The sequence below is a fragment of the Pelophylax lessonae genome (genome assembly GCF_965119305.1).
Source record: "Pelophylax lessonae genome assembly, chromosome: 9".
Classification (NCBI taxonomy): domain Eukaryota; kingdom Metazoa; phylum Chordata; class Amphibia; order Anura; family Ranidae; genus Pelophylax; species Pelophylax lessonae.
Genome location: NC_138776.1, coordinates 492,375 through 754,011, shown reverse-complemented (window position 1 = coordinate 754,011; position 261,637 = coordinate 492,375). Strand labels below are relative to the sequence as shown.

The 261,637-nt window shown below is 50.1% G+C and overlaps 2 protein-coding genes across 2 annotated transcripts; both read right to left on the bottom strand.

Moving 5' to 3' along the window:
• Positions 1 to 3,878: 3,878 nt before the first annotated feature.
• On the bottom strand, positions 3,879 to 42,041 carry TNFRSF1A (TNF receptor superfamily member 1A). Its single transcript, XM_082268764.1, has 10 exons — positions 41,868 to 42,041; positions 26,022 to 26,223; positions 23,758 to 23,886; positions 22,258 to 22,404; positions 21,647 to 21,731; positions 7,619 to 7,680; positions 7,397 to 7,522; positions 6,235 to 6,260; positions 5,986 to 6,133; positions 3,879 to 4,200 (listed from the first exon to the last, which is right to left on the bottom strand). The coding sequence occupies exons 1-10, from the start codon at positions 41,886 to 41,888 to the stop codon at positions 3,941 to 3,943; spliced, it is 1,206 nt and encodes a 401-aa protein (XP_082124890.1). The 5' UTR covers positions 41,889 to 42,041; the 3' UTR covers positions 3,879 to 3,940.
• A 30,445-nt stretch (positions 42,042 to 72,486) lies between these two features.
• SCNN1A (sodium channel epithelial 1 subunit alpha) lies at positions 72,487 to 258,112 on the bottom strand. Its single transcript, XM_082269159.1, has 13 exons — positions 257,956 to 258,112; positions 180,262 to 180,570; positions 172,412 to 172,673; positions 164,564 to 164,754; positions 159,634 to 159,740; positions 156,739 to 156,902; positions 148,410 to 148,508; positions 140,993 to 141,110; positions 130,345 to 130,423; positions 109,338 to 109,395; positions 104,356 to 104,399; positions 97,496 to 97,571; positions 72,487 to 73,093 (listed from the first exon to the last, which is right to left on the bottom strand). The coding sequence occupies exons 1-13, from the start codon at positions 258,000 to 258,002 to the stop codon at positions 72,701 to 72,703; spliced, it is 1,947 nt and encodes a 648-aa protein (XP_082125285.1). The 5' UTR covers positions 258,003 to 258,112; the 3' UTR covers positions 72,487 to 72,700.
• Between the last annotated feature and the right edge of the window lie 3,525 nt (positions 258,113 to 261,637).

The window sequence follows — 261,637 nt, the reverse complement described above, 5'->3', positions numbered from 1 at the left end:
TTAAAATGAAGCGTGCATTATGATGTCATCATGGTAGTGTGCACGATCGTTTGAATGGCACCCCAATGCACCTTCCGCAGGACACGCATGCACCATTTTTTTAGTGGCACTCCATTGGGCTGTGCTGCATGGGCATGATGTGTGGGGGTGCCGCTCAAATACCGCTCACATTACTGCACTGACCAGGTGTGAACCCCGACTCCACCGCATGCTTTACAAATCGTTCCCGAACCATTCTCCGAGGCCGGAATACACCATCGCCCTCCTCGCATTCACCCAGATTGTGCCGGCCTGGAGCAACTCCACTTCCTATCTATAGCTAAATCTAAGAATCAGAAACTGAGATATAAATAAAATGTACAAAATATTCTCTAAGCTTATGAAAAGTGAAGTCCAAGAAATTCTAGTAATTGGCTACAATGCAGGCCGCGTCTAGCTTGGATACTTCGGTGTAGCAGCAGAATGTCTTCTCCTGCACCATTGACTCAATGTAACCTTCCAGATAGGTGTCTGATTGTGACAGTCCTTGGGGTCTTCTTGGAAAGTCACTGATGTAGAAGCGGGGGGTCTTTCACCTATGGACCACCTGGTAACCTGGAAGTGCAGCCATTCTCACCCAGGGTTCCATGGTTTCCTCCAGTGGTGGCTAGGGGGTGACTTGAGTTCCGGCTAACTGACCTCCCATCTGATGGGGCCTCCATAGTTCTAGGTCCAACACCACTTAGCAAAGCCATCGACATGCCTGCAAGGGTATCATTCTGGACGACTGGTACGGGGGGGGGGGGCATTCTTCCCACTTACCACCACCATTTTTCCAATCACCACCCATGGACTGATCTTACCAGGGGTTCCCTGAGACCCAGCAATTATTTTAAGGGTTCCTCTGGGGTAATAAGGCTGTACTAGTGTCTTTCTGAATGGAAACTGGAGACCCCAAACAGACTCCATACATGTCATCTGTCAGTGGGGTTTGATCCCAGACCTCCTGTGTAGCCGGCCAAGACTGCTAAAAACTTGGCCACCATGCTGCCTAGCTATGTAACATTGCAAATAATTCCTATTAGCTTACAATAGCGGCACCTATGGCCTTATTTGTGCTCAAATACAAGCAAGGAATAAATTATTTCTTCTTGATCATCTGCATTTCAAGATGGCCGCCGTTATATACATCTGATATAGAGGGTGGTTTCTGCCCACAATGTAACATCTCACTGGACATCCAGCCACCTTTTATGGTCCCCCTAAAGTCTAAAGAAAATGGCCTTTTGAAAAGTTTGGAGACCCCTGGCCTAAAATAAAGATGTCCAATAGAATGATTTTCTTTGCGTAGAGATTGGTCTCTATGGTCTCTATAGTCATTGATACCCGATGAGCACCGTTTGAATCTATTTACACTCGTTGCATTGTGGTTGCACCTGATAGCTGTAGGTCCTCCACATGGCCACCTAGTTTATGCTGCACCTTCCTCCCTCCTAGCCAAGCAGGTCCATGCAACAACAAGGCACTAGCAGCAAAGATTTAAAGGTTCAGTCCATCCCCCCCCCCAAAAAAATGTTTTCTTTTCTTTGAGTCACCTCCTGGTCAGCAGTGGGATCATCCTGCTATGTTTCCTGTCCACAATAACAGTTTTGGGTGTTTCTATTGCAACCTTCATTTAATAAAATACATTTTAAAAAAACCCGACTTCATTACCCCAATTCATATCTTTCCCCACACTTCTTTCCAAAATAGCCAAAAATTCAGCTGTCCTCCTGCCAGTCATGTGATAAATGCGGTCCTCCTTCTGCTCCAGCAGGACGGTCCTTATGAACTCAATACTATTATCTGTTACATTGCACTGTAAGCCCAGGCCAAAGTGATAGGCTCACAGTGGGGATGATGAAATTGGGAGCCTTTCAACCTTGAAGAGCATTGGCCCTGGACCACGGTGGAATTGATGACACTATGCGCAATTTAACCTTAAAGAGCACGGGCCCTGGATAACAGTGGGGTTGATTGACCTAGGCTCCTGATCACAGTGGGATTGATGACACTGGCCCCTGATCACAGTGGGGTTGATGACACTGGGGGCCATTCAACCTTGAAGAGCACTGGCTCTCGACCACAGTGGGGTTGATGACACGGGCCCCTGATCACAGTGGGATTGATGACACCGGCCCTTGATCACAGTGGGGTTGAGGACACTGGGGGCCATTCAACCTTGAAGAGCACTGGCTCTCGACCACAGTGGGGTTGATGACACGGGCCCCTGATCACAGTGGGGTTGATGACACTGGGGGCCATTCAACCTTGAAGAGCACTGGCTCTCGACCACAGTGGGGTTGATGACACGGGCCCCTGATCACAGTGGGGTTGATGACACTGGGGACCATTCAACCTTGAAGAGCACTGGCTCTGGACCACAGTGGGGTTGATGACACGGGCCCCTGATCACAGTGGGGTTGATGACACTGGCTGCCATTCAACCTTGAAGAGCACTGGCTCTCGACCACAGTGGGGTTGATGACACGGGCCCCTGATCACAGTGGGGTTGAGGACACTGGGGGCCATTCAACCTTGAAGAGCACTGGCTCTCGACCACAGTGGGGTTGATGACACGGGCCCCTGATCACAGTGGGATTGATGACACCGGCCCCTGATCACAGTGGGGTTGAGGACACTGGGGGCCATTCAACCTTGAAGAGCACTGGCTCTCGACCACAGTGGGGTTGATGACACTGGCCCCTGATCACAGTGGGGTTGAGGCCACGGGCCCCTGATCACAGTGGGGTTGAGGACACTGGGGGCCATTCAACCTTGAAGAGCACTGGCTCTTGACCACAGTGGGGTTGATGACATGGGCCCCTGATCACAGTGGGGTTGATGACACTGGGGGCCATTCAACCTTGAAGAGCACTGGCTCTGGACCACAGTGGGGTTGATGACACGGGCCCCTGATCACAGTGGGGTTGATGACACTGGCTGCCATTCAACCTTGAAGAGCACTGGCTCTCGACCACAGTGGGGTTGATGACACGGGCCCCTGATCACAGTGGGGTTGATGACACTGGCCCCTGATCACAGTGGGGTTTATGTCACGGGCCCCTGATCACAATGGGGTTGATGACATGGGCCCCTGATCACAATGGGGTTGATGACATGGGCCCCTGATCACAGTGGGGTTGATGACACTGGGGGCCATTCAGCCTGGAAGAACATTGATCTTGGACCACTGAGCAGAGTGTCTACAAGGGGCAGAGAGAAAATAATTACTCCAGCAGAAGCTGTTCCTTTTTATTTTTCACAGGTCTTGAGGCCCTCATTATAGCCACAGCTGGTGTGCAGGCCTAAAATCCCAGGTGTAGGTGCATCACCAAGACAAAAAACTCAGCCTCTACCAAGAACAGAAGTTTCAGTTCCGGTCGGGCTGACCCAAGATTTTTTGGCAAGTCTGATGCCACCCTAAGCTTGACAAAGGACTGTTACAAATACTCCTCAATTTTATCTATACAACCCCCCCAAGTTTATTTCTGGCAGGACATAGAGCAACTGGTCCCGTTTGGTGGTGGGGCGGCCGCTTGTGTTAACCTGACTTGCAATATTGAGTACTGAGCGTCACTTCAATGTCTGAAGTCATTCTCTGAGGTTTCGATGACGGGGTTTCTCAGACCCTGGTGTCGGAAAAGCTCACCCCAAGTCTAATGCCACCATAGGCTTGGGTCAATGAACCTAACATCTGACTTTTCTGGAAAGGGGTGGCTTTTAGTGAATGGTGTGCAGAAGAACCCAAACATCCATGTTGGTGAAAGAATCGGTCGCCTTCACTCCGAGACGCGAGTTACAGATTATTGATCAGTATGGCTTGGATTCCAAGAGTGAAGGCACAAATGTAGACAGAACTTTGTTAGTATAAAGTCATTCATTTTTCTGGAGGTCCCTCGGTACAGAACGTCCCTGTCTATCACAAATATTCCTCGATTTTATCTATGCATCCTCCCAGGTTAATCTCTCGCAGGACATTGAACAGCTGATCCCGTTTGGTGGTTGGGCCGCCCTCCCGCGTTAGCCAGACCTGCAGCATTGCGTACTGAGCGTCGATGTAATGTCTGTGGTCTTTCTCAGAGGTTTCGATGAGGTGGTCGCTCAGGCCCAGGCGCCGGACAAACTCACCCCAGCGGCGCAACGGAATGTTGTCAATAATGGCGTACTTCACTTCTGGGGCTGAGGAAAGAAATGACAGTGAATTGTTACAATGCTGAGAGATCAGCGCAGCCAATCACCAATAATAATACATTGCGTGCCCTGCGATTTATCTCATAGAAAGTGAAAGGATGGAAGTGCCAAGCCGCAGGGGTCAGTCTATATATGAATTATTCCTCACCAAAAAAAAAGTGTATCAAGATTTGACACCAATGCGTTTCAGGGCCAGTCATACAGTATCTGACAAAAGTAAGTACACCCCTCACATCTTTTCATGTGACAACACTGAAGAAATGAGACTTTGCTACAATGTAAAGTAGTGAGTGTACAGCTTGTATAACAGTGTAAATTTACTGTCCCCTCAAAATAACTCAACACACAGCCATTAATGTCTAAACCGCTGGCAACAAAAGTCAGTACACCCCTAAGTGACAATGTCCAAATTGGGCCCAAAGTGTCAATATTTTATGTGGCCGCCATTATTTTCCAGCAATGCCTTAACCCTCTTGGGCATGGAGTTCACCAGAGCTTCACAGGTTGTCACTGGAGTCCTCTTCCCCTCCCCCATGATGACATCACAGACCTGGTGGATATTAGAGACCTTCCCCTCCTCCACCTTCTGTTTGAGGATCCCCCACAGATGCTCAATATTGTTTTGGTCTGGAGACATGCTTGGCCAGTCCATCACCTTTACCCTCAGCTTCTTTAGTAAGGCAGTGGTCATCTTGGAGGTGTTTGGGGTCGTTATGTTGGAATACTGCCCTGGCATTGTTGCAGAAGTTTGTGTCCCAGCCCCTCCCACAGGGGTTTGGAGGAGGAGATACTTTCTGACAGCTATACTTTACTGTACATTATCCATCGGGGGGGCATCAGACGTTGCCATGGTTACTGTCTATAGCTGGGACTTTTAGCTGGAATATCACCCCAATGGGGGGGACAGGAAAGATCTCAGCATGTGGGTGTAATGCTCCTCAACATTCATAAGGTTCCTAACACCTCCCAACATTAATAGGGTTACATAGTTTGTGAGGTTGAAAAAAGACATCAGTCCATCCAGTTCAACCTATGATGTGTGTGTGTGTTTGCTGTTAACCGTACATTGTATACCCCTGTATGTTGTACATTGTATACCCCTGTATGTTGGACATTGTATACCCCCTGTATGTTGGACATTGTATACCCCCTGTATGTTGGACATTGTATACCCCCTGTATGTTGGACATTGTATACCCCTGTATGATGTACATTGTATACCCCCTGTATGTTGTACATTGTATACCCCTGTATGTTGTACATTGTATACCCCCTGTATGTTGTACATTGTATACCCCTGTATGTTGTACATTGTATACCCCTGTATGTTGTACATTGTATACCCCTGTATGATGTACATTGTATACCCCTGTATGTTGTACATTGTACACCCCTGTATGTTGTACATTGTATACCCCCTGTATGTTGTGGTCTTTAAGGTGCCCATTTAATAGTTTTTTGAAACTATTGATGCTCCCTGCTGATACGACTGCTTGTGGAAGAGAATTCCACATCCTTACTGCTCTGACAGTGAAGAACCCCCTACGTATTTTAAGGTTAAACCGCCTTTCCTCTAGTCTCAGTGAGTGGCCACATATCTTATTCGGTTCCTAAAGCCCCCCAGCATTCATAGGGTTCCTAACACCTCCCCAACATTAATAGGGTTCCTAAAGTCCCCCCAGCATTCATAGGATTCCTAATGCACCCCCAACATTGATAGGGTTCCTAATGCCTCCCCCCCCCCAACATTGAAGGGGTTCCAGTGGAACTTACTGTTCAGACATGGTGGAGATGGTACATTGGTGACGTCCGGCATTGGAAGGGATCCGTTGGGTAACAGCGGCAGGGAAGAATGTTGCACCACATAGACGGCCTCTTCTCCGGGATTCTCTTTGCTCTTCTGATCTTTTTTAGAGTCAATCTGAAATAATATTGAAGAATTGGAGTTGCTGATCTGCGATTAGCATTGTAACTTCGTCATTTCTACTCCATGAGTGCGATTCTCACTCTGCCAATACTTACCAAGAGGGGGGTCGGTACCATATTCTCTGCAAGGGAACGGAAAAAGAGCGTTACATCAATATGGCAGCACAGGGGATCTCTATACACAGGGGATCTCTATATACAGGGGATCCTGCCATAGAGACGGTTATAGACTGCAGACATGGTACAGGAGACGGTCAGAGACTGCAGACATGGTACAGGAGACGGTCAGAGACTGCAGACATGATACAGGAGAGGATCAGAGACTGCAGACATGATACAGGAGATGGTCAGAGACTGCAGACATGATACAGGAGATGGTCAGAGACTGCAGACATGATACAAGAGATGGTCAGAGACTGCAGACATGATACAGGAGATGGTCAGAGACTGCAGACATGATACAGGAGATGGTCAGAGACTGCAGACATGATACAGGAGATGGACAGAGACTGCAGACATGATACAGGAGATGGTCAGAGACCGCAGACATGATACAGGAGACGGTCAGAGACTGCAGACATGATACAGGAGAAGATCAGAGACTGCAGACATGATACAGGAGATGATCAGAGACTGCAGACATGATACAGGAGAAGGTCAAAGACTGCAGACATGATACAGTAGACGGTCAGAGACTGCAGACATGATACAGGAGAAGGTCAGAGACTGCAGACATGATACAGGAGATGGTCAGAGACTGCAGACATGATACTGGAGATGGTCAGAGACTGCAGACATGATACTGGAGATGGTCAGAGACTGCAGACATGATACTGGAGATGGTCAGAGACTGCAGAAATGATACAGGAGATGGTCAGAGACTGCAGAAATGATACAGGAGACGGTCAGAGACTGCAGACATGATACAGGAGATGGTCAGAGACTGCAGACATGATACAGGAGATGGTCAGAGACTGCAGACATGGTACAGGAGACAGTCAGAGACTGCAGACATGATACAGGAGACGGTCAGAGACTGCAGACATGGTACAGGAGACGGTCAGAGACTGCAGACATGATACAGGAGATGGTCAGAGACTGCAGACATGATACAGGAGATGGTCAGAGACTGCAGACATGGTACAGGAGACGGTCAGAGACTGCAGACATGATACAAGAGATGGTCAGAGACTGCAGACATTATACAGGAGATGGTCAGAGACTGCAGACATTATACAGGAGATGGTCAGAGACTTACCTGTAGAGGAGCTTTGGGATGAGGCGTGTGTTCTGGTATGGTATACATATACACCAAAGGCGACCACCATCACCACAGTCACTATGGAGACGACACCCAGAACGATCCATAGAACTCCATTACTTTCTAAAATAGAAAATTGAAATATTTTTAGTGGTGAAAGCCCGAATATTATCCCTCGCTCTTCATATGTGACATGGATTTTACTCCGAAATCTCTCACCTTCCGGCTTTGTGGCTGGTTCGGGATAGGGACAATGATCCTTACACTCGGGTCCTTCACACCTACGGGTATAAATTATTCGTTAAACAACTTTACATACAAACATGCAGTAACCATGGGTCTCCAAACTGCGGCCCCGGGGCCTGATGTGGCCCTTTGCTTGCCTTTATCTGGCCCATGGAGCAATATTCTATCCACTGACACCAATGATGGGACACTATTCCTCCCACTGACACCAATGATGGGACACTATTCCTCCCACTGACACCAATGATGGGGCACTATTGATCTTTTATTGAAAAGAATCAAGCTACAAATTTTATACAAAAGTAAAAAACAGAACTATAGTACAATATTCCAACAGAAAACAAAGGAATACACATCCATGTGTAGAATATATACAATATATACATAATCCACTTCCAACATTTTTAGAAAACTATTTACATAAAGCAGCAGAGAGGGCCTAAGAGGCACAACCCATCACCTATGTATGCAGCCATTTATCAAAAACTGAGCATTAAGAAAAAATCTAGGGTGATAAGAGACAGAAAGCACAACCAGGCCAGATCCCTGAATTTAAGGGGGACTCTAGCCAAATTAATCAGTCTTAACCCTTCCCTCAAAATTGGGCCTGGGCAATCCCTTAAGGCCAGTGGGTCATGAAAGACTTCACTCAAGACTCGGCTCATAAGGACTTTCCTCGGAGCGGATCTGAGATCTTCAGCCGACAGTCGCCACTGCCACAGCAACTTCAGACACGGAGCGACATAGGCTGGAAGCTGACCACGATGACCCTTGAGATTCTTCACTTGGCCACCTTCTTCCCAAAGTCGCAGCAAAGGCCTAAACCAAGATCTAAACATGCCTGCCCATCCAGGAGGTTCCACTGCAAGCATACTACCAATGTTAAACTTGAGAAATAGCAGTGAAAAGAAAAGAACGGGGTTGACCATACCTAAGCCACCCTCCCTCCTGGATAGATAGGTGACATTCCTCTTGATGGGGTTCAGTCTGTTCCCCCACAGCATCTGGAAGAACACACTATAGATCCTAGCATAGAGAGACACTGGCAAGATGCAGACAGGGCTGACATACAAGAAGATCGGTATCAGGTAAGTCTTAATCAGATCAACCCTTTCCCTCAGAGATAACTTCCATCTCTTCCAGCTGACCACCTTAGTATTGGCAACTTCCAGCCTGCCTTCCCAGTTTTTGAGGCCATAATCGCCAGGTCCAAATTCAATGCCTAATATCTTAATTTTTTCCTGGGGCACTGGAAAGGTGTCCAGGAGATCAAAACCCTCACCTTCCTTTCCCATCCAAAAAACTTCACTCTTTTCCTGATTGATTTTGGAGCCTGATGCTTCAGAGTACCGTGATGTCAGAGAGACCACCTCCTCCGCTTCATCTGTCCCAGTGACAATCACTGACACATCATCTGCATAGGCAACAACCCTCAAAGGCGGCTCACCCGGGATTCCCACTGGTACCCCACACAACATGCTGCTCTCTAGCCTCCTGATGAAGGGGTCGATTGCAAACACATAGAGCAGGGGACTCAGGGGACAACCCTGGCGCACCCTAGAGCCAACCTCAAAGGACTGTCCAACCCAACCATTAACAAGAGGGAAGCTTTCTGCCCCCTTATACAAGACTTTTAACCAATCGACAAAACCACCCGACAGACCGTACTTACTAAAGAGCAACCACAGGTACTCATGATTGACACAATCGAAAGCCTTTGCCTGATCCAATGCCAGTAAATACTTTCCCCAGCCTGCAGCCCTGCACTGCTCCAAGGCCTCCCGGACAGCTAAAACCGCTGTGAAGGTGCTCCTACCCTGGATCGAACAGTGCTGATGGCGAGAAAGCAAAGACTCTGCTACTGCCGATAGGCGCCAGAAAAGTATCTTCGCCAGCACCTTTCTATCGACATTAAGAAGGCTGATGGGGCGCCAATTCTCAATCATCGAAGGATCTTTACCTTTTGAAAGAAGAATCACAGCTGAGTGTCTCATGGAAGGGGGAAACACCCCCTCAGCAAGACAACTGTTAAAAATCTCTACCAAATGTGGGGCCAGAATAGACTTAAAGGTTTTGTAAAACTCAGCCGTCAGACCATCCGGTCCAGGTGACTTTTTGATGGCAAGCTGTTCAATTGCCCTCGTCACCTCTTCAACTGTGATCTCTTCTGTCAAATTCATCAAGGGGACATCTCCACCATTTAGACCTGGAGTAGAGTCCAAAAAGCTTTCCATCTTGTCCCGGTCAAGCTCTTTCCTCCCAAGAAGTTCAGCATAAAAAGACCTCACGACCTCCAGGATCCCTGACCTGGACTTTGTCAAGGAACCTGTACTATCCTTAAGGCCAACGACCATCTTAACAGCTACACCCTGTTTGCAGTTCTGGTAAGGGTCAGGCGAGTGGTATTTCCCATAGTCCCGCTCCAGAACCAAAGAGGTATGCCGGTCATATTGACACTTCCTGAGGAGGATTTTCACTTCAGAGATTGCCCCAGGATCTCCTCCTCTCGAGACAAGAATATCCAGCTTCCTCCGCAAATGTTGGTAGGTCATGTATCTATTAAACTGTTTTTTTTATTGGCTAGGCCCCTGAAGAATCCAGCAATCCTCTTTTTGGTCAGCTCCCACCACTCAGCCTTGCTGCTACAAAAGTCAAGGATGGTCACCTGTGCCTGAAAGAATTCCTCAAAGGATTGTCTAACATGTTCTTCCTCAAGGAGAGTCGAATTTAATCTCCAGATGCCTTTTCCCCTCTGAGGGAAGTCTGAAGCATTCAAGACCACAGATAGCATACAGTGATCAGAGAACTCCACTGCCTGCACCACTGGGGGTGAGAAAGCAGAGGCCTCCTTCAAAAAAAACCTATCTATTCTACTCTGACTATTACCTCGATGAAAGGTGAACCCTGTGTCATCCGGAAGGTGCTTAATGTGCACATCCACAAGACCAGCATCCCTAACCATACTATTTAAAAAAACGCTATCATATCCCAGCCTGTCATTGAAGTCCTTCCTGTCCTTGGGCCTAGTCACAGTATTAAAGTCACCTCCAAAAACCACTTGCCGGGATGTAAAAAGAAATGGCTTGATCCTTGTAAAAAGGCATTTCCTGTCCCACTTTGTGTGCGGCCCATAAATATTAATTAGGCGCAGGTCCTGCCCTCCCACAAGAACGTCTAAGACCATACATCTCCCAATCTCCACCTCAATAACCCGCCGGACAGTTACCATGCCGGTTTTAAACAACACCGCCACCCCGCCGTAAGGCTCGGCCGCAAGAGACCAGTAAGATGGACCATACCTCCACTCTCTCTTGGCCATATGAATATCTGCCAAGGAGGTGAGCCTAGTCTCTTGCAAAAATAAAATTTCAGCATCTAATTGGCTGAACAAAAATAAGGCCATAGAACGAGCTCTTACCGACTTAATGCTGGCGACATTTATTGTCACCACTTTTAACGGAGGGGGAACCGCCATTTGGGTTATTGGGTGGATTGCTTCTTAGCTCCCCTCTGCTGCTCATCACCAGAAGCCTCTCTCTTTCTTGAAGCCTCCTCCAACTCCATTTCAATTTCTGAATTCTGCTCAGAAGAATGCCCAGATGAGGAGATATCCCAAGCAGAAGCCCTAGAACGGTTGGAGACAGTCACTGAGGCATCCTGTCCCTGTTCCGTCCTCACCGTCTGTCTCTTCCGCCTCACAACCTTCCTTCTCTCCTCCAGGTACTGAAGGTCAGATTCAGAGATGCTTTCATCTCTTGTTTTCTTCTTCTTCTTTGAAGTCTTCACAGAAGACTTCTTTACAGAGGAAGCCGCAGCAGCACCCTTTTTGGTACCCTCTACCACTCCTGGTGGGTGGGGGGCTTCTTTAAGGTCACACTTAGGAAGGGAAGACTGATCGGGAATAACTGACTCAGGGGGCACAGACTTGGCAGATTCTGACACAAGAGGAGCCGGTACAGTAGGCTGGGGGGACACAGGGACAGACACAGAAGGAATACTTACAGATACAGGAGGGGTGGGCACAGGGACTGGGGAGGGATCCTGCACAAGACCAGGGGAGTCAGTCACCGCAGAGGAGGGTGGTACAACAGGGGCCTCATCCTCCATCCTGTCCAGCCTTAACAGATCATCTATCACCTCTCTATCCATATTATGCCAGGCTTCAGGACATCGGCTGTAGGGGTGACCAAGGCGCAGGCACAGGTTGCACCTTATCGCCTGGGTGCAGTCCCTGGCCACATGACCCTGTCCCCGACACACTGAACAGATCAGTGCTGAACAAGAGGAGCTAAAATGCCCCTTTTCTCCACAGCGGTGACACAGTTTTGGCTGACCGGGATAAAAAATAGTCATCCTATCCCTCCCTATAAAGGCAGAGGAGGGCAGGTGACGGACAACATTCCCATCCCTAGCCAACCTGACCTTTACCGACCAACCCCCGGTCCAGATGCCACGCTCATCATGAATTTTATCCGGCCTGGTCAAAACATCCCCATAATTTCTCAACCAGACCTCTAAGTCCCGAGCAGGAACACTCTCATTTGTAAGGACAATAGTAATTTTCTTCACTGTTGACCTTTGGGAAACTGCCACTGGCACCAGACCTTCCCATTCGGGTCTTGACCTGCACCGAGCCATATATCGTTCCCAGAACAAGTCAAGACCCTCTGGTCTGGTGAAACTAACTGTGTATTCCCGGCTTCCAGCCACATGTATCAGGGCATATAGGTCATTAGCCCCAAAACCCATATCTAAGATCAGGTCTACCACCATACGCCGTGCTAGAGGGACTGCACCACCTTCCCATTTAAGGAGGACTACGTTCCGCCTTGGACCCCCAGCAGAAGCCATAGATCCAAGACCGGATCCAATGGTGCTCATAGTGGCAGCCTGCAAGGGAAAACCGTGATTGGAAGCAGAGCTCCTCCTTGATTGTAACCCTGGCTTGATGATATTGCCAGGAGCACAGCTTACCACCTGTGCAAATGTAGGTTTTTTAGGGCCAAGACCCCACACTGATGTCACATTATCAGGTACACTACTATTATTATTTTTACCAGCTTGTCCTAAAACAGCAGCATTATCAGTTCCACATATAATGGTGGGTTCCACCACACCTGCAATGTTATTAGGCATAACTGTTTCTGATGCAGTACCAGGTGCTTCCTGCTGCTGCACTGTAGAGTCCTGTTCAACAGTGACTGAAATAGTTTTAAGCTCAGCAGAAGGGGGGTTAATCGGCTCTTCTGGGTTTTGTGGTTCTTCAGCAGAAATGTCATTTTTTAAACAAAACTTTTCCTGTTTAGAGACATCAGCAGCAGGCACAACATTGCTGAGCCCAGGGGAATCACCCTGAGTGTCATTAGGAAACCCATCACTAGGCAAGGTGCTAAAAGGCACAAAAACTGTTTTATCTGTAACCTGGGGCTTTATATGCTTTATTTTATCAGGCACACTCTCAGGTAAGTCCTCCACACCACCAAACACCAGCTGATCTTCTTGCATTGGAGACTCCATTACCTGGATTACCTTTAGCATGCCTCCTGAGCCCTGAGATGGCAATGGGCTGCTTACCTCACCTTGAGGGGGAAGGGGGTCAGAACATGGGGTCTCCTCCTCCACCTCCATCTTTGCAAACCTTCGTTCATTGCAAAACTTCTCCCTGAAGGGACCATCCCTGCCTTCCGTCATGGCAACGATAGTTTCTTGATGTTCCACACGGACTTTCGCTAATTGGACCTCTGAATCCATGGATCCACGGTTCTTGCTGAACAAGCCTTCACGCTGCTTTCTCAGGCGCTTTAAATCCGCTCTAAGCTTGTAGAGCTTGTCTCTCTCCTTATTGAGGACTTTGATCCCGGCCACCACTCGCTCCCGAATGGATCCAGCATCTTCATCCTCACCAGGTGCAGAGAGATCACCAACCACGGGCTGCACAGGAGCAGGGGTGCCATCCATCCGCCCAGGGGATGTCTGAGAGCCTCCAGCAGGAGAGGCCCTGCTGGCCTCCATGGCTTCCCCAGAAGGGGGCCAGGAGAGCTGGGAGGGATTTCACCTCACACCCTCTTACACAGATCACCTGCAGCAGCAACAGACACACAGCCAGAGAACCTTCCAGCAGCCACACCCGAAGCTGAATGTGGGAAACTACTCCTCCCACTGACAGCAATGATGGGACACTATTCCTCCCACTGACACCAATGATGGGACACTATTCCTCCCACTGACACCAATGATGGGGCACCATTCCCCCCACTGACACCAATGATGGGGCACTATTCCTCCCACTGACACCAATGATGGGGCACTATTCCTCCCACTGACACCAATGATGGGGCACTATTCCTCCCACTGACACCAATGATGGGACACTATTCCTCCCACTGACAGCAATGATGGGACACTATTCCTCCCACTGACACCAATGATGGGACACTATTCCTTCCACTGACACCAACAATGGGGCACTATTCCTCCCACTGACACCAATGATGGGGCACCATTCCCCCCACTGACACCAATGATGGGGCACTATTCCTCCCACTGACACCAATGATGGGGCACTATTCCTCCCACTGACACCAATGATGGGACACTATTCCTCCCACTGACACCAATGATGGGGTACTATTACTCTCACTGACACCAATGATGGGGCACTTTTCCTCCCACTGACACCAATGATGGGACACTATTCCTCCCACTGACACCAATGATGGGGCACTATTCCCCCCACTGACACCAATGATGGGGCACAATTCCTCCCACTGACACCAATGATGGGGCACTATTCCTCCCACTGACACCAATGATGGGGTACTATTACTCCCACTGACACCAATGATGGGACACTATTCCTCCCACTGACACCAATGATGGGACACTATTCCTCCCACTGACACCAATGATGGGGCACTATTCCTCCCACTGACACCAATGATGGGACACTATTCCTCCCACTGACACCAATGATGGGGCACTATTCCTCCCACTGACACCAATGATGGATCACTATTCCCCCCACTGACACCAATGATGAGACACTATTCCTCCCACTGACACCAATGATGGGACACTATTCCTCCACTGATACCAATGATGGGACACTATTCCTCCCACTGACACCAATGATGGGACACTATTCCTCTCACTGACACCAATGATGGGTCACTATTCCCCCCACTGACACCAATGATGAGACACTATTCCCCCCACTGACACCAATGATGGGGCACTATTCCTCCCACTGACACCAATGATGGGACACTATTCCTCCCACTGACACCAATGATGGGTCACTATTCCTCCCACTGACACCAATGATGGGACACTATTCCTCCCACTGACACCAATGATGGGGCACTATTCCTCCCACTGACACCAATGATGGGGCACTATTCCCCCCACTGACACCAATGATGGGGCACTATTCCTCCCACTGACACCAATGATGGGACACTATTCCTCCCAATGACACCAATGATGGGGCACTATTCCTTCCACTGACACCAATGATGGGGCACTATTCCTCCCGCTGATACCAATGATGGGGCACCATTCCCCCACTGACACCAATGATGGGGCACTATTCCTCCCACTGACACCAATGATGGGGCACTATTCCTCTCACTGACACCAATGATGGGGTACTATTACTCCCACTGACACCAATGATGGGGCACTATTCCTCCCACTGACACCAATGATGGGACACTATTCCTCCCACTGACACCAATGATGGGGCACTATTCCTCTCACTGACACCAATGATGGGGTACTATTACTCCCACTGACACCAATGATGGGGCACTATTCCTCCCACTGACACCAATGATGGGGCACTATTCCCCCCACTGACACCAATGATGGGGCACAATTCCTCCCACTGACACCAATGATGGGACACTATTCCTCCCACTGACACCAATGATGGGACACTATTCCTCCCACTGACACCAATGATGGGGCACTATTCCCCCCACTGACACCAATGATGGGGCACAATTCCTCCCACTGACACCAATGATGGGGCACTATTCCTCCCACTGACACCAATGATGGGACACTGTTCCTCCCACTGACACCAATGATGGGGCACTATTCCTCCCACTGACACCAATGATAGGGTACTATTCCTCCCACTGACACCAATGATGGGGCACTATTCCTCCCACTGACACCAATGATGGGACACTGTTCCTCCCACTGACACCAATGATGGGGCACTATTCCTCCCACTGACACCAATGATGGGACACTATTCCTTCCACTGACACCAATGATGGGGCACTATTCCTCCCACTGACACCAATGATGGGGCACTATTCCTCCCACTGACACCAATGATGGCACACTATTCCTCCCACTGACACCAATGATGGGACACTATTCCTCCCACTGACACCAATGATGGGACACTATTCCTCCCACTGATACCAATCATGGGACACTATTCCTTCCACTGATAACCCTAACCCTAAGGGTAATATAGGGACAGACTAGTGTAGTATATGGATAGGCTAGGGTAGTATATAGACAGGCTAGGGTAGTATATAGACAGGCTAGGGCAGTATAGGGGCAGACGGAGCGGCCCAGGGGCAGTTGTCATCATGACACACAAAACTGCTGGAAGAAAAATCTTGAGCGTCAATTTGCTGGGTAAATAGAAGAGAAGGAGGGGCGGCCATGGTTCAATTTGCTGCCCCTCTCAGAGTTCTGCCTATGTCCAATGGACCCAGGGGGATCCATGGTAGGGCCGGCCCTGCTTGGATACAGCACTCTGTGAACAGCGAACTTCTTTAGCAATGACCTTTTGTGACTTCCCCTCCTTGTGGGGGGTGTCAGTGACTGTTTTCTGGACAAACATCAAGTCAGCATTCTTCCCCATGGTTGTGCAACCTCCTGAACCCGACTAAGAGACCATTTAAGGGCTCGGGAAACCTTTACAGGTGATTTGAGGTAATTAGCAGATTAGAATGCGACACTACGAGTCTCCAATAGAGTGCGACCCCACGAGTCTCCAATAGAGTGCCACCCCACGAGTCTCCAATAGAGTGCGACACCACGAGTCTCCGATAGAGTGCGACCCCACGAGTCTCCAATAGAGTGCCACCCCATGAGTCTCCAATAAAGAGCGATCCCACAAGTCTCCAATAGAGTGCCACCCCATGAGTCTCCAATAAAGAGCGATCCCACAAGTCTCCAATAGAGTGCCACCCCACGAGTCTCCAATAGAGTGCCACCCCACGAGTCTCCAATAGAGTGCCACCCCACGAGTCTCCAATAGAGTGCCACCCCACGAGTCTCCAATAGAGTGCCTCCCTCGAGTCACCAATAGAGTGCGACACTACGAGTCTCCAATAGAGTGCGACACTACGAGTCTCCAATAGAGTGCGACACTACGAGTCTCCAATAGAGTGCCACCCCACGAGTCTCCAATAGAGTGCCACCCCACGAGTCTCCAATAGAGTGCGACCCCACGAGTCTCCAAAAGAGTGCGACACTATGAGTCTCCAAAAGAGTGCGACACTATGAGTCTCCAATAGAGTGCGATCCCACGAGTCTCCAATAGAGTGCGACCCCACAAGTCTCCAATAGAGTGCGACCCCATGAGTCTCCAATAGAGTGCGACACTACGAGTTTCCAATAGAGTGCGACCCCACGAGTCTCCAATAGAGTGCGACCCCACGAGTCTCCAATAGAGTGCGATCCCATGAGTCTCCAATAGAGTGCGACCCCACGAGTCTCCAATAGAGTGCGACCCCACGAGTCTCCAATAGAGTGCGACACTACGAGTCTCCAATAGAGTGCGACACTACGAGTCTCCAATAGAGTGCCACCCCACGAGTCTCAAATAGAGTGCGACCCCACGAGTCTCCAATAGAGTGCGACACTACGAGTCTCCAATAGAGTGCGACACTACGAGTCTCCAATAGAGTGCCACCCCACGAGTCTCCAATAGAGTGCGACCCCACGAGTCTCCAATAGAGTGCGACACTACGAGTCTCCAATAGAGTGCGACACTACGAGTCTCCAATAGAGTGCGACACTACGAGTCTCCAATAGAGTGCCACCCCACGAGTCTCCAAAAGAGTGCGACACTATGAGTCTCCAATAGAGTGCGATCCCACGAGTCTTCAATGGAGTGCGACCCCACGAGTCTCCAATAGAGTGCGACCCCACGAGTCTTCAATAGAGTGCGACACCACGAGTCTCCGATAGAGTGCGACACCACGAGTCTCCGATAGAGTGCGACCCCATGAGCCTCCAATAGAGTGCCACCCCATGAGTCTCCAATAGAGTGCTGTGACGAGACCCTTGCTCGCTCTGTCCGCTCTCCCGACACTCCTCTGTTTCTAGTCAGTCAGCTTGCAGATCGCAACGTCTGAAGGTTCGGTCAACCAAGGATCCGGGATCCGAACTACAGCTTTGTGCCGTTCGGAATCCATTAGAACAAACACCAGGCAAGCTGTATGTAAGTTCAAACAGGAAGACAATTTATTGGAAGAACACAGCACACTTTTATACAGAATTTGGAACATCCTGCCCCCAACAACCGCCCTCCAATTGGTCAATTGTAAAGTACCTGCGGTTCCCATTCTGGTCCTCTCCAGACATGCAAATGAGGGCTCGAAAATGAGTCAGTAGTGATTGGTCAGATAGCTTGACCAGGAAATGCAAATGAGGACTTGAAAATGAGTCAACAGGGATTGGTCAGATAGCTTTGACCAATGCAAGGAGAGAGAAGCCCCAGGGGGCAATCAATGTAAACTATAGTCAGACACAGAACAATGGTTCCCTAACGAGCCCTCAATACACATTACTCTGAGTGTCAATACCTCCCTTAGCAGACAACAGGTGAGGTCATTAGCACACCTGACAATAGTTGAATGGGGAGCCACCTTAGACAGTCCGGCTCCTCAGAACTTCCTGGGATGACCATATTAGGAGTGGACTTCCTGCTCAGAAACCTCATGGCAAAGGGAACAATTGACCTTGCTGTCAAATATGAAGCAATTCAACCCATCACCCATCTGTCCTTAAATTCCAGTGATGGTGAACACCATCACAAGTGCAACTGCAACCCCATGAGTCTCCAATAGAGTGCCACCCCATGAGTCCCCAATGAAGTGCGATCCCACAAGTCTCCAATAGAGTGCGACCCCACGAGTCTCCAATAGAGTGCGACCCCACGAGTCTCCAATAGAGTGCCACCCCATGAGTCTCCAATAGAGTGCCACCCCACGAGTCTCCAATAGAGTGTCACCCCATGAGTCTCCAATAGAGTGCCACCCCACGAGTCTCCAATAGAGTGTCACCCCATGAGTCTCCAATAGAGTGCGATCCCACGAGTCTCCAATAGAGTGCGACCCCACGAGTCTCCAATAAAGTGCGACCCCACGAGTCTCCAATAAAGTGCGATCCCACGAGTCTCCAATAGAGTGCGACCCCAAGAGTCTCCAATAAAGTGCGACCCCAGGAGTCTCCAATAGAGTGCGACCCCACGAGTCTCCAATAGAGTGCGACCCCACGAGTCTCCAATAAAGTGCGACCCCACGAGTCTCCAATAAAGTGCGACCCCACAAGTCTCCAATAGAGTGCGACCCCACGAGTCTCCAATAGAGTGCGACCCCACGAGTCTCCAATAAAGTGCAATCCCACGAGTCTCCAATAGAGTGCGACCCCACGAGTCTCCAATAAAGTGTGACACCACGAGTCTCCAATAGAGTGCGACCCCACGAGTCTCCAATAGAGTGCGACCCCACGAGTCTCCAATAGAGTGCGACCCCACGAGTCTCTAATAGAGTGCGATCCCACGAGTCTCCAATAGAGTGCGACCCCACGCATCTCCAATAAAGTGCGATCCCACGAGTCTCCAATAGAGTGCGATCCCACGAGTCTCCAATAGAGTGCGATCCCACGAGTCTCCAATAATGTGCGATCCCACGAGTCTCCAATAGAGTGTGATCCCACGAGTCTCCAATAGAGTGCGACCCCACGAGTCTCCAATAGAGTGCGACCCCACGAGTCTCCAATAAAGTGCGATCCCACGAGTCTCCAATAAAGTGCGATCCCACGAGTCTCCAATAGAGTGCGATCCCACGTGTCTCCAATAAAGTGCAATCCCACGAGTCTCCGATAGAGTGCGACCCCACGAGTCTCCGATAGAGTGCGACCCACGAGTCTCCAATAGAGTGCGACCCCTCGAGTCTCCAATAGAGTGCGACCCCACGAGTCTCCGATAGAGTGCGACCCACGAGTCTCCAATAGAGTGCGACCCCACGAGTCTCCAATAGAGTGCCACCCCATGAGTCTCCAATAGAGTGCGATCCCACGAGTCTCCAATAGAGTGCCACCCCATGAGTCTCCAATAGAGTGCGATCCCACGAGTCTCCAATAGAGTGCGACCCCGCGAGTCTCCAATAAAGTGCGATCCCACGAGTCTCCAATAAAGTGCGATCCCACGAGTCTCCAATAGAGTGCGATCCCACGAGTCTCCGATAGAGTGCGACCCCACGAGTCTCCAATAAAGTGCGATCCCACGAGTCTCCAATAGAGTGCCACCCCATGAGTCTCCGATAGAGTGTGACCCCACGAGTCTCCAATAGAGTGCGACCCACGAGTCTCCAATAGAGTGCGACCCCACGAGTCTCCAATAGAGTGCCACCCCATGAGTCTCCAATATAGTGCAATCCCACGAGTCTCCAATAGAGTGCCACCCCATGAGTCTCCAATATAGTGCCACCCCACGAGTCTCCGATAGAGTGCCACCCCATGAGTCTCCAATAGAGTGCGACCCCACGAGTCTCCAATAAAGTGCGATCCCACGAGTCTCCGATAGAGTGCCACCCCACGAGTCTCCGATATTGAACTCTCACAATATTCTAATTTTTGGAGATACTGAATTTTGGGGTGTCACTCGCTGGAAGCCATAACCATCAAAATTAAAAGAAATGTGTGAAATCTCTCACTCTGTGTGTAACATCTATAGAAAATATAGGAGATTATCTTTCTGAAATACTGAAATAAATTCACTTTTTGATGATATTCTTGTGTTCGGAGGTGACCCCATTATTGCTTTCCCATACTTCTGTTGTGTTAGTAAACCCTTTGGGGCATGGAAGAGACTTTTGGGGCATGGAAGAGGCTTTTGGGACATGCAAAGGGCTTTTGGGGCATGGAAGAGGCTTTTGGGGCATGGAAAGGACTTTTGGGGCATGGAAAGGACTTTTGGGGCATGGAAGAGGCTTTAGGGGCATGGAAGAGGCTTTTTGGTCAAGGAAGAGGCTTTTGGGGCATGGAAGAGGCTTTAGGGGCATGGAAAGGACTTTTGGGTCATGGAAGGGGCTTTTGGGGCATTGAAGAGGCTTTTGGGTCATGGAAAGGGCTTTTGGGTCATGGAAGGCGCTTTTGGGGCATGGAAGAGGCTTTAGGGGCATGGAAGGGGCTTTTGGGTCATGGAAGGGGCTTTTGGGACACGGAAAGTGCTTTGGGAGCATGGAAGGGGCTTTTGGGGCATGGAAGGGCTTTTGGGTCATGGAAAGGACTTTTGGGACATAGAAGGGGCTTTTGGGGCATGGAAGAGGCTTTTGGGGTATGGAAAGGACTTTTGGGACATGAAAGGGGCTTTTGGGACATGGAAGGGGTTTTTGGGTCATGGAAGGGGCTTTTGGGGCATGGAAGGGGCTTTTGGGGCATGGAAGAGGCTTTTGGGGCATGGAAAGGACTTTTGGGTCATGGAGGGGGCTTTTGGGGCATTGAAGAGGCTTTTGGGTAATGGAAGAGGCTTTTGGGGCATGGAAAGGACTTTTGGGACATGGAATTGGCTTTTGGGGCATGGAAGGGGCTTTTGGGGCATGGAAGAGGCTTTTGGGGCATGGAAAGGGCTTTTAGGGCATGGAAGATGCTTTTGGGGCATTTGCCGGGACCTGGTTGGGAACCCGTGTTCTGGAGTAAAGTTTGCGTTGTCAGGGAATTTCACCCTGTGATTCCTTTACTCACTCTGAACACGGACGACACATCTTTTCGGAATAATGGAAGAAGAAGTTGTAGAAACATTGGCAGACGGTGTCCTTGTCATCGTGGCCTGCAATGGAGACATTCAGGAAGATCGGCGTTATAAAATACGGCACACAGAAACATTGGAAAGTATGTAAAGGGATTCATTATGAAGTGAAAGATAAATAAAATAAAAGGAACCAATCAGCTGTGCACACCTGCGGCAATGCTCCGGCCCTGTGTGTGTGTGTGTGTGTGTGTGTGTGTGTGGGGGGGATGGGTTGCGGTGTCCTCATTGTTCGAGGTACCCCACCGTGCCTACACTATGCATTGTCATACCTTCCATTTTGAAAATGGGCCGCGCATATTTTGTATCCATTGTGGTAAATCGGGAGCCCATTCCTGATAAAACATCCAGTGGAAGATAGGAAGTACTGGGGGTGGGGGTATAGCTCTGGAATGAAGGGGAGTATTCCAGATTTTTTTCTTATATTGGAGAAATTGTTTTATTGTTTTGGCTGAAGTTCTGCCTCTATCAGGCATGGAAATCTCTATCATTCCTCCGTGCCGTCAGGCGACGCGTTTCACTGGACATTTGCAGGAAGATAACTTACACTTGAAGGCCTGAGTGCCGTTCCGGCATGTGCTGCACTCCTGGCAGATGAAGTCTTGGCCGTTTTTTTTCTTGAAATGCCCCTCAGGGCACCCGCATTTCGTGTCCCTCTCTGGACTGCACTCCGACAGCGTGATCTGCCCGTATTCTGCAAAACAAATCTCTAATTAACGGACTAAATAAATGAAATGCTGGAGAAGGGGCGGCCGCCTGGGGTCCTTACCAGAAGGGGGGTACAAAGAGGGAAGGACCTACAACCAATGGACCAATAACTCCTCCTCATCCCCATAAATCCTTATCTCTATAACTCCTCCTCATCCCCATAACTCCTCCTCCTCTCCATAACTCCTCCTCATCTCCATAACTCCTCCTCATCTCCATAAATCCTCATCTCTATAACTCCTCCTCATCTCCATAACTCCTCCTTATCTCCATAACTCCTCCTCATCTCCATAAATCCTCCTCATCTCCATAACTCCTCCTCCTCTCCATAACTCCTCCTCATCTCCATAAATCCTCATCTCCATAAATCCTCCTTATCTCCATAACTCCTCCTCATCTCCATAAATCCTCATCTCTATAACTCCTCCTTATCTCCATAACTCCTCCTCATCTCCATAACTTCTCCACATCTCCATAAATCCTCATCTCCATAACTCCTCCTCATCTCCATAACTCCTCCTCATCTCCATAAATCCTCATCTCAATAACTCCTCCTCATCTCCATAACTCCTCCTCATCTCCATAAATCCTCCTTATCTCCATAACTCCTCCTTATCTCCATAAATCCTCCTTATCTCCATAAATCCTTATCTTTATAACTCCTCCTTATCTCCATAACTCCTCCTTATCTCCATAAATCCTCATCTCTATAACTCCTCCTCATCTCCATAAATCCTCATCTCTATAACTCCTCCTCATCTCCATAAATCCTCATCTCTATAACTCCTCCTCATCTCCATAAATCCTCATCTCTATAACTCCTCCTTATCTCCATAAATCCTCATCTCTATAACTCCTCCTTATCTCCATAACTCCTCCTCATCTCCATAACTTCTCCACATCTCCATAAATCCTCATCTCTATAACTCCTCCTTATCTCCATAACTCCTCCTCATCTCCATAACTTCTCCACATCTCCATAAATCCTCATCTCCATAACTCCTCCTCATCTCCATAACTCCTCCTCATCTCCATAAATCCTCATCTCAATAACTCCTCCTCATCTCCATAAATCCTCCTTATCTCCATAACTCCTCCTTATCTCCATAAATCCTCCTTATCTCCATAAATCCTCATCTCAATAACTCCTCCTCATCTCCATAAATCCTTATCTCCATAACTCCTCCTTATCTCGTAGACTTTAACATGGAAACATATCCAGCCCTAAATCCACTTCCATAATCGATGGATGATGATAATATAAGTAGGAGTCTGGCAGCGTTTGTTCCCATCCCCCCCCCCCCCCCCCGTAGAGAAGAGAGGACCTGGCTGTACTCACGTGTCAGGCAGTTGGCGCACTCCATGCAGCGTTTGGAAGGGTTGGGCACATCGGAGTAGGTTCCTCTCTCACAAAGGACGCAGTGCGTGGCCAGATTCACTCCCCTGCAGTCATTGGCCACCCTATAACCTGGAAGACATGGAGAGACATCACCTCAGTGTGGAAGCAGCGGCCTCTCTGCAGAGCTCTGACATTCTGGAAGCAGCGGTCTCTCTGCAGAGCTCTGACATTCCTCAGCTGAGTCACAGCTAGAGCGCTCCAATCCGCAGTGAGCAAAGGCCTGCCAATGGCATCTTATAGGATCTCTGCAAAGAGCCCGCTGCTTCTGCACAGATTGCAAGGCACCTTCTCTGCAGCTGCTGGCAGCACACAGGCTTTTCTATTCGGGCTGTGGCTGATTCCTAGAGAAAAGGAACGCGTTTTGTTTGGATGCGACTCCCGCCTGAATCTCACCGCTGCGTTTTTATTTAACATCAACGGAAATGCAACCAAGGGACAGCTCTTGGAGGTGGGTAGAGGGTGGAACCAAGAGACAATTCTCAGAGATGGGAAGGGGGGGAACCAAGAGACAATTCTGAGAGGTGGGTAGGGGGGTGGAACCAAGGGATGGTGCTCAAAGATGGGTAGAGGGTGAAACCAAGGGACAGTGCTCAGAGGTGGGTAGGGGTAGAACCAAGGGACTGTGCTCGGAGGTGGGTAGGGGGGTGGAACCAAAAGACGGTGCTCAGAGGTGGGTGGAACCAAGGGATGGTGCTCGGAGGTGGGTAAGGGGTGGAACCAAGGGACGGTGCTTGGAGGTGGGTAGGGGGTGGAACCAAGGGACAGTGCTCAGAGGTGGGTGGGGGGTGGAACCAAGGGACAGTGCTCAGAGGTGGGTGGGGGGTGGAACCAAGGGAAGGTGCTCAGAGGTGGGTAGGGGGAGGAACCAAGGGACGGTGCTCAGAGGTGGGTAGGGGGAGGAACCAAGGGACGGTGCTCAGAGGTGGGTAGGGGATGGAACCAAGGGATGGTGCTCAGATGTGGGTAGGGGATGGAACCAAGGGACAGTGCTCAGAGATGGGTAGAGGGTGGAACCAAGAGACAATTCTCAGAGATGGGAAGGGGGGGAACCAAGAGACAATTCTGAGAGGTGGGTAGGGGGGTGGAACCAAGAGATGGTGCTCAAAGATGGGTAGAGGGTGAAACCAAGGGACAGTGCTCAGAGGTGGGTAGGGGTAGAACCAAGGGACTGTGCTCGGAGGTGGGTAGGGGGGTGGAACCAAAAGACGGTGCTCAGAGGTGGGTGGAACCAAGGGACGGTGCTTGGAGGTGGGTAGGGGGTGGAACCAAGGGACAGTGCTTAGAGGTGGGTGGGGGGTGGAACCAAGGGACAGTGCTCAGAGGTGGGTGGGGGGTGGAACCAAGGGACGGTGCTCAGAGGTGGGTAGGGGGAGGAACCAAGGGACGGTGCTCAGAGGTGGGTAGGGGGAGGAACCAAGGGACGGTGCTCAGAGGTGGGTAGGGGATGGAACCAAGGGATGGTGCTCAGATGTGGGTAGGGGATGGAACCAAGGGATGGTGCCCAGATGTGGGTAGGGGATGGAACCAAGGGATGGTGCTCAGATGTGGGTAGGGGGTGGAACCAAGGGACAGTGCTCAGAGATGGGTAGAGGGTGGAACCAAGGGACATCGCTTGGAGGCGGGTAAGGGGTGGAACCAAGGGACGGTGTTCGGAGGTGTGTAGGGGGTGGAACCAAGGGACGGTGCTCGGAGGTGGGTAGTGGTTGGAACCAAGGGACGGTCTTCGGAGGTGGGTAAGGGGTGGAACCAAGGGACGGTGCTCAGAGGTGGGTAGGGGGTAGATCCAAGGGACAGTGCTCAGAGATGGGTAGAGGGTGGATCCAATGGACAGTGCTTGGAGGCGGGTAAGGGGTGGAACCAAGGGACGGTGTTCGGAAGTGTGTAGGGGGTGGAACCAAGGGACGTTGCTCAGAGGTGGGTAGAGGGTGGAACCAAGGGACGTTGCTCAGAGGTGGGTAGAGGGTGGAACCAAGGGACGGTGCTCAGAGGTGGGTAGGGGGTGGAACCAAGGGAAGGTGCTCAGAGGTGGGTAGGGGGTGGAACCAAGGGACAGTGCTCGGAGGTGGGTAGGGGTGGAGACAAGGGACGGTCTTCGGAGGTGCGTAGGGGGTGGAGACAAGGGGTGACTCGGAAGGGGGAGTTCTTGCACCTGATTTTAGGTAAAAGATGAAATAACATGAAAAGTAAAAGGAATGAAGACGCACCGGCAAGGCATTTGTTGCAGCAATGGTTTTGTCTCCTCGGTTTGTACTCATGGCTGCTGCAGGGGGCGGAGACATTCTCCGATCTCTTCTCTCTGTGGGGAGTTTTGATGAAGCCGATTGGCTCTCCATGGATCAGCAGAGCATTGGGAAAAGGAATAGCGAGGGTCTGATATACATCAGGGAAGACCCCCAGGAAGGAAATCTGAAAAAAGACAAATGAGTAAATCTCGGCCCATAACATTCACAAATAAATATTTTATAAAAAATGATGAGAGATGTTTTTGATACATTGCGTTATCTTTCAGTCATTTCTTATTGGGTACTTAATGCACAATTTGCAGTCATATATAAAACTTGAGGGTCTATTTATTAAAAAGAATTTGCTGCATGATCGTTGCAAACATTCACACAGCCGCAGTCAAAAATCACTTTGTATTATGAATATTTCCTATGGGTGTCAGCACCATCTAGTGGCCATATTGTGGTATTTTTCCTGAAATAGCTCAATCAGGAAAGTACCGCATTATATCCACTAGGTGGTGCTGACCATCATAGGATATACAATTATATTAAATAAAAGTTTTTGTTGTGTCTGTGATCATGTTTGTCAAATCCGTACAGAAATTTCTTAAAATAAATAAACCTCTTGGAGCAAAAAAACCCCAAAAATAAAATAAATGAGGTCAGGAAAGATGGAACAAAAATTTCACCCAAGATTCACAAATGAATCCAACAGATAAATGTGTGACGGATGGGTGAATCTTCTGATCACTGGACCGCTTTCAGCTCCGCTCACAGGAAGGATTTCTGGCAGGATCACCAGCTATTCATTCATATTATATCCACTTCCAGTCACAATGTAACAACACGTATTTATCGCTAGAAAATTCCATACAACCCCCAAACATTGTATTGATATTTGTTTTTAACCATTTCCCGACCGCCCATCACAGATATCCTGCGGCAGGCTGGCTCAGTATGGGTACTTCGGTTGGTGGGAGCGCACCTGGGGGCACGTACATGCCGCTGGAGGCCTGGACCCGCCCCCATTGAAGCCGATTCATGGGGTCGGCACCTGCAATCACTCCCCATGGAGAGAGAAAGACAGCAGATCGCTGTTCTCTCAGTAATGAACACAGGGCTCCTCCTATTTAGGATCACGTCTCTGTGTTGATTCCACAAGCCCCCCCTTCCCTTCTAACAGTTAGAAAACACCCGCTAGGGATGCATTTAACCCTTTGATCGCCCCTGGTGTTAACCCCTTCCCTGCCAGTGTCATTAGTACAGTGACAGTGCATATGTATAGCACTGATCACTGTAGTAATGTCACTGGTCCCCCCAAAAGTGTCAGTTAGATCCCGGACGAGCCCCCCAAAAATAAAGAAAAAAAATGTCAGTTATGGGTCCGATCTGTCCGCCGCAATGTCGCAGTCCCGCTAAAAATCGCAGATCGCCGCCATTACTGCTAAAAAAAAAAACAATTAAAATGACATAAATCTTTCCCGTAGTTTGTAGATGCGATAACTTTTGCACAAACCAATCAAAATACACTTATTGCAAATTTTATTTACCAAAAATATGTAGCAGAAAACAAATTGACCTAAAATGTTAAAAAAATTTAATTTTTTTTATTTTTTTTATTGGATGTTATATAGCAGAATGTAAAAAATATTGTTTTTTTTTTTTTTCAGAATTGTCGCTCTTTTTTTGTTTATAGAGCAAAAAATAAAAATCGCACATGTGATCAAATATCACCAAAAGAAATATCTGTTTGTGGGAAAAAAGGACGTCAATTTTATTTGGGTACAGTGTTGCACGACCGCGCAATTGTCCATTAACCACTTAAGCCCCGGAAGATTTTACCCCCTTCCTGTCCAGGCCCTATTTTGCGATTCGGCACTGCTTGACTTTAACGGACAATTGCGCGGTCGTGCGACGCTGTACCCAAATGAAATTGGCGTCCTTTTTTCCCCACAAACAGAGCTTTCTTTTGGTGGTATTTGATCATCTGTGCGATTTTTATTTTTTGCGCTATAAACAAAAAAAGAGCGACAATTCTGAAAAAATAACAATATTTTTCACATTTTTTTATATGAAATTCCCCCCAAAAAATGGAAAAATCAATTTTTTTTTAACATTTTAGGCCAATTTGTTTTCTGCTATATATTTTTGGTAAATAAAATTTGCAATAAGTGTATTTTGATTGGTTTGTGCAAAAGTTATCGCATCTACAAACTACGGGAAAGATTTGTCATTTTTATTGTTTTTTTTTTACGAGTAATGGCGGCGATCTGCGATTTTTTTTGCGGGACTGCGACATTGCGGCGGACAGATCGGAACCCTGACTGACATTTTTGACACTTTTGGGAGTACCAGTGACATTACTACAGTAATCAGTGCTATAAATATGCACTGTCACTGTACTAATGACACTGGCAGGGAAGGGGTTAACTTTATTGGTGATGCAGGGGTTAAGTGTGTCCCTAGGGGCGTACTTCTAACTGTGGGGGGGCGTGGCTTGTGATGTAAGAACAGAGACATACGATCCTACATAGCATTAGGTTATTTCACACACAGTCAATCAGAGTGCAGAGCCGGCACTAATGAGATCTAGGAGGAGGAGGAGTCCTGGTAGCAGGAGAAGTTCGGTCTCAGGATAGTAAAGGAATGAATGGGACTTTCATAGAATGGAAGATATTTATGGGAAGTGAATGGCAGATTTTTGCTTCTTCTGAAGAGTGAACTGTGTTTGATTCTCCCATGAATCGGCCAAGGCGTCGCCGTCTGATACATTGTTACAATGAGAACAATAAAGACGATTGAATAGAAGAATAGCGCCAATAATAAATATGCCGGGAATCGGCCTGCAGGGGGCAGGAAATAAACTCTCTTCTACCTGATAAAGAATTTGTAGTTTTGCTTCTCCAGTCTTAGTGGCCCGGAGATGCGAGGCGAGGAGATGCGAGACGATGCGATGCGAGGTGAGGAGATGCGAAGCGAGGCGAGGAGATGCGAGGTGAGGAGATGCGAGGCGAGGCGATAAATGCCATTGCGTTTTGGGAAGGCGCAGCCTGGCGCAGGGCGTGGTGACGCAGCTCCCATGCTATGTAAGGTGATTGCATTCATTTGATTGGCCCCCCAGTGCACATTGTCCATGGGCTCGTGTCAATTGCATTGCCAAGCATTGTGCTGCACTCCAATCCCTGTCTGTCTGAAGGCCCTGAATCGCACAGACCGGTTCAACATGCGTTGAGTTAAGGCGCACAGCGAAAAAACATGCCGCCTAATCACATGTAGGATGAATGGCGGGGTGTGGGATGAATGTCGGGGTGTAGGATGAATGGCGGGTGTAGGATAAATGGCGGGGTGTAGGATGAATGGCGGGGTAGGATGAATGGCAGGGTGGTGGATGAATGGCGGGGTGGAGGATGAATGGCGGGGTGGAGGATGAATGGCAGTGTGGAGGATGAATGGCAGTGTGGGATGAATGGTGGGGTGGAGGATGAATGGCAGGGTGGAGGATGAATGGCAGGGTGGAGGGTGAATGGTGGGGTGGAGGATGAATGGCAGGGTGGAGGATGAATGGCGGGGTGGAGAATGAATGGCGGTGTGGAGGATGAATGGCAGTGTGGAGGATGAATGGCAGTGTGGGATGAATGGTGGGGTGGAGGATGAATGGCAGGGTGGAGGATGAATGGCAGGGTGGAGGATGAATGGCGGGGTGGAGGGTGAATGGCGGTGTGGAAGATGAATGGCGGTGTGGAGGATGAATGGCAGTGTGGAGGATGAATGGCAGTGTGGGATGAATGGCGGGGTGTAGGATGAATGGCGGGGTGGAAGATGAATGGCAGGGTGTAGGATGAATGGCGGTGTGGGATGAATGGCGGGGTGGAGGATGAATGGCGGGGTGTAGGATGAATGGAGGGGTGTAGGATGAATGGCGGGGTGGAGGATGAATGGCGGGGTGGAGGATGAATGGCGGGGTGTAGGATGAATGGCGGGGTGGAGGATGAATGGCGGGGTGTAGGATGAATGGCGGGGTGTAGGATGAATGGCGGGGTGTAGGATGAATGGTGGGGTGTAGGATGAATGGCAGGGTGGTAGATGAATGGCAGGGTGGTGGATGAATGGCAGGGTGTAGGATGAATGGCGGGGTGGAGGATGAATGGCGGGGTGTAGGATGAATGGCGGGGTGTAGGATGAATGGCGGGGTGGAGGATGAATGGCGGTGTGGAGGATGAATGGCAGTGTGGGATGAATGGTGGGGTGGAGGATGAATGGCAGGGTGGAGGATGAATGGTGGGGTGGAGGATGAATGGCAGGGTGGAGGATGAATGGCGGGGTGGAGAATGAATGGCGGTGTGGAGGATGAATGGCAGTGTGGAGGATGAATGGCAGTGTGGGATGAATGGTGGGGTGGAGGATGAATGGCGGTGTGGAGGATGAATGGTGGGGTGGAAGATGAATGGCAGGGTGTGGGATGAATGGCGGGGTGTAGGATGAATGGCGGTGCTGGAGATGAATGGCGGGGTGGAGGATGAATGGCGGGGTGTGGGATGAATGGCGGGGTGTAGGATGAATGGCGGGGTGTAGGATGAATGGCGGGGTGTGGGATGAATGGCGGGGTGTAGGATGAATGGCGGGGTGTGGGATGAATGGCGGGATGGAGGATGAATGGCGGGGTGTAGGATGAATGGCGGGGTGGAGGATGAATGGCGGGTGGAGGATGAATGGCGGGCTGGAGGATGAATGGCGGGGTGGAGGATGAATGGCGGTGTGGGATGAATGGTGGGGTGGAGGATGAATGGCAGGGTGGAGGATGAATGGCAGGGTGGAGGATGAATGGCGGGGTGGAGGATGAATGGCAGGGTGGAGGATGAATGGCGGGGTGGAGAATGAATGGCAGTGTGGAGGATGAATGGCAGTGTGGGATGAATGGTGGGGTGGAGGATGAATGACGGGGTGGAGGATTAATGGCAGGGTGTAGGATGAATGGCGGGGTGTAGGATGAATGGCAGTGTGGGATGAATGGCGGGGTGTAGGATGAATGGCGGGGTGGAGGATGAATGGCGGGGTGTAGGATGAATGGCGGTGTGTAGGATGAATGGCGGGGTGGAGGATGAATGGCGGTGTGTAGGATGAATGGCGGGGTGGAGGATGAATGGCGGGGTGGATGATGAATGGCGGGGTTTAGGATGAATGGCGGTGTGTAGGATGAATGGCGGGGTGGAGGATGAATGGCGGGGTGGAGGATGAATGGCGGGGTGTGGGATGAATGGCGGGGTGGAGGATGAATGGCAGTGTGGGATGAATGGCGGGGTGTAGGATGAATGGCGGTGTGAAGGATGAATGGCGGGGTGTAGGATGAATGGCGGGGTGTAGGATGAATGGCGGGATGGAGGATGAATGGAGGGGTGTAGGATGAATGGCGGGGTGGAGGATGAATGGCGGGGTGGAGGATGAATGGCGGGGTGTAGGATGAATGGCGGTGTGTAGGATGAATGGCGGGGTGGGGGATGAATGGCGGGGTGTGGGATGAATGGCGGGGTGGAGGATGAATGGCGGTGTGTAGGATGAATGGCGGGGTGGGGGATGAATGGCGGGGTGTGGGATGAATGGCGGGGTGGAGGATGAATGGCAGTGTGGGATGAATGGCGGGGTGTAGGATGAATGGCGGTGTGAAGGATGAATGGCGGTGTGGAGGATGAATGGCGGGGTGTAGGATGAATGGCGGGGTGTAGGATGAATGGCGGGATGGAGGATGAATGGAGGGGTGGAGGATGAATGGCGGGGTGGAGGATGAATGGCGGTGTGGGATGAATGGCGGGGTGTAGGATGAATGGCGGGGTGGAGGATGAATGGCGGGGTGGAGGATGAATGGCGGGGTGGAGGATAAATGGCGGGGTGGAGGATGAATGGCGGTGCAAACAGCGGCGGAATGTTCTGGTAGTTGCACAATGTTGCAGTGCGGTGAAGTGCTGTGAAGTGTGGTGCAGTGTGGTGCAGAGCGGTGAAGTGCGGTGAAGTGCAATGCAGTGTGGTGAAGTGTGGTGAAGTGCGATGAAGTGCGGTGAAGTGTGGTGAAGTACGGTGAAGTGCGGTGCAGTGTGGTGAAGTGCGGTGCAGTGCAGTGAAGTGTGTTGAAGTGTGGTGAAGTGCGGTGCAGTGCAGTGAAGTGTGTTGAAGTGCGGTGCAGAGCGGTGCAGTGCAGTGAAGTGTGGTGAAGTGTGGTGAAGTGCGGTGAAGTGCAGTGCAGTGTGGTGAAGTGTGTTGAAGTGCGGTGCAGTGTGTTGAAGTGTGGTGAAGTGCGGTGCAGAGCGGTGAAGTTTCGGTGCAGTGCAGTTCAGTGAAGTGTGTTGAAGTGTGGTGAAGTGCGGTGAAGTGTGGTGAAGTGCGGTGAAGTGCGGTGCAGTGTGGTGCAGTGTGGTGAAGTGTGGTGAAGTGCGGTGCAGAGCGGTGAAGTTTCGGTGCAGTGCAGTTCAGTGAAGTGTGGTGAAGTGCGGTGAAGTGTGGTGACGTGCGGTGAAGTGCGGTGCAGTGTGGTGCAGTGTGGTGAAGTGCGGTGAAGTGCAATGCAGTGTGGTGAAGTGTGGTGAAGTGCGGTGAAGTGCAATGCAGTGTGGTGAAGTGTGGTGAAGTGTGGTGAAGTGCAGTGAAGTGTGGTGAAGTGTGGTGAAGTGTGGTGCAGAACGGTGAAGTGCGGTGCAGTGCAGTAAAGTGTGTTGAAGTGCGGTGCAGTGTGTTGAAGTGTGGTGAAGTACGGTGAAGTGCGGTGCAGTGCAGTGAAGTGTGTTGAAGTGCGGTGCAGTGTGTTGAAGTGCGGTGCAGTGTGGTGCAGAGCGGTGCAGTGTGGTGCAGAGCGGTGCAGTGTGGTGCAGTGCAGTGAAGTGCGGTGCAGTGTGGTGCAGAGCGGTGCAGTGCAGTGAAGTGTGTTGAAGTGCGGTGCAGTGTGGTGCAGAGCGGTGCAGTGTGGTGCAGTGCAGTGCAGTGAAGTGTGGGGAAGTGTGGTGCAGTGTGGTGCAGAGCGGTGCAGTGTGGTGCAGAGCGGTGCAGTGTAGTGCAGTGCAGTGAAGTGTGGTGCAGTGCGTTGCAGTGTGGTGCAGTGCAGTGAAGTGTGGTGCAGTGTGGTGCAGAGCGGTGCAGTGTGGTGTAGAGCGGTGCAGTGTGGTGCAGTGCAGTGAAGTGTGGTGAAGTGCGGTGCAGTGCGGTGCAGAGCGGTGCAGTGCGGTGCAGAGCGGTGCAGTGTGGTGAAGTGCGGTGCAGTGTGGTGTAGAGCGGTGCAGTGTGGTGCAGTGCAGTGAAGTGTGGTGAAGTGCGGTGCAGTGCGGTGCAGAGCGGTGCAGTGTGGTGAAGTGTGTTGAAGTGCGGTGCAGTGTTGGGCTCATGCACAGTGCAGCTCACACTCGCGGCTCTCACTGGATTTTGAGCTTCTGTTTTCCAGCCTGGAATCTCCTCCATGTCCGGCGATATTTCTGCACAATGCGACTTTTCAGGAGTTTACAGGAAGAAATAAATCACAAAACTCCCAGAATTTATAGGAATTCCGAGCAGAGGGCAAGAAAATGTGCAAAACAGCTGAAAGAAGCTCAAAAACGCATACAAAAAAAATAGGAGAAATGAGCGGGGGGAGGGGGGGGGGGGAATTGTTAAAAAAACTCTTATGCCTAAAAAAGCTGAAAGAAACTGAATAAAAATGTGCAAAAGAGACCAAAAAAGTAAAAAGTTTCCTCAAACTGAAATAAAAGGGGGGGGGAGGGGTGGTGAGGGGGGAGGAGCCTTTCGGCTGCAAAGAAAGTGAAAAAAACGCCAAAAATAATGCAAAACATAAATATTTAACGCATATTTTTTTAGTGAATTGATTACTTTAGAGATAATAGTGGCGGATTTCATGCGTTGTCTCTTAGTGAATGACCCCCGTTGGGGCAGATGAGGTTTAGTCTCGGGTCACACCAATGCGATGCGGGAATCCTTCGAATCCACTGCGAATTCCCGCATCGCACCCGACTCACAGGCAGGTCACACTCTAATATGCAAATCGCTGGGGGGGGGGGGGGGGGGGGGACAGTACAAAGTTAATGACACCCCAGATCAGTTTGCATATCGCAGTGTAAACTGTCAGTTCAGACAGGAATCGGATCGCAGAGGTGGGAACATCCATGAGATCCGATTCTAGTGCCGACCAAAAATAGGTTCCTGTGTGAGTTTGGCCCGAATGCGATGCAAATTCAGCTATAAAATCTGTACAATCTGTATGGCTGAATTCGCATCGCACACATCACATGTGATTTGCAGAGCAGTGCGCTCTGATGATGTCGGACATCACACACATCGCACACGTCACACGCATCGCACACGTCACACACGTCACACGCATCACACACATCGCACACGTCACACGCATCGCACACGTCACACACGTCACACGCATCGCACACGTCGCACACATTATGTGTGAATCGGCTCTTTATGTTAATAAATGGAAAGTTCCCGGGACTGCGGAGCGTTCTCCCGGACGGAGCGTTGTTTTTGGTCGGTCTCTATGCTGCGATCACGCAGCGACTTCGCTATCAGCGGTCCAGCGACACGTGTGCAGCGTGCGGACGCAGAGCTCCTCCCCTCCGTTTGCTGCCGTACATTTGTGTTACACGGGTGACAAGAGGTTAAAGTAGGCGGAGTTTGTGACTTTTTGTCACCCTGATGATGTAACGCGGGGAACTCAGCCGCGGCTTTATATGTGGAATTAGTTTAGTGCAGAACGCACGGGGGGGGGGGGGGTGTGCAAGGGAGGGGGGCGTACCGGGGGGGAGGGGGGGCAGGGGTGTGCCGGGGGGCTGCCGGAAATGCTCACCTAATATTCCTTTTTATTACTCAATCCTACTTAGAAAAACAAGGGGGGGAGGGCAAGTGAAGACGGATTCCGCCCCGGTTCACATGATGCGATATGGGAACCACAGCAATTCCAGTGCCAATTTCCACATCACATCTCCCCTGCAGGCAGTTCACACTGCAGGTGTCAGTATAAAGTAGGTGACCCCTCCCCTCCCATCCAAACTGGTTTGTAGATCGCAGCGCGGGCTGTGAAATCAGACAAGAATCGGATTGCATGGCTGTGAATATAATCCGTACGGCTGAAATCGCATCGCACAGAACATCGCATGTAATCTGCACAGCAATACGGCACCAATCACATGCCATGTCTGACATCACAGTGCTATGATCCCGGGCTCACAATCTAAGCCAATCAGAGCAATCGCAGATCATAGACAACAACTGAAGACACAAAATCAGTACAGAATAAAATCGCCGCTGAGAGCGCTGAGAGCGCTGAGAGCTGAGCACTGAGAGCACTGAGAGCTGAGCGCTGAGTGCTGAGAGCTGAAAGCTGAGCGCTGGCAGCTGAAAGCGCTGAGAGCGCTGAGAGCTGAGCACTGAGAGCTGAGCGCTGAGAGCTGAGAGCTGAGAGTGCTGAGAGCTGAGCGCTGAGCGCTGAGAGCTGAGAGAGCTGAGAGAGCTGAGTGCTGAGAGCTCTGACAGCTGAGAGTGCTGAGAGCTGAGCGCTGAGTGCTGAGAGCGCTGAGAGCACTATGAGCACTGAGAGCTGAGCTCTGAGAGCTGAGAGTTGAGGGCTGAGCGCTGAGAGCTGAGTGCTTAGAGCTGAGAGCGCTGAGAGCTGAGCGCTGAGAGCTGAGTGCTGAGAGCTGAGAGCGCTGAGAGCTGAGCGCTGAGTGCTGAGAGCTGAGTGCTGAGAGCTGAGCGCTAAGAGCTGGGCGCTGAGCGCTGAGAGCGCTGAGAGCTGAGCGCTGAGAGCTGAGAGCGCTGAGAGCTCTGACAGCTGAGAGCTGAGCGCTGAGAGCGCTGAGAGCTCTGACAGCTGAGAGCTGAGCGCTGAGAGCTGAGAGCGCTGAGAGCTGAGCTCTGAGAGCTGAGAGTGCTGAGAGCTGAGCACTGAGAGCTGAGCGCTGAGAGCTGAGCGCTGAGAGCTGAGAGCGCTGAGAGCTCTGACAGCTGAGAGCTGAGTGCTGAGAGCTGAGCGCTGAGCTCTGAGAGCTGAGAGCGCTGAGAGTGCTGAGAGCTGAGCACTGAGAGCTGAGCACTGAGAGCTGAGCGCTGAGAGCTGAGCGATGAGAGCTGAGCGCTGAGAGCTGAGAGCGCTGAGAGCTGAGCACTGAGAGCTGAGCACTGAGAGCTGAGAGCGCTGAGAGCTCTGACAGCTGAGAGCTGAACGCTGAGTGCTGAGAGCGCTGAGAGCTGAGAGCTCACAGCCCTGGAACAAGCCCCACTTCAGCTCCGGAAGATTTACCCCCCTCCCCTTCCAGAAGATTTACCCCCTTCATGACCAGGCCATTTTTTTCTATTCTGCACTGCATTACTTTAACGGACAATTGCGCGGTCGTGCGACGCTGTACCCAAATAAAATTTATGTCCTTTTTTCCCCACAAACAGAGATTTCTTATGGTGGTATTTGATCCCCTGTGCGATTTTTATTTTTTTGCGCTATAAACAAAAAAAGAGCGACAAATTCTGGAAAAAAAAAACAATATTTTGCACTTTCCGCTATAAAACTTTCCAATAAAAAAAAATGTAAAAATCGAATTTCTTCCAATCCGTATTCCGCTACAAATCCCAATAATTGGATATTGATTGGTTTGTGCAAAAGTTATCTATATCATCTACAAACTATGGGATGGATTTATGGAATTTTTATAATAGTAATGGCGGCGATCAGCGACTTATAGTGGGACTGCGACATTGCGGCGGACAAATCTGACACTTTGACAGTTTTTTGGGAAGCGGTGACACCGATCCAGTGATGAGAGCTAATAATATGCACTGCGCACATCAGGGGCAAGCATAGGGTTAACCACTTGCCTATATATGGCGGCAGGTTCCCGCCAATCGCTGTACATTTCCGGCGGTTTGGGGGAGCGGTCCCGGGGGGGCGGGCACCCATTCGTCAGCGGGGGAGGTGATGGGTGGGGCTGGCACCGGCGATCGCTCCCTGGGGAGAGAGGACAGCTGATCGTTCTTCTCTCTGGAATGATGACAGAGCTCCTCCTATTTAGGATCACAGGTCTCTGTGTTGATTGCACAAGCCCCTCCCCCTCACAGTTAGAAAGCACCATCTAGGGACACATTTAACCCTTTGATTGCCCCTGATGTTAACCCCTTCCCTGCCAGTGTCATTATTACAGTAACAGTGCATAGTTTTGTAGTAATGTCTCACAAAAAATTCTTCGGGTGGCCGGCCTCATTATTATGTGTGTGAGCAGCATTGACCCTACGACAGGGGAATTTCCGGAGCAATTGGGGCCCAAAAGAGGACCCTCCTAGGAGGCATCACTAGAGAGGTCACCAGCAGGAGGAAGGAGGTCCTGATTCCTCTATATACAGTATCTGACAAAAGTAAGTACACCCCTCCCATGTGACAACACTGAAGAAATGAGACTTTGCTACAATGTAAAGTAGTGAGTGTACAGCTTGTATAACAGTGTAAATTTACTGTCCCCTCAAAATAACTCAACACACAGCCATTAATGTCTAAACCGCTGGCAACAAAAGTCAGTACACCCCTAAGTGACAACACACAGCCATTAATGTCTAAACCGCTGGCAACAAAAGTCAGTACACCCCTAAGTGACAACACACAGCCATTAATGTCTAAACCACTGGCAACCAAAGTCAGTACACCCCTAAGTGAAAATGTCCAAATTTGACCTAAAGTGTGAATATTTTATGTGGCCGCCATTATTTTCCAGCACTGCCGTAACCCTCTTGGGCATGGAGTTCACCAGAGCTTCACAGGTTGTCACTGGAGTCCTCTTCCCCTCCTCCATGATGACATCACAGAGCTGGTGGTTGTTAGAGACCTTCCCCTCCTCCACCTTCTGTTTGAGGATCCCCCACAGATGATCAATAGGGTTTAGGTCTGGAGACATGCTTGGCCAGTCCATCACCTTTACCCTCAGATTCTTTAGCAAGGCAGTGGTCGTCTTGGAGGTGTTTGGGGTCGTTATGTTGGAATATTGCCCTGCAGCCCAGTCTCTGAAGGGAGGGGATCATGCTCTGCTTCAGTATGTCACAGTACATGTTGGCATTCATGGTTCCCTCAATGAATTGTAGCTCCCCAGTGCCGGCAGCACTCATGCCGCCCCAGACCATGACACTCCCACCACCATGCCTGACTGTAGGGAAGACACACTTTTTGTACTCCTTGTCTTTGTACTCCTCACCTGGTTGCCCCCACACACGCCTGACACCATTTGACACCAAATAAGTTTATCTTGGTCTCATCAGAGCACAGGAGATGGTTCCAGTAATCCATGTCCTTAGTCTGCTTGTCTTCAGCAAACTGTTTGTGGGCTTTCTTGTCCATCATCTTTAGAAGAGGCTTCCTTCTGGGATGACAGCCATGCAGACCAATTTGATGCAGTGTGCGGCGTATGGTCTGAGCACTGACAGGCTGACCCCTCCCCCACCCCTACAACCTCTGCAGCAATGCTGGCAGCACTCATACGTCTATTTCCCAAAGACAACCTCTGGATATGACGCTGAGCACGGCACTCAACTTCTTTGGTTGACCATGGTGAGGCCTGTTCTGAGTGGAACCTGTCCTGTTATACCGCTGTATGGTCTTGGCCACCGTGCTGCAGCTCAGTTTCAGGGTCTTGGCAATCTTCTTATAGCCTAGGCCATCTTTATGTAGAGCAACAATTCTTTTTTTCAGATCCTCAGAGAGTTCTTTGCCATGAGGTGCCATGTTGAACTTCCAGTGACCAGTATGAGAGAGTGAGAGCGATAACACCAAATTTAACACACCTGCCCCCCATTCACACCTGAGACCTTGTAACACTAACGAGTCACATGACACCGGGGAGGGAAAATGGCTGATTGGGCCCAATTTGGACATTGTCACTTAGGGGTGTACTGACTTTTGTTGCCAGTGGTTTAGACATTAATGGCTGTGTGTTGAGTTATTTTGAGGGGACAGTAAATTTACACTGTTATACAAGCTGTACACTCACTACTTTACATTGTAGCAAAGTCTCATTTCTTCAGTGTTGTCACATGGGAGGGGTGTACTTACTTTTGTCAGATACTGTATATCACTGGAGGGGTCACCAGGAGGAGGAAGGGGGTTCTGATCCCTGTATATAGATCTGTATATCAGTAGAGGGGTCAGCGGTTGATGGTGGGAAGAGTCTTCTAGCAGAGTGGCAGCCAATAATAAGTGTAATCGGACATTCTTGGACGGATTTTTACTCAAACAAAAAACAAACAAACGTAGAAATGAGAAAACAAAGGGCGTCTGTATGGAGAATTTTGGGCTTTTTTTGTGTTTCACTTTTCTAATTCTTTCTTCCTCATTGCGGAGTTTGTAGAAATTGTTGGTTCTCCTGTAGTAATATAATGTCAGAAATGTTGACATTTGATGTGTGAGCCGTAGAGGAAGAAGCGAGCGATGGGGGGGGGGGGGGGGGGCGGCGTCCCCGTGCTGGGCCGTGCCACCGAATGCCATCTCAGGACTTCCCGTAAAAGAGATTTCCTAATTCAGGAAACTGAGACTCGTTCTGCAAGAACTGACTGAGCAAAAACCAGAATCATCCGGCCAAGTGACAAACTCTTCACCCATTGGCTGCTTTGTCTTATTTTTGTTTATTATCGAACGATTTCCTGCTAAAACTCTTCATAAATGAAATTGCGAATTATCGATGAGGAATGAATGGAATATCGGGAAGCATTTTTTAAAAAAAAATACTTTTTCCTTTTCATTCGGCCACTTTATTCATTTTTTTATGTTTTATAAACAAAAAGTTCTTCTATACAAATAACAGAATAATACAATCAGCCAATCGGTGCGCTCAGCTAATAGCTACCGAATAACTACAAGTCTCAGCTAACCCATCAGGGCCTGGTGTGGGGGAGGGCTCTGCCTAAAGCTCTGGGACAACCGTGTCACAGACCATACTACAGCTATGGGACCCAATATGGGGGCCCAAAGGGTGTCAAAGAGAATGCCACAAGGAATTCTTCCCCCTGACCACCAATGTAAGGAGCATTCTTCTCACTGACCACCAATGTAAGGAACATTCTTCCCACTGACCACCAATGTAAGGAACATTCTTCCCACTGACCACCAATGTAAGGAACATTCTTCCCACTGACCACCAATGTAAGGAACATTCTTCCCACTGACCTCCAATGTAAGGGACATTCTTCCCACTGACCACCAATGTAAGGGACATTCTTCCCACTGACCACCAATGTAAGGGACATTCTTCCCACTGACCACCAATGTAAGGGACATTCTTCCCACTGACCCCCAATGTAAGGGACATTCTTCCCACTGACCTCCAATGTAAGGGACATTCTTCCCACTGACCTCCAATGTAAGGGACATTCTTCCCACTGACCCCCAATGTAAGGGACATTCTTCCCACTGACCACCAATGTAAGGGACATTCTTCCCACTGACCTCCAATGTAAGGGACATTCTTCCCACTGACCTCCAATGTAAGGGACATTCTTCCCACTGACCTCCAATGTAAGGGACATTCTTCCCACTGACCACCAATGTAAGGGACATTCTTCCCACTGACCACCAATGTAAGGGACATTCTTCCCACTGACCACCAATGTAAGGAACATTCTTCCCACTGACCTCCAATGTAAGGGACATTCTTCCCACTGACCACCAATGTAAGGGACATTCTTCCCACTGACCACCAATGTAAGGAACATTCTTCCCACTGACCACCAATGTAAGGAACATTCTTCCCACTGACCTCCAATGTAAGGGACATTCTTCCCACTGACCACCAATGTAAGGGACATTCTTCCCACTGACCACCAATGTAAGGGACATTCTTCCCACTGACCACCAATGTAAGGGACATTCTTCTCACTGACCCCCAATGTAAGGGACATTCTTCCCACTGACCTCCAATGTAAGGGACATTCTTCCCACTGACCTCCAATGTAAGGGACATTCTTCCCACTGACCCCCAATGTAAGGGACATTCTTCCCACTGACCACCAATGTAAGGGACATTCTTCCCACTGACCTCCAATGTAAGGGACATTCTTCCCACTGACCTCCAATGTAACCATGCAATGGTGAGCTGTAAATATAATCATTTTTAGCAGAGGGTTCCCTGAGACCATAAAGGTATTCGAAGGGTTCCTCTGGGTTGAAAAGGTTGAGAACGGCTGACATAGAGAGGTAGCATTAAAAATAAAACTCACTGGAGGACCTTCCTTCAAGATGAAGATTCGAGAGGTTGAGGGGCCCCCCATGTTGGTTATGCTGTGTGGCCCCAACATACTGAATGACATTGTAAGATTGAAAAAAAAAGACACAAACCCACCAAGTTCAACCAGCAGAAAAATAGAAAATTGTATCAAATATTTACCGTAATTTTCCGTTCCTGGTGTCAATCTATGGGGTCACCCGGAGCTCCACCACCATGGAGGCACCAGGAAAAACCTCCATAGGAGCTCCCCCACCATGGAGGCACCAGGAAAAACCTCCATAGGAGCTCCCCCACCATGGAGGCACCAGGAAAAACCTCCATATACAGAAAGAAAAGTTTCAGGTACAACCTCCAAATACGGAACCCCATACCCATGGTGGGTCCAGAGGAAGGCAACCCCCCCCCCCCATATAAAGCACGATCCAAGTTAGTTTCTCTTCCCTTCCTGTGGATCCACCATGGGTATCGGGTTCCGTATTTGGAGGTTGTACCTGAAACTCCCAAACACAACATGAAACTTCCACCAGTAACCCTTCCACCAGTAACCCTTCCACCAGTAACCCGTTGTGACCATCAGAACGAACCCTCCACTCACCAGACAGAAGAAGAATCTCATTTTCGAGGTCCCCCCCGCCGTGCGTTCTTATTATTTCCACCGCACGCTCGGAAAGACGCTTTGGCACATTTTTCTGAAGACCGGTTCAGTCCGATAATCCAACAGCGAGCCACCAAAACCTTCGCTGCTCCTTAAAGGGATCCTTGGTGAGCGTTCTTCATATGTGTGGATCAGTAAAGGGTTCCGATCAGTGCGCTGTGTGTGCCTGTTCCCTCTGCTCCTTCCTTCCTGATCCCCGTCCCCCCTCTCTCTCTCTCTCTGTGGCCCCCCCTCTCTCTCTCTCTCTCTCTCTGTGGCCCCTCCCTGGTACAGTCAGGATCCCAGCAGATCAGGAAATGACAGCGTAGGGCGAGGGGGGCGGAGACTGACGAGGAGATGAAAGGAGAACTTTGTTACAATATAAATATGATGCAAGAATAGACGGAAGGAATTCTCTCCAACATCCCGACTTCTTATAATCACTGAAAACGTCACATTTCACCGATCATCGGAGGAGGCGGCTGCATTCCACTTCTATTTTTAGGCTTTTCCTCCCTCTGATTTCACCTGGTGATCCGGCCACTAACACACCTCCTGTACTAAAGCACCCTCACTCTGGATGAAGGAGCACAGGAGGCACTTTTGGACAGCAGCATTGTCAGTCTGGGGAGGGGAGTGTTAGATGGACTAGCAGATTTTAGATACACTAACAAACTGAAGCCAAACTCCGCCTCACACTTTATTACCAGTTACAGGAACAGTTTTTTGATAAAGAATTTACATCAATAAATACAAGCTGATCATTGTAAGCACCCCTGTCAGTGGTAAATGTTTTTTCCCATCCATGTAAACATACATTCTGCAGCGGAGCTTGTGCTTGTGAAAAACAACAGACTTACTGGCTGGATCACCAGATGAAAAAAGAAAAGGAATGCGGCCGTCACATCTGAGAATTGCTGATCTGCAATATAATAAAGCTGAACTCTTTAACCCCTTCCTGCCGAGTGTGGGGCCACATGAACCACTTCTACCCCGGAAGGTTTTACCCCCTTAACCACTTCCCACCGCCTGCTGCGTATATACTGCGCCAGGGCGGCTGGCTGCGCAAAATCATAAACACGTACATCATTCTGTGCACGAGATCTGGGGCACACACATGCTGTCAGCCCAGACCCATAGACAATGTGCAGCATGCAGTGCAACCTGATGCACTTACTGAAAAAACTTTAAATGCGATTGGTGAGAAAACTGAAAATAACTTTGAGTTTCTGGGGGAAGAGTCTGCAGAGAGGAGCACCACGGAAATTGCAGCAGCTTTTCCTTGCCCAGACAAAACTATTGTTCCTGAGAATGGTGGAGATGCTGGGAGCAGTAGTGCCACAACTGTTTTGGAGTCTGCAGTAGACAAGACTGTGATTGAACCCAGGAAAGCAGCTGAATGCTCAGAACAGGGGGAGGGGGTGGGTCTTGTCTCTGCTGCTCCAAAGACTGCAATGATTGTTTCAGGCTCCTTGTCAGCAGGTGTGGTTGTGTCTAAAGACAATGCTGTAATTACTGTGGTATGTCTGGGAGGAAAACTTATGCGGGTGATGCTACAGGATCTGGTAGGGGGGAGCATGGAAATGGTTTATCTTCCTCAATATTTAAAAGGAGGAATGTGGTTCAGCTCAGATGGGAAGGTGAAGGTATTCCCCCATATAGGAGAGCTGTGGTGGATAGGATTTTGCAGATGGGTTTTAGACCCGAAGATATCTTCGCCCTGATCAGTCCGACCGGCTCCTATGAGTACGATTTGTCCTTTATCCGTCCGGAGTCTTTGGACATATTTTGGGAGAAATATGAGCATGTGTGTAGGAGCCTGCCGGACTGGAAAGGGCTCATCCCCAAAGTTGTGTCACGTCAGCCACTCATTAAAATGGTGACAATCCTTGTGCTCAATGAATCTATACCACAAGGGGATTTATCTGTATGGCTGAGGAGATATGGAGACATCCTGAGCCCCTTACACAAAATTATGGATGATCGAGGAATATGGACAGGGGGATGGTCTGTGCAGCTAAAACTGAGGGTTATTGATAATGTCATCCAGCATCTGCCATCCTCAGCTTTCCTGGGGAGGGACAGGCTGACCATATTCTATCCAGGCCAGCCAAAGCTGTGCAATAAATGTGGGGATAAAGGACACTTTGCATCCTCCTGTCCAGTAATGAAATGCTCTCTGTGTCAGGATTTAGGGCATTTGGCAAAAGATTGCAACATTATAAGGTGCAACTTGTGCAATGCGGTTGGGCTTCCTTATAGCCAGTGTCCTGAGGCAATACACAACCAGCCTGAGCTCATGAGAGAGTTCTTCCACCTGGACATGGAGGATGCTCAGAGCTCAGCAGCTAGGGTGCCTGCGATTCCCTCCGAGTCTGTACCAATACCCAGTGTGCCTGTCTCTTCCCAGTCTGTGGTGCCCCAGTCTGTGCTGATTCCCAGTGTGTCAGTGTCTTCCCAGTCTGTATGTAAGGTATCGGTTACTAAGAATGTGTCCAATCCTTCTGTGTCTATGTCTTCCAAAATTGCAGAGGTGGCAAGAGGTGCTGAGGCAGGGGCATCAAGTGCAGTGCCAGTCCCCTCCCCTAGACATTGCAGGGCTTCTATTAGGGACCATGGGGTGCAGAGGAGTGGGGAGAATGGTGAAGAGGCTGGCCTGGTGGTAGATAAGGTAAGGGAGAGTGGGGGTTAAGGGGAGGGTAAGAGTGGGGAAACTGTAATTTCCAATTTGTCCAAGGGGGATGTGGAATGGTTGGAGGAGAAAAGGAAGAAGGGCAAAAGAAGAAAAAAAAAGTGTTCAGTTACCCACAGTCCTGAGGTTTTGCCTTTGACAAATAAGTTTGGGGTCCTGTCAGATGATGACGATGAATGGGACTCATTGAGTACAGCGTCTTCTATGGATGATGAGTCACAGGGTGCATTGAAGCGCACTGGTTCTCCAGGGGGAGAGAGCAGTCAGGCTAAGAAATGGCTGCCTCAATTATCCTCGGTTAAAAGTGGCAACCAATAATGTTATCAGCTGAAAATCAGTCATAAAATATCATTTGTGATAAAAGGCTCCATGCATGGTGACGGTGATGTTCCTTAGTCTGGCTCTCTCGTAGGGTTTATGCTGTGTGCAATTTGGTTTATTTATTATGTTCTTGTTTTGTATCGTTATTTTCAATTATTTTGTAAATATGTTATTTATTATGGTTTTATTGTATATAAGTTGATTGTTTGTAAGAATTTCCAATAAACAAAATTAACCCCTCATAATGGGCACAGCGGGTGTACAGACCCGGGAACCCAGCACAGGGATGGTGGGAAACTGCCATTCCACTCCCTGACAGCGAGGTGTGAGGTTGCTGGTTCCTTAGCTCGTGTGCTTCCAGAAGCCAGGGGCTAGAGTTGCTTCTCTGCCCCAGGAAGGATGCTGGATCCTGGGGAGGACCCTGGCGGGGGCCCCCTGGATAGGCCTGAGACTATGGAAGACATGGAGCTCGGCCGAAGGAGGGGTGAATCCCTGCCTACCTTTAGACGGAGGACTGTTGAAAAGCTGAGGCGGATTGAGAAAGAGGAGGAGAAATTGGCAACTTTGAAAGTAGAATTTAAAAAGAAAAAGTTGTATTGTGCCAAACTGTACAGTAAGAAGAGACCGGCTCTGAGGCCTGAATTGAAGGACTTGGAGCAAGCTTTGAGGAAGCAGAAAGAGTTGGTGAGCTCTCTGAAGGAAAGCTGTGAAGCACTTCAGGAGAAATACAGGAATGAGGAGCGTTTCAGCCGTATGAGGAGAGGAGCCGTTTCCAGCATGGAGAGTGACCCAGTCAGTGAAGAGATGCAGGTACCGACAGAGTCAGCAGAGAGTGAGAAAGTGGGCCCGGAGGATGAGCCCAGCTCTTCAACACCTCAGAGATCTGCTGAGCCCCCAATGGCGGAGGCCTCTGTCTCCCTCCCTCTGCAGCAGCAATGTGGAACATCTGAGCAGGAGGTTGAGGGGGGTACTGGCATGTTGGAGTTCGTCGCTGAGCTGGAATCCCCTCTGGATGGAAGAAAGTTCCATTTTTCTGCAGATTCCCCAGATGAGGAGATGGATACCGTTCCTCGCCCTATGAGAGAGAGACCTGTGGAGAGAGGAAAATTCACCATTAAGCCTGCAACATCCAGGAGGGAGTTTGATCCCACCATCAGCCATGACACTGCAGAGGTAACACAGCAAGCAGGTACAGTGTGTGTGCAAGGTGGTGATGTGAACTTTAATGACAATGTGCTTGCTGAGGGTTGTAGTGCTATGGGCTGTCAGCCCACACCCATAGACAATGTGCAGCATGCAGTGCAACCTGATACACCTGCTGAAAAAATTCCACTTTTAAATGCAAGTGGTGAGAAAATTGGAAAAAACTGTGTGTTTCTGGTTGAAGTGTCTGCAGAGAGGAGCACCACGGACATTGCAGAGGCTTTGCCTGGACCAAATACAGTGGCTGTTCCTGAGCATGGTGGAGGAGATTCTGGGAGCAGTAGTACTATAACTTTTTTGGAGTCTGCAGTAGACAAGGCTGTGATTGAACCCAGGAAAGCAGCTGAGTGCTCAGAGAAGGGGGAGGGGGTGGGTCTTGTCTCTGCTGCTCCAAAGACTGCAAGGGTTGATTCAGGCTCCTTGTCATCAGGTGTGGTTGTGTCTAAAGACAATCCTGTAATTGCTGATGTTTCTGGGAGGAAAACCTATGCTGGTGCTGCTGAAGGGTTTGGGAGGGGGGTGCAAGCAGGGAAGGAGCATGGAAATGTTTTATCTTCCTCATTATTTAAAAGGAGGAATGTGGTACAGCTCAGATGGGAAGGCGAAGGTATTCCCCCATATAGGAGAGCTGTGGTTGATAAGATTCTACAAATGGGTTTTAAACCTGCAGATATCTTTGCCCTGATCAGTCCGACCGGCTCCTATGAGTACGATTTGTCCTTTGTCCGTCCGGAGTCTTTGGACATATTTTGGGAGAAATATGAATATGTGTGTAGGAGCCTGCCGGACTGGAAAGGGCTCATCCCCAAAGTTGTGTCACGTCAGCCACTTATTAAAATGGTGACGATTCTTGTGCGCAATGAGTCCATACCGCAAGGGGATTTATCTGTATGGCTGAGGAGATATGGAGACATCCTGAGCCCCTTACACAAAATTATGGATGATCGAGGAATATGGACGGGGGGATGGTCTGTGCAGCTAAAACTAAGAGTCATTGATAATGTCATCCAGCATCTGCCATCCTCAGCTTTCCTGGGGAGGGACAGACTGACCATCTTCTATCCAGGCCAGCCAAAGCTGTGCAATAAGTGTGGGGATAAAGGGCACTTTGCATCCTCCTGTCCAGTAATGAAATGCTCTCTGTGTCAGGATTTAGGGCATTTGGCAAAAGATTGCAATATTATAAGGTGCAACTTGTGCAATGCAGTTGGGCATCCTTATAGTCAGTGTCCTGAGGCAATGCACAACCAGCCTGAGCTCATGAGAGAGTTCTTCCGTCTGGACATGGAGGATGCTCAGAGCTCAGCAGCTAGGGTGCCTGCGATTCCCTCCGAGACTGTACCAATACCCAGTGTGTCAGTGTCTTCCCAGTCTGTAGTGCCCCAGTCTGTGCCAATGCCCAGTGTGTCAGTGTCTTCCCAGTCTGTGGTGCCCCAGTCTGTGCCGATTCCCAGTGTGTCAGTGTCTTCCCAGTCTGTATGTAAGGTATCGGTTACTAAGAATGTGTCCAATCTTTCTGTGTCTATGTCTTCCAAAATTGCAGAGGCGGCAAGAGGTGCCGAGGCAGGGGCATCAAGTACAGTGCCAGTCCCCTCCCCTAGACATTGCAGGGCTTCTATTAGGGACCATGGGGTGCAGAGGAGTGGGGAGAATGGTGAAGAGGCTGGCCTGGTGGTAGATCAGGTAAGGGAGAGTGGGGGTGAAGGGGAGGGTGAGAGTGGGGAAACTGTTATTTCCAATTTGTCCAAGGGGGATGTGGAATGGTTGGAGGAGAAAAGAAAGAAGGGCAAAAGAAGGAAAAAAAAGTGTTCAGCTACCCACAGTCCTGAGGTTTTGCCTTTGACAAATAAGTTTGGGGTCCTGTCAGATGATGACGATGAATGGGACTCGTTGAGTACGGCGTCTTCTATGGATGATGAGTCGCAGGGTGCATTGAAGCGCACTGGTTCTCCAGGGGGAGAGAGTAGTCAGGCTAAGAAACGGCTGCCTCAATTATCCGTTAAAAGTGGCAACCAATGATGTTATCAGCTGAAAATCAGTCATAAAATATAATTTTTGATTAAAGGCTCCATGCATGGTGACGGTGATGTTCCTTAGTCTGGCTCTCTCGTAGGGTTTATGCTGTGCGCAATTTGGTTTATTTATTATGTTCTTGTTTTGTATCGTTATATTCAATTATTTTGTAAATATGTTATTTATAATTTATTTATTATGGTTTTATTGTATATAAGTTGATTGTTTGTAAGAATTTCCAATAAACAAAATTAACCCCTCATAATGGGCACAGCGGGTGTACAGACCCGGGAACTCAGCACAGGGATGGTGGGAACCCCTCATAATGGGCACAGCAGGTGTACAGACCTGGGAACTCAGCACAAGGATGGTGAGAACCCCTCATAATGGGCACAGCGGGTGTACAGACCTGGGAACTCAGCACAAGGATGGGGGGAACCCCTCATAATGGGCACAGCGGGTGTACAGACCCGGGAACTCAGCACAGGGATGGGGGAACCCCTCATAATGGGCACAGCGGGTGTACAGACCCGGGAACTAAGCACAGGGATGGGGGAACCCCTCATAATGGGCACAGCGGGTGTACAGACCCGGGAACTCAGCACAGGGATGGGGGAACCCCTCATAATGGGCACAGCGGGTGTACAGACCCGGGAACTCAGCACAGGGATGGTGGGAACCCCTCATAATGGGCACAGTGGGTGTACAGACCCGGGAACTCAGCACAGGGATGGGGGAACCCCTCATAATGGGCACAGCGGGGGTACAGACCCAGGAACTCAGCACAGGGATGGGGGAACCCCTCATAATGGGCACAGCGGGGGTACAGACCCGGGAACTCAGCACAGGGATGGGGGAACCCCTCATAATGAGCACAGCGGGTGTACAGACCCTGGAACTCAGCACAGGGATGGTGGGAACCCCTCATAATGGGCACAGTGGGTGTACAGACCCGGGAACTCAGCACAGGGATGGGGGAACCCCTCATAATGGGCACAGCGGGTGTACAGACCCGGGACCTCAGCACAGGGATGGTGGGAACTCCTCATAATGGGTACAGTGGGGGTACAGACCCGGGAACTCAGCACAGGGATGGTGGGAACCCCTCATAATGGGCACAGCGGGTGTACAGACCCGGGAACTCAGCACAGGGATGGTGGGAAACTGCCATTCCACTCCCTGACAGCGAGGTGTGAGGTTGCTGATTCCTTAGCTCGTGTGCTTCCAGAAGCCAGGGGCTAGAGTTGTTTCTCTGCCCCAGGAGGGATGCTGGATCCTGGGGAGGACCCCGGCGGGGGCCCCCTGGATAGGCCTGAGACTAGGCCTCAGCCTATGGAAGACATGGAGCTCGGCCCAAGGAGGGGTGAATCCCTATCTACCTTTAGACGGAGGATTGTGGACAAGCTGACAAGGATTGAGAAAGAGGAGGAGAAATTGGCAGCTTTAAAAACTGAATTTAAAAAGAAAAAGTTGTATTGTGCCAAACTGTACAGTAAGAAGAGACCGGCTCTGAGGCCTGAATTAAAGGACTTGGAGCAAGCTTTGAGGAAGCAGAAAGAGTTGGTGAGCTCTCTGAAGGAAAGTAGCGGAGCTTTTAAGGAAAAATACAGGAATGAGGAGCGTTTCAGCCGTATGAGGAGAGGAGCCGTTTCCAGCATGGAGAGTGACCCAGCCAGTGAAGAGATGCAGGTACCGACAGAGTCAGCAGAGAGTGAGAAAGTGGGCCCGGAGGATGAGCCCAGCTCTTCAACACCTCAGACATCTGCTGAGCCCCCAATGGCGGAGGCCTCTGTCTCCCTCCCTCTGCAGCAGCAATGTGGAACATCTGAGCAGGAGGTTGAGGGGGGTACTGGCATGTTGGAGTTCATCGCTGAGCTGGAAACCCCTCTGGATGGAAGAAAGTTACATTTTTCTGCGGATTCCTCAGATGAGGATATGGATACCGTTCCTCGCCCTATGAAAGAGAGACCTGTGGAGAGAGGAACATTCACCATGAAGCCTGCAACAACCAGGAGGAAGTTTGATCCCACCATCAGCCATGACACTGCAGAGGTAACAACACAGCAAGCAGGTACAGTGTGTGTGCAAGGTGGTGATGTGAACTTTAATGACAATGTGCTTGCTGAGGGTTGTAGTGCTATGGGCTGTCAGCCCACACCCATAGACAATGTGCAGCATGCAGTGCAACCTGATGCACCTGCTAAAAAAACTTTAAATGCGATTGGTGGGAAAACTGAAAATAACTTTGAGCTTTTGGTTGAAGTGTCTGCAGAGAGGAGCACCACGGACATTGCAAAGGCTTTTCCTGACCCAGATAAAGCTGTTGTTCCTGAAAATGGTGCAGGAGATGCTGGGAGCAGTAGTGCTACAACTGTTGGGGATTCTGCAGTAAAAAAAACTGTGATTGAACCCAGGAAAGCAGCTGAGTGCTTAGAGAAGGGGGAGGGGGTGGGTCTTGTCTCTGCTGCTCCAAAGACTGCAAGGGTTGATTCAGGCTCCTTGTCAGCAGGTGTGGTTGTGTCTAAGGACAATGCTGTAATTACTGGTATGTCTGGGAGGAAAACCTATGCTGGTGCTGCTACAGGATCTGGTAGGGGGGAGCATGGAAATGGTTTATCTTCCTCACTATTTAAAAGGAGGAATGTGGTTCAGCTCAGATGGGAAGGCGAAGGTATTCCCCCATATAGGAGAGCTGTGGTTGATAAGATTCTGCAGATGGGGTTTAGACCCGAAGATATCTTCGCCCTGATCAGTCCGACCGGCTCCTATGAGTATGATTTGTCCTTTATCCGTCCGGAGTCTTTGGACATATTTTGGGAGAAATATGAGCATGTGTGTAGGAGCCTGCCGGACTGGAGAGGGCTCATCCCCAAAGTTGTGTCACGTCAGCCACTTATTAAAATGGTGACGATTCTTGTGCGCAATGAGTCCATACCACAAGGGGATTTATCTGTATGGCTGAGGAGATATGGAGACATCCTGAGCCCCTTACACAAAATTATGGATGACCGAGGAATATGGACGGGGGGATGGTCTGTGCAGCTAAAACTGAGAGTTATTGATAATGTCATCCAGCATCTGCCATCCTCAGCTTTCCTGGGAAGGGACAGGCTGACCATCTTTTATCCAGGCCAGCCAAAACTGTGTAATAAATGTGGGGATAAAGGGCACTTTGCATCCTCCTGTCCAGTGATGAAATGCTCTCTGTGTCAGGATTTAGGGCATTTGGCAAAGGATTGCAACATTATAAGGTGCAACTTGTGCAATTCGGTTGGGCATCCTTATAGCCAGTGTCCCGAGGCAATGCATAACCAGCCTGAGCTCATGAGAGAGTTCTTCCGCCTGGACATGGAGGATGCTCAGAGCTCAGCAGCTAGGGTGCCTGCGATTCCCTCTGAGTCTGTGCCAATGCCCAGTGTGCATGTGTCTTCCCAGTCTGTGCGTTTGCCTAGTGTGCCTGTGTCTTCCCAGTCTGTGCGTTTGCCTAGTGTGCCTGTGTCTTCCCAGTCTGTGATTTCCCAGTCTGTGCCAATTCCCAGTGTGTCAGTGTCTTCCAAATCTGTGGTGCCCCAGTCTGTGCGTTTGCATGTATCAGTTACCGAGAATGTGTCCAATCCTTCTGTGTCTATGTCCTCCAAAATTGCAGAGGCCGCAAGAGGTGCTGATGCAGGGGCATCAAGTGCAGTGCCAGTCCCACCCCCTCGACATTTCAGGGCTTCTATTGGGGACCAGGGGATGCAGAGGAGTGGGGAAAATGGTGAAGAGGCTGGCCTGGTGGCAGATAAGGTAAGGGAGAGTGGGGGTGAAGGGGAGGCTAAGAGTGGGGAGACTGTAATTTGCAGTTTGTCCAAGGATGATGTGGAATGGTTGGAGGAGAAAAGGAAGAAGGGCAAAAGAAAAAAAAAAAGGTGTTCAGTTGCCCAAAGTCCTAAGGTTTTGCCCTTGAAAAATAAGTTTGGGGTCCTGTCAGATGATGACGATGAATGGGACTCGTTGAGTACGGCGTCTTCTATGGATGATGAGTCCCAGGGTGCATTGAAGCGCACTGGTTCTCCAGGAAGAGAGAGTAGTCAGGCTAAGAAACGGCTGCCTCAATTATCCTAATGGCACTTCCCACTCCGTTAAAAGTGGCAACCATTAATGTTGCCAGCTTAAAATCAGTGAGTGCTCGTCATATGGCCTTATTTTTGCTCAGCGAGTTTGATGCTGACATTTTGTTTTTGCAAGAGACCCATCTCAGTAATCTGGCTGATATACATCTGGCAAAGAAGGAGTGGAAGCGTGGTCCCTCCTTTTGGTCTCTTGCGGCCGAGCCTTACAGCGGGGTTGCGGTCCTTTTTTCTGGTATGGTAACATGCCGACGGGTAATTGAGGTAGAGATTGGGAGATGCATGATTTTGGATGTCTCTGTGAGGGGGCAGGACCTGCGCCTGATTAACATCTATGGTCCCCAGACAAAATGGGACAGGAAATGCCTCTTTACAAAGATTAAGCCTTTTCTTTTTACGGCTCAGCAGGTTATCTTTGGAGGTGACTTCAACACCATTACTAGGCCTAAAGACAGGAGAGGTTTCAGAGATAAGCTGGGCTATGACAGCCTTTTCCTGAATGCAATGGTTAGGGAAGCAGGTCTGGTAGATGTGCACATTAAGCGCTGCCCAGACAGCACCGGGTTCACTTTTCAGCGAGGTAATAGTCAGAGTAGGATAGATAGGTTTTTTTTTAAAGGAGGACTCTGCTTTTTCGGCACCTGTTTGTCGGGCAGTGGAGTTTTCTGATCACTGTATTCTATATTTGACTCTGAATGCCTCAGGCGTGCCACCTAGGGGGAGGGGTATCTGGAGATTGAATTCGGCCCTCCTGGATGACGAGGAAGTAAGACAATCCTTTGAGGAATTTTTTCAGGCACAGGTAACTATCCTAGACTTTTGCAACAGTAAGTCAGAATGGTGGGAGCTTATAAAACAGCGGACTGTTAGGCTTTTCAAGGCCATAGGGAGAAAGAGACAGCAAGATAAGTATATCACCTACCAGCGTTTGCGGAGGAAACTTGACCGCCTTGTATCGAATGGAGGAGATTCTGGGGCGATCTCTGAGGTGAAGCTCCTCCTGAGGACCCATCAATATGACCGGCACGCCTCTTTGGTTCAGGAAAGGGACTATGGGAAATACCATTCGCCTGACCCTTACCAGAATTGTAAACAGAGCGTAGCAGTTAAGACGGTCAATGGCCTGAAGGACAGTACGGGCTCTCTGACGAAGTCTAGGTCAGGGATCCTGGAGGTCGTCAGGTCATACTATGCTGATCTCCTGGGAGGAAAGAACCTTGATCGGACAGGGATGTTGAGTTTTTTGGACTCTACGCCAGGTCTGGAAAATATTGTTCCTTTGATGAATTTGACAGATGAAATCACTGCAGATGAGGTGATCCAGGCTATTGATAAACTAGCCATCAGGAAAACGCCAGGGCCAGATGGTTTGACAGCCGAATTTTATAAATGTTTTAAGAAGATCCTGGCTTCACACCTTGCGGAGGTTTTTAATGGCTGTTTGCATGAGGGTTCTCTCCCTCCTTCCATGAGGCAATCTGCAGTGGTTCTTCTGTCAAAGGGCAAAGATCCTTCGATGATTGAGAATTGGCGCCCCATTAGCCTTCTTAATGTCGATAGAAAGATACTGGCAAAGATTTTTTTCTGGCGATTATCATCAGTGGCAGGCGATTTGTTATCCCATCACCAGCACTGCGCAATCCAGGGTAGAAGCACTTTCTCAGCTGTGTTAGCTGTCCGGGAGGCCTTGGAGCGTTGTAGGGCTGCTGGTTGGGGTAAATATCTGCTGACATTGGATCAGGCTAAGGCCTTTGATAGGGTTAATCATGAGTACCTATGGCTCCTTCTTGGCAAGTATGGCCTGGAGGGGGGTTTCATTGATTGGCTCAAGATTTTGTACAAAGGGGCTGAAAGCTTTCCTCTGGTTAATGGTTGGGTTGGGCAGCCCTTTGTGGTTGGCTCAGGTGTGCGTCAGGGGTGTCCTTTGAGTCCTCTGCTATATGCGTTTGCAATCGACCCCTTCATTAGAAGGCTAGAGAGTGGACCATTGTGTGGGGTACCTTTGGGCATCGCTGGTGAGCCTCCTTTGAAGGTTGTGGCTTATGCTGATGACGTTTCTGTTTTTGTCTCTGGGACTGGGGAAGCGCAGGAGGTGGTCTCAGTGACAAGGCAGTATGCGGAAGCATCAGGTTCAAAGGTCAACCAGGACAAGTGTGAAGCTTTCTGGATGGGCGTGGAAGGTGAGAGCTTTGTTCTCCCGGATGACTTCCCGGAGCCCCAACAAAAAATTAGAGTTCTAGGCATTGAATTTGGCCCAGGTGACTATGGTCATGCAAATTGGGTGAGCAGGCTGGAGAATGCCAATGCCAAGGTGGCGAGCTGGAAAAGTTGGCGGTTTTCCTTAAGGGAAAAGGTTGATCTGATCAAAGGTTACCTGATTCCAATTTTTCTGTATGTCAGTTTTGTCTGCATTTTGCCAGTGTCTCTCTATACCAGGATCTATAGTTGTTTCTTCCAGCTGTTATGGGGAAACAGAATAAACCTTGTCAAAAGGAGTGTGACTTATCTTCCTAGGCGGGAGGGTGGTCTAGGAATGATCAACCCTGTAGTCTTTTTCTCTCTGATGTTTGTAAAGTACAACCTTGGTAACATGTTGGCAGAGAGACCGCCTGGGTGGGTTGGTATTTTCCAGTCCTGGTTTAGGCCCTTTCTGCGAAACTGGGAAAATGGTGGGCCAGTGAAAAGCCTGAGGGTCAAGCATGATAAGCTCCCGACTTATGTTGCCCCGTGTTTGAAAATACTTCGGCAGTGGCAAGTAACGGCAGGGGAGATCAGATCTCTTCCAAGGAAACTTCTTGAGAAGCGGATCATGAGCTCTGTTTTTTGCGAACCACTGGCCTTAAGGGATTGCCCAAGCCTAGTTTTGGGGGAGGGTTTGCGTTTGATTAATTTGGAGAGAATCCCAATGAAGTTTAGGGATCAGGCTTGGCTCGCTTTCCATGGAAAACTATATGTGAAGGGCAACCTGAAGTTTCTCTCTGTGAGTGATCGTGGCTGCCCGAGAGTAGAGTGTGGAGGTGCGGTGGAGTCCATGGATCATTTTTTGCTTCAGTGCCCTTTTAATATAGAGGTGTACAAGAGGGTAGGGAGGGCTCTGAGTGTACCCTTCCTCCCCCATATGAGTTATGCAGAGTGGGTGTATGGGGCATTCCAGACTCGCCGGGATTATGATTTGGAAACACTTTTTTTAGTTAGTGTAGTAGTCCGTTATTTCACGTGGAGTGCACGGTGCCAGGTATCCTTACGGAGTAAAATCCTCCCTGTTGAGGTGGTGGTGCAGAACATTCTGGGTGAGGTTGGGAAGATTCGGGGTCTTGAGAAAGACAGGTGGCAGCAGGAGGCCTGGATAAAGGCGTGGAGGAATATCAGGACTCTGTAGCTGCTGCCTGTTGATCTCGGGGTGTGCGGCTTTTCTTTCTGTCCTTGCTTCACTCCCCTAGATTTTCAGATAAAATATATTTTTGATAAAAGGCTACATGCATGGTGACGGTGATGTTCCTTAGTCTGGCTCTCTCGTAGGGTTTATGCTGTGCGCAATTTGGTTTATTTATTATGTTCTTGTTTGGTTTTTGGTTTTGTATAGTTATATTTAATTATTTTGTAAATATGTTATTTATTAATTTATTTATTATGGTTTTATTGTATATAAGTTGTTGTTTGTAAGATTTTTCAATAAACAAAATTAACCCCTCATAATGGGCACAGCGGGTGTACAGACCCGGGAACTCAGCACAGGGATGGTGGGAACCCCTCATAATGGGCACAGTGGGTGTACAGACCCGGGAACTCAGCACAGGGATGGGGGAACCCCTCATAATGGGCACAGCGGGTGTACAGACCCGGGAACTCAGCACAGGGATGGTGGGAACTCCTCATAATGGGTACAGTGGGGGTACAGACCCGGGAACTCAGCACAGGGATGGTGGGAACCCCTCATAATGGGCACAGCGGGTGTACAGACCCGGGAACTCAGCACAGGGATGGTGGGAACCCCTCATAATGGGCACAGCGGGTGTACAGACCCGGGACCTCAGCACAGGGATGGTGGGAACTCCTCATAATGGGTACAGTGGGGGTACAGACCCGGGAACTCAGCACAGGGATGGTGGGAACCCCTCATAATGGGCACAGCGGGTGTACAGACCCGGGAACTCAGCACAGGGATGGTGGGAACCCCTCATAATGGGCACAGCGGGTGTACAGACCCGGGACCTCAGCACAGGGATGGTGGGAACTCCTCATAATGGGTACAGTGGGGGTACAGACCCGGGAACTCAGCACAGGGATGGTGGGAACCCCTCATAATGGGCACAGTGGGTGTACAGACCCGGGACCTCAGCACAGGGATGGTGGGAACTCCTCATAATGGGTACAGTGGGGGTACAGACCCGGGAACTCAGCACAGGGATGGTGGGAACCCCTCATAATGGGCACAGCGGGTGTACAGACCCGGGAACTCAGCACAGGGATCTGATTAAAGTAGTTCCCAAGAGATGGAAGGAACTGTCATGGGCAGGGCTAGGCAAAGGCAGAAAAAGCACCCGCCTAGGTTGCTATGCTTTGGGGTGGAAGTTGGGAGGGGCCAGCTGGGGTGGGAGGGGCAGCTGGGGTTGGAGCCCCCTCCCCCCCCCCCCCCGCATCTTCTGCAGAATTGATGAGTAAACTGATAGGTCAGTCCTGCAGATTACATTGGTGGATGACGTCTCTCCCTATGCAACCAGCGGCACTCTGCTCCCTGCTCGATAATAATCGCTCTATCTACTCCTGAGAAACAGAGCAAAGTGCCCGGCTGTCACAGAGCTCAGGATCGCCCCACCAGGGGAGCGACTAGAACAGAAAGTCTAGGGGGTGGAGATTATGTGGGGGTGGAAGGGACAAGGTGGACAGGTCAGAGAGTAGTCAGGTCCAAGCAGGGGTTAGGACAGGCAGCAGGCAAGATAGTAGTTAGGGCCAGTGGAGTTGAGGCAGACAGCAGGTGAGAGAGTAGTCAGGTCCAGACAGGGGTCAAGCCGGGCAAGAGTTAGGGTAGTCGGTTCCAGGCAAAGGTTCAGACAGGCAAAAGAGTAGTCAGGTCCAAGCAGGGGTTAAGGTAGGCAACAGGTGATAGAGTAGTCAAGGCCAGTCGGGGTCAAGGCAGGCAAAAGATTAGTCAGGTCCAGGTAGGGGTCAAGGCAGGCAGCAGACGAAAGAGCAGTCAGGTCAAAGCAGGCAGCAGATGAGAGAGCAGTCAGGTCCAGGCAGGGGTCGAAGCAGACAGCAGACAAGATGGCAGTCAGGTCCAGACAGAGGTCAAGGAAGGCAGCAGATGAGAGAGCAGTCAGGTCCTGGCAGGGGTCGAAGGCAGGAAGGAGAAGTTAGAGCAGTCAGCTGCAGACAAGGGTCGAGGCAGGCAGCAGACGAGATGGCAGTCAGGTCCAGGCAGAGGTTGAGGAAGGCAACAGATGAGAGAGCAGTCCGGCCCAGGTAGGGGTCGAGGTAGGCAGCAGATGAGAGAGCAGACAGGTGCTGGCAGGGGTCGTGGCACACAGCAGACGAGAGAGCAGTCAGCACCAGGCAGGGGTTGAGGCAGGCAGCAGACGAGAGAGCAGTCAGCTCAAGGTAGGGGTCTAGGCAGGCAGCAGACAAGAGAGCAGTCAGGTCCAGGCAGATGTTGAGGCAGGCAGCAGACAAGAGAGCAGTCAGGTCCAGGCAGATGTTGAGGCAGGCAGCAGACAAGAGAGCAGTCAGGTCCAGGCAGATGTTGAGGCAGGCAGCAGACAAGAGAGCAGTCAGGTCCAGGCAAAGGTCGAGGCAGTCAGGTTCTGGCAGGTGCTGGGGCAGGTAACAGGCAGGAGAGTAGTCAGGTCATTCTGATTCAAACTCTGAACAACCGGTACTGGCAGGTTAGTATCATCACCCTTTTAGCTCTCAGGTAGCTGGCAGACAGACGCATCACCAGCCACTCCAATCACTGGAGATAAAATACCCTTCAGATCAGAGGACACGCCCAGTCCCATTACCGGGAACTCTGTAAGTCCTGGAGCTGGTGGAGGTCCTAGGAATCCTCAGGGATCCTGTAACCAGTGCACATCTTAAAATGCTCCTATTGCATCATTAGAGAGCAGCTTGTTTCCCTTCTTCACACCTATTCAGCTATGACATGCAGAGTGGGAGGAGTCCCACACAGGTCCTAGTCCTTGGTATTCTTCCACACATAGCTGACTGTTTGAGACCAGACAGACTTCCACACAATGTAAGAAATGTCCCCATCGGACCATCCACACCCAGTATGTTCCTCTCCATGGGTGCAATAAATTAGAGCCATCCACTCCTCTAGTATATGACATTGGTTTTATTGATGCATTCTACCTGATCATTTATTGGATTACATTACAGTCCCATGATTAGCTTATCTATGATTGCAACAATCGTCCTTGTCCCTGGAGTAGGACCTTGTCCCCCGGGATATGTCCTTGTCCCCCGGAATATGTCCTTGTCCCCGGAATATGTCCTTGTCCCCGAAGTATGTCCTTGTCCCCGAAGTATGACCTTGTCCCCCCCAATATGTCCTTGTCCATTATATATTATTAGTTTCCTTGTCCTACCTGTTTGTTGAAGCCTCGTTATCTTTACCTCTCGCTGAGTCATTGAGAGTCACTCCCGGAAAATTCATCTTAAATAATAATCCCAGCGCTCTGCATTACCGGATCATAATGTCCTCTCCTAACCCAACCCCCATTGTATAGTCTATGTCCTCTCCTAGCCCAACCCCCATTGTATAGTCTATGTCCTCTCCTAACCCAACCCCCATTGTAAAGTCTATGTCCTTACCCAACCCAACCCCCATTGTAAAGTCTATGTCCTTACCCAACCCAACCCCCATTGTATAGTCTATGTCCTTACCCAACCCAACCCCCATTGTATAGTCTATGTCCTTACCTAACCCAACCCCCATTGTATAGTCTATGTCCTTACCTAACCCAACCCCCATTGTATAGTCTATGTCCTTACCTAACCCAACCCCCATTGTATAGTTTATGTCCTCTCCTAACCCAACCCCCATTGTATAGTCTATGTCCTTAGTCCAGTGGCGGCCGGTATATTGAGGGCGCAGGGGCGCCGCCCCCCCATCAATGCGTCCGGCCCCCTAATCTGCATGCAGGGGCGCCGGACGCATGGAGCTTAATAGGTTTTTTTTTTTTAAATCCCCTGATTAGAGCCAGAGGCTCTAATAGGGTGATGCAAAGGGTGGTCCCGGGGCGCAGAGCAGTGCGCCCCGAGCCCACCCATTGTGGGACAATAGCGAGTGAAAATTTGCTATTGTCACACCGATCCTCCTCCTGGCCAATCAGGAAGCCAGTTTAATACCGGCTTCCTGATTGACCGCAAGGCAAACCCCATGACATTGGCCGAGGAGGAGGCGGGATCAGGAGGACTCGAGGAGAGTGGAGACGCGCCGCCGGGGGACACAGTGAGGATAAGCCACCCCCGGGACTGAAGAGAAGCTGCTCCAGGGCTCCAGGTAAGTGCACTGGTCTCGGGGGGGCACACTGCACTGAAGGGGGCACGCACGCACGCTGGTCTCTGCATTGAAAGAGGGCATGTACTCTGGTCACTACATTGAAAGGGGGCATGTATGCTGGTCACTGCATTGAAAGGGGCATGTATGCTGGTCACTGCATTGAAAGGGGGCATGTACTCTGGTCACTACATTGAAAGGGGGCATGTACGCTGGTCACTACATTGAAAGGGGCATGTATGCTGGTCACTACATTGAAAGGGGCATGTATGCTGGTCACTACATTGAAAGGGGGCATGTACGCTGGTCACTGCATTGAAGGGGGCATGTACGCTGGTCACTGCATTGAAGGGGGCATGTACGCTGGTCACTACATTGAAAGGGGGCATGAACGCTGGACACTACATTAAAAGGGGGCACGCATGCTGGTCACTACATTAAAAGGGGGCATGTATGCTGGTCACTGCATGGAAAGGCGACATGTATGCTGGTCACTACATTAAAAGGGGGCATGTACGCTGATCACTGCATTGAAGGGGGCATGTACACTGGTCACTGCATTGAAGGGGACATGTACGCTGGTCACTGCATTGAAAGGGGGCATGTACGCTGGTCACTGCATTGAAAGGGGGCATATACGCTGATCACTGCATTGAAGGGGACATGTACGCTGGTCACTACCATTGAAGGGGACATGTACGCTGGTCACTGCATTGAAAGGAGGCATGTATGCTGGTCACTGCATTGAAGGGGACATGTGCGCTGTTCACTGCATTGAAAGGGGCATGTACGCTGGTCACTGTGCATTGAAAGGGGGCACGCTGGTCACTGTGCATTGAAGGGGGGCACGCTGGTCTCTCTGCATTGAAAGGGGGCACGCTGGTCACTCTGCATTAAAAGGGGGAACCCTGGTCTCTCTGCATTGAAAGGGGGCACGCTGGTCACTCTGCATTGAAAGGGGGCACGCTGGTCACTCTGCATTGAAAGGGGGCACGCTGGTCACTCTGCATTGAAAGGGGGCACGCTGGTCACTCTGCATTTAAAGGGGGCACGCTGGTCACTCTGCATTGAAAGGGGGCACGCTGGTCACTCTGCATTGAAAGGGGGCACGCTGGTCACTCTGAATTGAAATGGGGCACGCTGGTCTCTCTGCATTGAAAGGGGGCACGCTGGTCACTCTGCATTAAAAGGGGGCACCCTGGTCTCTCTGCATTGAAAGGGGGCATGCTGGTCACTCTGCATTGAAAGGGGGCACGCTGGTCACTCTGCATTGAAAGGGGGCACGCTGGTCTCTCTGCATTGAAAGGGGGCACGCTGGTCACTCTGCATTGAAAGGGGGCACGCTGGTCACTCTGAATTGAAATGGGGCACGCTGGTCTCTCTGCATTGAAAGGGGGCACGCTGGTCACTCTGCATTTAAAGGGGGCACGCTGGTCACTCTGCATTGAAAGGGGGCACGCTGGTCACTCTGCATTGAAAGGGGGCACGCTGGTCACTGTGCATTGAAGGGGGGCACGCTGGTCTCTCTGCATTGAAAGGGGGCACGCTGGTCTCTCTGCATTGAAAGGGGGCACGCTGGTCACTCTGCATTAAAAGGGGGCACCCTGGTCTCTCTGCATTGAAAGGGAGCACGCTGGTCACTCTGCATTGAAAGGGGGCACGCTGGTCTCTCTGCATTGAAAGGGGGCACGCTGGTCACTCTGCATTTAAAGGGGGCACGCTGGTCACTCTGCATTGAAAGGGGGCACGCTGGTCACTCTGCATTGAAAGGGGGCACGCTGGTCACTCTGAATTGAAAGGGGGCACGCTGGTCTCTCTGAATTGAAAGGGGGCACGCTGGTCACTCTGCATTTAAAGGGGGCACGCTGGTCACTCTGCATTGAAAGGGGGCACGCTGGTCACTCTGCATTGAAAGGGGGCACGCTGGTCACTCTGCATTGAAAGGGGGCACACTATACCTTAATTACTGAAGGCCCCTTTCACACTTTTGCGACCTCAAAGTCACGCAATTTTTTACAGCCTTTTTTGCCGCAAAGCAATGCCTATTACATTTTTCTCTTTGAGCACCAGCCGCCACTGGTCCTTACCCAACCCAACCCCCATTGTATAGTCTATGTCCTCTCCTAACCCAACCCCCATTGTATAGTCTATGTCCTCTCCTAACCCAACCCCCATTGTATAGTCTATGTCCTTACCTAACCCAACCCCCATTGTATAGTCTATGTCCTCTCCTCACCCAACCCCCATTGTATAGTCTATGTCCTGATCTGTCAGTCATTGAGGGTCTCTCAGAGTGTTCCTGAAAATTCCATTTAAAGTTTCATTCAAATCTTAGAAGCCGATCTCCAATCAGATGAGAAGGATACAAATGAAGGCATCTCCGCTATCATTTAGGGGTCACTTCGGCCCTTTCACACTTTGCCACCTAAAAAGTCGTGCAATTTTGCCACGATTTTGATTGGACTTGAAGCAATGCCTGTGTAATATTGAGGTTTATGGACCTCAAAACGCATCAAAGTCGGACCAAAGTAGTGCAGGGAGTACTTTGAAGTCGCAGAGATATGAACGGTACTCATTGGAAATCATGGAGAACGACTTGTCATGTGACATCGCAGTCCCAAGTCGCAGGACAAGTCACAGAAGTGTGAAAGGGACCAAAACCCACATCATAAAAAATGGGGACTACATTCTGTATTCCATGCTGGTCGCAGTCACTCATCACTATGACATTCCGCTTCTGTATCCTGCAATATTCCTGGTTGATCCTGCTGCTCTCTGTCTCCCCCTTCTGTCCATGTGCTGTAGTGACATGGGGAAGAGCACCGGGAAGAGAAAGCACGTCCCCGCCACTTCTGCCAAGACTCCGGGAGAAGTCGCTTCAACCTCCACCCCCACCCCGGCGGCCGTTAGCCAGTCGGGCTCAGCAAGGCCAACCAGGTCCGCAGACGGGCTTCCTACTCTGGAACCCTGGATGAGGCAGACAGTGGTGCTGCAGCTGAAGGAGGTGGACGGAAGAATCCCCTACATGACCCCGGAAATCTTCAGCAAGAAAATGATCCTCGAGCAGGGGTTCAGCAAGGCGGAGACACTGTCCGTACAGACCTTCATGAAAGGTATATTTTATATAACTTTTGTGTCTCTACAGGTCTGTAGAAGATACTGGGAAGCGGTGAGGAATTGTAGCCCGGAATCCCCTTTCCGCAACTTTGTTGCGAACACTCCCATTCAACGGGACAAAAGGCGGGTAACGGTATCTATGAGGAACCCCCATACCCGAGGAAAAGACATCGCCACCTACCTCCAGAGGTTTTGCATCGTGGCCAAAGACCCAGTCCGAATCCTCGATGTCAACGGCTTCTGGACAGGTAAGTGGGCAGTTTCTTGCAGGTTAAGGAGAGAGCCGTCGGGGGATCTCCAGCACCTGAAACCCTACTTCTCTCTGTGAGCCTCCGCAGGACTCCTCTACTACGCAGACATGCCCCAGACCTGTCACAGGTGCGGCAAGCAGGGTCACGTAAGTTTTGGTTGTCAGGAACCTTCAGGAACCTTCTTGCAGTGCCCATCAGTGTAGCCTCATCAGTTCCCATGAGTTCAGCCTCAGCAGTGCCCATCATCATACCATCATATCATACCAGGAGGTAGCAGTGTGACCGCTTTATGAGGGTGCCAGACTGATTTGCCACCTGGACCCTGCCCTCCAGCCCAATTCGCCCTATAAGCCTGGCACTATACTAAAAGTGTGTAGCGCAAGCCGTCAGGGACTCTTTTTAGTGGGGGAGGCGGGAGGAGGCTGTTTTTTTCTCATGCGTTGTGCAGCTTTTTTGCTGCCCCCCTGAAAAGTGCTGCCCCAGGCCTGGGCCTTGTTGGCCTAGGCCAAGATACAGCACTGAGCCCAACTCCATCAACATAACTCCACCAACATAACTCCACTAGTCCAACTTCACCAACCAAACTCCACCAACCTTCTACAGAACATCAGTCTGTCTGCCTTAATTTGTGTCTTTAGGGAACCAGTTTGTTTTGGGTATTTGTTAGAATACAAATTTCCTTTCTAAAGTTGTTATTGGCCCCTTTCACACGACTGTTCTGATCAGATCTACCAGTCCATTTATCAGGTGGACCTAATCAGACAGTCAATTCAACCCTATGGCCTGGTAGTTGTAAACAGACACAAATCCGTTTACACCCGCCTACCCCCGATCCTATATGGACCACTAAAAACAAAGGGAAAGGGATCTGTCCGCACCATCTAGGCGGATCGGATCAGAGGGCGGTCAGGTGTAAGCGGACAGCAGAGTCCTTTTACACCCGGCGCCCATAGAACAGAGCGGGCTCTGCAGAAACGAAGCGGGCACGGACCGGTCATCCTCCGGCTCTCAAGTAATCAAAGAAAAAGTTTGACCGCATTCAGGAGAAGATGAAATGGAAGTATTTAATTCCCCATAAACTTGAATACATACAGTGCATAACACAGACATGGGACAGGTTGACGCGTTTTACGATTCTACAGATCGCTTACTCATAACCAAACAGTGCGGTCAAACTTTTTCCTTGATTACTTGATTGCTGGATGGCGGATCCGACCTGCACCGGATTGCCTTGCCTCACCTGAGCAGCTTTTTTCCTGTTACCACTATTGATCCTCCGGCTCTGCTCTGATCAGCAGGGGATCTGTGTTCTGCCCCGTATGAAAGGGGCTATAATTGTGTAGCCTTATGTCTCAGGGATGGCATTATTCACTTGTATTTTCTCCCCGTCAGAGCAGAAATGTGAACACTGGAAGAGTTTTCTCACACCATCCTAAAGCACGCAGGCTAATGTCTTGTGTATGGGCAGGAGGGGGTGGATGTCGAATGTCATGTGTTCTTACAACACATTTGATTCATTGCTTTGCATTGTGTATTGGAAAAAAATGTAGAATTTCTACATTTTTATGCACCCCCCCCCCCAAGGCAGCTTTGAGGTGAGGCCGGGGCCCATAGAAAGTAATTAGAAACCCGTGAGGTGTTTGTCTAGATCTGGTGCAGAAAAACAATTCCTAAGGGCCCCATGCAGGCTACACTGTCTGACTGTCTGAGCTCAGGGATGGTAACACCATTTATATACAGTACCATATCTGACAAAAGTAAGTACACCCCTCCCATGTGACAACACTGAAGAAATGAGACTTTGCTACAATGTAAAGTAGTGAGTGTACAGCTTGTATAACAGTGTAAATTTACTGTCCCCTCAAAATAACTCAACACACAGCCATTAATGTCTAAACCGCTGGCAACAAAAGTCAGTACACCCCTAAGTGACAATCTCCAAATTGGGCCCAAAGTGTCAATATTTTGTGTGGCCGCCATTATTTTCCAGCACTGCCTTAACCCTCTTGGGCATGGAGTTCACCAGAGCTTCACAGGTTGTCACTGGAGTCCTCTTCCCCTCCTCCATGATGACATCACAGAGCTGGTGGATGTTAGAGACCTTCCCCTCCTCCCCCTTCTGTTTGAGGATCCCCACAGATGATCAATAGGGTTTAGGTCTGGAGACATGCTTGGCCAGTCCATCACCTTTACCCTCAGCTTCTTTAGCAAGGCAGTGGTCATCTTGGAGGTGTTTGGGGTCGTTATGTTGGAATATTGCCCTGCCCCCCAGTCTCTGAAGGGAGGGGATCATGCTCTGCTTCAGTATGTCACAGTACATGTTGGCATTCATGGTTCCCTCAATGATCTGTAGCTCCCCAGTGCCGGCAGCACTCATGCAGCCCCAGACCATGACTCTCCCACCACCATGCCTGACTTTAGGAAGACACACTTGTCTTTACACTCCTCACCTGGTTGTGGGCTTTCTTGTCCATCATCTTTAGAAGAGGTTCCCTTCTGGGATGACAGCCATGCAGACCAATGTGATGCAGTGTGCACTCATACGTCTATTTCCCAAAGACAACCTCTGGATATGACGCTGAGCACGGCACTCAACTTCTTTGGTGGACCATGGTGAGGCCTGTTCTGAGTGGAACCTGTCCTGTTATACCGCTGTATGGTCTTGGCCACTGTGCTGCAGCTTCAGGGTCTTGGCAATCTTCTTATAGCCTAGGCCAGTGATGGGGAACCTTGGCACCCCAGATGTTTTGGAACTACATTTCCCATGGTCATGCACTCTGCAGTGTAGTTGAGCATCATGGGAAATGTAGTTCCAAAACATCTGGGGTGCCAATTTTTGCCATCACTGGCCTAGGCCATCTTTATGTAGAGCAACAATTCTTTTTTTCAGATCCTCAGAGAGTTCTTTGCCATGAGGTGCCATGTTGAACTTACAGTGACCAGTATGAGAGAGTGAGAGCGATAACACCAAATGTAACACACCTGCCCCCCATTCACACCTGAGACCTTGTAACACTAACGAGTCACATGACACCGGGGAGGGAAATGGCCAATTGGGCCCAATTTGGAGATTGTCACTTAGGGGTGTACTGACTTTTGTTGCCAGTGGTTTAGACATTAATGGCTGTGTGTTGTCACTTAGGGGTGTACTGACTTTTGTTGCCAGTGGTTTAGACATTAATGGCTGTGTGTTGAGTTATTTTGAGGGGACAGTAAATTTACACTGTTATACAAGCTGTACACTCACTACTTTACATTGTAGCAAAGTCTCATTTCTTCAGTGTTGTCACATGAAAAGATAGAATAAAATATTTACACAAATGTGAGGGGTGTACTTACTTTTGTGAGATAGTGTGTGTGTATACATATATATATTTTTTTGTGTGTATATATATATTAGTGTGTGTGTGTGTGTGTGTGTGTGTGTGTGTATACACACACTATATAATAAATATATATATATTTATTAATTATATATTGTGTGTGGGGGGGGTGTGTATGTGTATATATATAAATAAATGCTACATAGTGACTGGTTGTATTTCAGCCACCCACATGCGTCCTCCTATAAATGAAATGTCAGCTTTGGGGGGACGCACACACTCGCACACACTCGCACAGACTCGCACACACTCGCACAGACTAGCACAGACTCGCACACACTCGCACACACTCGCACACACTCGCACACACTCGCACAGACTCGCACAGACTCGCACACACTCGCACAGACTCGCACACACTCGCACAGACTCGCACACACTCGCACAGACTCGCACAGACTCGCACACACTCGCACAGACTCGCACAGACTCGCACAGACTCGCACACACTCGCACACACTCGCACACACTCGCACAGACTCGCACACACTCGCACAGACTCGCACAGACTCGCACAGACTCGCACACACTCGCACACACTCGCACACACTCGCACACACTCGCACACACTCGCACAGACTCGCACACACTCGCACAGATTCGCACACACTCGCACAGACTCGCACACACTCGCACACACTCGCACAGATTCGCACACACTCGCACACACTCGCACAGACTCGCACACACTCGCACACACTCGCACAGACTCGCACACACTCGCACACACTCGCACACACTCGCACAGACTCGCACACACTCGCACACACTCGCACACACTCGCACAGACTCGCACACACTCGCACACACTCGCACACACTCGCACAGACTCGCACACACTCGCACACACTCGCACACACTCGCACACACTCGCACACACTCGCACACACTCGCACACAGCAGAGGCACCTAATTAGCACACAAGCAAAGTGCAGTCAGTAGGAAATTTTTAGTGATTGAAGAGGAAACTCGTGGCGTAAGCTAAGCGCAGGGCAGCCGCTTTCTAGGTCATGAACTGTGGGTGCGAAGTCTCTCTCAGGCTCACGTGTTTTACGTGTTGAAAATGCCATTGCAAAAAATGATAACAAGTTCACAGTGAAATATTGTAGTTAGAGATAAAAGTTGAATCCCATAATAATAATAATAATAAATCATAGATCAGCTGTAGAGTTCCAGGGAACTTTAATGAAATATAAAGCATAGAATACATAGACGCACGGTACATCTATAGAATTCATACATGAATGGCAGCCGGTTACAATCAATCAATGTGCTCAGTGAGAGCGGAGATCTATACATTCATTAATACTATTTTTAGGGAGAGCGGGGGGGGGGGGGGGGGGGGGAGGGGCAGTCTTGGGACGTGACTCCACCATTAGGTAGATGTTACTTAGTACATAGGATTGCTTTTATATGGATCCTATATTAATGGGGCATCTGGGTGATATGTGGGCTCCTTCTGTACACTGAGGAGCAGACATGGAATCCTCGGGATGTAAATGCAATAGTTGGAACAGAAGATTGGTGTCCTATGGCACAATGTTTAAACTTAATCGCCAACGCGTTTTTGGGGCACACTTTGCCCCCCTTCATTAGCCTTGTCAAGGACCTAGACAGCCCATGCCGGTTCCTGAGGAGCCTTTTTTTGTTATCCAATTTTATCTACAGTCCGAATCTCTGACAGTTGTTCTCTTATTGTCCCAACACCGGGCAAAAAAAAACGGTTTTCACAGCCCCACTGCTCATCTTTGTCCAGTGGATTAGAGAAAGCCTATACTCTCCGATCCTCCGCTCCACTTGCAAATGGTGCTCCCCCCCAATCCAGCAGTCAGGACCGGGACAAGGGGTGGGCAGGAGGGGTGGCTGCCCTGGGCGCAATGGTTTATTGCAAGGATAGGGGCACCAAGACCCTTACCCTGGGGGAAGGGGGGGGCACAGTTTGGCATTTTTGCCCTGGGCACTGAGTGACCTTGTCCCAGCACTGCCAGCACAGTGGACTGTTCCTGGTGCCCAGAGCAGGTCTATAGGGGTTATGATGACCGGAACAGTCCACTGCTCAAGACTGCTAGACTGCAGGGGGGGGGGGGTCCTGTGCAGGAAGGATTAAGTAAGAACGTCTCCATTCTGCAATCCCCTAGATCAGCCTTTCTAAAACTTTTCAACAGAGAGGATACATTAGGGTGATAGTCATTGGGAAGAACTCTTCTTACACTTGTGGTCATTGGGAAGAATTACCCCCCTTACAGAGGTGAATGATGTCAGTGGGAACTTATCTGAGAGGCAGAAATTGTTCCTTGCTCCAGGAACCCCTAGCAACCTCAGGAGGAACCCCTAGCAACCTCAGGAGGAACCCCTAGCAACCTCAGGAGGAACCCCTAGCAACCTCTGGAGGAACCCCTAGCAACCTCAGGAGGAACCCCTAGAAACCTCTGGAGGAACCCCTAGAAACCTCTGGAGGAACCCCTAGAAACCTCAGGAGGAACCTCTAGCAACCTCAGGAGGAACCCCTAGCAACCTCAGGAGGAACCCCTAGCAACCTCAGGAGGAACCCCTAGCAACCTCTGGAGGAACCCCTAGCAACCTCAGGAGGAACCCCTAGCAACCTCAGGAGGAACCCCTAGCAACCTCAGGAGGAACCCCTAGCAACCTCAGGAGGAACCCCTAGAAACCTCAGGAGGAACCCCTAGCAACCTCTGGAGGAACCCCTAGCAACCTCAGGAGGAACCCCTAGCAACCTCAGGAGGAACCCCTAGCAACCTCTGGAGGAACCCCTAGCAACCTCTGGAGGAACCCCTAGCAACCTCTGGAGGAACCCCTAGCAACCTCAGGAGGAACCCCCAGCTACTTCTGGAGGAACCCTGGACTAGACAAAAACGAGTGCAAAAAAGTGATCACAGCCCCACTACATGGGAAAATCTTTTTTGTTTTGCCTGGAGTTGGGCTTTTAGCTCTGATGAAGGGGTAAAGTGTGACCCTGGAATGCATTGGATATTATGTTTACTACAGGTTTGGATAAAACCTCCTTTATGGCTTTCAACATTGCAGTGTGGTGCTCCAATCTTTTGGCCCAATTATTGCATTCATTTCTCCAGAGATCTTCCTGATGCTCCTTCCTCCAATGAAGGCGCCACCAAAATCCCCAGAGTTGATTGGTGTTGGAGCCTGGAGGGAGCTGTGACTTCACCTCCTCTGATATGTTTGGGTCTAGCGATTAGCCACTATCCCTGGCTACAGGGCGGCCCTACTGTGGGTCCATTGGACCCAGGTGGCACTTTGAGAGGGGCGGAAAATCGACTCCGCAGATTTTTTTTCAGTAGTTTTGTGTCATCAGTTTGTGGGGTGTTATGGGTGGCATTTCCCCATCTCATACTGCCCCCCCGTAGTGCAAACTGATGAGTATGAGGAGGCGGAGCGTCTCCGGGGAACGTCCCTCGCGTTATCGTGGTGTATGCAATGGCGTCAGACATCTCACGCAGGGCAGGCTGGATCTTCTAGGGCGGTGACTGCGGCAGACACGGGAGGACTGAGGACCGATAGTGGGTGTTTGGTGGACCGGTCTGGTGGTGAGTTATGGTAAAAGAGAACATTATTTATTATATTTTCTGAATGTTAAATTTATATAAAATAAGGGATGTGGGGGGCTTTTGGTGGGCGTGATTTTTTTTTTTGGGGGGGGGGGGGGGTTGGGGTCGGGAAGCATTTCCTTCTTGCACTCAGGCAGCACAATGTCTTGGGCCAGCCCTGCCTGGTTCCGTATTTTTCCATACCCAAAATCCCCCGGTTTACTGTGCTTGCTGCGACTGACAAAGGACAGCGGCTTTACAATGCCACCACCCTTTATGATTGGGCTCAGTGGTGGGGTCTCTTTAAAGTGAATAATTGCCAATAAAACTCTTCCAGGAAAGAAGAAAAGAAATCCTTAAATTCCCCTGTTGGCCGTGTTGTTGAACACTATTCCAAGGGAGAAATCCCTGGCTCAAATGGTTTCTCCCACTCTGCCCATGTCACTTCAGGCCATTGTAATGAAATGGGAGTTCGGTGGGAGGAACCATTGAGCATAGTGGGGGGGATCAGGAAATTGACACTCCCAGAAGTGTCGGTTTCTGAAAAAGCTTCAGCTGGGGATTTCTCTTCCGCGGTGAAGCCAACGGAGAGGAGAGGAGAGGAGAGGAGTTCTTTTCTTCTTTTTAGGAAACACTTATTGGTGAGTTTGGCAGTATTGGCTTCAATGTATAACTGAAGGCAAAATACTTTTTGAATAAAATGTTGCCGTATTAAACCAATCTCCGATGCTTTCTGCTCTCTATGTTCCCATTAGGGGGGATTCATTCTCTCCAATTGTCCTGATCCCGGGGAATGTCAGTGAGGGTAAATGTTTGAGTTGCCACCAGTAAAGGATTATATGGGTGACATTTGGGGGGCAGTAGTGCCCGGGAAATGTGACAGGGGGTATAATCCCTGATGTAGCCGTGGCTTGTGTACACTGTGCCCGCTGCCTTTGCAGCCAAAGGGGGTACAGTTGGGGGGGGGCTTAACTGTGTGATTTTACTGCCCCCCAAGCACTAGTGTAAAGGAGCCCCCTATGGCCCCTGTTTTTGGCTGCAGCGAAGGAAGAAAATCAGAAGCACCATTGTTGTAACAATATACAGGTAAAGATCATCCACTCTTCAAGCTAAATACCATAAAAATATAGAAGAGTAGTCAATAATCATTCAGAATGTATGATAGAAAACTATAAAATCAATAACTGACCTCTTATTAATCATAATCTATATATTTCACTATCTATAATAATATATACTATTTAGGAAATTCTTATATATGACCCATTGTCTTATAAAATGTGATATTTGGATTATGGATTCTAATTATATTATGTAATTCCTTATAGATTGCATTAAAACTCTGACACCCCCCCCCCCCCCCCATATTAGTTGCTTCCACAAGACTGTCCCAGGTTCTTGGTCCCCAAATGAGGGGAAAGTTGGGATCTATGCTGGAAGCCCATTGAAATTCATCTAAATTCGGTGAAGTGGATTCTCCGTATGTTATGGTTCTGTCCATCGGTTCCTTTCCCGATGGATTTCTAATGATCTCATTGTATCAGAATTAGAGATTTTTATGTAAAAAATGGGGGGGGGGGGGGGGAAGCACCGGCCTTCAAGGGGTATCTATAAGGTGTACGTATTTTTATGATTTACGAGATTTTTATGGTTTGTGCAATGAATTGTTGACCAACATTCCCAATTTGCTGCATATCATTGAATACGTAAAACTCATACAATGGATCTAAATTGGCATTTTTGGTTTGGAGTCGCCATAAGGACCCAATGAGTGTTATAGAGAATGTGAAGGAAGGACATTATAGAGAATGTGAAGATAGGACGTTATAGAGAATGTGAAGGTAGGACATTATAGAGAATGTGAAGATAGGACATTATAGAGAATGTGAAGGTAGGACATTATAGAGAATGTGAAGGTAGGACATTATAGAGAATACGAAGGTAGGACATTATAGAGAATGTGAAGGAAGGACATTATAGAGAATACGAAGGTAGGACATTATAGAGAATGTGAAGGTAGGACATTATAGAGAATACGAAGGTAGGACATTATAGAGAATGTGAAGGTAGGACATTATAGAGAATACGAAGGTAGGACATTATAGAGAATACGAAGGTAGGACATTATAGAGAATACGAAGGTAGGACATTATAGAGAATGTGAAGGTAGGACATTATAGAGAATACGAAGGTAGGACATTATAGAGAATACGAAGGTAGGACATTATAGAGAATACGAAGGTAGGACATTATAGAGAATGTGAAGATAGGACATTATAGAGACTATGAAGGTAGGACGTTATAGAGACTGTGAAGGTAGGACATTATAGAGAATATGAAGATAGGACATTATAGAGAATACGAAGGTAGGACGTTATAGAGAATACGAAGGTAGGACATTATAGAGAATACGAAGGTAGGACATTATAGAGAATATGAAGGTAGGACAGAGCTGATTAATAAGTAGAACAATGTACTTTGTAGTGGAAAACAATAACTTGGTCATTAGGTTAAAAACAAAGAGAAAGTAGGTCAATGTGTTTTCTGTTCTGTGTGCGTTCGTTATATTTTCCCTTCAGATTCTCTCAGTTTACACTGCCCATTGTGTGCTGACTTCATCCTCCTTGGTGTCCCCCCCATCTCCTCATTCGCCTCTCCAGTTGGAATTTCTACGCTGAGACACGTGGCTGCGAATGCTGGATGAGCGAGAGGAGCCGCCTCCCACAGAGTGAAGATCGAGGGTCTCGTAGGCCGGCGGAGGAGTGATATCGGCCACCACCCTCACTTGGTTCTGGGGGGGGAGGTTGTGTGGATTGTGGCTGCTTCTTCGTTCGGTTGCTGCAAAGGAGTCGGGGGTCGGATCTCTCCCGGTTTCTTCTACAGATGGCGTCTTACGGTTGCGGTATCGATGAAGGAGAACGATCAATGAGATGGCAACCACATCAAACACCAACTCGCCCATTTCCACCACTGAAAGGACAGAAGAGCCAAACCAAAGGCTCCATTGGCTGCCCAACAATGACAACAGCGTCACCATCTGAAAAGACAGAAGACACTTTATTACTATTGAAGATACCTGGAGAATATTGGTATAGTACTCATAGAATCCCTGCTAGGCCTTCCAGGACTACTACTCTCAGAATCCCTCCAAAGACTACTACTCTCAGCATCCCTCCAAAGACTACTACTCTCAGAATCCCTCCCAGGAGTTCAAAAAGTATTCCCAGAATCCCTGCCATAACTTACAGAATTCCAACTCTCATAATCATTAACAGGACTTCCAATAGTACTCTCAGAATCCCTCCAAGGACTACTACTCTCAGAATCCCTCCAAGGACTACTACTCTCAGAATCCCTCCCTGGACTTCCAATGGTACTCATAGAATCTCTGCTAGGACTTCCAATGGAACTTCAAGAATCCCAGCTAGGACTTCCAATTATACTCATAGAATCCCTGCTAGGACTTCGAAAGGTACTTATAGAATCTGCCACATGGCTTCCAATTGTATGCCCAGAATCCCTCCCAGGACATTCAGAACTACTACTCTCAGAATTCCTGCCAGGACTTCCAATGGTAGTAATTTAATCCCTTCCAGGGCTTCATGAGTTCCCAGTAATGACGCTGAGCATAGTCCCTGATAAGAAGGGCTGTGTCTTCTATAGAGCTGAGGCCCCTTTCACATGGGCGCCTTCCGTTTTGGTCAGCAGGGGATCCGCTGATCTTCTGCTAATCAGAGCAGTGCGGGGGAGGTGACAGGTCCATGTCTGCTCAGTTTATGTAGAGCGGACACAGACTGAGCCGGCTCTGCCCAGGGAAAACTGACTTATCTGTCCGTTTACATCTGACAACCCTCCAATCCGATCCGCCTACATGGAGGAGAATGGATTCCCTTCCGTTTGTTTTTAGGGGATAAAAACGGGATGGTGGTAGGCGCCGGCGGTGCAATTGGATGTAAGTCTATAGGAGTGAATTGTCTGCCCAATCAGGTCCCTCTGAAAACCTGACCGGTAAAATAGTTAGTCTGGGTGAAAAAAGGCACAAATCCATCCAATAGAAGAAAAAAATATATAATATATATATATATATATATATATATATATATATACACACTGCTCAAAAAAATGAAAGGAACACTTTGAAAACTCATCAGATCTCAATGGGGAAAAATCTCATGCTGGATATCTATACTGGTATGGACTGGGGAATGTGTTAGGATCTATACTGGTATGGACTGGGGAATGTGTTAGGATCTATACTGGTATGGACTGGGGAATGTGTTAGGATCTATACTGGTATGGACTGGACTGGGTAATGTGTTAGGATCTATACTGGTATGGACTGGGTAATGTGTTAGGATCTATACTGGTATGGACTGGACTGGGTAATGTGTTAGGATCTATACTGGTATGGACTGGGTAATGTGTTAGGATCTATACTGGTATGGACTGGGTAATGTGTTAGGATCTATACTGGTATGGACTGGGTAATGTGTGAGGATCTATACTGGTATGGACTGGGTAATGTGTTAGGATCTATACCGGTATGGACTGGGTAATGTGTTAGGATCTATACCGGTATGGACTGGGTAATGTGTTAGGATCTATACCGGTATGGACTGGGTAATGTGTTAGGATCTATACCGGTATGGACTGGGTAATGTGTTAGGATCTATACCGGTATGGACTGGGTAATGTGTTAGGATCTATACCGGTATGGACTGGGTAATGTGTTAGGATCTATACCGGTATGGACTGGGTAATGTGTTAGGATCTATACCGGTATGGACTGGGTAATGTGTTAGGATCTATACCGGTATGGACTGGGTAATGTGTTAGGATCTATACCGGTATGGACTGGGTAATGTGTGAGGATCTATACCGGTATGGACTGGGTAATGTGTTAGGATCTATACTGGTATGGACTGGGTAATGTGTTAGGATCTATACTGGTATGGACTGGGTAATGTGTGAGGATCTATACTGGTATGGACTGGGTAATGTGTTAGGATCTATACTGGTATGGACTGGGTAATGTGTTAGGATCTATACTGGTATGGACTGGGTAATGTGTTAGGATCTATACTGGTATGGACTGGGTAATGTGTGAGGATCTATACTGGTATGGACTGGGTAATGTGTTAGGATCTATACTGGTATGGACTGGGTAATGTGTTAGGATCTATACCGGTATGGACTGGGGAATGTGTTAGGATCTATACTGGTATGGACTGGGGAATGTGTTAGGATCTATACTGGTATGGACTGGACTGGGTAATGTGTTAGGATCTATACTGGTATGGACTGGGTAATGTGTTAGGATCTATACTGGTATGGACTGGACTGGGTAATGTGTTAGGATCTATACTGGTATGGACTGGGTAATGTGTTAGGATCTATACTGGTATGGACTGGGTAATGTGTTAGGATCTATACTGGTATGGACTGGGTAATGTGTGAGGATCTATACTGGTATGGACTGGGTAATGTGTTAGGATCTATACTGGTATGGACTGGGTAATGTGTTAGGATCTATACCGGTATGGACTGGGTAATGTGTTAGGATCTATACTGGTATGGACTGGGTAATGTGTTAGGATCTATACCGGTATGGACTGGGTAATGTGTTAGGATCTATACCGGTATGGACTGGGTAATGTGTTAGGATCTATACCGGTATGGACTGGGGAATGTGTTAGGATCTATACTGGTATGGACTGGGGAATGTGTTAGGATCTATACTGGTATGGACTGGGGAATGTGTTAGGATCTATACTGGTATGGACTGGACTGGGTAATGTGTTAGGATCTATACTGGTATGGACTGGGTAATGTGTTAGGATCTATACTGGTATGGACTGGACTGGGTAATGTGTTAGGATCTATACTGGTATGGACTGGGTAATGTGTTAGGATCTATACTGGTATGGACTGGGTAATGTGTTAGGATCTATACTGGTATGGACTGGGTAATGTGTGAGGATCTATACTGGTATGGACTGGGTAATGTGTTAGGATCTATACTGGTATGGACTGGGTAATGTGTTAGGATCTATACCGGTATGGACTGGGTAATGTGTTAGGATCTATACTGGTATGGACTGGGTAATGTGTTAGGATCTATACCGGTATGGACTGGGTAATGTGTGAGGATCTATACCGGTATGGACTGGGTAATGTGTTAGGATCTATACCGGTATGGACTGGGTAATGTGTTAGGATCTATACCGGTATGGACTGGGTAATGTGTGAGGATCTATACCGGTATGGACTGGGTAATGTGTTAGGATCTATACTGGTATGGACTGGGTAATGTGTTAGGATCTATACCGGTATGGACTGGGTAATGTGTTAGGATCTATACCGGTATGGACTGGGTAATGTGTTAGGATCTATACTGGTATGGACTGGGTAATGTGTTAGGATCTATACCGGTATGGACTGGGTAATGTGTTAGGATCTATACCGGTATGGACTGGGTAATGTGTTAGGATCTATACTGGTATGGACTGGGTAATGTGTTAGGAAGGAAAGGATGCCACATCGTTTGATGGAAATGAAAATGATCACCCTACAGAGGACTTTATTCTGACCAGCTTTATGGAGATGCTGATTTCATTTTCCAGCAGGACTTGGCACCGCCCACACTGCCAAAACTACCAATACCTGGTCACATGATCATGGGATCACTGTGCTTGATTGGCCAGCAAACTGGCCTGACTTAAACCCCATAGAGAATCTGTGGGGTATTAGGAGGAAGATGAGAGACACCAGACCCAACAATGCAGAGGAGCTGAAGGCCGCTATCAAAGCAACCTGAGCTTCCATAACACCTCAGCAGTGCCACAGGCTGATCCCCTCCATGCCACGCCACATTGATGCAGTAATTCATGGAAAAGGAGCCCCGACCAAGTATTGAGTGCCTCCTATACTGTACATGGACAGACTTTTCACTAAGACAACATTTCTGGATTATAAATCTTTTTTTGTATTGGTCTTATGTAATATTCTCATTTTCTGGGATACTGAATTTTGGGGTGTCACTCGCTGGAAGCCAAAATCATCAAATCTCTCACTCTGTGTGTAACTTCTTTAGAAAATATAGTAGATTATCTTTTTGCATAGAATTACTGAAATACTTTCACTTTTTCATGATATTCTAATTTTATGAGATTTACCTGTGTGTATATATATATATATATACACATACACAGTGCCTTGCGAAAGTATTCGGCCCCCATGAACTTTGCGACCTTTTGCCACATTTCAGGCTTCAAACATAAAGATATAAAACTGTAATTTTTTTGTGAAGAATCAACAACAAGTGGGACACAATCATGAGGGGGAACGAAATTTATTGGATATTTCAAACTTTAACAAATAAAAAACTGAAAAATTGGGCGTGCAAAATTATTCAGCCCCCTTAAGTTAATACTTTGTAGCGCCACCTTTTGCTGCGATTACAGCTGTAAGTCGCTTGGGGTATGTCTCTATCAGTTTTGCACATCGAGAGACTGAAATTTTTGCCCATTCCTCCTTGCAAAACAGCTCGAGCTCAGTGAGGTTGGATGGAGAGCGTTTGTGAACAGCAGTTTTCAGTTCTTTCCACAGATTCTCGATTGGATTCAGGTCTGGACTTTGACTTGGCAATTCTAACACCTGGATATGTTTATTTGTGAACCATTCCATTGTAGATTTTGCTTTATGTTTTGGATCATTGTCTTGTTGGAAGACAAATCTCCGTCCCAGTCTCAGGTCTTTTGCAGACTCCATCAGGTTTTCTTCCAGAATGGTCCTGTATTTGGCTCCATCCATCTTCCCATCAATTTTAACCATCTTCCCTGTCCCTGCTGAAGAAAAGCAGACCCAAACCATGATGCTGCCACCACCATGTTTCACAGTGGGGATGGTGTGTTCAGGGTGATGAGCTGTGTTGCTTTTACACCAAACATAACGTTTTACATTGTTGCCAAAAAGTTTGATTTTGGTTTCATCTGAGCAGAGCCCCTTCTTCCACATGTTTGGTGTCTCCCAGGTGGCTTGTGGGAAACTTTAAAGGACACTTTTTATGGATATCTTTAAGAAATGTCTTTCTTCTTGCCACTCTTCCATAAAGGGCAGATTTGTGCAGTATACGACTGATTGTTGTCCTATGGACAGAGTCTCCCACCTCAGCTGTAGATCTCTGCAGTTCATCCAGAGTGATCATGGGCCTCTTGGCTGCATCTCTGATCAGTCTTCTCCTTGTATGAGCTGAAAGTTTAGAGGGACGGCCAGGTCTTCGTAGATTTGCAGTGGTCTGATACTCCTTCCATTTCAATATTATCGCTTGCACAGTGCTCCTTGGGATGTTTAAAGCTTGGGAAATCTTTTTGTATCAAAATCCGGCTTTAAACTTCTCCACAACAGTATCTCGGACCTGCCTGGTGTGTTCCTTGTTCTTCATGATACTCTCTGCGCTTTAAACGGACCTCTGAGACTATCACAGTGCAGGTGCATTTATACGGAGACTTGATTACACACAGGTGGATTCTATTTATCATCATTAGTCATTTAGGGCAACATTGGATCATTCAGAGATCCTCACTGAACTTCTGGAGAGAGTTTGCTGCACTGAAAGTAAAGGGGCTGAATAATTTTGCACACCCAATTTTTCAGTTTTTTATTTGTTAAAAACGTTTGAAATATCCAATAAATTTCGTTCCACTTCATGATTGCGTCCCACTTGTTGTTGATTCTTCACAAAAAATTACAGTTTTATATCTTTATGTTTGAAGCCTGAAATGTGGCAAAAGGTCGCAAAGTTCAAGGGGGCCGAATACTTTCGCAAGGCACTGTAATTCGGCTTCCATGGAAATATAAATGGAATGTTTGAGTCATGCTGCGTGCGATGTGTGTGAAGTTGGAGGTACACAGGTGATGGGGGTGGGATGGGGTGGGGGGGGGGGGGTTATGCTGGGACAGGAAGGCCCCCGGGGCACACAGGTGAGGTAGAACATGCTCAGTATACAGCCATATATCCTATGAATGCGGATCTCCGTCATGCGTTGTATCGGGAAGAGTTTTGACTTCCCAGCCGGGACGCCTCCCATTCCGCAAACTTTCATATCTGATTTCAGAAGGTTGAAGAGCACTTGGGGGCCCCCATGGCTGCTTTGGGCCCCAGGGGTTGGAAGGGGATACCAATCAGAAGGCTGATTTTAGGTACATGAACCCGTGTTATTTATTTTTATTACATTTTAGTGCTACATGCACAGGGCAGCTCACTGGAATGGCGTTGCGTTTTGCGCATTTTGACACGGTTGTTGTGTGTAAAGTTTGAGACGCCATTAACAATAAATGGAAATGCATTTCATGTGCGTGTGGAAAAATGTACGTTTTGGTGCAAGATTATGGAATGCTGAAATGTGAATGGAGCTTTAAAAAGGACAGAGTGTCAGCCTCCTCTGCCAGACCGGGCAGAGCGTCAGCCTTCTCTAGCAGAGTGTCAGCCTCCTCCGGCAGCCCGGAAAGAGTGTCAGCCTCCTCCAGCAGAGTGTCAGCCTCCTCCGGCAGCCCGGACAGAGTGTCAGCCTCCTCCAGCAGAGTGTCAGCCTCCTCCGGCAGCCCGGACAGAGTGTCAGCCTCCTCCAGCAGAGTGTCAGCCTCCTCCGGCAGCCCGGGCAGAGTGTCAGCCTCCTCAGGCAGCCCGGACAGAGCGTCAGCCTCCTCCAGCTGAGTGTCAGCCTCCTCCTGCAGCCTGGGCAGAGTGTCAGCCTCCTCCAGCAGCCCAGACAGCGCGTCAGCCTCCTCCGGTAGAGTGTCAGCCTCCTCCGGCAGAGTGTCAGCCTCCTCCGGCAGAGTGTCAGCCTCCTCCGGCAGAGTGTCAGCCTCCTCCGGCAGACCGTCAGCCTCCTCCGGCAGACCGTCAGCCTCCTCCGGCAGACCGTCAGCCTCCTCCGGCAGACCGTCAGCCTCCTCCGGCAGACCGTCAGCCTCCTCCGGCAGACCGGACAGAGTGTCAGCCTTCTCCGGCAGCCCGGACAGAGTGTCAGCCTTCTCCGGCAGCCCGGACAGAGTGTCAGCCTTCTCCGGCAGAGTGTCAGCCTCCTCAGGCAGCCCGGACAGAGCATCAACCTCCTCAGGCAGCCCGGACAGAATGTCAGCCTCCTCCGGCAGCCCGGACAGAGTGTCAGCCTCCTCCGGCAGAGTGTCAGCCTCCTCTGGCAGACCGGGCAGAGTGTCAGCCTCCTCCAGTAGAGTGTCAGCCTCCTCCGGCAGCTGGGACAGTGTGTCAGCCTCCTCCGGCAGCCCGGACAGAGTGTCAGCCTCCTAAGGCAGCCTGGGCAGAGCGTTAGCCTCCCCTGGCAGCCTGGACAGAGCATCAGCCTCCTCCGGCAAAGTGTCAGCCTCCTCCGGCAGCCCGGACAGAGCGTCAGCCTCCTCCAGCTGAGTGTTAGCCTCCTCCTGCAGCCTGGGCAGAGTGTCAGCCTCCTCCTGCAGCCTGGGCAGAGTGTCAGCCTCCTCCAGCAGAGTGTCAGCCTCCTCCGGCAGCCCAGACAGCGCGTCAGCCTCCTCCGGTAGAGTGTCAGCCTCCTCCGGCAGCCCGGGCAGAGAGTCGGCCTCCTCCGGCAGCCCAGACAGAGTGTCAGCCTCCTCCGGCGGCCCGGGCAGAGTGTCGGCCTCCTCCGGCAGCCCGGGCAGAGCCTCAGCCTCCTCCAGCTGAGTGTCAGCCTCCTCCAGCAGCCCAGACAGCGCGTCAGCCTCCTCCGGTAGAGTGTCAGCCTCCTCCGGCAGAGTGTCAGCCTCCTCCGGCAGAGTGTCAGCCTCCTCCGGCAGAGTGTCAGCCTCCTCCGGCAGACCGTCAGCCTCCTCCGGCAGACCGTCAGCCTCCTCCGGCAGACCGTCAGCCTCCTCCGGCAGACCGTCAGCCTCCTCCGGCAGACCGTCAGCCTCCTCCGGCAGACCGTCAGCCTCCTCCGGCAGACCGGACAGAGTGTCAGCCTTCTCCGGCAGCCCGGACAGAGTGTCAGCCTTCTCCGGCAGCCCGGACAGAGTGTCAGCCTTCTCCGGCAGAGTGTCAGCCTCCTCAGGCAGCCCGGACAGAGCATCAACCTCCTCAGGCAGCCCGGACAGAATGTCAGCCTCCTCCGGCAGCCCGGACAGAGTGTCAGCCTCCTCCGGCAGAGTGTCAGCCTCCTCTGGCAGACCGGGCAGAGTGTCAGCCTCCTCCAGTAGAGTGTCAGCCTCCTCCGGCAGCTGGGACAGTGTGTCAGCCTCCTCCGGCAGCCCGGACAGAGTGTCAGCCTCCTAAGGCAGCCTGGGCAGAGCGTTAGCCTCCCCTGGCAGCCTGGACAGAGCATCAGCCTCCTCCGGCAAAGTGTCAGCCTCCTCCGGCAGCCCGGACAGAGCGTCAGCCTCCTCCAGCTGAGTGTTAGCCTCCTCCTGCAGCCTGGGCAGAGTGTCAGCCTCCTCCTGCAGCCTGGGCAGAGTGTCAGCCTCCTCCAGCAGAGTGTCAGCCTCCTCCGGCAGCCCAGACAGCGCGTCAGCCTCCTCCGGTAGAGTGTCAGCCTCCTCCGGCAGCCCGGGCAGAGAGTCGGCCTCCTCCGGCAGCCCAGACAGAGTGTCAGCCTCCTCCGGCGGCCCGGGCAGAGTGTCGGCCTCCTCCGGCAGCCCGGGCAGAGCCTCAGCCTCCTCTGGCAGAGTGTTAGCCTCCTCCTACAGCCCGGTTTGAGTGTCAGCCTCCTCCAGCAGCCCGGGCAGAGCGTCCGCCTCCTCCAGCAGAGTGTCAGCCTCCTCCGGCAGCCCAGACAGCGCGTCAGCCTCCTCCGGTAGAGTGTCAGCCTCCTCCGGCAGCCCGGGCAGAGAGTCGGCCTCCTCCGGCAGCCCAGACAGAGTGTCAGCCTCCTCCAGCAGCCCGGGCAGAGCCTCAGCCTCCTCTGGAAGAGTGTCAGCCTCCTCCAGCAGCCCGGGCAGAGCCTTAGCCTCCTCTGGCAGAGTGTTAGCCTCCTCCCACAGCCCGGGCAGAGTGTCAGCCTCCTCCGGTAGAGTGTCAGCCTCCGCCGGCAGCCCAGACAGAGTGTCAGCCTCCTCCGGTAGAGTGTCAGCCTCCTCCGGCAGCCCAGACAGCGCGTCAGCCTCCTCCGGCAGCCCAGACAGAGTGTCAGCCTCCTCCGGTAGAGTGTCAGCCTCCTCCGGCAGCCCAGACAGCGCGTCAGCCTCCTCCGGTAGAGTGTCAGCCTCCTCCGGCAGCCCAGACAGAGTGTCAGCCTCCTCCGGCAGCCCGGGCAGAGAGTTGGCCTCCTCCGGCAGCCCAGACAGAGTGTCAGCCTCCTCCAGCAGCCCGGGCAGAGCCTCAGCCTCCTCTGGCAGAGTGTTAGCCTCCTCCCACAGCCTGGTTTGAGTGTCAGCCTCCTCCAGCAGCCCGGGCAGAGCCTCAGTCTCCTCTGGAAGAGTGTCAGCCTCCTCCAGCAGCCCGGGCAGAGCCTTAGCCTCCTCTGGCAGAGTGTTAGCCTCCTCCCACAGCCCGGGCAGAGTGTCAGCCTCCTCCCGCAGCCCGGGCAGAGCGTCGGCCTCCTTCGGCAACGTGTCAGTCTCCTCCGGCAGCCCGGACAGAGCATCAGTCTCCTCTGGCAGAGTGTCAGCCTCCTCGGGCAGCCCGGACAGAGTGTCAGCCTCCTCGGGCAGCCCGGACAGAGTGTCAGCCTCCTCGGGCAGAGTGTCAGCCTCCTCCGGCAGCCCGGACAGAGCGTCAACCTCCTGCGGCAAAGTGTCAGCCTTCTCCGGCAGCCCGGTCAGAGCGTCAGCCTCCTCCGGCAGAGTGTCAGCCTCCTCCAGCAGCCCGGACAGAGTGTCAGTCTCCTCCGGCAGAGTGTCAGCCTCCTCAGGCAGCCCGGACAGAGCGTCAACCTCCTCAGGCAGCCCGGACAGAATGTCAGCCTCCTCCGGCAGCCCGGCAGAGTGTCAGCCTCCTCCGGCAGAGTGTCAGCCTCCTCCGGCAGACCGGGCAGAGTGTCAGCCTCCTCCAGTAGAGTGTCAGCCTCCTCCGGCAGCTGGGACAGTGTGTCAGCCTCCTCCGGCAGCCCGGACAGAGTGTCAGCCTCCTACGGCAGCCTGGGCAGAGCGTCAGCCTCCCCTGGCAGCCTGGACAGAGCATCAGCCTCCTCTGGCAAAGTATCAGCCTCCTCCGGCAGCCCGGACAGAGCGTCAGCCTCCTCCTGCAGCCTGGGCAGAGTGTCACCCTCCTCCAGCAGCCCGGGCAGAGCGTCCGCCTCCTCCAGCAGAGTGTCAGCCTCCTCCGGCAGCCCAGACAGCGCGTCAGCCTCCTCCGGTAGAGTGTCAGCCTCCTCCGGCAGCCTGGGCAGAGAGTCGGCCTCCTCCGGCAGCCCAGACAGAGTGTCAGCCTCCTCCGGCAGCCCGGGCAGAGAGTCGGCCTCCTCCGGCAGCCCGGGCAGAGAGTCGGCCTCCTCCGGCAGCCCGGGCAGAGCCTCAGCCTCCTCTGGCAGAGTGTTAGCCTCCTCCCACAGCCCGGTTTGAGTGTCAGCCTCCTCCAGCAGCCCGGGCAGAGCCTCAGTCTCCTCTGGAAGAGTGTTAGCCTCCTCCCACAGCCCGGGCAGAGTGTTAGCCTCCTCCGGCAGCCTGGGCAGAGTGTAAGCCTCCTCCTGCAGCCCGGGCAGAGTGTCGGCCTCCTCCCGCAGCCCGGGCAGAGTGTCGGCCTCCTCCCGCAGCCCGGGCAGAGAGTCGGCCTCCTCCCGCAGCCCGGGCAGAGAGTCGGCCTCCTCTGGCAGAGTGTTAGCCTCCTCCCACAGCCCGGTTTGAGGGTCAGCCTCCTCCGGCGGCCCGGGCAGAGTGTCAGCCTCCTCCGGCGGCCCGGGCAGAGTGTCAGCCTCCTCCGGCAGAGTGTCAGCCTCCTCCGGCAGCCCGGTCAGAGCGTCAGCCTCCTCCGGCAGAGTGTCAGCCTCCTCCCGCAGCCCGGGCAGAGTGTCGGCCTCCTCCCGCAGCCCGGGCAGAGAGTCGGCCTCCTCCCGCAGCCCGGGCAGAGAGTCGGCCTCCTCTGGCAGAGTGTTAGCCTCCTCCCACAGCCCGGTTTGAGTGTCAGCCTCCTCCGGCGGCCCGGGCAGAGGGTCAGCCTCCTCCGGCGGCCCGGGCAGAGTGTCAGCCTCCTCCGGCGGCCCGGGCAGAGTGTCAGCCTCCTCCGGCAGAGTGTCAGCCTCCTCCGGCAGCCCGGTCAGAGCGTCAGCCTCCTCCGGCAGAGTGTCAGCCTCCTCCAGCAGCCCGGACAGAGTGTTAGCCTCTTCCGGCAGCCCAGACAGCACGTCAGCCTCCTCCAGTAGAGTGTCAGCCTCCTCCGGCAGCCCGGGCAGAGTGTCAGCCTCCTCCGGCGGCCCGGGCAGAGTGTCAGCCTCCTCCGGCGGCCCGGGCAGAGTGTCAGCCTCCTCCGGCGGCCCGGGCAGAGTGTCAGCCTCCTCCGGCGGCCCGGGCAGAGTGTCAGCCTCCTCCGGCAGCCCGGACAGAGTGTCAGCCTTCTCCTGCAGCCCGGACAGAGTGTCAGCCTTCTCCGGCAGAGTGTCAGCCTCCTCCGGCAGCCTGGGCAGAGTGTCAGCCTCCTCCGGCAGCCCGGACAGAGTGTCAGCCTTCTCCGGCAGCCCGGACAGAGTGTCAGCCTTCTCCGGCAGAGTGTCAGCCTCCTCCGGCAGCCTGGGCAGAGCGTCAGCCTCCCCTGGCAGCCCGGACAGAGCGTCAGCCTCCTGCGGAAAAGTGTCAGCCTTCTCCGGCAGCCCGGTCAGAGCATCAGCCTCCTCCGGCAGAGTGTCAGCCTCCTCCAGCAGCCCGGACAGAGTGTCAGCCTCCTCCAGCAGCCCGGACAGAGTGTTAGCCTCCTCCAGCAGCCCAGACAGCACGTCAGCCTCCTCCGGTAGAGTGTCAGCCTCCTCCGGCAGCCCGGACAGCGCATCAGCCTCCTCCGGCAGCCCGGGCAGAGTGTCAGCCTCCTCCGGCAGCCCGGGCAGAGTGTCAGCCTCCTCCGGCAGCCCGGGCAGAGTGTCAGCCTCCTCCGGCAGCCCGGGCAGAGTGTCAGCCTTCTCCGGCAGCCCGGGCAGAGTGTCAGCCTCCTCCGGCAGCCCGGACAGAGTGTCAGCATCCTCCGGCAGCCAGGACAGAGTGTCAGCCTCCTCCGGCAGCCAGGACAGAGCGTCAGCCTCCTGCGGCAGAGTGTCAGCCTCCTCCAGCAGCCCGGACAGAGTGTTAGCCTCTTCCGGCAGCCCAGACAGCACGTCAGCCTCCTCCAGTAGAGTGTCAGCCTCCTCCGGCAGCCCGGGCAGAGTGTCAGTCTCCTCCGGCAGCCCGGACAGAGCATCAGTCTCCTCCGGCAGAGTGTCAGCCTCCTCCGGCAGCCCGGGCAGAGTGTCAGCCTCCTCCGGCAGCCCGGGCAGAGTGTCAGCCTCCTCCGGCAGCCCGGGCAGAGTGTCAGCCTCCTCCGGCAGCCAGGACAGAGGGTCAGCCTCCTCCGGCAGCCCGGACAGAGGGTCAGCCTCCTCCGGCAGCCCGGACAGAGGGTCAGCCTCCTCCGGCAGCCCGGACAGAGGGTCAGCCTCCTCCGGCAGCCCGGACAGAGGGTCAGCCTCCTCCGGCAGCCCGGGCAGAGTGTCAGCCTCCTCCGGCAGCCCGGACAGAGGGTCAACCTCCTCCGGCAGCCCGGACAGAGGGTCAACCTCCTCCGGCAGCCCGGACAGAGGGTCAGCCTGCTCCGGCAGCCCGGGCAGAGTGTCAGCCTCCTCCGGCAGCCCGGACAGAGGGTCAGCCTCCTCCGGCAGAGTGTCAGCCTCCTCCGGCAACCTGGGCAGAGTGTCACCCTCCTCCGGCAGCCTGGGCAGAGTGTCAGCCTCCTCCCGCAGGTTGGGCAGAGTGTCAGCCTCCTCCCGCAGGTTGGGCAGAGTGTCAGCCTCCTCCCGCAGGTTGGGCAGAGTGTCAGCCTCCTCCGGCAGCCCGGACAGAGTGTCAGCTATCACTCCAGTGTTTGGTGAGAGGACAGCTTCTATGATGGCTTTACATTCTGACTCTGTACCAATACTGTGTTGCTCTGACAGGGAGAGAATACAAGTGAAGAATAGCACACACACCTATCCCTGAGTGCACCATCATAACAACCTAAGGGCTCTTTCACATGTGTGGTGGATTGTGGTGCCCTATGAAGAGTGATGTGTGTTTGGATTGCATTTCAGAGGATATTTGAAATGCAGTGACTCCTCCTCGCCACCCGATTTAACCATATAATGCCCCACTATGGCACATGGTTGTGGCGCGGCCCAACTGAACTGAATGGGTGAGTTTTACAAACTCTGCACCCTGAGATAGATTTTAGATACCATGGATGCATTTGTGAGGCTTTATAAAAGCCCAACACCGGTGTAAACGTAACCATTCCGAGTATTATAAATGCCCAACACCGGTGTAAACGTAACCATTCCGAGTATTATAAATGCCCAACACCGGTGTAAACGTAACCATTCCGAGTATTATAAATGCCCAACACCGGTGTAAACGTAACCATTCCGAGTATTATAAATGCCCAATAAATGCCCAGTAGGGGTCCAGGACAACCTGGGCTCTAGCGATCACAGGATGATCACATTTAGCGTAAATAACAATATAGCAAGGCAAGTGGGGAAGATAAGAACCCTAAACTTCAGACGGGCAAACTTTCCAAAATTGTGCTCATTGATAGAAAGGGTAAACTGGGACCAAACCCTGGGACCACTGACCACAGAGGAAAAATGGGAATGCTTTAGGAACATATTAAGCAAAGGCATCTTGCAGTGCATTCCTATGGGAAATAAATTTAGAAGAGACAAAGCCAAACCTGGCTGGCTAAACCGTAGCGTTAAAAAACTTATTAGGGGAAAAAAATTGGCCTTCAGGAAATATAAATTAGAGGGCACAGTATCGGCTTTCGACAAATACAAGGAGGCAAATAGGAAGTGTAAACACGAAATCAAAAATGGCTAAAATAGACTTTGAGAGGAAAATAGCGGAGGATAGTAAAAAAAACCCAAAGAAATTCTTTAAGTATATCAACAGCAAAAAAACTAGGGCAGAGCATATTGCACACATAATTAACGATGATGGGAGGATGGTTACAGAGGACACTGAAAAAGCAACCGTGCTGAATTCTTTTTTCTGGTCAGTCTTTACACAGGAAACGGAGGGGTACACTGACCATGACTGTATGGGGGTACACTGACCATGACTGTATGGGGTACACTGACCATGACTGTATGGAGTACACTGACCATGACTGTATGGTTAGTAGTAATACACAGGACTTGCCACTATGGCTAACAGAGGGTGAAATCAGGGAAAGGCTGGATAAACTTAACAAAAACAAATCACCAGGCCCGGATGGCGTACATCCGAGAGTACTCAAGGAACTCAGTAAGGTTATATCCAGACCACTGTTCCTGATCTTTGCTGACAGTATTAGGACAGGAGATGTACCAGGGGATTGGAGGAAAGCTAACGTGATTCCGATATTCAAAAAGGGTCAGAGGCATATACCGGGAAATTATAGGCCTGTCAGTCTGACATCAGTAGTATGCAAACTTCTGGAAGGGATGATAAGGGACTATATCGTAGAGTTTGCTAAGGACAACAGCATCATCAGCAGTAACTAGCACGGGTTTACAAATGGGCGTTCTTGTCAAACCAATCTCTTAACATTCTACGAGGAGGTGAGCTGTGAGCTAGATAGGGGCAGACCAGTGGATGTGGGGTACCTGGATAGGGGCAGACCAGTGGATGTGGTGTACTTGGATTTCGCTAAGGCGTTTGATACAGTTCCCCACAAACGGTTAATTTATAAAATAAGGTCTGCAGGTATTGACAGCAGGGTTTGCTCTTGGATACGGAACTGGCTAAAAGGGCGTGTCCAAAGGGTGGTAATAAACAGCGCATACTCAGACTGGTCTGGGGTGGTAAGCGGGGGGCCCCAAGGCTCAGTCCTGGGACCAACCTTGTTCAATTTATTCATAAACAGCATTGAGGTCGGGATCAGGAGTTCGATATCAGTTTTTGCAGATGACACAAAATTGGGCAGGGCAATAACTGCACAGCATGAAGCAGATATCCTACAGAATGATCTGGACAAAATAACAGAGTGGGCAACGACATGGCAAATGAGGTTTAATGTGGAGAAGTGTAAGGTTTTGCACTTGGGGACTAAAAACATAAAAGCACAATACACGTTAGGAGGGGAACCCTTGGGGGAATCAAAAATGGAGAAAGATCTGGGAGTCTTGGTTGATGATAGATTAGGCAACAGCATGCAATGTCAAGCGGCAGCTGCCAAAGCCAGCAGAATATTAGCATGCATAAAGAAAGGGATGTATTCCAGAGATAAGACTATAATCCTTCCACTTTATAAAACTCTGGTCCGACCGCATCTGGAGTATTCTGTCCAGTTCTGGTCGCCAGTCCTCAGGAGGGATGTGTTGGAGCTGGAGAGAGTCCAGAGAAGGGCAACTAAACTGATTAGGGGATTGGAGGACCTTAACTATGAAGAGCGTCTACAATCGCTCGATTTATTCTCCCTGGAGAAGAGACGTCTGAGGGGGGACATGATAGCAATTTATAAATATCTCAATGGTGATCTTGGCATAGAAAAACAGCTGTTCAGTCATAGAGAGTGCATGAGGACTCGAGGGCAAACAATGCGATTAGAGGAGAAGCGTTTTAACCTCAGGCAACGTGGGGGGATCTTTACTGTTAGGGCTACAAGAGTGTGGAATTCTCTACCACAAGAGGTGGTTTCTGCGGGTAGTATGGTGGCTTTCAAAAGACTCTTAGACTTACATCTCAAGGATCAGAACATTCAGGGGTATGAGAGATGATTACAGCCACACACACCTACACAGGGGGAACTGGATGGACTATTGTCTTTATTCAACCTCACCTACTATGTAACTATGTAACACCCGTGGAAACGTAACCATTCCGAGTATTATAAATGCTCTTCTTTGATTAGGAATACTGACAGGGAAAGAATACAAGTTAATAATCGCACCACCCCCCGGACCGGAGTATTACCCTTATTACAGCCTAGTGGGCATTCAGAGTATTACAATGGTGGATTGCTCGCTCGGTGGTGACATCAATGCCACCTGCAGTTGGAAACTCCATTGAAGCGATTCTTTGCTGATGGAGTTTTCAGCAGACAGAACGTTATTATTACACGGCTCATCGTTCTATAAATGACGAGCGGAAACTTTCATCCCCCCCCCCCCCCCCCCCCCACAGAGCTGCAGAAAACCGCCGCAGGGGATAAAAGTGTGAAAAGTGTGCAAATCAGCCGCCAGCTGCAGATTATCAGATAGAAGATGGGAGATGGGCCCTGCGATGTGTAATGTGGTCACAGCAGACCGCAGGATGATTGCAGAAGGTTATAATATAACCATCTGCCCACGGCTCCTCCCCCCTCCCCCTCACTCATTGGGCAGGCAGTGGCATTATGGGGCATGACGATACCTCCTCCAATTATCACTTCTAGAGAAACTCTCACCTCGCCTTTCTCTGCAAAGTGAACCCCCCCCCCCGACCCGTTATACTCAGCTTAGGTGCACCCCCCTGATTTGTTATACTCACCTTAGGTGCACCCCCCTGACCCATTATACTCATCCTAGGGCCACCCCCCTGACTCGGTATACTCATCCTAGGGCCACCCCCCTGACTCGGTATACTCATCCTAGGGCCACCCCCCTGACTCGGTATACTCATCCTAGGGCCACCCCCCTGACTCGGTATACTCATCCTAGGGCCACCCCCCTGACTCGGTATACTCATCCTAGGGCCACCCCCCTGACTCGGTATACTCACCTTACATGCGCTCCCCTGCAGCCAGCATTGAAATTTGCTTTGTGGTAAACCCAGGAGAGTGGTGCCAGGAGAGTTGCGCCATCACCTCCCCAGTCATATGACAGCGCTCAGGGCTAGTGATTGGCTACCAGAGCCAGGCACCATCACAGCAGACTGTCACATGATCCTCTGAAGCACGGCCACCATTAGAAATCACAGGGCTCTGTATAGACTACCTGACAGGACCTTCCTCAACTCCTGTAGGGTGTCAGGAGTGTGTAATGTACAGAGTGCAGGGGTCAGGAGTGTGTAATGTACAGAGTGCAGGGGTCAGGAGTGTGTAATGTACAGAGTGCGGGGGTCAGGAATGTGTAATGTACAGAGTGCAGGGGTCAGGAGTGTGTAATGTACAGAGTGCAGGAGAAAGGAGTGTGTAATGTACAGAGTGCAGGGGTCAGGAGTGTGTAATGTACAGAGTGCAGGGGTCAAGAGTGTGTAATGTACAGAGTGCAGGGGTCAGGAGTGTGTAATGTACAGAGTGCGGGGGTCAGGAATGTGTAATGTACAGAGTGCAGGGGTCAGGAGTGTGTAATGTACAGAGTGCAGGGTTTAGGAGTGTGTAATGTACAGAATGCAGGGGACAGGAGTGTGTAATGTACAGAGTGCAGGGGACAGGAGTGTGTAATGTACAGAGTGCAGGGGACAGGAGTGTGTAATGTACAGAGTGCAGGGGACAGGGGTCAGGAGTGTGTAATGTACAGAGTGCAGGGGTCAGGGGTCAGGAGTATGTAATGTACAGAGTGCAGGGGACAGGAGTGTGTAATGTACAGAGTGCAGGGGACAGGAGTGTGTAATGTACAGAGTGCAGGGGACAGGAGTGTGTAATGTACAGAGTGCAGGGGTCAGGGGTCAGGAGTATGTAATGTACAGAGTGCAGGGGACAGGAGTGTGTAATGTACAGAGTGCAGGGGACAGGAGTGTGTAATGTACAGAGTGCAGGGGACAGGAGTGTGTAATGTACAGAGTGCAGGGGACAGGAGTGTGTTATGTACAGAGTGCAGGGGACAGGAGTGTGTAATGTACAGAGTGCAGGGGACAGGGGTCAGGAGTGTGTAATGTACAGAGTGCAGGGGTCAGGGGTCAGGAGTGTGTAATGTACAGAGTGCAGGGTTTAGGAGTGTGTAATGTACAGAGTGCGGGGGTCAGGAATGTGTAATGTACAGAGTGCAGGGGACAGGAGTGTGTAGTGTACAGAGTGCAGGGGTCAGGAATGTGTAATGTACAGAGTGCAGGGGTCAGGAGTGTGTAATGTACAGAGTGCGGGGGTCAGGAGTATGTAATGTACAGAGTGCAGGGGACAGGAGTGTGTAATGTACAGAGTGCAGGGGTCAGGAGTGTGTAATGTACAGAGTGCAGGGGACAGGAGTGTGTAATGTACAGAGTGCAGGGGACAGGAGTGTGTAATGTACAGAGTGCAGGGGACAGGAGTGTGTAATGTACAGAGTGCAGGGGACAGGAGTGTGTAATGTACAGAGTGCAGGGGACAGGAGTGTGTAATGTACAGAGTGCAGGGGTCAGGAGTGTGTAATGTACAGAATACAGGGGTCAGGAGTGTGTAATGTACAGAGTGCAGGGGACAGGAGTGTGTAATGTACATAGTGCAGGGGTCAGGAATGTGTAATGTACAGAGTGCAGGGGTCAGGAGTGTGTAATGTACAGAGTGCGGGGGACAGGAGTGTGTAATGTACAGAGTGCAGGGGTTAGGAGTGTGTAATGTACAGAGTGCAGGGTTTAGGAGTGTGTAATATACAGAGTGCTGGGGTCAGGAGTGTGTAATGTACAGAGTGTAGGGGTCAGGAGTGTGTAATGTACAGAGTGCGGGGGACAGGAGTGTGTAAGGTACAGAGTGCAGGGGACAGGAGTGTGTAATGTACAGAGTGCAGGGGACAGGAGTATGTAATGTACAGAGTGCAGGGGTCAGGAGTGTGTAATGTACAGAGTGCAGGGGTCAGGAGTGTGTAATGTACAGAGTGCGGGGGACAGGAGTGTGTAAGGTACAGAGTGCAAGGGACAGGAGTGTGTAATGTACAGAGTGCAGGGGACAGGGTATGTAATGTACAGAGTGCAGGGGTCAGGAGTATGTAATGCGCAGAGTGCAGGGGTCAGGGGACAGGAGTGTGTAATGTACAGAGTGCAGGGGACAGGAGTGTGTAATGTACAGAGTGCAGGGGTCAGGAGTGTGTAATGTACAGAGTGCAGGGGTCAGGAGTGTGTAATGTACAGAGTGCAGGGACAGGAGTGTTTAATGTACAGAGTGCAGGGACAGGAGTGTGTAATGTACAGAGTGCAGGGGTCAGGAGTGTGTAATGTACAGAGTGCAGGGGTCAGGAGTGTGTAATGTACAGAGTGCAGGGGTCAGGAGTGTGTAATGTACAGAGTGCAGGGGTCAGGAGTGTGTAATGTACAGAGTGCAGGGGTCAGGAGTGTGTAATGTACAGAGTGCAGGGGTCAGGAGTGTGTAATGTACAGAGTGCAGGGGACAGGAGTGTGTAATGTACAGAGTGCAGGGGACAGGAGTGTGTAATGTACAGAGTGCAGGGGTCAGAAGTGTGTAAGGTACAGTGTGCGTGGGACAGGAGTGTGTAATGTACAGAGTGCAGGGGTCAGGAGTGTGTAATGTACAGAGTGCAGGGGTCAGGAGTGTGTAATGTACAGAGTGCAGGGGTCAGGAGTGTGTAATGTACAGAGTGCAGGGGTCAGGAGTGTGTAATGTACAGAGTTCAGGGGTCAGGAGTGTGTAATGTACAGAGTGCTGTGGACAGGAGTGTGTAATGTACAGAGTGCAGGGGTCAGGAGTGTGTAATGTACAGAGTGCTGGGGACAGGAGTGTGTAATGTACAGAGTGCTGGGGACAGGAGTGTGTAATGTACAGAGTGCAGGGGTCAGGAGTGTGTAATGTACAGAGTGCAGGGGTCAGGAGTGTGTAATGTACAGAGTGCAGGGGTCAGATATAACCCCTTGAACCCCATGCTAGCACACTGCACATGGTTGTAGAGTGACCTCATCCACTTAAATAGGTCATGCTAAAGTGCCAGCCAGGGGGTATAATTCCATTGTTACCATGGCATGGGTATTGCCTTTGCAGCTAAAGGGGGAGCAGATGGGGGATGGTATAGAACGTGACTCCAGCTTTGACCTCCTTTTAAACGCCGGTGTGAACAATCCCTTAGAGGAGTCCCTGAGAAATACAATAAATCCAGAGAGGATTCCGTTCAGCACCCCTCCCCCACATCTACGTAACGAGTCGTGGCTGCGCATTATCCTGGAGACTCCGGTTTGGAGAGGAAATGTATGCTTGGCAATTAAGAACATTTAATTGGTTTGGAGGAAACCGGTTCTACCGGCCGAGCGATTCATCCATCATGCAAATCACTTCTACCTTCCAGAGCATCCGGAAAGTTCTCACAGCGCTTCCCTTCCTCCACATTTTATGTTACAGCCGCAGTCCAACATGGATTCCATTCATTATTTCCCTCCAAATTCTACAAACCCCTCCCCCATAATGACAACGTGAGAGAAATTTGTTTGAAATCTTTGCAAATTTATTAAAAATAAAAAAGGAAATAATCCCATGTACATAAGTATTCACACCCTTTGCCATGTACATAAGTATTCACCCCCTTTGCTCAATACTTTGGTGAAGCTCCTTTGGCACCAATTCCAGCCTCCAGTATTTCTGAGTAGGATGCTACAAGCTTGGCACTCCTATTTTTGGGCAGTTTCTCCCATTCTTCTTTGCAGGACCTCTCAAGCTCCATCAGGTTGGATGGGGGAGGGTCGGTGCTCAGCCATTTTCAGATCTCTCCAGAGATGTCCAATCGGGTTCAAGTCTGGGCTCTGGCTGGGCCACTCAAGGACATTCACAGAGTTGTCCCGTAGCCACTCCTTTGTTATCTTGGCTGTGTGCTTAGGGTCGTTGTCCTGTTGGAAGATGAACCTTCACCACAGTCTGAGGTCCAGAGCGCTCTGGAGAAGGTTTTCATCAAGGATGTCTCGGTACATTGCTGCATTCATCTTTCCCTCCATCCTGACTAGTCTCCCAGTTCCTCCCCACAGCATGACGCTGCCACCACCATGCTTCACAGTAGGGATGGTATTGGCCAGGTGATGGGCGTTGCCTGGTTTCCTCCAGACATGACGCTTGCCATTCAGGCCAAAGAGTTCAATCTTTGTATCATCAGAGCAGAGAATTTTGTTTCTCATGGTCTGAGAGTCCTTCAGGAGCCTTTTGGGAAACTCCAGGCGGGCTGTCATGTGACTTTTACTGAGGAGTGGCTTCCGTCTGGCCACACCCATACAGGCCTGATTGGTGGAGTGCTGCAGAGATGGTTGTTCTTCTGGAAGGTTCTCCTCTCTCCACAGAGAAATGCTGGAGCTCTGTCAGAGTGACCATCGGGTTCTTTGTCACCTCCCTGACTAAGGCCCTCCTCCCCAGATCGCTCAGTAGGAAGCGCCCGATCGCTTCCTAGAGCGACGGGCGGTCGCTCTAGGAAGAGTCCTGGTGGTTCCAAACTTCTTCCATTTACAGTTGAAAAATGCTGTAGAATCACCACTGCAACTTTGCCCTTCCTAGAGACTTGCCACACAAATTTACTACAAATGGGGAAAGTGTCCCCGAGAATCTCTGCTTCCAGCACTCTGCAAGGGTTCAAACTCACCCGAGAAATGTGCAGCAAGGGTTCAACTCACCCGAGAAACGTGCAGCAAGGGTCCAACTCACCCGAGAAACGTGCAGCAAAGTTTCAACTCACCCGAGAAACGTGCAGCAAGGGTCCAACTCACCCGAGAAACGTGCAGCAAGGGTCCAACTCACCCGAGAAACGTGCAGCAAAGTTTCAACTCACCCGAGAAATGTGCAGCAAAGTTTCAACTCACCCGAGAAATGTGCAGCAAAGTTTCAACTCACCCGAGAAATGTGCAGCAAGGGTCCAACTCACCCGAGAAACGTGCAGCAAAGGTTCAACTCACCCGAGAAATGTGCAGCAAAGTTTCAACTCACCCGAGAAATGTGCAGCAAAGTTTTAACTCACCCGAGAAATGTGCAGCAAAGTTTCAACTCACCCGAGAAATGTGCAGCAAGGGTCCAACTCACCCGAGAAATGTGCAGCAAGGGTCCAACTCACCCGAGAAACGTGCAGCAAAGGTTCAACTCACCCGAGAAATGTGCAGCAAAGTTTCAACTCACCCGAGAAATGTGCAGCAAGGGTCCAACTCACCCGAGAAATGTGCAGCAAGGGTCCAACTCACCCGAGAAACGTGCAGCAAGGGTCCAACTCACCCGAGAAACGTGCAGCAAGGGTCCAACTCACCCGAGAAACGTGCAGCAAGGGTCCAACTCACCCGAGGAAGGTGCAGCAAGGGTCCAACTCACCTGAGAAACGTGCAGCAAGGGTCCAATTCACCTGAGAAACGTGCAGCAACTTAGCAGACACTCCCCCATGTGTGCCGACCTATCCCGGCTCTTCCGGGTCACTAGAATCTTTATACTACCAGAGATGAAGCCACAGGATCAGAATGACAAGCCGGCAACAGAAGGAAATGTCATCAATGGCAGACTCCATATTACTCTCCTGATTGGTCCCCTCACCCCTCCCCCCTTCTCATGACACTTTAACTGGGCTTTAAAGTGGGTGTAACCCTCAGACATGAAATGTGAACAAAGCCCCTCCCCTCTATAGTGTGTACTTATCTCAGTCCAGAGCACTGAGTGTCATTTCTGTCTGCTGCTTCCTTCCTCTGCTATCTGCATGAATCTCCTCCCCCTCCACTCCCCCCTCTGCATGAGTCTCCTCCCCCTTGCTCTGCATGAGTCTCCTCCCCCTCCACTCCCCCCTCTGCATGAGTCTCCTCCCCCTTCCTCTGCTATCTGCATGAGTCTCCTCCCCCTCCACTCCCCCCCTCTGCATGAGTCTCCTCCCCATTCCTCTGCTATCTGCATGAATCTCTTCCTCCTCCCTCTCCCCCATCTGCACGAGTCTCCTCCCCCTCTTCTCTTCCCCCTTCCTTCCTCTGCTACCTGCATAAGTCTCCTCCCCCTCCCCTCCTCTAACTGCATGGGCCTCCTCCCCCTTCCTCTGCTATCTGCATGAGTCTCCTCCCCCTCCACTCCCCCCTCTGCATGAGTCTCCTCCACCTCTTCTCTCCCCCCTTCCTTCCTCTGCTACCTGCATAAGTCTCCTCCCCTCCTCTAACTGCATGGGCCTCCTCCCCCTCCCCCTCTGCTATCTGCATGAGTCTCCTCCTCCCTCCCCTCCTCTATCTGCATGAGTCCCCCCCCCCTGCTAGTGCTAGGTGATAGTGAGGACATGGCTCGGTTTGGCGGGGGGTGAGTGTAGCACCCTCCTAGGTAGGTGATAGTGAGGACATGGCTCGGTTTGGCGGGGGGTGAGTGTAGCACCCTCCTAGGTAGGTGATAGTGAGGACATGGCTCGGTTTGGCGGGGGGTGAGTGTAGCACCCTCCTAGGTAGGTGCTAGTGAGGACATGGCTCGGTTTGGTGGGGGGGTGAGTGTAGCACCCTCCTAGGTAGGTGCTAGTGAGGACATGGCTCGGTTTGGCGGGGGGTGAGTGTAGCGCCCTCCTAGGTAGGTGCTAGTGAGGACATGGCTCGGTTTTGCGCGGGGGGGGGGGGAGTGTAGTTCCTCCTAGGTAGGTGCTAGTGAGGACGTGGCTCGGTTTGGTGGGGGGTGAGTGTAGCACCCTCCTAGGTAGGTGTTAGTGAGGACATGGCTCGGTTTGGTGGGGGGTGAGTGTAGCGCCCTCCTAGGTAGGTGCTAGAGAGAGAGGATAGTTTTTGGCTCTGTCTGCTTACCCGAAGGATTGCAGGTAAATCTATATTGTTCTCTGCCTATCAGAGATCAGGATCTGTTAGTGAGGTCTGCTCAGGATGCGATTCATTCAGTCTGGAGAGTGTTTCACACTGGTCCAATAGGGAGGCATGTTGGACAGTGGGAGCAAACCTGACCAATGGGTGCAAAGGGTTTTGATACATTCCTGGTGATTGGCAGAGGGCAGGTCACCTCGGTGCATGTTGGAATACTGTATAAAGGACAGGAGCACATGTGCTGCGGGGTCTTTAGCTGGAGAGCGGAGTCCTGGGGGGAGGGGGGGCGGCTGCCTCCTCCTCTGTAGAGGTGCCTGCCATGTAGTTGCAGGAGGTTGTCCTGAGGGCCAGAGGAATGGATGAGTGCAGCTGAACCCAGAGATCCAGCAGAGCTGACAGAGAGGGGACACTGGAGACCCAAGGATTGCAGTATTGTGAGTACAGGGACTCGTGTCAAGGGGCCTGACCTGAGGGGGGCCACCCCTAAGTGTAGAATAGTCAGTGGACGGTGTCAGCAGTGAAGGAGAAAGAGGATCCTGGTGAGAGCGTCCTGAAGGTAATTGTCAGTTCACCAAGGAAAGAGACTTCGTCCAAGTTCATCCATAGTGGCAGTCAACAGCCGGGCTGCACTGTAGGATAGGAGTCCTCAAACACTTTTCCCGATCCCCCACTTTATTATAACACAGAAATCTCATCACCAACAAATCTCGAGAAATTAATTCACATCAATACTTACATTAATAGTCGGCGATTCTTTGATGGTTTTATAATTCATCTCCTGGAAGTAGATGTTGAGTTTTGCCACCCCGTCCCTGCGAACATCAAAATAAATTGGATTGTATAAATTGTGATTGGAAGCTCCTCCCACCTTCCTGGGGAACCAATCACCACACAACAAACAACGTGACCAATCATTTCTCATGTCCGGGGGATGTACTGCTATTTGGATGGGGGTGGAAACATACAGTACCTCACAAAAGTAAGTACACCCCTCCCATGTGACAACACTGAAGAAATGAGACTTTGCTACAATGTAAAGTAGTGAGTGTACAGCTTGTATAACAGTGTAAATTTACTGTCCCCTCAAAATAACTCAACACACAGCCATTAATGTCTAAACCGCTGGCAACAAAAGTCAGTACACCCCTAAGTGACAATCTACAAATTAGGCCCAACTAGCCATTTTCCCTCCCCGGTGTCATGTGACTCGTTAGTGTTACAAGGTCTCAGGTGTGAATGGGGGGCAGGTGTGTTACATTTGGTGTTATCACTCTCACTCTCTCATACTGGTCACTGGAAGATCAACATGGCACCTCATGGCAAAGAACTCTCTGAGGATCTGAAAAAAAGAATTGTTCTCTACATAAAGATGGCCTAGGCTATAAGAAGATTGCCAAGACCCTGAAACTGAGCTGCAGCCAAGACCATACAGTGGTTTACCAGGACAGGTTCCACTCAGAACAGGCCTCGCCATGGTCCACCAAAGGAGTTGAGTGCCGTGCTCAGCGTCATATCCAGAGGTTGTCTTTGGGAAATAGAGGTATGAGTGCTGCCAGCATTGCTGCAGAGGTTGAAGGGGTGGGGGAGGGGTCAGCCTGTCAGTGCTCAGACCATACGCCGCACACTGCATCAAATTGGTCTGCATGGCTGTCATCCCAGAAGGAAGCCTCTTCTAAAGATGATGGACAAGAAAGCCCACAAACAGTTTGCTGAAGACAAGCAGACTAAGGACATGGATTACTGGAACAATCTCCTGTGCTCTGATGAGACCAAGATAAACTTATTTGGTGTCAGATGGTGTCAGGCGTGTGTGGGGGCAACCAGGTGAGGAGTACAAAGACAAGTGTGTCTTCCTACAGTCAGGCATGGTGGTGGGAGTGTCATGGTCTGGGGCTGCATGAGTGCTGCCGGTGTTCTAAAATTTGGTCGGACCTGTGAAAAAAATCGGACCTCGTCACTTCCGGTCATGAAACAGCTGATGGGCATCTCAAGTGCGCATGCGCACAAGACAGTATCTTGGTTTGGTAAAATTATAACACATAGCAGGCAGTTGCCTGAGAGGAGGCGGGGCTGAGGTGGGACGGAAGACACCGCCGCGTCATCTGCAGAGCTGAATAGAGGAGGCGGGAAGGAGGTGCGGCCGTGTCATAAATGCAGGGCTTAAGCGACTCCTTCTGTTTTATTATCTTTAGTAATTATCGTATTATTTATCCTTAGGATTTCATAACATTTACTATTTATATAATACAAAATAAGAAATACTAAATGTAATGAAATCCTAAGGATAAATAATACGATAATTACTAAAGATAATAAAACAGAAGGAGTCGCTTAAGCCCTGCATTTATTACACGGCCGCACCTCCGTCCCGCCTCCTCTATTCAGCTCTGCAGATGACGCGGCGGTGTCCTCCGTTCCACCTCAGCCCCGCCTCCTCTCAATCAGCTGTCCGCTCTCTGTTATAATTTTGCCAAACCTCAAAAAATGTCTTCTGCGCATGCGCATGGACGACTCCATCAGCTGTTTTTGTGATGCTCTGTCCCCGGAAGTGACGAGGTCCGATTTTTTCACGGGTCCGACAAAATTTTACAACACCGGGACTGGGGAGCTACAGTTCATTGAGGGAACCATGAATGCCAACATGTACTGTGACATACTGAAGCAGAGCATGATCCCCTCCCTTCAGAGACTGGGGGGCAGGGCAGTATTCCAACATAACGACCCCAAACACACCTCCAAGATGACCACTGCCTTGCTAAAGAAGCTGAGGGTAAAGGTGATGGACTGGCCAAGCGTCTCCAGACCTAAACCCTATTGAGCATCTGTGGGGAATCCTCAAACAGAAGGTGGAGGAGGGGAAGGTCTCTAACATCCACCAGCTCTGTGATGTCATCATGGGGGAGGGGAAGAGGACTCCAGTGACAACCTGTGAAGCTCTGGTGAACTCCATGTCCAAGAGGGTTAAGGCGGTGCTGGAAAATAATGGTGGCCACACAAAATATTCACACTTTAGGTCAAATTTGGAGATTGTCACTTAGGGGTGTACTGACTTTTGTTGCCAGCGGTTTAGACATTAATGGCTGTGTGTTGAGTTATTTTGAGGGGACAGTAAATTTACACTGTTATACAAGCTGTACACTCACTACTTTACATTGTAGCAAAGTCTCATTTCTTCAGTGTTGTCACATGGGAGGGGTGTACTTACTTTTGTCAGATTGTGTATTTTGTATGGATGGAGGTCACTGGAGTAGTGATGTCTCCTTAACCACTTCCTGACCGCCAGCAGTACATGAACTGCAGCAGAACGGCTCTGTCCTGTAAAACAACGTCAATGTACGTCACTTCCTGGGACAGCGAGTGGAAGGGAACGAGGGAAGCCGATCTACGGGACCGGCGGCTGCGATCGCTCCCCATGGAGACAAAATGGCGGTCTGACGATGGAAACACTTCACTCTGCTCTTCTGTCAGTGATGAACACAGTGATCCTCTTATTTAGGAACACAGATCTCTGTGTTCATTCAGTCAGTCCATCCCCCACACAGTTAGAAAACACCTCCTAGAAACATTTAACCCTTTGATCGCCCCTGGTATTAACCCCTTTCCTGCCAGTGTCATTAGTACAGTCACAGTGCATATGTATAGCACTGATTACTGTAGTAATGTCACTGGTAACCCCAAAAATGTCAGTTAGGGGTCCAATCTGTCCGCCGCAATGTCACAGTCCCACTAAAAAAATCGCAGATCGCCGCCATTACTCGTAAAAAAATAAAAAAGATATAAATCTTTCCCCTAGTTTGTAGCTGCGATAACTTTTGCGCAAACCAATCAAAATACACTTATTGGGATTTTTTTACCAAAAATATGTAGCAGAAAACAAATTGGCCTAAAATGATGAAAAAATTACATTTTTACATTTTTTTTTTTTATTAGATGTTTTATAGCAGAAAGTGAAAAAAATTTTTTTTTCTGAATTGTCACAATTTTTTTGATTATAGCACAAAAAAAAAAAAAAAAAAAAAAAAATCGCACCGGTGATCAAATACCACCAAAAGAAAGCTCTGCTTGTGGGGAAAAAAAGGACGTCAATTTTATTTGGGTACAGCGTCGCACGACCGCACAATTGTCTGTTAAAGTCACGCAGTGCTGAATCGCAAAATATGGCCCTGGTCAGGAAGGGGGTAAATCAAAGAGGAAAGAGGAGAGAGGGGAAGAGGCGAGAGAGGGGGAAGAGGCGAGAGAGGGGGAAGAGGCGAGAGAGGGGGAAGAGGCGAGAGAGGAAAGAGGAGAGAGAGGAAAGAGGAGAGAGAGGAAAGAGGAGAGAGAGGAAAGAGGAGAGAGAGGAAAGAGGAGAGAGAGGGGAAGAGGAGAGAGAGGGGAAGAGGAGAGAGAGGGGAAGAGGAGAGAGAGGGGAAGAGGAGAGAGAGGGAAGAGGAGAGAGAGGGGAAGAGGAGAGAGAGGGAAGAGGAGAGAGAGGGAAGAGGAGAGAGAGGGGAAGAGGAGAGAGAGGAAAGAGGCGAGAGAGGAAAGAGGCGAGAGAGGAAAGAGGAGAGAGAGGAAAGAGGCGAGAGAGGAAAGAGGAGAGAGAGGAAAGAGGCGAGAGAGGAAAGAGGCGAGAGAGGGAAGAGGCGAGAGAGGAAAGAGGCGAGAGAGGAAAGAGGCGAGAGAGGAAAGAGGCGAGAGAGGAAAGAGGCGAGAGAGGAAAGAGGCGAGAGAGGAAAGAGGCGAGAGAGGAAAGAGGCGAGAGAGGAAAGAGGCGAGAGAGGAAAGAGGCGAGAGAGGAAAGAGGCGAGAGAGGAAAGAGGCGAGAGAGGAAAGAGGAGAGAGAGGAAAGAGGAGAGAGAGGAAAGAGGAGAGAGAGGAAAGAGGAGAGAGAGGAAAGAGGAGAGAGAGGGGAAGAGGAGAGAGAGGAAAGAGGAGAGAGAGGAAAGAGGCGAGAGAGGAAAGAGGCGAGAGAGGAAAGAGGCGAGAGAGGAAAGAGGCGAGAGAGGAAAGAGGAGAGAGAGGAAAGAGGAGAGAGAGGAAAGAGGAGAGAGAGGAAAGAGGAGAGAGAGGAAAGAGGAGAGAGAGGAAAGAGGAGAGAGAGGAAAGAGGCGAGAGAGGAAAGAGGCGAGGGGAAGAGGCGAGAGAGGAAAGAGGCGAGAGAGGAAAGAGGCGAGAGAGGAAAGAGGCGAGAGAGGAAAGAGGCGAGAGAGGAAAGAGGCGAGAGAGGAAAGAGGCGAGAGAGGAAAGAGGCGAGGGGAAGAGGAGAGGAAAGAGGAGAGAGAGGAAAGAGGAGAGAGAGGAAAGAGGAGAGAGAGGAAAGAGGAGAGAGAGGAAAGAGGAGAGAGAGGAAAGAGGAGAGAGAGGAAAGAGGAGAGAGAGGAAAGAGGCGAGGGGAAGAGGAGAAGGGAAGAGGAGAGGGGAAGAGGAGAGAGAGGGGAAGAGGAGAGAGAGGAAAGAGGAGAGAGAGGAAAGAGGAGAGAGAGGAAAGAGGCGAGAGAGGAAAGAGGCGAGAGAGGAAAGAGGCGAGAGAGGAAAGAGGAGAGAGGGGGGGAAGAGGAAAGAGGCCCTTGTCAGGAAGGGGGTAAATCAAAGAGGAAAGAGGAAAAGAGGCGAGAGAGAGGAAAAGAGGCGAGAGAGAGGAAAAGAGGCGAGAGAGAGGAAAAGAGGCGAGAGAGAGGAAAAGAGGGGAGAGAGAGGAAAGAGGCGAGAGGGGAGAGAGAGGAAAGAGGCGAGAGGGGAGAGAGAGGAAAGAGGCGAGAGGGGAGAGAGAGGAAAGAGGCGAGAGGGGAGAGAGAGGAAAGAGGCGAGAGGGGAGAGAGAGGAAAGAGGCGAGAGGGGAGAGAGAGGAAAGAGGCGAGAGGGGAGAGAGAGGAAAGAGGCGAGAGAGGAAAGAGGAGAGAGAGGAAAGAGGAGAGAGAGGAAAGAGGAGAGAGAGGAAAGAGGAGAGAGAGGAAAGAGGAGAGAGAGGAAAGAGGAGAGAGAGGAAAGAGGAGAGAGAGGAAAGAGGAGAGAGAGGAAAGAGGAGAGAGAGGAAAGAGGTGAGAGAGGAAAGAGGTGAGAGAGGAAAGAGGAGAGAGAGGAAAGAGGAGAGAGAGGAAAGAGGAGAGAGAGGAAAGAGGAGAGAGAGGAAAGAGGCGAGAGAGGAAAGAGGCGAGAGAGGGGAAGAGGAGAGAGAGGGGAAGAGGAGAGAGAGGGGAAGAGGAAAGAGGCCCTGGTCAGGAAGGGGGTAAATCAAAGAGGAAAGGAGAGAGGGGAAGAGGTGAGAGGGAAAGAGGCGAGAGGAGAGAGAGGAAAGAGGCGAGAGGGTAAGAGGAGAGAGAGAGGGGAAGAGGAGAGAGAGAGGGGAAGAGGAGAGAGAGAGGGGAAGAGGAGAGAGAGAGGGGAAGAGGAGAGAGAGAGGGGAAGAGGAGAGAGGGAGGGGAAGAGGAGAGAGAGGGGAAAGAGGAGAGAGAGGGGAAAGAGGAGAGAGAGAGGGGAAAGAGGAGAGAGAGGGGAAAGAGGAGAGAGAGGGGAAAGAGGAGAGAGAGGGGAAAGAGGAGAGAGAGGGGAAGAGGAGAGAGAGGGGAAGAGGAGAGAGAGGAAAGAGGAGAGAGAGGAAAGAGGCGAGAGAGGAAAGAGGCGAGAGAGGGAAGAGGAGAGAGAGGGAAGAGGAGAGAGAGGAAAGAGGCGAGAGAGGAAAGAGGCGAGAGAGGAAAGAGGCGAGAGAGGAAAGAGGCGAGAGAGGAAAGAGGCGAGAGAGGGGAAGAGGAGAGAGAGGGGAAGAGGAAAGAGGCCCTGGTCAGGAAAGGGGTAAATCAAAGAGGAAAGGAGAGAGGGGAAGAGGAGAGAGGGGAAGAGGCGAGAGGGGAAGAGGCGAGAGGGAAAGAGGCGAGAGGGAAAGAGGCGAGAGGGAAAGAGGCGAGAGGGAAAGAGGCGAGAGGGAAAGAGGCGAGAGGGAAAGAGGCGAGAGGGAAAGAGGCGAGAGGGAAAGAGGCGAGAGGGAAAGAGGCGAGAGGGAAAGAGGCGAGAGGGAAAGAGGCGAGAGGGAAAGAGGCGAGAGGGAAAGAGGCGAGAGGCGAGAGGGGAAGAGGCGAGAGGCGAGAGGGGAAGAGGAGAGAGAGAGGGGAAGAGGAGAGAGAGGGGGGAAGAGGAGAGAGAGGGGGGAAGAGGAGAGAGAGGGGGGAAGAGGAGAGAGAGGGGGGAAGAGGAGAGAGAGGGGGGAAGAGGAGAGAGAGGGAAAGAGGAGATAGAGGGGAAGAGGAGAGAGAGGGGAAGAGGAGAGAGAGGGGAAGAGGAGAGAGAGGGGAAGAGGAGAGAGAGGGGAAGAGGAGAGAGGGGAAGAGGAGAGAGGAAAGAGGCGAGAGAGGAAAGAGGCGAGAGAGGAAAGAGGTGAGAGAGGAAAGAGGAGAGGGGAAAGAGGAGAGGGGAAGAGGAGAGAGAGGAAAGAGGAGAGAGGGGAAAGAGGAGAGAGGGGAAAGAGGAGAGAGAAGAAAGAGGAGAGAGAAGGGAAGAGGAGAGAGAGGGGAAGAGGAGAGAGAGGGGAAGAGGAGAGAGAGGGGAAGAGGAGAGAGAGGGGAAGAGGAGAGAGAGGAAGAGGAGGGGAGGGGAAGAGGAGGGGAGGGGGAGGGTCCTCACCTCTCGGTCAGGTTGGTTTGGGACAATGTGTGGAGCACCCAGGCCTGTAAGAAGAAACAAAGCGTTATATACAGAAAGACATCACAATAAGTCGTCCTAGAGAAGCTCTGATTGGTGGTCCATCCTGGTGGTATTTCTCCTTTCCATGGTTCCTGGATCCTGCCCACTTTATATTTGGTGCGATCCCGCCCACTTTATATTTGGTGCAATCCCGCCCACTTTATATTTGGCACGATCCCGCCCACTTTATATTTGGAGTGATCCCACCCACTTTATATTTGGAGCCCACTTTATATTTAGAGTGATCCTGCCCACTTTATATTTGGAGCGATCCCGCCCACTTTATATTTGGAGCGATCCTGCCCACTTTATATTTGGAGTTATCCCACCCACTTTATATTTGGAGCCCACTTTACATTTGGCGTGATCCCGCCCACTTTATATTTGGAGCGATCCCGCCCACTTTATATTTGGAGCGATCCCGCCCACTTTATCTTTGGAGCTATCCCACCCACTTTATATTTGGAGCCCACTTTACATTTGGCGTGATCCCGCCCACTTTATATTTGGAGCGATCCCACCCACTTTATATTTGGCGCGATCCCGCCCACTTTATATTTGGAGCGATCCCGCCCACTTTATATTTGGAGCGATCCCGCCCACTTTATATTTGGAGCGATCCCGCCCACTTTATATTTGGAGCGATCCCGCCTACTTTATATTTGGAGCGATCCCGCCCACTTTATATTTGGAGCGATCCCGCCCACTTTATATTTGGAGCGATCCCGCCCACTTTATATTTGGAGCGATCCCGCCCACTTTATATTTGGAGCGATCCCGCCCACTTTATATTTGGAGCGATCCCGCCCACTTTATATTTGGCAGAGTATAATAATCCATAAGGTGGAACACCGAGCACACAGGGAGCTAGGACCCTGCATGGACCGACTCTTCTGCTGCTAAACGGTTTTCTTTTTCTTTGGAGGGGGGGGGGATTTAATAAAGACAAATAGCCTGAGAACTCTGCAAGTGCAGTTCCTCCAGAGCTTAGTAAATGAGGAGAAGCTCTGCTGACCTCCATCATCCAATCATATGGATTTATTTCTCCTTGCATGTGATTGGATATTCTTTGCAAAATGAAGTGTTACCTCATTTACTAAGCTCTGGAGGAACTGCACAGTCTACACTCCTGTGAGCACCCCTGTGACCTCTCCTGTGACCTCTCCTGTGAGCACCCCTGTGTGCTCTCCTGTGAGCTCTCCTGTGAGCACCCCTGTGACCTCTCCTGTGAGCACCCCTGTGACCTCTCCTGTGACCTCTACTGTGAGCACCCCTGTGAGCACCCCTGTGACCACCCCTGTGACCTCTCCTGTGAGCACCCCTGTGAGCACCCCTGTGAGCACCCCTGTGACCTCTCCTGTGAGCTCCCCTGTGACCTCTCCTGTGAGCACCCCTGTGACCTCTCCTGTGACCTCTCCTGTGACCTCTCCTGTGAGCACCCCTGTGACCTCTCCTGTGAGCACCCCTGTGAGCTCCCCTGTGTGCACCCCTGTGAGCTCCCCTGTGTGCTCTCCTGTGACCACCCCTGTGACCTCTCCTGTTACCACCCCTGTGACCTCTCCTGTGAGCACCCCTGTGAGCTCTCCTGTGAGCACCCCTGTGAGCTCTCCTGTGAGCACCCCTGTGAGCTCTCCTGTGAGCACCCCTGTGAGCTCTCCTGTGAGCACCCCTGTGAGCTCTCCTGTGACCTCTCCTGTGAGCACCCCTGTGAGCTCTCCTGTGAGCACCCCTGTGAGCTCTCCTGTGAGCACTCCTGTGAGCTCTCCTGTGAGCACCCCTGTGAGCTCTCCTGTGTGCTCTCCTGTGAGCTCTCATGTGAGCACCCCTGTGAGCTCTCCTGTGAGGACCCATGTGAGCACCCCTGTGACCTCTCCTGTGAGCACCCCTGTGAGCTCTCCTGTGTGCACCCCTTTGTGCTTCACGGTGTGCTCTCCTGTGACCACCCCTGTGACCTCTCCTGTGACCTCTCCTGTGACCACCCCTGTGACCACCCCTGTGACCACCCCTGTGAGCTCCCCCCTGTGACCTCTCCTGTGACCACCCCTGTGACCTCTCCTGTGACCTCTCCTGTGACCTCTCCTGTGACCTCTCCTGTGAGCACCCCTATGTGCTCTCCTGTGAGCTCATTTACTAAGCTCTGGAGGAACTGCACAGTCTATTTTCTATTAGTAAATCACCCCCCATAGAGTCTCGAAGGGCTGGGACATTTTCCTGATGCTTGTGTCCCATTGGAGATTTGCTCTCACTGTCCATTATACAGGAAGGGAGGGGAAATCGATGAATGTGGACACCAGACTGCAATGAGAAGAGTTCCATCTCTTCCCCAACGTATCCAAATCTTATAGCAGATTGTAGAGCGCATAAATAGAAGATTTATATTGGAAGTTACAAATATTAGCTGGGGCGGCCCGTTCATTGGGGGCGCCAGCCCCCTATCCATGTCTCCAGCCCCCTAATCTACATGCAGGGTACCGCCCCCTATCTATGCGCCCGGCCCCCTAATCTACATGCAGGGTGCCACCCCCCTATCCATACATCCGGCCCCCTAATCTACATGCAGGGCGCTGCCCCCCCATCCATGCATCCGGCCCCCTAATCTACATGCAGGGCGCTGCCCCCCCGATCCATGCATCCGGGCCCCTAATCTACATGCAGGGTGCCACTCCCCTATCCATACATCCGGCCCCCTAATCTACATGCAGGGCTCTGCCCCCCGATCCATGCATCCGGGCCCCTAATCTACATGCAGGGCGCTGCCCCCGATCCATGCATCCGGCCCCCTAATCTACATGCAGGGCGCTGCCCCCCATCCATGCATCCGGCCCCCTGATCTATATGCAGGGCGCTGCCCCCCTATCCATGCATTTGGGCCCCTAATCTACATGCAGGGCGCCGCCCCCCATCCATGCATCCGGCCCCCTAATCTACATGCAGGGCGCCGCCCCCTATCCATGCATCCGGCCCCCTAATCTACATGCAGGGCGCCGCCCCCCCCCCACCCATGCATCCGGCCCCCTAATCTACATCCGCCCCCCCATTACTATTTCATTCGGCGATTCAGATGCATCCGAATATTCATTACTATTTCATGATAACAAACAATTTGTCTGAATTTACATTCGGACGGAAAGGATTCGCACATGTCTATCAGACACTTCTTCCTAACACAGTAAATATTTCTGCCATATCGCACCATGAATGTTGTCCAGTCGTAGCCCTGAACCTGTGAAGTATGGCAGCAATGGTGATTAAGAATCCATTAATCCAAAGCAGGTCTCAATACTTTGCCACCCACCAATCACAATGGTGGCCCCAGTGCAGGCCACAGGAGAGGCCACAGGGGAGACTCACAGGAGAGGCCACAGGGGAGACTCACAGGAGAGCTCACAGGAGAGGCCACAGGGGAGACCACAGGGGAGACTCACAGGAGAGGCCACAGGAGAGACTCACAGGGGAGACTCAGAGGAGAGCTCAGAGGAGAGCTCAGAGGAGAGCTCACAGGAGTGCTCACAGGAGAGGTCACGAAGAGCTCACAGGAGTGCTCACAGGAGAGGTCACAGGGGTGCTAGGGAGGTAATTGGGGAGCTGACTGGTTTCTCTGGTCCAGCCGGCTGCATCAGAGGCAATGCGGTTCATTCCACAATTCACATCTCTGATTATACGGTGTCTTGCATTACAGGAGCGAGTATTTAAACATCTGAGGTCCAGAAGAAGCGCAAATCGAAATGCGTCAACCTCTTCAGACCAATGCAACAATACTCACCTTTTGGAAAAACAAATTTAAACCCGCGCTACACAATAGTAATAAATTATTCAGTAAAAAAAGTGTGCAGCTGCTGCAAACACTAAGAAAATTCTTAGAATAAATGAATAAAAGCAAATTTATGCAGCGCTAGCAACAAATTTGTGACAAAAATTAATTAAGATGAAACCAATCATATAAATTCAATATATATTAATAAAATATATCAATTACATTAAAGTGCATAAATATTCTATAAAGATAAAATATAGTGCATGATTAAACTCAAAATTAATAAATATAATTTCCAAGTGAAAAATTTAAAGTGCATAAATAAATATAATTTGCATTAATATAATTTCCAGGTGAAAGATTTAAAGTGCATAAATGGTGAAATACAGTCCTTATTGATGATCCGAAAAGGTGCCAATGTGCCAAGTGAATAAGGTGCTTGTGAGGTGAAGGTGCCCTCTTGGTTCCCCACTCACCGGAATTAGATTGTATAAAAGCCCTTGGTTTTATTGCACATTTGCCCAGGATCTGATGTGGGATTCCTCCGATGTGACCTGCTAATGACAGCCGTCTCTTCCCTGGACAGTTCTGTACACCGCTCTTCCCGAACTCCTACACTCTGTCTCTGGCCGGCTACAAAAAATGACAACTCTGGGACAAACTCCTCCAGTAGCACCCGGAAGTAGAGTCGCTGTCTGAGCCTCTCTTGACAAGCTCCCGGCAAGCAAAACTGAAGGTCCCCCCGGACCTTCAGAGTGCATGCGCCGCTCGCGTGAGCGGCTGCATGCACTGCAAATATCTCCTAAACCGTGCCGGTTTAGGAGATATTAATTGTACCTACAGGTAATCCTTATTATAGACCTTATTATAGGCTTACCTGTAGGTAAAAGTGTCAAAAAGCGGGATACTGCCGCTTTAATGGTCATGCTGGCTCTTTTCTACGAGCGTTAACACCATATATATATATATATATATATATATATATATATATATATATATAAACACTCAAGGCTTTATTATACTGATTTTGTAATTTTCTATGGTTATGCTTCTTTTATATTTGTTATAAGCAGATCTTGCATTTTAGGACTTCTGTATTCCAGTTGTTATTAAATTGCATGAGTTTATCAAGAATGTAATAAAATGTTTTGACAGAATTCTTCCTTACCTCGCTGACTTTTGTAGGCCATCGAGAATATCCGGCAGTCAGTTGGTGGTCAGTCGACCTGCGGGTAAAGGATTTAGGATTTAGGACATTATAACATCCCTTGTGTTTCCATGGATACATAACAATAACTGGACCCGGTTTCTTATGCAGAATGAGATTTTATTCCCATTCATCGTCATTAGGAAATGAAACAATGTGGCGGCGATCGGCCAGCTGATGAAGAGGTTGAAAGGAAATCGGCTCCATTGTTGTTCTGCAGGAAGTTTGTTAAGAACCCATTGGGGACCACGATGGAACTTTTCCAGAATTGTATCCGGGGGTCGGCGCTGCTGAAGGAGGAAGGATTTAGAAAAATGAAATAGTTGCAGATTCTGGGGAAATGCGATTCTATAATCCAGAAGTAGGAGAATCACAGAAGGAGATAACCGGCGCTGCTTTTCCTTTATGACTGCAGAATGAATGAATTAACCATTCATAGCCATCTCTGCTCCGTTCATTCAGGCCATGGAAAGGCTCATTCTCATTGGTTGATATTGTTGATGCCGCACCTTCCAAAATTTCTAATTGCCTTAATTGCTTCTCATCCACAATTTCTAGATTACAGATCCTGAAGAGGAGACGTTAATCAACATTCTGTTGTTGAATCAGGGCCACCATTAGAAATCAGGGGCCCGTACAACCTGCCGGACATTCCCCCCCCCTATCTGTATTGAACAATTTTCTGGCCTCAGCAGAAAAGCCCGAGCAGATCAGCTGTCAGAGAACCTTCATGCAGTTGTTGGTGGGGTAAAAGTCTGCTTACTTCTCCCCTTCAGTCTGTAGATCAGTTCTGCAGCCTCTGGGACCACAGTACCCCCCCCCCACCTCCCGCCAGACCATGCCCCCCACCTTAGAAGAGCAGGCCTGCTAACCCGATAGGGCTCACTGGGGCCATATGCAGCTCCTGCTGGGCCCCCCTAATGACCCCATCAGGCCCGATAGAAGAGTACTGCCTGTGACCCCTAATGGTGGCCCTGGGTGGAACTGGATCTGAAACATTTGGCAACAATGTCATGGCAACCTTTACACTAAAGAGAGCCAGGCAAGCATGCGTGGGTAAGAAATGATGTGCACAGCTTCCATATTGTAAGAAAAGAGAATCAGTCAAAGAAACTGCCAGTACCTGGCTGCAGGGAGCTTAGATAATTGGGGAACACAAGGGTGCAAAGAGGAGATTGGGGAACACAAGGGTGCAAAGAGGAGATTGGGGAACACAAGGGTGCAAAAAGAAGATTGGGGAACACAAGGGTGCAAAGAGGAGATTGGGGAATACAAGGGTGCAAAGAGGAGATTGGGGAATACAAGGGTGCAAAGAGGAGATTGGGGAACACAAGGGTGCAAAGAGGAGATTGGGGAATACAAGGGTGCAACGAGGAGATTGGGGAACACAAGGGTGCAACGAGGAGATTGGGGAACACAAGGGTGCAAAGAGGAGATTGGGGAACACAAGGGTGCAAAAAGAAGATTGGGGAACACAAGGGGGCAAAGAGGAGATTGGGATACACAAGGGGGCAAAGAGGAGATTGGGGAACACAAGGGGGCAAATAGGAGATTGGGGAACACAAGGGGGCAAAGAGGAGATTGGGGAACACAAGGGTGCAAAGAGGAGATTGGGGAACACAAGGGTGCAAAGAGGAGATTGGGGAACACAAGGGTGCAAAGAGGAAATTGGGGAACACAAGGGTGCAAAGAGGAGATTGGGGGAGTTTGTTGATTCATCTGCAATTTCTTTGCCAGTAAATGACTTGGGGTGGGTAATGGCGGCAGTTCCTCTTTTTGGGGATGTGACGGATTCCCTTCAAAGAGAAAAGACACATTTATGTGATTTATGCCAAGTTTGTGAGATCCATGTTTTCATACAAGATTAGTGTTGCCTGTCAGTGCTCACCAATGCTGCCTAACAGTGCTGCATATCAGTACAGCCTCATCAATGCCTCCTCATCAGTGCAGCCTATCAGTGCTGTGACAGGAAGTCAGGTAAATCTGTGGGTGTTGTCACAGACGGGAGATACATTTCTGCCTTGTTTAGACAATTCACCAATTACTATCAGGTGTCGGCTACGGAGGTAGCCAGAAAGGTTTGGGACGTTGGAAAGCTTCAGCTATTCAGAATGAGGCAATTAAGGCCTCTATAAGTTATCCAGAGGATGACTACTGATTGCTGCCTCCTGAGGCTTTGTGCGTTAAGGAGAGCAGTGAGCTGAGAGACTTCTGAAGGTGAGGTGGTGTTGACTTTTTCTGTGTGAAAGGAAAACAAATAGACTATTGGTTTTCTGCTGTATGACCAGCAGTGTCTGCCCAGCAGTAGGTTGGGACAGACTCCATAGGTAGGTTCCTGTGTTGTGAAGGTAGACGCCCCAAGTGGCCAGGGTTTATTTTATGTTTGTTTGATTTATGCTGTTTGGATGCTTGCACTTGTTTCCAGCAAATTGGAAGAATAAACCATAGACCGTTGTTTTTAACTACTCCTCGGCTGTCTCTCTGTGTAACGAACCCACCCAGGGGGTCACCCACACCCGCTACCGAGCCAACCCCTATCAGTGCCCATCAGTGCAGCCTCACCAGCGCACATCAGTAAAGGAGAAAAGTTACTTATTTGCAAAACTTTTTAACAAACAATGAAAAATGTTTTTTTTTGTATTTATTTAGTGAAAAAATAAAACCCCCCAGCGGTGATTAAATACCACCAAAAGAAAACTCTATTTGTGTGAAAAAAATGATAAAAATGTCCTATGGGTGCAGTGTAGCATGACCGCGCAATTGTCATTCAAAGTGTAACAGCGCTGAAAGCTGAAAATTGGCCTGGGCAGGAAGGGGGTGAAAGTGCCCGGAATGGGGGGGGGGGGGGCAAGGGGTCAGGAAGGAGGTAAAAGTGCTGAGATAGACATGTGGTTATTGCAGCAAATACCGTGTGCCTGGCTGCCGTGTGCCTATGAGGGAGTGGAACCCCGGGATCAAACAGCCAGCCCGGTCTCGGGTCTGTGCTACACTGGTTGTCTGTTTTATGTTGGAGATACTTACCTTCACTTTCTGGGCATGAGGATGAAGATAGGACTCTGGAAATTTGGGGGGGTGGGAGGGGGGGGGGTTCAGCTTAGGAGTAGCAACACACCCAAATACTAAACCACAGGTGGCATCACTATGTAGGCAGGGATCAACCAGGACAGGTGAAACCTGGAAATGCCGGCAGCCACATTGCCAGAAAGAAGACTCGGAGGGCGTTACAGTCTGTCCAATAATGGAGGACCCCCCCCCCCCCCCATCCATCTGCTGATCCCTGAACACAAGAAGCCTTCTTATGTAGCACCCTCCTAGGTGGGTGCTAGGAAGAAGCATATGGTTGGCCCTGCCTGCTTATCAGGGGGCTGATTATTTAGTAAGGCTGCCATGTGTTACCCAGGGTGTCTGGGGAGTCTCCCCACTATGTCCAATGAGGGCTCTCATTGGACAGTGGAGGAAACCTAGCCAATAGTACACCAGGGCTTGTATCTATCCCAGAGGGCAGATTCTGCCGCAATGCATCCTGGGATGGGGTATAAGTCTGAGGGGAGCATGTGACAGGGTGTCTTTGGCGGGAAGCAGAGTCCCAGGAGGAGGGTGACGGCTGTCTCTCCTCCTGTCAGTGCAAGTGAGAGTGTCCTGGGCAGTCGGCCTAGAGGACCGGAGGTTGAGCTGAGCTGCAGAGAAGGGATCCAGAGTGTTGTGGACAGAGTGGAGCTGCTGGGTAGAAGTTTCGGGGAAAAACAGTGTGGTGAGTACTTGAAACTGCCCAGGGGTCTGCCTAGGAGATGAGAACCACACCAGCTGTTCAGAGGGATCTGGGAGCCAGCTAACCTGTGGAGAAGGTTTAGAGAAAGGGGGTGCCAGTGTCTAAGTCCTGAAGATAAGTGAGAGGAAGAGGGTGCCGGTGTAAAGCCCTGAAGATAAGTGAGAGGAAGAGGGTGCCGGTGTAAAGCCCTGAAGATAAGGGAGAGGAAGGGGGTGCCGGTGCGAGCCCTGAAGATAAGGGAGAGGAAGAGGGTGCCGGTGTAAAGCCCTGAAGATAAGTGAGAGGAAGGGGGTGCCGGTGTAAAGCCCTGAAGATAAGTGAGAGGAAGGGGGTGCCGGTGTAAAGCCCTGAAGATAAGTGAGAGGAAGGGGGTGCCGGTGTAAAGCCCTGAAGATAAGGGAGAGGAAGGGGGTGCCGGTGTAAAGCCCTGAAGATAAGTGAGAGGAAGGGGGTGCCGGTGTAAAGCCCTGAAGATAAGTGAGAGGAAGAGGGTGCCGGTGTAAAGCCCTGAAGATAAGGGAGAGGAAGGGGGTGCCGGTGCGGGCCCGGAAGATAAGGGAGAGGAAGGGGGTGCCGGTGTAAAGCCCTGAAGATAAGGGAGAGGAAGGGGGTGCCGGTGAGGGCCCTGAAGATAAGTGAGAGGAAGAGGGTGCCGGTGTGAAGCCCTGAAGATAAGTGAGAGGAAGAGGGTGCCGGTGTGAAGCCCTGAAGATAAGTGAGAGGAAGGGGGTGCCGGTGTAAAGCCCTGAAGATAAGTGAGAGGAAGGGGGTGCCGGTGTGAAGCCCTGAAGATAAGTGAGAGGAAGGGGGTGCCGGTGCGGGCCCTGAAGATAAGGGAGAGGAAGAGGGTGCCGGTGCGGGCCCTGAAGATAAGGGAGAGGAAAAGGGTGCCGGTGCGGGCCCTGAAGATAAGGGAGAGGAAGAGGGTGCCGGTGCGGGCCCTGAAGATAAGGGAGAGGAAGAGGGTGCCGGTGTGGGCCCTGAAGATAAGGGAGAGGAAAAGGGTGCCGGTGCGGGCCCTGAAGATAAGGGAGAGGAAGGGGGTGCCGGTGCGGGCCCTGAAGATAAGGGAGAGGAAGAGGGTGCCGGTGTAAAGCCCTGAAGATAAGTGAGAGGAAGGGGGTGCCGGTGTAAAGCCCTGAAGATAAGTGAGAGGAAGGGGGTGCCGGTGTGAAGCCCTGAAGATAAGGGAAAGGAAGAGGGTGCCGGTGTAAAGCCCTGAAGATAAGTGAGAGGAAGGGGGAGCCGGTGTAAAGCCCTGAAGATAAATGAGAGGAAGGGGGTGCCGGTGTAAAGCCCTGAAGATAAATGAGAGGAAGGGGGTGCCGGTGTAAAGCCCTGAAGATAAGGGAGAGGAAGGGGGTGCCGGTGCGGGCCCTGAAGATAAGGGAGAGGAAGAGGGTGCCGGTGCGGGCCCTGAAGATAAGTGAGAGGAAGGGGGTGCCGGTGAGGGCCCTGAAGATAAGTGAGAGGAAGGGGGTGCCGGTGAGGGCCCTGAAGATAAGTGAGAGGAAGAGGGCGCCGGTGAGGGCCCTGAAGATAAGGGAGAGGAAGAGGGTGCCGGTGCGGGCCCTGAAGATAAGTGAGAGGAAGGGGGTGCCGGTGAGGGCCCTGAAGATAAGGGAGAGGAAGAGGGTGCCGGTGCGGGCCCTGAAGATAAGTGAGAGAAAGGGGGTGCCGGTGCGGGCCCTGAAGATAAGTGAGAGGAAGGGGGTGCAGGTGAGGGCCCTGAAGATAAGTGAGAGGAAGGGGGTGCAGGTGAGGGCCCTGAAGATAAGGGAGAGGAAGGGGGTGCCGGTGAGGGCCCTGAAGATAAGTGAGAGGAAGAGGGTGTCGGTGAGGGCCCTGAAGATAAGGGAGAGGAAGAGGGTGCCGGTGCGGGCCCTGAAGATAAGTGAGAGGAAGGGGGTGCCGGTGTAAAGCCCTGAAGATAAGGGAGAGGAAGAGGGTGCCGGTGCGGGCCCTGAAGATAAGTGAGAGGAAGAGGGTGTCGGTGAGGGCCCTGAAGATAAGGGAGAGGAAGAGGGTGCCGGTGCGGGCCCTGAAGATAAGTGAGAGGAAGGGGGTGCCGGTGTGAAGCCCTGAAGATAAGTGAGAGGAAGGGGGTGCCGGTGCGGGCCCTGAAGATAAGGGAGAGGAAGAGGGTGCCGGTGCGGGCCCTGAAGATAAGGGAGAGGAAGAGGGTGCCGGTGCGGGCCCTGAAGATAAGGGAGAGGAAGAGGGTGCCGGTGTAAAGCCCTGAAGATAAGTGAGAGGAAGGGGGTGCCGGTGTGAAGCCCTGAAGATAAGGGAGAGGAAGGGGGTGCCGGTGTAAAGCCCTGAAGATAAGGGAAAGGAAGAGGGTGCCGGTGTAAAGCCCTGAAGATAAGTGAGAGGAAGAGGGTGCCGGTGTAAAGCCCTGAAGATAAGGGAGAGGAAGAGGGTGCCGGTGCGGGCCCTGAAGATAAGGGAGAGGAAGAGGGTGCCGGTGCGGGCCCTGAAGATAAGGGAGAGGAAGAGGGTGCTGGTGTAAAGCCCTGAAGATAAGTGAGAGGAAGGGGGTGCCGGTGTGAAGCCCTGAAGATAAGGGAGAGGAAGGGGGTGCCGGTGTAAAGCCCTGAAGATAAGGGAAAGGAAGAGGGTGCCGGTGTGAAGCCCTGAAGATAAGTGAGAGGAAGGGGGTGCCGGTGTGAAGCCCTGAAGATAAGGGAGAGGAAGGGGGTGCCGGTGTAAAGCCCTGAAGATAAGGGAAAGGAAGAGGGTGCCGGTGTAAAGCCCTGAAGATAAGTGAGAGGAAGAGGGTGCCGGTGTAAAGCCCTGAAGATAAGGGAGAGGAAGAGGGTGCCGGTGTAAAGCCCTGAAGATAAGGGAGAGGAAGAGGGTGCCGGTGTAAAGCCCTGAAGATAAGGGAGAGGAAGAGGGTGTCGGTGTAAAGCCCTGAAGATAAGGGAGAGGAAGAGGGTGTCGGTGTAAAGCCCTGAAGATAAGGGAGAGGAAGATGGTGCCGGTGTAAAGCCCTGAAGATAAGGGAGAGGAAGAGGGTGTCGGTGTAAAGCCCTGAAGATAAGTGAGAGGAAGGGGGTGCCGGTGTAAAGCCCTGAAGATAAGGGAGAGGAAGGGGGTGCCGGTGTAAAGCCCTGAAGATAAGTGAGAGGAAGGGGGTGCCGGTGTGAAGCCCTGAAGATAAGGGAGAGGAAGATGGTGCCGGTGTAAAGCCCTGAAGATAAGGGAGAGGAAGAGGGTGTCGGTGTAAAGCCCTGAAGATAAGGGAGAGGAAGGGGGTGCCGATGTAAAGCCCTGAAGATAAGGGAGAGGAAGAGGGTGCCGGTGTAAAGCCCTGAAGATAAGGGAGAGGAAGAGGGTGCCGGTGCGGGCCCTGAAGATAAGGGAGAGGAAGAGGGTGCCGGTGTAAAGCCCTGAAGATAAGGGAGAGGAAGAGGGTGTCGGTGTAAAGCACTGAAGATAAGGGAGAGGAAGGGGGTGCCGATGTAAAGCCCTGAAGATAAGGGAGAGGAAGAGGGTGCCGGTGTAAAGCCCTGAAGATAAGGGAGAGGAAGAGGGTGCCGGTGCGGGCCCTGAAGATAAGGGAGAGGAAGAGGGTGCCGGTGCGGGCCCTGAAGATAAGGGAGAGGAAGAGGGTGCCGGTGTAAAGCCCTGAAGATAAGGGAGAGGAAGGGGGTGCCGGTGTAAAGCCCTGAAGATAAGGGAAAGGAAGAGGGTGCCGGTGTAAAGCCCTGAAGATAAGTGAGAGGAAGGGGGTGCCGGTGTGAAGCCCTGAAGATAAGTGAGAGGAAGGGGGTGCCGGTGTAAAGCCCTGAAGATAAGTGAGAGGAAGGGGGTGCCGGTGTGAAGCCCTGAAGATAAGTGAGAGGAAGAGGGTGCCGGTGTAAAGCCCTGAAGATAAGGGAGAGGAAGAGGGTGCCGGTGTAAAGCCCTGAAGATAAGGGAGAGGAAGAGGGTGCCGGTGTAAAGCCCTGAAGATAAGGGAGAGGAAGGGGGTGTCGGTGTAAAGCCCTGAAGATAAGGGAGAGGAAGAGGGTGTCGGTGTAAAGCCCTGAAGATAAGGGAGAGGAAGAGGGTGTCGGTGTAAAGCCCTGAAGATAAGGGAGAGGAAGAGGGTGCCGGTGTAAAGCCCTGAAGATAAGGGAGAGGAAGATGGTGCCGGTGTAAAGCCCTGAAGATAAGGGAGAGGAAGAGGGTGTCGGTGTAAAGCCCTGAAGATAAGTGAGAGGAAGGGGGTGCCGGTGTAAAGCCCTGAAGATAAGGGAGAGGAAGGGGGTGCCGGTGTAAAGCCCTGAAGATAAGTGAGAGGAAGTGGGTGCCGGTGTGAAGCCCTGAAGATAAGGGAGAGGAAGATGGTGCCGGTGTAAAGCCCTGAAGATAAGGGAGAGGAAGAGGGTGTCGGTGTAAAGCCCTGAAGATAAGGGAGAGGAAGGGGGTGCCGATGTAAAGCCCTGAAGATAAGGGAGAGGAAGGGGGTGCCGGTGTAAAGCCCTGAAGATAAGGGAGAGGAAGGGGGTGCCGGTGTAAAGCCCTGAAGATAAGTGAGAGGAAGGGGGTGCCGGTGTAAAGCCCTGAAGATAAGTGAGAGGAAGAGGGTGTCGGTGTAAAGCCCTGAAGATAAGGGAGAGGAAGGGGGTGCCGATGTAAAGCCCTGAAGATAAGGGAGAGGAAGGGGGTGCCGGTGTAAAGCCCTGAAGATAAGTGAGAGGAAGGGGGTGCCGGTGTGAAGCCCTGAAGATAAGGGAGAGGAAGGGGGTGCCGGTGTAAAGCCCTGAAGATAAGTGAGAGGAAGGGGGTGCCGGTGCGGGCCCTGAAGATAAGGGAGAGGAAGGGGGTGCCGGTGTGAAGCCCTGAAGATAAGGGAGAGGAAGGGGGTGCCGGTGTGAAGCCCTGAAGATAAGTGAGAGGAGGGGGGTGCCGGTGCGGGCCCTGAAGATAAGGGAGAGGAAGAGGGTGCCGTTGTAAAGCCCTGAAGATAAGGGAGAGGAAGAGGGTGCCGGTGTAAAGCCCTGAAGATAAGGGAGAGGAAGAGGGTGCCGGTGTGAAGCCCTGAAGATAAGGGAGAGGAAGAGGGTGCCGGTGTAAAGCCCTGAAGATAAGTGAGAGGAAGGGGGTGCCGGTGTGAAGCCCTGAAGATAAGGGAGAGGAAGGGGGTGCCGGTGTAAAGCCCTGAAGATAAGGGAGAGGAAGGGGGTGCCGGTGTGAAGCCCTGAAGATAAGGGAAAGGAAGAGGGTGCTGTTGTAAAGCCCTGAAGATAAGGGAGAGGAAGAGGGTGCCGGTGTAAAGCCCTGAAGATAAGGGAGAGGAAGGGGGTGCCGGTGTGAAGCCCTGAAGATAAGGGAAAGGAAGAGGGTGCTGTTGTAAAGCCCTGAAGATAAGTGAGAGGAGGGGGGTGCCGGTGCGGGCCCTGAAGATAAGGGAGAGGAAGAGGGTGCCGTTGTAAAGCCCTGAAGATAAGGGAGAGGAAGAGGGTGCCGGTGTAAAGCCCTGAAGATAAGGGAGAGGAAGGGGGTGCCGGTGTGAAGCCCTGAAGATAAGGGAAAGGAAGAGGGTGCTGTTGTAAAGCCCTGAAGATAAGTGAGAGGAAGGGGGTGCCGGTGCGGGCCCTGAAGATAAGGGAGAGGAAGAGGGTGCCGGTGTAAAGCCCTGAAGATAAGTGAGAGGAAGGGGGTGCCGTTGTAAAGCCCTGAAGATAAATGAGAGGAAGGGGGTGCCGGTGTAAAGCCCTGAAGATAAGGGAAAGGAAGAGGGTGCCGGTGTAAAGCCCTGAAGATAAGTGAGAGGAAGGGGGTGCCGGTGCGGGCCCTGAAGATAAGTGAGAGGAAGGGGGTGCCGGTGAGGGCCCTGAAGATAAGTGAGAGGAAGGGGGTGCCGGTGAGGGCCCTGAAGATAAGTGAGAGGAAGAGGGCGCCGGTGAGGGCCCTGAAGATAAGGGAGAGGAAGAGGGCGCCGGTGCGGGCCCTGAAGATAAGTGAGAGGAAGGGGGTGCTGGTGTAAAGCCCTGAAGATAAGGGAGAGGAAGAGGGTGCCGGTGCGGGCCCTGAAGATAAGTGAGAGGAAGGGGGTGCTGGTGTAAAGCCCTGAAGATAAGGGAGAGGAAGAGGGTGCCGGTGCGGGCCCTGAAGATAAGGGAGAGGAAGAGGGCGCCGGTGCGGGCCCTGAAGATAAGTGAGAGGAAGGGGGTGCTGGTGTAAAGCCCTGAAGATAAGGGAGAGGAAGGGGGTGCCGGTGTAAAGCCCTGAAGATAAGTGAGAGGAAGGGGGTGCCGGTGCGGGCCCTGAAGATAAGGGAGAGGAAGGGGGTGCCGGTGTGAAGCCCTGAAGATAAGGGAGAGGAAGGGGGTGCCGGTGTGAAGCCCTGAAGATAAGTGAGAGGAGGGGGGTGCCGGTGCGGGCCCTGAAGATAAGGGAGAGGAAGAGGGCTCCGGTGCGGGCCCTGAAGATAAGTGAGAGGAAGGGGGTGCTGGTGTAAAGCCCTGAAGATAAGGGAGAGGAAGAGGGTGCCGGTGCGGGCCCTGAAGATAAGGGAGAGGAAGAGGGCGCCGGTGCGGGCCCTGAAGATAAGTGAGAGGAAGAGGGCGCCGGTGTAAAGCCCTGAAGATAAGGGAGAGGAAGGGGGTGCCGGTGTGAAGCCCTGAAGATAAGTGAGAGGAAGGGGGTGCAGGTGAGGGCCCTGAAGATAAGGGAGAGGAAGAGGGTGCCGGTGTGTGAAGCCCTGAAGTGTTTAGTAGCAGCACCACAAGTAGACACCTCAGCAAGGGGTGCTTAAAGTGGAGTTCCACCCTATTTTTATACTTACCTCCATCTTCTCGCTCCGGGTCACCTGAAAAAGAAATGGATAATAGCATATTTTTTTTTTTTTTTACTTACCTCGTAGCGAAGAAAATATACTTACCTTACTTCCTTCTTCCTCCTTCCTCGGCCGCGGCCCGTCGTCACTTCCTGGCTCTGCAATGATTCCTGGGAGCTGAACGTCATCGCTCCCAGGAATCATTGCGCCTGCACCGGCCCCGACGTCAGTTCCGGGTCGCGCGCGTCATCCCCTTCTAAACAGCTTCTGGGCATGCCCAGAAGCTGTGGAGGGATGACGCGCGCGACCCGGAAGTGACGTTGGGGCTGGCGCAGAGCATCGTGGGACCACAGAAGGCGGAAGAGGATCTCGCTGGCTTCAAGCTGCCCACATCTGAGATGGCAGCGCTGGACAAGACGTTTGCAAGGTAAGTATTTGTCCTAACAGGTAAGTGCAACCCGGGACAGATCCGAGGCTAGCCATTGTGGAATGCACCAACCCTGACTGTCCCGGGGGTATTAAAAAAAAAAAAAAAAAATCCAGGGTGGAACTCCGCTTTAAGGGAGCTAATGAAAGGACTTCTTTATGTGAGAGAGCAGTCCGAGGTCAGTTTGGAGTTAACCAACATCAGCCGGCGATGACCGGAATTTAGCCAGCGTCAGGTCAGCGCCAAGAAGCGTTTTTCAGTTGTCCCCAGAAAATTGTGCATAGTTCAGCCAAAGGAGAATCCCACTCATCCCTTCCCCCATCCAAGTTCTCAAATAAACCTAAAAAACCCAAAGATACCGGACCGGTCCTTGTCGCAGTGCTCACACTTGGAGGAACATGCACAGGGGTACTTTTGTTTTGTTGCACCCGGTGGCCCAGGGGGACCCATATCCAGCACAACAGCTGGGAATCCTATTACACTTACAACAAAGGAGCAAATTAGATAAAGGAAAATGTGAGAAGAAGAGTTGAGCGCCCCCTGCAGACTGCAGAACATTCACAAACAATATCTGAAGCTGAACTCTGTGATTTCCTTGAGTTATTCCTCAGACTTTGCTGTCATCTCTCACATCTGGCTTCAGGCGCCCGTAATCCCGTGCAAGGGGGGGGGGGGGGGGCCAGCCCAGTGCGCTGCCAGACGTGAGCTCGGGAGGATGAATCACTGTGACTGAGGAAATACTGACATGCGTGGGCAGAAAGCTTTGACAAACCCAGCTAATTATTTTCCTGGAAAATGGGCAGCAGTACAAGCTGCAAAGGGGGCAGAGGGGAGAGGGGGGCAGAGGGACCGGGGGCAAAGGAACGGGGGGCAGAGGGACCGGGGGCAAAGGAACGGGGGCAGAGGGACGGGGGGCAAAGGAACGGGGGGCAGAGGGACCGGGGGAAAGGAACAGGAGGCAGAGGGACCGAGGGCAGAGGGACCGGGGGCAAAGGAACGGGGGGGCAGAGGGACCGGGGGTAAAGGAATGGGAGGCAGAGGGACCGGGGGCAGAGGGACCGGGGGGCAGAGGGACCGGGGGGCAGAGGGACCGGGGGGCAGAGGGACGGTTTATATGAAGGGAAAGGGAGGAATAGAAGAACATTACTGGACACGATTCTGGAGACAATAATAATAAACCACCTCCAAATCACTACAAATGTTTTATTTATTATTACACAAACCGTATAAATGACATAACTCAGGATGAGGCTCTTTGATACAATGTGATGTAAAATCAGTTAAAGAAATCTTACAAGTTATTTATTTATTTATTTTTTTAATATATTCTTATTTAACCTCTTTTAACCCTAATAAACTCCAATTACCTCTGCTAGAGGGCTGCACTGACATTGGTGGACCGACACCAGCAGATGACACGGCTCCCCAAATCATCACTGACTGTGAAAACTTCACACTGGACCTCATGCAACTTGGATTCTGTGCCTCTCCACTCCTCCTCCAGACTCTGGGATCTTCATTTCTAAATGAAATGCAACATTTTCCACAGTCAGTGATGATTTGGGGAGCCGTGTCCTCTGCTGGGGTTGGTTTGTTTGGAGATCCCTGATTAGGAAGGTCCTCAGCCAATTTCGGATTATCCTGCATATATGGGACGCCTAACATCATATTTGTCTCAAAGGGTAAAAAAGTTCAGAGTCAACAACAAAGTCACTTGAGGAATGACTCGTTCAGGGACTTCCCTGCGCAAGTGACCGGCGGCTCCGATGTCCTCCGGTCACTGGCGATCTCCCGCTGGAGAGGGAGAAAGGCAGGCGGATGATGTAAACAAAGCCGCCTGTCATTCTCCCTGGTGTAACTGCAGAGATCATATGGTCCTGCTATGTAGGATCGTATGTCTCTGTGGTTACATCACAAGCCACGCCCCTTTACAGTTAGAATCACGCCCCTAGGTACACACTTAACCCCTGCATCACCAATAAAGTTACCCCTTCCCTGCCAGTGTCATTAGTACAGTAACAGTGCATATGTATAGCACTGATTACTGTAGTGATGTCACTGGTAACCCCAAAAGTGTCAAAAATGTCAGTTAGGGGTCCGATCTGTCCGCCGCAATGTCGCAGTCCCGCAAAAAAAAAAAATCGCAGATCACCGCCATTACTAGTTAAAAAAAAAAAAAAACAATAAAAATGACAAAAATCTTTCCCTTAGTTAGTAAACGCAATAACTTTTGCGCAATCCAATCAAAATACGCTTATTGTGATTTATTTTTTTTACCAAAAATATGTAGCAGAAAACAAATTGGCCAAAAATGTTAAATTTTGAATTTCAAATTTTTTTGGGGGGGAATTTCATATAAAAAAAATTTGAAAAATATTGTTATTTTTTCAAAATTGTCGCTATTTTTTTGTTTATAGCGCAAAAAAGTAAAAAAAAAAAAAAAAAAAAAAAAAAAATCGCACAGGTGATCAAATACCACCAAAAGAAATCTCTGTTTGTGGGGAAAAGAATGACATCAATTTTATTTGTGTACAGCATCGCACAACCGCGCAATTGTCAGTTAAAATAACGCAGTGCCGAATCGCAAAATATGGCCTGGTCATTAAGGGGGGTAAATCTTCCGGTCCAGAAGTGGTTAATGAGAGTTATCGCCAAATAAAGGGCCAAAGCAGAAATTCGGAAGCGGATCTGATGTATGATGGGGGTTTAGTCGTTAATTTTTCCACGATTGACGGAGATTTTTACATTTTTGCAGTCCTGAGCAGAAGATAAAATGTCACAGAAATGAGGAAGAAGTGAATATAAAGTTGCGATAACTTCCTGAAATGTCGCAGTCATGTGAGGGCGGAAAGTTGCGAAGCTTTTTTGCAGAACTGCAGATGTGTCTCTGTGTTGGGAAATCAGCGCCTCGTTTTTCCTGTCCGATGGGTCACCGACCTGAGGAAAAAGGAACCAATCTCTTCCAATTTCATGTTTGCTCCATTATCTTATATAAAGACGCCAGTGAAGCGCATCCAGGAAATATTCACAGCGCTTCACTTCTTCCACATATTCTTATGTTACAGCCACATTCCAACATGGATTAACCACTTCAGCCCCGGAGGATTTGGCTGCTCAATGACCAGGGCCTATTTTGCGATTCGGCACTGCATTACTTTAGCGGACAAATGCGCGGTCGTGCGACGCTGTACCCAAATAAAATTGACGTCCTTTTTTTCCCCACAAACAGAGCTTTCTTTTGGTGGTATTTGATCACCTCTGCGATTTTTACTTTTTGCGCTAAAAACAAAAAGATAGCGACAATTTTGGAAAAAAATAACAATATTTTTTAAATTATTTTATATGAAATTCCCCAAAAAAATGTAAAAATCTAAATTTTTTTAACATTTTAGGCCAATTTGTATTCTGCTACATATGTTTGGTAAAAAAAAAAAATCACAATAAGCGTATTTTGATTGGTTTGCACAAAAGTTATTGCGTCTACTAACTACGGGAAAGATTTATGTCATTTTTTTTTTTTTAACGAGTAATGGCGGCGATCTGCGATTTTTTTTGCGGGACTGCGACATTGCGGCGGACAGATCGGACCCTTGACTGACATTTTTGACACTTTTGGGGTTACCAGTGACTTTTCTACAGTAATCAGTGCTATACATATGCACTGTCACTGTACTAATGACACTGGCAGGGAAGGGGTTAACTTTATTAGCGATCCAGGGGTTAAGTGTGTCCCTAGGGGCGTGATTCTAACTGTGAAGGGGTGTGACTTGTGATGTAACCACAGAGACATACGATCCTACATAGCAGGACCATATGATCTCTGCAGTTACACCAGGGAGAATGACAGATGGCTTTGTTTACATCATCCGCCTGCTTTTCTCCCTCTCCAGCGGGAGATCGCCAGTGACTGGAGGACATCGGAGCCGCCGGTCACTCGCACGGGGATGTCAGGGAAAGAGTGGGGGCGGGAGTGGGCACGCGCTCGCCCCCTACAGGCTCCTGGGCGAACGACGTAGTACTACGTCACTTTGCCCAGGAGGGGCTGACCGCCATAGTAAATATACTTACGGCGGTCGGCAAGTGGTTAAATTCATTATTTTCCTCAAATTTCTACAAACAATCCCCCATAATGACGATGTGAGAGAAGATTGTGTGAAATCTTTGTGCACCGAAGAAAGAAACCATGAAGGGTCCCCCCAGATCCCTGGCCGGGGTCCTTCCCTTCAAGCCTGGGGCTCATCCTACTGATCCTGGGGCCCTTTATTGCAGTCCCGCAGTGGGACCCTTTCACAATTTCTGCAGTGGGCCCCCTTCCTGCCATCTTGGGGCCTCCCCACGGTGGTGGAATGCCAGGGCCCGGTCCCAAGTGTGACCTTTGCGATCCTGGAAGTTCACCCCCTGGTGTCAGTAGTTTTTATTTATTTTTTATTGTATTATTTTTTATCACTTCATTTTATTTTATTTTTTTACAATGTGACTGACTATGACTCTGTCCATTCAGAAAAGGAAGGAGCTGGTAAATTACATATTTACTGACCCCTTCCTGGTTCTCTTTTGTGACACATCCCCCGCAGCATCCGGCAGGAGAGGAGAGGGAGCACAGTGGGGTGGGGGTGGGGGGACGAGGGGAGCACAGTGGGGGGGGGGCAGCACAGTGGGGGGGGGGAACCAGGGGAGCACACAGGGGCCCAGAGATAGTAGAACATAAGTGAACTGGATAGGGGGAGTGGCGGGGGCAGGACAGTGGGGGGGGGGGGGCAGCACAGTGGGGGGGGGGGGGGGCAGGGGAGCACACAGGGGCCCAGAGACAGTAGAACACAAGTGAAGTGGATAGGAGGAGTGGCGGGGGCAGCATACAGAGGAACCAATCTCCTCCATTTTCCTCCTGCAGCTACAGGAGGAAAAAGGAGGACAGTGATTTCTCTACATGCTGCCCCCCCCCCCCCTCCTCCTATCCAGGTGTACAGGGGAGCCGCACAGGCCCTGGAGCATGGAGCCCGGTTGCAATTGCCACCCCTGTGGTTACGCCCCTGCTCTGACCCCAATTTTAGACCCTGGACTCACATTTTATATCAGAAACCGGTAGCTGCTATTAAACTGAATGGCCGGATTTCTTTCCAGGGGGCCAAGGATGTCTCCTGGCCTCTTTGTGCTACCGATGGAACCCTTGGCTACAGCCTTAGGAGCTTCTTCAGAGGTCGGGGCATTCAGGTGGGCCGACTGCTGGAAAGAACGCCTCTATAGGAGGACGGTCCTCTGCCTCCAGGATTCTGATTCGTCCATATCGGCCACCAGATACTCCGGACTGAAAGTCAGCTGGAGCCAATCACAAGTCCTGCCACCGGAAACACCGTCTCCTCCATTAGGAGTTCCCGAAAATTGCCCATTACAGTGGGAGGTCCAATATTTCTATTTTTAGCCAAGTCCTGGATTTTATTACCCTGAATGTAACCCCATTGCTCCAGACGCTGGACCATCGATACCAGGCAGAACCTTCCCCAATCCCTGATAGGTAATCCATTAACCACTTGAGTACCACCCCATGCAGATCTACTGCAGCAGGGCGACCCTCCTGCCTGAAATCCCGTACCTCTATGTCGGCTCACGCTCTGGGTCTGGGGCGCACCACCGGCGACCCGCTCTCACTGTGACTGGACACAGCGGGAGCCAATCAGCGGAAGCGATGTGTGCCGGGATCCCACCGATCATTCATGGGAGAGGCAGATGGACATCTTGTGTTTCTGCTAAGCCTTCTCACAGTACAAGCCCCTCCCTACACAGTTAGCAAGCACTCCCTAGGAGCACATTTAACCCTTTGATTGCCCCTGATGCTAACCCCTTCCCTGCCAGTGTCATTAGTACAGTGAAAGTGCATGTTTTATTTAGTACTGATCACTGTATTGGTGTCACCGGTCCCAAAAAAGTGTCACTTAGTGTTAGATCTGTCCGCCGCAATGTAGCAGTCTCACAAAAAAAAAAAAAAATTCGGTGATCACCGCCATTACTAGTAAAAAATAAAATTTCTGTAAATCTGCCCCATAGTTTGCAGAATGTGATAACTTTTGCGCAAACCAATCAATATCGGATTATTGGGATTCGTAGCAGAATACAGATTGGAATAAATGGATGAAGAAATTTGATTTTTTACATTTTTTTAATTGGACGTTTTATAGAAGAAAGTAATACATTTTTTTTATTGGGAATGTTTTATAGCAAAAAGTGCAAAATATTGTTTTTTTTTTTTCAGAATTGTCGCTCTTTTTTTGTTTCTAGTGCAAAAAAAAAAAAAAATTGCACAGGTGATCAAATACAACCAAAAGAAAGTTCTGTTTGTGGGGAAAAAAGGACGTAAATTGTATTTGGGTACATCGTCACACGACCATACAATTGTAACGCAGTGCCGAATCAAAAAATATGGCCTGGTCATGAAGGGGGGTAAATCATCCAGGGCTGAAGTGGTTAAAAAGGTTGGTAATTTAGTGCGTAATGGAGTACTCCTTCAATTTGAAGCTATGAAATCTATTGATCACCTAACTCACACCTGTTTGGATCGTTTGCGGTGCCTAGAATACCCAACTTGGACCAGCTGTCAGTGGGGAATATGGAGGCCTTGCTCCGTGGTGTTACTCTAATTAAAGCTTTGCCTACTCCGGGGTTTCTCAACGTTTTTCCGGTCAAGGCACCCTTTTTTCACAATCTCGAGGCACCACATTCCTAAAGTGTAAAAACTTAAATAATCGTTTTCCATATTCCAGCAGCAAACACACACATGGGACCCCCAACATTAGAGAGGATTTCGGTTCTTGGACCCCTTCTGTTCTCCATCTATACCGCCTCCCTTGGTCACTTGATAACCACCCATGGCTTCCAATACCATCTCTACCCCGAAGACACCCAAATCTGTCTTCTCCTCACCTCATTCCTTCAGTCTCTGACAAACTTACCCAGGACAGGGGCTTTGGAGGGGGCTGTAGGCTGGCCTCTTGCCTACGGACTATGGGCCCTGGCTATTAAAGGAACACTGCTCTTTGTGAGGTGTGTGCCTGGGGGCCCCCTTGGAGTAATGTCCCCAAGACACACAGACTCTGGGACTCTAGGTTCAGTGACCATGTTTAAGGCTCCACACAGTCAGACTCATAGCAGATGCTTATATCAGCTCAACCAACCGTCTTCCACACAATGTTAATCGTGATAATTAACTCACTTATGGTCTACTGTGGGGGTGTGTTTATACTTGTAATAATGTGTATTGTACTTCATGAGCTCGATGCCAGACAGTCTACCCTGGAGTGAGATCCTGATTAATCAAAGCATTGTCTAGGTGTGGATTCCCATTCACCTATTGTTTCTGTCTGGTGACTAATTTGATTAACTCTTAGGGGATCCTCTATGATGGGATTAGCCATGAGTCAGCTGTACCTGCTTATCTAACCATTGTGTGATGTTTTGGGGTAAATATTCTGGTCATTCTTCATGTAGTGACTGACATACTTCTCAAGTGTATAAAAAGTCTGTTTCTTCTTCAATAAACAGTTCTTGTTCTGGTTTGCTCCAAAACTGGTATTGCCAAGTTCTTGGGGTGACTATAGCCAGATTCATGGAGCTCATGTTCCAGAGCTTATGAAGCAGCTTCTTGGCGGAGATACCCAGTCAGGGTGTCCGGAGTCCGTCACATTGGTGGTAGCAGTGGAATTAAACCTTCATATATTGCTAGAGGGATATTGTGGATAAATATTACTGTCCCATTGGAAGTATTCCAAACCACATTCTGCTAAACAGCTTTGTGACGATACGGTGAAAAATGTCCATCCACACATCAGTGTACAACACCAGGGAAGGGAAGATTATCCACCAATGGAATTCTTCCCACAAACGTGTGACTAAACCCCAAGAGTGAAATTCCTCCATCAGGATAAGACGGCCTCTGACCATAACAAGGAGACCTAAATGGTCAACAACACCTGTGGCATAACCCCGCCAAGGCCTCTTGGGAACCGAGGAAACACAAATAGGTAATCCTATGGGTAGGTATCCACACGTCCACCTTTTGCTACTGTAGGTCTGCTGGCACCTGTGGTTCCACAAGCTTGTGCTCTGCTCTTGCTGCACTGACTTAGGAGACACGGATGGATGGAGACATGGATGGAGGAAGACACGGAATGGAGACACGGATGGATGGAGACAGATGGAAGGAGACGCGGATGGATGGAGACGCGGATGGATGGAGACCTGGATGGATGGAGACCTGGATGGATGGAGACATGGATGGAGACCCGGATGGATGGAGACGCGGGGGGATGGTGGAGTTTATATTGAATAATAACAATGAATAATTTGTGTTTTTAGGTTGCGGTGCTCGGATTCAGTGGAGTTCCGCTTTAGGCCACCATATCACTCTACTTTTACATTTCCATCGACTTGTATGAAGAGAAAAGCAAAGAAAAGGCCATGAAGAAACTGCGAGAATGGCGGCGTGGGAAAGCAGGAAGATGTCATGAACCATAAACATTGGAGAATCAAACTTCAGGACAATTCCTCCCCCAATGCGGTCCTGGGGGAGCTGATAAACTACTCCCGAAAAACTTAACTCTTGGAGTATCGCACTTTATAGGAGGTCTGCAATCATTCAACCTATCAGAGGCCCTCCGAGATCGAAGAATGATTTAGAAGCAGCGTTGACTTTTAGGCTGCAATTCTTACATTTGATGTATTTCCCTCCAATGATAGCAATGCCCCAAACCGGGGGAACATTCATTTTCAGAAAGAATAAGAAGGAATGGAGCCACCACACCCCCCATACACCCCCCCATACACTCCATACACCCCCATACACCCCCCCCCATACTCCACCCATACACCCCCCCCATACCCTCCATACACCCCCCATACTCCACCCATACACCCCCCCCATACCCTCCATACACCCCCCATACTCCACCCATACACCCCCCCATACACCCCCCCCCCATACTCCACCCATACACCCCCCCCATACTCCACCTATACTCCACCCATACACCCCCCCCATACTCCACCCCATACTCCCCTCCATACTCCACCCATACACCCCCCCCCATACTCCACCTATACTCCACCCATACACCCCCCCCCATACTCCACCCCATACTCCCCTCCATACTCCACCCATACACCCCCCCCATACTCCACCTATACTCCACCCATACACCCCCCCATACTCCACCCCATACTCCCCTCCATACTCCACCCATACACCCCCCCCATACTCCACCTATACTCCACCCATACACCCCCCCCCATACTCCCCTCCATACTCCACCCATACTCCCCACCCATACTCCCCACCCATACACCCCCCCCATACTCCACCCCATACTCCCCTTCATACTCCCCTTCATACTCCACCCCATACTCCCCTTCATACTCCACCCCATACTCCCCTTCATACTCCACCCCATACTCCCCACCCATACTCCACCCATACACCCCCCCCCCATACTCCACCCATACACCCCCCCCATACTCCACCCATACACCCCCCCCATACTCCACCTATACTCCACCCATACACCCCCCCCCCATACTCCACTCCATACTCCCCTCCATACTCCCCTCCATACTCCACCCATACTCCCCACCCATACTCCCCACCCATACTCCCCACCCATACTCCCCTTCATACTCCCCACCCATACTCCACCCATACACCCCCCCATACTCCACCCATACACCCCCCCCCATACTCCCCTTCATACTCCACCCCATACTCCCCACCCATACTCCACCCATACACCCCCCCATACTCCACCCATACACCCCCCCCATACTCCACCCCATACTCCCCTCCATACACCCCCCATACTCCCCACCCATACACCCCCCCCATACTCCACCCCATACTCCCCTCCCATACACCCCCCCCATACTCCACCCCATACTCCCCTCCATACTCCACCCATACTCCCCACCCATACACCCCCCCCCCACACCCCCCATATACCCTCCATAGAGGGGTACTTACAGGCAAGGCTTGCGGCATTTGGTAAAACAGCCGAGGTCATCCGAGTTGAATTGATTTCTCAGTCTGTAGTAACAGTGACCTGAAAAAAAAAAAAAAAAACAATATTTGAGATTTAATGGACATTTCTAGGAGGTTCGTTTTTTTTTTTTTTTAGATAAATCTAAAAATATCCGCTTGGCAATAATTGTAATTTTTCATGTTTTAAAAACATTTTATGAATTATAAGTCATTTCATGGAAGATATATTTTCTCCGCTCATTAAAAACAACGCATCCATTTACCCATCATGGCGTCCCCTCAGGGAGCCATGTGATTGGCCCCAAATTTATTCTGCAGCAGGACACCCCCCCCCAACATCCTACTAACGTCAGTGTAAAGGAGTCTGGTTTCCTCCAGACTTCACTGAACAGTAGATGGGGTACCTGGGTCCCACTGGTTTCCTTCAGATTTCTCCAGACAGTAGATGGGGTACCTGGGTCCCACTGGTTTCCTCTAGAATTCTCTGGATAGTAGATGGGGGTACCTGGATCCTGCTGGTTTCCTCCAGACTTCACTGAACAGTAGATGGGGTACCTGGGTCCCACTGGTTTCCTCCAGACTTCTCCAGACAGTAGATGGGGTACCTGGGTCCCACTGGTTTCCTCTAGAATTCTCTGGATAGTAGATGGGGGTACCTGGGTCCCACTGGTTTCCTACAGACTTCTCCAGACAGTAGATGGGGGTACCTGGGTCCCACTGGTTTCCTCTAGAATTCTCTGGATAGTAGATGGGGGTACCTGGGTCCCACTGGTTTCCTCCAGACTTCACTGAACAGTAGATGGGGTACCTGGGTCCCACTGGTTTCCTCCAGACTTCTCCAGACAGTAGATGGGGGTACCTGGGTCCCACTGGTTTCCTCCAGACTTCTCCAGACAGTAGATGGGGTACCTGGGTCCCACTGGTTTCCTCCAGACTTCTCCAGACAGTAGATGGGGTACCTGGGTCCCACTGGTTTCCTCTAGAATTCTCTGGATAGTAGATGGGGGTACCTGGGTCCCACTGGTTTCCTCCAGACTTCTCCAGACAGTAGATGGGGTACCTGGGTCCCACTGGTTTCCTCCAGACTTCTCCAGACAGTAGATGAGGGTACCTGGGTCCCACTGGTTTCCTCTAGAATTCTCTGGATAGTAGATGGGGGTACCTGGGTCCCACTGGTTTCCTCCAGACAGTAGATGGGGTACCTGGGTCCCACTGGTTTCCTCTAGAATTCTCTGGATAGTAGATGGGGGTACCTGGGTCCCACTGGTTTCCTCCAGACTTCTCCAGACAGTAGATGGGGTACCTGGGTCCCACTGGTTTCCTCCAGACTTCTCCAGACAGTAGATGGGGTACCTGGGCCCCACTGGTTTCCTCTAGAATTCTCTGGACAGTAGATGGGGGTACCTGGGTCCCACTGGTTTCCTCCAGACAGTAGATGGGGTACCTGGGTCCCACTGGTTTCCTCTAGAATTCTCTGGATAGTAGATGGGGGTACCTGGGTCCCACTGGTTTCCTCCAGACTTCTCCAGACAGTAGATGGGGTACCTGGGTCCCACTGGTTTCCTCCAGACTTCTCCAGACAGTAGATGGGGTACCTGGGCCCCACTGGTTTCCTCCAGACTTTTCCAGACAGTAGATGGGGTACCTGGGTCCAACTGGTTTCCTCTAGACTCCTCTGGACAGTAGATGGGGGTCCCACTGGTTTCCGCTAGTTCTGTGCTGATGGCACTGCTGGACATCTTCCGATGTGGAAGGGAAGTAAGCAGGTGGTGTCTTTCGTCTGCTGCATTCGGTTCCTTGGCCCGACCACTGTCTCTACGCTCCTTAGTGTTGCCTGATCAATGGTATCTTCAATGCTGAGAAATCCAGACAGATCCTTCTCCATCATGCTATATTATCAGGGAGACGTGTGATTGGCTCCAAATGTATTCTTCAGCAGGACAACCACCCCAAACATCCAGCCAATGTCATTAGGAACGATCTTTAGTGTAAATAAAAAGGAGCCCTGGAAGTGGTTTGGCCCCCGCAGAGCCCTGTTCTCCCCATCATGGAGTCTGTCTGGGATGAAGGATTGGAGGCAGCCATCATCCACAGAAGATCTGTGCTTAGTCCTCCAAGATGTACATAGAACAACCTACCTGCCGAGTTCCATCACCTACTGGGTGCAAGCCTACCTAGAAGAAGGCAAGGGGGGGGGTGGGGGAAGAAGGCAAAGAGGGAGGGGGCGGGGGCACCCAAAATATTGATTGGATTTCTCTTCATTTACTTTCAATTTTGGTAATGGATAAAAACAAATCATTAGCCCTTCGATTTCTGAAAGGTTTCCATGGTTTTATTATGCAGCTGAAGTCAGACCTTCCTTTCCTTCCATCTGAAATGATGCAGTTGGGAGGAAATGGAAGAAGCATTTTATATGTTTCAGTGCCGGTCAGGTGGGGACTAAAGAAGTTGCTGGAAGGATGGATGGATGGATGGATGGATGGCTGACGCCACTTGGATTTTGCAAGCTAAGACCACGGTTGAACCATAGGAATACAGAAAAGAGCACCAACTGCTGTCAAGTTGTTACTCCATGTATAGAGTTCAATACCGGCTCTATGTTCGGTCACTTGCTTCGCTCTGAGCCCATCCAAGGTTTACCCTGATGAGGGGGGTGGGGGGGTCGTTACCCTGATGAGGGGGGTGGGGGGGTCGTTACCCTGATGAGGGGGGTGGGGGGTTGGGTCTGAAGCGTGTTGGCTTTTATACGACTTATTTACCAACAATTTAAACAATCTTGGAATCTTTCACCCGGGTTTGGTCTGGTGCTTCTTTCTGTATTTCTATCATTTGAGCTCCTGTTGGGTGCCCATCGAGGGAAGCTTTGCTGGGTGGGAGCCGCCTCGCCTGAGCTATTGAGCTTGCTTTACATTTTCCTTCATAGGACTACAAATGCAAGTCTAAAAGTTCCCAGCGCCTCTCTGAGTACGTTGTTCTGAAGACCACGGTTAGAACCTCATGAAGAATGTTGCCATGACAGTAGAAGGGGATCCAAGCAATCACCCAGTATAACTGGGCTCCAACATGCCAGAGCACCCTTGTGTTATGGGTGTGTTTGCCCCACAAGGAACCCAATGCAGAGTTATGGGCATATGTTCTCCGATAATTGGAGGTACTGGGTATTTCTGAAGTGTTGGTTTCTGGCTTTGATGGCAGATTGGAGAAGCAGGGCAGTGCCGGCAAGTTGGGTACAGCCTACCTATGACGTCACTAGGCCTATGGTTAGGACATCATGAAGAATATCACCATAACAGTAGAAGGGGATCCAAGCAATCACCCAGTAACTGGGCTCCAACATGCCAGAGCACCCTTGTGTTAATGGTGTGTTTGCCCCATAAGGAACCCAATGCAGAGTTATGGGCATATGTTCTGCGATAATTGGAGGTGCTGGGTATTTATGGCAGCTTTGGTGGCAGATTGGAGAAGCAGGGCAGTGCCGGCAAGTTGGGTACAGCCTACCTATGACGTCACTAGGACCATTGTTAGGGCATCATGAAGAATGTCACCATGACAGTGGAAGGGGATCCCAGCAATCACCCAGTAACTGGGCTCCAACATGCCAGAGCACCCTTGTGTTAATGGTGCATTTGCCCCATAAGGAACCCAATGCAGCATTATGGGCATATGTTCCCATAATTAATGGAGGTGCTGGGTATTTCTGGCAGCTTTGGTGGCAGGTTGGAGCAGCAGGGCAGTGCAGGCAAGGTGGGTACAACCTACCTATGATGTAACTATGATCACAGTTATAACATCATAAATAATGCCACCATGACAGTAGAAAGGGATCCCAGCAATCACTCAGCCCTTGCCTAGTGTAACCAGGCTTATAAGTCCCAAAGTACCCTTGTGTAGCTGCACAGTCTGGGCAAATGGTGCGTCTGCTCCTGTCAGGCACCCAACACTGTATTACGGCCATGTCTTCCCCCATAATTAGCAGAATTGGGTGTTTCTGGGAGCTTTGATGGCAGATTGGGGCAGTAAAGGCACGGTGGGTACAACCTAACTATGGTAAGACTAAGGGGAAGCCAATGTGCCCATCATGGAAAAAAAACTTTGCATTAACCCCCTTATTATTGGCTGCTTTTTTCAGAACCATTCTACTGGTTTTGTGTTGAGTGAAATGCGTCAGTGGTGGGTGAAGCCGGAGTTCCATCTTAAAAAAACATTGATGAAGGATTTCTGGCCACGGCATCCTTTTCACAAGGCTTCGCGGTTTGGACATCCTGCAGTTTACTACAGCAGGGCCTCATCTGCCCGCACTGGGAGTCCGAAGTGTTGGGTGGTGTATTCTACATAGTTACATAGTTTGTGAGGCTGAAAAAAGACATCAGTCCATCCAGTTCAACCTATGATGTGTGTTTGCTGTTACCGTACATTGTATACCCCTGTATGTTGTACATTGTATACCCCTGTATGTTGTACATTGTATACCCCTGTATGTTGTACATTGTATACCCCTGTATGTTGTACATTGTATATCCTGTATGTTGTACATTGTATATCCCCTGTATGTTGTACATTGTATACCCCTGTATGTTGTACATTGTATACCCCCTGTATGTTGTATATTGTATACTGCCTGTATGTCGTACATTGTATACCCCTGTATGTCGTACATTGTATACCCCCTGTATGTCGTACATTGTATACCCCCTGTATGTCGTACATTGTATACCCCCTGTATGTCGTACATTGTATACCCCTGTATGTTGTACATTGTATACCCCTGTATGTTGTACATTGTATACCCCTGTATGTTGTACATTGTATATCCTGTATGTTGTACATTGTATATCCCCTATGTTGTACATTGTATATCCCCTGTATGTTGTACATTGTATACCCCTGTATGTTGTACATTGTATACCCCTGTATGTTGTACATTGTATACCCCCTGTATGTTGTATATTGTATACTGCCTGTATGTCGTACATTGTATACCCCTGTATGTCGTACATTGTATACCCCCTGTATGTCGTACATTGTATACCCCCTGTATGTTGTACATTGTATACCCCCTGTATGTTGTACATTGTATACCCCTGTATGTTGTACATTGTATACCCCTGTATGTTGTACATTGTATACCCCTGTATGTTGTACATTGTATACCCCCTGTATGTTGTACATTGTATACCCCTATATGTTGTACATTGTATACCCCTGTATGTTGTACATTGTATACCCCCTGTATGTTGTATATTGTATACTGCCTGTATGTCGTACATTGTATACCCCTGTATGTCGTACATTGTATACCCCTGTATGTTGTACATTGTATACCCCCTGTATGTTGTACATTGTATACCCCCTGTATGTCGTACATTGTATACCCCCTGTATGTTGTACATTGTATACCCCTGTATGTTGTACATTGTATACCCCTGTATGTTGTACATTGTATACCCCTGTATGTTGTACATTGTATACCCCCTGTATGTTGTACATTGTATACCCCTGTATGTTGTACATTGTATACCCCTGTATGTTGTACATTGTATATCCTGTATGTTGTACATTGTATATCCCCTGTATGTTGTACATTGTATACCCCTGTATGTTGTACATTGTATACCCCCTGTATGTTGTATATTGTATACTGCCTGTATGTCGTACATTGTATACCCCTGTATGTCGTACATTGTATACCCCCTGTATGTCGTACATTGTATACCCCCTGTATGTTGTACATTGTATACCCCTGTATGTTGTACATTGTATACCCCTGTATGTTGTACATTGTATACCCCTGTATGTTGTACATTGTATACCCCTGTATGTTGTACATTGTATATCCTGTATGTTGTACATTGTATATCCCCTATGTTGTACATTGTATATCCCCTGTATGTTGTACATTGTATACCCCTGTATGTTGTACATTGTATACCCCCTGTATGTTGTATATTGTATACTGCCTGTATGTCGTACATTGTATACCCCTGTATGTCGTACATTGTATACCCCCTGTATGTCGTACATTGTATACCCCCTGTATGTTGTACATTGTATACCCCCTGTATGTTGTACATTGTATACCCCTGTATGTTGTACATTGTATACCCCTGTATGTTGTACATTGTATACCCCTGTATGTTGTACATTGTATACCCCCTGTATGTTGTACATTGTATACCCCTATATGTTGTACATTGTATACCCCTGTATGTTGTACATTGTATACCCCCTGTATGTTGTATATTGTATACTGCCTGTATGTCGTACATTGTATACCCCTGTATGTCGTACATTGTATACCCCTGTATGTTGTACATTGTATACCCCCTGTATGTTGTACATTGTATACCCCCTGTATGTCGTACATTGTATACCCCCTGTATGTTGTACATTGTATACCCCCTGTATGTTGTACACTGTATACCCCCTGTATGTTGTACATTGTATACCCCTGTATGTTGTACATTGTATACCCCTGTATGTTGTACATTGTATACCCCTGTATGTTGTACATTGTATACCCCTGTATGTTGTACATTGTATACCCCTGTATGTTGTACATTGTATATCCCTGTATGTTGTGGTCTTTAAGGTGCCCATCTAATAGTTTTTTGAAACTATCAATGCTTCCTGCTGATACCACTGCTTGTGGAAGAGAATTCCACATCCTTACTGCTCTGACAGTGAAGAACCCCTTACGTATTTTAAGGTTAAACCGCCTTTCCTCTAGTTTTAGTGAGTGGCCACGTGTCTTATTGTATTCCCTTACTCTGAATAGTTTGTTCCTTATGCTATATTTGGAGTTTATGTTTTTTTTTGGGGAAGAATCTAATTTGACTGGAAGACGACTTTGGTCCTATCTGTACAGATACGACTGATAACCCTAAGGAACTGTCAGCTTGCCTCAAGAGGGCTTAAAGTCAACACGTGCCCACATGGGGCGAAGCAAAGGGTCCAATTTATTGCAGACCTTTCCAGCAGCTTATACTTACTGCATCAGCTGCCGAGAACGAAGAGTCCCTGGGCTCCCAGCTTACACAAGGCTTACCCAGTGTCACAGAGTCAATGAAATACTCCTACGAGGTGGGTAGTACCGAGTTTTTCCATAGGCTCCTGACGCTAAACGAAACAATGGGGGAGTGAAGTCTGACTAAGTCCTTTACACACAAGCTTGATATCAAAGAAAACAAGGTCAATGAGGTCAATTTTATTTATGTTGTATGTCTTTAGACTGATGTTTTATGTGTTTTTTTTTGTATTTATTTTTTATATTCATCGGACTCTGCGGGCCCACTAAGGGAGGAGCCATCGTCATGGGTCACTGATCTGTGTGTGCAAATTTCAGCTTGAGCTGCTGAACTCTGTAAAACCGGAGGCTTTGTACAACAAAGCAGCAAAGGAGACAGAGGAAACCAGGTAGACAAGCAAAGAGCTCCACCTGCTGCCTGAAAATGGGAATAACATAATAACATTTATAAAATAGAAATAGAATTGCTAAAGACAACAACATCATCAGCAGTAATCAGCACGGGTTTACAAATGGGCGTTCTTGTCAAACCAATCTCTTAACATTCTACGAGGAGGTGAGCTGTGAGCTAGATAAGGGCAGACAAGTGGATGTGGGGTACCTGGATAGGGGGAGACCAGTGGATGTGGGGTACCTGGATAGGGGGAGACCAGTGGATGTGGTGTACTTGGATTTCGCTAAGGCGTTTGATACAGTTCCCCACAAGCGCTTAATTTATAAAATAAGGTCTGCAGGCATCGACAGCAGGGTTTGCTCTTGGATACAGAACTGGTTAAAGGGGCGTGTCCAAAGGGTGGTAATAAACAGCGCATACTCAGACTGGTCTGGGGTGGTAAGCGGGGTCCCCCAAGGCTCAGTCCTGGGACCAACCTTGTTCAATTTATTCATAAACAACATTGAGGACGGGATCAGTAGTTCAATATCAGTTTTTGCAGATGACACAAAATTGGGCAGGGCAATAACTGCACAGCATGAAGCAGATATCCTGCAGAATGACCTGGACAAAATAACGGAGTGGGCAACGACATGGCAAATGAGGTTTAATGTGGAGAAGTGTAAGGTTTTGCACTTTGGGACTAAAAACATAAAAGCACAATACACGTTAGGAGGGGAACCCTTGGGGGAATCAAAAATGGAGAAGGATCTGGGAGTCTTGGTTGATGATAGATTAGGAAACAGCATGCAATGTCAAGCGGCAGCTTCCAAAGCCAACAGAATATTAGCATGCATAAAGAAAGGGATGCATTCCAGACATAAGACTATAATCCTTCCACTTTATAAAACTCTGGTCCGACCGCATCTGGAGTATTCCGTCCAGTTCTGGTCGCCAGTCCTCAGGAGGGATGTGTTGGAGCTGGAGAGAGTCCAGAGAAGGGCAACTAAACTAATTAGGGGATTGGAGGACCTTAAATATGAAGAGCGTCTACAATCGCTTGATTTATTCTCCCTGGAGAAGAGACGCCTGAGAGGGGGCATGATAGCAATTTATAAATATCTCAATGGTGATCTCAGCATAGAAAAAAAGCTGTTCATTCGAAGGGATTGCATGAGGACTCGAGGACATACAATGCGATTAGAGGAGAAGAGATTTAACCTCAGGCAACGTGGGGGGTTCTTTACTGTTAGAGCTACAAGATTGTGGAATTCTCTACCACAAGAGGTGGTATCTGCGGGTAGTATGGTGGCTTTCAAAAGACTCTTAGACTTACATCTCAAGGATCAGAACATTCAGGGGTATGAGAGATGATTACAGCCACACACACCTACACAGGGTGAACTCCGCCCACACACACCTACACAGGGGGAACTCCGCCCACACACACCTACACAGGGGGAACTCCGCCCACACACACCTACACAGGGGGAACTGGATGGACTATTGTCTTTATTCAACCTCACCTACTATATAACTATGTAACTAATTCAGATCTGACTTAAGTTTTATCTGAAGAATTTTCTGCAGAGACGAACCAAATAACAATGACGGCGGTGAGCTCGGAGTTCCAGTTTCCATTCTTGCAGGAAATAAGTACGTATCTGCAGTTTATTTATAATATTTGGTGTGGGGTTCGGGGCAGCGCTCTACGCATGCGGCCGGCTGGATTTCAGTAACATGAAAAGTATTGCCTTCTGCCCACTTACATTGTTTGGTAGAAACCTCGTGAATTTCCTTTCCCTGAAGCAGAAAACTGACAAAGCGGCTCAGGTGACTCCTCAATATTCAGGCTGAACTCAGAGGGAAGCATGAAGAGCTCTAGAATTTCCTGCTAGAGGGCTGCACTGACTTTGGTGGATCAACTCCAGCAGATGACACCCCCCCCCCCCCCAAATCATCACTGACTGAGGAAAATTCAGCATTTCATTTGTAAATAAAGGTCCCAGAGTCTGGAGGAGGAGTGGAGAGGCACAAAATACCATGAGGTCCAGACTGAAAGGGGGTGGCGTATGTTAGATATAAGACTGAAGGGAGGGCCAGGGGTTATATATAAAAGACTGAAAGGGGGGCTGAAAGTCAGATATAAGGCTGAAGCGGGGGGGGGGGCACGGGCATCAGATATAAGACTGAAGGGGGGACAGGGGGTCAGATATAAGACTGAACAGGGGGGGTTGGGGTCAGATATAAGACTGAAGGGGGGGGGGGCAGGGGTCAGATATAAGACTGAACGGGGGCAGGGGTCAGATATAAGACTGAACGGGGGCAGGGGTCAGATATAAGACTGAAGGGGAGCTGGGGGGTCAGATTTAAGACTGAAGGGGGGGCGCGGGGGTCAGATATAAGACTAAAGGGGGGGTGGAGGTCAGAAAACAGACTGAAGAGGGGGGGGCAGGGGTCAGATATAAGACTGAACGGGGCAGGGGTCAGATATAAGACTGAAGGGGGGGCGCGGGGGTCAGATATAAGACTAAAGGGGGGGTGGAGGTCAGAAAACAGACTGAAGAGGGGGGGACAGGGGTCAGATATAAGACTGAACGGGGGCAGGGGTCAGATATAAGACTGAAGGGGGAGCTGGGGGTCAGATTTAAGACTGAAGGGGGGGCACCGGGGGTCAGATATAAGACCTAAGGGGGCGGGGTCAGATATAAGACTAAAGGGGGGGTGGGGGTCAGAAAACAGACTGAAGAGGGGGGGGGGCAGGGGGTCAGATTTAAGACTGAAGGGGGGGCGCCAGGGGTCAGATACAAGACTGAACGGGGGAGCTGGGGGTCAGATATAAGACTAAAGGGGGGGTGGGGGTAAGAAAACAGACTGAAGAGGGGGGGAGGCAGGGGTCAGATATAAGACTGAAGGGGGGGTGGGGGTCAGAAAACAGACTGAATGGGGGCCGGAGGTCAGATATAAGACCTAAGGGGGCGGGGTCAGATATAAGACTGAAGGGGGGGGGGAGGCAGGGGTCAGATATAAGACTGAAGGGGGGGGGGGTGAGTCCGTCTGTTAGCTTACAGTCTTGGCTCTCCCCGGAGTTCCCGTTTTCTCTGAATGTGTCACAGTCTATGTAGAACAATGGGGGAATTGGGGAGATTTTCCTCTGGAGGTGTCAGTGTGGATTTAGTCTCCCATTGCACACAATGGTCTGCGGTTCTCCGTGTCGCCATCCCCAATCTTACCCCAACTCTTGTGGATTTTATAATCGCAGAACTCGGCTCCCTCCGGCAGCGGATAGAAGGCGTACGCACAGCCGCAGAATTTCACCATCTCTGCCTGGAAACACGATCGGACGCAGACCTGGAGGAGGAGAAAGGGGTTCAGAATCAGGGAATTGGATTTTATATTTCGGGGTCTCAGGATCGTCCCCTCTTTATTACAATAAAGATAAATTCACCTCAATGCCTCATTTACCCCTCAATGCTTCATTTACCCCTCAATGCCTCATTTACCCCTCAATGCTTCATTTACCCCTCAATGCCTCATTTACCCCCCAATGCTGCATTTACCCCTCAATGCCTCATTTACACCTCAATGCCGCATTTACCCCTCAATGCCTCATTTACACCTCAATGCCTCATTTACACCTCAATGCCTCATTTACCCCTCAATGCCTAATTTACCCCCCAATGCCTCATTTACACCTCAATGCCTCATTTACCCCCCAATGCCTCATTTACACCTCAATGCCTCATTTACACCTCATGGAGCAAAAAATGTGATTTCACCTGAAGTACTGAGAACACATGAGCAAAAAAAATGAACGCACATCGAACTGCCCCGTCTTCACCATTGTGGGGCTTTCATGGGTGTTTAACCCTTCAATACCCCCCCCCCCCCCTGCACAGGACATTTTTCAGCTTTCAGCGCTGTCACACTTTGACTGACAATTACTCATGCAGCACTGTATCCATGTGACATTATCATCATTTTTTTGAGACAGATAGAACTTTTCTTTAGGTCTGAATTGCTTCATTCCTCCGACTTAGCCAGGATTAGTGAAGGCGAGCGCACAGCAGCGTGCTCAGTGCGGGAGCCGTTTTAGTAAACTTGGTAATCACATTTGCATGGAGTTAAGCCACACCCCCTGACCCTTGACCCTGGAAGGCACACCTCCTTAACTTTGACCTCTGTGGGAGGTCCCTAACCCTATTCCTAAGTCCTGACCTTGATCTTCAAGCGAAAACCCCAATATTATCCCTAACCCCTAACCTTAATATTAACCCTTACCCCAACCCTAATAACCCATCACCCCAATCCTTACCCCAACCCCAATCCTAACCCCCAACCTCAATAACCCCAACCCTAACCTTAATATTAACCCCTAACCCCAATCCTAACCCCTAACCCCAACATTAACCCCTGACCCCAATCCTAACCCTAACATTAACCCCTAACCCCAATCCTAACCCTAATATTAACCCCTAACCCCAATCCTAACCCCTAACCTTAATATTAACCCCTAACCCTAATATAATCCCCTAACCCCAATACTAACCTTAATATTAACCCCTAACCCCAATCTTAACCCCTAACCTTAATATTAACCCCAATCCTAACCCCTAACCTTAATATTAACCCCTAACCTTAATATTAACCCCTAACATTATCCCCTAACCCCAATCCTAACCCCTAACCTTAATATTAACCCTTACCCCAACCCCAATCCTAACCCCAACCCTAATCCTAACCCCTAACCCTATTAACCCCTAACCCTAACATTATCCCCTAACCCCAATCCTAACCTTGAACCCTAATCCTAACCCCAATCCTAACCCCTAACCTAAATATTAACCCTTACCCCAACCCTATGATCCCCTAACCCCAATACTAACCCCTAACCCCAATCCTAACCCCTAACCCTAATATTAATCCTTACCACAACCCTAACCCCAATCCTAACACCTAACCTTAATATTCTAGCCCAACCCTAACATTACCCATAAACCCAACCCTAACCTCAATCCTAAACCCTAATATTAACCCCTAACCCCAATCCTAACCCTAATATTACCCCTAACCTCAATCCTAAACCCTAACCCTAATATTAACCCCCAATCCTAACCTTAATATTCTAGCTTAACCCCTAACCCTAATATTACCCCTAAACCCAACCCTAGCCTCAATCCTAAACCCTAATATTAACCCCTAACCCCAATCCTAACCCTAATATTACCCCTAACCCTAATAACCTCTAACCCCAATCCTAACTCTAGTATTACCCCTAACCCCAACACTAACCTCAATGCTAAACACGAATATTACCCCTAACCCTAATATTACCCCTAACCCCAACATTAATCACTAATACCAACTTTAACCCAAATCCTAACCCTTTACCCCCTTCCTAACCCTAACATTAACCCCAACCCTAAAACCAATTCTAACCCCAATCCGAACTCCGAATCCCAATCCTAACCCGAACAATAATATTAACCCCTAAAGCTTAACCCCCTTCCTAACCCTAACAACCCCAACCCTAAAAACCAATTCAAACCCCAACCCCTAACCCCAATCCTAACCCTGAATGCTAATATCAACCCAAACCTCAACCCCAATCCTAACCCTTAACCCCAATCCTAACCCCAACCCTTAACCCTAACATTAACCCCAACCCTAAAACCAATCCTAACTCCGAACCCCAACCCCGAACCCCCAAAAGTGTCAGTTAGCGTCCAATTGTCCAAAAGTGTCAGTTAGCATCCGATTGTCCAAAAGTGTCAGTTAGCATCCGATTGTCCAAAAGTGTCAGTTAGGGGTTTATTTACTAAAGCTAGAGAGGGCAAAATCAGTCCCAATTCTGCAGAGAAACCAATCAGCTTCCAGGTTTTATGGTTAAACCTTCAGTAAACAAGCTGAGGTTGGAAGCCGATTGGTTGGGACCGATTTCCTCTCTAGATTTAGAAATGTTTTAATTTTTTTTGTTGTACAGAAACCGCGGTGTTTATGAAGAGTGAAGTTTGGAGAATGAGAAAATGAAGTAAAGGGACCGGAAAGAAGGATCATGGGACATTTCTGCAAGCAGCGTAGATCTACGATTGAATGAGGAACCGATCCGAGGAAAGAGGAAGTCTGTGAAGACGATAATATCTGGAAGTGACCTCACAGGGAAGAAGCAGAACTGTCACATCTGTGGGCAGGAAAGTGTCCAAATGTCACCCAGAGACGCCCAATGATTTATGAGCTGTGCCAACATTGGGGAAAAAGACTGCAAAGTGACGTTCCTCCAGAGTAAATCTGCCGACTTCCATCATCCAATCATCTGCAAGCAAAGATGCTGGAATTTTATTTTCCTTGCATGTGATTGGATATTCTTTGCAAAGTCAAACTTCTCCTCATTTAGTAAACTCTGGAGGAACTGCACTTGCAGAGAGTTCAGTCCATTTGTCTTAAGTAAATCCCCCATTGAGTCCACCAAGACAGGGGACTCCGCCAAGACACGAGACCCCGCCGAGACACGAGACCCCGCCGAGACACGAGACTCCGCCGAGACACGAGACCCCGCCGAGACACGAGACCCCGCCAAGACACGAGACCCCGCCAAGACACGAGACTCCACCAAGCCGGCCTGGAGATATTTCATCAACTGAGCGCTACACCTGCAGGCAGATCCACCATTGGCAGCTCCCTGGAGACTGAGTGACTGTGGGGGGGGTCACTCTCATCGTCACCAGTACAGACCCAGCAGAATCCCAGCCTCACCAGGTGCACGGCCAGGCACCCTTCACTGGTTGCAGATTCCTCAAGAGCCTGTTCCAGGACATCCTATTCCCTTGAGCCTGGTATCATCAGGATTGCTTAGCAGCCAGAAGCCCACCTTGTGTACACCCTACAAAGACACTGCATGCAGACATCCCCATCCCTTCTTCTCAGCCTCCTCTTCCCTCTCTTCTCAGCTTCCCCTCCTCTCCGCCTCCTCTCTCCCCTCAGCCTCCTCTTTCCTCATTCCCCCCTCTCCCCAGCCTCCCCTTCCCTCAGCCCCCCTCTCCCCTCAGCCCCCCTCTCCCCTCAGCCCCCCTCTCCCCTCAGCCCCCCTCTCCCCTCAGCCCTCCTCTCCCCTCAGCCCCCCTCTCTCCCCAGCCTCCCCTCAGCCCCCCTCTCTCTTCTCAGCTTCCCCTCCTCTCCGCCTCCTCTCTCCCCTCAGCCTCCTCTCTCCTCATTCCCCCCTCCCCTCAGCCCCCCTCTCCCCTCAGCCCCCCTCTCTCCCCAGCCCCCCTCTCTCCCCAGCCTCCCCTCTCTCTTCTCAGCTTCCCCTCCTCTCCGCCTCCTCTCTCCTCATTCCCCCCCTCTCCCCAGCCTCCCCTCCCCTCAGCCCCCCTCTCTCCTCAGCCCCCCTCTCCCCTCAGCCCCCCTCTCTCCCCAGCCTCCCCTCAGCCCCCCTCTCTCCTCTCTCTTCTCAGCTTCCCCTCCTCTCTCCCCTCAGCCTCCTTTCCCCTCAGCCCCCCTCTCTCCCCAGCCTCCCCTCAGCCCCCCTCTCTCTTCTCAGCTTCCCCTTCTCTCCGCCTCCTCTCTCCCCTCAGCCTCCTATCTCCTCATTCCCCCCTCTCCCCAGCCCCCCTCTCCCCTCAGCCCCCCTCTCCCCTCAGCCCCCCTCTCTCCCCAGCCTCCCCTCAGCCCCCCTCTCTCTTCTCAGCTTCCCCTCCTCTCCGCCTCCTCTCTCCCCTCAGCCTCCTCTCTCCTCATTCCCCCCTCTCCCCAGCCTCCCCTCCCCTCAGCCCCCCTCTCTCCTCAGCCCCCCTCTCCCCTCAGCCCCCCTCTCCCCTCAGCCCCCCTCTCTCCCCAGCCTCCCCTCAGCCCCCCTCTCTCCTCTCTCTTCTCAGCTTCCCCTCCTCTCCGCCTCCTCTCTCCCCTCAGCCTCCTCTCTCCTCATTCCCCCCTCTCCCCAACCTCCCCTCTCCTCAGCCTCCTCTTTCCTCAGCCTCCCCTCCCCTCAGCCTCCCCCTCTCGCCTCATTCCCCTCTCCTCAGCCTTCTCATCCTCCTCTTTCCTCATTCTCCTCCCTCTCCTCTCTCCTCATCCTCTGCTGACCAATGAACACTAGGTGTCAGGCTCTCCTGGAGAGAGACCCCCCAAAATAGAGGAGGAAGGAACCCAATAGCCACACATCTTCCCCCTAGACTTCGGGGGGGGGGGCATGAAGACCCCACATCCTGAGTGGAGAGAAAAGAAAGGTGTCAGGGCGCTGGCTGGACCCTGTGGTTGGTAACGGGAATGGACGGGGTCTTGGCTTGTGACGTGTGGTGCAGAAAAAAGCTTTTAGTCCGATGCGATGCGGGAGCCGCTGCAGGTGTCAATGTAAAGTTAATGACAACCCCAAATCGGTTTGGAAATCGCAGTGTGAACTGTGAAATCAGACGGGAATCGGATCGCATGGGTCTGAACACCGGTGTGTCCGATTCCAGTGTGGACCAAAAAAAGGGTCCTGCACCATTTTGGTCGGAATGCGATGCGATTTCAGCCATACAAACTGCAGTGCTGAATTCGCAACGCCAAGACACTGATTTGTACAGCAATGCGGTGCGAATCACATGCGATGTCTGGCATTGCATTAGTATAGTTGCATTCGTGCAGTTTCCTACAGTGGGGTCCCAAACCCATAGTGCTACCAAAGGGGACCATGGGCCCTCCCCCATCCCTGCCCCCGACCAGACAACCATGGGCCCTCCCCCATCCCTGCCCCCGACCAGACAACCATGGGCCCTCCCCCATCCCTGCCCCCGACCAGACAACCATGGGCCCTCCCCCGTCCCTGCCCCCGACCAGACAACCATGGGCCCTCCCCCGTCCCTGCCCCCGACCAGACAACCATGGGCCCTCCCCCGTCCCTGCCCCTGACCAGACAACCATGGGCCGTCCCTGCCCCCGACCAGACAACCATGGGCCCTCCCCCGTCCCTGCCCCCGACCAGACAACCATGGGCCGTCCCTGCCCCCGACCAGACAACCATGGGCCGTCCCTGCCCCCGACCAGACAACCATGGGCCGTCCCTGCCCCCGACCAGACAACCATGGGCCCTCCCCCGTCCCTGCCCCCGACCAGACAACCATGGGCCCTCCCCCGTCCCTGCCCCCGACCAGACAACCATGGGCCCTCCCCCGTCCCTGCCCCCGACCAGACAACCATGGGCCCTCCCCCGTCCCTGCCCCCGACCAGACAACCATGGGCCCTCCCCCGTCCCTGCCCCCGACCAGACAACCATGGGCCCTCCCCCGTCCCTGCCCCTGACCAGACAACCATGGGCCCTCCCCCGTCCCTGCCCCTGACCAGATAAGGTAGCACAGTCAGCTCAGGAGGCATTGGGGCCTTTGGGATTCTCTGCCAGGGAAATACTCCTGAATCGCACCTTAAAGCAGTTGTCCTTTTGTCCTTACCTGCAAGGTAATGTCATAATGTGTCGGGGTACATCGCATACTAGCAGATTATGTGAAACTTACCTGAAAACGAAGCAATCCAGCGATGCGCAGTCATCACTGGAGGCCACTCCCATCTTTGCCCTTTTTCCTGCCGGGTTCATGGACTCTGACTGGCCAGAGCTGTGATGATGTCACTCCTGCGCGTGCGTTGGAGTGACGCCATTTCGGGCACAGGGCTTGAAACAAACTGCACAGGTGGCTGTTCCTCCAAAACGCATGCCCCAGGTCACCGGGTGAATGTAAGGTAAATACAGTATCTGACAAAAGTTAGTACACCCCTAAGTGACAATTTCCAAATTGGGCCCAAAGTGTCAATATTTTGTGTGGCCACCATTATTTTCCAGCACCGCCTTAACCCTCTTGGGCATGGAGGTCACCAGAGCTTCACAGGTTGTCACTGGAGTCCTCTTCCCCTCCTCCATGATGACATCACAGAGCTGGTGGATGTTAGAGACCTTGCGCTCCTCCACCTTCTGTTTGAGGATGTCCCACAGATTCTCAATAGGGTTTAGGTCTGGAGACGCTTGGCCAGTCCATCACCTTTACCCTCAGCTTCTTTAGCAAGGCAGTGGTCATCTTGGAGGTGTGTTTGGGGTCGTTATGTTGGAATATTGCCCTGCCCCCCAGTCTCTGAAGGGAGGGGATCATGCTCTGCTTCAGTATGTCACAGTACATGTTGGCATTCATGGTTCCCTCAATGATCTGTAGCTCCCCAGTGCCGGCAGCACTCATGCAGCCCCAGACCATGACAATCCCACCACCATGCCTGACTGTAGGAAGACACACTTGTCTTTGTACTCCTCACCTGGTTGCCCCCACACACGCCTGACACCATCTGACACCAAATAAGTTTATCTTGGTCTCATCAGAGCACAGGAGATGGTTCCAGTAATCCATGTCCTTAGTCTGCTTGTCTTCAGCAAACTGTTTGTGGGCTTTCTTGTCCATCATCTTTAGAAGAAGCTTCCTTCTGGGATGACAGCCATGCAGACCAATTTGATGCAGTGTGCGGCGTATGGTCTGAGCACTGACAGGCTGACCCCTCCCCCACCCCTTCAACCTCTGCAGCAATGCTGGCAGCACTCATACCCTCAGTGGGGATATGGATCTCCTGACACCGGTCACCTCAGTGGGTATACGGAGGGAATTATTGACAATAAAACATAAAAGCCCTTCAATATATTACCTGTTGGGTATACACACTGTTAAATAAATTCTTCACATCCACATCGCTGCCATCTTCAGAACAATCGCTGTAATCTCCGCCCAGACGGCTGATTGTTTCCTGCAAAAAAGAAAAAAAAAAGAAAAAAAAAAGGTCAACTGCATTATACTGACCTGGGCTCACAGGAAGTGGGTTGGAGGACAATTGTGTCATTAAACCCAGAAGAGGAACAGTGCTGGATCACAAATTGGAAGATTCTGAGGGACGGTGGCAGTGATGAGGGGAAAATTCCAACAAAAGCCCAGCAATGAATTTGTCATTTTGTGAAAAAAGAGAGGAGATTCTGAGAGTACCATTGGAAGTCCTGGCAGGCATTCCGTGAGTACCATTGGAAGTCCTGGCAGGGATTCTGTGAGTACCATTGGAAGTCCTGGCAGGGATTCTGTGAGTACCATTGGAAGTCCTGGCAGGCATTCCGTGAGTACCATTGGAAGTCCTGGCAGGCATTCCGTGAGTACCATTGGAAGTCCTGGCAGGCATTCCGTGAGTACCATTGGAAGTCCTGGCAGGCATTCCGTGAGTACCATTGGAAGTCCTGGCAGGGATTCCGTGAGTACCATTGAAAGTCCTGGCAGGGATTCCGTGAGTACCATTGAAAGTCCTGGCAGGGATTCTGTAAATATATTGGAAGTTCTGGTAGGTATTCTGCAGCTACCATAATACTTACCTTATGTGAACTACATTGGTTCACAGGAACTGCAAGTGTTATGGTACTTCCATACTGTAACCCTGATGAAGAAGGTCCCTGAAACTTGAAGGGTTAATGGTGTTTTCATGCTGTATATTCTTCTATTCTTGCTTGATTTATAGTCATAACATCTTGTTTGGTCAGAGATGTCCGATTCTGCAGAAATTGTTTCACATGAGATTTTGATTGGTAAGTTTTGTTATGGGAATATTCTAACTTGTGTTGTATGCCATAACGTATCATGTGACCGCGAGTCATACTGACACCAAACCCCTTATTATGCAATGAATCTCTCTGTTGTTCATATTGTATATAGGGATGATCGAACAGTTCAGGTCGACCGTCGGTTCGACCCGAACATTGACTGTTCGAGGTTCGGGCGAATTCCGAACTTTTTGCTGAAAAAGTTCGGAATTCGGCAACCAGAACCGACCAAAATGCAATGGGACAGGAAATGGGCTTTAAAAGCCCATGATTGGACCAGAACCATCAGTAAAAGCCAATTGAGGGGGCAGGAGAATGCTAGGAATGTGATTGGAGTGACTAGGGGGTCCAGAGGCCAATCATTAGTGAATATATCCCCCAGTATATAAGATAGCCCTGCCAAATTCCTAGCATTGTAATACAGGGACATGGAAGAGAGTGGAAGCAGTTCTGTTACTTCTGTTACAAAGTGTCATTTAGCAATTATTAGTGTGAGGAAAGGGATATCTAGTGTAGTTAGGGTACTATTTTCCACTATAGTTAGATTCAAAAATCTAGTTTCTGTAGGGAAAGTGTTAGGTGCCAGGGTGACCGTAGTGTAGTGTAGGGTTAACGGACTCTGACTGTTATGGCAGGGTGACCAAACCCTTCCATGTCAGGGTGACCGCTACAGAGAAAAGATCGTTTCTCTTAGAACACTTATAGAACAGGAATATGGCTTCGCCCCTGTCACCCCGCTTTTTGCTGCAGGCGTTTATAGGGCTTTTTTGAGGACATGTTTGGAGTCAGGCATGACATCTGAACTTCTGTGTAGGGGTATATATACACACACACACACACACGTATATATACACATACACATATATAGGTGTGAAAGTAGCAGAACACTATGCTTGCGCTAATTAAATAATTAACAGGCATATGGCTTCTCTGCTATAACACCTATATATGTGTATGTGTATAAATACATATAAGTGTGTGTGTATATATACCCCTATACAGAAGTTCAGATGTTATGCCTGCCTCCAAAGACCCCCAAAAAATGCCCAAAAAAACGCCTGCAACAACACACCTGGGCGTTTTTTTTGGCATTTTTTGGACGTCTTTGGAGGCAGGCATAACATCTGAACTTCTGTATAGGGGTATATATACACACACTTATATGTATTTATACACATACACATATATAGGTGTGATAGGAGCGGAGCCATATGCCTGTTAATTATTTCATTAGCGCAAGCATATCTTTCTGCTACTTTCACACCTATATATGTGTATGTGTATATATACCCCTACACAGAAGTACAGATGTTATGCCTGCCTCCAAAGATGCCAAAAAAATGCCCAAAAAAACACCAGCTACAAAAACGCCCAGGTGTGTTTTTGCAGCAGGCGTTTTTTTTTGGGGCATTTTTTTGGGGTCTTTGGAGGCAGGCAAAACATCTGAACTTCTGTATAGGGGTATAAATACACACACACTTATATGTATTTATACACATACACATATATAGGTGTGAAAGGAGAGAAGCCATATGGGCGTTAATTATTTCATTAGCGCAAGCATATGTTTCTGCTACTTTCACACCTATATATGTGTATGTGTATATATACATTCATGTGTGTGTGTATATACCCCTATACAGAAGTTCTGATGTTATGCCTGACTCCAAAGACCCCCAAAAAATGCCCAAAAAAACGCTTGCTACAAAACCAGCAAGGTGTGAAAATAGCGGAGCCATATCCCTGTTCTATATTAATTCTAATACAAACAATCTTTTCTTTCTGGTTCTGGACATGCTACAGAGCTGAAACTTCACAGGGACACTTTTTAGACCCCCCAGACACTAAATCCAAAGAAATCTCTTTTTTTTTTTTCAATAATTGGCTCTCTATCAAAAATGACAATTTTTAAGAACTTTTTTTTTATGCGATTAATAGTCCCTGGGGCATGACCCAGAACCCTAGGCACATTTTAGGGGCATTTATTGGGTTTTAGGGCTTCAAAATGGTGTTTTTTGATTACCGAAGTTCGGGACCCATTGATTTCAATTGGGTTCTGAAATCCGGGCCGAACTTTCGGGAAGTTCGGGTGTTCTGGTCAAACCGAACTTTTGAAAAGTTCGATCATCCCTAATTGTATACAGTATATATGCTCGGGACATTACATACTCTGACTCTACTTCGCTGTCAGAAGTCTCTGTGTTCCCGAGGCCTTGTAGGGAGTTCCCCAGCCATCCGGTTCTGAAAGTCCCCAACAAACCTTACTGAGCGAGTCTTCTAATATACAAACTCCATGCCCCTTGTGTGCCACTGAACCACACTCCTCTATGGTTTACCCGCTCCTCCTGTCCATAAGAGATCTGTCTAAGGGGAACTTTCCCTACAGCATACCAATTACCAACCTACCCAATCAGAGTGACCCAACACCCCACACCTTCCCTCCCCCATTTTCTTTGTAGGGATCACAGATTTCACTGTCTGCCAACTCACAGGTGGTTTACTAAAGGCAAATAGACTGAGAACTCTGCAGGTGCAGTTCCTCCAGAGCTTAGTAAATGAGGGGAAGCTCTGCTGACCTCCATCATCCAATCATATTGGAAGAGGTTTTTTATTTTCCTTGCACAGGATTGGATATTATTTGCAAAGTGAATCTTCCCCTTATTTACAAATCTCTGGGGAAACTTACAGAGTGCTCAGTCTGTTTGCCTTTAGCCAGTTCTGGGCCGGAAGGATTTACCCCCCTTAACCAGTTTGCCGACCGCCCGCCGCAGTTATACTGTGGCAGGCAGCCGCTCCTGCGCGATCCAACGTAGGTATACGTCAGTCACGCGCCTGCAGCTAGGGGGCGAGACACGTCCCGCCCCCCACTCATCAGCGGGGACTCCGATGCACGGGTCAGGCGGCTCCGATTGCCCCGACACCCGCGATCGTTCCCCGCTGAGAGAGAAGGACGGTCCGATGTTGTAATCACAGCTGACCGTTCTTCTCCCTGGAATGATCACAGAACTCCTATATAGGATCACAGGTCTCTATGAATATTTCACAAGCCACGCCCCCCAGTTATAGTCTCTATGGTCATTTCACAAGCCACGCCCACCACAGTTATAGTCTCTATGGTCATTTCACAAGCCACGCCCCCCACAGTTATAGTCTCTATGGTCATTTCACAAGCCACGCCCACCTCAGTTATAGTCTCTATGGTCATTTCACAAGCCACGCCCACCACAGTTATAGTCTCTATGGTCATTTCACAAGCCACGCCCCCCACAGTTATAGTCTCTATGGTCATTTCACAAGCCACGCCCACCTCAGTTATAGTCTCTATGGTCATTTCACAAGCCACGCCCCCCACAGTTAGAAAAACGCCCCTAGGTACATATTTAACCCCTTGATCACCCACAGTGTTAACCACTTCCCTGCCAGTGTCATAGTACAGTAACAGTGCATATTTATAGCACTGATTACTGTAGTGATGTCACTGCTCCCCCCAAAAGTGTCAAAAATGTCAGTTAGGGGTCCAATCTGTCCGCCGCAATGTCGCAGTACCGCAAAAAAAAAAAAAATCGCAGATCGCCGCCATTACTAGTAAAAAAACCCCCCAAAAAACAAAAATGACAAATCTTTCCCGTAGTTAGTAAACGCGATAAGTTTTGCGCAAGCCAATCAAAATACGCTTATTGTGATTTTTTTTACCAAAAATATGTAGCAGAATACGAATTGGCCTAAAATGATGAAACAATTAGATTTTTACCTTTTTTTGGGAATGTTATACTGTATATCACAATGTGAGAAATATTGTTTTTTTTTCAGAATTGTTGCTCTTTATTTTTGTTTATAGCGCAAAGAATAGAAAATCGCAGAGGTGATGAAATACCATCAAAAGAAATCTCTGTTTGTGGGGAAAAAAAGGACGTCAATTTTATTTGGGTACAGCGTCGCACAACCGCGCAATTGTCCGTTAAAGTAACGCAGTTGCGAATCAAAAAATATGGCCTGGTCATTAAGGGGGATAAACCTTCCTGGTCCAGAAGTGGTTAATGACCAGGCCATTTTTTGCGATTCGGCACTGCATTATTTTAATGGAAAATTGCGCGGTCGTGCGACGCTGTACCCAAATAAAATTGAAGTCCTTTTTTTTCCCACAAACAGAGATTTCTTTTGGTGGTATTTGATCACCTCTGCGATTTTTATTTTTTGCGCTATAAACAAAAAAACAGCGACAATTCTGAGAAAAAAAAAAAATAATATTTTTCGCGTCTACAAACTAGGGGAAAGATTTTTGTCATTTTTATTTTATTTATTTTTTACTAGTAATGGCGGCGATCTGCAATTTTTAGCGGGACTGCGACATTGCGGCGGACAGATCGGACCCCTGACTGACATTTTTGACACTTTTGGGGGGACCAGTGACATTACTACAGTAATCAGTGCTATACATATGCACTGTCACTGTACTAATGACACTGGCAGGGAAGGGGTTAACCCAGGGGTAATCAAAGGGTTAAGTGTGAGCTTAGGGGGTGCTTTCTAACTGTATGGGGGAGGGATTTGTGAAATGATCATAGAGACATGTGATCCTATATAGAAGGAGCTCTGTGATCATTCCAGGGAGAAGAACGGTCAGCTGTGATTACAACATCCGACCGTCCTTCTCTCTCAGCGGGGAGCGATCGCGGGTGTCAGCTCGCCCCCCCCCCCCCCCCAGCACCACACATGCAACCGTTGTAGGGCTACGTTTATTCGCACAGGAGAGGCTGCCTACCGCAGTGAATGTGCGGCGGGTGGTAATAATGCGGTTAGTAAACCCCCCCCCCACACTCTCTTCATGTAGTCATCCAAACCTTTCTTGCATGCCCAATGGAAGGACAAACAACGGACTTCCAGGATCTACAATTCCAAAAATAAAATGCCCTAAAAATGTGTCGTCACCAATGGAAACCATGGCAATGCGAGTTCTATGAGGCTTCCTTCCCCCGCCCCCGCCCCGTCCTATCAGTGTTCTGGGTGTCGGAATGACGCGGCGTTCACATTTTTTCACTTTGAGATAAAATCTCTGAGATTTCAGTCATCTCCCAGTAATGTGGTTTCTGCGGGGATTCCCCTTATCTACAACTCCTTCTACTGCGAGTCTGAGAAACCACAGCGCCAATCTCACAATATTCTGTGACACCATCACTAAACCAAGAATCAAGGATTGGATTATCCAATAGTGGGAGGAGCTTCACATCCCATGACTCTCCAGGGGCAATAATTGGAGATTTCCATTCGATTTCAAATTGGTGTTTTCACAGGACACCGGGTAAGGAGGGGAAAAGTACCCGCCAGCAGTACCCGCCAGCAGTACCCGCCAGCAGTACCCACCAGCAGTACCCGCCAGCAGTACCCGCCAGCAGTACCAGCCTGTAGTTCCCACCAGCAGTTCCCGCCAGCAGTTCCCGCCTGTAGTTCCCGCCAGCAGTTCCCGCCTGTAGTTCCCACCAGCAGTTCCCGCCAGCAGTACCAGCCAGCAGTTCCCGCCAGCAGTACCAGCCAGCAGTTCCCGCCAGCAGTTCCCGCCAGCAGTACCAGCCAGCAGTTCCCACCAGCAGTACCAGCCTGTAGTTCCCACCAGCAGTTCCCGCCAGCAGTTCCCACCAGCAGTACCAGCCAGCAGTTCCAGCCAGCAGTTCCCACCAGCAGTTCCCGCCAGCAGTTCCCGCCAGCAGTTCCCGCCAGCAGTTCCCGCCAGCAGTTCCCACCAGCAGTACCAGCCAGCAGTTCCCGCCAGCAGTTCCCGCCAGCAGTACCAGCCAGCAGTTCCCACCAGCAGTACCAGCCTGTAGTTCCCACCAGCAGTTCCCGCCAGCAGTTCCCACCAGCAGTACCAGCCAGCAGTTCCCGCCAGCAGTTCCCGCCAGCAGTTCCCGCCAGCAGTACCCACCAGCAGTACCCACCAGCAGTACCCACCAGCAGTACCCACCAGCAGTTTCCACCAGCAGTTCCCACCAGCAGTTCCCACCAGCAGTTCCCACCAGCAGTTCCCACCAGCAGTTCCCGCCTGTAGTTCCCACCAGCAGTACCCACCAGCAGTTCCTGCCTGTAGTTTCCACCAGCAGTACCAGCCAGCAGTACCCACCAGCAGTACCCGCCTGTAGTTCCCACCAGCAGTACCCACCAGCAGTTCCTGCCTGTAGTTCCCACCAGCAGTACCCGCCTGTAGTTCCCACCAGCAGTACCAGCCAGCAGTACCCACCAGCAGTTCCCGCCAGCAGTACCCACCAGCAGCACCCGCCAGCAGTTCCCGCCAGCATTACCCGCCAGCAGTACCAGCCAGCAGTTCCCACCAGCAGTTCCCACCAGCAGTTCCCACCAGCAGTTCCTGCCAGCAGTTCCCGCCAGCAGTTCCTGCCTGTAGTTCCCACCAGCAGTACCCACCAGCAGTTCCTGCCTGTAGTTCCCACCAGCAGTACCCACCAGCAGTTCCCACCAGCAGTTCCCACCAGCAGTACCCACCAGCAGTACCCGCCTGTAGTTTCCACCAGCAGTACCCACCAGCAGTACCAGCCAGCAGTTCCCACCAGCAGTTCCCACCAGCAGTACCCGCCTGTAGTTTCCACCAGCAGTACCCACCAGCAGTACCCACCAGCAGTACCCGCCTGTAGTTTCCACCAGCAGTTCCCACCAGCAGTACCCACCAGCAGTACCCGCCTGTAGTTTCCACCAGCAGTACCCACCTGCAGTACCCAGCAGCAGTAAAACATAACTATCCCAGCATATGCAGTGTTTCTGACTCCTCCCACCATCACCACTTCAAATCACTGAGGAGGCCATGGTGGTTAGAGTGTTCCTTTAATATCTCTCAGAAGAAGTACTCCTCCGTATACTGATTCCATTTCATTATCCTCTGGTTGTGGTATATTGGGGGGGGGGGGATGGAGTGCAATGTGTTTTTGCAGGTTGAGATGTCTGTGTACATTGGAACTGATTGGCTGATGTTGTATCATCATCACTGCCTGCTGTTGTCCCATAAATAGGCGGAGCTCCATGCCTTAGGCAGGACGTTCTATGGATCATCCAATGAGATAGCAGGCTGTGTGTCTGTATTACTGGGTACTGCTGAGCGCTCCATTACCTTATACACAGAGCTGAGAACTGCGCTTATTACCACAGCGGGATGGATTGCGATTGGTGAATATTAATATCCAAATCTGCATTTATTATCGTAACTCAGTTATTTGTGCATCAAACGTACATTCATTTCCAAATTCATTCTTAGATGAAGATGGCGCCACAGCTAAAGCTCTGATTTCTGGTAAAGTCCCCAAACCGTCACAAAGCGGGGACCATTCCTCCGAATGGGGAATCCCATAAATATCTCATTACAAAGCGTCACAATTCTACGTTCTGATTGGTTTGTACCTTTCTCATGCTGATGGAGGTCTCCACCCCAGGCTGGATATTAAAGCCACTATCATCCATGAAGGTCGGTTCCTTGTTCCCATGGACCAGAACTCGCGCCCCGGCCACAGAGGACAGCAGCGGGATGTAGTCATGCTGCTCGGTGCGCAGGACGAGTGTTAAACCTACAAAGATAGAAGATTTCATGTGTGAGCAGAAAATATACTGCGACCAATCAGAACATCACCAAAGGTATGCAATATAGAATATTCATAGAGATTCCCTACCGGATCCAGAATATACACCTCACATGATCCCTACCAGATCCAGAATATACACCTCACATGATCCCTACCGGATCCAGAATATACACCTCACATGATCCCTACCGGATCCATACCTCACATGATCCCTACCAGATCCAGAATATACACCTCACATGATCCCTACCGGATCCAGAATATACACCTCACATGATCCCTACCGGATCCAGAATATACACCTCACATGATCCCTACCGGATCCAGAGCATTCATCTCACACTAGGAAAGCGGTTATACTGGACCATGGATGGGGCTACAATCAGGATACCGATCCCAATTTTTTACTGCCGGTGATTCTCTGTCAGGTAGAGGGGATCCTTGGATGGAGAGTAAATTGGTCTGACAACGTTTTGCAAGACAAGCAAAATATTTTTATAAATTGTGATTTGATAAACAAGTGATGTCCTGATATAGAAGAAGCGTCACAACTGAGTATAAAAGAGAAGAGGGCGCCTCTAATGGCACTTTTCCACTGCGAGTACCGGCTCGGCTCCACTCGGCACTGCTTGGCCCAGCTCGGCTCGGTTTGCATTTCCACTAAAGTAGTAAGTGGGTGGGATTACAACGATTCTCTGACCAATCAGTGGCTAGTAGTGACAAACAAGGCTGCACAGTGACCAGCGTGCCCCCTTTCAATGCAGTGACCAGCGTACATGCCCCCAATGCAGAGACCAGCGTACATGCCCCCAATGCAGAGACCAGCATACATGCCCCCAATGCAGAGACCAGCATACATGTCCCCAATGCAGTGACCAGCATACATGTCCCCAATGCAGTGACCAGCATACATGCCCCCAATGCAGTGACCAGCATACATGCCCCCAATGCAGAGACCAGCATACATGCCCCCAATGCAGTGACCAGCATACATGCCCCCAATGCAGAGACCAGCATACATGCCCCCAATGCAGAGACCAGCATACATGCCCCCAATGTAGTGACCACCATACATGCCCCCAATGCAGTGACCAGCATACCATTCCCCCCAATGCAGTGACCAGCATACATGCCCCCAATGCAGTGACCAGCGTACATGCCCCCAGTGCAGTGACCAGCATACATGCCCCCAGTGCAGTGACCAGCATACATGCCCCCAATGCAGTGACCAGCATACATGCCCCCAATGCAGTGACCAGCATACATGCCCCCAATGCAGTGACCAGCATACATGCCCCCAATGCAGTGACCAGCATACATGCCCCCAATACAGTGACCAGCGTACCATGCCCCCAATACAGTGACCAGCATACATGCCCCCAATGCAGTGACCAGCGTACCATGCCCCCAATGCAGTGACCAGCATACATGCCCCCAATGCAGTGACCAGCGTACATGCCCCCAATGTAGTGACCAACGTACATGCCCCCAATGTAGTGACCAGCGTACATGCCCCCAATGTAGTGACCACCATACATGCCCCCAATGCAGTGACCAGCATACATGCCCCCAATGTAGTGACCACCATACATGCCTCCAGTGTAGTGACCAGCCTACATGCCCCCAATGCAGTGACCAGCATACATGCCCCCAATGCAGTGACCAGCATACATGCCCCCAATGCAGTGACCAGCATACATGCCCCCAATGTAGTGACCAGCATACATGCCACCAATGCAGAGATCAGCGTGCGTTCCCCCTATACTTACCTGGAGCAGCAGCGGCGGTGATTGGCTTCTCCTCGGTCCCGGCGCGTCTCCTCCAGTCCTTCCACTCCCGCCTCCTCCTCGACCAATGGCATGGGGTTTGCCTTGCGGCCAATCAGGAAGCGCGTATCGGATGCGCTTCCTGATTGGCCAGGAGGAGGATCGGTGTGACAATAGCGAATTTTCATTCGCTATTGTCACACAATGGGTGGGCTCAGGATGCACTGCTCTGCGCCCCGGGTCCACCCTTTGCATCGCCCTATTAGAGCCTCTGGCTCTAATCAGGTGATGCAAAAAAAAAAAAAAATCCCCATTAAACTCCATGCGTCCGGCTCCTTGCATGCAGATTAGGGGGCTGGACGCATGGATGGGGGGGGGGGGGGGCGTCGGCGAACGAACCGGCCGCCACTGCATGCGAGTTGCTAAATGTTGAACCTTCATTAAATGGACCATATTGCTACACTTCGGTTCCGTTCACATCTAGGTGTTGCTATTTATACCGGCATTTTTCTGGCGTTTTTGCAGCATTTTTGTGCAGGCACTTGTACAAGTGACCAATGAAAAGCAGTAAAATGCCGGTAATCTGCCAAAAAAGAGCCAATGAAATGAATGGGATTTGTCTTGTTGGGTGTTTTTAGAGCGGTTCTCCTCAAGCAAGTTTTTTTATTTTTGGATTCACTTTCCTCTCTTTTATATGGACTTTGCACATTCAGTTTATGAGTTTATATCATGAGGTTTCTTTTTAATATATATTATTTTTAGTGCTAGAAGTTTTATATATATTTGTGTGGACTTTATCTATCGGTCTGTGTGAGCTGCTATATTTTATCACAGTTTTGTTTTATGGATCGCATTATTTTATTCATCAGAAATTCGGTTTATGATATTTGAAGTTTGCCTTCAGCAGATTTTCCTATTTTTGGTATTTTGGTTACAGAAAGTGAACTGACCGTTTTTTATCCCCGGCATGGAGGAGCTCCACGTGTCGCTGTCAGAGCGGTTGTGGTTGAAGGTGTAGCAGTTTCCGTAGATGGGGTGATGGAAATGCGAGTAATTCCTGCATTCAAAGAAAGAAATACATTTATTTCCGGGTATAGAAGCAAATAGAACTACAAACACTCGCTGATTACCGCAGGCAAAGCTAACACTACGCTACACAGGGGTCCCACAGGCGGTCCATGGAGGAGAAAAGGGAACAGAGGAGGACAGCCAAAGTGGTGACTTCAAGGAAAATGGAAGAATAGAGCTGGACCTGCGAGATTATCCTATTGGCATTGCCATCTTATCTTCAGGTATTGATGTGGATGGAGGTGATGACAAGACCAGTAATCACACTGAAAGAAATACCATTAAAGGTCCAGTTCACTTCCAACCCATTCACAATCTCAGGAACTGAAGAAGGGGGGTAGTTCTCCTGAAACGTGTTGGCTACACCTTCGATTGTCCCCCTGACCTTCACCCTTTGTTATGTACAGCTGCAGGCAAGGAATGCCATTGTCCTCTGTGTTACCTACAGGCTTGTCCATCTGCAATGATTCTAGAACCTTAGCTGCCTGCATGGGTTGGGTCAGAGGGCCACACCCTGGGACTCGCTTGCAGCGTCTCCACCTTCGGGAGCTCTGCTACAGAAAAGGCTGTTCCTGAGATTCTTCACCTTGGCTCTTCTTAGGGCCCCAAGCAATGCAAGTCTAGTAGGTCTGCCCAACTCTCTGAGCCTTCTCCATAGCTTTCTTCACTCTCTGCCCAACTCTCTGAGCCTTCTCCATAGCTTTCTTCACTCTCTGCCCAACTCTCTGAGCCTTCCCTGTGGCTTTCTTCACTCTCTGCCCAACTCTCTAAATTTCTCCGAGGCTTTCTTCACTCTCTGCCCAGCTCTCTGAGCCTTCTCCATAGCTTTCTTCACTCTCTGCCCAACTCTCTGAGCCTTCTCCTTAGCTTTCTTCACTCTCTGCCCAATTCTCTGATCTTTCTCCGAGGCTTTCTTCACTCTCTGCCCAGCTCTCTGAGCCTTCTCCGAGGCTTTCTTCACTCTCTGCCCAACTCTGAGCCTTCCCTGTGGCTTTCTTCACTCTCTGCCCAATTCTCATAGCCTTCTCCATAGCTTTCTTCACTCTCTGCCCAACACTCTGAGGCTAACTCTCTGAGCCTTATATGTATGGGTGGTTCCTGCGCTATCTGAGGATATGTGTTTTTCCCTTCTTACTGCTGCACCACAGTACTGGTACCAGGAACCAGTTAATACAATGTATACAGTTTAGGTGGGTGATGCGCTTCAGAAGTGGATATAAATTAAAAATATAAATATATAATAAATGTATAAACTGGCGTGGTAAAAAGTGTTCTAGTGATAAAAGGTGTTGATGTTGGTTAATAAAGGGTGGTCCAATACTTCATATATATCTCATATATATATATCAATATAAATAAACTATTCCAGTTATCTTCTATACAATAAAGTGCTGAGTGTTTATACTTTCCTAAAAGGTATCAATAAATAAACCGTAGACAAGATAAAAATAAAGATACTTCAAAAAAAGATACAAAGTGCTGTGTGCTCATTTGCTTAGATCAAAAAATGAATAAATAAATAAAGTGCTGTGTTTATAGTGTCCATATATATAGAAATCCAAAATCAGGTGTCATTCCCTTCGATATCATTAAATAAAACAAGGTGCTCTCATGCAGAGTATGGGTGTTGTGACTTGTTGCCTCCACCAGGTGTCACATCTAGGTGCTCTATATTCTCACCTCAATAAGGTGTATATTGCGCCTGTATACAAAGCTTAGTCTCCGAATATCATATAGGCTTTACTTATTCCGGTATCTTGCTCCTCCTTCAAGTGTTTCCTGTCCTGTCCTGTTTAGTATTTTGGGGTGCATACACTTTCCGTCCTTAATTCCATATCGTGGCCTCGGGCTCAGTAAAAACATAGGGCAATCATGGTGCAGTATGTCAAACAAGATATTTTATTAAAAACGTAGTTGCACTTACAATTTGTAGATCATTTGAATGCGGGTAAAATCTCAATACAGCGTGGGGAGCGTTATCGCTCCGATCTCTAACGTCACTTCCGGTAGTCTGGCGGCTCCTCCTACGCGTTACGTCACATCACGTGACTTCCTCAGGGAGTGGCCTTAATCTGACCATGAACCTTTATAATCCGGGCAATGGGCTGGGTAACATCAAGCCTTTGACTTCCAATTAGCACAGGCATCAATTCTCTGATCTTTCTCCGAGGCTTTCTTCACTCTCTGCCCAGCTCTCTGAGCCTTCTCCGAGGCTTTCTTCACTCTCTGCCCAACTCTTATAGCCTTCTCCATAGCTTTCTTCACTCTCTGCCCAACTCTGAGCCTTCCCTGTGGCTTTCTTCACTCTCTGCCCAACACTCTGAGGCTAACTCTCTGAGCCTTCTCCTTAGCTTTCTTCACTCTCTGCCCAATTCTCTGATCTTTCTCCGAGGCTTTCTTCACTCTCTGCCCAGCTCTCTGAGCCTTCTCCGAGGCTTTCTTCACTCTCTGCCCAGCTCTTATAGCCTTCTCCATAGCTTTCTTCACTCTCTGCCCAATTCTCTGATCTTTCTCCGAGGCTTTCTTCACTCTCTGCCCAACTCTCTGAGCCTTCCCTGTGGCTTTCTTCACTCTCTGCCCAATTCTCATAGCCTTCTCCATAGCTTTCTTCACTCTCTGCCCAACACTCTGAGGCTAACTCTCTGAGCCTTCTCCTTAGCTTTCTTCACTTTCTGCCCAATTCTCTGATCTTTCTCCGAGGCTTTCTTCACTCTCTGCCCAATTCTCTGAACCTTCTCCATAGCTTTCTTCACTCTCTGCCCAACTCTCTGAGCCTTCTCCTTAGCTTTCTTCACTCTCTGCCCAATTCTCTGATCTTTCTCCGAGGCTTTCTTCACTCTCTGCCCAACTCTTATAGCCTTCTCCATAGCTTTCTTCACTCTCTGCCCAACTCTCTGAGCCTTCCCTGTGGCTTTCTTCACTCTCTGCCCAAATCTCATAGCCTTCTCCATAGCTTTCTTCACTCTCTGCCCAATTCTCTGATCTTACTCCGAGGCTTTCTTCACTCTCTGCCCAACTCTCATTGCCTTCTCCATAGCTTTCTTCACTCTCTGCCCAACTCTCTGAGCCTTCTCCATAGCTTTCTTCACTCTCTGCCCAACTCTCTGAGGCCTTCTTCACTTTCTGCCCAGGCTGCTACATCCAAGTCCTGGTCAGTCAGTCAGTCCTAAAGGACAAATCTTCCAGTGGGGACACCCGTTACTGGGACAGTTGTCTAAGAAGGGGATTTGCTTTACTTTGGTCAGATTCCCTCCTTCCTTCCTGTTGTGTTTACTGGACAGGAAGTGAAGGGAAATCTCCCCAATGGGGGCATAGAATGCAACATAAAAAAAAGGATAGGTTTGTTTGTTTCTCATCTACACTGGCCAAAACAGGGCCAGGAGTAGGGGGGATACAAGAAGAAAACCTACCATGGGTGCAGTATTGTTATGTGGAGCGGGGGGAGGGGGGGGCACTGGGAACACAGAGCAGGGGCTGATGGTGTAAGGATTCTGCTCTCTCCTCCCTCCAACATGGGTGAAAGACAGCAAGCGGGGCACTGAGAAGACACCTCCTCCTCATCAGACGTGTGTGCCGGAGGGTGAGACTTCCTTTCTTTCCTTGTCATGTGACGAAAGAAGCGACTTTCATTCCTGGGTGCCACGCTGAGGAGGTCTGAACTGCAACTTCACCGAGGGTTGGGGGAGCAAATTAGCCCCAGAGTTCCCTTCTCCCTCTCATAGCCCCTCCACCTCCCCAGCTCCCCTCCCCCTTCATATTACCACCAAATTAGTCCTTCTCAGACTGACACCATCAATGCAGGGACATTCTTTCCTTCCAGTGACCCCCCCCCCCACACAGGGATATATTATCCTTCTAGTGACCCCCCCCCCCGACGCAGGGATATATTATCCTTCTAGTGACCCCCCCCAACGCAGGGACATATTTTCCTTCCAGTGACCCCCTCGACGCGGGGACATATTTTCCTTCCAGTGACCCCCCCCCCCCCGACACAGGGACATATCCTTCTAGTGACCCCCCCAACACAGGAACATATTTTCCTTCCAGTGTCCCCCCCCGATGCAGGGACATATTATCCTTCTAGTGACCCCCCCCCCTCCAACGCAGGGACATATTTTCCTTCCAGGGACCCCACCGAGGCCAGGGATATATTAACCTTCTAGTGACCCCCCCAACACAGGAACATATTTTCCTTCCAGTGACCCCCCCCCCGACGCAGGGACATATTATCCTTCTAGTGACCCCCCCTGACGCAGGGACATATTTTCCTTCCAGGGATCCCCCCCGACGCAGGGATATATTATCCTTCTAGTGACCCCCCAACGCGGGGACAGATTATCCTTCCAGTGACCCCACTGACGCGGGTACATATTTTCCTTCCAGTGACCCCCCCCCCCGACGCAGGGATAGATTATCCTTCCAGTGACCCCACTGACGCGGGGACAGATTTTCCTTCCAGTGACCCCCCCCTATACGGCCATTTTTCCCCTCACACTGAAGCGTTTCTTTCTACATGACAATTATTAGCCCCGCATTATAATGTGGGATAGAATTTCTATCACTGTCAGTTTCAGTGTGGTGTGCGGCTACTCTAATAACCCCACCCCTTACTCCGCATGGGCGGGGCTGAGTTTGGCACTGGCTGGCCTTGTTCTTGCTCTGGCTGATACACTTTATTAGTATATTTGTCAATGTTGGCGGCTTATATGGGGCGGCGGTCACACTGCCAGGGGGTGGAATGCGGTGAAGCTGCAACATTTGATTGGATCTGAAATCGCCATTGTCTAAGAATAATAATTCCGGCATACGCACCCCGTCTGCATGCAGTTTTCCTCATTAAATCGACAGGCAAAGATAAAATTCTCCAGCTGCTCCCCGGTGACATTTCCATCCTTGGGGACGCGGGCGAGGATATTTATATACTGGAAGCGATACCACTCCTGGACGGCGTCCACCCCCGAGCTGTACGTCTGGTAGAAGCAATCCCCTCCCGTTTTATTACACTGTGGGGAGAAAAAAAAGAGAATCAGACGGTGATAATCGTGACCCCTCACAGGCCACCCCTCTGAAAGGCAATCCACAGTGAAACACTTTTCAGAGGGTGACTGACAGGTGTTGAGAAGGTGATATGTTGCCTCCTCACTGCCAGTTTTAACCCTGTAAGTGGCGGGCCCATTGCACATGGTTGTAAGGTGGTTGCGGTATTCACTGAAATGGGTCATAGGGGGCACCGGAAACATGGGGAAGGGAATAGGGGTCACCGGAAACATGGGGAGGGCAATAGGGGTCACCGGAAACACGGGGAAGGCAATAGGGGGCACCGTAAACATGGGGAAGGGAATAGGGGGCACCGGAAACATGGGGAAGGGAATAGGGGTCACCGGAAACATGGGGAGGGCAATAGGGGTCACCGGAAACACGGGGAAGGCAATAGGGGGCACCGTAAACATGGGGAAGGGAATAGGGGGCACCGGAAACATGGGGAAGGGAATAGGGGGCACCGGAAACACGGGGAAGGGAATAGTGGGCACCGGAAACATGGGGAAGGGAATAGTGGGCACCGGAAACACGGGGAAGGGAATAGTGGGCACCGGAAACACGGGGAAGGGAATAGGGGGCACCGGAAACACAGGGAAGGGAATAGGGGGCACCAGAAACACGGGGAAGGGAATAGGGGGCACCAGAAACACGGGGAAGGGAATAGGGGGCACCGGAAACATGGGGAAGGGAATAGTGGGCACCAGAAACATGGGGAAGGGAATAGTGGGCACCGGAAACATGGGGAAGGGAATAGTGGGCAGCTTTGTTTGTTGCTCAAATCAGGGAGATTGCTGTGTTTTGCTTTCCATGGAAATAAAATGAAACGATTAGAAAACTTTGAAACTTTTTCATGTGTTTTGTCTCCAATGCAATTATTGAAAATGAAGAATACTGAACTAATCATAAATAAAATGAATTAAATTATAGAATGATAATCATAAATTAATAATAAAGAAAATAAATACAAATAAATAAATTAACCGTTGACTCCAATTCCTTCCCTTAATCCTAACCCCATCCCTAATATTAACCCCCTAAACCTAATCCCTAACCATGACCCCCAATCCTAACACTAATATTAACCCCTAATCGGCCCTGACACTTGTGGGGGGTTATTGTTGCTGGCCCTGACACTTGTGGGGGGTTATTGTTGCTGGCCCTAACACTTGTGGGGGGTTATTGTTGCTGGCCCTGACACTTGTGGGGGGTTATTGTTGCTGGCCCTGACACTTGTGGGGGGTTATTGTTGCTGGCCCTGACACTTGTGGGGGGTTATTGTTGCTGGCCCTGACACTTGTGGGGGGTTATTGTTGCTGGCCCTGACACTTGTGGGGGGGTTATTGTTGCTGGCCCTGACACTTGTGGGGGTTATTGCTGGGGGTTATCATTACGGTTGCTGACACATGCTAGGGGTTATTGTTGGGGGCTATTTCTGGCACTGATGCATGCTGGGGGTCATCATTGCTGGTACTGACACCAGTGCTAGGGGTCATAGGCATGCGCACGGGGTGTGCCCAAGCACACCCTAATAACCCCCGTGCCCTGCGGTCCTTCCTTGCAGGTTCTGCCATGGCCGCAGGCCCACCGCTGAGTCTGCTCTGCCCCTGGGCTAGCTCACTGCTCGGCTTGGCACCGCTCCGCTCCAAACCGAATCCGAGCCGGCGCTGCCCATTGTGGAGTGGTGGGGGAGACAGACGGAGAGGGACTGTCTGGGGGAGGGACTGCCTGTGCAGCGGCCGCCCAGCGCTGCCAGCGCGGGAGAGAACGAGCAAGCCGGCGCAGTCAGCAATGCTGCATCAGCATTCAGCAAGAAGGAGGGGCAGAGCCTGGAGTGTGGTGACGTCACGTGACGCTCTGTGGTGCTGGCAGCAGGAAAACGTTGCCTGGGGAGTCGGACAGGTGAAAAGAAAGGTGAGTAGAGTAGTAGTACTAGTGTGTAATGAAAACGGAAATGCTTTATTTAAGAATTTTACAATTTCACTATCATTTTGTTGAGAGGGCCAAGAACCAGGGAAGGCAAAATATAAGCAGGTTACATTTTATGGTCCCAACCTGCTATGGTAGATAATGCAGTGACACCCTTCCCCCCATCAATAGGCTCCTGTAAAAAAAAAAAAAAAAAAAAAAAAAAAAAAAAGAAGAACCCATCTACAAGCAGCCCTGTTTCGGGTCCCGCTGCATCCTACAACTGACCAGAAATAATTCCTCAGCACAAGCCGCCGCCTGTCGGGGCAGTTATTCTTCACCATGGATGTAGAGCAGCGTTCCCAAGGTTTTTGTGAGGGTTCGCTGCACTTTGCCATAGACGTCTATTATGTCCCATGGTTTGATGCCCTTTCAGTTTTTGTTTTCAGAAAACGCACCAAAACTGCGGGATTTAATAGAAGTCTACAGCAAAGTGCAACAAACCCACACGAAAACTGCAGGTACGCTGCACTGGATCCATGTAAACCATATGGCATCAGTGTGAATGCACCCTACTACGGGAGGGAAGACCAAAAGCAACTTTTATGGGTACAGAAAGGCTTTTGTTTTATTTAACCATGTCCTCTAGGCCCCTCCCACTGAAAACAGAAAATGATCACACCCACCATTCACCGCGGCTTTGGGGTGCACACCCTAATGCAATGTGCTGCGCACACCTATGCTAGGGGTTATTGTTGGGGGTTATTTCTGGCACTGATGCATGCCGGGGGTTATCATTGCTGGCACTGACACCAGTGCTAGGGGTTATTGCTGGGGGTTATTTCATGTGCTGCATTGTTCTACTTCATACCATCAAGGCAGAGGCTTAGCTAGAGGCTTCACTGTACACTACCAGCAATGTGAGGAGTATTGTTCCCTACATCTGACCCCGGCACTCTGTACACTACCAGCAATGTGAGGAGTATTGTTGCCTACATCTGACCCCGGCACTCTGTACACTGTGCTGTATATTACATTGTCTGGGCCAAAGTAATCCTGGTCTCAGCAGTTGCTGGTTGCGGAGTATTCCCATACTGGTGGCAGAGTATTCCCATACTGGTGGCAGAGTATTCCCATACTGGTGGCGGAGTATTCCCATACTGGTGGCGGAGTATTCCCATACTGGTGGCGGAGTATTCCCATACTGGTGGCGGAGTATTCCCATACTGGTGGCGGAGTATTCCCATACTGGTGGCGGAGTATTCCCATACTGGTGGCAGAGTATTCCCATACTGGTGGCAGAGTATTCCCATACTGGTGGCAGAGTATTCCCATACTGGTGGCAGAGTATTCCCATACTGGTGGCAGAGTATTCCCATACTGGTGGCAGAGTATTCCCATACTGGTGGCAGAGTATTCCCATACTGGTGGCAGAGTATTCCCATACTGGTGGCAGAGTATTCCCATACTGGTGGCAGAGTATTCCCATACTGGTAGCAGAGTATTCCCATACTGGTGGCAGAGTATTCCCATACTGGTGGCAGAGTATTCCCATACTGGTGGCAGAGTATTCCCATACTGGTGGCACAGTATTCCCATACTGGTGGCACAGTATTCCCACACTGGTGGCAGAGTATTCCCACACTGGTGGCGGAGTATTCCCATACTGGTGGCGGAGTATTCCCATACTGGTGGCAGAGTATTCCCATACTGGTGGCGGAGTATTCCCATACTGGTGGCAGAGTATTCCCATACTGGTAGCGGAGTATTCCCATACTGGTATAACAAAGTTCTCTCTTAGGGCAGGCTCAGATGAAGTGTCAGCTCTCCGTCTAGATGTTATATAATAGAATGCCTCTATTCTGACATCTCATATGTGAGCAGTCTATACCAGTCTGTGGTACACGCCATCGACCCGCTGTGGTCTTTAACCGCTTCCGGACCGCCCGCCGCAGTTATACTAATTGGGGTACAGCGTCGCACAACCGCGCAATTGTCCGTTAAAGTCACGCAGTGCCGAATCACAAAATATGGCCTGGTCATTGAGCAGGAAAATCCTCCGGGGCTGAAGTGGTTAAATACCTGTTTATCCGTCCCTCATAATAAGCAATGCAGATACTTTTATGTTGGGCCTCCCTCACTTTCTCAGGTCGGCCTCGGAGCCACATCTGAACGTTGGGTCCAAATAAATAAAGAATTGAAGGAAAAAATAGTTCCATTCTATACTTTCACACGGGGCGCCTCCGTGTCACGGGATCCACTCGCTCAGTGAGGAATCGCTCTACTGATCCCCGCAGGGCAGGCGCATGACAGGTCCATCTCCACTCCCTGCACACTCCCTGCACACTCCCTGCACACTCCCTGCACACTCCCTGCACACTCCCTGCACACTCCCTGCACACTCCCTCTGCAGTGTGGAGACGGACATAGTCCCGCTCTCCTCTATGGGGAAATCAGGTGAGAACGGACCGCCTGTCTGTTTTCATCCAATCCAATAGACAGATGGAAAATAGGACCACCATCCGCCTGAATTTTGCAGACAGAACCGGATCGGATAGGGGCAGATGTCAGAGGAGTGCAAGGTCCAATCAGGTCCACCTGAAAAACTGCCAGGCAGACCTGATTGGACAGCCCATGTGAAAGGGGAGTAATGTTGGGATCTTCTTCTCACTTCCTTTTGGTGGACCCCAGGTCCCTCATCCAACCCTCGGAGCCGGTCAAAGTAACTTGCCTTCACCTAAAGCCTCCAGACTATTCCTTGAATTGAATTAGGACTGACCGACTACTAAATGACTTCTTGTCAGGAATGTTCTCTTATTTCTGAAGGGTGTCAAAAACCGTGACCAGACCGTGACCTGACCTGACCTGACCTGACCTGACCTGACCGTGACCTGACCTGACCGTGACCTGACCTGACCGTGACCTGACCTGACCGTGACCTGACCTGACCGTGACCTGACCTGACCGTGACCTGACCTGACCTGACCATCCCCAGATTTCAGTTCTCAGTGTGAAAGCCATGAAGGTTGTGCCCGTTTATCGCTTTCACTTTCTGTCTGTGCCGGGGGGGGGGGGTGCTCCCATAGTAGAGCGTTGTATAGAAATGACTCAATACTCCCTTGCAAGTTGAGTAAACATCAGAACCGAACAAAAAGTAAAAAAGACAAATTGTAGGAGGCGACATGGAAAAGTTGAGCGCCTGACACCAGCAATTCCCTGCAACTGTGGGACACAACAGAAGTCCTGGGATCATGGACCTGTTCTCCCGTCTCACTCACCAACCACCTGGCTGTCTTCTCCCTGGAGATCTCCTGGAGGTGCTCCCTGGCTTCTGCTGTCCTCACTCTTGCTCACGTGCCTCTGGACAGGACTCCTCTGTGTGTCTGGAGAGGATCCCTCCAGTACCCGGGCCCCAAGCCTGAGGTCACCCCCCCCACCAGTCTAGGGGGGTTACCCTCAAGGGCCTATTCAGCACTCCATCTCCAGCTTCCGGCTGAACTCCACAATGTCCCTGCTGGCCTGACTGAGTATTTAAGAGGGGCTTATCCCCTTCCAGCCCATTTGCTGGGGATTGGCTGGGGCCCTCAATACTCCAGGCAGCTCCTCCTAACCTCCCTCCCATTCTTCCGGAAGCTTCTCCAAGGCTCCAGCAAGTAGGGGGAGCTAACAGAGGTGCTGCCCGATGAGTCACCCAGCCTCCCTGAGTCACTCACCCCTGTTTACACTTTGTAGCACACTAGAGGGAGCTACATATAGAATCACCTTTAGAGCCAGTTCACATTAGCGCAACTTGTCAGGCGACCTGTCAGCCTAACAAGTCGCGCTCCCTCGCGGTCCATTGACCGCTACAGGACCCGTTCTAATAGGAGCGTCACAAGTCACTCCGACTTAGAAAAAGGTTTCTGTACATCTTCAGGGCGACCTCGGAGCAACTTCCATAGACATTAATTTTATGAAATCCGTGCAAGTCGTACCGAAGTCGCGGTGCACGTGACTTCCCAGGTCGCCCCCTAAGTCGGATCCGACGTAGTGTGAACCGACACTTACAACTGTTTGTTTTTTTGTATACAAACTTTTATTGAAAAACAAATTATGGTGGTACAAAAGAAGTTAATTTTTCATTCCAAATGTTGGTATCACAAAGTGTATTAAAAAAAAAAAAAAAAAAGTTCTTCTTGAGGCTCCGTTCACATGTAGGCGTTTTGGGGCATTTTTGGGGAGTTTTTCTGCTCTAGGATCAGCTCTCAAAACGCCCAACAAGACAAATCCTATTCATTTCAATGGCCCCTGTTCACATCTGAGCGTTTTGACGCCGTGAGCAAAACGCCCAACGCTCAAAAAAGTACATGAGCTTCTTTTTGGGCAGATTACAGGCGTTTTCCATTGGTCTCTATTCAATCTAAAAACGCCTGCACAAAAAACGCCTGTAAAAACGCCCATAAAAACGCCTGAAAAAACGCCCATAAAAACGCCCATAAAAACGCTTGTAATAGCAACGCCAAGATGTGAATGTAGCCTAAGTATTCTCTTTTTCATCTTAGGCTCCGTTCACATGTCAGCGTATGGATCGCGGGCAGAACCGCCGCGGTTCCGCCCGCGATCCGGAGATTATTGCAAATCGCGGGACGCCTGTGCGTTGCCCATTGATTTGCAATAGCCCCCCAAATGCTGAGCGATGTTGCAGCGATTTCCGCCTGCCGAATCGCGGTTACATCGCGCAAAAAAAATTGCGGGACGCAATACGCTCCAAAGACGCTTTTGTACCTTTTTTGGGCGTCATGCGTCCCACGATTTTGTTTGCGCAAGGTTACCGCGAATCGGGAGGCGGAAATCGCTGCAACATCGCACAGCGTTTGGGGTGCCATTGCAAATCAACCAACGCACAGGCGTCCCGCGATTTGCAATGATTTCCGTTTTGCAATGATTTCCGTACTGGGCGTATGTGCCCAGTATGTGCCCAGTATGTACGTAGTATGTACGTAGTATGTATGTAGTATGTGCCTAGTATGAGCCTAGTATGTGCCTAGTAAGAGCCTAGTATGAGCCTAGTTATGAGCCCAGTATGTGCCCAGTATGTACGTAGTATGTATGTAGTATGTATGTAGTATGTGCCTAGTATGAGCCTAGTATGAGCCTAGTTATGAGCCCAGTATGTGCCCAGTATGTACGTAGTATGTATGTAGTATGTATGTAGTATGTGCCTAGTATGAGCCTAGTATGTACGTAGTATGTGCCCAGTATGAGCCTAGTATGTGCCCAGTATGTGCCCAGTATGTGCCCAGTATATACCTAGTATATGCCCAGTATGTGCCTAGGTGCCCCATGAGATCTCAGGCACTGCGGCCTCCTACTGCTGGTCTTAGAAGGTTTGCTGATGTCACTTCTGTGCTTCTCACTGTTCTCCTTGCTGGAGGCTTTGACATAAGAAAAGCAAAGCTCTGCCTCTACCAAGATGGCCGCCTCCACACAGAGAACAAGACATGTTAGGTAATGGGGAGAAGAGCAGCTGCAGGAAGACCACAGGCTATACTGGTGACCAGTTCCTGCTCCTTTCTTGACCACAGCTTGGAAAACACTGATCCTCCGGACATTATTTTATCATTCCAATCCAGTACAGAGCGTTCCTTACATCCCATTGGTGACATCCAATTATTGATGACGTCACACGACTCATTTAAATAAAGATTGACTTTTGATGTACACAAAGTTTCTTACCAGTTTGAAGCCGATGTTCCAGTCCTGGCGGTTGACCGGCATGGTGTCTCCATCAGAATCTAGACTTCGTAGCACCCTATGGGAACTTCCTTCAGCCAGGATCTTCTCCAGAGGGAATGGAAGCGGCTCCTTGGCTTGGCGTCTTCTCCTGTTAGTGGGGACTCGGCCTTGCACCCCGGTCACATTGTACTGATAGAGGCTGAATAGGAGCTGTTGGGTGTCTCGGTCCAGCTGATCCAAGTCATCCAGAATGGAATGATACCTGGAGGGTGAGATATCCAATCCAAATTAGACAAGTTGGTAGAAATGGACGTTCCACCACCAATCACAATTATAAGAATATAGAATTATAAGACGCCAAAAAAAAATGACAATTTTCATTCATAAAAATGCTAAATAAAACACAAAAGTCTTGTGAAGATTTTCTAGGTGCAATGTTTGCCCTGTGCCCCTCAGGGTTTTATATCAGAACCGAGTCCGGGGGAAGTATCGGAAAATCCAAGACATTACAGCCCTCCAGCTACTGCGGGACTACAGGTCCCATGAGGCACTGCAAAAGAGAGGGGTGTGTTGGGCGCTTGTGCCAGAGGGGTAGACACCAGTATGGAACAGCTAGGAGGTCAGCAGCTGTAACGGACAAGGCTTCACAAATGATGCTGTGCTTCAGGGCAGCTCTGGCAGGAAAACATTCGGAAAATCCCGCTGGCAACAGAAAAGGAAAAACCGGCGCCGCTGAATGTAGCAATAATTTTATTACATGACAAAAGGTAGTAACTCCCATTCTGATGTTCTCAAGTCCATGTTCCAAAGTGTAAGCGCTTCCTGACGTCTGATGAAGGAGCTGAGTGCGCATGCTCCGAAACGCGTTGCGTCACTTCCGGTTGGCTTGCAGTTCACAGCAGCTTCCGCTCTAACCAGCTCCTCTGTGGAGCTTCCTGCATCGTCATCTCCCGGCTGCGGGCCGGTCGGGACTTGGAAGACTGAACACAGGAAGTGCCTACACTTGGGAACATTAGAATGGGAGTTACTACCTTTGGTCATGTAATAAAATGATTGCTACATTCAGCGGCGCCGGTTTTTCCTCTCATGAGGCACTGCAAGGCTGACAGTTATCAGAGTCCAGGGAAGTATCGGAAAATCTAAGACCAGAATAGAAGATCCAAATCCAATTGAGTCGCCTTTTGTTTTTATGACAACCAATGAGAGAAGCTTCCCAGTTATAGAGAGATTTCCTCTCATTTTTTGATGTTTCTTCATGATAGGAAATTCACCTCAATGGAACACAGACAGCAAAAATTCCCAATCCATAATCCCCCCCCCCCCCCCAAGCAAAAATGTTTTGGCTTTACAGACATTTTAAAGCTTTAATACGCATTCATATACAGTTCTGTGCAAAAGTCTTAGGCAGGTGTGATGCTGTAAACGAAGAATTCTTCCAGACATCGAAGTGTTAATCAATTATTTTATATCAATTAACAAAATGTAAATTAAAACGAAGAGAAATCCAATCAATATTTGACCTCCAATCCTTCATCCCAGACAGACTATGATGGTGAGATCAGGGCTCTGTGGGGGCCAAACCATCCCTTCCAGGACTCCTTTACACTGAAGATAGTTCCTAATGACATTGAGTTGATGTTGGGGGGTGGGGTTGTCCTTCTACAGAATAAATGCAGGACAAAGGCCAATCACACGCCTCCAAGATAGAACAGCATGATGGAGAAGTATTTGCCTGTATTTCTCAGCATTGAGGACACCAATGATCCTGACCAGTGGCGGCTGGTGCTCAAAATTTTTTGGGGGGGGCGCAAACAGAAAAATGTAATAGGCATTGCTTTGCGGCAAAAAACGCTGTCAAAAATTGCGTGACTTTGAAGTCGCAAAAGTGTGAAAGGGGCCTTCAGTAATTAAGGTATAGTGTGCCCCTTTCAATGCAGTGACCAGCGTACATGCCCCCAATGCAGTGACCAGCATACATGCCCCCAATGTAGTGACCAGCATACATGCCCCCTTCAATGCAGTGACCAGCGTACATGCCCCCAATGCAGTGACCAGCCTACGTGCCCCCAATGTAGTGACCAGCCTACATGCCCCCAATGTAGTGACCAGCATACATGCCCCCAATGCAGTGACCAGCATACATGCCCCCAATGCAGTGACCAGCATACATGCCCCCAATGCAGTGACCAGCATACATGCCCCCAATGCAGTGACCAGCATACATGCCCCCAATGTAGTGACCAGCATACATGCCCCCAATGTAGTGATCAGCATACATGCCCCCAATGCAGTGACCAGCATACATCCAATGCAGAGTACATGCCCCCAATGTTGAGTACATGCCCCAATGCAGTGACCAGCATACATGCCCCCCAATGTAGTGACCAGCATACATGCTCCCAATGCAGTGAACAGCATACCATGCCCCCCAATGCAGTGACCAGCATACATGCCCCCAATGCAGTGACCAGCATACATGCCCCCAATGCAGTGACCAGCATACATGCCCCCAATGCAGAGTACATGCCCCAATGCAGAGATCAGCGTGCGTGCCCCAATGTAGTGACCAGCATACATGCCCCCAATGTAGTGACCAGCATACATGCCCCCAATGCAGTGACCAGCATACCATGCCCCCCAATGCAGTGACCAGCATACATGCCCCCAATGCAGTGACCAGCATACATGCCCCCAATGCAGTGACCAGCATACATGCCCCCAATGCAGTGACCAGCATACATGCCCCCAATGCAGAGTACATGCCCCAATGCAGAGATCAGCGTGCGTGCCCCAATGTAGTGACCAGCATACATGCCCCCAATGCAGTGACCAGCATACCATGCCCCCCAATGCAGTGACCAGCATACATGCCCCCAATGCAGTGACCAGCATACATGCCCCCAATGCAGTGACCAGCATACATGCCCCCAATGCAGTGACCAGCATACATGCCCCCAATGCAGTGACCAGCATACATGCCCCCAATGCAGTGACCAGCATACATCCAATGCAGAGTACATGCCCCAATGCAGAGATCAGCGTGCGTGCCCCCAATGTAGTGACCAGCATAAATGCCCCCAATGCAGTGACCAGCATACCATGCCCCCCAATGCAGTGACCAGCATTGTGACGGAAGTGTAGGTAAGACAGAACGCACATGGAGAGCAGGAGTGCCAACAAAGCCTTTTATTGAACGGTAGCGGGTAGGTTCACAAAGAAAGGGCCAAACAAAGGTGCCCAGGGTCAGACCCAACGTGGGTAGGACAGAGTTGCAGATAAACGGGTTAGTCCGTAACAGGGGGCTCTCAATAGAATGGGCAAAGTCCTGGCCAGCGAGGGATTGGGCCACACACAAATCAGGGAAAAAACAATGAGGTGACAAAGTTCAGGCAGAGTTCTGGTAGGCCCAGTGTTAATCCACTCACCAGCAGGCAGGTACAGGATAAATCCAAAATCCAGGTTGTAGGAAGGTTTGAAGAGGCCCGCAGGAACCAATAGGGGATTCTGTGTTCTCTGGCCGCAGCTCAGAGCCACACAGTCTTCCAAACAGCAGAGATGAACTACACACAGGAGAGACTCTCACTCAGCTAAATATATTAGGACTTGTGTCCCAGCAGGTGGGCCAGGCAACTCCCAGCCTGGCGTCCAGTTGCCCCAGCAACCAGCCCCGCCCCCCTCTTTTTGAGCCCACACAAGGAATGTGTTCATTGTCCACAGTGAGCATGAAGGCGGAGAAGCAGACATTCAGGCACCTTGCTGGGGAGGGGAGAGGGACAGCACAGTGGGGGGGGCAGGCAAAGGAGTGAGCAGCCAGGGGGGAGAAAAGAATCCCATGCTGGGGAAGATAGTAAAGTACTGGGGGTGCAGAAGAGAGGAAAAGAAGGGGGGGGAAGTAGGGTCCGTGACAACCCCTCCCCCTTTTATTTTACAAGTGCCGACAGGGGGACCTCGGCAGGTCTCCTTGGAGGCACTTGTGGTAATAGGCTCACCTACTGAAGGTCCTGCTGCCGGGTATGGTGGGACAAGGGGATAAACACTGTAGACTCCCTGAGGAGGATTGGGCGCCATGGTGGTCAGCCAGTCACTGGGAGGTTGGGGTAGAGGTCCTTCCGCTGGGGCCAACTCTGGGTAGTTGACTGGGCGACTGTGGCTGGCGGATGTGGTGCGACGGTTCTGAGGGCAGCTGGCCTGAAGATGCCCGGGCTGGTTGCACCCATAGCACCGGCGGTCCAGAAATGGCCCAGAAGTACGAGGTCGGTAGGAAGGGGCTGTGGATGGTGTTGGGGCGACAGGGCGCTGGAGGAGTGGCAGGGGGTTGCTGGGAAGTGGTCTGCCTGTGTTCTGGGCTTTGGGCGGCTCGACTACCAGTCTCTTCCAATGGGGTTTAATGGCAAGGGCCTCGTCTGCCAGTGCAGCAGCCCGCTCAAGGGTGCCAGGGTCCCTCTCCTTCACCCACTCCCGCACCTCTGCTGGGCATTTGGCAAAGAATTGTTCCTTTAGAAAGGCCTGGACAACTTGTTCAATAGTAAAGGCCTGCTCCCCCTCCAGCCAGCGTCTGCAGGCCTGCGAGATTTTGTGCGCATACATCTTGAAGGAAGGCTCAGAATGACAGGAGAGGTCCCGGAATTTGATCCGGTGGGTTTCTGAAGTTACCGCGTAGTGTTCTAGTATAGTCTGTTTGATCCTACTGTAATCTTGATTCCACTGTGTATTCATTGTCCGGTAGGCAGCAGCCGCACCCCCTTCCAGCAGGCCCACTAGGTGGCGTACCCAGTTTCCACGGGGCACCTCCAGCAGCTGACATAAGTGTTCGAAGTCCTGGAAGAACCCTTCCACATCCCCTGTAGCTTCACAAAATGGCTTGAAGTCTTTACGAGTCACCCTTGGCCGATCAGGCCCACCGACTCGTGGGCTGGGGAGAGGGTCATATCCCCTGAGGCCTCTCATGGTTTCTCGCTCATGAGCCCTTCGGATAGCCTCCCGTTTGTCATCCAAGGTGGCCCCGGGCCCCAGGATAGCCATCTCCTCTTCGTACCATGTGATCCAAGGGCTCCTGGGACTTGAGACGGTGGATGCACTCTGTTCATTCTCTGACGGCGGAGCATTCAAGCTTTCAGTTCTCTGAAGGCCGGCTTCCTCAATGGCGGTGACCAGCTCTTCTTTGGACAGGCCCCTGTAGGTAAGGCTTAACTCCTGAGCCTTTTCTTGCAAACTTGCCACAGTCCAATTTCTGTACTCCCCACCCCGGGTTAGGTCCAGTGTGAGGGGGCTGCTCTCCATCCTCTTCAGCGTTCTGATCCCACCGCTGCCACCAGTGTGACGGAAGTGTAGGTAAGACAGAACGCACATGGAGAGCAGGAGTGCCAACAAAGCCTTTTATTGAACGGTAGCGGGTAGGTTCACAAAGAAAGGGCCAAACAAAGGTGCCCAGGGTCAGACCCAACGTGGGTAGGACAGAGTTGCAGATAAACGGGTTAGTCCGTAACAGGGGCTCCCAATAGAATGGGCAAAGTCCTGGCCAGCGAGGGATTGGGCCACACACAAATCAGGGCAAACAATGAGGTGACAAAGTTCAGGCAGAGTTCTGGTAGGCCCAGTGTTAATCCACTCACCAGCAGGCAGGTACAGGATGAATCCAAAATCCAGGTTGTAGGAAGGGACAGGGTAAATCCAAAATCCAGGTTGTAGGAAGGTTTGAAGAGGCCCGCAGGAACCAATAGGGGATTCTGTGTTCTCTGGCCGCAGCTCAGAGCCACACAGTCTTCCAAACAGCAGAGATGAACTACACACAGGAGAGACTCTCACTCAGCTAAATATATTAGGACTTGTGTCCCAGCAGGTGGGCCAGGCAACTCCCAGCCTGGCGTCCAGTTGCCCCAGCAACCAGCCCCGCCCCCCTCTTTTTGAGCCCACACAAGGAATGTGTTCATTGTCCACAGTGAGCATGAAGGCGGAGAAGCAGACATTCAGGCACCTTGCTGGGGAGGGGAGAGGGACAGCACAGTGGGGGGGGCAGGCAAAGGAGTGAGCAGCCAGGGGGGAGAAAAGAATCCCATGCTGGGGAAGATAGTAAAGTACTGGGGGTGCAGAAGAGAGGAAAAGAAGGGGGGGGAAGTAGGGTCCGTGACAACCATACATGCCCCCAATGCAGTGACCAGCATACATGCCCCCAATGCAGTGACCAGCATACATGCCCCCAATGCAGTGACCAGCATACATGCCCCCAATGCAGAGTACATGCCCCCAATGCAGAGTACATGCCCCAATGCAGAGATCAGCGTGCGTGCCCCCAATGTAGTGACCAGCATACATGCCCCCAATGTAGTGACCAGCATACCATGCCCCCCAATGCAGTGACCAGCATACATGCCCCCAATGCAGTGACCAGCATACATCCAATGCAGAGTACATGCCCCCAATGCAGAGTACATGCCCCAATGCAGAGATCAGCGTGCGTGCCCCCAATGTAGTGACCAGCATACATGCCCCCAATGCAGTGACCAGCATACATCCAATGCAGAGTACATGCCCCCAATGCAGAGTACATGCCCCAATGCAGAGATCAGCGTGCGTGCCCCCAATGTAGTGACCAGCATACATGCCCCCCAATGCAGTGACCAGCATACATGCCCCCAATGCAGTGACCAGCATACATGCCCCCAATGCAGTGACCAGCATACCATGCCCCCCAATGCAGTGACCAGCATACATACCACCAATGCAGTGACCAGCATACATCCAATGCAGAGTACATGCCCCCAATGCAGAGTACATGCCCCAATGCAGAGATCAGCGTGCGTGCCCCCAATGTAGTGACCAGCATACATGCCCCTAATGTAGTGACCAGCATACATGCCCCCAATGCAGAGATCAGCGTGCGTGCCCCCTTGCCTACCTGGAGCAGCAGCGGCGGCGGGCGGCTCCACGAGTGCCTTCCAGCAGCAGCGGCGGGCGGCTTCTTCTGAGTCCCGACTCCCGGTGACCGGCGGCGCGTCTCCTTCCGCTCCCGCCTCCTCCTCGGCCAATGGCAAGGGGTTTGCCTTGCGGCCAATCAGGAAGCGCATATCGGACGCACTTCCTTATTGGCCAGGAGGAGGATCGGTGTGACAATATTGAATTTTCATTCGCTATTGTCACACAATGGGTGGGCTCAGGACGCACTGCTCTGCGCCCCGGGTCCACCCTTTGCATCGCCCTATTGGAGCCTCTGGCTCTAATCAGGTGATGCCAAAAAAAAAAAATCCCATTGAACTCCATGTGTCTGGCGCCCCTGCATGCAGATTAGGGGGCCGGACATTATATTTCCTTGGCTGATCATTGTGTCTACACTCCTCAGCGTTACCTGACCAATGGTGTCCCCAATGCAGAGATATACAGACATATACATATACCATATCATCAGGGAGGCGTGTGACTGGCTCCAAATTTATTCTGTGGCAGGTCAAACACCCCAAATGTCCAGCCAATGTCAATAAGAACTATCTTCAGTGTGAAGAAGAAGAATGAGTCCTGGAAGTAATGGCTTGGCCCCCACAGAGCCCTGATCTCCCCATCATGGAGTCTGTCTGGGATGAAGGATTGGAGGCGGCCGACATCCACAGAGGATCTGTGCTTCGTTCTCCAAGATGTACATAGAACAACCTACCTGCCGAGCTCCTTTCCACACTGTGTGCAAGTCTACCTAGAAGAAGACAAAGGGGGGGGGGGGAGGGGCATCCCAAATATTGTTTGGATTTTGATTTTTTTATTCTAGTTGCTCACTTTGCATTTTGTAAATTGATAAACAATTAAAATTTGTATTTTTGAAACCATTCTTAATGGAAAAGGGACAAGTCCATCCCCAGGCTCACCTGTAGGGGTTGAGGGTGCACACGGTCACAGCTGGGAACAGCAGTCGGTCGGAGTTGACGTTGATGTTAATGCTCACCGGGTAACTAAAATATTGTCCAAAGAGAAGTCCGAACTGCCAGTACATCAAACCGAAGGTGGCCAGGAACAGGACCAGCCAAAAGGCGGTCTTCATGCGGTTGTTCCGGGAACAGACCAGCCGGATGGCTCCATGAATGGTCGTATTATTACAGAAGAACTCAAAGAGTTCCCGATATGAAGAATAAAACTCGAAGAGACCTTCCTTCTCACTCTTCACTTCCTCCTCCATCCTGGGGACACAAAAACACAATTTATTTTATTAAAGACGTTTGAAGAAAGAACCAAAGATAATAAAACCTCAGTGACTGTCTGACCCTAATTTTTAGGTATCATTCTATAGCACCGTGCCAACAGAGGCAGGAAAATGGTGACGGGTTACATTTATGGTCCTACAAACTAAAGTGTCAGTAAACCCCCATCATAGAAAACCATGAATAAATGGGGTATTCCATGCTGTTCATACTCCATCACTATGACATTCCGCAAAATACCTGGTTGATCCTGCTGCTCTCTATCTCCCCCTTCTGTCCATGTGCTGTAGTGACAGCTCTGCACATGCTCAGTTCTCAGTGAGTTTCTATGCTGAGCATTTCCTCCCCATCACATCTGAGCAGCCCATGTGACTATAGAGTCACACATGTGGGCGTATACACAATGACAGGCCACTCCCTCCCTCCCTCCATGCCCACCAACCATCTAAACCCAATGGGGGCGGGGTATTACATGTAGATTGATGAAGGCTTCACCTCCCTCTTATTCTAAGACTTATTCTAAGGCTGGAGGGGGCGTGACACAGCATGTGACTGGCAGAAATCCGCCCACATCAGGTTATTGCCAAAAATAATGAAGATTTAACTTCATATACATATTTGTATGACAATTAATTGATAATAATGTATTTTAATACTTTTGTATTCCAAAGGCTGTTTTTTTTTTGAACATGTGACCAGCAGAAGAGGATTAGAAGCTCCTCCTACTTATGTTTCTCTGCAGACTGGCTGGGAGAGAGCCGGGTCATGTGACAGCTAGATATCCAATAGGAAAAAGGGACTTAGAGGTTTTTTAATTAAAATAATTCCATCATCCACATACAGAGATAGAAGGGAGAATGGATATTGGACAGAGTGTTTATATCACTTCTATGGGACTAAGGGGTCTGTGTATAGAGCAGTCACACCCTTATGGTGGTCATACTACTACTCTGTAATAGGTAATAGGACTTCTGGGGCAATAGGACTTCCGAGGCAATTGGACTCTTGAGGTAATAGAACTTCTCACACTTTTTCAGTGTAATTTGGCCACACACCCACTTTGCCCCCCCCCCCCAACATCCAATATCAGGAATACGGATGTTTGCGGGTTCCATGGTATGCTCTACTCACCAATCACAATTGGTTTTCATCAAGAAGGTGCCGAGGGTGGAAGGAGGTGGATCAGAAGTGCGACCGGTAACCCTAGATGCGATCTGAGACGGGGGTATTTGGGATCATAGGGCACAGTGAGAATGATCAAAATAATGCCAGCAGGTATGTGTCAGTGTCATCTGTACGGAATTGGGGCCATCTGCAGAGTGGAGGCCATCTCTGAGGAATAGGGGGTCACCTCTGGAGGAGTGGGGGGGGGGTCACCTCTGAGGAATAGGGGGTCACCTCTGAGGAGTGGGGGGTCACCTCTGAGGAATGGCAGTAATCTCTGAGGACTGGGGGGGGGGGTCACCTCTGAGGAGTGGGGGTCACCTCTGAGGAGTGGGGGTCACCTCTGAGGAGTGGGGGGCTCTCTCTATTGAGTGGGGGGCTCTATCTATTGAGTGGGGGTAATTTTGGAAGGTATAATCCCCCAAGATTCTATTACAATGATTGTAAAGAAAGAAATGAGATGTGAATAAAGCTCCCATCTTTCTGTGTCACCGAATATACAGACAGCGATTATTTCATGGTAGGTCAGTGCAGAGTTTCTTATCCAGAGTATATTAGGGTATATTGGGTGTATCGGGGGGTATCTGGGTATTTTGGGGTATATCGGGGTGTATCGCGGTATATTAGGGTATATCGGGGTATATTAGGGTATATTGGGGTATATCGAGGTATATCACGGTATATCGGGGTGTATCTGGGTAATTTGGGGTATATCGGGGTGTATCACGGTATATTAGGGTATATCGGGGTATATCGGGGAATATTGGGGAATATCGGGGTGTATCGAGGTATATCACGGTATATCGGGGTGTATCTGGGTATATCGAGGTGTATTGGGGTATATCTGGGTATATCGGGGTGTATCTGGGTGTATCTGGGTATATCGGGGTGTATCTGGGTGTATCTGGGTATATCGGGGTGTATCTGGGTATATAGGGGTGTATCTGGGTATATAGGGGTGTATCGGAGTGTATCTGGGTATATTGGGGAATATTAGGGTATATCGGGGTGTATCTGGGTATATCGGGGTGTATCTGGGTATATCGGGGTGTATCTGGGTATATCGGGGTGTATCGGAGTGTATCTGGGTATATCTGGGTATATCGGGGTGTATCTGGGTATATTGGGGTGTATCTGGGTATATCGGGGTGTATCTGGGTATATCGGGGTGTATCAGGGTATATCGGGGTGTATCCGGGTATATCGGGGTATATCTGGGTATATCGGGGTGTATCTGGGTATATCGGGGTGTATCGGGGAATATTAGGGTATATCGGGGTATATCAGGGTATATTGGGGTATATCGGGGTGTATCGAGGTATATCACGGTATATCGGGGTATATCGGGGTATATCGAGGTGTATTGGGGTATATATCGGGGTGTATCTGGGTATATCGAGGTGTATTGGGGTATATCGGGGTATATCTGGGTATATCAGGGTATATCGGGGTGTATCGGAGTGTATCTGGGTATATCTGGGTATATCGGGGTATATAGGGGTGTATCTGGGTATATAGGGGTGTATCTGGGTATATCGAGGTGTATTGGGGTATATCGTGGTATATCAGGGTATATCAGGGTATATCGGGGTGTATCGGAGTGTATCTGGGTATATCTGGGTATATCGGGGTATATAGGGGTGTATCTGGGTATATAGGGGTGTATCTGGGTATATCGGGGTATATCGGGGTATATCGGGGTGTATCGCGGTATATTAGGGTATATCGGGGTGTATCGGGGTATATTGGGGAATATTAGGGTATATCAGGGTGTATCTGGGTATATCGGGGTATATCTGGGTATATCGGGGTGTATCTGGGTATATCGGGGTGTATCTGGGTATATCGGGGTGTATCAGGGTATATTGGGGTGTATCGGGTGTATATCTGGGTATAATCGGGGTATATCCGGGTGTATCAGGGGTATATCGGGGTGCACTTTGGGTCGGTCAGGGTGCCATGCTTTATCTCATATTTCCATGTCATGTATTCCTATGGTGCAGTTTAGGACTTTAATGTTAAAGGGGGGAGGGGCAGGGGGTGCTGGGCCCCTCACACAGCTCTGGTACCCCTGGGATATCCCCCAGGCTAATAATCTGCCATTTACTACAAACAAAGTGGATTTCTATTCTTCGTTGCAATGGAGAAATATATTGAAATGGAAGTTGATGTGCGGAGTTCTCCTTTAATGACAATAAATCATCACAGGAGAACAGAAGAATTCCTGGCAGATGATTGGACGGATTATTGGGATATTTATAGAGATAATCGCCGCTAATGAGGGTTCAGCCGTAATTCAGCTTTCAGGTATTATGTGGGTGTGGCAGCACAGGAATTTTCTCCTTTTCCCAATCCCGGCTGTGGATGTTTTCCCTGCAATCTGTATACTGAATATCCGTCTCAGTCCAGGCGCCTCGTTCTAAAATGTAAAAACTATTCCATAAACTTTATATAACGCAGCAACATCCACACCGACAACACCCAACCAATCTTCCATAGCAAATACACTTTTCTACACCGGTACTGACCAGTATGCCCAGGTTTCTCTTCTCCCTCAATTTCTCTCCATCAGTCGGCTAATGTGACCCCAAGGCTGAGGGAGAACTGCAGAGGAGGGTCAAACAAGGTGACAGATATCCTCCTTGACACCAGTGATGGGGCACTATTCCTCCCACTGACACCAATGATGGGAAACAATTCCTCCCACTGACACCAATGATGGGACACTATTCTTCCCACTGACACCAATGATGGGGCACTATTCCTCCTACGGACACCAATGATGGGACACTATTCCTCCCACTGACACCAATGATGGGACACTATTCCTCCCACTGACACCAATGATGGGACACTATTCCTCCCACTGACACCAATGATGGGACACTATTCCTCCCACTGACACCAATGATGGGGCACTATTCCTCCCACTGACACCAATGATGGGGCACTATTCCTCCTACGGACACCAATGATGGGACACTATTCCTCCCACTGACACCAATGATGGGACACTATTCCTCCCACTGACACCAATGATGGGACACTATTCCTTCCACTGACACCAATGATGGGGCACTATTCCTCCCACTGACACCAATGATGGGGCACTATTCCTCCCACTGATACCAATGATGGGACACTATTCCTCCCACTGACACCAATGATGGGACACTATTCCTCCCACTGACACCAATGATGGGACACTATTCCTCCCACTGACACCAATGATGGGGCACTATTCCTCCCACTGACACCAATGATGGGGCACTATTCCTCCCACTGACACCAATGATGGGGCACTATTTCTCCCTCTGATACCAATGATGGGACACTATTCCTCCCACTGACACCAATGATGGGGCACTATTTTTTCCCACTGACACCAATGATGGGGCACTATTCCTCCTACGGACACCAATGATGGGGCACTATTCCCCCCACTGACACCAATGATGGGGCACTATTCCTCCTACGGACACCAATGATGGGGCACTATTCCTCCTACGGACACCAATGATGGGGCACTATTCCCCCCACTGACACCAATGATGGGACACTATTCCTCCTACGGACACAAATGATGGGGCACTATTCCTCCTACGGACACCAATGATGGGGCACTATTCCCCCCACTGACACCAATGATGGGGCACTATTCCTCCTACGGACACAAATGATGGGGCACTATTCCTCCTACGGACACCAATGATGGGGCACTATTCCTCCTACGGACACCAATGATGGGACACTATTCCTCCCACTGACACCAATGATGGGACACTATTCCTCCCACTGACACCAATGATGGGGCACTATTTCTCCCTCTGATACCAATGATGGGACACTATTCCTCCCACTGACACCAATGATGGGGCACTATTCCTCCCACTGACACCAATGATGGGGCACTATTCCTCCTACGGACACCAATGATGGGGCACTATTCCTCCTACGGACACCAATGATGAGGCACTATTCCTCCCACTGACACCAATGATGGGGCACTATTCCTCCCACTGACACCAATGATGGGGCACTATTTCTCCCTCTGATACCAATGATGGGACACTATTCCTCCCACTGACACCAATGATGGGGCACTATTCCTCCCACTGACACCAATGATGGGGCACTATTCCTCCTACGGACACCAATGATGGGGCACTATTCCTCCTACGGACACCAATGATGAGGCACTATTCCCCCCACTGACACCAATGATGGGGCACTATTCCTCCTACGGACACCAATGATGGGGCACTATTCCTCCTACGGACACCAATGATGGGGCACTATTCCTCCCACTGACACCAATGATGGGGCACTATTTCTCCCTCTGATACCAATGATGGGACACTATTCCTCCCAATGACACCAATGATGGGGCACTATTCCTCCCACTGACACCAATGATGTGGTACTATTCCCCCTACTGACACCAATGATGGGACACTATTCCTCCCACTGACACCAATGATGGGACACTATTCCTCCCACTGACACCAATGATGGGACACTATTCCTCCCACTGACACCAATGATGGGACACTATTCCTCCCACTGACACCAATGATGGGGCACTATTTCTCCCACTGACACCAATGATGGGGCACTATTCCTCCTACGGACACCAATGATGGGGCACTATTCCTCCTATGGACACCAATGATGGGGCACTATTCCTCCCACTGTCACCAATGATGGGGCACTATTCCTCCCACTGACACCAATGATGGGACACTATTCCTCCCACTGACACCAATGATGGGACACTATTCCTCCCACTGATACCAATGATGGGGCACTATTCCTCCCACTGACACCAATGATGGGGCACTATTCCTCCCACTGACACCAATGATGGGACACTATTCCTCCCACTGACACCAATACACATAGGATGGTGTTGCGTTATATAGTAAAAAGAAAGCATAGAATTCCAGAATAAATGAAAATCACAAGGAATGGTACGGCGTTCCGTCACCCCGACCCATAGTCCTTGGAGAATGTTTTCTATAAAACCACATTTGCACCCCAAAGGGAAGGTAGGTGAAATGAGTGCTTTTGTCACTGAGATACACATGGATGCCCCGGGGGAAAAGATGTCAGAGCTACACATAGCACCCCCTAGAGGCCATTAGCAACCGGCAGAGGTCCGGTGGGATGACATTTCCCCTCATGGTTAGATCCCTGCCTTGTGGTGAGGACAGATGGGTTCCGGTCACTTTCAGGCCATTGATTGAGTTTATTCTGGTTAATAGACTCCAGGAAGAGGGGGTTGGGGGGACTCCAGGAAGAGGGGGTTGGGGGGACTCCAGGGAGAGGGGGGTTGGGGGGACTCCAGGGAGAGGGGGTTGGGGGGACTCCAGGGAGAGGGGGGTTGGGGGGACTCCAGGGAGAGGGGGGTTGGGGGGACTCCAGGGAGAGGGGGGTTGGGGGACCCCAAAGAATAAAACACAGACTCCAAGAACCTTCTACAGCAAACACAGAAAAAAGACCTTCAAGCTGGACTGGCATTCTGCATTCCCCATTGGATGAGCCACCAGACGTCCTGCAAGACCCCGCCCCCGGCTGGTGCTACTTTAATGGTTGATGTATGAAGATAGATGAGGATGCTGATCCCAAGCCCCCCATCTTCTCATAAACCCCCCAAAGACAGAAGATCCACCCACAGATGATCCATTCTGTTACCCCTCTATATAAAATGGCTTCCACAAGGGTTCAACTTTTTATGCTTTTAGTTTTTTTGGCATCCATAGCTTTAGGAGGAGCTATAAAAGCCAATCTACAATCCGATATCCTCATCTCATAGCAATGCCCCAGTTCTCCCCTCGCCATAGGATAGCTGTGTTTAGAAGTAATGGTACATAGCAACCACCATGGGCTGCAATTACAGGCTTGATGAAGCCGAACTTCTCAATGAACTTTGATAGACATCGTGTCGGATTGGATTACAAAGTGGATGAATGCCCACAGTCCCGTGTTGACTCTTCCCACAGTGAAGCAATGAGAATATTGACACATAGATTATGTGTGCCGCTCACGTTTCCTCATTGTATCACCTTCTGTTCATTCATGGTCACATGGAAACCGTATTTGTTGGGTACGACATCTGTATATTGGTTTATTGTATCTCTAGGTCAAGGGTCTCCAAAATGTCGGCCTTCCAACTCTTCAGGAACTACAATTCCCATCATGCCTAGTCATGTCTGTGAATGTCAGTTTCAAAATGTCTCATGGGACGTGTAGTCCTGCAGCAGCTGGAGGGCCGTAGTTTGGAGAGCTCTGCTCTAGGCAAACCCCTTTCGTTTTGGATAGAGTAGGGAAGGGTTGGACCCTTCATCGTCGTTTTTCTGCTCCATCACCATTGGGGAGATTCCCCTCTCTATCTGTACTGATGAATTGATGCCGAGAAAGAAAGCCATAAGGCATCCAAAATTGTAGAGTTTTCTCTGACGGAAGGTGAGAGGAAATCTTCCACCCATTTTGAGGACAACCAGCTATGGGAGGAATCCTCCAGCTTCACACATCGGTTTCTGCTATTATTCGGTCACCACACAAAAATATTTAAAGTTTCCAACAAATTTCAACCATTTAATTTTCTAATCTAAACTAACTGCATAAATATGGCAAATGGATTGGCGTTCATGAAGTTATTTCTGGGGGTAACCCTCATAGTTACCTGTTATAAAGGTGTATTGCGGCCGCTCCAGTAGACGTCCAATGACGTAACGCGTAGGGCATAGTCACTTCTGGTTTTGCAGTCTCTAGCCGCGGAACGCGGAAGTATCCCGGCGTCTGGATTGCACACTGAACTGATCAGCCTGAACTGTGAGTTTACTATACTTGCCTTCAATTCTGAATTTATATACTACACCCTGGGGTTTTCTTTGTTTTGAGCACCCAGATTGGACCTGCGTTCAGAGGATCCTCCTGAGGTTTGCCCATCATATAAAGATTGAACCCCGAAGTTGTTTTACCTACTGTGTGCGTGGAGATTACCCCTGCCTGCATTCAACACCCTGTACTGAGGGGTGGAAAGGGTGAGTGCGATACCTAGTGCACCTTTATCACTAGCCTCAGTTATTCCACTTCCCTTTCCTTTTGCACCCGCACCGCTCCTAGCACAGCAGTAGCAAAAAGGTTTTCTTTTGCTTTTATATGTTTTATGGATGACACTTTTACTTTGATACAATAACCGCACTGACATTGCACTTTTGAATAAAATCCGCACTTTGTATTTGATATGTTTCACATTTATTTCTAGCCCTTTTGTGGGCGTACATATATTCTCAGCCCAAACACCGATCCTGCTATTTGGCACCTGCACTTTATTATCACTTGCGATTTTATATATTTTTATATTCTTGTGTTTACCACTAATACACACCTATAGGATCTAATGCAATGCACCTTTATAACAGGTAGCGCCGATACCAATCCTCTTATACCCTTCATTTATACTGGACCCCTAATGTAGGGTTTGGTTGGTGGCAGCTTCACACCTGTACACAATATTTCACATATTCCATAGCGCTGGTCAATCTCATTCTTTCCAACCCTCATAAGTTGCCTTCTCCTCACATTTCATCTGGTCCAGGGTTTCCCAGCCAGGATTCCATGGATCCCGAAGGTTCCTCCAGAGGTTGCTGGGGGTTCCCTGAGCAATTTCTGCCTTCAGATAAATTCCCACTGACACCATTCATCTTCATAGCTCTGTAAGGGGAGAATTCTTCCCATTGACCATCTCACTAATGTACCAGGAGTTGTAGATATAGTCAGGGTGTATGTACAGATGCTGCAACTGACACCCAGCCCCATGCTTAAGGGGGCCCGTGAAGCCCCTATACATCTAAATAGGAGGGGGGCATATAGGAGGAACTGATCCCTCTTAATGTCTCCCTCGCCACCCCTCCTATCCACCTCCTGTTGTGATTGGCCCCTGTGTACTCCCCCGGCCCCTTCCTTGTCCTAATGAGTAAGTCAGTGATCGATCGGTACTGATCGCAGCTACAGAGCTCTTCCTATCCCTTCATTCTGTGCTATGGAGGCCGCCTGGGTCCTCAATCTCCTTTCTCTGTATCAAAAAATAATCAGAGTTCTGTTTAGACCCCCGATATCTTACCAAAGCCCCCCAATGGGTGGCTCCTAAAAATTGTAAAAAATTATAAAAAAATAAAATTGTAAATAAAAGAATACATAAATAATAAATAGTAAAAAAATAAAATCCCAATAATATAAAACTACTGACACCAATGGTGGAACTACTAGGGTCGCAAACCTCATACTTACCACTGGGCCCTTCCGCCATTTTAAGCTGGAAGTCAGGGGGGCCCTTTATGGTTTCTAGCACCAGGACCCTGAAGGTTCTAGTTCTGCCTGTGGATCTGGTCATTTTAGCAGGGGCTCCGAGACCGGAATGAAGGCCCCTTGAACCGCTTTAGGGAAAGGGATTCTCGACTGATGGAAGCATTGCATTACAGGAGGAGTTGATCGGTTTAGTGGCTCTGTTAGGATTGGCTACCAGGACACAAGGCGATGGGGCGGGAGCCCAAACTCTAGAAAATGTACCCTGAGGCACGTCCCTCTGACCGGAGGAGATCCCTCCTCTGTTCCCAGGCCCATCACTTCCAAATCTCACAGGTGCTCCAATCCACCATACTGGGTGAGGCCCCTGCAGGGTCCCCAGATGCGTCAGACATTGGATTACTGGGGCCACTGGCAATTCATTTTCTGGCTCCACTCCTACAATCCCTGCTCTGCCCACAGCTCTACAGATCTTCCAGCCATTCACATAGGCCAGACCTCTCCTAGAATTCTTGGACCCCTGCTGCTATCTAAACCAGAGTGTGCTTCTCCGCCATCACATCCCCCGAAACTGCTTCTCTGACCAGCATGGGTCTCCTCTACCCCCAGCGTCTCTCCTCTACCCCCAGCGTCTCTCCTCTACCCCCAGCGTCTCTCCTCTACCCCCAGCGTCTCTCCTCTACCCCCAGCCGCCTTCCCCTATGCCCTTTCCTTCATGGGATGGGGCCCTTCACTCAGGGCCGGATTAAGAGCATCATGGTCTTGGTGCTGAGGATTTTGAAGGGCCTTAAGGGCCGTGCCTTGGCATGCACCCAGAGGAGGAAGGGTGCAGCCATGCATGCCTAATTCCACATGGGATGCTGTCTCTGAAGCCCATAAACACATCCATGCATCGGCAACTGTCCCTCCTTGTCCGGCCTTCGCGCTGTGTGGGGAGGTTCTGAGGGTGCTGCCTGGGGAAGCGAGCATAGAAGCCAGACTTCTGTGTTTACAAGTGACAGAAGAGCGGTAACAGTGAATATGGCCAACCCGGGGCCTATATAAAAGGTAGGGGCCTGGAGCTGCAGCTCCAATAGCCCCTACGTTAATCTGGCCCTGCCTTCACTACAGCTACTGGCACTGATGGCACTGACTCCTCTCCTACAACCCTGTGAAGACTTCTCACCACTGCCATACACCCCAACAGAAACACTTTTTCCCGGGACCCGTCACCCCGTCCCAGGAGTCTCAGCCCAGATCAGAACGAGTCTCCCCTTCACAGGTAGCTTCTCTGCCTGTGTCTGATGGTGCCGTTGTCGGCTCCCATCCTGCTCCCTGCACCCTTCACCCTGCACCCTTCGCCCTGCTGGGTAGGATCTGGTGTGAGTGTCCAGCATTCTTAGTAATCCCCTTCAACACTCTGCTGATTCAGGCACTTTATCTACTGTTAAGCCTCCTGCAAAATGAGGGTCTGCTTGTGAAGCCCTCACATTCCTGCTGCAGCTCACCTTCTGGCCTGAGCTCCTCAAATGGTTGCAACATCCCACGGTCTCAGCCTCCCCAAGTGAGAACGCCTCAGAGTACCTGACAGGGCTTCCAGGTCACTTGCGGCAGGGGGCATTAACTAATAACCTGTCACAATGGGGGCATTAACTAATAACCTGTCACAATGGGGGCATTAACTAATAACCTGTCACAATGGGGGCATTAACTAATAACCTGTCATGCCTGTTTCACCTGCACTGCACTGACTCTGCCTGAACCCCTCTCTCCACAACCTTTAAGGGTCCTTTCACACAAAATGTGCTCGGCGGACTGTTTTTTTTTTGTGGGGATCGATCTGCTGATCCCCGCTGAGCAGGCGGATGACCACTCTGTCTCCGCTTACTTTGCAGAGACAGAGCTGTCAGATCCCCGCTCTTCTCTATGAGAGATCGGATGAGAACAGACCGCCTGTCCCCCTCCGATCCGATCCTCCAGATGGATGGAAAATAGGGTTTCCATCTGTCCGGGTTTCATGGATCGGATAGCAGTGGGTGTCAGAGGATGCGTCACCGCTGACATCCGCTGCCCCATAGGGGTGCATGGAGCATCTGATCAGCTCCGCCTAAAAAACTAACTGGGACCGGATCGGAAAAGCCGTGTGAAAGGGGCCTAACTCAGCAAGTCCACTTTACAGCACCTGGGGTCCCGCCAGCTTCTTCAGGAGGCGACTGCCTGATGCAATATCTTCCTCCATGCACCCCAATGTCCTACAGTCCCATACCCAGCCATCGTTCTCAGTGTGGAAATTATAGCAGCTTCCTTATGTAGCCCCCTACAGGTAGGTGCTAGGTAAAGATATAGGGGGCCTTGTCTGCCTAACAGCAGGGCTGTGATTGGTTAGGTAGGGTGTCAGGACTTCCAGATGTGCCTGCTGAGGGGAGAAGTATCCCCATTGGCTCCTGTGAGAGGCTTCTCATAGGGCAGTGGAGGAAACCCAATTAGGGGACACATCCCAGCTTGTAACTACCCCAGAAGGCTGCAAAGGATTCTGGGAATGGATATAAGTTTGGGGGAAGTGCGTGGCACGGTGTCTTTGGCGGGAGCAGAGTCCCAGGAAGGAGAGGACGGCTGTCTCTCCTCCTGTCGGAGGAAGGCGGATGTCCGGGGTGTCCCCTGAGAGTCCAGAGAGAGAGAGCTGAGCTGAGGGGATCCGGTGTGCTGAGAACCTGCGGAGAGCGAGAGAGAGAGGGATCCAGTCCCAGGAAAGCCTACACAGGTCCTGAGTACTGAGGATTGCCCCTGGGGGTCTGCCTAGAGTCAGAGGGGACCACTCCGGAAGAGGTTCGGGGATCCAAGGTCAGCTAGCTGTAAAGGGGGTGCCTAGGAAGAGGACCCTGAAGTTGTGAAGGGGGTACCGGCAGTCTGGGCCCTGAATTGTACAGAGAGTGTCAGTGAAGCGACAGTTACACAAAGTTCTATAAGATACCCCAAACTGTACCAAGCGGGGGACAGTATTTAGTGACACAGCAGTGTCAGGAGTTCTGCAGTTCAGTCTTGGATCTTCTGGACTAGAAGTTGGGGATTCAACACTTCTTCAGCTACACAGAGAGTTCTGAGAGTCAGTGAGCGTTGGCTGGCGCCGAGGAAGCGCCAACGGGCATTTTTCAATAATAAAGTCCCAATTGTAATTAGTTTGAGCCGCAAGGAGTATCCCACTCATTCCCTTCTCCCATCCCCTTTAAATCCAATAAAAACCACAAACAAAGATGGCGGAGTTGTCGCTGCTTCAGTTGTCACACCTGGGGTCACAGCTCACATGGGCTGGGGAAAGTACCGGTACCGATGGCAGACCCACATCAGGCCTGGAAACCTTCCTACACTTCCATGATTGGGAACTGGCTGCTGGGTTTGTAGCGCTGCTCTGTAAATATTTCAGGAGTTGGTCTTCCACTCTTCAGGGACATTCATCTTCTTCAGGGGTTTGTAGAATATTGGGAGGCAATGTTGGTTTCATTCCCATACGCAGTTTCACCAACAATTGAAGAACTATGCTGACTGTAAAGCTGGTGGACTTTGGCCTTTATTCTTGGGCCCTCATTGGCCAACTTCCTTTGTCGCCTACCAGCAGATCGGCAGAACTAGGAGGCATCTGCTGGACGTTTCAAGAGATCCACTTGGTAGATCACATGGAGATTTAAACATGCGTGTTCCTTTTACGATGAAAACTCCCAGCACATTGCTACCCACCAAACTGGGTCTGAAGGTCGACCTTTGGAGATGGATATTCCCTCGACAAGGATGCTTTCATCTTACGAGATGAATCTGATGATGGGTTTTCTATCACTCCTTCCATTCTGGCTCATCTCTTACCAATGGTAAAGAGGAGAAATCCCAAGTCCCATACATAGGTCTCTTCTGATAAAACCTCTCAGTGAGGTCTGCGGATGCTTCTGCGCTATTTGCGAAGGCTGGCATAGGGTTCGCCTTTCGCCACCTCCCAGTCCACCCTGAATGTTGGCTGTTTGGGTTGTAAATAAGGCCGGCGGCTGTTCTGTCACAGAGGAAGAGAGAGAGGATCTGTTTCAGCTAAGCTTTTTTCTTCTAGTACATCCATCCCCCCACACAGTTAGAAAGCATTCCCTAGGAGCACACTTAACGCCTTGATCACCTCTTGTGTTAACCCCTTACCTGCCAGTATCATTTTCACAGTAACCGTCATAGGCCTTGGCACACCCTAATCCCCCTGTGTGGCGCAGATTCCCCGTTTAAACCCATGATACTCCAGCAAAGCCCCATAACGGCTCCTACAATTTTTATAAAAAATAATAAAATTGTAAAAAATAATAAAAAATAAAAACTACTGACACCATCAGTATATATACTACATGTATGTGTTTGAGCTTTGAGGTGCTCACCTATGGTAACCGTGCATTTTCTTTAGCACTGATCACTGTTTTGGTGTCACTGGTCCCCAAAGAGTGTCATTTAGTGTCAGGATTTGTCCACCGCAATGTCGCAGTCCCCCTAAAAATCGCTGTACGCCGCTATTACTGGTAAAAACTATTTTTAAAAAAAATTACATAAATCTTTCCCCTAGTTTGTAGATGCAATAACCTTTGCACAAACCAACCAAAATACGCTTATTAGGATTTTTATTAACCAAAAATACGTAGCAGAACACAAATTGGTCTAGATTGATGAAAAAAATTGTTTTTTTTATTGAACAGAAACAAAAAAACAAGAAAGTAAAAAAATATATAAATTTTTTTCCAGAATTGTCGCTCTTTTTTTGTTTATAGCGCAAATAATAAAAACCGCACAGGTGATCAAATACCACCGAAAGAAATCTCTGTTTGTGGGGAAAAATACATCAATTGTATTTGGGTACAGCGTCGCACGACCGCACAATTGTCCATTAAAGAAACGCAGTGCTGTATCACAAAAAAATGGCCTGGTCATGAAGGGGATAAAAGCTTTCAGAGCTGAAGTGGTTAAAGGGAAGGCCTAAAGATGGATAGATTAGTCGACAGTCGGACAGATTGGGATAGAGAGTTCCAAAGTATGGGAGAGGCTCTGGAGAAATCCTGGAGGTGAGCATAGGAGGAGGTGACAAGGGAGCAGGAGGTCTTGGGAGGACCGAAGAGAGTGGCTTGTTGATATTTTGAGATCAGGTTAGTGATGTTGCTGGGGCCGAGTTGTGGAGGACACTGAATGGAGGTCAGTGGAGGGATTGGCAGAGAGGGGTGGAGGACACTGAATGGAGGTCAGTGGAGGGATTGGCAGAGAGAGGTGGAGGACACTGAATGGAGGTCAGTGGAGGGATTGGCAGAGAGAGGTGGAGGACACTGAATGGAGGCCAGTGGAGGGATTGGTAGAGAGGGGTGGAGGACACTGAATGGAGGTCAGTGGAGGGACTGGCAGAGAGAGGTGGAGGACACTGAATGGAGGCCAGTGGAGGGATTGGTAGAGAGGGGTGGAGGACACTGAATGGAGGTCAGTGGAGGCATTGGCAAAGAGGGGTGGAGGACACTGAATGGAGGACAGTGGAGGGATTGGCAGAGAGGGGTGGAGGACATTGAATGGAGGTCAGTGGAGGGATTGGTAGAGAGGGGTGGAGGACACTGAATGGAGGTCAGTGGAGGGATTGGTAGAGAGGGGTGGAGGACACTGAATGGAGGACAGTGGAGGGATTGGCAGAGAGGGGTGGAGGACACTGAATGGAGGACAGTGGAGGGATTGGCAGAGAGGGGTGGAGGACACTGAATGGAGGCCAGTGGAGGGATTGGTAGAGAGGGGTGGAGGACACTGAATGGAGGCCAGTGGAGGGATTGGAAGAGAAGGGTGGAGGACACTGAATGGAGGTCAGTGGAGGGATTGGCAGAGAGGGGTGGAGGACACTGAATGGAGGCCAGTGGAGGGATTGGAAGAGAAGGGTGGAGGACACTGAATGGAGGTCAGTGGAGGGATTGGTAGAGAGGGGTGGAGGACACTGAATGGAGACCAGTGGAGGGATTGGCAGAGAGGGGTGGAGGACACTGAATGGAGGTCAGTGGAGGGATTGGTAGAGAGGGGTGGAGGACACTGAATGGAGGACAGTGGAGGGATTGGCAGAGAGGGGTGGAGGACACTGAATGGAGGACAGTGGAGGGATTGGCAGAGAGGGGTGGAGGACACTGAATGGAGGCCAGTGGAGGGATTGGAAGAGAAGGGTGGAGGACACTGAATGGAGGTCAGTGGAGGGATTGGTAGAGAGGGGTGGAGGACACTGAATGGAGACCAGTGGAGGGATTGGCAGAGAGGGGTGGAGGACACTGAATGGAGGCCAGTGGAGGGATTGGAAGAGAAGGGTGGAGGACACTGAATGGAGGTCAGTGGAGGGATTGGTAGAGAGGGGTGGAGGACACTGAATGGAGACCAGTGGAGGGATTGGCAGAGAGGGGTGGAGGACACTGAATGGAGACCAGTGGAGGGATTGGCAGAGAGGGGTGGAGGACACTGAATGGAGGCCAGTGGAGGGATTGGTAGAAAGAGGTGGAGGACACTGAACGGTTGGTAAGGTGGATGAGTCGTGCAGCAGCATTCATTATGGACTGAAGGGGGAATAATCTATGTTCTCCATTGAGAAGGGAGTTGCAGTATTCGAGGTGAGAGATAACCAGGGCGTGAATTAGAAGCTTGGTGGGGTCGTTGGTTAAAAAGGGGCGTATTCTAGAGATGGGGGCGTATTCTAGAGATGGGGGCGTATTCTAGAGATGTTGCGAAGGTTAAGGCGGATGATTTGGACAGGGATTGGATGGGAGCCTGAAAGGACAGTGCAGAGTCCAGGGTTACCCCTAGCGCCCTGGCATGTGTGGAAGGACTGATAGTTGCGCCATTGATTTTGACAGAAAATTCCGGGGAAGGGGCAGGTGGGGGAGGAAATATTATGAGCTCGGCTTTACATAGATTCAGTTTGGGGAAGTGGGGTGACATCCAGGCTGATATATCCGTTATTAAATCAGTGATGCCAGAGGAGACTGATGGGGTGAGCTGAGGGGTAGAGAGATAGATTTGGAGGAGCAGCGTGGTCGCCGGTCACAAGACGTCTCCCAGGAGCAGCCTGGTGAGTGTCCCTGCGACTGGTGAGTGTCCCTGCGACTGGTGAAGTTTCCTTGCGACTGGTGAAGTTTCCTTGCGACTGGTGAAGTTTCCTTGCGACTGGTGAAGTTTCCTTGCGACTGGCGAGTGTCCTAGCGACTGGCGAGTGTCCTAACGACTGGTGAGTGTCCCTGCGACTGGCGAGTGTCCTTGCGACTGGTGAAGTTTCCTTGCGACTGGTGAAGTTTCCTTGCGACTGGTGAGTATCCTTGCGACTGGTGAGTATCTTTGCAACTGGTGAGTGTCCTTGCGACTGGTGAGTATCCTTGCGACTGGTGAGTGTCCCTGCGACTGGTGAGTGTCCCTGCGACTGGTAGTGTGGTGCGACTGACCGGTGTCAAGTGAGTGGAGCGGAATACCAGAGGGTGAGAAGGTAGCGTTAGGAAGCCAGGAAATAGCCACATAGGATAGACTTAAATCGCTGAATCCCCATTAGATTACATAGTAGGTACAATGCCCGGCGGGTGTGGAGATGCGACTCGGTGTACATCTTGTGATATGTATGCGTTCCTCGGTCATGTGATCGAGGGCGAATACAAATGCACAAAATGTGAGCACGTTGCTTCCCTGGAAGCTCAGGTCCTGAATCTAGGGAAGCAGCTGGCAACACTGAGACGAATGTCCATACCGGAGGAGAGGCAGGATCGTACCAGTCAGGTGCAGGCAGGGGTCTGCACAGAGGTGGGCGGAGTATCGGAGGTGCAGGCATCAGAGCAGAGTAGAGGGGTGACAGTTAGGAGGGGTAGAAGGGGACAAAGCAAGGAGGCTGATCCTGGGCTGGAGCACCCCAATAGATACGCCCCGTTGTGTGATGTTGGGGAAACCAGTCAGGGACCAGCATTGCTGGAGAAGAGGGACGCCCCTAGCAGCCAGGGGAAGAACTCCTCCAGTGAGGCTGGGAGAAAGGGAAAGGAAAGACAGGTGCTGGTGGTAGGGGACTCAATTATTAGAAGGGCAGACAGTGTAATCTGTGACATAGACCGTGTGCTCCGAACAGTCTGTTGTTTGCCGGGCGCTCGGGTTCGGCACATCGCGGATCGGGTGAACAGATTATTGGGTGGGGCTGGGGAAGACCCAGCTGTCATGGTACACGTGGGTACCAATGACATAGGTAGAGGAAGACGGAGAGTCCTAAATGATTTCAGGGACTTAGGCGCTAAGTTGAGGACTAGGACCTCCAAGGTAGTATTTTCCGAAATACTACCGGTACCTCGAGCCACACCAGAGAGGCAGCGGGAGATTAGGGAAGTTAACGAGTGGCTGAGGAGCTGGTGTAGTAAGGAGGGTTTCGGGTTCCTGGAGAACTGGGCCGACTTCTCAGTCGGTCACCGGCTCTTTGGTAGGGACGGATTGCACCTAAATGGGGTGGGTGCAGCCGTACTGGGTGCGAGGATGGCCAAAAAGTTAGAGGGGCTTTTAAACTAGGGAATGGGGGGGGGGAGGGCACAGATGTAGAATTAGCCAGTGGAAAGCAAGTTTCAGAGGGCAGAAATGGGGGCATTAGCGGTAGGGTGTTCGGAGCTCCTATACCCAGGGTGGGTACGGGGAAAAATCAAGAGAGCAGCCTAAAAACATCAAATGAGGATAAATGTAACCGGTCAAAATTACGAGGCTTGTATACCAATGCCAGAAGCCTGGCCAACAAGATGGGAGAGCTGGAGCTGCTGATGTTTGAGGAGGACTTAGATTTTGTGGGGATAACTGAGACTTGGTTTGACAGCTCTCATGACTGGATGGCGACCATTCAGGAGTATTCCCTTTATCGCAGGGATAGAGAGGGTAAAAAAGGGGGAGGGGTATGTCTGTATATTAAGAACAGTATACAGGTAAATATGAGGGATGATATTAATAATGGAGCTATGGACGAGGCAGAATCCCTATGGGTAGAGCTTCAAAGGAAAGGCACGGTGGGGAAGGTAATATTGGGCGTATGCTATAGGCCCCCCAACCAGAGTGAGGAGGGGGAGGCGGACCTCATGTTACAGATAGGATTGGCAGCAAGGATGGGAAATGTCATTATAATGGGGGACTTTAATTATCCTGATATAGACTGGGCAGAAGGAACCGCGCATTCAGCCAAGGCTAGGCAGTTCCTAAATGTTTTGCAGGACAATTTCATGGGTCAGATGGTGAATGCACCGACAAGAAACAATGCGGTACTTGACCTACTGATTACCAACAATACAGACCTGATCACGGATATAGAAATACGGGAGAACTTAGGGAACAGTGACCATAGGTCAATAAGTTTCAGTATTAATTATAGTAATAGGAAGCAGAGGGGTAATTTAAGGACGCTGAATTTCAAAAGAGCCAATTTCCCAAAACTGCGCTCGCTGCTAGAAAATATCAATTGGGATAGAACCCTGGGAACAAAGAACACGGAGGAAAAATGGGAGTGCTTCAAGAGCATACTAAACAAGGGGATTGACCAGTGCATTCCAAAGGGAAATAAATTTAAAAGAGCAAAATTAAACCCTGGGTGGCTAAACTCCAACCTAAAAATGTATATTAGTGCTAAAGAAAAGGCCTTCAAAAAATACAAGACTGAGGGGTCATTGGCAGCATTTAAGCACTACAAAGAGTGTAATAAGAAATGTAAAGATGAAATCAGGGCGGCTAAAATAGAACATGAGAGACATATAGCGGAGGAGAGTAAAAAGAACCCCAAGAAATTCTTTAAGTATATAAACAGTAAGAAAGCGAGGCCAGAGCACATTGGCCCCATAAAAGATGACAAAGGAAATATGGCCACTGAGGACAGGGAAAAGGCGGAAGTGTTAAATAATTTCTTCTCTTCAGTCTTCACAAAAGAATCGGGGGGCTACAGTAACCCAGCTTGTAAGGCCAAACTAAACAACACACCTCAGGAAGTGCCGCCATGGCTAACAGAAGATAGACTTAGAACTAAACTTGAGAAACTTAACATAAATAAATCCCTGGGACCGGATGGCTTGCACCCGAGGGTTCTTAAAGAGCTCAGCCAGGTGATTGCCAGACCATTATTCTTGATCTTTAAGGATAGTTTACAGACAGGTATGGTGCCAGCAGATTGGAAAAAGGCCAACGTAGTACCAATATTTAAAAAGGGGCCGAGATATATCCCGGGTAACTATAGACCGGTCAGCCTAACATCTGTAGTCTGCAAGATTTTGGAGGGGATGTTAAGGGACCACATACAAGACTTTAGTAATGAAAACAATATAATTAGTAGTAATCAGCATGGATTTATGAAAAATCGTTCTTGCCAAACCAATCTATTAACCTTCTACGATGAAGTGAGCTGCCATCTAGATAAAGGTAAGCCAGTGGATGTGGTGTATCTGGATAAAGGAAGGTCTGTGGATGTGGTGTATCTGGATAAAGGTAAGCCTATGGATGTGGTGTATCTGGATAAAGGAAGGCCTGTGGATGGGGTGTATCTGGATAAAGGAAGGCCTGTGGATGTGGTGTATCTGGATAAAAGAAGGCCTGTGGATGTGGTGTATCTGGATAAAGGAAGGTCTGTGGATGTGGTGTATCTGGATAAAGGAAGGTCTGTGGATGTGGTGTATCTGGATAAAGGAAGGCCTGTGGATGTGGTGTATCTGGACTTTGCAAAGGCCTTTGACACCGTTCCCCACAAACGCTTACTATACAAACTAAGGAAGGTAGGTATGGACCATAAGGTGAGTACCTGGATAGAGAACTGGCTCCAGGGGAGAGTACAGAGGGTGGTGATTAATGGGGAGTACTCGGATTGGGCGGGGGTGGAAAGTGGGGTCCCCCAGGGTTCTGTCCTGGGGCCAATCCTGTTTAATTTATTCATAAATGATCTAGAGGAGGGGATATCTAGTACAATCTCAGTATTTGCAGATGATACTAAACTAAGCATGCTAATATCTTCTATACAGGGTGTGGAAACCTTGCAAGCGGACCTAAACAAAATAACGGGGTGGGCAACTGCATGGCAGATGAGGTTTAATGTTGATAAATGTAAAGTAATGCACTTGGGGGCCAGAAACCAGAAAGCAAGCTACTCACTAGGGGGGGAACCTCTGGGTGAGTCTAGGATGGAAAAGGACTTGGGGGTACTGGTAGACAACAGGCTTGGAAGTGGCATGCAATGCCAAGCAGCTGCAAGTAAAGCCAACAGAATACTGGGATGTATAAAAAAGGGGATTCACTCCAGAAATAAAGAGATTATTCTCCCGCTCTACAAGACTCTGGTCCGGCCACATCTGGAGTATGCTGTCCAGTTCTGGGCACCGGTCCTCAGGAAGGATGTGCTGGAACTGGAGAGAGTCCAGAGAAGGGCAACAAAAATAATTAGGGGAATGGAGGACATCAGCTATGAGGAAAGACTATAAGCACTGAACTTATTCTCTCTGGAGAAGAGACACTTGAGGGGGGATATGATATCAATGTACAAATACTGTACTGGTGACCCTAGCATAAGGAACAAACTATTCAGAGAAAGGAGATACAATAAGACACGTGGCCACTCACTAAAACTAGAGGAAAGGCGGTTTAACCTTAACGTGCGTAAGGGGTTCTTCACTGTCAGAGCGGTAAGGATGTGGAATTCTCTTCCACAAGCAGTCGTATCAGCAGGGAGCATTGATAGTTTCAAAAAACTATTAGATGGGCACCTTGGAGACCACAACATACAGGGGTATACAATGTACAACATACAGGGGTATACAATGTACGGTTAAAAGCAAACACACACACATCATAGGTTGAACTGGATGGACTGATGTCTTTTTTCAACCTCACTAACTATGTAAAAAAGATGTGGGTTTCATCTGCAAATAAATGGAAGTTGGAGCCATAGGAGGCTATCAGCTGACCCAGGGAGGAGGTGAAGATCAAGAATAGTAGGAGGTCCAGGGACAGAACCTTGGGGGACCCCAACTGTAAGAGAAGTTGTAAGTGACACTGAAGGTGTGGTGAGATAGATAAGATTCCAACCAACAGAGAGCTCAGTCACGGAGAACAAGCAAATCGAGTTTGTTGAGGAGGGGGGGGGGGGTCAACTGTCTTATAGGCAGCAGAGAGATCCAAGAGTAAGGAGTACGGAATAGGGACTGTTGGTTTTAGCTGTTAGTTTGACTTTTAGGAGAGAAGTTTCTGTGGAGTGCTGCCGGCGAAAATCCAGACGGAAGGGTATCAAGAAAGATTATTCTCAATGAGGGGATTGCTCAGACGGTTGTAGAGTAGACATTCAAGGAGTTTGGAGGCAAAAGAGAGTAAGGAGATGAGTCTTAGGTTGGTAAGATTGGTGGGATCTAGTGAGGCCTTCTTTGGTATGGGAGAGACTAGCGCATGTTTTAGAGTGTTGGGGGAAGATGCCAGTGGAGAGGGAGAGGTTGAAGATATGAGTTAGAGTGTAGGATAGAGTCAGAGGTGATCGTAGTATCTGAGAAGTAACAGGGTCCAGGGGGCAGGAAGTTTGGTGGCGTTAGAAAAAAGTTTAGTAGTTGGGTTAAAGAAGGGAAGTATTGATTGTGCAGGAGGACAAGGAGTGTAATGAGAGGGAGATATCTGTAGTGTAAAGATCTTGTCACGAATTGTATCAATCTTATTTTTGAAGTGATTGACAATCTCCTGGGCAGTGAGTGAGTTAGTGGGTGGAGGTAATGGAGGATGAAGTAGAGCGTTGAAGGTAGAATAGAGATGACGGGGGCTGTGTGACGGAGTGTTAATGAGAGTGATAAAGTCGGTCTGTTTGGCAGTGTGGGGGCAGGAATTGTATTTTTGGAGGGCAGATTTATATTGGCTGAAATCTTGCTGTGACTTAGTCTTATGCCACAGACGCTCAAGAGCGCGGCTACATTTTTGGGGGTTTCTGGTATTGTCTGTCTGCCAGGGTTGTAGCAGTCGGGCCAGATTCTGTGTGTAGTGAGGGGGCCAAGGTATCCAGGTTGGACGATAGTGAACTGTTGTAGACAGAAGTGGCCAGGTTGGGGCAGGAAAAGGATGAGATTGTGTCATAAAGACAATCTGTAGCAGAAAAAAATAAGTGAAGGGTTAAGATGGCGAAGGTTTCTATGGATAATTGTTTGGTAGTTGGAAAGCAAGGAGGAGGAGGAGGAGGAGGAGGAGGAGGAGGAGGAGGAGAGAGTGAAACTAATGAGGTGGTGATCAGAGAGAGGGAATGGAATGTTGGAGAGGTTGTGAGGAGTGCAGAAGTAGGAGAACATGAGGTCAAGGCTGTTGAGTTTTAGGTCAAAAGAGGAGGTTAGGCTCAGAAGTTTAGAAGTAGTAGGAGTGTTACGACTAACAGGGATGCTGAAGTCTCCAAGAATGATTGTGGGAATTTCAGAAGAGAGAAAGTAGGGTAGCCAGGCAGAGGAGTCGTCAAGGAAGCCGGATACCGGTCCAGGAGGCCGATAGAACACAGCAATTCTCAACTAAACTGGAGAAACAGATGAATACAGTGAGCTTCAAATGAGGAGAGGGACAGAGAGGGGGGTGGATGAAGAACCTGAAAAGTGCTTTGAAGGGAAAGCAGAATTCCATCCCCCCCTCCTTTCCGTCCACTAAGCCTGGGAGAGTCCACAGGAGGCCACCATGGGAGAGGGCAGCAGGAGGAGGAGAGTCAGATTCTTGAAGCCAGGTCTCAGTAATTGCAAGCAGGTTGAAGGAGTTTGTGATAAATAGGTCATAGACAGAGGGGAGTTTGTTACAGAGCGGGCATTCCAGAGGGCGCAGGAGAAGGGGGGGTTGGCTCTAGGCAGAAGAGAAATAGAAACCAGATTGTGTGGATTTCGGCTGCTGTCAGAGGATAGGGGGTGACGGGTATGTTGGCCAACGGTAAATGATGGCAGTCCAGGATTTGGGGAAATATCTTCAGAGGTTCGGAGAAGCAGAAGGGTGAGAGAGGTGATATGGGAGTGTGACTTATGTGGGGGGGGGGACACGTCCCACCAGTGTCCTGGAGATTTTACTGGGTTTATAATTAGCAGGAGTTGATGAGTGCAGTAATAAGGAGAGGACAGGAGTGCGGGTGATAGATATAAGCTGTGGGGTTAGGAGGGGTGAAGGAGAGACAGTTTAACCCTTTGGAGCCTAAGCCTTTTTCTGACACATAGTTACATAGGAGTTGAGGTTGAATAAAGACAATAGTCCATCCAGTTCCCCCTGTGTAGGTGTGTGTGGGCGGAGTTCCCCCTGTGTAGGTGTGTGTGGGCGGAGTTCCCCCTGTGTAGGTGTGTGTGGGCAGAGTTCCCCCTGTGTAGGTGTGTGTGGGCGGAGTTCCCCCTGTGTAGGTGTGTGTGGCTGTAATCATCTCTCATAGCCCTGAATGTTCTGATCCTTGAGATGTACATCCAAGAGTCTTTTAAAAGTAGCCATGCTCCTCGCAGTTACCACCATGTGTGGTAGAGAATTCCACAATCTTCCATCAAAATAGTTTATTCAAAGTTAAGAAAAAAGGGGTTTCCACAATCTTATTGCCCTTCCTGTAAAAAACCCCCTGCATAGCCTGAGTTAAATCTCTTCTCCTCTTTTGTGTCCTCATGCATTCCTTGCACCTGAATAGTTTTTTTTCTATGTTGATATCACCATTGAGGTATTTATAAATTGCTATCATGCCCCCTCTCAGGCGTCTCTTCTCCAGGGAGAATAAATCAAGCGATTGCAGACGCTCTTCATAATTAAGGTCCTCCAATCCCCTAATTAGTTTAGTTGCCCTTCTCTGGACTCTCTCCAGCTCCAACACATCCCTCCTGAGGACTGGCGACCAGAACTGGACAGAATACTCCAGATGCGGTCGGACCAGAGTTTTATAAAGTGGAAGGATTATAGTCTTATCTCTGGAATGCATCCCTTTCTTTATGCATGCTGATATTCTGCTGGCTTTGGCAGCTGCCGCTTGACATTGCATGCTGTTGCCTAATCTATCATCAACCAAGACTCCCAGATCCTTCTCCATTTTTGATTCCCCCAAGGGCTCCCCTCCTAACGTGTATTGTGCTTTTATGTTTTTAGTCCCCAAGTGCAAAACCTTACACTTCTCCACATTAAACCTCATTTGCCATGTCGTTGCCCACTCTGTTATTTTGTCCAGGTCATTCTGTAGGATATCTGCTTCATGCTGTGCAGTTATTGCCCTGCCCAATTTTGTGTCATCTGCAAAAACTGATATTGAACTCCTGATCCCGTCCTCAATGCTGTTTATGAATAAATTGAACAAGGTTGGTCCCAGGACTGAGCCTTGGGGCACCCCGCTTACCACCTCAGACCAGTCTGAGTATGCGCTGTTTATTACCACCCTTTGGACACGCCCCTTTAACCAGTTCCGTATCCAAGAACAAACCTTGTGGTCGATGCCTGCAGACCTTATTTTATAAATTAAGCGTTTGTGGGGAACTGTATCGAACGCCTTAGCGAAATCCAGGTACACCACATCCACTGGTCTCCCCTATCTAGGTACCCCACATCCACTGGTCTCCCCTATCTAGGTACACCACATCCACTGGTCTGCCCCTATCTAGGTACACCACATCCACTGGTCTCCCCTATCTAGGTACACCACATCCACTGGTCTCCCCTATCTAGGTACTCCACATCCACTGGTCTGCCCCTATCCAGGTACCCCACATCCACTGGTCTCCCCCTATGCAGGTACACCACATCCACTGGTCTCCCCTATCTAGGTACACCACATCCACTGGTCTCCCCTATCTAGGTACACCGCATCCACTGGTCTGCCCTTATCCAGATACACCACATCCACTGGTCTGCCCCTATCCAGGTACACCACATCCACTGGTCTGCCCCTATCCAGGTACACCACATCCACTGGTCTCCCCCTATCCAGATACACCACATCCACTGGTCTCCCCTATCTAGGTACACCACTTCCACTGGTCTCCCCTATCCAGGTACACCATATCCACTGGTCTGCCCCTATCCAGGTACACCGCATCCACTGGTCTGCCCCTATCTAGGTACACCACATCCACTGGTCTCCCCTATCCAGGTACACCATATCCACTGGTCTGCCCCTATCCAGGTACACCACATCCACTGGTCTCCCCCTATCCAGGTACACCACATCCACTGGTCTGTCCCTATCCAGGTACACCACATCCACTGGTCTGCCCCTATCCAGGTACACCACATCCACTGGTCTGCCCCTATCCAGGTACACCGCATCCACTGGTCTCCCCTATCTAGGTACACCGCATCCACTGGTCTGCCCTTATCCAGATACACCACATCCACTGGTCTCCCCCTATCTAGGTACACCACATCCACTGGTCTGCCCCTATCCAGGTACACCACATCCACTGGTCTGCCCCTATCCAGGTACACCGCATCCACTGGTCTCCCCTATCTAGGTACACCGCATCCACTGGTCTGCCCTTATCCAGATACACCACATCCACTGGTCTCCCCCTATCTAGGTACACCACATCCACTGGTCTGCCCCTATCCAGGTACACCACATCCACTGGTCTGCCCCTATTCAGGTACACCGCATCCACTGGTCTCCCCCTATCCAGGTACCCCACATCCACTGGTCTGCCCCTATCTAGGTACACCACATCCACTGGTCTGCCCCTATCCAGGTACACCACATCCACTGGTCTGCCCCTATCCAGGTACACCACATCCACTGGTCTCCCCCTATCCAGATACACCACATCCACTGGTCTCCCCTATCTAGGTACACCACATCCACTGGTCTCCCCTATCTAGGTACACCACATCCACTGGTCTGCCCCTATCCAGGTACACCATATCCACTGGTCTGCCCCTATCCAGGTACACCACATCCACTGGTCTGCCCCTATCCAGGTACACCACATCCACTGGTCTGCCCCTATCCAGGTACCCCACATCCACTGGTCTGCCCCTATCTAGGTACACCACATCCACTGGTCTCCCCTATCTAGGTACACCACATCCACTGGTCTGCCCATATCCAGGTACACCACATCCACTGGTCTGCCCCTATCCAGGTACACCACATCCACTGGTCTGTCCCTATCCAGGTACACCTCATCCACTGGTCTGCCCTTATCCAGATACACCACATCCACTGGTCTCCCCCTATCTAGGTACACCACATCCACTGGTCTGCCCCTATCCAGGTACACCACATCCACTGGTCTCCCCTATCCAGGTACACTGCATCCACTGGTCTCCCCCTATCCAGGTACCCCACATCCACTGGTCTCCCCCTATCCAGGTACACCGCATTCACTGGTCTGCCCCTATCCAGGTACACCACATCCACTGGTCTCCCCCTATCCAGGTACACCACATCCACTGGTCTCCCCCTATCTAGGTACACCACATCCACTGGTCTGCCCCTATCCAGGTACACCGCATCCACTGGTCTCCCCCTATCTAGGTACACCGCATCCACTGGTCTCCCCCTATCTAGGTACCCCACATCCACTGGTCTCCCCCTATCTAGGTACACCACAAATACCAGGTATACCATATGTTTCTTGCAAGTTAAAATCAGTATTTTTTTACTAGAAAATTACTTAGAACCCCCCAAACATTATATGTATTTTTTATCAGAGACCCCAGAGAAAAAATATTGCAACGATCGCCGATTTAATGTCACATGGTATTTGCGCATCGGTCTTTCAAATGCAATTTTTTAAAGTGAGAAATAAACTTTTATGAATTAAAAAAAAACAAAAAAACGGTAAAGTTAGCCCAATTTTTTTGTATAATGTGAAAGATGTCAGGCAGAGTAGATACCTAAAATATCACGCTTTAAAATGGCGTAGAATGGTGACAAACTACGGTACTTAAAAATCTCCATAGGCGACGCTTTAAAAAATGTTAACAGTTACCAGTTTAGAGCGACAGAGGATATCTTGTGCCAGCATTATTGCGCTCACTCTAGCGATCGCGGCGATATCTCACGTGTGGTTTGAACACCATTTTCATATGCAGGAGCAACTTGCGTATGTGTTCGCTTCTGCGCGCGAGCATGGAGGGACGGGGTGCTTTACATTTTCAAGGCTTCGGTACTGGGAATATGATGTCATGATATCGGACCGAGGACATTGCCCCCGGAGCCAGTCTGTCCCCGGACTGAGGACACTACCCCCGGAGCCAGTCTGTCCCCGGACTGAGGACACTGCCCCCTCGGAGCCAGTCTGTCCCCGGACTGAGGACACTGCCCCCTCGGAGCCAATCTGTCCCCGGACCGAGGACACTGCCCCCGGAGCCAGTCTGTCCCCGGACCGAGGACACTGCCCCCGGAGCAAGTCTGTCCCCGGACCGAGGACACTGCCCCCGGAGCCAGTCTGTCCCCGGACCGAGGACACTGCCCCCCCGGAGCCAGTCTGTCCCCGGAACGAGGACACTGCCCCCCCGGAGCCAGTCTGTCCCCGGACTGAGGACACTGCCCCCCCCGGAGCCAGTCTGTCCCCGGACCGAGGACACTGCCCCCCCCCGGAGCCAGTCTGTCCCCGGACTGAGGACACTGCCCCCCCCGGAGCCAGTCTGTCCCCGGACTGAGGACACTGCCCTCCCCGGAGCCAGTCTGTCCCCGGACTGAGGACACTGCCCCCCCCGGAGCCAGTCTGTCCCCGGACTGAGGACACTGCCCCCCCCCGGAGCCAGTCTGTCCCCGGACTGAGGACACTGCCCCCCCCGGAGCCAGTCTGTCCCCGGACTGAGGACACTGCCCCCCCCGGAGCCAGTCTGTCCCCGGACTGAGGACACTGCCCCCTGGAGCCAGTCTTTCCCCGGACTGAGGACACTGCCCCCTGGAGCCAGTCTGTCCCCGGACTGAGGACACTGCCCCCTGGAGCCAGTCTGTCCCCAGACTGAGGACACTGCCCCCTGGAGCCAGTCTGTCCCCGGACTGAGGACACTGCCCCCTGGAGCCAGTCTGTCCCCGGACTGAGGAGACTGCCCCCGGAGCCAATCTGTCCCCAGACTGAGGACACTGCCCCCTGGAGCCAGTCTGTCCCCGGACTGAGGAGACTGCAGAGGGTGGTGCCGAAGCCAGTGACATACCAATGGGGGCTTCCCCCCAGATTCCACACATTAGGGGGGGGTCAGGCTGGTGTCGCTCCATTCAGCTTTAATTTGTATCCTCAGGGCTCGCCGTCAAACAATGCCCCTCCTCCTAGTTTGGCTCCTTTGATAGACCGCACACTTGTCTAATGCCGGGACGTGTGCAGTCTATCATAGGTAGGAGCGGATCCAGGAGGCGGGGCTTGTGTGATGTGGGTGCCCGGTGATTAAAATTAAAGCTGACAGCGGGTGACACCAGCCTGACTCCCCTCCCCCAATGTGTGGCATCTGGGGCAGACCTCCCCCGTTGGTATGCCACTGGCTTCGGCAGTGACAGGAGGGCGGGGTTATAAAGAGCTCATGATTTAGATATAGACAATAAAAAGCAAAATAAAGACCAACGTTCGATGGACGGAGGGGAAGAATAGAAAGCAGCACAGATTACCATAGAGGGCAACTTAGAAACAATGAATCCATTGCAGGTAAAAATTATGGGGTTACATTTAAATATCATTGGCCTCACTACTTTAATCTCGGCCTCCAATGTAGTGTTGCGTTTTGACCTTGCCATGCCAGCCATTGACATTATAATGGGTTATACCCTCAAGGTAAATTCTGGGGTCAGTCTAATGCCAGTCTGGCACTGGTGGTAAGGAGAGGCCTGGCAGTTTATGGGTGCTCACAGCACACCTGTGACAGCCATTGGTTATTTGTTACATTTGGAAAAGTTTAATAAAGCTGTGGCCTTGCCCCTTTCCAACTTCGGCTCCATTCACACCTGTCCTGAGCGTATCGTTTTCCAGGCATTTTCTTGGGCGTTATTCAGGAATATTTCCAGGCATTTTTTGCAGCTGTTTGGAGGCGGCATTGACATTAACAAACCGCTTGCAATCTGCCAAAAAAAAAGCTCATGTACTTTGAGCTACAGGCAACAAAACGCTCAGATGTGAACAGGGGTCATTGAAGTGAATGGGATTTTGCTTGTTGGGCGTTTTGAGACTTCAGAGATGAGCGTTTTACGAGCTAAAAAACACTCCGGTGTGAACAGGACTTCAATCAGTCTGGTGATTGGTTGTAGGAGAATTTGTTTCTCAGCTGTTGTTTCCAAGCTTCCTCGGTGTTGGGAAAGGTTGGGAACGGCGGATCCAGTCAGTTCATTGAATATATAAAAGCAGATAAAGAGACTTTGGGTCACAAGAAGATTCCAATGCAAAATTAATGTGAAAAATGCAACTTGAAGAAAAAGGTTTAGAGAAAAGGATTCTCCAGCCTTAAGTTTGTCCTTATAAAACATTTTCATATTTTGGTTTCAGCAGAGGGACCGATCCTCCAATAGAAGGTCATAAAGATGACAGCAAGCTGAAGGCACAAAAATCCCCTACAAAATGCCCAAACAGCCAAGGTTTGTTCTGAACTTGCATTGGGGGAAGGGCAGGGGCAGACTGGCACCTTTTCGGCCCAGGGGGCAAGTACAAACCAGAGGCCCGTGGTGCAGCAACTCGGCCCCCCTCCCACTCTCCCTCTTCCCGTTCTCCTCCTGACCCCCATTCCAGGCTGAAGCCCTGCTCCAGATACTGAATCCGGGTTCCTAACCTGGCCAGCAAGAGGGGGGGGGGTGGAGATGGGACAGCTTAGTTGGGGCTGGCCAGGGGAGCAGAGACTCCAGTGGGGCATTAAAATGGCCTCTGCTCAGACAGTTTACACCATCCATGCTGGGGGGGTAAGGGGGGAGGCCTGCACTCTGTCCTTGTCTTCACCCCGCACTCAGTAGGTCAGTGGTGGGGACTTTTTACTTCACCAGGAATCTTCTAGGCATGTCTGTGGCAGAAGCAGTGCAGCCTTTTTACAGGACAACAGAGCAGCGCGGGAGGCAATTGCCCCCCTGCCCCAGCCCTCCCCTGGGGCTGTGTAAAATCTTGCAGCACGCCAGATGTGGCCTGCTGGTGGTAATTTGGAGACCCCGCAGTAATGGAATGCAACCAATTATTAACTTTCTTGAGCCTGTTAGGCTGGTTATCATGAGTTACTAAGCTCTTACCCACCTCCTTCCCAGGCCAATTCTGACACTTCACTCCTACATGTAAAAATCGACTTTTTTATGCCAGAAACTGACTTAGAACCCCCAAACATATGTATATATTTAGCAGAGGCCCTATAGAATAAAATGGTGGGTGTTGCAATTTTTGACGTCAGACGGTACTCACGCAGCGATTTTTCAAACGCAATTTTATTTATAAAAACTGTGCATACCTGTTCACCTGTTGATATTTCATTGTAAATTGGTTCTGCTAGAATGGGGCAAAATCTTCTCCAGATATCTGCAGATCGAATGTACATATTGGGGAAAATGCCACATGATGACCATCTGCTGAACACAATGCTGTATTTTCCACATTCATATTAAACCTGAAAACTTTCTATTTTGCCCCATTTGCACACAACAAATTTACATGCATTATTGATGGATAAACAGTTATGCAATTAAAAAAAATAAATAAATCCTCTATGTTATGGAGATTAATGGGAAAGGTGCTCTGTAATCCTGTCCAAGGGTGACAACCCTGCTTTTCCATAGATGCAGTACAGTGAGCGTTGTCACTCTAAAACAGGAAGTGTGTTACTGGCAGGATCACCAAGTAAATAGAACAGGAAAAAACCCCAGAAAAATGAATGCAGCCACTACATCTAAACACTAAAAAGCTGTGATATATGATTATTTTTTCTTGGGTTGAGATAGACTTTTAACCTTTGGCAAACTTATTAGAAGGCTAAAAACAATGCCATTGTTCACAGCCACCGCCAACCAGCCTTTTAGAGAGCAAAGGAGAAACTGGTTCACCGGAGCAAATCACCAGATTAAATGCTTCTACATTTATCTCTCCGAGAATCAAACAAAAACTCCATTGTCGTCTTATTTTCCCAGCCGGTTCCAGCTCTAAGGTCGTATGACTGGGCAGTTTCCTGGAGCCGGAGGACCATAGAGGCAATCAGCATAATAATATGATGCAGCTCATTTATCCAGGCTGGAGGTTTATTGGCCATTTATGGAATTATTTACTAAGGATGGTCACACATGGGTAAATCTCTGCTGGAGAAAGAGAGAAAGAGAGAGAGAGAGAGAGAGAGAGAGAGATGCAACAAGCACCATGTTGTTCAGTTATCACAGCTGTAGTCATGACAGTGTTGCAGAGCAGTTACACATTGCCGCAGTGATATTACACCCCCCCCCCCTCCTCCAATTCATGGAATGCATAGGTTTTACTCTTCAAAAGAGCCATTATCTCAACTCAGACATCAAAAACCAGCACTTCGAGACCTGTGCAGAGCTGTAAACCACTAATTGGATGTGCAGGATGTTTCTGCTGTCCAAGCCTATGTTAAAACTTTGACCAAATCCATTAAGGATACCATAGGCGTGCGCAGCCTATGGCATTAGGGTGTGCACCTCAAACCAAAGCTCAAACACATGTGCGTGTGTATATATGTGTGCATGTGTATATATGTGTGTGTGTGTGTGTGTGTGTGTGTGTGTGTGTGTGTATATATATATATATATATGAATATATACACACACTTTTATAAATAAATGTAAACAAACATTTTAAGCGGTATTAAAGTGTGCCCCCATCAATGCAGAGTGACCAGCATGCCCCCATCAATGCACAGTGACCAGTGTGCCCCCATCAATGCACAGTGACCAGTGTGCCCCCTTCAAGGCAGATTGACCAGCGTGCCCCCTTCAATGCGGAGTGACCAGCGTGCCCCCTTCAATGCGAAGTGACCAGTGTGCCCCCTTCAATGCGGAGTGACCAGCGTGCCCCCTTCAAGGCAGAGTGACCAGCGTGCCCCCTTCAAGGCAGAGTGACCAGCGTGCCCCCTTCAAGGCGGAGTGACCAGCGTGCCCCCTTCAAGGCGGAGTGACCAGCGTGCCCCCTTCAAGGCGGAGTGACCAGCGTGTCCCCATCAATGCAGAGTGACCAGCGTGTCCCCATCAATGCAGAGTGACTAGTGTGCCCCCTTTAATGCAGAGTGACCAAGGTGCCCCCTTTAATGCAGAGTGACCAAGGTGCCCCCTTTAATGCAGAGTGACCAAGGTGCCCCCTTTAATGCAGAGTGACCAGCTGCCCCCATCAATGCTGAGTGACCAGTGTGCCCCCTTCAATGCAAAGTGACCAGTGCCAGTGATCTGTAAAAAAAAATAAATAATAACAATAATTCCACACAACTCACTTCAGGCTCTCTCTCTGGCCTCACTCCCCCTCCTTATTGCAGAATGCTGATGGGTGATGGATGATTGCTTGCTGAGTCTGACTCGCCGTGCGGCTGGCCTGCTCGTTCTCTGCTCTGCCTCCTCCTGAGTCCTGCCTGGTTCTCTCCCGCGCTGACTGCGCTGGGCGGCCGCTGCACAGGCAGTCCCTCCCCCAGCCCCAGACCCGACAGTCCCTCTCCGGCACGCCTGTCTCCCCCTCCACAGTGGGCGGCGCTGGCTCAGATTCAGTCTGGAGCTGAGCGGCGCCAAATGAGTCAGCCCAGGGGCAGAGGAGAGCCGCAGCCCGCAGAGCAGACTCAGCGGCGGGCGGCGGACATGGCGGGCACGAGGGTGATTAGGGTGTGCCTGGGCACACCCGGCACACCCCGTGCGCACGCCTATGAAGGATACCCAGAACTAATGGAGATTGTAAAAGGCAATCAGAGAGATCTGCCCAATTCAAAACTTAAATCCACACATGATTCATAAACCCAGACAGGAATGTGACAATAAAAATAAGTATATATTTGGATGAGAAATGTCGTACTGAACAAATTAAGGTCATACACGACCACACTAGCACATATAGAAGGGAAAATAGCTGTCAGATATTCCCTGGGTGACAAGTTTATCTGACCCACCCTGTGTTGAGGGGAGAGATAGAGAGATAGATAGAGATACAGATAGAGAGATAGAGATACAGATAGAGAGAAAGAGATACAGATAGAGAGAAAGAGATACAGATAGAGAGATAGAGATTCCTCATCCTTGGTGCATTGCTGGAGAACTAGACAAAGGAGCGAGAGACCTACCATCCTCAGTACATTGCTCGGGAGCTAGATGAAGGAGAGAGAGACCCACCATCCTTGTTACATTGCTGGGATACATTGTAATATTTCTCCTTGGTTTACTTGGTGAACGAATATAGCGCACACCCAGACTTATGACATCATCGAGGGTGTAGGTAGAGTCACTTGAAGAGGTGGAAGTGAAGCACTGGACTCAAATCTATAAATCAACCTAAGGTTGACCTTAACCTCCCTGGCAGTATGATTATGTCAGGAATTCTGTACCAAAAGCGGTACAATTTTTTGCATGGAAATTTGGCGTTATGTATTATAGGCCTACAATTCTTAGTAATTACTGACTTAAACCTGACCAAAACAAGACTCTAGTAGACATCCCAGATGTGATAAATTTGAAAAAAAAAAAAACGCATGAATTATAATCTAATCAATAATATAATTTTATTATATAATATATATATATATATATATATATATATTATATAATAAAATTATATTATTGATTAGATTATAATTCATGCGTTATATATATGTGTGTGTGTATATATATATATATATATATATATATATATATATATATTATGTGTTTGTGTTTTGTGCAATGTTTGAATTTCCCTCCCTAGTTGCGCTCCCATGCAGCATTGCTGCTGCAGGGGACGGAAACCAGGAAGTCCTCATACCGACGGACGAGCGGCTGGGATTTCGGCTGGCGATCACAGCAATGGTAGATCATCGCTGGATCGCCAGGAGAAGGTAAGAGACACTGCTGCTCGCTCTGCACATCTACCCCGAGCGTGACTCCGGGATACCGATAATAGCATGGAAAATCCACCCCGAGTCACGCTCGGGGATACAGCCAAGCAGGTTAAAGTAAAACTATGGGCAAATCTTTTACATTTTGGATGACGTAGGGGAGGGTTATAACCAGTTTGATTTTTTTTGCCATCTGTGTCCCTATTGAGGAGATTTCCCTCCGCTTCCTTTCCCACAGCCAAACACAAGTGAGAGAAAATCCCTGCAAACTTCTTGGGGACCCCCCCAGGTCAACAGAACTAGTATCCCCATTAGAAAATTTCCTCTCTATTCATTTTCTGGAGACAACCCAAAATTTGGGGTTTCTTTTTACTTTCACTTTAAATGATAATGGTAATCAGGGGAAATAGAGAGGGGGGGGATCTCCCTGACGGGGGCACAGAGAGCAATAAGAACCTAATAGGTGTTCTAATCCCTCGCCACTACATTCAACACTAACAGAAAAGTTTTGCCTTAAGTTATACTTTAATAACTTGAAATCGGTTTCACAAAACAGGGACCCCGCCAAGACAAAATGGATCCCCCAAATTGAGAAGTCAGCATATAAAGATGAACCATTAGGAGCACCAAACAATTGTCTCCGGGGTAAATAATAAGAAAGGCAGCGGATGTGTTTGAAGAGTCCACAGATAATCTCTTCATTAGGTCTACAACACAAGGAAACAGATAGAATTCCAATTCCATGAGAGGTCTACGCCTGAGCAGCCAAAATCAGCTCATCCCTAAAAAAAAAGAATGGCACCCAACACATTACGGGGTCCACAAACACCCCCTTCATCAGAACTACAATATAAATTGAAAAAGCAAATAATTCCAAATCCATGGCAATGTAAGAGAATTTTGGTAGGTAGGTTGCCCACAGTGGGGTATTTTTGTATTATTTTTTAGGTATTTCATTTTGCCCAGGTTGGGGGTAACGGTTAACTTCCAGCATCTTAGTTCCTGGGCTCTTTGTCATGGGCCGGCCCTCCATCTAGTGTGATATATAACAAGGAAGAGATTATTCAAGAGAACTCGGTAAAAGAAACTGCAAATTCTGGATGGACCCTCTGCACACGGCTATACACCCTTTCCAGCAAGCTATGCAATGAAAAACAGGGATATTTAGGTCACATATATTGTAATACATGCTTAAACTGGCCAACTACATCAAAGTAATCCCTCTTCTGGCCAGTCCTACTCTGCTCTACCACTGCAAATGCTACAGTGGACACCATGCCAACATGGGGCATAGACATTAGCACCTGATCGTTCAAATACATGAACAAGCTATTGAGATTTCAGCCGGTCAGTGACCAGACCTGAACCGAATAGATCTCCCCCACCTTGTGTCTCTATGCCCCATGTTGGCATGGTGTCCACTGTAGCATTTGCAGTGGTAGAGCAGAGTAGGACTGGCCAGAAGAGGGATTACTTTGACGCAGTTGGCTGGACTAAACATGTATTGCAATTAGTGCTGTCAAAATTAGCGCGTTAATAACGCATTAACTCAGATTCATTTTAACGGCGATAATTTTTTTAACGCGCGATTAATGCAGCGCGCATCACCTGTTTGCTGTTTGACCCGTGGCCTACGACGTCCAGACGAAGCTACGCAAGTTAGCCTGGCGGCACACCCCCTCATCGCTCCAAGCAAGCATCGGACGCCAGGAACCACGAGGAAGAGCGGAGACTGATGACAGCACGAGAGCGGACAGCGGAAGCAGACGCACTGACCTACAGATCGGCAGAAAGGTACATAATAAAGCATTCACCACACAGGGGTGAAGAAATGGCTTTTAGCCATCGGAGCACTGTTTCCACTTATATGCGGTACTGAACCGACGTTTATATAATAACGGCAATACAGCCATATTCTGCTGTCCCAACCAAGGAAATCTTGAGCGGTAGTTCTTACAGCCCTGCTTTCAATACTTAGATAAAACCACCCCTAAACGATTTCCTCGGAGCAACTCAATAAGAACAACTGCCCATACACAGTCACCAATTAAAATCGACGACCGATTGCCCAAAAGGAGCCCCTTCAAGAACATTTACGGCTATTAAAGCATGTTGTGATTAATATATGTATATCACTTTGATAGATGTCCAGTCTTCATCCTATGTTAAGTATGGTTTCACTAATAATAAACATGCATTTGCATAAAGCGTCTATTTGTCCACTCCCATGTTGATTAATGTATTCAAAACTTGAAAAGTATTAATTTAAGGTACATTTAGAACTGATACAAATGTGCGATTAATCGCGAGTTAACTCATGACAATCATGCGATTAATTGCGATTAAATATTTTAATCGATTGACAGCCCTAATTGCAATATATGTGACCTACAAATCCCTGTTTTTCATTGCATTGTTTGCTGGAAAGGGTGTAGCAGTGTGCAGAGGGTCCATCCAGAATTTGTAGTGTTAATATGTGGTCACACCCCTTTACCTGACAGTTTAAATAAGTGTACAAGCTTTAGGGACAGGTATATCTTTTCTCTAAGTAGAAGACAGACACCAGAACATGGAGCCTTAGTACCAGCATGTGAACCGTACAAGGTACTGCTGATCTTGGGGACTACTAGTCATGGGAACTCCCCAGCTATGGACTTACACCTGCGAAGGTATGCCTGGGCAGCCAAGTCTGTTAATTTAGGGTCAGGACTTTGTTATGCTTGTTGTCTGTTCTGCCATGAGAAGTTGTCAAGCCTGGTCTGAAGTCATTCTAAAGAGGGTTTATGGCGTATGAAAGAACAAGGCCAGTACAGCACATGGGATATGAAGCAAGGCTACTTCAAAAAGGGTTAACTCAGCAAGACACATGGAGGAGGAATGCAGTCGGTATGGATAACCAAGAAGCAGTGGAGTGTACAGCAGCCTGTCATGAAGTGCGTTACCCGGCACAGTGAGGGAGTCAGTGGCTCCCTCCCCAGAGGCCGTTTTCCCCAAAGTATCTGTGACCAAACCCGTGTTACCCATGTTCTGGCCGATGGGTGCGGGAGAGTTACATGAGGTCAGCGCTATGTGCTTGGCGGGACCCATTCTGTCACTGGGACTGAGGTGGCAGAGGTCCCCTGGACAAGTGGAGGGGGCTCGGGGTCAGCGGTGTCCCTCCTACTGCGGCCTATCACAGTTATGGTGTGTAGTGATACGGGACGGAAGGTTTTACAGAGGAACTTCATACAACTACACACATTACAAGCGCATCTTCAGGTTGGGGTTCCGCCATAATGTTTGACTTTACCATGAATGGGGCCCCTGCCTGGTCCCAGGCACTGACAAACGCATGCGCGGCGAAAGGACACCTGCAGGATCTGCCGCCCCACACCCACATATTACACATACAAAAATCTAAGCAACTAAATTCCTCTATTTTATTGGTCTCATATTTCCTTTTTTCATCCAACATCTCCAATGAAATCGATGCTTTTGGATCGCTTCGATTTTTTTATGTTTAATATTTTCTTACACTTCTAATGGCTTTGTACAATATTCCTGATGACGGGTTTGTGGCCCCGAAACGCATTGTTACCCTTTCTTACTGTTATTAGGGACGAGCCGATGGCTCAGTATGTGTACACCTCATATCCCCCAGAGCGGCCCGGCCCCCCCCTCACATCCCCCAGAGTGGCCCGGTCCCCCCCTCACATCCCCCAGAGTGGCCCGGTCCCCCCCCTCATATCCCCCAGAGCGGCCCGCCCCCCCCCCCCACATCCCCCAGAGCGGCCCGGTCCCCCGCTCACATCCCCCAGAGCGGCCGGGTCCCCCCCACATCCCCCAGAGCGGCCGGGTCCCCCCCACATCCCCCAGAGCTGCCGGGTCCCCGCTCACATCCCCCCAGAGCGGCCGGGCTCCAGCTCACATCCCCCAGAGCGGCCGGGTCCCCCCCACATCCCCCAGAGCGGCCGGGTCCCCCCCACATCCCCCAGAGCTGCCGGGTCCCCGCTCACATCCCCCCAGAGCGGCCGGGCTCCAGCTCACATCCCCCAGAGCGGCCGGGTCCCCCCCACATCCCCCAGAGCGGCCGGGTCCCCCCCACATCCCCCAGAGCTGCCGGGTCCCCGCTCACATCCCCCCAGAGCGGCCGGGTCTCCACTCTCGGACCACATATCCCACAATCCTTTCCTCTCAGCTGTGGTCTCTGCTAGCTCTGCATTCTGGAGAGAACACAATATCCAGGCTGAACACTAGAGGGAGACAGCCGTTGTTACACCATGACACAGGCAAAGTGAGGCAGCACCCTGCTACATGTATATACAGTATACAGTATATATCCACTCTGTGCTGGAAGGCGTCTCTCGTTCTCCCTCTGAAAGTTGAGGGCTGAACATAATTTCCTCCCATAGCCATGTATGCAGGGCTTCTCCTCTCAGAGGACTCCTCCTCTCCGAGTCACCCCTTGACTCCTCCCCCTACCCACCTCCGAGCACCGTCTCTTGGCTACACCCCCTACACACCTCCCAGTACCGCCCCTTTTAGTAAAAACAGAGCCAAGTATAATTTTGTGGTGATAAATAGTTTGTATGGAATTTGTTCATAACAAGAAAAGCAGTAAAATAGATCCTAGCAGCCCGCAACATTACACCCCTCCCCCAACAGTAAGTCCCTCCCAGCAACAATCGACCCCATGCAACATAAGACCCACCCCAGTAACAATAGATCACCCACCAATAACAATAGACCTCCCCAGCAAAAATAGATTCCCTCCAGCAGCCAGCAACAAAGACCCCTCCCAGCAACAACCGCCATAGATCCCCCACGAGCAACAGAAGGCCTCCCCAGCAACAATAGACACCCTTCCTCCACAAATAAAAGATGCCCTCCAGCGACAATAGATCCCCCAGCAAAAATAGATTCCCTACAGCAGCCAGCAACAAAGACCCCTCCTTTAACAGTAAATCCCTCCCAGCAACAACCGACCCCCCCCCCCAGCAACAATAGATTCCCCCAAGCAACAGAAGACCCCCCCCCCCCAGCAACAATAGACACACCTCCTCTGAAAAAATAGATCCCCTCCAGTGACAATAGATCCCCCAGCACACCCCCTGCACCCCTCATTACATGAACTCTGTGCTGGAGGTGCCGGAACTGCGTTCCCTCTGAAAAAAGCCCTGAATGCGTGTAATGTACCCCAAACCAGGGCCGGATTCATACAACAGATCTCATTCAGATCGCAGGGAAGCCGCAGAAAGTCAGTCCTTGGAATAGAAAGTCGACCAACACAAACTAAGAATATGCGACTCTGCACCAAGAAAGCGAAAACCAAACAGACGAGAGCTTGTCAGACAAGAGAGTGTCACCGGGTTCAATGTGCAACATCAGGGCAGTGGTGACATCTTTATCTGCAGAGCATCTCAGCCCCGGATCACACCGGTGCAATTTGGCATGTGACACTTGTGAGTCGCAAGACAAGTAAAAAAAAACACAATAATTTCCATGGAGGCTTTTCCAATCGATGCAAATCAGGTTACAGAGACTTTTAGATGCGACTTCAAGTCCCATAGAGTTTAAGGTTACATGAAAGTCGCACTGGAAATCTCATGACAATGGGGTTTTAGCAGTGTCACCCCGAGGCTTACAGACTCTTCATATCTGCGATAATAATCGCCCCTCCACCATTCAGCGTCTCCTTTGCAGCCTCTTCTGGGATTTTCTGGTAAAAAAACTTTTTATAAAAATGCCTAAAAAAATGTCATCTGGGGTTCAGCTTTAATTTGTCACCTAAAGACCATCGGAATCAGCGAAGTCAGTAAAATATTCTCCAAGCAGAGGTCCGAATCGCATGTTTGATCCTTCCCATCCCCCTCTCATCTTAGGCTAGGGACATCTTTGTGGGCAGGGGGGCAGTGCAAAATCGCATTCATTCCTGACCTGCAGAGAAACGCGCTGCACCTTAGCAGATGCTCAGGGGGTACCAATAATACTCAATGGCACCCCCACATTCCAACCTACAGCAGATTATCAGCCAAACAACAGAATGCTGCGACACTCTGCGGCTTGGAGAGACGCCATTCCAAAAACAAAGGACGTCTTTCCTTGCATTTCTTGTAGGTGGGGCATAAAAATTAATTGACTGCCCTACCTACGACGTGCAGGAGCCTCATCCCACAATCCTGTCCTTACATCAGCCCCCCCATATCAAACTCCCCCCTTCACAATACTGTCCTCAGCCCCCCCCCCATATTACTGTCCTCAGCCCCCCCCCCCCCCCAATATTACTGTCCTCAGCCCCCCCCCCCAATATTACTGTCCTCAGCCCCCCCCCCCAATATTACTGTCCTCAGCCCCCCCCCCCAATATTACTGTCCTCAGCCACCCCCCCAATATTACTGTCCTCAGCCACCCCCCCAATATTACTGTCCTCAGCCTCCCCCCAATATTACTGTCCTCAGCCTCCCCCCAATATTACTGTCCTCAGCCCCACCCCCATATTACTGTCCTCAGCCTCCCCCCAATATTACTGTCCTCAGCCTCCCCCAATATTACTGTCCTCAGCCTCCCCCAATATTACTGTCCTCAGCCTCCCCCCAATATTACTGTCCTCAGCCCCCCCCCAATATTACTGTCCTCAGCCCCCCCCCAATATTACTGTCCTCAGCCTCCCCCAATATTACTGTCCTCAGCCTCCCCCCAATACTACTGTCCTCAGCCTCCCCCAATACTACTGTCCTCAGCCTCCCCCCAATATTACTGTCCTCAGCCTCCCCCCCAATATTACTGTCCTCAGCCTCCCCCCAATATTACGGTCCTCAGCCTCCCCCAATATTACGGTCCTCAGCCTCCCCCAATATTACGGTCCTCAGCCTCCCCCAATATTACGGTCCTCAGCCTCCCCCAATATTACTGTCCTCAGCCACCCCCCAATATTACTGTCCTCAGCCACCCCCCAATATTACTGTCCTCGTCCACATCAGTGCCTGACCTCACAAATGCGCTTCTGGAAGAATGGTGAAACATTCCCATAGACACTCCTAAACCTTGTGGACGGCCTTCCCAGAAGAGTTGAAGCTGTTATATCTGCAAAGGGCTGGCAACTCAATATTGAACCCTACGGACTAAGACTGGGATGCCATTAAAGTTCATGTGTGTGTAAAGGAGGCGTCCCAATACTTTTGGTAATATAGTGTATATAGAGAGGTGTCCCAATACTTTTGGTAATATAGTGTATATAGAGAGGTGTCCCAATACTTTTGGTAATATAGTGTATATAGAGAGGCGTCCCAATACTTTTGGTAATATAGTGTATATAGAGAGGCGTCCCAATACTTTTGGTAATATAGTGTATATAGAGAGGTGTCCCAATACTTTTGGTAATATAATGTATATAGAGAGGCGTCCCAATACTTTTGGTAATATAGTGTATATAGAGAGGCGTCCCAATACTTTTGGTAATATAGTGTATATAGAGAGGCGTCCCAATACTTTTGGTAATATAGTGTATATAGAGAGGAGTCCCAATACTTTTGGTAATATAGTGTATATAGAGAGGCGTCCCAATACTTTTGGTAATATAGTGTACATTTGTAGGGACCCATCCCGGGTACGGCTCCCAATACTAGAGTTGGTGGTACCCGAGTGTAGTTGTGTGTCTCAGAGTCGGTGTTTGTTGCAGCCTCCTGATTGGTTAGGCCGGTACAAGGACCGTGGGACTCCTGGGTCCTGGCAGAAGGTATTGGATGTTTATATGTTGAGAAGTTAATTGAATTTGTTAATAAAGGGCTGATATGGCCGTCTCTCCATCTTAGAAGAAGAAAGAAAATCAGCGCCGCTGAGTGTGGCGGATGTAACTTTATTGCAGATCGATAACATAGACTTACATGGAAGCGGTTGTATATCTTCGTGGCTCTGGGGTCCCTTCCTGGTCCACAGCAGTTCCGTCCTCTGGCTGGCTGGCAGCTGGGAGATGATGCTGCGGAGGAAACCGATCGGTCTGACAAAGGAGCACTTCTGCGCATGCTCCGAAACGCGTTACCGCCACCTCCACGTCATCACGCTCGTGCGGTTCACCTGAGAGGCATGCGTTCCACCGCTGCCTCGGTTTGACCCAGTCCCTCCTATTGGTTCCCTCCGCAGCGTCATCTCCCGGCCAGCCAGAGGACGGAACCGCTGTGGACCAGGAAGGGACCCCAGAGCCACGAAGATACACAACCGCTTCCATGTAAGTCTATGTTATCGATCTGCAATAAAGTTACATCCGCCACACTCAGCGGCGCCTATTTTTTTTCTTGCCTGCCAGTAGAGATGTCCCAAACTATTGGCGAACATCGCTTGTTCACATTCGCCGCAGCGGGCGAACATATGCGATGTTCGGTCCGCCCCCTATACGTCATCATTGAGCAAACTTTGACCCTGTACCTCCAGCCAATCAGCATACCTCCCTCCCACACCCTCCCACCTCCTATAAAAAAGCAAGGACAGCCCCCCATCTTAGAGCAGGGAGAGGGCTGCTGCGGAACCAATAGCTAGGCCGGTGTTCTGTGTCCTCAAAGACTCATCTGCTGTAAGGACAGCCTCCTGACAGCACCCCAAAAAGCCCTTTTTAGGGCTGGTACATCAGCCTGCTTTTATTTTTATATATATATATTGCAGTTGCCTGCCTGTGTGTGAGAGGCCACAGGCCCACAGACTGTACTGTGCCCACTGCCCACCACTCATATAGGGTGGCACAGCACCTTGCAAATCAAAAAATAATTTTTAATAATTGCAGTTGCCTGCCAGTGAGTGTCAGGTCCACAGACTGTACTGTGCCCACCACTCATATACGGTGGCACAGCACCTTGCAAATTAAAAAAATATATATTTTTTATTATTGCAGTTGCCTGGGTGCCAGTGACTGTCAGGTCCACAGAGTGTACTGTGCCCACTGCCCAACACTCCTATAGGGTGGCACAGCACCTTGCACTCATAGTACCACAAATCTAAAAAAAATGACAGGCAGAGGCAGGCCACCCCGCAAGGGCCGTCGTGGTCGTGGTGCTGTGATTTCCTTAGGCTCTAGAATAATGCCCAGTGTTCAGAGGCCACCACAGACCCTGAACTCAAAAAATTCTGAGGCCATAGTTGACTGGCTTACACAGGACACCCAATCGTCTACAGCTTCCGCTCGGAACCTTAATGCACCATCCTCCTCCAGCTCAGCTTCGGGCACCTCTCAATTTACCACTCGCCAGCCCGCCGGCACCACCACCAACACTAGCACCACAGCCGCTTCACTTGATCCGTCAGAGGAGTTATTTTCACATCAGTTGGAAGAAATAAGTGATGCGCAACTATTAGTGCCAGAGGATGTAGATAACGGGGATATGTCTCAGTCAGGCAGCATTATACACATGGACGTACATTGTGATGATGATGATGTTGTACCTGCTGCTGCTGCCTTTGCTGAGTTGTCAAGTGAAGCGGCTGATGATGACGATGTGTCTGTGGATGTCACCTGGGTGCCTGCTCGAAGAGCAGAAGAAGAGGGGGAAAGTTCAGATGGGGAGACAGAGAGGAGGAGGAGACGAGTTGGAAGCAGGGGGAGGAGGTCATCGCAAGGAGCTAGTGGCGCAGTCAGACAGCATGTAGATTCGGCACCCGGGGTCAGCCAGACAGCACGCCAATCAACGCAAGCTGTTGCCACCACCAGAATGCCGTCCTTGCAAAGCTCAGCAGTGTGGCATTTTTTTTGTGTGTCTGCCTCTGATATCAGCGATGCCATTTGTAACCTGTGCCAAAAGAAACTGAGTCGTGGGAAGTCCAACACCCACCTAGGTACAACTGCTTTGCGAAGGCACATGATCTCACATCACAAACGCCTATGGGATCAACACATGAGTAAAAGCAGCACACAAACTGAAAGCCACCATCCTCCTCCTGGTCCAGCATCTTCAGCCACGTCAACCACTGCTGTCCTCCATGCCCCCTATCAACAACCCGCCCCTCCGCCTCTCACCTTCAGCAGTTCCTGCTCGTCACCTGCCCACAGTCAGGTGTCTGTCAAGGAAATGTTTGAGCGCAAAAAGCCAATCTCGCAGAGTCACCCCCTTGCCCGGCGTCTGACAGCTGGCTTGTCGGAACTCTTAGCCCGCCAGCTTTTACCATACAAGCTGGTGGAGTCTGAGGCCTTCAAAAAATTTGTCGCTATTGGGACACCGCAGTGGAAGGTACCCGGCCGAAATTATTTTTCACAAAAGGCAATCCCCAACCTGTACTCTATTGTGGAAAAGGAAATCATGTCACGTCTGGCACCAGGGCCGGCCCTACCATGGGTCCCGGTGGGACCATGGGACCCAGGCGGCACTTAGAGAGGGGCGGCCCCCGGCCGCCTCTTCTCTTCTTCAGCTTTTCCAAAAAAAAAAAAAAAAAAAAGGTCATCGGCCGCCGGCCGGCCTGACAGGCACTCTGCGCAAGTGCGCATGCCCTGCCGCCGCCGCTCGGAAATGCAAACATTCGGCTATTTCCGGGTGATCGGTACACAATTGCGCAGACTCGGGTCACTCAGTTGGAGTTGCAGTGGAAGCGGGCGGCGCCCCTGGAGGGGAAGCGGGGGAAGGTCTGAACCGTCACGCGGAGCCACAAGCTGGAAGAGCTGCTGAGGACCCCGGAGAGACCCACCGAGACCGGAACACCCTCCCCCCATCACCCCGGGGACCGAGCGGGAAGAAGAGGAGCCGCCCGGAGATCCCCCGACCCGACCGGAGTGCCAGGAAGAGGCTCCGCCTACCGGGGGCGAGGAGGAGGTACCAACCACTACTCCCATCATACCCCCCACAACTACTCCCATCATACCTCCCCACCACTACTACCATCATACCCCCCACTACTACCCCCATCATACCTCCCCGCCACTACTCCCATCCTACCCCCCACTACTACTCCCATCATACCTCCCCACCACTGTTCCCATCATACCTCCCCACCACTACTCCCATCATACCCCCCACTACTACTCCCATCATACCTCCCCACCACTACTCCCATCATACCTCCCACTACTACTCCCATCCTACCCCCCACTACTACTGCCATCATACCTCCCCACCACTACTCCCATCATACCCCCCACTACTACTCCCATCATACCTCCCCACCACTACTCCCATCATACCTCCCACTACTACTCCCATCCTACCCCCCACTACTACTGCCATCATACCTCCCCACCACTACTCCCATCCTACCCCCCACTACTACTGCCATCATACCTCCCACTACTACTCCCATCCTACCCCCCACTACTACTCCCATCATACCTCCCCACCACTACTCCCATCATACCCCCCACTACTACTCCCATCCTACCCCCCACTACTACTCCCATCATACCCCGTTCCACTACTACTCCCATCATACCCCCCACTACTAGTCCCATCGTGCCCCCCATGTTCCACTACTAGTCCCATCGTGCCCCCCATGTTCCACTACTAGTCCCATCATGCCCCCCATGTTCCACTACTAGTCCCATCGTGCCCCCCATGTTCCACTACTAGTCCCATCGTGCCCCCATGTTCCACTACTAGTCCCATCGTGCCCCCCATGTTCCACTACTAGTCCCATCGTGCCCCCCATGTTCCACTACTAGTCCCATCATGCCCTCCATGTTCCACTACTAGTCCCATCATGCCCCCCATGTTCCACTACTAGTCCCATCGTGCCCCCCATGTTCCACTACTAGTCCCATCGTGCCCCCCATGTTCCACTACTAGTCCCATCGTGCCCCCATGTTCCACTACTAGTCCCATCGTGCCCCCCATGTTCCACTACTAGTCCCATCGTGCCCCCCATGTTCCACTACTAGTCCCATCGTGCCCCCCATGTTCCACTACTAGTCCCATCGTGCCCCCCATGTTCCACTACTAGTCCCATCGTGCCCCCATGTTCCACTACTAGTCCCATCGTGCCCCCACATGTTCCACTACTAGTCCCATCGTGCCCCCATGTTCCACTACTAGTCCCATCATGCCCCCCATGTTCCACTACTAGTCCCATCGTGCCCCCATGTTCCACTACTAGTCCCATCGTGCCCCCCATGTTCCACTACTAGTCCCATCGTGCCCTCCATGTTCCACTACTAGTCCCATCATGCCCCCCATGTTCCACTACTAGTCCCATCGTGCCCCCCATGTTCCACTACTAGTCCCATCGTGCCCTCCATGTTCCACTACTAGTCCCATCATGCCCCCCATGTTCCACTACTAGTCCCATCGTGCCCCCCATGTTCCACTACTAGTCCCATCGTGCCCCCCATGTTCCACTACTAGTCCCATCGTGCCCCCATGTTCCACTACTAGTCCCATCGTGCCCCCATGTTCCACTACTAGTCCCATCGTGCCCCCCATGTTCCACTACTAGTCCCATCGTGCCCCCATGTTCCACTACTAGTCCCATCGTGCCCCCATGTTCCACTACTAGTCCCATCGTGCCCTCCATGTTCCACTACTAGTCCCATCATGCCCCCCATGTTCCACTACTAGTCCCATCGTGCCCCCCATGTTCCACTACTAGTCCCATCGTGCCCCCCATGTTCCACTACTAGTCCCATCGTGCCCCCATGTTCCACTACTAGTCCCATCGTGCCCCCATGTTCCACTACTAGTCCCATCGTGCCCCCCATGTTCCACTACTAGTCCCATCGTGCCCCCATGTTCCACTACTAGTCCCATCGTGCCCCCATGTTCCACTACTAGTCCCATCGTGCCCCCACATGTTCCACTACTAGTCCCATCGTGCCCCCCATGTTCCACTACTAGTCCCATCGTGCCCCCCATGTTCCACTACTTGTCCCATCGTGCCCCCCATGTTCCACTACTAGTCCCATCGTGCCCCCCTCAATTACTACTCCCCTCATCTCTCCACCCCCCCCCCCCACACACACTACTACTCACATTGTCTCCCCCCTCCCACTACTCACATCTCCTCATACACTACTACTCCCATGCATCTTCCCCCCAGGGCCGGACCTACCATGGGTCCTGGTGGGACCATGGGACCCAGGCGGCACTTAGAGAGGGGCGGCCCCCGGCCGCCTATTCTCTTCTTCGGCTTTTCCAAAAAAGAAAAGGTCCGCGGCTGGCCTGACATGCACACTGCGCATGCGCCGCCACCACTCGGAAAAGCCCGTAAACGTTCGGCTATTTCCGGGAATAGCCGAACATTTACGGGCTTTTCCGAGTGGTGGCGGCGCATGCGCAGTGTGCATGTCAGGCCGGCCGGCCGCGGTCCTTTTTTTTGGTGCCGGGCGGCGCCATTTTTATCAATCCAAGCCAATCCTAAGGCGCCCTTTTGGAACAGGTAAGTGAGACTGCTCCACACACAGCCACACTACCTGCCATTATGCAGGGCTGCAGGCATACTACAGAAGATGCAGTGCTGCGGGCATGGTACATGCCCACAACACTGCATCTCCTGTAGTATGCCCGCAGACCCGCATTCTCCTCTACCATGCCCGCAGTACTGCATTCTCTTGCACCATGCCCACAGCCCTGCATTCTCCTTTACCATGCCTACACCCTGCATTTCCCTGTACCATGCCCGCAGCCCCGCATTCTCCTGTACCATGCCCGCAGCCCTGCATTCTCCTGTGCCATGCCCGCAGCCCTGCATTCTCCTGTACCATGTCTGCAGCCCCGCATTCTCCTGTACCATGCCCGCAGCCCTGCATTCTCCTGTACCATGTCCGCAGCCCTGCATTCTCCTGTACCATGTCCGCAGCCCTGCATTCTCCTGTGCCATGCCCGCAGCCCTGCATTCTCCTGTACCATGTCCGCAGCCCCGCATTCTCCTGTACCATGCCCGCAGCCCTGCATTCTCCTGTGCCATGCCCGCAGCCCTGCATTCTCCTGTACCATGTCCGCAGCCCTGCATTCTCCTGTACCATGTCCGCAGCCCTGCATTCTCCTGTGCCATGTCCGCAGCCCTGCGTTCTCCTGTACCATGCCCGCAGCCCTGCATTCTCCTGTACCATGTCCGCAGCCCCGCATTCTCCTGTACCATGCCCGCAGCCCTGCATTCTCCTGTGCCATGCCCGCAGCCCTGCATTCTCCTGTACCATGCTCGCAGCACTGCAGGGCACTGTGGCACTATAGACAGTAGAAAGCCTGGTGCGCTCATCTGCCCAGTGTCTACTGCTCTGTCCTGCTCCTGCTGTCACTCCGTACACTCACACTCCTCTAAATGTTTTCATAGTCCTATAGAATGTGGGGGCCTCTTGGAGGGCGTGAATTTTTTTTTTTGGGGGGGGGGGCAGCATTTCATTCTCGGACCCAGGCAGCACAATGTCTTGGGCCAGCCCTGTCTGGCACACAGTGTTGGGGCAAGGGTCCATCTGACCACTGATAGCTAGTCTGCAAAGCACGGTCAGGGCAGGTATATAACTTACACAGCGCATTGGGTAAACCTGCTGGCGGCTGCCAAGCATGGAATGCGTGGCTCTGCTGCAGAGGAGTTGGTGACACCGCCACGACTTGCAGGCAGGCCTGCTGCCACCTCCTCTACTCCTCCTACTCCATCCTCTTTGCTAACCTCCTCGGCTGAGTCCTCTTCTGCTGTTGCGTCTTGCTCCACACCAACTGCACCCCCCCAGCTCCCCAGGGGCTATTCCACATGCCGGATACGACAGTGTCACGCTGTCTTGGGGTTGACTTGCCTGAAAGCAGAGAGTCACACCGGACCAGCACTACTGTCCGCCCTGAATGCACAGGTGGATCAGTGGCTGACCCCGCACCAACTGGAGATCGGCAAAGTGGTGTGTGACAACGGCAGCAATTTGTTGGCGGCATTGAATTTGGGCAAGTTGACACAGGTGCCGTGCATGGCACATGTGTTGAATCTGATTGGCACAGGTGATGGTATAAGCATGGCACAGGTGATGGTATAAGCATGGCACAGGTGATGGTACAGGCATGGCACAGGTGATGGTATAGGCATGGTACAGGCATGGCACAGGTGATGGTATAGGCATGGCACAGGTGATGGTACAGGCATGGCACAGGCAATGGTACAGGCAATGGTACAGGCATGGTACAGGCATGGCACAGGTGATGGTATAGGCATGGCACAGGTGATGGTATAGGCATGGCACAGGTGATGGTACAGGCATGGCACAGGTGATGGTATAGGCATGGTACAGGCATGGCACAGGTGATGGTATAGGCATGGCACAGGTGATGGTACAGGCATGGCACAGGCAATGGTACAGGCAATGGTACAGGCATGGCACAGGTGATGGTATAGGCATGGCACAGGTGATGGTACAGGCATGGCACAGGCAATGGTACAGGCAATGGCACAGGCATGGTACAGGCATGGCACAGGTGATGGTATAGGCATGGCACAGGTGATGGTATAGGCATGGCACAGGTGATGGTACAGGCATGGCACAGGTGATGGTATAGGCATGGTACAGGCATGGCACAGGTGATGGTATAGGCATGGCACAGGTGATGGTACAGGCATGGCACAGGCAATGGTACAGGCAATGGTACAGGCATGGCACAGGCAATGGTACAGGCATGGCACAGGTGATGGTATAGGCATGGCACAGGTGATGGTACAGGCATGGCACAGGTGATGGTACAGGCATGGCACAGGCGATGGTATAGGCATGGCACAGGCGATGGTACAGGCATGGCACAGGCGATGGTACAGGCATGGCACAGGCGATGGTACAGGCATGGCACAGGTGAGGTCACAGGTCGGCTTCAATCACTTACCTGCTCTTCTCCTGGGCTGCCTGCGAGACGTCCACGGCGCTGCTCCTCTCCTCTCGTCCTCTTATGACGGCGGCGGGATTCCGGGAACCGTCCACGGCGCTGCTCCTCTTGTCCTCTTCTGTCTTCCTCTTCTGACTCTTCAGATCCGTCCGGCGGGAAGGAGATCAGGCGGTGACGGTGCGTGACTGACGCACGCACCGGCACCGCCCCCATTGCGATGTCAGCGGGGTCAGCAATCGGATGTCCTGGATGATGATTGGTCCAGGCTGGAGACTGGACCAATCACAGCCAGGATATCACGAAAGTGGGGGTGTCCTAGCGCTATGACCTGCGCCCAGGTTACGCCCCAGAAGGCAGCCAATCGGGACTGACAGTGGGGGATGCATTTGACTAAAAAAGGCCTGATGAGATGCCTTGGGCTAAAAATGGTCCACATGCTGCTGTATTTAATCTCTGCATGCCGGATGACTTACGTGACGTCTCCGCCACCAACTACGGTTCAAGCCGCAATGTTTTAGTGAACTTTCTGCCTTGAAAACTTCAACTTTTCAGGCCGCTGCTACAGCAGCGGATGCAACAATACCTAATTTTTCATGCATGTGTACATGCCTAATTTTTCTGGCCTCTGGTGCTACACTGTGGCTGCAAAAAAACAAAACACAAAAAAAAGGCACATACATGTGTCAATTCCCCTTCGTGATCGTTACCTTGTCGTGGTGAAGGGGCTTGCGTATCACAATGAAGCGATCACCTCTAGGATTGTGTTGGCACACCCCAGATGATAAGGTCATTGCTTCATTGTGTACAGACCAAAAGCGATCCGCGGGATAATTTTTCATAGAAAATACATTTATTTTCTTTATGATCATCTTGGGTGATCATTAAAGCTTACTAGGCCAACAATGGGCCCCGCACTGCAGAATCATTGTTTTCTGGGTCACTTAATTGTCACAGAACTACCTCAGCACGACCATAGGCTTTGAGAAACCGCCATCGCCTGCAATCTCCCAAACGTGCGCATGAGCACAGTCATCGCTACACCAAGATTGACGCATAGAGGAACTATTGACAACTCTTTGCGCTTGTCTAAAATCTATTCCATACACCGGCCCCTGATAGGGATTAACTACCTCAATACCGGGCACTTAAACCCCCTTCCTTCCCAGACCAATTTTCAGCTTTTAGCGCTGTTGCATTTTGAATGACAATTGTGCGGTCATGCAACACTGTACCTAAACCAAATTTATGTCATTTTTTCCCCACAAATAAAGCTTTCTTTTGGTGGTATTTGATCACCGCAAGGTTTTTTTTCCTTTTTGCTACACAAATAATAAAAGACCGAAAAGTTTGAAAAAAAAAAAAAAAAAGTTTTTTTGTTTAGGTTATAAAATGTTGTAAATAGATATGTTTTTTCCTGCACTGATGAGCACTGATGACGCCGCACTGACAGGCACTGATGAGGAGACACTGATGGGGTGGCACTGATATGCAGCACTGATGGGCACTGATAGGTAGCACTGATATGCAGCACTGATGGGCACTGATATGTGGCACTGATAGATAGCACTGATATGCAGCATTGATGGGCACTGATAGGCAGCGCTGATGGGCACCGATAGGCAGCGCTTATGGGCACTGATCGGCGGCACTGATGGGCACTGATAGGCGGCACTGATGGGCACTGATGGGTGGCACTGATGGGCAATGATAGGCAGCACTGGTGGGCAATAATGGGCACTGGTGGGTGGCACTGATAGATGGCAATAACGGGCACTGGTGGGCAGCACTGATAGATGGCATTGGTGGGCAGCACTGATAGGGGGGCACCATTGGCAGGCTCTCTGAGCCCTGTTTGCCATCCCTGGTGGCCATGGTGGGCATCCCTGGTGGTCATGGGTGGGCATCCCTGGTGGCTCTAGTGGCACCCCCTCCCCCCAGGGCTGCACTGGTAATCAATCATCTGATTACCAGCACAGACCCCCCCTGTGATCAGTGAGTAATTAGAAATACTCACTGATCACCCAGGCTGCAGAATCGATCCTCTTCTCTTCTCCTCACTGACAGGATCTGTCAGGAGGAGAAGAGATCGAAGCCGTTACAACGGCTGTATTGACATTACATGACGGCTGTGATTGGTCACAGCCGTCATGTGATCAGGAGGGCCAATCACAGGGCCCTCCTGCCGAGTGATGTTGCTCTGTGTCCTAGGGACACAGGCACATCGAGATCGCGCCGCTGCGCGTGCCTGCGGAGGAGCAATCTCTCTCCTTCTGAAGGACGTTCCGGAACGTCCGATCAGAAGGACGAGACTCCCACCCAGCCGTATATGTACTATGGCCCGGGTGGGAGGTGGTTAAACTGCTAAGAATAGCACTACTTAACACATCACTCATATAGGATGGCACAGTACATTGCACGGCGCACGCACAGTGCCCAAAACTGGAAGTAAGAGGACTGACCAACCATCTTTTTCCATCTCCCGATTCCTAAAATCTATTCCATACACCGGCCCCTGATAGGAGACGTAACGTAACAGGGATTAAACTGATAAGAACAGATTTTACTTTAAAAAAAAAAAAAAAAAAAAAAAACAGAGGACAGCCTCTGCGGAGCTGGGTATTTTTTGGCCGCGTTACTGAATGCTCATGAACAATGGCTGTAGGCTCATGTGTCCTTTTGCGGAGATGACAACCCTGGTGGTCAGTCGAACCCAAGGCAACATCATCGACCTCATCCCATATGCTTTTTTTCTGGAGCGTGCCCTGCGAAGAGTGCTGGATCAGGCTGTAGATGAGCATGAAGAGGAAGAGTTGTGGTCCTCATCACCACCAGAAGCAGCCTTGTTGTTGTCGATTGCTGGACCTGTGGCAACGCAGAGAGAGGAGTCTGAAGAAGATAAGTCAGAGGAGGAAGGTGGCTTTGAGGAGGTGGAAGACCAACCACAGCAGGCGTCCCAGGGGGCTTGTTGTCACCTTTCGGGGACCCTTGGTGTTGTACGTGGCTGGGTGGAGGAAGAGACATTCAATGACGTCAGTGAGGACAAGGAACGGGACATGGCTAGCTGGTATCCAACCTTGTGCAAATGGGGAGTTTGCGGTTGTGCAAATGGACTGACTGACTGTTAAACAGGGAGTTTGGTCTGTCAGAGTTTGGTCTGTCACTGTGAAGTGGGCGTAACCCTTACACTACCTGACCGATACAACATCATACCTGATCGTATTCACACACTGGATGATTTAAAGCACGTTATTCCAAACAATTTAGGAATGTTAGGTGATTTCTGCCCTTTATGGGATAAAACCCGACTCTGCGTCAACTACGTAATTTTCCATGGGAGTTTTGCCATGGATCCCTCTCCGGCATGCCACAGTCCAGGTGTTAGTCCCCTTGAAACAACTTTTCCATCACTATTGTGGCCAGAAAGAGTCCCTGTGGGTTTGAAAATTCGCCTGCCTATTGAAGTCTATGGCGGTTCGCCCGTTTGCGAACATTTGCAGAAATTCGCGTTCGCCAACGGAAAATTTTATGTTTGCGACATCTCTACCTGCCAGTGGGACTTCGCTTCTGCCTGTTAGAGCTGCCCTTGGTGTTGGCGTGGTGAATCCGTGCACCCCAGGAGTCCGGTCATTGGTCTGGTTGCTTTTCTCCTATCAAGACCTTTGCATTGGGGACCCATCCCCCAGCAGAAGCACCCAACAAACTTTTCCCCTCATTGTACTCCCTCTTGGGTCTGGAGTGATTATGGTCATACAAGGTTGGTTGGTGGGGGGGTGGGCGATGGTTATAGTCATAGGTTGGTGGGGGGGGAGGGGGTAATGGTTATAGTCATAGGTTGGTGGGGGGGATGGTTATAGTCATAGGTTGGTGGGGGGGGGGGGGTAATGGTTATAGTCATAGGTTGGTGGGGGTGGGGGAGTGGTTATAGTCATAGGTTGGTGGGGGGGATGGTTATAGTCATAGGTTGGTGGGGGGGGGGTAATGGTTATAGTCATAGGTTGGTGGGGGTGGGGGAGTGGTTATAGTCATAGGTTGGTGGGGGGGATGGTTATAGTCATAGGTTGGTGGGGGGGGGGGTAATGGTTATAGTCATAGGTTGGTGGGGGTGGGGGAGTGGTTATAGTCATAGGTTGGTGGGGGGGAGGGGGTAATGGTTATAGTCATAGGTTGGTGGGGGTGGGGGAGTGGTTATAGTCATAGGTTGGTGGGGGGGATGGTTATAGTCATAGGTTGGTGGGGGGGGGGTAATGGTTATAGTCATAGGTTGGTGGGGGTGGGGGAGTGGTTATAGTCATAGGTTGGTGGGGGGGATGGTTATAGTCATAGGTTGGTGGGGGGGGGGGTAATGGTTATAGTCATAGGTTGGTGGGGGTGGGGGAGTGGTTATAGTCATAGGTTGGTGGGGGGGATGGTTATAGTCATAGGTTGGTGGGGGGGGGGTAATGGTTATAGTCATAGGTTGGTGGGGGTGGGGGAGTGGTTATAGTCATAGGTTGGTGGGGGGGGTAATGGTTATAGTCATAGGTTGGTGGGGGTGGGGGAGTGGTTATAGTCATAGGTTGGTGGGGGGGATGGTTATAGTCATAGGTTGGTGGGGGGGGTAATGGTTATAGTCATAGGTTGGTGGGGGTGGGGGAGTGGTTATAGTCATAGGTTGGTGGGGGGGATGGTTATAGTCATAGGTTGGTGGGGGGGGGGGGTAATGGTTATAGTCATAGGTTGGTGGGGGTGGGGGAGTGGTTATAGTCATAGGTTGGTGGGGGGGATGGTTATAGTCATAGGTTGGTGGGGGGGGGGGTAATGGTTATAGTCATAGGTTGGTGGGGGTGGGGGAGTGGTTATAGTCATAGGTTGGTGGGGGGGAGGGGGTAATGGTTATAGTCATAGGTTGGTGGGGGTGGGGGAGTGGTTATAGTCATAGGTTGGTGGGGGGGATGGTTATAGTCATAGGTTGGTGGGGGGGGGGTAATGGTTATAGTCATAGGTTGGTGGGGGTGGGGGAGTGGTTATAGTCATAGGTTGGTGGGGGGGATGGTTATAGTCATAGGTTGGTGGGGGGGGGGGTAATGGTTATAGTCATAGGTTGGTGGGGGTGGGGGAGTGGTTATAGTCATAGGTTGGTGGGGGGGATGGTTATAGTCATAGGTTGGTGGGGGGGGGGTAATGGTTATAGTCATAGGTTGGTGGGGGTGGGGGAGTGGTTATAGTCATAGGTTGGTGGGGGGGGTAATGGTTATAGTCATAGGTTGGTGGGGGGGGGTAATGGTTATAGTCATAGGTTGGTGGGGGTGGGGGAGTGGTTATAGTCATAGGTTGGTGGGGGGGATGGTAATAGTCATAGGTTGGTGGGGGGGGGGGTAATGGTTATAGTCATAGGTTGGTGGGGGTGGGGGAGTGGTTATAGTCATAGGTTGGTGGGGGGGAGGGGGTAATGGTTATAGTCATAGGTTGGTGGGGGTGGGGGAGTGGTTATAGTCATAGGTTGGTGGGGGGGATGGTTATAGTCATAGGTTGGTGGGGGGGGGGTAATGGTTATAGTCATAGGTTGGTGGGGGTGGGGGAGTGGTTATAGTCATAGGTTGGTGGGGGGGGGGGTAATGGTTATAGTCATAGGTTGGTGGGGGTGGGGGAGTGGTTATAGTCATAGGTTGGTGGGGGGGATGGTTATAGTCATAGGTTGGTGGGGGGGGGGGGGGTAATGGTTATAGTCATAGGTTGGTGGGGGTGGGGGAGTGGTTATAGTCATAGGTTGGTGGGGGGGGGTAATGGTTATAGTCATAGGTTGGTGGGGGTGGGGGAGTGGTTATAGTCATAGGTTGGTGGGGGGGGGGGTAATGGTTATAGTCATAGGTTGGTGGGGGTGGGGGAGTGGTTATAGTCATAGGTTGGTGGGGGGGATGGTTATAGTCATAGGTTGGTGGGGGGGGGGGGTAATGGTTATAGTCATAGGTTGGTGGGGGTGGGGGAGTGGTTATAGTCATAGGTTGGTGGGGGGGGGTAATGGTTATAGTCATAGGTTGGTGGGGGTGGGGGAGTGGTTATAGTCATAGGTTGGTGGGGGGGGGGGTAATGGTTATAGTCATAGGTTGGTGGGGGTGGGGGAGTGGTTATAGTCATAGGTTGGTGGGGGGGATGGTTATAGTCATAGGTTGGTGGGGGGGGGGGTAATGGTTATAGTCATAGGTTGGTGGGGGTGGGGGAGTGGTTATAGTCATAGGTTGGTGGGGGGGAGGGGGTAATGGTTATAGTCATAGGTTGGTGGGGGTGGGGGAGTGGTTATAGTCATAGGTTGGTGGGGGGGATGGTTATAGTCATAGGTTGGTGGGGGGGGGGGGGGGGTAATGGTTATAGTCATAGGTTGGTGGGGGTGGGGGAGTGGTTATAGTCATAGGTTGGTGGGGGGGGGTAATGGTTATAGTCATAGGTTGGTGGGGGTGGGGGAGTGGTTATAGTCATAGGTTGGTGGGGGGGGGTAATGGTTATAGTCATAGGTTGGTGGGGGTGGGGGAGTGGTTATAGTCATAGGTTGGTGGGGGGGATGGTTATAGTCATAGGTTGGTGGGGGGAGGGTAATGGTTATAGTCATAGGTTGGTGGAGGGGGGGGGGGGGGGAGTGGTGGTCCAGCAGTTAGGAGAGCAAAAGCACCTTTTACCCTTCGTCATGCAGCCACCACATCTGCAACACACTGCGTTTGGGTTTATATACACTGTAGGTAGTGGTTGGATTCCTCCCCCCTCCATCTTGTTGATCCGGTTGGGGCTGTTTGTTTGCATACAGGAACTCCATATCTCTCCCTTCATCAGACACACGGCCATTCATCAAGAGGTTTGTACAGAATGTGTCGCAATGTTCCCAGATATCCAGGGGGGCTGAGAGCGGAGGGGGGGGGACTGGGGGGGGGCTGAGAGCGGAGGGGGGGGGGGGCTGAGAGCGGAGGGGGGGGGGCTGAGAGCGGAGGGGGGGGGGGCTGAGAGCAGGAGGGAAGCCAAACTTATTCCATAATGCAGAGAAAACTCTCAGCACCGACCAGGAATATTATTATTATTACACAACATGCCATCCCCCGCTTCACCGCTCCTCCATGCACCTCCCTGGACAGCGGCCAGCAATTTCCAGTAATGGTTTTTGGATGAAGGGCTGAGCTGTTTACTTATAACATTCGTCACAATCATTGCAACTTCGCTTCTGCTGCTGAATAACTGTCCAAATAAACAGTTTAGGCAAAAAAGATTTATTTTTAGTACTGAATAGCGGGGGAAGGGTTAGACGGTTTTAGTGTCTGAGACTCCATTAGGATTTTTACCCCCCACTTCCTTATAACTGGAGAAAAAGGTCCGCACTCCAACTAATAGCACCATAAAAGCAGCACCAACAACTAACAGTCACACAATGTTTGTCATTCAGTACATAAAAACTAGACTGACCTGTAAAATATTGGCCCTTAAATTACTTTCCCGTAACCCCTAAAGGATCGGCCTACTTCTGACACTCGTTGTTTATAAGATAAAATCTGTTTTTTTTTGCTAGAAAAAAAAAAAAAAAATATATATATGTGGTATTTGCGCAGCGGTATTCCAAACTAAATTTTTGGGGGAAAAATAAAAAATTTGACTTCATTTAAAAAAAAAACTAAAAACAGTAAAATTAGTTTCTATAATGTGAAAGATAATGTTACACCGAGTAAATAGATACCTAACATGTCACGCTCCAAAACTGCGCACACTCGTGGAATGGCGACAAACATTGGTTAAACATCTCCATAGGCGACGCTTTAAAAATATCTACAGGCTACAAGTTTAGAGTTACAGAGGAGGTCGGGGGATGGAATTATTGCTCTCACTCTAACGATCGCCCCGATACCTCACAAAAGAAGTATAAAAAGTAATTTTCTTCAGCAAGAAAAAGAAATACAAGGATGTGACGTAATGACGTCGCTCCGGTCCTCCAAGGCCATAGAGTGGAGTGGGGGCCATCTTGCCCTCACTTCACTTCCTGCCTAGGAGGGGAAAGGACCGGACAAAAAAAAAAAAAAAGAAAGTAAAGAAAACCAATAAACCCAAAAACATAACTGCGGCGGGCGGTCCGAAAGTGGTTAAAACACTGGGCCCTAAAAACACTGGGCCCTAGGAAGGGATCAGTTTTGTGCTGGGAGGATCGGAGGATTAGGTGAGTATATCTCGGCTCTCCGAACCCCCCCACCAAAACAAGCCGTTCTACTTTAAAATATTGTCCCCTGAACTACTGGCCCTTATTATGCTGTTATGTTGCCAACATTTGTGGACATCTGACCAATGACCATCACACCTATGTGAGCTTCTGGACATCCCATCCCAAAACCATGGGCCTTCATAGGGCCTTCATAGGGCCTCCTATTAACCCATTTACTGCCAGGGCCATTTTTGGATGCTTCTCTTGCACACGTGTTTAAAAAATAATTTTAAAGCCTAAAGATTTGTTAAAAACCCCAAAATATTTTATATTTTCTAAAAAGCAGCAGAGAATAAATAATGGTGGAACATTTCTTTATGGTTTATCAAGCACAAGTTTTCACAAAAAAAAAAAAAAAAAAAAAAAGATACACTAAAAGGTAATTTTAGGGCACACAAACTCCGTATATTCTGAAATATTTGTTGGAAAATATAGGAGGAGGTTGCGCCAAGTAAAAAGATATCCAACTCATCGAGCCTAAAAATTGGGTTCTCTTATAAAGCAGCAAAAAAAAAAAAAAAAAAAAAAAAACTTCTCATGCCGTCACCTGGTCTTCCTGCCTTCCACCCAGCAGCACCGCCATAGGGGCCCCCGGCCCACAGGTGAGAGAAACCCAGGAAACATGATTAGGGAAGATGGGGGTTGTCATGGGGGGGGGGTGGGGTGAGTGAATGTACCAGGAGTCAGCCCCCCCAATCACTTCCACCTGACGGCTGACAGTTGGCTTGTCAGATTTACACACATTCTCACGGAACCGCGACCCACACTCTGTTTGTGGCCTTCCGTCAGAATACGGCTTCCTTCAGTCATGAACATAGATATCAAATATTCCAGCCACCCCCCATACAAAGCTAGCCGATAACTTAGCTTGTACTGGAATCTTCTCCTTTATTGAACAGTCACACAGAATTTATATACAGCATGGACCTCCCCCTCCTGATTAAATTACCCCATCAGGTCAGGGGTTGCCGGATTACATTATCATATGCAGATGAAATTGTAGACAGAAATAGAATTAACCTGAACTAATTATCTAGCCATCTGGTCTGACATTTTTTGAGACAGATACAGGTTTCTTTTGGTGGTATTTAATCACTACTGGGGTTTTTTTTTTTTTAATAAAATAAATAAAAATTTGGGGAAAAAAGTTTCTTAGTTTCAGTTATAATATTTTGTAAATAGGTATTTTTTCTCCTTCACTGATGTGCACTGATAAAGCTGCACTAATGGGCACTGAAAGCTGCACTGATGGGCATTGATAGGCTGCACTAATGGGCACGGATGAGACTGCATTGAAGGGCACTGGTGAGGTGACAACTTATGGGTGGCACTAATGAGCAAGCATTGATGGGCACTGTAAGGCAGCACTGATTGGCATTATTGATGGGTACTGATAGGCGGCACTATTGGGCACTGATGAGTGGCACTGAAAGGCAGCACTGATTGGCATCACAGATGGGCACTGTTGGGGCTGCACTGATTACTTGTACAGGTCTCCCCTTGTTTTAATGGACACAATAAATCTATAAAGTAACTGTACATAGTACATGTAGCACTTTTTAACCTTCCTAGCGGTATTCCTGAGTGTGACTCGGGGTTAGATTTTAGAGCCAAAAGCGGTAACTCTGAGCCACACTCGGGGTAGTGCTAGGAAGATCGCTGGATCCTGGTAGAGGTTTTACTTACCTTGTCTCCGGGATCCAGCGAAGTATGCGAGCGGTATGCTGCGGTGGATCTTTCTCCCGATCCTCTCCCGTGCCCCGGCTTCCGTCTCCGGCGACATGATGTTCGCAGAGGGGTGGAACCGGCGGCAAATTCAAATGTAAAAACACAGCAAACACACTGATACAGTGCAAAATAAAATAAATTCACATTACATCGCCCCCCAGTGCCCTTTCCTGAGGTTTTACTGTACTTTTTATGTAAATATATACACATACACACATATTCACATATATATATATGTGAATGAGCAGCCCAAACCAACTGTATACATTATATATATGTGTATACATACATACATACATACATATATAATAAATGTATACAGTTGGTTTGGGCTGCTCATTCACAAGAATTACATTCAAAATAATTGTACCGCTTTCAGCACCTAAAATCCAAAAGAATCACCGCCAGGGAGGTGAATAGTTTTATTCTTTGGCCTAAACGAAGTTCAGAAGTTGTTTCCATGAAAGGGGTTGTAGGATCCGCCATGGAATGGGTTAGGAGGCGTGTCCTAATTGTGTGCCGCCTTTATGGCCATCAAATTTCTGCTAAGGAGTCCTGGAAAAAAGTTTGGTGGACCTCATTAAACCTCATTAAACCTCATTAAACCTCATTAAACCTCATTAAACCTCATTAAACCTCATTAAACCTCATTAAACCTCATTAAACCTCTAATGGGTTTCGAACAGATTTGCCAATTTACCCCTTTTGGCCCCAAAACGAATATCCATTCTACTTTACATGCAGTCACAACATACAAGACACATGTACTGTACATATACAAAACGGGGGATGGAGCCATCATAGATTTTATTCCATTGAGGCAATCTGGGAAAGCCTGGCAAAATCTTTTATTTTTCATAGAAAAGGTGAACTGAATATCCTGGCCGCTCCTCTGGACCCCACTGCAGATAGTGACCATATTTCCCATAATGCTCCACGCTGCCGGTATAGCAGTCTGTACACCGCACTACACAGCTCCTGGAATGAGTATCCTTCACAAGGCAATGGCAAGTGCTCATTGGTCAGCACAGCCACCATAGGTGTGAGCAGCGTGCTGCATTAGGGTGCGCACCCCAATTCTCAAACACACACGCCTTGCTCTGCAGCCTCAGCTGCACTCTACAGTGAATGAATAGGAAGTGCTCTGTGCTGAGCGGCTTCCTGTTCATTCACAAACTGAAGCATAGTAAGCACAGTTTACTATGCTTCAGTTATACATGGACACAGTGATTGAATATGTTCATTTAGAAAAGGATTTACTAGCCCCTTCCCCCACACTCAATCCTAAAACATCCCCCGCAGCAGCTGGGGGAGCAGAGGGAAGCCAGTAGTACCGCAGGGTGGGGGGCAAAAGGGGGGGGGTGTAGTCAGGGAAGCGGGGAGGAATAGGCAACGTATATAGTGATTAGGATGTGCCTAGCCACACCTCGCACTCCCCCGTGCATTCCTCTAACAGCCACACAATGTGCTGACCAATGAGGGGCACAAGATCTCCAACAAGAATGAAGCCCTTTTCATTGGTCAGCATGGCTGTGCTGACCAATGAGTGCTTGCCATTTTGAGCAATATGTTGGATACAGTGCATCCGGAAAGTACTCACATGTACATGGCAAAGGGGTGAATACTTATGTACATGGCAAAGGGTGTGAATACTTATGTACATGGCAAAGGGTGTGAATACTTATGTACATGGGATTTCCTCCTTTTTTATTTTTTATAAATTTGCAAAGATTTCATACAATCTTCTCTCACGTTGTCATTATGGGGGAGGGGTTTGTAGAATTTGGAGGAAAATAATGAATGGAATCCATGTTGGAATGCGGCTGTAATATAAAATGTGGAAGAAGTGAAGCTCTGTGAGAACTTTCCGGATGCTCTGTAATTACTCCAGGGCTGGGTATTGGGGTGCACAGTGTGTGAACCCCTATAGATGGGGCATCATGGCCTCCATATGCAGCGGGGGCTGGACGGGTGGTCAGGACATTTGGAGTTCATCGACCTTTTCAATATTTGTGAAAATGTGAACTTCCCCTTATTAATACAAAAGTGGCAAACAAGGGTCAGGATTGGGTGATGAACGCCGGTCCCCTCCAGAATATCGCATATTATTCCAAACTGCGGTGACACCAATTCCCACAACTGCTCAACCACAGTTCACAATCTACAAATCGGGGGTCCAAGTCCCTTCGCCAGGACTTTCTGCTCAAAGGTCTTCCATCTACCAAAATATTCCCAAAATTCCAAGACAAACTCCATTACACCGCGAGATCACAGGCCTGGCCCAACCATGGGAATCACCGACTTCTTCCAATAGAGACTCCACTGACCGGTGCTGGAGACTCCGCCTTTTCCCAGGACAATATCAGGAATAATAATAAAATCAATCAACATTTCCAATAACAAAGATAATAAATATCTAAAATACATGGTAGACGTGGTTACAATGTTTCCATCCAGGAATATTTCTAACAATCTGAGATACCTTTGGAGTTTGGTGGAGTTTTCTACCCAGTCAGCTTAAATGGAACCCGTGACAATAAGCCCCTCCCCTTTCCTCTCCCCGCCTCTTCTCTTCTCTCTTTTTTTTTCTCCCTTATCTTATATATATATATTATATCATCATTGTGTAATCTTACTTTCACCTTATTAGTCTTTTATGGCTCGGATAATTGGAAAATACGGCCGGAAACTCTCCAGCCCCGGATAACGGCTTTATTGGCCTTCCTGTGAAAAGGATTTTATTCTTTCCTTTTGTTTTACTGACAAATATAAAACTTGACATCCATTTTTGTCTCATTTCATTGTGTTTATTGAAATAATCAACTAAAGAAAATGTTACACGTTTTACCTTTTTTTTTTTTTTTTTGATTGACTGATTTAAAATAAGTGAACGATATACAGCGATGATCAAAATTCATCGAAGTCAAACGTAACATGCGTCTTGGTACATAAACTTTTGAAGTTATTAACAAAGGTTTATAAACAAGTTTTACCTTTATAATGTTACAATGTCTTTGATGCAATGAGTAACAGTACAAACATTGTAGAAGATTAATATATTCAGCGCCTTGAAAAAGTATTCACACCCCTTGAAATTTACCAAATTTATATGTGGACAGCTTTACCCCGGATGCCGGCATACTTAGATGAGACTCTTTATAAACCACCATGGGAGTTGCTAAATGTTGAACCTTCATTAAATGGAACCATATTGCTACACTTAGAGGCGCCCTCTTCTCTTTTATTCTCTGTATCTCCTGATGGATTTTGCTTCTAATCCCCTTGTGGATGCTGACATTTGTGGATGGACATTTTATGGTTACACAACCAATCACATTGCTGGAATCTTTTTCTATGGACTATAAACTGAAGGATTTATGAATAAATGGTTGTGGAAGGAATCATCTGAGTTTCCATTATTTCTTATGGGGAAATTCGCTTTGATATAAGAGTGCTTTGGATTACAAACATGTTTCCGGAATTATGCTCGCAGTCCAAAGTTTTACTCTGTTCCATAGTTCCATAGTTAGTCAGGTTGAAAAAAAAAAAAAAAAGTCCATCTGGCTCAACCAATAAAAAAATACAGTATATAATATATATATATATATATATATATATATAATCTTGTCTGTATCCAGCTAGGGAGATTTTCTCTTAGTTCATGTCAGACACAACATGAAGTGTGGGGAGATCTCCTTAAAGTACGGGAAATCCTTACCTAAACCGTTGTCACAGGAACAATCGTCCCCTTTGGAAGTTTTTGGGGAGTCAAAATTTCTGATTTTTTTCACTGACTTTCGGTTCTGAAGACAAAGGTCACCGACATATACAGGGCGAGGTTTCCTTTGCAAGAGAATTTTCCCCAGAGCTTAGTGCATGCAATTTCACTTTGCAACATAACACCCAATCACCTGCAAGGAAAATAAAACCGCATTTTTGCTTGCATGTGATTGGATGATGGTTGGTAAAAGAAGTTCACCTCATTCACTAAGCTCTGGGGATAACTCCCTTGCAAAATGCAACTTCCCTTGTAAAGTAAAAAGTCTATTTACCTTAAGGCAATCAGCCTCATAGAATGTATCTTAAAGAGTTCCGGCCTTGGGGGTCAAATTTAGATAAAAATACCCCCGGGACAGTCAGGAATAGTACATTCCACAATGGAGAGCCTCTGAACTGTCCCGGGTCACACTTACCTGTAAGAAGAAATACTTACCTTGAAAAGTTCTTCTCCAGCGCTGCCATCTCAGGTGTGGGCAGCTGAAGTCAGCACCTCCTCTTCGGTGACGTCAGAGTCCCACAATGCACTGCACCGGCCCCGCTCCTCACCTCCGGTGCAGGCACGTCATCCCTGCACAGCTGGCCATCCCCAGAAGCTGTTTAGCAGGGAATGCCACGCCTGAACCGGAACTGACGTCGGGGCCGGTGCAGTGCATTGATTCCTGGGAGCGATGACATTCAGCTCCCAGGAATCATTGCAAGCCGGAAGAGACGGCGCGGGCCGCAGCCGCAGAGGGAGGAAGTGGAAGGAAGGGGAGTATATTTTCTTCAATATCAAGGTAAGTGACCAAAAAAAAAAAAAATTTGGGAGCATCCATTTCTTTTTCAGGTGGCCCTCAGCAAGCGGATGGCCTAAAAACAGATTTTTTTTCGATTTTGAGGCCGGAACTCCGCTTTAAGAAAGTGACTTACAATACTCAATGCTCCAGAATCTGTGATTTGAATTTGTCTTCGTATTGACCAAAAAAAAAAAAAAAAACTATTTCCAGACTCATCTGAGCTAAAACCTTTCATCAATATTGTAAATGTCACATGACAGAATCTAAAATCCATTCTTATTACCCCAAAAACCACAGCATAAAAATCCCATCAATATATATTCAGTACCCCAAGTCACCCCGTTCTGCATACAGGAAAAATAAGATCGAGCGTTTATCTCAGAGTAGTCATTCTCACCCTACGTTCCTCCAAAGTTTGCACCAAGGGTTCCTCTAAGGCAGCCGTTCTCAAACTTTTCATCGCAGAGGAACCCTTGAAATTTGGGGAATCTGTTAAAACCGACTTTATCTACGACTCATGAGACATTATTGGGATGGTCAATGGGAAGAATGTTCCTTGCACTTGTGGTCAGTGGGAAAAATTACCCCCCTTACAGACAGCTACAAACATGAATGGTGTCAGTGGGAACCTATCTGGGATGCAGAAGTTGCTCATTGTTCTAGGAACCCCTAGCAAGCTCTGGAGATACCCCAGGGATCCATGGAATCCTGGTTGAGAATCCCTGCTCTAGAAGTTCTTAGGGGTTCCTTGAGCTGGGGCTGATAGAACCCACCATCTGATGGGGGAGGGGAAAACTGTACTTGTCCAAGCCAGTTGTGTTACACTAATGATCACTTTAACGGATCGCCACTGTAAAGGGATCATTCTTCTACTTGGATTCATATTAGCCGGGTTCCTTGAAATCTGAAAATTATTTCAAGAGTTCCCCAGGGGTGCAATGGTTGGGGAAGGCACAGAACAAGAATGCCCCACATATGAATCCATGTCATAAACATAGATATGTAGTCCAAGGTCCCTACATGAACTACAAATACATCTATGGCACACATCTGCACCTGAGAACAAAATATCCAAATGACAATATTCAATGTAGAAGAGATCCCAAGAATGGTAATGAGGCTTCATGCAGTTTTTGGGGAACAATCCTCGGACACTGAGGTCTCTATAAAAGATCAGGCTCTTCAAATCCTATAGATAATCCAAAGTTTCCAAAATAGAACCTAAAATCAATTCATAAAAGATTGCGCTCTGTAAAGGGGGTGCAGTTCCAGGATGTTGATCTGGGAAAACTCCCTTTAGATCGGCTATTCCCAACCAGGGTACCTCCAGGAGGTTTCTAGGGGTTCCTTGAGCTGAGGCTGATTGATCTCCCATTAGATGGGGCCCGCATAGTTCCGGAGGCAACACCACTTGGCAGAGCCAATGGCATGACACCAATGATCTTTTTAACCCTATCCCTAAGGGTGACATCCCGACCACCACTCTAAGGAGGCCTTCTTCCCACCAACCCCCAATGCATTGGTTTTAGCCGGAGTTCCCAAAGATTTGAAAATTATTTCAAGGGTTCCTCCAAGATGAGGTTGAGAAAGGCTCATACAGATTGATATATAGATGAAATATTGGTCTCCCCAGAAGGTGTAGATCAGCCTTTTTCAATCAGGGTGCCTCCTGGGTTCTTCAGGGGTGCCTTGGCAAAAAATGGCAACAAATTTCCACAGGTTTTAACTTTGTAGAATTACAACCCTGAGCACTGTGCAGGTCAAGCCACTGGCACCCCGACAACCCTGGGCACTGTGCAGGTCAAGCCACTGGCACCCCGACAACCCTGGGCACTGTGCAGGTCAAGCCACTGGCACCCCGACAACCCTGGGCACTGTGCTGGTCAAGCCACTGGCACCCCGACAACCCTGGGCACTGTGCAGGTCAAGCCACTGGCACCCCGACAACCCTGGGCACTGTGCAGGTCAAGCCACTGGCACCCCGACAACCCTGGGCACTGTGCAGGTCAAGCCACTGGCACCCCGACAACCCTGGGCACTGTGCTGGTCAAGCCACTGGCACCCCGACAACCCTGGGCACTGTGCAGGTCAAGCCACTGGCACCCCGACAACCCTGGGCACTGTGCAGGTCAAGCCACTGGCACCCCGACAACCCTGGGCACTGTGCTGGTCAAGCCACTGGCACCCCGACAACCCTGGGCACTGTGCTGGTCAAGCCACTGGCACCCGACAACCCTGGGCACTGTGCAGGTCAAGCCAATGGCACCCCGACAACCCTGGGCACTGTGCAGGTCAAGCCACTGGCACCCCGACAACCCTGGGCACTGTGCAGGTCAAGCCACTGGCACCCCGACAACCCTGGGCACTGTGCAGGTCAAGCCACTGGCACCCCGACAACCCTGGGCACTGTGCTGGTCAAGCCACTGGCACCCCGACAACCCTGGGCACTGTGCTGGTCAAGCCACTGGCACCCCGACAACCCTGGGCACTGTGCAGGTCAAGCCACTGGCACCCTGACAACCCTGGGCACTGTGCAGGTCAAGCCACTGGCACCCCGACAACCCTGGGCACTGTGCTGGTCAAGCCACTGGCACCCTGACAACCCTGGGCACTGTGCGGGTCAAGCCACTGGCACCCCGACAACCCTGGGCACTGTGCAGGTCAAGCCACTGGCACCCTGACAACCCTGGGCACTGTGCTGGTCAAGCCACTGGCACCCCGACAACCCTGGGCACTGTGCGGGTCAAGCCACTGGCACCCTGACAACCAGTGACATCACTGGTTGATAAGGAGAATGATGGGTGCTTGCACAGCATCCTTGTTTACTCTTCCTCATCCCCTCTCCATCACCACTGGCGTCACATTAGAAGAGAAACTGAGGGAGAAGAGAAACCCTAGAATACTAGTCTATACAAGTTTGCAATAGTGGAGGAATAAATCACTTCTAATGTTGGCTGGCCCACGTGTATGGATGTTGCTGTGTTATGTAAAACTATTAGTTTAGGTTTTTTTTTACATTTTAGAATGGGGTGCCTTGAGATTGTGCAGAATTTTAAAGGGTGCTGCAACTGAAAAAAGGTTGAGAAACACCGGTGTAGATAACAACAGCCGATGTAACAAATCCCCAAGGATGGCACCATATCTACAAATTGTATCCTGAGCGGGAAGTGTAATCCCAGTTTGCCCACAATAGTTACCAATATCCAACCCACAAAGAGAAATAGAAGGAGCTGATTGGACGATATGGACTGTGCATGTGAAAGTAGCGAATGGAAGGAAATTCATGTTGGATTCATTCGTTGGGTTACGATTCGGAAACCCAAACACAAAGAAAGTCTTTTATCCCTTCCTGTATTTATTTCCATGTTTCCATTTGAGATGTGCGGCATTTTTTATAATAATGAAGAATAATAAATAATAGAAAATCCCGCGCTATTAAATATCACAAAAGACAGACAATCCATAGAGAGATGAGGAGAATCGCTGCCAGCGATACCGGCAATCACCATAGAAATATAAAAAAAATAATAAAAGTGAAGCGCTCCACGCTAGAAACATGAAAATAGATACAAGCAGTGGCGGCCCGTCCATTAGGGGCGCCGCCCCCCAATCCATGCGCCCGCCTCTAATCTACATGCAGAGCGCTGGACGCATGGATTCCAATGGTTTTTCTTTTTTTTTTTTTTAAGAAGCACATGATTACAGCCGGCGGCTCTAATTGGCTCCACAAAGGGTGGGCTCGGGGCGCAGAGCACTCACTCCCAGTTGTGTGACATCAGCAAATTGATATTCGCTAATGTCTTCCTGTTTCTCCTCATGGCCAATCAGGAAGTGGGTCCTGAATACCCAATTGGCTGGGAGTCCGAAGACCTGATTGGCTGCAAGTCCTAACTCCTGATTGGCCAGGAGGAGAAGCAACCACTGAAACTCGGGAGGAGAAGACGGTGGTGAAGTGCAGGGGCTGGTGGGGGGCTTGACGGGCAATCGTTTGAGCAATGGGGGGGGGGGGTTACGTGGTTGGCTGGCTGGGGGGGCTGCGGGCCGCCCCCCTCCCCCAACAAAATTGAGCACCAGCCTCCGCAGGATACAAGACAACAAAACACAGCAATGCAAATATGAAGCCCTAATGTCCCAAATGTCACAGGTGTAAAATACAGTATAAAGTGACTAAACATCCCATACACAGTCCAATTTGAATCTTTAACGTGGATGAAACCCTCACTTATACCCAAAAAATAAAAATCCTGCACTGTGTGTTCAATAATTGCAGCTAGTCACACATGTGGAATACCTAACCAGCATAAAACCTATATAAAACAAAGTGTGCAGCGCATTAAAGATAATAAAAGTCTGTAAACAAGTCTCAGAAATATAGAAGTCCAAAAAAATTGTTCATAAACGTTGGAAGCGTGAATGAAGGTGCAACAATAGATCATTCGTGAAACCCCGCCTCCACCAGAAAGATTGGACCCTCACCAGATGATGTCGCTACCATCACAGTAGCACAAGAGCCTTAAACCTAATGAGCCCGGATTAACTCTGGATGCCAACAGAAAGAAAGCACCTCAGAGGAACCATCACACCAGTATCCAACTAGAAGTAAATGGCTCAAAGAGAGCCCATAAGCGGAATCATCGTGGAGTATATTTATTAAGGCATAGCATAAACAAAGAGTTAAAACCACAAACTTTCCATAAGACTGACATAGCACGACCCGGAATCGCACAGCAGCAGGGACGTCAAATGCCAAAAGAGACCCTTGACGCGTTTCGTCCTAATGGACGCGGTGACTCCTTTGGCATATAACATCCCTGCTGCTGTGCGATTCTGGGTCGCCAGCAGCGTGCTATGTGAGTCTTATGGAAAGTTTGTGGTTTTAACTCTTCTGGGCTCGTTTTAAGCTATATACTTCTAGTTGGATACTGGTGTGGTGGCTCCTCTGAGGTTCTTTCTTTCTGTTGGCATCCAGAGTTTATTCGGGCTCATTACAATTAGGGCCCCTTTCACACACACGGTCCGTTTGTCTGTTTTTCATCCATCGGTTGACGGATGAAAAACCGACATCAATGCATCTCTATGTAAAAACGGGTGATCATCCGTTAACATCCGTTTTCATCCGCTGCTGTCAATGTCCGTTTTTTGGACTGGATGAACGCCCTATTTTTCTTCCGTCAAAAAAACGTATCAGACGAAAAACGGATGAAAAAAAACAGATGAAAAACTGATACATTATGACGTGACTGAACGGATGAAATGAACGGAACGTATGATTGAAGGGGGCCTCAGGGTCCTTTCACACGGCGTGGTCCGTTTTATTTTCCGCTCAGGCACTTTTCTTTAAACGAACACGGATGCAATTTTACAGGGTCTGTTCCGTATGTCCGTTTTTCCTCCAATCCGTTTGCGGATGAAAAACGGACATAATGTATGTCTATGGGATTGCGGACGTTAGCGGATGACATCCTTTTAGGGTTCTCTTCCGTCTCACAAAACGGAACTGAACAGAATGGACGCAAAACCGATGTCAGAGGATGGTCATCCCCTAACGTCCGCAATCCCACAGACATACATTATGTCCGTTTTTCATCCGCAAACGGATTGGAGGAAAAACGGACATACGGAACGCCGGGGGAAAGGACCCTTAGGCTCTTGTACTACTGTGATGGGAGCAACATCATCTGGTGAGGGTCCAATCTTTCTGGTGGAGGCGGGGCTTCACGAGTGATCTATTGTTGCACCTTCATTCATGGATCCAACGTTTATGAAGAATTTTTTTTTACTCCTATATTTATGAGACTTGTTTACAGACTTTTATTGTCCTTAATGCACTACACACTTTGTTTTATATACCTCGCATACACACAAATCTCCCTACAGAAGTGTTACATGGATATCTGCCGTCTTCAGCTTTCTATATTCTGTAGAAAGTGCACATTGTGCCACAAATGTTTCTTCCTGTTCCAGCGCTGGGTGTGGCGTCTGGGCAAACACTGGGTGAGAGCTGATTGGAAGAAAAGCACCCCCCCCCCCCCCCCGCTAGGAAGAAGGAAGAAACATGCAGAGCTGTGCTGTGAATAGACAAGCTCTCTGCTAATCTATCTCTATGCACCAACCCTAACACAAAATTTCCAGCTACTTTTATCTCCTGTGTCGGAGAACTTGTCAGAAGTTATCATGCTTATAACAGAGGAATGGAGCAGCAGAAAGACACGGGACTTAGAGCTTCGGAAAGAGATAAGTAAACACTACAGATAGATGTGCCCAGGCCATGTTTCATGAATCGGATTACATCTACTTCAAGCTAACAAATCTTTAACTATGTTTTACAAAAATAGTAAAAAGAAATTTAGTTTATTCAAATGTACCTGTATATTTATTGCCATTATTATCGCCCACCACCTAAAAAACAAATAAATTCTCCTACTTCTGATATGCATGAGAACCCCATACACAGCGTACCGGGGTGTCCGCCTACGCACAGCGCGCGGGGTGTCCGTGTATGCACAGCGCACGGGGGTGTCCGCCTACGCACAGCGCGCGGGGGTGTCCGCCTACGCACAGCGCACGGGGGTGTCCGCCTACGCACAGCGCACGGGGGTGTCCACCTACGCACAGCGCACGGGGGTGTACGCCTACGCACAGCGCACGGGGGTGTCCGCCTACGCACAGCGCACGGGGGTGTCCGCCTACGCACAGCGCAGGAAATAATGATTTGCTCTCCTGCAGATTGTGTAAGTTTGCCCACTTACAAAGAAATGGCGGGGGTATAATTTTTTATCATAGGTGTATTTTATATGATAGAGACAGAATATCAACCAAAATCCAGAAAAACACAACATGATAGAAATGTTATAAATGGAGTTCAGGGAGTAAAATAAGTATTTGATCCCCTACCAACCGACAATTCTGCCTCCCACAGACTGGATACAGTTGGTGCTCATGTGGACACAGATTAGTCCTGTCAATGTAAGAAGACAACTCATTATGTGTATAGAAGACACCCGCCCACAGAATCTCTTTCCTCCAATCACAGCTCACCATCATGGGAAGACCAATGAGCTGTCAGAGGAGGTCAGGGAGAAGATTGGAGACCGGCACAAGGCTGGGATTGGCTACAAGACCATCAGCAAGAAGATTGGTGAGAAGAAGGAGACGAATGTTGGAACAATTATTCAAAAATGGAAGAAATACAAAATAACCATCAGCCCTCAGTCTGGAGCTCCATGCAAGATTTCACCTCATGGGGTGAGGATGGTCATGAGGAAAATGGGGGGGGGGGGGATGTGCCCAGAACTACACGGGAGGAGCTTGTGAATGATCTCAAGACAGTTGGGACCGCAGTCACCAAAACTATTGGTAACACAATACACCACCATGGACTGAAATCCTGCAGCGCCCGCAAGGTCCCCCTCAGGAAGACACATGTACAGTCACCCCAATCATCTAAATGATTCAGAGAAGGATTGGAGAAAGTTCTGTGCTCAGAGGAGAAAAATGCTGATTATGACCCGAAGAACTCTGTCACTACAGTCACCCTCCCCTACAGTCACCTTCCCTACAGTCACCTTCCCTACAGTCACCGTCCCCTACACTCACCTTCCCTACAGTCACCATCCCTACAGTCACCCTCCCCTACAGTCACCCTCCCCTACAGTCACCCTCCCCTACAGTCACCTTCCCTACAGTCACCTCCCCTACAGTCACCCTCCCTACAGTCACCTTCCCTACAGTCACCCTCCCCTACAGTCACCCTCCCCTACAGTCACCTTCCCTACAGTCACCCTCCCCTACAGTCACCCTCCCCTACAGTCACCCTCCCCTACAGTCACCCTCCCCTACAGTCACCCTCCCCTACAGTCACCTCCCCTACAGTCACCCTCCCCTACAGTCACCCTACCCTACAGTCACCCTCCCCTACAGTCACCCTCCCCTACAGTCACCTTCCCTACAGTCACTGTCCCCTACAGTCACCCTCCCCTACAGTCACCTTCCCCTACAGTCACCCTCCCCTACAGTCACCCTCCCCTACAGTCACCCTCCCCTACAGTCACCCTCCCCTACAGTCACCCTCCCCTACAGTCACCCTCCCCTACAGTCACCTCCCCTACAGTCACCTTCCCTACAGTCACCCTCCCCTACAGTCACCCTCCCCTACAGTCACCGTCCCCTACAGTCACCGTCCCCTACAGTCACCGTCCCTACAGTCACCATCCCTACAGTCACCTCCCCTACAGTCACCCTCCCCTACAGTCACCCTCCCCTACAGTCACCTTCCCATACAGTCACCCTCCCTACAGTCACCCTCCCTACAGTCACCTTCCCTACAGTCACCCTCCCCTACAGTCACCCTCCCCTACAGTCACCCTCCCCTACAGTCACCCTCCCCTACAGTCACCTTCCCTACAGTCACCTTCCCTACAGTCACCCTCCCCTACAGTCACCCTCCCCTACAGTCACCTTCCCTACAGTCACCTTCCCTACAGTCACCTTCCCTACAGTCAAGCAGAGGTGGAAAAATGATACTTTCTCTGATAAAGGTACAGACCAACTTTGCCGCATTGAGGGGCCAATAGACGGGGCCATGTATTGGAAAATCTTGGATAAGAACCTTCTTCCCTCAGCCAGAACACTGGCTGAGGGATGGGTCATGGATGGGTCTTCCAGCATGACAATGACCCAAAACATATCGCCAAGGCAACAAAGGAGTGGCTCAAGAAGAAGCACATTAAGGTCATGGAGTGGCCTAGCCAGTCACTGTGACACTAAAGCCATACATTATCAATGGGGGAATCCTCCCCACTGAGCTATTTATTCTGACTTTCCACACAGTCAGAACACAATGTACCAGGCTGCTGGTTATAGCCGGAGGAACGGATTGTTCAGGAAGAACCTGATTGGCTGGTTGTACAGAAGTTCATGTTTAGATTACTTCCGGTCCCTACATGGATGGAAATTCAGCCAGTTCAGCAAGGACCATACTGACCCCGACACCCACCAACACTGACCCCGACACCCACCAACACTGACCCCGACACCCACCTACACTGACCCCGACACCCACCTACACTGACCCCGACACCCACCTACACTGACCCCGACACCCACCAACACTGACCCCGACACCCACCAACACTGACCCCGACACCCACCTACATTGACCCCGACACCCACCTACACTGACCCCGACACCCACCTACACTGACCCCGACACCCACCAACACTGACCCCGACACACACCAACACTGACCCCGACACCCACCTACACTGACCCCGACACCCACCTACACTGACCCCGACACCCACCAACACTGACCCCGACACCCACCAACACTGACCCCGACACCCACCTACACTGACCCCGACACCTACCAACACTGACCCCGACACCCACCTACACTGACCCCGACACCCACCAACACTGACCCCGACACCCACCAACACTGACCCCGACACCCACCTACACTGACCCCGACACTTACCAACACTGACCCCGACACCCACCTACACTGACCCCGACACCCACCAACACTGACCCCGACACCCACCAACACTGACCCCGACACCCACCTACACTGACCCCGACACCTACCAACACTGACCCCGACACCCACCTACACTGACCCCGACACCCACCAACACTGACCCCGACACCCACCAACACTGACCCCGACACCCACCTACACTGACCCCGACACCCACCTACACTGACCCCGACACCCACCTACACTGACCCCGACACCCACCTACACTGACCCCGACACCCACCAACACTGACCCCGACACCCACCAACACTGACCCCGACACCCACCTACACTGACCCCGACACCTACCAACACTGACCCCGACACCCACCTACACTGACCCCGACACCCACCAACACTGACCCCGACACCCACCAACACTGACCCCGACACCCACCTACACTGACCCCGACACTTACCAACACTGACCCCGACACCCACCTACACTGACCCCGACACCCACCAACACTGACCCCGACACCCACCAACACTGACCCCGACACCCACCTACACTGACCCCGACACCTACCAACACTGACCCCGACACCCACCTACACTGACCCCGACACCCACCAACACTGACCCCGACACCCACCAACACTGACCCCGACACCCACCTACACTGACCCCGACACCCACCTACACTGACCCCGACACACACCAACACTGACCCCGACACCCACCTACACTGACCCCGACACCCACCTACACTGACCCCGACACCCACCTACACTGACCCCGACACCCACCTACACTGACCCCGACACCCACCAACACTGACCCCGACACCCACCTACACTGACCCCGACACCCACCTACACTGACCCCGACACCCACCTACACTGACCCCGACACCCACCTACACTGACCCCGACACCCACCTACACTGACCCCGACACCCACCAACACTGACCCCGACACCCACCAACACTGACCCCGACACCCACCAACACTGACCCCGACACCCACCTACACTGACCCCGACACCCACCTACACTGACCCCGACACACACCAACACTGACCCCGACACCCACCTACACTGACCCCGACACCCACCAACACTGACCCCGACACCCACCTACACTGACCCCGACACCCACCAACACTGACCCCGACACCCACCTACACTGACCCCGACACCCACCTACACTGACCCCGACACCCATCTACACTGACCCCGACACCCACCTACACTGACTCCGACACCCACATACACTGACCCCAACAACAACACTGACCCCGACACCCACCAACACTGACCCCGACACCCACCAACACTGACCCCGACACCCACCAACACTGACCCCGACACCCACCAACACTGACCCCGACACCCACCTACACTGACCCCGACACCCACCTACACTGACCCCGACACCCACCTACACTGACCCCGACACACACCAACACTGACCCCGACACCCACCTACACTGACCCCGACACCCATCTACACTGACCCCGACACCCACCTACACTGACTCCGACACCCACATACACTGACCCCAACAACAACACTGACCCCGACACCCACCAACACTGACCCCGACACCCACCTACACTGACCCCGACACCCACCAACACTGACCCCGACACCCACCAACACTGACCCTGACACAGACACCCACCTACACTGACCCCGACACCCACCTACACTGACCCTGACACCGACACCCACCTACACTGACACCGACACCGACACCCACCTACCTACACTGACCCCCACACCCACCAACACTGACCCCAACAATGACACCCACCTTCACTGACCCTGACACTTACACTTTTGATGTGGTTTTGCCACGCTTTCAGTGCATTTTCTGGGTCCAATGCTCCTGTAAAACTTGGACAAGTAACTAAAAAAAAAACACACCAAAACTGCAATGCTTATTATTGTTTTTTTTGCCACATTTTCCATTGATGTCAATGGAGACCTGCGTTTGCCACATTTCCAGTGTGTTTTCAGTACGTTTTCTGAGTGCCAAGCACCTGTAAAGCTTGGACAGGACTCAAAATTGCAATACAGGTGTTTTTTTATGCATTTTCGCCATATTTTCTATTGCTTTTCATTAGGGATTTGCGTTTTTGGTGTGGTTTTCTGGGTGCCATGCACCTGTGAAGCTTGGACATGTGACTCAAATAAAAATGCACCAAAAACACAACAAAGGTACATTGATAAATTTTTGCTGAATTTTCTATTCATTTCAATGTGGATCTGCGTAGTTGGTAGAGTTTTGAAAACCGCACCAAAGATGCAACAAGCAGGACTTTCTAAAACGCAGCGCAGAGCAGCGCAGCAGAGTGATGTGACGAGTCCCATAGGGTTTAAAGGGATTGTGATTAGTTCAGTAAAAACACAGCAAAAGGGCATCAGTATAAAAGCAGCCGGACAGTCATATATACAGTATATATTTATATTATATTATAATGCAGTATATTTGAATATCTTTTTTAAACCAGAGTTTAGTGTCCCTTTAATTACTGCAATTCATCCATTATAAAGTGAGGATTTGTGCTACAATTGGACCATTTCATACATAAATGAGAGAAGATGATAGAGTCTAATACTGACAATAGAGGGAAATGGAATATTCTAATAAGAAAAGATAAAAGCTGTAAATTGAAGTTGATCTCTGATGGAAATCTCAAACATTTAAAAAAAGATTGAATTTTTCCAGGTGAGCTTTGTTCCTGCCTAAGTTCCAGGTGAATGTATGGGGGTCCAGGTGAATGTATATACATCCAGGTGAATGTATGGGGGTCCAGGTGAATGTATGGGGATCCAGGTGAATGTATGGGGGTCCAGGTGAATGTATGGGGGTCCAGGTGAATGTATATACATCCAGGTGAATGTATGGGGGTCCAGGTGAATGTATGGGGGTCCAGGTGAATGTATGGGGATCCAGGTGAATGTATGGGGGTCCAGGTGAATGTATGGGGGTCCAGGTGAATGTATGGGGATCCAGGTGAATGTATGGGGGTCCAGGTGAATGTATGGGGGTCCAGGTGAATGTATATACATCCAGGTGAATGTATGGGGGTCCAGGTGAATGTATGGGGATCCAGGTGAATGTATGGGGGTCCAGGTGAATGTATGGGGGTCCAGGTGAATGTATATACATCCAGGTGAATGTATGGGGGTCCAGGTGAATGTATGGGGGTCCAGGTGAATGTATGGGGGTCCAGGTGAATGTATGAAGGTCCAGGTGAATGTATATACGTCCAGGTGAATGTATGGGGAAGATGCTCACCTGGGTTCCTTGATGTCCTGAGCCTGTGAGTCCTCTACATTTAGCATTGAGCGGTAATCTTGGGGTCCCCTCCAGTCATGGGTGGTGCTCCCGATCTTCTCGGGTCGGTATCCTGTCTGTAGAATAGGATTGGATCACAGTGTGCACCTTGCAGCGACTCCCAACCTCTCACCTGCAGCCCCTCCCCTTTCCTGTGCTTTGACTGGACCAAGGGAAGGCTGAACTGGTTTTTTTCCAGATGAATCTGGCAGCCAGGTACCTGTCATCTTATCCCTCCCTCCTACCTGGGAGAACGGCTTCTCCTCTGATCGTAAAAACAGGTGAAGTCACAGCTTAGGGCAGAGCTGCATTCAGAAGCAAACCAGCCTGGCAGTGCAATCACCTCTTAGTGTCAGGAGGAATCAGATACATGGAATTAGGGACAGACCGATATGGTTTTTCAGGGTCGATACCAATACCGATATTTTGGTCACAACGTATCGGTATTGGCTGATATTTTGTACATTTAACGTTTTGAAAAATAAAGACAGTTTTTGACACAAATCTGGCACTGAACATGTTAATGTTTGTTATGAAAGGCTCGTTCTTCACACCTTACCTGCATGAGAACCGCACAGCTTACACTCGCAGGGACATCAGTTTCACATCATGTGACCAAACCAGTCCTAGAAGAGAAGACAACGGTGAAAAATAAAAGTGCTGGGAAAATAATAACTAAAGTCTTCCCAAAACACAATTTCCATAAACTGCTGCAGTCGTCTCTCCCTGTCTGCAATGGTTACATCTAGAAGCTGGACTGGACACCAGTACTACACTTCCAATACTCCCAGTTAGAGTCGGTTCACACTGGGGCGGCACGACTCTGTACTACTTCGGGGGCGACTTGTGCAGTCCCATGCACTGCGACTTCGGAGCGACTTGCATGGACTTCACATAATGGAAGTCTATGCAAGTTGCTCCAAAGTCGCCCCAAAGTAGTACAGGACCCTTTTTCTAAGTTGGAGCGACTTGTGTCACTCCTATTAGAACGGGTCCTGTAGCAGTCAATGGACCGCGAGGGAGCGCGACTTGTCAGGCTGACAAGTCGCCTGACAAGTCGCGCTGGTGTGAATCGAGGCTTAAAGCGGAGTTCCACCAACATGTACTAGCATCCACATGCCTATCCGCATTGCATTTACAAACAGCTGATTATTATTATTTCTTTTTCCTAAATATCTTATTTTAGATGTCTTAATGCGGCACTTCCAGTCCGGCCGCCTAGGCGATGTCGTCACAAGGCGATTCCCATGGACTGGGATGTCGGCGTCATCTTTCCAAGGAGTCCATGGGAATTGTCTAATACTGAAACCTTGCGTGATTTCGGGGGGAGTTAGGAAGGAAGAAACAGCGGCGCGCAGTGGCATTACTGCGCAGGTGCGAGATTGGGAGGTGCATGCTGGGTAACCAGCTGAATTAAATCCTGGAAATAAAGACAAGCAGGCTTCAGATGCCCACAACTGCAATGGACCCTGCCAGCTTCCAAGATCAGGTAAGTTTTTAATGACTTAAAAAAAACAAGAAGGAACAAATTAGTGACAGTATCCAAATGTTACAATAGAAGTACCAATAACGGGGGGAGCATTTATAAAAAAATGTAATTGGGGGACTGGAACTCTGCTTTAAGTAGAAGAATATTATAGTGCAGAAAGCAGAACATTTCAGCATGTTCACCAGTTTTTTTCATATATTGCTGCCACTTCAGTAAAAACCCGCTCACTTGGTACTGAGGAAGGAGGAGCAGAGAGGAATCTTCTACCATGAGAAGAAAGTCTTTTGTAGCCTCATTTTCTTTCCACCACTGAAGAGGATCTCCACTTCATCTGTCCATTACTGGTTCCTTCAAACAGAGATGAAGTTCATCATCCCGGCTCATTATTGCAGATTCAGAAGAATCCTCTGCATGAGGCCTCAATAAAACACTGAACATGGCATCTATTCCACCACGATGAAGAAGATTCTTTTCTGTCCGTTGTTTTTTTTTTGACATTTTTCTCTCTTTTGCAGCTGGCTGGCACCCTGTGGTGGATGGTTAGCTTGCTGGCACCCTGTGGTGGGTGGCTGGCTTGCTGGCACCCTGTGGTGGGTGGCTGGCTTGCTGGCACCCTGTGGTGGATGGTTGGCTTGCTGGCACCATGTGGTGGGTGGCTGGCTGTGTGGCACCCTGTGGTGGATGGTTGGCTTGCTGGAACCCTGTGGTGGATGGTTGGCTTGCTGGCACCCTGTGGTGGGTGGGTGGCTGGCTGTCTGGCACCCTGTGGTGGATGGTTGGCTTGCTGGCACCCTGTGGTGGGGGGCTGGCTGTCTGTCACCCTGTGGTGGGTGGCTGGCTGTCTGGCACCCTGTGGTGGGGGGCTGGCTGTCTGTCACCCTGTGGTGGGTGGCTGGCTGTCTGGCACCCTGTGGTGGCTGGCTGTCTGTCACCCTGTGGTGGGTGGCTGGCTGTCTGTCACCCTGTGGTGGCTGGCTGGCTGGCACCCTGTGGTGGGTGGGTGGGTGGCTGGCACCCTGTGGTGGGTGGCTGGCTGGCTGACACCTGGTGGTGGGTGGCTGGCTGGCTGACACCCGGTGGTGGGTGGCTGGCTTGCTGGCACCCTGTGGTGGGTGGCTGGCTTGCTGGCACCCTGTGGTGGGTGGCTGGTTTGCTGGCACTCTGTGGTGGATGGCTGGCTGGCACCCTGTGGTAAGTGGCTGGCTGGCTGACACCCTGTGGTGGATGGTTGGCTTGCTGGCACCCTGTGGTGGTGGGGGCTGGCTGTCTGGCACCCTGTGGTGGGTGGCTGGCTGGCTGGCACCCTGTGGTGGATGGTTGGCTTGCTGGCACCCTGTGGTGGGTGGCTGGCTGGCTGGCACCCTGTGGTGGATGGTTGGCTTGCTGGCACCCTGTGGTGGGTGGCTAGCTGTCTGGTACGCTGTGGTGGGTGGCTGGCTGGCTGGCACCCTGTGGTGGATGGTTGGCTTGCTGGCACCCTGTGGTGGGTGGCTGACTGTCTGGCACGCTGTGGTGGGTGGCTGGCTGGCTGGCACTCTGTGGTGGATGGTTAGCTTGCTGGCACCCTGTGGTGGGTGGCTGGCTGTCTGGCACTCTGTGGTGGATGGCTGGCTGGCTGGCACCCTGTGGTGGGTTACTGGCTGGCACCCTGTGGTGGGTGGCTGGCTGGCTGGCACCCTGTGGTGGATGGTTGGCTTGCTGGCACCCTGTGGTGGGTGGCTGGCTGTCTGGCACGCTGTGGTGGGTGGCTGGCTGGCACCCTGTGGTGGGTGGCTGGCTGGCTGACACCCTGTGGTGGTGGGGGCTGGCTGGCTGGCACCCTGTGGTGAATGGTTGGCTTGCTGGCACCCTGTGGTGGGTGGGTGGCTGGCTGTCTGGCACCCTGTGGTGGGTGGCTGGCTGACTGACACCCTGTGGTGGGTGGGTGACTGGCTGTCTGGCACGCTGTGGTGGGTGGCTGGCTGTCTGACACCCTGTGGTGGGGGCTGGCTGTCTGGCACCCTGTGGTGGGTGGCTGGCTGGCACCCTGTGGTGGGTGGCTGGCTGTCTGTCACCCTGTGGTGGTTGGGGCTGGCTGGCTGGCACCCTGTGGTGAATGGTTGGCTTGCTGGCACCCTGTGGTGGGTGGCTGGCTGGCACCCTGTGGTGGGTGGC

Coding starts and splice junctions, on each gene's coding strand:
- TNFRSF1A (XM_082268764.1), bottom strand. CDS start 41,888: ATGAGATTCTTCTTCTGTCTG. Junction 6,261..7,396: donor ATCCCAAAGCTCCTCTACAG/GTAAGTCTCTGA, acceptor GTTCCCTTGCAG/AGAATATGGTACCGACCCCC. Junction 6,134..6,234: donor TGGTACCGACCCCCCTCTTG/GTAAGTATTGGC, acceptor ATATTATTTCAG/ATTGACTCTAAAAAAGATCA.
- SCNN1A (XM_082269159.1), bottom strand. CDS start 258,002: ATGCTAAATGTAGAGGACTCACAGGCTCAGGACATCAAGGAACCCAG. Junction 180,571..257,955: donor CAGGACATCAAGGAACCCAG/GTGAGCATCTTC, acceptor TTGTGTCCCCAG/GATGGAGGAGGAAGTGAAGA. Junction 172,674..180,261: donor TGCACCCTCAACCCCTACAG/GTGAGCCTGGGG, acceptor CTCACCCTCCAG/GTATCATTCCATTCTGGATG.